Below are 288,358 nucleotides of genomic sequence, written 5' to 3'. Positions count from 1 at the left end.
TTGTAACAAGGTCGGTGATTTTTTGATTCAGAGTTTCAGCCAGTTCTGGATCCTTATCCATCCGTTTTTTCAGGCATTGCAGCCGCCGTAGAGCCATAGGATAGCTGTCTGGCAAACGAACGTTTTCATAGCGCCACAACAGGCCAGTTTCATAACGATCTCCTTTGAATACGGTACAAGTTTGAAGCAATGATCGTGCTCGCTCGTCTTCTGCAGAGAGAAGAATTCTTTTCGGCTGAGTAACACCAAGACCATCGATTGTGAAATATTCTTTCATCGCTTTGTGGAGGTCTTCATCCGTTGATGATTTACAAGAACACACGTGGAATACGGAATGTACGAGGCTTGAAACTTCGTCTGAATTGCCCCCTCCGCACACAGTCCACCCTAACCGGGTTTTAACGGCTACTGGCTGATGTGGAGCTCCTTCACGACTCTTTCGTACTAAACTCAAATGTTGATGCCTGATTCCAATCAAAATCCTTGGGCGAATGTCTCGGTACGAAGCAATTGGCAGGCCACTGAGATGTGGGTAGTTAGCTAGTTAGCTCTTCTATATTCATAGTTTGCGGGGGAAGAAGCAGTTCTTTAACTGTGCGTACACCGTGTAAACTATACCTCCTAAACGGCTCATGTTTGGAGGCTACTTCCAGTCGGACACTCCTTGAACGATCCTCACGGCGTGTAGCTCCTCCTGTCCAACGTAAACACAAGGGCTCTATATTTCCTTCAAGTTGTAAGTCATCTGCCAAATCGCTATCAAGTAGTGTAAGCTCCGATCCGTCATCAAGAAACGCAAATGTTTGAACTGAACGTTGCTTTCCATGAAGCACTACCGGTAAATAGCGAAATAAAGCGTTGTTAGATGAAACCTGATGAGTGTGACATCCATGTTCCGATGTAATAGAGTTTGATTTGGGAAGATCGTCACGCTTAGTTGGAGAAATTTGATCACAAGAATTCGAAGAGACTGCCTGAGGCGATGTCGTGTGTTTCAGATCATTGTGTAGCAGCTCGTGGTGTTTTAGTTCGCAACCGTTCTTGCCACACATCCTGGTCTGACAACCTCCTTTATGCTGACGTAGGCATCTACGGCAAAGCCCCAGGTCTCGAACGGTTGACCAACGGGAATCACGAGAGAATTCAAGAAATCGTCTGCATTTGGCGATCGACTTACAGTTTCCTTTGCATACCAGACAACAATTGGTCGGTGGTTTCGCGTTGGATAACACTGCTGGCTGATGATCTGGAGACAGCTGTTCAGAATGCGCATTGAGGTATGAGTTACTTTTTCTGATTGCTCGTGAGTCATTGCGAGTATTCTTGATTTCAGGAATGATACTTGAGAATGTGCTTGCTTCGGCAAGTGAGTACAACCAGTTACTGAAGGATGGGAGATTGATTATGGGAAGCGACCGTCTGTATTGGGCCCAGTTTAATTTTATTGACGCTGGCAGCTTGTTTACTAATTGATGAAGAAAGGTTACATTATAAAAATATTCTTCGAGTCCGCAAGCATCGACTGTAGCACAGAAGTTTTCAACGTTGACGGCGAAATCCACGAGAGTTTCGAGCTTGTCCTCCTTTAGAGCTGGCATAGAGTTGATCTTGGATATCATCGAATTCACAATTACCTCCGGTTGCCCAAAGAGCATCTTTAGCGTAGACATTACACCGTTTACATTGGAAGGATGCATCAATCTGCACCTTACCGCTTCATAAGCGCGGCCTTTGAGACAGCGTTGAAGCCGGACAATATTCTCCTCGTTCGTGAACCCGCACATTGCTGTCGTACTATTAAAGGTGGAAACGAACAATGGCCATTCTTCAGGATTTCCTGAGAACGTAGGCAAATCTTTAGCAATGGCTTGACGAGCGGCTAACTGTTTGCGAGAAATAGATAGAGATTCATCTTGCTCATAGCCATCGGAGTGACAGTTACGCATTGATGATGGATGGGGTACATTCCGTTGCCTGTCCGACGAATAATCCAATCCACCTCGGTACTCTCGATTTGAGATGCATCGTGAATCCTGACCATCTTGCGATAGTCGCGAGTTATTTGGATGAAATTCCCGTGGTGCTGAATTCATTATTAAAGGCGACGTTAAATTAGTTGGATTTGCTGGCGGATTATGTTTTTGCGCAATCGAAATCTTTCGAAGGTGGCATACACTCAGATTCAGTTGCCTACGGGTTGTGTCTCGTGGGTGGTTTTTGCTGGAAGTCACATTCAGCGTGATGTTGCGGTTCAGACACGACATTGAAGACGACGGTGCAGGAAATGGATCTGGGGGACCCGGTTCGTGTGATACAGAATAATTGCTAACATTATCTGGAGTTTCCTGTTGATATTCTTCCGGCAGCCAATTATCCTCCCCAGGTTCCGATGCTGCTTTGATTGAACTGCTTTCGCTCATAGCCTGCTCGAGTAATTGATACTTCCGTTCCAGAAAATCCTTCTCTCTTCTCGCTTCCTCTGCTGCGATCACCCGTTGGCGCTCAGCTTCACGTCGTTCCACTTCTCTCATGTCTTCTAATCTCTGTATTTGCAGTCTTGCAAGTGCTTGCGACGAACGGCTAGACGCGACAGATGGAGCTCCACTAACTATCGACTTTCGCAGTTCTGTCCACATCCGAACGGCGTCAACTGAAGTTAAATCGGCTTTCTGCTGTCCGGCTGTTTTGAATGAATGGCTTGGCAATGAAACATCTACTGGTTGATTTTTATCCGAACTATCCAGCTGATGCTTCTGCTTTGGCAATATTTTTGAAGATGGTTTTTGAGTGGTTCGCTCCCGTGCATTTTTATCACTGTGATGAGAAACGACCAATCAGCTTACTTTCTTCTATCAGTAAACTTTTTGAAAAAATTATCTTGTTGAGAATGATGTCTCATATAAATGAGAATTCAATTTTTCTACCAGAGCAGTTTGGATTTCGTCATGAACATTCAACTACTCATCAACTTGTCAGAGTTACGAACATGATAAAAGCAAATAAATCTTCTGGGTTATCCACTGGAGTTGCTCTTCTAGACGTAGAAAAAGCATTCGACAGTGTTTGGCACAAAGGTTTAATAGCAAAAATGTCTGATTTCCAGTTTCCTATTTATTTGATCAAAATGATTCAAAATTATTTAATTGATCGTACTCTTCAGGTTAGCTATCAGAATTGTAAATCTGAATTGCTACCCGTACGAGCAGGTGTTCCGCAGGGTTCGAGCGTAGCTCCAATCTTGTATAATATTTTCACTTCTGATCTTCCAAATCTACCCGTTGGTTGTCAGAAATCGCTATTCTGTGACGACACAAGTCTGTTAGCCACAGGTAGAAATCTAAGAGTGATCTGCAGTCGCCTACAAAGAAGTTTAAATATTTTCAGTGATTATCTGTCAAAATGGAAAATTAAACCAAATGCAGCGAAAACGCAATTAATTATCTTTCCTCATAAGCCAAGAGCTTCTTTTCTTAAACCAAACAATAATCACATTCTCAAATTGAATGGCTTGGAATTGACTTGGTCTGATCAAGCTAAATACTTAGGTTTAACGTATGACAAAAAACTCACTTTCAAGGATCACATTGAAGGAATCCAGGCAAAGTGTAATAAATATATTAAATGTTTATATCCTCTTATAAACAGAAATTCTAAGCTCTGTCTAAAAAACAAATTGCTAATTTATAAACAAATTTTCAGACCAGCCATGCTTTATGCAGTACCAATTTGGTCAAGTTGTTGTTCCACCAGGAAGAAAACGCTTCAAAGGATTCAGAATAAAATTCTGAAAATGATTTTGAAGCGTCCTCCCTGGTTTAGTACAAATGAGTTACACAGACTCACAAATATAGAACCATTAGATGTCACATAATATTATAAGCAAATTCCGACAAAAATCGATGCAATCTTCAATTGAATCGATTCGCTCTCTGTATTAGTTAGTAAGTTAGTATATAAGTTCCTTTTCCCCATTACACAATACAAGTAGGTTTAGAATTTTCCCTACACAAAAATCTCAGAATTGCGGAAGCAAATAATGTCCTCATGGTAATAACCAAATCATATATATAATAGGGCTGAAAAGTCACCACTTGTGGCTGAACACCCAATTTAAATCTTAATAATTTAATTTTAACTCATATTAAATCATTTAGCTATTAAAATCAAAACAAAATGTAAGATTTTAACAAACAAAAAAACTGTTTTAATCCATATAATAAATAGTTATTTAAAAAAAACTGTTCATTGAATAGAAATAGGAAAGTTTGTTCGGAATTATTCTAACAAAATCTACAAATCCTGTTTAACCTGTAGTTCTTGAACCGGAAATAGTATTCACAACAAATTTAGGAATTCCGTTTGAAGCTGTAAGACTTTTCCTTTGAACCTACAAGTTTGTGAAAATCGATTGTTTTTTGCCACTGAATCAGCAGCATAAAACATGTAGTATTATTATTATTATTGCTATAATTGACATCACTACACCACCGGCACGGTATTACTGCACTACCGGCTGTGAAAATTGTATTTACTTCACGAAGCTTGAGATTCCAATTTATGTTTAGTTTTTGGTTCTATAACATTTCCCCGAAAACAATTCTCCAGAACATAAAAAACCGAAGCTTTTTCCTCAGAAATTCATTGCCCAGAAAGTACTAATCTCCAGAAATACAAACTCTAGGAAGTAATAAAATCCAGACAAAAAATCCAAGAATGTACCAAAGTCCAGAAAACCATATACCCGAAGGCATTAGTCGCTAGAATATTGTTATTAGTATAATGCCATTTGGCATAATGGTTATTTGGCATACTGATCATATGGCATAACAGATCAATATGCTGCTTAATAGAATTTGTTCTGCAAATTCTAAATTGCGATTTTGAAAGGTCTAATGCGGCTACGCCTCATCGTTTTTAATGACCTGCTGTCCGACCTCGCTGCCGCTCGTTCGGACTTAACTGAGGGATAGTCCCAAGCTTTGGGTAATCTGGGCAAACGCCCGCCACTAGACAGAGGTGATTTCTGCGGGGGCGCTTCCGATCGCGGGCCGCCAGCGCACTGATAGTGTGCTATTTACTACCGTCTCGACCTGAATCATCTATGACGAACATAATGTTGTGTTAGCATTAAATAAGAAACTTATATAAGATGATAGTGTGCTATTTACTACTCTTTATGACTAGAAGATTCAAAGTAAGACGATAAGTAAATTAAACAAAGTATCCAAACAATCTATTGTTAGTACACGTACAATAGACCGAAGTACCAAAGGCATGGTGCAGTACTTCGGACAAGCAGGTAACAAAGTTTATGCGAAGGTCTACCAATGTAACTCAAAATGGAAATGGGCTCCTGGGGTTATCATTGAAGCTATCGGCGAAGTAAACTTTAACGTTCTTCTGAATGACTTGCATGGGAGAAGGAAACTTATCGGATCACATGCAAATCAAATTAAGCATCGCTATAGTGAGCAAGAAGACGAATCTCAAAAAAATTCTCCACTCATCATTTTCGTCGATGAGTTTGGATTGCAAGTTACCCCGATGCCAGTGCCTCAAGAACCTGAAGAAAATCCTGAATCCAAAGACGAACCAAATCCCGATGATTCAGTTCAGCCTGATTTACGAGCTTCTGGTTCCAATCTGAACGAAACGAAACAGCCGATTGTTCAGTCGAATACTAATCAGGAACCAAATACAAGCCGACCGAAACGTATGATCCAGATGCCATCAAGACATGAACCTTTTCTGGTAACCCAAAAAAACGAAGGAGGAATGTTGACCACTAACATATCAAGTGACGAAATTTGTTGTTTGTTGAGACAACCCTTGGACTTACCTTAGCTAATCCTAGCAACAAGGTAAAAATGTACACTAAGGTCATCTTTTATGCAACTTTTTTATGCGAATTTTCAGAGTTATGCGGTACGTAAACTCGCATAAAAAAAGACTTCAGTGTATAGAATTTTAACTTTGCACTTTGCATTGGATGAATATAGACCCATTATTTGGAATACGAAGATTGCTTCAATTATAATGAAGTACAACAACACTATAGATACCCAATTTAAAAAAGCTATGTTTGAGCTTGAACCCATAAACCGACCCCCCCCCCCCTTCCTTATGTATACGCGTCCGATTCTAGTAGATGCTTTTCTTATAAAATATCTGTTCCTATGTTGTTTTTGTATTATTTTCCATTTTGAGGAAACAGTTTCTAGATATTTGTTTCTTCTGGGAGATGACATTCTGTTGTATATCTTTCTACTAATTAGTACCTTCGTGAATATGGTTTTCTGGAGTACGGTACATTCTGGGGATAACGCTTCGTTGCTTTATTTTCTGGAAAATGGTGTTTTGGTCTGAATGATGAAAAAAAACATCATTTTTGCGAATTTTTTTCAGAACTATCGTTCAACAAAATAAATTCAAATATTTTGTATAATAAAAAATATCATTCGAACAACATTTTGTAATTTTTCCATGGAAAAATATTGAGAAATAAGTCGGTGAAGAGGCATTTTTGAGGACGCTTCTTAAAAATCATGATTTCCGGTGTCCACTGTATCTCAGCGCAGACTAACAACGAAAAGGAAAATGTTGGGGTCTGGTTTTTTATATGTAGGAAGTGTGTGCAAAATTTAAAAAAAAATGGTGCTGTAGTTTTTGAATGACGATGGACACGGACTTTCAAAACTTGCTTTCGTGAAAAACGCGTTTAAAACTTATTGTCTATAAAATCAAAGGAAACAATTTATTACTCAAGGGAGCACGTAGGCTCTAACATTCTCAAAGAGCCATATTTTTTCTTTTGTATTTTGTTATAATGAAACATTTCGGGAATGTTTTGTCAAGTTTTTATGTCAATCGAAGCAGAAGTTTTGGGCCTGTGTGCGCAGCTCTTCACCCATATTCTGTATTTCGATCGAATCGCATTTTGTCGAACGAATGTAAAAAATTGCATTCTGTGATTCGATCGAATGATGCTTTTGTATGGAAAACTCAAAGTCGATCGAGCTACAGAATGCAAAATTTCGTATTTGATCGAAACAATCCGACTCGAACGAAGTACATAATCGGGGTGCTTATTTCTTCGTAGAATGAGATCTGCAAAGATAAAGGTCCACAACTTTCTAAGTTTTGTTCCGATAGGGTTCAAAATTTCACAGAATATTCTTGAAATGTTTTACTATCAGAAAATAGAAAGAAAATAATAAATGATTTTTCAAAAGTGTTAGACCATACCCGCCTCTTAATCCGTTTCAGATAAAATTGAGTGCACATTTTTTCTCTAATTTCCACATATTACCATGTAACTCCGGAACCGGAAATCGGATGCAAATGAAATTCAATAGCAGGCTATGGAATCATAAGACCTTTCATTTGAATCTAAGTTTGTGGAAATCAGTTCAGCCATCTTTGAAAAAAGTGAGTGTATATTTTTTCAATTTTTTTTTGCATCTCCGGAAGTCGGATCGGGATAAAATCCAATAGCAAGCTAGGGGACCATAAGACCTTTCATTTGAATCTAAGTTTGTGAAAATTTGTTCAGCTATCTCCGTGAATCAGTCCTCGCAGGAGGGGAATGGAAGCTCCTCTCCCCCTAGAAAAAGGCTGACAACGAGATCCAATACAAAAAAAAATAAAAAACCGGCTCAATTGGTTCAGCCATCTCCGTGAAAAGTGAGTGCATATTTTTGTTACGTACATACACACGTACACACACACACACACACACACACACACACACACACACACAGATATTTGCTCAGTTCGTCGAGCTGAGTCAAATGGTATATGACATTTGGCTCTCCGCACCTTCGTTAAAAAGTCGGTTCTCACAGTGATTGCATTTCCTTTCTATATGGGAAATGCAAAAAGCTTGAGTTGGAATACTAGTCATTTTATATTAAAATCTTATCATTTATTTCAACTGCTATTCAAAGCACTATAAATATTACCTTTATCTAAAGTTAGTTCTTTTTTAACTTCAATTGCAAATTGAATTTACTATTAAATTGTTTGTCAAGAAATTGACAGGAACGCATAAGTAAAAAATTTGTTAGTTCCACCAAAATATTTATTGGTACCAACTAGTCCTCTGAAAAAAAAAACAAATATCTAATTTTGTTGTTTCAAGCAACAATATTTGCTAGGCTATATTAAACCAAATTTTCTTTTTTCACTATTTCAATCAAATAAATCGTTGCGTGAAACCCAAATTGATTTACATTTTTCTCTGCGTGTTAAAAACTGACCCATACCCGGTCACTTTCTGAGGCGGATAGAAAAAAGCGCGATTTGTCGGTTACGTCACTTATACGGTTATATCTTCGGAGATAATCGAGTGTGTTCGTTGTGAACTTTGAAAGCTTATCAAATAACTGTAGTAACATCAATTTTTACCTTTTTTATAAATATAAAAAATAGGTATAGAATTCGCTCAAACTTTAGAAATTTTTTCCGAGGCCCGGAGGGCCGAGTGTCATATATCAATCGATTCAGCTCGACGAACTGAGCAAATGTCCGTGTGTGTGTGTGTGTGTGTGTGTGTGTGTGTGTGTGTGTGTGTGTGTGTGTGTGTGTGTGTGTGTGTGTGTGTGTGTGTGTGTGTGTGTGTGTGTGTGTGTGTGTGTGTGTGTGTGTGTGTGTGTGTGTGTGTGCGTGTGCGTGTGTGTGTGTGTATGTGTGTTGTCAACTAAGAGGTCGAGATCTCAGAGATGGCTGGACCGATTTTGATCAAACTAGTCGCAAATGAACGAACCAAGTCCAAAAGTCGAAATGAGTGAACCAAGCGAACAAAAGCTACCGCCGGTACGAAAGAATACAATTATTGTTGACTTCAGGCAGTGCAAAATTCGACCTTCGATACGAGAACTTGAAGATTTGCTTAAAGAGCAAATGCATCTTGACATTAAACGTGTACATTTACTTCAATTCAATAAGACAAATAATGTTGTTTACATCCAGTTTTATAAAGAGTTGGATGCAATTCAAATCGCAAATGACAATAATAATGTGCATTATGTGGAGCACGAGAACATGAAGTACAACATTCCAGTATATATGGAAGATAGTGCTATAGAAGTGCGTGTGCATGATCTTTCCTCAAGCGTCATCGATCCTTATATTCGCAAAACTATATTCCAATACGGAGAGATTCTCTCTATAGAAAAAGAAAAGTGGAAGAACTTTTTCCCCGGTATCCTAAATGGTGTACGTTTGTTACGCATGCGCTTGACGAAGGCCTATAGCTTCTTATGTGACTTTCGGTCAGGATACAAGAATCCCGTACAAACCACTTGTTACCTATGACACTCAGATGGCCACATGTTAATATTGCCAAAAAGCTGTTCACTATGGTAAGTCATGTGATAAATTGGACAAGAAGACAACTACATTAAAGGACAACGGTGCTTCCTTCACATCAACTCCAAGCAACCCCAGTACACCTGTGACAGTCACCAACAACAGTGAAGTATCCCCTTCAACGAAACCATCCAACGTATCCCCTATAGAACAAAGTATACCAGCTGCAGTTAACAGCTTACCATCCAACCAACCAGCAACTGCGAACAATGTACAACAAGGCGCATCTACAGCAACTAACAACGAACTCAAGACGGAAATCAACAACAATACCACCGATGCGGCAATGGATGACGAGACGAGCCACGAACAAAGTGCCCCTCAATCCTCGCAGGAGAGAAATGAATGCTCCTCTGCCCCTAGAAAAAGGGTGATAACGAACTCCAATACAAAAAAAAATTTGAAAACCCGGCTCAATCGGCCACGCAAAGCTTGTAAGCATATAGCCCTGAATAACAATATTTTTTAAATAAAAAAAAATCATAACTGACGTCTATCAGAAATTTACTGTTTTTCAAAGAAGGGCGAATCTTACAAAAGTTAAAAAATAAGCTTTTCTTTCCTTTGAATAAATGTTTCACAAAAAAAATAATTTAGTAAAAAATTTCTATTCTGCAAAATCTCAAACTTAGCAAAACTAAAAACAACAAAGGGTAAAGCTATCAATCAATTAGTTTTCATAAGTTTCGCCCTTCATGTTCTTCACCAACAAAAAGGAGAATACTTTAATTGATATGAGAAAAAGGCGAAATTATTTTTTAAAATTTCGGACATTTCCCGGGAATTTCCCATAATTTTCATCACTAGAAGTATTAAAGGAGATGATATAATTGCAAGCAAAATTTTTCTCAACTACGACAGCCAGCCAATTTCACGAAAAATGCAAGAGGATGTTACTACATTATTCAGGTAAGGAGCATAGATGTAAACAAATCGAACATCCTTTTTCGATGAATGAAACTCATATTTCGATGACTCGAATTTTTTCGTGAAATATCATTTCTGCTACAAGTTTCGTCAGTTCATTTCCAGTACGTTTTTCCGTTGGGAACTGATAAAAATTAAACATAGTTCGAGGCGGCTAATATGTAAGTTTTCTAATTAAACATTTTCCTGGGTACGACATCGTGTTATGAATTACAGTGTCGTATTAGGATCTTGAACTTGAACGAGAGTTTTTCTGTGAACAACACGGTGATGGAAATAACCGAAAAAAATCTAGAGGCCACATCCGACCAATGGCCATCCAAGTGATGACGACGCTGAATATCTGCTCATCAGAGGACCCGGTGGGAATCGTTCTATATTTGTCTATATCTACTACTAAGTTATTTAGCAGCAAGAAGCAGACAACGACACACACACATCATGGTTATATGCTTGCCAGCAGGAATTGGTCAGATGATAGTAGCGCAGAAGACGCACACGGGCCAGTAATAGCTTCAATATACGAAAACAATTGGCCGAAGTGAACAAAAAAAAAGATTTATTCACAGGCAGTGAATGAATGTCGTGGGTCATCCCCCGAGAATGAAAGAATCAATCAACCGAAGAGGAAGTTGAATTGCGCGAGGAAATTGAAGATAAATTGTGTTGGCGGCGAGCGGGCAGAAGTAATTTTCAGCCGGGAAAGCGTTTGACGCAGCTATATTAACACTTTTGGGTGGACGTAAGCAATGGCATTTGTTTATTTTTTTTTATTTTCTGCTTCAACAGCGAACAGCAAGTTCAGCTGTGAGTGGGATTTTGTAACGAAATCGCGCAGTAGCGGACGATTGCACAATTTGAAAATGAAGCCGGTCATTGGATGTGCAACCGTTTGCGCTATCCATACGCACACGGGTGCTATTTCCAAGCGGAAATAGTAGCATAGATAGAATTCCAACTCAATTATTAGTTGATATGTTGCTTCTCTTGAAAGATAAAAATAAAGTAACTAAATCGTATCAATTTTTGTTATGTGTTTGTGTAAAATCACGTGTTTTATTACCACAGGTTGCTCCAGTTAGGCGAGTCCCTATTAAGCATAAGTAGCCATCGCGACAATCGTTTGTTATGTTACGTAGTATCAATCACTGAAGCCTCGCTTTTGTTTACTGACATTAGTATGGATAGAAATTTATTTATTAGCAGGTTGGAGAAAAGAAAGCAAGATCATTATTTCGTAAAGTGTCGATCAAACAATTTCGGATTTATGCTTGTTGTCAAGGTGACATTTTGAACTAAACAAGTTCTTTTGTTGTTTTCTGTTCGGAGGAGTTTTTAGTTATAGCATATACAAATAATAATACCCCTAGGTCCCATACAAACGGAACGTTAATATTTGGATCATAAAAAGAACAAGTTGGCCTTGCCCATCCTTCTATTTTATCTTTGCAGATTTTAAATGTTAAAAAGGCGGGTGGGTAATATCAGAGATATAATCGGATTGACGTGAATACGAATAAAAATGGCTCACTGAAACTCAAACTGTACCCTTATAAAGCACGATTTCAACAGGTCAAAGTGTTAGTATCCATCAGCACCTTATACATTAGCATTCGAAGAGGATAGTTTGCAATTTTCGTCTAATACGTCAGGGTGCAGTTATTGTGTTGCTTAAATGAAATTAAATTTCACTTCTTTATAGGACATAAGATTTCGTTAGTCTTCATTTTCAAAATATACAGATTTTTATTTTTAATACTTGGCATCCCTATTCCGGTTCATTATAAAGACAAGTTCAAAGATTTTATCGTTGATTTGAATCGACACCTATACTAGTGTAAAGATGTGTTCCACATCAATACTTTCATTTTCGTATTGCCTCAGAGCGTTGCCAGTCGTAATTGAATGTGTTAGTGACGGTGCAAACTGTTTTCAACTTCCATTTTGAAGAATCTTATGCTTTTGGTAAGAAATGGAGAAAATTCAAATAATTCTTTATGATGATCTGAAAATTTCCTTGAATTGCCATGACCGATGGGATTTGCATTTAAGCAGAACTGAGATGGCTCTTGGAGTGTACACTCGGTAAACTTGTCCGAAATTCGACTCGGAATTTATTGTGATTTCCAATTGGATTCCAATGTCAGTGGGTAATGTCAGAGACATAGCTGGAGGATATTGAACAGTTGAATGATTGTGTGAATTTTATAACTTTTACTGCTTCACTTCTAGAATTGTAAAGGTCTAAATTGAAGTATGATTGGAGCTAACTTCGAAACATGGTACTGGGTCCGAATTCAGTTGCAAAATGCAGATTCGGAATCCAGATCAAGAATTCAGTTTACTAATTTATGTCGTTTTCGTTTTTAAATTGCACTACACCGGTGTAGCGAAAGGTGCACTGAATCCGTTCGTTTTTACCAATTGCACTACACCAGTGCTACACTTTTTCTGCACCGATACCACTGGTGTAGCACTCATCAAACGTTTGGCGTAGCTCTGTGCAATGGAATCGTTTATGGTAGTCAATGGTTACTGTTTATGTTTTCGTCATTTTTGTTCGTTTATTCATGCCTCCGTGTAGCACTGCACCGGTGTAGTGCAAATTAAAAACGAAAACGCCATTAGTTTTAGAATTCTAAAAACTTGTTTTCAGAGTATTATTTTAGGGATTTTTATTTAGAGCTATCGTTCAAAAAAATAAATTCAAATGTTTTGCATAATACAAAGCATCATTCGAACAACATTTTGTAATTTTTTGGTTAAAAAGCATTGAGAAGTAAGCCGGTGATGGTGTATTTTTGACAACGCCTTTTAGAAATCATGATTTGCGGTGTCCACTGTATCTCAGCGCAGACTAATCAGAATTCAACAAAAACAGAAAAGTAAATGCTTTTCCAGACCCCAACTTCTTTGTTCGATTTTTCTTAATTTTTTTTAAATTGTTGGTTGTTGTTTAAAGTCAAAACTGCTTAACTTTGTAGCTGGTAAAACCTCCACAAAGTAACAAAAGAACGAATAGGAAAACGTATAGGTCTGGTATTTCACAAATAGAAAGTGTGTTCAAAATTTGAGAAAAATGGTGAATTAGTTTTCGAATGACGATGGCCACGAACTTTCAAAAACAGCTTTCGAGACAAACGCGTTCAAAGTTTATTGTCTATAAAATCGAAGGAAATTTTTCTAGGGAGCTGGTAGGGTCTAACACTTTCAAAAATTCATATTTTGTCGTGAATACGACTTACTTTACTATAAGGGGCCTTTTCAAAATTTACCCTCTGAGAGAGTGATAAGCTTTTGATCGTGAATATCTCTTGTTGTATCTAACGAATCAACATAATTCTTGCTACATGCCATCGGAAATATGATCACAATTTTATGATAAAATTTTCAGCTGTGTGAAATAATCTCAAATAATTCAAAATTAAACTTTTCTGAAATGTTTGGTATAAACGAGTATCAAAGAGAATAATTCATAAGGCGCGTTTGCCTTAGCTCAGTGATCTGTGAAGGGATTTTATAATCTAACCACCTATAGAATCGAAATTTTTCAACTTAAACGTGTGTAGCTACAGCATTGAAGTATTTCAATAGTAACACATGGATCAATAAGTCCCGAGATTAAAACAGAGATGGCGCTCGTAGTAAACCAGTAACCACGTCTTTCTAGAGTCCTAACCTTTGCTTGAAACGGGTCAAAATTTTAAGTCGATCCGACCAGAAACAGCTGAGTTATCGAGGTTGGAGTAAAGTCGTTTTGTAGTTTGTTTAAAAAATGGAAAAAACCGAGTTTCGTGTTTTGATAAAACATTGTTTTTTCTCACATAGAAAGGTTATGCAATCACTGTGAAAACCGACTTTTGAACCGAGACCCGGAGGGCCGAGTGTCATATACCATTCGACTCAGTTCGTCGAGTACGCAAAATGTCTGTGTGTATGTATGTGCGTATGTGTGTATGTAACGTTTTTTTGCACTAACTTTTCTCGGAGATGGCTGAACCGATTTTCACAAACTTAGATTCAAATGAAAGGTCTTGTGGTCCCATACGTAATTGATATGAGAAAGGCATCATTACACCACTAGGTGGATTAAAACAGGTTTTTAATGGGTAAAAACACCGTGCAAGCGAAACAATGGATTGAAAAATGTTATCCGGACTCTTGTCCATCAAAAGCAACGATTGTCGGTGGTTCGCCGAGTTTAAACGTGGTCGTACCGACACAAATGACACGGAACGCTCGGGTAGACCTGTGGAATCCGTTACACCGGAAAATGTGAGTGAAGAGACAAAAATTATAATGAAAGATCGTGAAGTGAAGCTCCGTGAGATTGCTGAGATGACACAGATATCATATGGAAGTGTATTTACTATCCTTCATGAAAAATTGAGCATGAAAAAGGTTTTTTCCAAGTGGGTGCCGCGATTGCTTTCGATGGAACAAAAACACCCTGCCACAAGTCGATGAAAACAATGGCGAAATTGAACGAATTGGGCTTTGATCTGCTTCCCCACCCCCCATACTCGCCAGATTTAGCCCCCAGTGACTACTGGCTCTTTGCTGATCTTAAAAAAATGCTCAAGGGAAAAAGATTTGGCTCAAATGAGGAGGTCATCGCTGAAACTGAAGCTTATTTTGAAGCGAAAGATAAATTTTTTTATAAACATGGTATTGAAAAATTGGAAAAACGTTGGAACCATTGTATCACCCTAAAAGGTGATTATGTTGATGAATAAAAAAAAATTTGCAAAAAAAATGTTGTTTCCATTGTTAGTCTCGGGACCATTGTCCATTCCATTGTTAGTCACGTAAAAAGAAACATCTTAACAAACTTATAACAGAATTAAATGGCAATATTTAAAAAAATTATCCTTGTAAAAAAATTATCCTTGTAATCTTAACAAAAATTGGATCAGTTTGGATTCTATCGCCGCTGCGAGCAGATGTATTGTGTATCGTTTGCAAAACTTGTTTCGCTTTCGACAAGAGCGGTTACGTCACAGCTGCTAGTTTTTTGCATTAGTGAAAAAACAACGAAAAGATGACAACGGTGGGGAGCATGACACAAAATCAGCCGTTCTAATGGCTCTAAAAGTTTTCTAAAGAAGTATTAGGATTTCTTCGTAAATCGAAGGTAAAAAACCTCAGTTTAGTGCAAATAAAGAACTGTGTGATTAGATTTGTGCATTTTTCGCTGTGTGAAATTCACAGTAATCGAGATTAAGTGAAGCCTTCTTTATTTTTGCGAAAAATGTGAAAAAGGGGAATGCTTGCATAATTCATACAATTGATCAACTAATTGATATTCGAAAGTGTTAAGGAACATGTCAGTTGTTTTCGTATTCACGACATCCAGTTATGTGTCTGACATTACCCGCCCGCCTTTTTTCTTTGTGCTTTGTTATAATAAAATATTTCAGGAAATGTTTTGTCAAATTTTCAAGTCAATCGAAGCAGAAATCTTGGGCCTCTTTGCAGTATAAATAAGAAAAGATAAAGGTCCATAAATTCCAGAGTTTTGTTTCGATCGGTTTTTAAATTTCACAGAATATTCTTGAAATGATTTGCTACAATAAAATTCAAAGAAAAAAAGGATTTTTCAAAAGTGTTAGACCCTACCCGCCTCTTAACTATAAGCTTAAATTACTTGTGAAATTGATTTTTTCCTTTTATTACTCTGTAATTCCAGAACCGGATGTAATATCAAGACAAAATTCAATAGCGTTCTATCCCAATGGGAAAGCGGTTAGATCCTGAGCGTTTGTTGAACATACTCGTTCAGTTTGTTGGAACCGTTTGTTGGTGTTTTCTTTTTTACAAAAATAGTGTGAAAATTTGGCGTTTTCTTCATATAAAATGAAAATGTGTTCTTACTCTATACGAATTAGAAGCATTCTACAGCTATGTAGTGTTTATTTAATATGAGAAGGCCGAAAAATAGGTGATTTGAACCATCCAAAATTCTCCAGTGAAACCAGTTCAACGGGGCTCCAACTCCTCATATTGAAAATGGCTCAACAATGGACCACTGTCTGCCGGGTTTGTTGAACGAAAAAAATGGTCGGTTTCAAAATCGACAAACGAAGGTCGCGAATCGACCTCCCGTGGGACGATATATTGCACACTTATAAAATTTCGCAGAATTCGGTAATTTTTTACCGAATTTTCAACAGCTGAACGTTCGGTAATTGAATTGAATACCGATCGTTCGGTTCTTGCTGAATTGTCAAACAACTACCGTAAACTGTAAACCAAATGGATCTCAAATTGAACTGCCGAGTTTAGCACTAAGCAGTTCAATTTGAACGGTTATGTGCCCTAGAACAAAATTTGGCTAACTCCTAAATGACCATACCTGCATCGGCCAGAAATAGTCGAAAACACGTTTTCGTTCGGCACGTCAGAAAAGACATTGCACTTCGTTGCAAAACAAAAAGTGTTCTGTAAGTAGCAGAAACTTTACGTCTGCTTAGCGGTCCAAATTGAGCTGCCGAGTTTAGCACTAAGCAGTACAATTTGAACTGCTCTGCACTGATGAGTCAAAGACGAAACGTAAAAATAATGAAATTTTTTGTGTTTGTTTTACTTTGGTTAAAATTCTGAATTTGAATAGATTTTCGGATTTCATAAAACGACATACATTTTGAAGCTTACGATAGGGTTTCGGATTTTGATATTTTCCTTAGAAACGGGTGAAGAAAATTCGAACCAGTCGTGACTATGGTGCACTATATATCCACGAAAAAATATCAAAAATATCTAGAAAAAAATTAACTTCATTTCCCATGTTCCGTAGAACAAGAACGCGGGGCGCGTGGGGATTCCAAAATGCTTTAGCAAATCAAACCACCGTTTTAGTGTAGTTCACTTTTAGCTTTAAGCTGTAATTTATTTTTAATTTAGATTAAGTTTTAGTAATAATTGTAATTTTACTCACACAAATCGGTATGCCTTTATAATTTTACGCAGTCTCCCGCACCTAGTGTAAACTCCTAGCTCTATGTAAGGAAAATGTAGGTTAGAATTGAATTTTTACATAAGTTTCAATTACTTACAATAATCTTTCTTCGTAGATTTAAGCTACCAATAAGTTTTAACTAGGTTCTAAGTTTGAAATAAATTTTAAAGATGGTAACTTAGGTTATTATAATTAGGTTTAAGTTTTAATTCTTCACAGAAATAGCTGTTAATACTCGTGTTCGGTTTTAGAATAAAACATTTCTGACAGTTCTTTTCGCTACACGCTTAATAATTTCCCGCCACTTGCTTCGTTAATTGTTTCATCGACAACAGTGCTGCCAGTTTCAACATCCTCCCCCCCGTAATACTGGCCACCTGGTTCAGTTTTACCATCCACCTCTAAGACAGCCAACCTTGAGACAGGTCTACGCATTACCCCCCTCGCAGTTTGAATAATTGCTTGACGAACCTTCCCGTCCGCTCCTTTGAGTACTGTCTGTACCCGACCGCGTTCCCATCCATTTCTTCTGTCTCCATCTACGATGTACACTAGGTCACCTTCGGCAACAGGTTTAACATCACCGAACCACTTCGTGCGCTTGGTGAGGGTCGGCAGATACTCACGAGTCCATCTTCTCCAAAATACGTCAAGTTGATACTGGATCTGACTCCACGAAGTTCGCAGAGCCGCTCCTGAATCCGTTGGCTTAACTGCTGACTGACGAACGCCACTGGAGTTTCCCAAAAGGAAGTGATTGGGTGTAATCGCTTCGCTCTCCTCTGAAGTCAATGGTAGATACGTCAAAGGACGAGTGTTGACTATCGCCTCTGCTTCGACAACCAATGTAAGTAATGCTACATCGTCAAGCTTACGACAGTTATCGTACGCTGTTTGCATCGCAGTTTTTATAGAACGAACCATTCTTTCCCACGACCCACCCATGTGTGGGCTCGCAGGTGGTATAAATAGCCATTTCGTGTTCGTGTTGGTAAACGTTGCTGCAAGTTCTCCTTGTATTTCTTGTATCTGTTCCCTCAACAGTCTATCAGCTCCTTGGAAGTTAGTTCCGTTGTCGAAATGTATCTCTACCGGAGAGCCACGTCGACAAACGAACCGCCTTATGCACTTGACGCACGAATCGGTACTGAGGTTATGAGCGACTTCAACGTGAACGGCTCTAACCGTCAGGCAAGTGAATACAGCGATCCAACGTTTTGCATTACTTCTTCCAATTTTAACGAGTAGCGGTCCGAAGAAATCAACACCCACATAGGTAAACGGTCGAGTGAAAGTAGCCAAGCGTGCCGCTGGTAATGGAGCCATCTGCGGTATCTGGGGCCTGACTTTGTTGATTTTGCACCACTGACAAGTTTTTGATAACTGTTTCACTGCTACTCTCAGTCTTGGCACGTAATACTTCTGGCGTATTTCGTTAGTTACGGTTTCGTGATTACCATGTCGAAACTTACGATGGTAATCGTCCAGCAGTAGAACGGTAAACTTATGATTCCGTGGGAGTATGACTGGAAACTTTGCTTTTAAGTTGATGTTAGGAGCCTTCCCGATTCGTCCGCCAACGCGAAGCAATCCATTATCGTCTAATAGGTGACAACTGGAAGATGACGCTGTCTACAACTGGAAGATGACGCTGTCTTCTCAGCCGAGTCTCGCTGGTTTTTCACGAATATCGCCATTTCATCGGGAAACGCCTGCCATTGCACCATTCGTATCAATGAATATTCTGCCGATTTTAGTTCCTCCGATGTTAAAATTCCACTCACTGCTTCTTCTCCAATCTGCTTCCGCTTCAAATTTGCCAGAAACCTTGCCACCTACGCGGCGGCTCTTACCACCCGAGAAAGCTTCGAAAACCGATCCAGATCGATCACAGGTTTCGGTAACACAACTTTACTGTGTGAGTAACAAGGACGCAACTCTTCTTCCGTGTCTACAGCAGAGTTCTTCTGTATAGGCCAACTTATTTCCGGTCCGCGCAGAAATTCTGGGCCTTTAAACCACATACTGTCTTGCGTCAGCTTTGGTCCTTGGCCCCACTTGGTTGCAGCATCGGCTGGATTAGATTTTGAGGGCACCCACCGCCATTCGCTAACATTCGTTGTCGTAAGCAACTCCCCGATACGACAGGCCACGAACTGCTTATATCTGCGATGATCTGCTCGAAGCCATGACAACACAGTAGCCGAGTCGCTCCACAAATACTTCTGCACTATGGCGAGACAGTGACCTTCTTCAACGAATTTCATCAATCGCGATCCCAACACCGCGGCTTGCAATTCCATTCTAGGCACCGAGAGAGGTTTTAACGGAGCCACTTTTGCTTTTGCGGAAACCAGGGTACACTCTCCTACTCCATCAGAATTTACTAAACGAAAATAAACAGCCGCGGAATAAGCTACTTCGCTAGCATCGACGAAAACATGCAGCTGTAATCCATCATAGCGTTTTACCGTCGCTTGGTGGAAATAACATCTTGGAATACGCACATCGCTTACTTCTTCGAAGAGTTTGGTCCATTTCTGCCAACGCTCAAAAATTCTATCGCTCACTAGTTCGTCCCATTCGATTCCCGATCGCCAGACATCTTGAAGAAGCATTTTCCCGTGGATATGGAATAGACTCAGAAGTCCTAGCGGATCAAAGAATCCCATCAGGCATTTCAGTATCTGTCGCTTTGTGGGTCGCTGATTGTCATCAACCAGGCTCTGGATCTCGGTCGACATCATCGTAGAAAAGTAGAGTTCATCGGTTTCAGTACTCCACAACAATCCTAGAACGCATTCGAATTCACCTCCTTGGACGACGGTGTTTGTTCCAGCTGAATTTGTTTCTTCTAACTCTTTCAATACTTCTCTACTATTCGAACGCCAGCTTCTTAGTAGAAATTCTCCTTCTTCGTGAATTATGCGCATCTCTCGACTGACACGCACAGCTTCTTCAGTGCTCTCAAAACTCTCCAAGCAGTCATCCACATAATGGTTCTCGACTATTCCTTTTACGGCGCGAGGATATCTTTCCCGAAACTCTTCGGCGTTTTTATTTTTTACAAACTGCGCTGACGCTGGCGAGCACGATGACTCAAATGTAGCCACATCCATTAGGAAGATTTCCGGAGTATGCGAGGGATCCGAACACCAGAGGAATCGCTGAGAGTGCCGGTCTTCTCTACGTATAGAGATTTGGTGGAACATCTCTTTGATGTCTGCAGAAATTCCAACTTTGAATTGGCGGAAACGTAACAGAACTGCTGGCAGCGAAGTCAGCTGATCGGGTCCTTTCAGAAGCATTGTGTTGAGTGATATTCCTTTAACCTTCGCCGCTGCATCCCAAATTAATCGCACTTTACCTGGTTTTCGAGGATTTTTGACTATCCCTAACGGCAGATACCAGACGCGTTTCAGGTCAGCGACAAGCAACTCATCTTTAGTTGCTAGATGAGCATAACCATTGTTTTGATAGGCAGATAACTGTTCCTGAACGATTTCCTTGAGCAAAGGTTCTCGGGCCAGCTTCTTCTCCAGGCATTCCAGACGTTTTAGGGCCATGTTGTAACTATCTGGGAGCTCAATATGGTCGAACCTCCATAACAATCCCGTCTCGAAGCGTTTGCCTATGCGAATTGTTGTTTTCTCGAGAATACACTGGGCCCGTTTTTCTTCTTCCGACATAAGCACAGGCACTTCTTTAGTCGCGACATCTTCCAGCGCGAAATAGTCCTTCACCGTGTTATGCAGCTCTTGAGCTACAGTACAGTCGCAGGAATGACAGTTTACTGTATGCGTTGTATCGTTTGTTGTCTTGCCACCGTAGACACATCAACCCAATCTGGTTTTGACAGCTACGGGTTCGTAACGTAATCCTTCCTTCGTTCGCAGTGGAACAATCAGATTCAAGTTATTTACTCCGATCAACAATCTAGGCGTTGCGTTTTCATAGCTTGCAACTGGAAGCCCTTGGAGATGACGATAACGGTTCATTAATCGTTCAAATGAAACAGTTTGTTTCGGGAGCGATAACTCTTTCACCGTGCGTGCGTCTTCAACCTTATACTTCGCATTCCCGTTCAACGCCGAGATAGTCAGAGTGACCTGCTTAGAAGTGGCTTCCATCCGCGTCACGTTTCCGGTCCACATCAAGCATAAAGGCTTTATGATTCCATCGGCGCCCAATTCGTTTGCTAATTTCTCTTCGATTAGCGTCAGCGACGATCCTTCGTCGAGAAAAGCGAACGTGTTAATGACACCATTACTGCCACGCAGCACTACAGGCACTATACGGAACAGGATGGCTTCTTCGAGTATCCTATGGGTGAAGTTCCCCGCCGAATGTTGACGACCGTTCAAGGATTGATTGTTTCGCGTCGAATGCAGCAGAGAATGATGCCGATACTGGCATCCCTGGATGCCACAAGATCCTTTGCTACGACAGCTACGATTACCGTGCGCGTTCAAGCAGTTTCTGCAAAGTCCATTACTATGCACACACCTCCAACGTTCTTCCAAAGGCAGCGATTTGAAGACTCCACAGTCCTGGATGCGATGACCCGGCTTCTTACACAAATAGCATAGCTTCTCCGACACAACGTTATTGACTGAGCCGGCAGCATGAGCGTTGATTGATCCTCGTGTTCTCTGGCTTGTTTTCTCCAACAGGGGCTTGTTCACTTTGGTTATCGTCACTTTACCCACTGATGTCATGACACTAGACATAAAACTCGCGAACGTTTTCAAATTGACTTCTCGACTGTTTTTCAAATGCGCACCCCATTCAAATTTAATGTGAGCTGGAAGTTTTCCGACAAGCTCGTTCAGCAGAGATGGATTCGACAAGTGTTCGCGTTGTCCGGCAGCTTCTAAGTGGTCGCAAAGAGTTCGAACTACAATACCAAAGTCAATTAGGGTTTCCAATTTTTCAGATTTCGGAGCAGCAACAGACCGAACGTTTTCAAGAAGCGCTTCGATTAAAAGTTCAGGCCTTCCGAAAAGAAAATGCAAATCCTCCAGCACATGAGGGACACATTCTGGTAAAATTAGACGACTTTGGACGGCTTGGTATGCGGCGCCTTTCAAACACCGCTGTAAACGTGTTAAATTTTCGGCACTTGAGTATCCACAAGCAAGCGTAGTTGTCATAAAACTGCTTATGAACACAGGCCAATCGATAGGATTCCCTGAGAAGGGAGGTAAGTCTTTCGTCATCACCTGCCGGGCTGCTAACTGCGAGGGGGTTGGAACAAATGTAGACATTTTCTGAAGCCCTACAGGAATCGGGACTGTTCCGAATGAAGGGTTCGGTTGTACATGCTCTTTACCCACATTCTTCGCCAGCTGCCCTTGAGATTGAGAAGCATAGCTGGTTCGTTGCATTTTTAATGCAGGTAGAATTTCAACGTTTCCAAATTGAGCAATCAATTCAGAAATATTATCATCATTATCATCAAATGAAGGTTGGACTGTCATATTTTTATTAACGAGTGGTGGCTTACCTGGGCCTACGGAGGGTAAAGGGTTACCTACAGGTTTGTGCATTCCTTTAGCTGGATCAAAGATGTTCGCCTTAGGAACCGCACCGGATTGGATACGCTTGTTATAAGCAGCTGGAGCGGAGCCACTTTGTTGGTAAACTGGATATGCTGTTGACATCGAAGTTCGCTGAAGTACGTTTTGCAACGACGGGTGTTTCAGTGGGCTCGAAATTTGCCTAGTCTGAAATATCACGTTCCTACCGGGATTGTTGTCTTCAGTGATCTGGTCGACATGGGATGTTGGCAGCGGCATTGACAGCGAGGCTGTTGGTAGATCGCCTTCTGCTGGATCAGCGCATTTTTCCATCCATTGACGAACCTGGTTCAAGCTTTGTCGCTTGCTAATCCGGCTGTGGTTCATACTTTCTTCCTCGCATTCCAACTGTGCCTTCCGTAGTTGAAATACTTCATCAAGATGACGTTTTTCCGCTTCCATTGATTGTTTTTCCAGTGCTCGTTTCGCTTCCAATTCTTCCAATTGTAGCGCTAAACGAGCGGCTCTAGTGGTAGAAGATACCGTACGGATGCTTGCATTATCCGGAGCACACTTCCGACACGACCATGGACGTCCTTCGATCGATTCCGATACTCCAGCACACGACATGTACCACCACGTGTCGCAGTTATCACACTGCACGAAATTATCAGCACTATCCGGACGTTCGCAATTCACGCAGCTCGATGTAATGTCTTCGGTTGGCATCTGTGGTGTATCACAGTTTCTACTCGTTGCCATATTACTGATTCGCCAATCGATTTGTCTTAAAGAAATGTTCCGTAGAACAAGAACGCGGGGCGCGTGGGGATTCCAAAATGCTTTAGCAAATCAAACCACCGTTTTAGTGTAGTTCAATTTTAGCTTTAAGCTGTAATTTATTTTTAATTTAGATTAAGTTTTAGTAATAATTGTAATTTTACTCACACAAATCGGTATGCCTTTATAATTTTACGCAGTCTCCCGCACCTAGTGTAAACTTCTAGCTCTATGTAAGGAAAATGTAGGTTAGAATTGAATTTTTACATAAGTTTCAATTACTTACAATAATCTTTCTTCGTAGATTTAAGCTACCAATAAGTTTTAACTAGGTTCTAAGTTTGAAATAAATTTTAAAGATTGTAACTTTTTATTATTATTATAATTAGGTTTAAGTTTTAATTCTTCACAGAAATAGCTGTTAATACTCGTGTTCGGTTTTAGAATAAACAATTTCTGACAGTTCTTTTCGCTACACGCTTAATAATTTCCCGCCACTTGCTTCGTTAATTGTTTCATCGACAACAGTGCTGCCAGTTTCAACATCCCGGTTGACCGTAATTATGAGCGCCTTTTGGGGCATTGCACAACCCGTCAAGTCCACTACAAATAACTCTCGAAAGAAATATATTGGCAGCAAGTGGACATAGTGATATGAAATTGTTTTCTGCCTGTAAGTAAACAAAAAGCTTTGAGTAGTTCTAATGTTTTGAAAACTAGTGCACTTGTACAGGCCTCATTCCATTCGACGAACCTTTCAAGAAATTTTTTTAATTGGTAAATTAAAAAAAAACACTTACTAAAATATTTAATAACTGTGTGACAGTTAGTTTTCACGACAATAAGTATTTACAGAAGTTCGGTTATTGGAAGATTATTTTACCATTCGGACGGTATGTTTTTTACCGTACTCGGCGACTATTCAAATTTACTGTATGAATTGCATATCTATTTACAGAATTATGTAATGAAAACTTGCGCAAAACTGATCGTCCGGTAAAAATTGGCATAATTGTTGTAAAATGAAGTTCATGTACCGAAATATCGGTATTTTCTATTGATTACCGAAAGTTTTTCGTCAAATAAATTACCGAACAACTGAATCGAATCTTAGTGTGTGGACATTCATCGGTTCAACGAATTGAACCAAAAGAGGACTTCCGTTGGACGTTTTTTAAAGGGATGGGACTGTATGGCCTTTCATTTGAATCTGAGTTTGTTAAAAATATAGTGAATGCATATTTTTGGCACCTATCACCCTGTAATTCTGGAATCGGAAGCCGAATCTAGATAAAATTCAATAGCATTCTTCGAAGTCTCTCATATGAATTAAAAATTATAAAAATCCGTTCAACCATCTCCGAGAAAATCAAATGCATATTTCTTGTACATACACACACAGACATTTTGCGTTCTTGACGAACTGATTCGATTGGCATATGACACTCGGCCCTCAGGGCCTCGTTTAAAAACTCGGCTTTCACAGTAATTACATATTCTTTTTATAAGAGAAAAACATTAAAAAAATTTAACAAAAAATTAGTTTTTTTAAATGTTTACGTTGTTTTATTGTGCAAACTTTATCACGTATACGGTAACCAGCCCTGAGAAAACAAAGTTAGTTACTTTTAGATCGCGTTGGCGGTACAATGCATAGAGCGCTGGTGTTACAAGTTAGTTGTAATTAGTTCGAGCCCGGAAAGATTCTTAATGTCAGTAGAATCGTGAAACCAGCCATGCAACGGTTCTGTACGCTATGAATCAACTGCGAAGTCTGTTGAAACATAAGGTCAAATTCCGCAAAAGGAATGTAATACCAAGATTTTGCTTTGAATATTCGTTTTGATCGCTTCCTGAACACTGGGAACTGGTATTGCCGAAGTGAGTCGATCCTTGATCTGGAAAAATTCTGGGAACGTAGAAACTTAGAAAAATTTACATGTTAATAGATGCACATAAAAGGTACGTTGCGATGCACTTACATTCACAATTCACAGCATGTAAAGATAAGTCATATCATTAACTTCACAGTTAATTTAGCTGAAGATTACATCGATACAGACGCAAACGTAAAATCTATCCATTATAGACACAAATATCAGTAGAATGAAGTGAAGTCCTTTTTGATGAAATTGAATAGATATCTCTTCACATGTTAGTTGGTTGAGATGAGATGTAGATCATTATTAGAAATTAGTATCACTATAGCTATTGAAAACGTTATCAGTTATCAATTTGGTATGATTGAAACCATCAAATTAAACGCGCACACAAAGTTGTTATCATCGCTTATCTCTTTCTCGCCTAATTCACGTCTACAAACGCCCGCTATTCTGTATCTCTATTTGGTAACAATCTGCTCCAACAAGTATTCAACTGACGGAGTCTTTCGTTGAATATATTTCGCATATTCTGCTTGATTATGTTCAATGGTGTTCGTGCGGCAATAATCTTGTTACTCTCCCGTTCACACCTCACTTGTTGTGAACATTTCGTAGGAGCAAGAAGCAGCTTTCTCTTTGATTGCTGCTATGCTCTCCGGGTGCCAGTAGAAATAGATGACGTCACAAAACTAAAGCAGTGTTTTTTGTTTGTGTTCCCTGATAGTTGTAATCATCAAAATACCCCGCATTATATAAACCCGACAAGATTGTGGTACACTCAAGCGTGACAACTGCGATAGATTTCCTGACACCGCTTCCCACCGTAATCGATAGCCGAAGTGGATAAAGGGACGTACAGGTGAGCAATACATTTCACTGCTTCTATATACTCTATGGTATCGTAACAGGTTGGCTGGAGGATGCTTTGTTCTTTTCTAGTTCATTATATTTTGTTCACATATAGCGGGTAAAAGATGGATTTTTATACCTACTGACTGTTGGATCACTGAAAGGTATTGAATGACTATTATGTAATTCTGATATATACGGGATTTTAAGCTGTCATTATTGTATTCCGGGTACACAGAAAATAAAAAGTACATGTTATTTGACTACGAATTAATTTTGAGTTATTTCAAATCGTTGCTGTCGAAACACAGAGTTCAGCAAGCTAAAATTAAGTGAACAATAACTTGAAAAATAATGTTACTTAACAGAAACAGAACAGGATGGGAAGTACTTAAAATTAGGCAGTTTGTTTGTTCCATGTAAACAAAATGTTCGAAACATCTTGTCAAAATGCAAACTATAATAACTGTTTTTTTTTATATTGCTGAAATTGTTCAATAGGCTTTAATTTAAATGGCATATTTCAAACATTACTACTTTGCAAAAGTACCTATTATTAGTATTTTGAGTTTAAGTTAAGAGTGATTATCCACATATTATAGAAACTTTCATTTTATGCTCACGTTAACAATATCCTTTGGTGGTCTGATGAGGTACACTACTCAAATATGCTTCACAAAGAACAGCATCGTACTTTGGCTTGTTGAATTTCCTTTCATGTTTGGTTTTCTCGGATGTGTTTGAATAGAAGGCTGAATCCTTTTTCTGCATGTTGCGCTTGTGGCATCTCAGACAGCGTGCAGTTTGTTGCCGCATGCCTGTCACTGGAAATCAAAGAAATATTGTTTTCTTAGATCTAATTTTAACTAGTACATAGCGAATGTAACGATGAGCTAATTTTAATCATATATTCTTCCTGTTTTTATTAGAGGATGGGATAGAAACGGATTCGTAGTATCAGTAGAATCGTAACACCAGCCATGCAATGGGTTCTGTACTCTCTGAATCGGCTGCGAAATCTGTTGAAACTAAAGGTCAAATTTCACTACAGGAATGTAATACCAAGGCGTATAGAAAAGGATTATTTGTGAGATATTTGCTAGAGATCCTGTTATACACCCCGATACTGAATTTCGTTAGAATCGGATTACTTCGTTTAATTAATACAGAATAGGGGTGATAATCAAAGACGCGCGGAGAGGGATACAAAAGGAAAGAAATGCACCGTCAAACGTTAAACCAAACGAGCAAAGTAAATAAGCATTGTATGTTGCTTAAAAATTCAAGAGGAGTATTGTTATGAAAGCTAAAAAAATTAGCCAGGGAATTGGATTATTGAAATTTCAGAGAGATGGTTTTTCAAATAAAGGTCAAATTCATTTGAAATTGTTGTTTTGATAATCAAGTAACATGGATCATGTTACATTAAATATTGAAACAAAATTTCTTTCTATACTTAGTGGTAAGCTTCAACTAGGATAAACACTTTATCCGAACGATAATACCGATTGGAACATTCCGCCATTTCTTCTGTGACAAACACACCTGCATTACAAGTGAACAAAAGGTCCTCATAAGTTCCTATCTCATGCCTCCCTGTGTGTTTATGATGACATTTGGTCAATAGAACGGCGTCGATTGGGTGCTATCGCCTTTTGCGTTAGTAGCAGAATGAGAGGGTGCGAAATGGCTCATAAGTTAAAGCTCGTCCTAAAGTGCAATATTTATCGTAGTATATTGCAACATATAATTTTGTTGTTTATTACATTATTCATATATATATATATATATATATATATATATATATATATATATATATATATATATATATATATATATATATATATATATATATATATATATATATATATATATATATATATATATATATATATATATATATATATATATATATATATATATATATATATATATATATTTAATTGAATTATATTACATTATATGGCATATAATAATAATTATTATTATTATTAATATCATAATTATTATTTTTTATTTTTAAAAGAGAAATATCATATTTCCTGCAGTACTGCGAGGATAGAAGAGTATAACTTACACTGCTGTATTACCTGTTATATATTGTATCATAGCATTTTATTTCATATATTATCGTCTGTTGTGTCCGATATAATTATTCGAGAAAAATCGCGCACCTTCACCCTTAACGGACTCTTCGGTAACAGGTAAGAAAGGATTTCAATAATTTAACAGCTTTTATTTTTCAGCGATGTGCTTTCTTCGACGGTCAAACTATAATAAGTTTACTCTATTAATTTTCTGCTTCACCCCAGCAGTAAATCACGGTAGTAGTAGTGCGCAACGAACGTGTGAGACGGAATGTCAATCATGTACGATCAAAAAATAAACTGGGGTTACAAGGTATACTCTACACTCTAATTTTCTTTAGCGGGTAATTCGGTGGGTAAGTATGGTAATTCTAAACATCGTCTTATATCATATTATGTTGTATTATATTATATTGTTAGCTATATTATTCCATATTTTGTTATATTATGTTTTATTGTACTATATTATTTTATATTGTATTATGCCTAATTATATCGACAACGGTGAAGGGCAGGGGGTGCATCAGGGTATCTTACAAGTGAATGACTGGACGATGGAGTGGATTGCCGACCTGAGTTATGTGGGGGAAGCATAGTGTTTCACCCTGAAGGTCTGAAATGAGTAAGACGCACCCTTCTAACAAATAAACCATCAGGCGGGTTTAAGCTGGTAAAGCAAAATTCTTTATTATATGGCTGGATGTTCTTGCTGGAAGGCGCCGGGTTCTCAAAACCCTTTTTAGCCTTCTTAACAGCAATTATATGAAAGCTATCTGATAATCAAATTCGGATCTACTGTAAGTCTACACGCATACTGATGCTGGTTTCACACATGCATACATACGTACATACAACAATCATTCAACGCAATCCTGTTGTGGTTACTGTATTCGAAATATAATAAATTTAAATTACTATGTATGGTGGACAGGGCTGAGAAAATCTCTAAAAATCATCGGTGATCCAAGATCTTTACTCATCTTAAGATCATTGATCTCGTGCATAAAAAAACACTACTGATTTTATCACAAGTGATCTTAGCCAAAGAACACATCATCGTTGCGAAATCACAACAATTTAATCTCTAAGTGATTTTGATTTTTGTATAATCATGTCAAGTCAATATTTAAATTCCAAAAAAAATCTCTACCGATTCGATCGGAAGTGATTGGAGTAGAAAATCATTTTTGATGGTGATCAGCCACAGCCACATAGGGGAGCGTAAATGAGCGAAATTTATAAATCTTGCATAATATGAGTATTGAAAGATGATGCATTCAGACTCTTGAACAAAGAGTCTGAATGTGATAATTTTGGTCTATTTATATGCATGAGGGTGTTCAGATAGATTGAAATTATTAATTTTGTATCTTCCGGAAATCTTATGATGGATGAGAAAAGGAATCAACAGAACATGTAAATCAATGATTTTCATTTTACACTACCAAAATTGATCATTTTAATCAATTTGAACATTCCAATGCACATAAGAAGTCAGTTTACATGCCACATTGACATACCATGATTAAATTCTCGAAACTAGCAAAAAGCCTAATTTTTTTTTGAAAAAATGAAGTTTACAAAATTTCATCCATTCATCTCTTAAGCTTGTATTTTAAGGAAATCTAAAAAACTAACTATCAAAAGAATTTTCGCAAAATTTAGCAACACACCTCATTTTATTTTTTTTATATATTAACTCATAGAAAATCAAACCGAATACTGACACGAACTCGTTTTTAAATTCGAAATTAAAATCTTTTGAAGTTCATCAAATTAACCTGGTTGCCAAACAAATAATAACCAGATCCTGCAGTGTCCGGGGCTCCAGATTGGCGGATTTTCTCTTCGCGTGACTCTGATTATAACGGGTTCTAATATTTTCGATTTCGGGAACATTGAAGTCAGCCAGAAGGCAGCGATACAATATGAACTTCAAACGGGCCGTCCAAAATATCATATACACGTGAGACGTGAGAAACTATCGTGGTATTACGAGGTTGTCTGCCGCCTCCAAGCTATTCGAAGTAGTTTTCATCTCTGTTGTTCTTTCTCGTACAATTAGTAAATATCAAAAGTTTGTCCAAAAAGTCTCTCAATTCTTGAGATTCAATGAGACTTTTTTATTAAATGACACAAACAAATTCCGGAACATAGCCGGCGACATAACCTGTTATGCCACTGACGAGACGTCACAAAAGTAATAGTAACTATTCTGAGCCCGATCCAGATGAATTTGTACGATTTTTGCATCATCACTTAGAATTTGGATCTCTCTTCACCTTATAACTCTAGAACCGGTAGTCTGATAGGCAATACAGGTTGTTCGATTTGAATCTAAAATTGTGAGAAACGGTCAATCCATATATTTGAAATCGAAGTCTGTTGCTTTTTGAAGTCCTTAGCCACCATTTCCGGCACTTCCAGAGGAAGAGTTTTAATAAATTTATACCGTCACTTGAAGCGGCGAAGCAAAATACGGGAAAAAAATCTAAACTAGGCTCGAAACTATTTCAATCGGTTGTCATTGTCAGCAGAAGGCCCAAATCGCGACTATGCTGATTCTCGGTTTCCGATTCCGGATGCACCGGAAATAGTAGTCATGTACTCAAAAATGGATCTCATTCACTTTTCTCGGAGATTGTAGATAGTCAAAGGTCTTATGGTTCCATACAAAACTTCTGATTTTTTTCCGAATACTAATTTCGGTTTCGAAATTGCACTATGATGAGATTGTAAAATGTCAAACCATCGTTCGAAGTACGATTCCAAAATCGTAGAAAATATTCAACATTTAACTACAAACTAATAGAGAATCGACTCCGATCATACCGGTTTTCCAGAGATTGCCTAACCGATCTGAGAACTGTTTCAATTTGTAGATTATATCTAGTTGATGCACAAATAAACTTTTTTGTGTTCTTTCAAGAATCCGAGAATATGAGTGATATTAGAAAGGTGTCGTTACACCACTAAGTGGTGGTTTTAGCTTTAAAACATGTAATACAAGGCTTTGCAAATACCGGATGAATGTACTTTTGAACAAAGACCCGTAGGACCGAGTATCATATACCATTCGAATCTGTTCGTCGAATTCACAAAATGTCTGTATTGGTATGCGACTCACTTTTCTCCAAGATGGTTGAATCGATTTCTATAAACTTTGCTTTGAATGAAAGGTATCATACAAAATGTTTAAGTTTCAACAATTGAGTTGGCAGTCGATAATTGATGCGTTTTGACCAAGTAAGCGTTACTCTATAATGGACTGTTAAATGTCGAGAAATAGATATCATAAATTCGTCTTGCTATACGACAAAACATATCTAAACGCTAGAAAGGAAAGTGCTAACGTTTCCATTTATAAATATGGACAAAAATTGTTGATTGTTCATGGGTTTACCTTAACCCGCACTGATGAAACTACCCATGCAGCACCAATCATAGTAACCCATAAGTTAGCAGACAAAATTCGACAGTTCTATCAGTCAAACTCTAACCGTGATGGCAAAAACAGCGAAGCAACTCTGTTCAGAAGTGTGCGCGTTCAAAGAACGGAACCCCGCCGTGTCGAAAACGGACATCGTGCAGTGCTTTGTGGACACCGGATTTGCCCGTTTCGACATCTACAACATCTTAGCACTATTGGATAACAATCAGAGCATGGAAAGAAAGCCCGGTTTCGGACGGCCGACGACCCTGAGTGACAAGAAGTTCTTAAAGAAGCTGTAGAGGAAGAACGAGGAAAAGGTGGCTTCATCGCTGGGTGTGCGTGGCGGGGAGGTCGGTGCTACCGGCAGTCAGGAAGCGGAAGTTGCGTTCAATGGTTTCGGAACTGCAGGCAATGACGCAGCAACAGCGGCTGAATAAGATGTTCAACCCGACTTTCCCGGCGAATCGCGTCGTGGCTGTTTTAATTTGAATGGGTTAACGCGAAGATTTAATTGAGGTATTACCAAGTCGATTTATTCCTGAACTACATAGATATTTTAGACTAACAGATTTATTCCATCAAGACTGGAAACACACTGCTAACTATTTAGACAATTTATTGCATTGTTAGTAAAACATGTGAAATATAAGTTAGATTTACAGCATTTGGCTTGAGAGATGTGTACTAAACAATTTCAAAATCCAATACGTTTTAGACAACTCAATATTTTCCCACACACTATATAGCTTTATGCTTTTACGTGATAGCGAAACTATTAGTCCATCACAATAATTGGTACTCGTTACCATATCCGAGTAAACAACCGTGAATTCTGCTGTTGGTCTATGCACAAGCCGACCAGATTGAGTCAAACAAAGTCACTGCGGCTTCGTTACGTAGAGTTTTCTCCTCTGATTAACGCTTCCCCAAGTGAGATTATTTTTAGAAGAAGGTGAATTTTGGCACATTTTTTCACGCCATTGGTTGAGACAAAACATTTGAAAGATTTCTCAAACATCTGCTCTTTTAATTCCTTCATCATTAGACGCGAAACCAAATTTAACGCTAGAAATATTTGATTAAAGAGCAGCATTCATTGGTAATCTCAAGAAAATGGGATTCATTTTTCTGCCAAAACAATCCAATGAGAATTATTCACTTTGTCTACGGACAAGGTCTTACTATGTGTTCTTGAACTTTGGCGACTTACTTGTGTACTGTTTTCAATGTACTATTGCCAAAGCACAGTGGTACAGAAGAGTGGTTAGGAAAACTTTAAAAATTTTCTTCAAACTTAGTTTTAAATTCATTTTTCAATAGAGTTCATACGGAATTGTTGGGAAAATTAACTTTTGATCAAACCTCCGGGAGACGCCTAAGATTGTAATTTTTTCAACTCAGCTTGACAGGATTGCCGAATGTCTATGTGTGCATGTATGTGTATGACATTTCACAAGAGACAACCATAAATAACCCAAAAATGAAGATTTCTCAAACATTTGGAAACAATGAGGGAAGCTCATCAAGCTTGCTAGGCTTTTTCACACTCAGGTGACAGTTTTGAGATAGTCAGGCATATATCTGTCCCGATGGTCAAGCGAATAAAAGGTCGATCGTTTCGTCTTATTCGTTAGACGGAACTAGACGACGTGGTGAGAATCTAATTAATGATATAATTCTTGTTCCGGGTCGGGTGTGACAAGTAAGTTTTTGAGATTTATTTGAAGGCTGGAAAATCATGTTATTTGTACTTAAATATAGATTCACCGAGATAATTCTTGAAGCGAAGAAGTTACAATATGAACACAATCATTCAACTAATACGATTATTGATTTTCGGAAGCGTGAAAGAAGCATGCCCTTTTTATTCGTATTCAGATTCTCCAGTTATGTCTCTGACATTACCCACCCGATTTTCAATGAGAATTCAGCCGTCTGTGCATTCTTATTTTTTTGTATTTAAAGTAGACGACATTTAAAGTTGACATCCTACAATCCTTTACCGCAGACATTGCAGATCTCTCTTGTCTGTGTATTAGTTTTGTTTCAAAACTATAAATATTGTGTTATTTGTAATTTTAAAATAAGATTTAATTATTATGTTTCATTCTTTTTCAAATATTTCTCCTAGTTTATGAGCTTGTTAGGTCAAGAGTTTATACCAAGTAACAAGTCCAAAAACAATGGCCAGTCGGATCGCGTCCCAAGACAAATATTTCACTCTAGAGTACGTTTGAACGAATAGAGTCATGAAAAAGAATTATATTTTAATAGTTTTCGAGCAGTTGTCAAATAACTAACGTTGAATTCAAAAACGATTCTTACCTTTTATTCAAAACACTGTTTCATTGCTAAACATAACTTTCTGTCATATTCTTAGTTTTCTATCCTGGTAAAAATTTTTCTAGTTGTCGATTGTGTAACAATGAAGGAGCTTGACAAACAGTTTATGGCACAATTTTACCCGCAGAGAAAACAATGTAGAAATAATTAAATTTGGATTTCGTGCAACGTTACATTACATTTACTCAAAGAGGAGGCCCTAGGGGCCCTGGCTCCTCCCGAAATCGGACACCTTTATAGATTGCTTTTTACATACTGTTTACTCGTTTATTGTTTATACATATTAAAAAATTTAAAAAAAAATGGCCTCGCTTGGAAGGCGGGTTATGAGTCTAGAGCTCTTTTAAATTGAACCGAGAAATTGTGGTTTCGAGAGTTTCATGGTGATCGAGCCCGCAGCGGTAGGGCTTTCGATGCGCTTACAAAGGATGGGGTCAAAATTACATGGAATAGTACATACTGGATGACTGGAAAGAAAAGGCGCGTAAGGATTAATACAGAACACACAAGGATTAGTACTGCCACTGAGCGCACTTACCATAGCTTAAGTAAGATTCTACAGATGAAAAATATTTTCGCTAGATGCCGCGGATGCATACTCAGGACTAAAAAGACGAACGCGAGCGCACTTCGGAAGAATGTTTGGCTATGCTGAGGCAGATTCGGTTTGACTTTTGTTGTCAGTTGGTAATTGTTGACGAACCCTAGATCCATTATTACACGCTACAGAGCAGAATGACTATCTGGCAATGTACTGAAGCTGGCACGAATGCTCCGAAGCGGCTTAGGGATGCTCAGTCAGACAGGTCGGACGTCAGTTTGAAAAATGAAAATTGAACCAGTTTGAAAAATGAAAATTGAACCATAATATTAGTGTGCATTATTGGAGCGATTGCATACCGAATCCAATTGCTTTTTCATCCACCCAATTTGGCATCCTCGAAGTTTCACGATCTCCTTGCACTAATTTGTTCCAAAATATTAAGATATATCGATGTGAGTTTCATTTGGAAGATTTCGATCGCTACTTCCGAAACCTGAAATTGGGAATCGCCGAACTATTGCCGTTTTTCATTGAAAAACACTGGTGGCGTGGATTGCTCTGGTTTTGCACTTTCGAGCAGAAATGGCAATTAAACACCGTCAGAATGTTGCATTTCTGCTCGAAAGTGCAAAACCAGAGCAATCCACGCCACCAGTGTTTTTCAATGAAAAACGGCATATGTTTGTATGACTATTAACTAATATGACTTAAAAATTGGTGTAAGGAAGAAGAAGAAGAGGTCTTTCTGTTCCTCACGAATTTCCTTCCTTGGACTACTCCTTTTCATGCTATTCATGAATGAATAAAAATATATCGCATCATCGCAAATCCTTGTGGTGGTCTTCAAATGGACACTGAGAGGGTTTTATATTGCACTAGTACGCAGTATTCTGGAATACTGAATTAAAATTTGGGCCTTGTATCATAGTTCACATCGATCGGATCGAAAAGGCACGAATGTCAAAAGTGTTTCGTCCTATTTGATCTTCGAAGACTACCTTGGCTGAATCGTCTTCAATTACTACGTTACGAGAATCGCTATGCGCTCATCAACCGACATACTCTGTAGAATAGATGAAAATTTCTTTAAAAAATACATCGATGTCGAATTTGTTTTCAGTTCATTAATTATTTTTGAATCGGTACTTCTAAGAAACCAGAGGTACTAAACCAAGAATTAAATACACGAAGAAGATGTTTTATGTTTGATCAAGGCCCCTCCCGTAACGAAATCCTTTGTACGGGATTGATGCAACGAATTTTATTTTTTTTAAATAGTGACAAAAGGAAGTCGGGTTTCATATAACAAATATTTCTGCTTGAAATTACAAAACAAGACAATGTATTTTTCAGTGGATGATTTTGTTTCAATGAATATTTTATTAACATTTACATTAAAAGAATGAAAAATTTACTTGTATGTTCCTGTTCCCGACAATTTCACAATGAATTCAATTTGAACAATTTGTTTTAAATGAACTAACTTTAGATCACGTTAATAATTGTAGTGCTCTAAATTTACAAACTGTTCAGTTGAAATAAATGAACTTAAAACAATTCGTTATTTCAACCAAAACTTATGCTTGTTAAAATAATAGATTTTTGTTTGTTTTCAAGAATAAAATGATTTCTTTCAAACTAATTCTCAAGGCAATTTTTGATGCTTATATTTATTCCGATTCATATTTCTAAGACATTCAGCCCTTTTGTCGTGAGATGATCAAATTATTCACATAGCACAATCAAGCTCTGGTACTGAACTTTAGTTGACATGTAATAAATAGTTAGTTTCTTTAGCTATGATTGTAAAATTAAATTAGTTTATAAAATTAACAGGAACAAATTTTTTTTTTGTTTAGCTGGACAAAAATTTTGATTAAAATCAAACAGAAATCATTGTTGATGTTGATTCAAAATAATCATATTCTAGCTATAAATTGCCATAAATCAAATTTAAAAAGCATGCTTGTTATGTTTTTGCAATGACTGAGCGGAAATATATATTGGAGAAGCCAAGTGAAAGAAAAACTAACAGCAAAGATGAATTTTTGGAAAAAGATACGCTCAGAGACAGGACTCGAACCTGCGTTCTTATGCATTCCGTGCATACGCGCTACCATTTCGCCACTCTGATCTTGCTTTAGCCACACTAAAACTCACAGACATAGTAGCAACGTACATCGAACATGGTCTACATCCTGGCCGTCATCCGACCGACACCTTATATCCAAACATCTTCTCTGTCCATCAGACACTAGTCCTCTCGCTTTATACCTATTTCTCCGATCAAGCATTGAGTAGGAGAGTGTATTTATAATCGCTTGTCACCTTCTTTAATGGTGCCAGTCGCTGGCTGGACATCGTCAGCGACAGACCCCTATGAAGGTTGTATTGATTGTCTGCCCTTTCCTACCAGAAGCAGATTGTTACGGAAAATCAAACCGCAATTGTTTTTAACGATTTATTAATTTTTAGTTTGACGTAAAGCCGCCATGACTAAGTTCAGTTTTTGCAATGACTGAGCGAAAATATCAACCATCGTTACAATGAACTTGTGAATCAATACATTGTCTTGGTGAAACATCGCGAATTTAGGTTGTTTTTCCTGGACTTTTTTTTTCATTCAAACGATCTAACAAAGCGTATTTGCTGTTAATTGTTTGTCTTTGCAGATTATACCATGTGCCTCCCAAAATACTGAAGCCGTAACCTTCTCAGCTGACTGTTGTGCCTTTGTACAATGACAAATTAACACATTTTGAAAATGACCAAAGTAACATCACTTAAATTACAGTCGTTTTCTTGACAAACACATCAATAAGTCCCGAGACTAAAGCAGAGATGGCGCTCGTAGTACACCAGTAACCACGTCTTTCTAGAGTACTAACCTTTGCTTGAAACGGGTCAAAATTTTGAGTCGATCCGTCCATAAACAGCTGAGTTATCGAGGTTGGAGTAAAGTCGTTTTGTAGTTTGTTTAAAAAATGGAAAAAAACGAGTTTCGTGTTTTGATAAAACATTGTTTTTTAATGGGTAAAAACACCGTGCAAGCGAAACAATGGATTAAAAAATGTTATCCGGACTCTTGTCCATCAAAAGCAACGATTTGTCGGTGGTTCGCCGACTTTAAACGTGGTACCGACACAAATGACGCGGAACGCTCGGGTAGACCTGTGGAAGCCGTTACACCGGAAAATGTGAGTGAAGTGACAAAAATTATAATGAAAGATCGTAAAGTGAAGCTCCGTGAGATTGCTGAGATGACACAGATATCATATGGAAGTGTATTTACTATCTATGAAAAATTGAGCATGAAAAAGGTTTTTTCCAAGTGGGTGCCGCGATTGCCATGACCATGGACGAAACATGGATACATCACTACACTCCAGAGTCGAAGCGGCAGTCATCTGAGTGGCGCACAGCTGGCGAAAGCCGTCCGAAGCGTCCGAAAACGCAGCAGTCAGCTGGCAAAGTCATGGCGTCAGTTTTTTGGGATACGCATGGCGTGATTTTCATTGACTACCTCGAAAAAGGTAAATCGATCAACAGTGATTATTATAACAGTTCGGCTGAAAAGTTCGTATCGTTTAATAGAAACACACATTTTTTTGCCAACATTCGTTTTTATTATTTAACATAATTGCCATCAGAGGCGATACAGCGATTATAGCGATCTTCCAACTTTTCGATACCATTTTTGTAGTACGATTTGTCCTTTACCTCAAAATAGGCCTCAGTTTCAGCGATTACCTCTTCATTGCTTCTAAATTTTTTACCAGCGAGCATTCTCTTGAGGTCTGAGAACAGGAAAAAGTCACTGGGGCCAAATCTGGAGAATACGGTGGATGAGGGAGCAATTCGAAGCCCAATTCGTTGAATTTCAGAATGGTTTTCATCGACTTGTGACACGGTGCATTGTCTTGATGAAACAAAACTTTTTTCTTCTTCAAATGAGGCCGTTTTTTTGAAATTTCGTCCTTCAAACGCTCTAATAACGCTATATAATAGTCACTGTTGATGGTTTTTCCCTTTTCAAGGTAGTCGATGAAAATTATACCATGCGAATCCCAAAATACAGACGCTATAACCTTACCGGCCGATTGTTGAGTCTTTCCACGCTTTGGGTTCGGTTCATCGCGTGCAGCCCACTCAGCTGACTGTCGATTGGACTCCGGAGTGAAGTGATGGAGCCATGTTTCGTCCATTGTTATATATCGACGAAAAAATCGGTTATATTTCGATATAACAGCTCCAAACACTGTTCAGAATCATCAATTCGTTGTTGTTTTTGATCGATTGTGAGCTCACGCGGCACCCATTTTGCACAAAGCTTTCTCATATCCAAATATTCGTGAATAATATGTCCAATACGTTTCTTTGATATCTTTAGGGTGTCAGCTATCTCGATCAACTTCACTTTACGGTCATTGAAAATCATTTTGTGGATTTTTTTCACGTTTTCATCGGTAACAGCCTCTTTTGGACGTCCACTGCGTTCATCGTCTTCGGTGCTCATATGACCAGTACGAAATTTTGCAAACCACTTACGAATTGTTGCTTCGCCCGGTGCAGAGTCTGGATAACACTCATCAAGCCATTTTTTGGTATCGGCGGCACTTTTTTTCATCAAAAAGTAGTGTTTCATCAACACACGAAATTCCTTTTTTTCCTTTTTTTCACAATAGCAAAAGTTGCTTCACTCAAAATGCAATATCTCACAAACTAATAATCAGACAACTGTCAAATTTATACACGTATCTTTTGAAGGTTGGTACTAACTGAAAATGGTATGGATTTAATTCTAGTGGCGCCCTCTCATAGAAACGATACGAACTTTTCAGCCGATCTGTTATTGACTTACTGGTGCGTTTGAAGGAGGAAATCGCAAAAAAACGACCGCACATGCAGAGAAAAAAATCCTTTTTCATCAAGACAATGCACCCTGCCACAAGTCGAAGAAAACAAGGGCGAAATTGAACGAATTGGGCTTTTATCTGCTTCCCCACACCCCATACTCGCCAGATTTAGCCCCCAATGACTACTGGCTCTTTGCTGATCTTAAAAAAATGCTCCAGGGAAAAAGATTTGGCTCAAATGATCCAATGAAATCATCGCTGAAACTGAAGCTTATTTTGAAGCGAAAGATAATTTTTTTTTATAAACATGGTATTGAAAAATTGGCAAAACGTTGGAACCATTGTATCACCCTAAAAGGTGATTATGTTGATGAATAAAAAAAATTTTGTAAAAAAAATGTTGTTTCCATTGTTAGTCTCGGGACTTATTGATCCATGTGTTACAGTCGAGGAATGTATTATTAACGAAACGGTTCGTATGGCTGCTAAAATGAGGCATTACTGTATTTGTTTTGTTTTTTCATCACTAGGTCAAACATACAACCTACTAATGGATCTATGCGTGATCGGAGCAGGAGTGGTCGGATTGACTACCGCCCTGGAATTGCAACGGGAATTTCGCAATGCAAACATTACCATAGTGGCGGATCGGTTCGAACAAGACACCTGCAGTGATGTGGCGGCTGGACTGTTCCGACCTGGGACTAGTTTCTGCGGACCGACGGAAGAAATTACTAGGTTAGTTTGATTTCTTTGTTTCTTATCATACCTACTCCATAGTGTTTGTTCCCATTCTGTTGGACATCTCACATAAAACACCAAAGTACTCTGAACCGAAATATGACATTGAAGAATATAGTTCTGAACTTTCAGTTAGTTCCGCTGTTTTACTGTTATATATTACAGTCGTTGCACATCAATCGATTACGGTTTCACATAATGTATCATTTCAGGCCACCTGTCTTATTCTATCGAATAAGCCGATGGTGAAATAGCTGCTCAATCCAAATCTATCGGATCGTTAGCCCTAGGAAGTCTATTTATTTATGTAAAATGTATTCACTATTTGGTGTAAACAGCTAGGGCATTCGTTGTACGGTGTGAGGAGAAATAGAATTTGAACAATATTCAATGAAAATCAGTCAAAATTTGTTCTCATACCTACTGCCTTTAGTGCTAACGGTACTAGAGAAAACAACATTTTAATTGTTTCTATAGGAAAAAAAACCGGACTAGGAGAATGCTGACTGTTTATATTTATGAATGTGCATACCAAAGTGAAGCATCGCTTATTCGCAACACATATTTTATTGGGTGTTTATAAACTGTAAATATAGGTACGGAAATATAAACAGCCCGCACTAAAAATAGACAAAACCACTAAGGAACGGTTGTACGTCCGAGTTAGACAAACCTGGCGGACAGATCGGCTCCGTCGTCAGGGCGAGGTGGTTCGTGTATTTCGCTCATGGGGATAGTTAGTAGATATAGGTTTGTAAATGTCATCGATAATTTACGTAGTTTTCGAGTCAATTTAGGCAATGAGCAACACTATACTCGCAGAAAAGTTGTATTTTGTTAATATTATCTGCACGATGTCTTTTCAAATATGTTGGCGTCAAGTGTATTAAAGGGTGTATTCGATAAAAATGGTTCACAAACCAAACTGAAGCATGTTCTTGAAATTTGCAGGGAATAAAATACTACTAATGATTTCTTTTGCAAAATTTGTTTGTTTGAAATTCTATTTCAAGTCTCCAATCCTGAATGTCTAAAGCAAAACAAGGTCATGACATTGAATGGCTAGTACAACGATCCTACTTACACTAATGTCGTTTTCGCTTGATCCACCCCAACTGCTGTCAAACCGTTTGTTTGAAGCTAGTTTCAAACCTAGTTTTAACGTTGTTGAACTGAAAATCGAGTCAGTTTCGAACCAGGTTTTTTTATCAGGCTTGCACAGTCTCGTTAAAACTGTTTGTTTGATGAAACTACCCTGGATCAGTTTCAGTTTTCTCAAGCGAAAACGACATAAGAATCCTTCCAGGTTGGGACTCGAACATACGACAACTGGCTTGTAAAATCAGCACCGTATGCATTGAAACGCCAATCCAGGCTGAATGCCTGCACCTTCCTTTTCATTCCTCAAATTTTGATGATTATTTTCGCCAGAGTTATCGTTATTTGTACCAAAATTTTCTTCAACTTGCGTGAATATGATGGGTTCGTATCTTTTGGCACAAAATTAACTCCATTTGCTCCGTTACCACTCCAACACGTTTCGAGCCAAATTGAACCTTTGTGCTTCCTAATGATTAGCAACAGATGCCTCTTAAGGCCATTTTCCGTGTATACTGATCCGTTGAATACTGCGGAAGTGTTGAACGGAGCGCTCACCATTTGACACGAATACGATTGACGCCAAACTGAATTGACTCAGCGTCATCCAGCTAATTGACGTCTGTCTGTCACATGCAAGTGCGTTCACAAAGTCAATCCATAATTGCTGGATTTATTTTAACCCTGTGTCCGGACTAGCCCCGGTCTTTGTAGATTTGACAGGGAAACAAACCCAAGAGGTGGACGGAAGTTCCCCTTGACGTACACTCTTACCCAAATTCAACTAAAGTGCATCTTCCAATTTTTAGGTAACGAGAGATGACCTTAAAATGTAGATAAATGCTTTACCGTTTTCGTTTATTGATCAGAGCAGCCCGAGAGTTGACCCAGAGTCGCCCAAAAAACTTTTGAGATGTTTGTTTTAGCAACCTGCGGTCGCTCTAAATCGGACTCCAATCGCGTAGTTTTGCTCTGAAAATTTTCTCGGGTCGCACCACAACACCCATGCGAGTTTGTTTATTATTTCTTTTTTCTATGAATTCTCGGAGTCAGAGTCTCCCGCGTGTAGGTTCAAAAACGAAAACGATATTAGTTTGTCCAAAGTGTTGTCATGGCAACTTTGGCAAAGCTCGTTACTCATTTTTTACGATCAAGTCTAAGTTTGAGTAGATAACGACCTAATTTTGGGTAGCTTATAGAAGAGCTCGACAATGAGTGATTTCTCCTCAAAAAGTTCTGAAACACTTAAAGAACCAGAGAACCAAAATTTTTGTGACGCTTGAGAACAATGGGAGCTTTTAAGGTGTTATTCGGATCATTTCCTTGCCTTAGGTCAGGACGAACTGCCGCGAGGTCCGGCAGCACACGGCCATTAGTCATTTGTTTTTACTTGCGAGTAGTTCACGGAAAAGTTTCGCAAAACAATTATTTAGAAGATCAGAACAATTTGGCTCAAATGGCACGTTCCCCTTGATATTTGGAGATTTGTGTCTATTATTTTTGACATGAACTCGACATATCTCGTTATTCAAAGTAGGATATATTCTAGGAGTACGATTTCTTATCAATAAAAAGTGCGTTTATTTGAAATCATTTTCAATACGATATAGGGACGAACCAGCCGCCGACTGAACGTCTCTATAATAAATAAAACTAAACTTCAATACGATATTAAGACAATTGTTGGTTTCGGTGAAATGGCTTTCGGCAAATTGACAAGTGGTTAAAGACCTATTCGCGAAACAAGTTTTCTTATAATTTATAGTTTCTTCAAAGCACGTTTAAGTATCAAATGTTTTTGTTATTTTTAATTTTTGCTAACTACAAATCCTCATTCCATTCTGACTCCGATTGTTGGTTCCATTTTTTACCCAATTATTCAGTATACTCCAAAGACCGAAACCATGAAATTCCGGAAAACATGAGATACGAACTGTACCTGCATGATAATAAATGTAGAGTTAGCACAAATGGAAATATCGTCTCTTTGTGGTATTATTATACAACATATGGATACTTTTCGGGCTATTACACTGGACATGTTTATTTATTTATCGTTACTCCCATCGAAGCCCGGATGACCTTCTCATTTTCAATAGCTACAATCCATACTGAAGACCCCCCAATGATAGGAAGGCGATAATGAAAATCGAAAATAAACCGATTAAAGACACAATCACGCCACTTCAATGTCTGTCGACCCGTCTTTTGTTACGTTGTTCGGTGACATGCAAACTGACTGGTACTAACCACACTGGAAAGTAGGACTGATGGAAAGGGGTAAATAGGCTTTGAATTTTCACTCCGGCTCATGACAGATTTCGGGTTTAGAACTAGATTAGAATACAACCATCGGCTGAACATATGCTGATGGAAACGAAAGTAGATGAAATGGAAAATAGCTTCTTTGCCGGTGAAAATCAATAATTCACTGGCAGTTGGTGTCGTCGGGAATAATAGAATAATATTGCAATGATAGAGGAAACCTAGTTTCTTTATCTTTACCATTTTCAAGGTTAACCTTTTGAAGAAGTGGCTGTTATACTGTATCGACCAAAAACTAGTTTTGAAAAAGATTTCTTCGTGGCGACGGCTGAAAAAAAGCCATTTGGCCGAAAGCCATTTCACCGAAAGAGTCATTTTACCGAATCCTGAAATAGTCTTAAAATCGTAATTGGAATTGATTCAAAAGAAAGACAAATGGAAGATGATAGCGTTAACGCCCGTTTTGTTGACCTACAATTGTACTTTTTGCATGAAAATTGAAAAACTTGTTGACTATTAGCTACTAAGTAACAAAGCAATTGCATAGATGTATCTACCAGGCAAATGTATGTGGTATTTTCCGTTTATTACGTGAAAATGAAAAAATATCTAATGCGGCTACGCCACATCGTTTTGGTTCATGTGCTGTCTGACCTCGCTACCGCTTGTTCGGACCTAACTGGAGCAAAGAAACCTAGCTTTGAGTAGACCGGGCAAACGAGGCGGTTACAGGTTTGTATGCAAGAGGCCGCCGCTTTTGACGGCGGGTCGGCGGCCGACTCAGCTGGCGTCGCATCGGCGGCTTTGTGCCGCCAAGCCATCTTGACTTCTATTATGTGGCTGCGCCACATTAGTTATACAGGAAACATAACATACAGGAGATATGACCCTTTCGGTGAAATGACCTTAAGCGAGCATCGTTATTATGGTTAAAATCACCTTGTTCACCTGATTTAGCTTCCTCGAACTATTATCTGTTCCCAAACCTCAAGTCATCTCTGAGAAATCGATGTGAGTTTCAATTTGGAATTTTAAACCGCTACTTCCGTTCTCCACGAATCGGAGTAAGGGAGCTACCTCGGATAACAATTCGAGTGAAAAAGCTTAAAATATCTGTTAAAAACGCCTGTAAAAGGCGCACGAAGGATTAATTGCACATAAACAATCTGCATTAATATTTTTTTATGAAGGCCTCTCCCGAAACAAACTCCTGGGCACGGATTTGGATTGACCCTGGTTAACTATCGACATCAACTGCAAAACCTAATCGCTTCGAAAAACAACGATGCAGTGAATTAGGTTGGATAATAAAGGTTTCTGGTAGTACGAGCTTCTCAAATCAGGGGAAACTATGAATAGTAATCGCTACCGATAGCAAATGATTAAATTGAATCAAGTAGAATAAGGGCTCATCTCATTTGTAAGGACGTTACCTTAAAAACCTGATTTAGCCACTAAAATCACTACAATTTTTTCATATTGCTGCTTAATTCGGTTTGCTTCACATTGGGAATTGATTCACATTCCTTGATTCCTAATTTCATCTCAAAGGATTTGTATTCATCCTATCGTTGGACCTTTATTCATCCCAAAAATTAGCAATGGCGACAGCAATCAAAACCAAAATATTGCACTATCACACTCTTAGGTTCAAAATTTCAGGATTTTTCTTAAAAAGGGCCTTATGCCAACCATGAGACAACACACGGTATTTTTAGACACAGCTTGGAATCATTTCGACGCTTAACATTTTTTGGATAGTTTTCGTTACCTTTTGTTTTAAATTGAAAATTTTACTGTGCAGTTAATTTGGAGAACTTAAAAAAAAGGAAAACATTTTTTTTGTAACATTATGAGAAAACTTGGCAGCTTTGCGAAACCAAATGAGATGAAAACAAAGCGCAATCAAGTCAACTTCAAAAATTACCCGGCAAGCAATAAAAGTCTTCAAGAATAAGAGATGTAACCACAGTCTGTGATGTAACTAAGTGAAAAACTTTTATTGCTTGTCGGGTAATTTTTGAAGTTTTTAATCGTTAATTAAACAACTGGCAAGTGAACATTACTAATTATGAAGTCATCCAGCATTCAATAGTAGTGTAATTGCGAGAAATAGTTATCATGTTTTGAGACGTTTCGATTAGTAGATATTCAGAAACATGACCAACTGTAAATCTTTAGACGAAAATGTGTCCTAAATTGAAAAGTGAGTTTGTTATAAATGAAAAAAAAAAACGATCACCGAATAATTTAAACCATTTCTTCCAATGAGAAAGTGTGACAATAGCTTGAATAATCATTTTAAAACATTCCACAGTTTGGTTCAGGTACGTTGTAAGATATTATTCATGTTCAAAGTAATGAAGTGAAAAGATGAGATTGAAATAGGAGCTCAGATGAAATAGAGAGCCGGTCCCCTATCGCTCGAAAAACTATCAGAATACTTCACAAAATGCGTCATTTTGCAGAACGACACTCTCCTGACTTGACCTCTTCCTACTGGCCCTTATTACCGGTATCACTACACGGTGAAAATCGAGTGAAGTGAATTTAGGTCCTCAGTACGGAAGTCGCTTCAAAGGCAAAAGTAATTATTTGGATGAACTTGATGTCATTATGAACATCACGCCACCAACATTTCGTTGAAAAAATGAGTTTTTTCCACTACAGTGATCACTTCACTATGCGTGCTACTGGTAATAGGGAAAATCATGTGAAGTGACATGTAAGTGAAGTGAATGTTCATTTGATTCAGCTCGATTTATTGGCGATCAAAATCTTATCATTCTCGAATAATTGGCAAAACAATTACCCTGGTTAGAAGCTAGCTACAGGTTCGAGTCCCGTCTCTGAGTCTTGATTTAAAAGTCCATGATCACATGAATTGCATAGAAACTAACGGCAACGGCTAAAATATGAACCGAGAATCATTAGATCACGAGCGTCCTTTTTGTGACTCAGCCACAGAAGTTTAATTGTTTTAATTGTTTAGTAGATAGCCTTGATGATGATTGTTAGAATGCCATAAACTCTAGAGAAAGTGAACCAATTTAAAAGGGACAATAATCAAATGAAAATCCTCTGTGTAAAAAGGACATCATCACAGCAGTAGATGAATTCGAAGCAAGATTTTTATGAACATGGTATGATTTCACACTCATGATTTATTCAAATTCGAGGTATTTTTTCTCGAAGGAATAGGAACAGGTCAAATACTAAAAGTGAAATGCATAATAGTGCAATCAAGAAGGAATTTTAGAATTTCATTCAAGAAATGATAAATCAACTCAAAATTGCCGGCAGTTTAGTTTTTTTTTCAACAATCAGCATATATGCAAGTCAACGTTCACGCAGAAATAGTGACACAAATAGTGTTCATGTGCGAAGGAGAACTACAAACTGCCGTCATACAGCAAGAAATCCATCTGCACTCTTAGGTTCAGCAAAGTGAAAAATGAATGTAATGGCGCCATTTGGCCGGAAACCACCAACATTATGACGCTAAACAAAGGAAAAAATGTGAATGGGAAAAGATCATTATCGACACGCAACCCGTGCCGGACTTTGTGCTTAAGTCTCTCAGAAGTTTTCCCTAATCTTTCAGGTGGTCAGACTGGCACTTTGAAAGGTTTGTGCAGCATGAAAAATTCGCTCTAGAATCTGCTTTCTCGTGGAGTTCGTTTGTGGAAAGCACAGAAAAACTGGGGCAACATGACCTACAGAAAGTCTTTCCTTCTTCGCCTCCATCGTGGAAAAATTGAGTTAGAGCTGATTAATTTGTGTTACATAATTGAATAGCTCACAAATCACGTGCTCAGATAATGAAGTGTAGAGACTGTCCTCGTGTTTGAAACATCTTTTCAACTACCGTCAAGAAAGCTTCAATAACCACTAATTTGATTTGTTTCTACTGAAAAAATTGTAGAACTTTGTCTTCCGTTTTGGTTTAGTTCGGTCTATAAGATTCAACATGGTTCAAAACTGGGGGACTTTTCCTAAATATCTAATACAACTACTAACGACCGAACATCATTAGTCATTCAACAATCGCCCATTTGTTGCTGCCTTTCTTTATTCATCCAATGACAAGCTTAATTTTGGTCCGTGCAGTGCAACCGTAGTAACGAAACTGACCCGCACAAAATTTCCATGAACCACTTTTTCCATTTTCATCGCCAGTTACTATAATTATGTTTTTCCATTGACTTTGGGCATTAATTAACTGTTTCTTTTGCTTTATCTTTTCATTGCATGCTATTTTAATTAAGAAAATGGATTTCTGATGCGTACCGCTACTGGGATGATATCCGCAAAACGGAGGATGCCATCGATGCAGGAGTGACACAACTTTCGGGTTATATTTTCTCCAGCATCGATCCGGCAATTGTACGGGTGAGTTCTATTTAAACATAAACAAGACACGATCCACCTTAGTGACATTAACAATATAGTGAATTATCAATTCATACATAAAACCCATTTGAGCCTATCTGTTCTGATTGCTGATGTTCTAAGGAAAACACAAACGCTGGTAATGTTTACATTGAAACGAAAAAATCATTTCGAATCGATTGGTAGGTAATCTACAGGAAATGACAAAATCAAGTTGCCAATGAAAAATGGTACCAAGAAAAGGAGGATTCTTTCAGAAATTTTCATATCGGCAGTAGTGATTTGCAGCATTTATTCAATAGTACAAATAGATATCAGCAATAAAAGTACACTCGGAGTAGAAGAAAATCGATTTCAAAGTGATAACTACTACTTTTTTTCAGTGTAATCTACGATTAAACATGGAAAATCTTCAGAAATGTGTGAAATTGGGTAAGGTTAGGTTTTTTCGGATCAACATTTTTTTTAAACAAAAACCAGGGTAATGTACTCAGGTACTAGAATGTATAGCGATCGAGTACTATTTATTTTGGATACTTTGTTTGTAATTTTCAGGCATTTGGAAAATGGTATCAAACCAAGTTTAATGCTCCATTCTGAATAAACGGTAGATTTCGCACAATGAATTAAGATCAACATTACCCCCTCAGAGTAAAAACATTTTCTTCAACTCCTACTATAATTTTTCAAATGAATTTGCCCGTTTTCATAAGAAATCGTTGAAAAGATGGAGTAATTAGAAATTTTCCTACCGATTTGACAGCTCTTGCTGAAAGTATCATCTCTAAACAAGCAGCGCCTCTACATTTCAGTTTTGCGACAATATGCCAATGGGGTAGCTGAATCGGTCAAAATTCTTCAAAGCAACGGTGTAAAATCACTCCCCTGCTATGGAAGCTGGTTCCTGAAACCGACGCATTTTGTTTTGGTGGCATTGTTGTGAACAATATGTTAAGCTACGTTCATACCATACAATCAAACCACCCTTGTGCCAAAAGTTGATTTCTTCAACCCCAATACAAATATAACTCTAGTCTAGTATTCTCTATAAAACAAGTAATTTGACCTCTTTTTGAATAAGAAAAAGAAATTGTGGTTTATTACAATTTGATTATATTCCATCGAAATCGTTTCCTTATGTTGGTGCAACTGCATGAAGAAAAATGGGAACACTGCTTAAACACAGCATTTGACAGCGAACTAGAACCAAAATTTTCGGCTTCAAGCCAATTGTATGCAGATGACAATCGTGCCACCGGGGTGTGTCAAACTCATGACATTAAAGTGGCAAATTGCACCCCCAAAAAGCGTTATCTTCGAAACTGAAACATATTAAGGAGCAAAACACTTAGCAAACGTATAAGTAATGCCAACAATGTGTGCATAAAAACGAATTCCTGTGCTTTTTTTTCCTTATTTAAATCTATAAATCTCCCATATGGTTGAAAAATTAATCAGTTCATACTGTTTAGAATTGAAATTCAAGAAAAGCGAAAATCTTAGTCTAAAACTCTTCGGTTTTTCTATAAACTGCCCGAGAAAAATTATTTCAGTTTCAGCTTACTTCCACTAACACATTTGATTAGCAACAAACACATTCCTATATGGGTTTTCTCTTGCAGAAATTATTGCGAAATAAAGATTTACATACATTCTACTAGTAATCCCGTAAAATAGGAACTTTCATTTTGACACGCGAAAGGCAATGTATATGGAAGGTTGTCGTAAAACTATTTATTTTTTCGGAAAACTGCTTTTTTAACAGAAAATATTTAGTTTTATTTATTTTGTGTAGCGCGATTTTATACAAATACATTGAAGCAGTGTAGCTAACTGTTTTATTGCGCTATAGTTGATTTTGGGTAGGTTTTGACCCAAAATTAGGTAGCGACAGGTAAGAGTTCAGATCTATGACATACGTACCAAATAAAATGTACGTAATACACAGATTACCAGCACAAGTGAACTTGGTTTACATATGATCCTTATGTCGTTTTCGCTGGATGCCAAACCTAACCCAGTTTCCACTCTAACTACTACCAAATCGTTTGTTTGAAGCCGGTTTCGAACCTAGTTTCAACGTTGTTGAACTGAAAATCGAGTCAATTTCGAACCTGGCTTTTATATCAGGTTTGCTCAAACCCTCATTGCTAAGTGCGAAATCAAAACAGTTTCGTGAAAAGTGTTTGTTTAATGAAACTACCCTGGGTCAGTTTCAGTTTTCTCAAGCGAAAACTACATTAAATCGAAGTGCTGTTTACATATGAATCGATCGTGCAAATTTCTATCAGTATAATGAGCACTTTAACATGAATAACAGGTGACCAAAAAACATCAACGTATGTCTGGTTCAGAAGAGTGTTCGACCATGTTTAAGCGCAATGAATTGGAATTTTGCATCGATACGTTACAGTGGATGAAACATGGTTTCATCATTATACGCCTGAGTCAAATCGACAGTCAGCCGAAGAATTTTATTGCTCTTCAGGGAGAATACACTGATGAATAAACTCGAAATATCAAAAAAAGATTATTTCATCAGAATTGAGAATTCCTGAGTATTACCGGTTCATTCACTGGGATACTTTTTGACGTTTTCATTACCGGGCTTGTAACAATTGTTCACTACTTAAACTGTATGAGTTATTTACACTAGCGTGTTTAGTGCTGGTAGAATTGAAGAAAACATTGTGAGTGAAATATAAAAATTTGTTTTATTTCGATTTGTTTGGTGTTAATTGGATTTAGATAAGTCGTGTGCGATCTGTTTGACTGCTATAACAATTGATCATTTGTAAGATGAGTCCAAAAGTTTTACCATTTGGCATGCATTTCAATGAATGTTTTGCTACTAAGTAGTATATTTACTTTACTAAGATTTCACTAACAGAAATCAAAATAAATAAATTTAAGTGAATTAATAATATTACAGGATCAAAAAAAAAAAGGAACTCCTTAGTGATTTTTAGGAGTTCCGTTTGAAATTATATCTTATATGCTAATAACACATTTATCGAAATTTGACGAAATTTCATTTCTTGATCTTCAGAATCCATTTAAATATATTCGAAAACAAACTTTTTAAAGCCGCCTATCAGAAATGATCTAGAAACTCTACGAACTTCGGTACATTGTAAACTTTGTTGTTTTATTGATTCTTATCAGTGCGACATAAATACACTATATTGTCGATTTTTGTACTGAATAACGAAATTTCACAAAGTTTCGGAAACTATATAGAAGATCAAATTGGTTGTATTGTTGTGAATAAAATGTTTAAATATTCGGTTGTCTGTTTTAGAATCATTACATTGAAAAAGTGGTCCCGTTGTACCGTTCCGCGACTGAATCGGAACTGAAGCTGTGCCCCGGTGAGTGGAAGTATGGATCATTCTTCACTACGATTCTGACTGAATGTAGGCTGTTTCAACCATGGGCTACAAAAAGGTAAGGATTTTTGCTCTCATTTACATTTACTATTTCACTAAACCCCCGGTTCTTCAATAGAATACTACGGAACGGAGGTCGAATTGTAACAGGGAAAATAGACAATTTTTCGAAGCTTAATGGAAAGTTCGACGTTGTCGTTAACTGCACCGGTATGGGAGCGAAACAATTGTGTGGAGATTACAAACTTGTACCTATACGAGGCCAAGTGATCAAAGTGAAGGCTTCCTGGGTGAAGACAGCTTTCTACGCGGACTACGATACCTATATCATTCCCGGTTTTCAGGGTGTCACGCTGGGAGGTTGTCGTAATTTTGATAGTTATAATTCGGAACTATGCAAACACGACTCAGCAGCAATCAGGGAGAGATGTGAAGCATTGTTGCCTAGTCTAAAGGGTGCGCCTGTTATCAGAGAAGCAGTGGGCTTGAGACCTCATCGAGACCCGGTGCGAGTGGACACTGAATTGGTCGAAACCGCCACGGGACGTTTGAAAGTGGTTCACAACTACGGACACGGTGGCTATGGGGTAACAACAGCCCCAGGAACGGCGATTTACGCTGCTCGATTGGTGTCTGATATGTTTAAGAGCAATAGCAAATTGTGAAAATTAAACTTTTTTTATATATAACAGATAAATGCATATGATTTCTCTTAAAATTGTGTATTATTATGTTTTGTATCAAATTACTGAATATCTGGTGTGGATTAAAATACATGAGCGGCTTATAACATAGTGGCCAACTGTCAAATCAAATGCCATCTTTCGTCGAGCTAAAACATCGAAAAAATAATCGTGTATCTTAGACAGCAACCTCGAGCATTTGTAGACTTTTGTTGTGTACAAAATAGCGAAATAATGTACCACAGGGGTGTCAAGATTATAACTCCAACCAGCAACATGGCGATGATAACGCAGTTAAGGTGCCTAGGGTAATTGTTCCCAAGATTGTCATATCATTACTCAAACTGTTCGCTTGCTGATTCCCACTCAGCAAGCGGGTATATTTTGTTGGTCGTTGAGCGTTTGTTGTTATTCACGCGAAGTATAAGTAGTACATCGAGCGTATAATTAAAGATTTTGATTCTCTTGTTCCACAACTGCGTCGTGAATGTTGCAAAATGAGTAAATGACGTATCTGCTTTGTGACATTCCGCTGCTTTGGTGTTTGTTTCATATTTAATTAATGAATAACATAACATTCGCAAGCATTTCTTGAAATAATACAAAATTGTTTTAGTGAGTTATACAGGTTTGTAAATTTTTCTAAGTAAGTCCTGTAGTTTTTCTATTTGCGTATTGGAAACCTAACGTAGAACTAAGTTTACTTTTCTTTACGTTTCGTCTTAGACTCGTCAGTGCAGAGCAGTTCAAATTGAACTGCTTAGTGCAAACTTGAACAGTTCAACTTTAACCGCTAAGCAGGCATAAAGTTAATGCTACTTGTGACACACTTATTCATTTGGTACCGAAGTAACACGTCTTTAATAACGTGCCGAACGAACGAAACGAAAAGTTTAATTATTTGATTTTTTAAAGTTTCATTATTTGAACCTTTCTTAGGATGAAGATTGAATTTTACACCGGCTTTTAACTTATATAATTTCAATTATTTTGTAAAATTCCATGATCTGTTACAAGAACTTTGAAAATGAATGAAAATTTATTTTCGTATGTTTCGTGTAATCATTTTGATTTTATAAGGTTTGAATGCTAGATGATTAAATCAAAGGTCTGTAAAAAGCTATTTTTCATCATAATATACGCGACGAATAAAATCATTTGAGAATAATCAACATAAAATTTTCTCACATGTTGTAATCGGAAATGAAAATTTTCATTGTTTAAACCAGAATTTTGGGCGCTGCAAAAATGACAGAGGTAGAAAATGATTTTCTCACACGAAAATCAACTTTTCGCATCAACAAATGTTGTTGTAAATAATTTATATTTTGACAGAGAAACTTCCAACATCTTTCTCACACGTACGCCTCTAGTTGTGAAACACAACGTTAGATTGCACATACATCAATACAATATCTGAAACATAATATCATTCATATATTGTGTTTTACGAATATGAATTGAATACTCGTGAATGTTTGTTTGTTAGACTCATCGTCAATATGTCTTTCAAAACTGAGGTAGAGTGCTTCGTTCTACCAAATCTTGATTTCGTACACTACCACTCTGTAAAGCAAGAGTAAATCAAACATATCGATAGTCCCCCGACAAAAGAGCCTATCTGCAAATCCTAGTTTCTCTTTATTTATTTTTTCTTTATTTAATATTTATTTAACGCTTTACTGTTGGAAAAACTTCGCTACTATATAGAAAACTCAAGAAATAATGGCTCCGTAATAATCAAAAGAGAGGCTCTCATTTGCGGTTAGGTTCTTTTATCGGTGGGTTCATCGATACACTATATTTCTACTCGAGTCAATATTTTCATCTTTTTCGGTAGTTCCTCTGCATCAATTGTATCACATCATGAAAATTACGCTTCTCTCAAGTATGTGACTAGATAGAGATCCTAAAAGACAGAAATGCTGGTTTCAAATACCATCTTTTGGCTTTGTTATTCATTAAACCCTTACCGTTGAGTTGAGTGGTACATAAATGAAATAGGTCATTTCTGTCGCAGAATCAAAATTTAACTTCAATTATTCAATTGTTTTCTTATAAAACTCTCATTTGAATTAAAGGAAACCTTGCTTGTATATGTTTTCTATGACTTAGGATTTGTAGTAATCTCATTTCTCGTGTTGGAATTGATTGAGTTCCAATCATACACCAAATCTAAAATTTCGCAATAATAAACCCATTTGTGTCTTGTACTTAATTATCCAGAACAATACGATACAGCTCTCACAGTAGAAACTTTTTTTCACAAAAAAATTAAGGATTGCCCAAGTAACCACGACGCATTATGACTTTATATTAATTCAACTTTAAAAATTTGAATAAATGCAGCGGAGTTACACATGTTTTTACAATGCTTTTATAAAGCTAAAAAGGGCGATTATTGGACTCTTATAGGATTATTATTCTTATAGTTATTATTAAAGTTTCGTTGCTCCAAAATATAGCATTGAATGTCGATATATAGCACGGCGGAAGGTTGTTGTAAAATAATGCTCAGTTACGTTTTGAATGCAAATTGAAATCACATTGCTTTAAAGTATGTAGGATTAGTGTAATTATACATTAAGAATGTAAAAATAAAGTTGTAAATGTGCAGTGATATAATGCATATGGTTACTTGGGTGGTAAACTTTAGTAGAAATGAACGAAATTTTTCGTATCTGAAATAATATTTGGAAATAGTAGATTTTTATTCTAAATGTTGGACAGTTTCTGTTGTAAACAAGAAAACTTTTTCATCGTTCCTAAACAAAATGGACCCCTTTTTACAATATTGAGAGTAACAGTAGTGTAGGTGTATGCAGGAAGCCCTTTATTCGAAACGTTTAAAGTATAAGTTTTTTAGGTTTTGGAGTAATTTTAATCCGGTATGGATATCTGTTTTATGATCAAAAATTTCTATTATTATGATCAAACAATTTCGTTATATAACAGTTTATATTGATTTGCAATGTCACTTTGACGTTCTACATACATCGCTTTTTGAGAAAAATGCTTTAAAAAAGTATGGAACCATGTGTCAATCACAGAATTATCATTTTATTAGCAAAATTCTAGTTGAAGTTACCACAGAGAACAGACATCCAAGTAAGGATTTCAATGTGTGTAAGAAATTTAACGCGAGGGGGATGACAGTAATTCATTTCACTGTTTCTAATGATAAATATGCTAGCGTTTTACTTAATTTGCTTAACTTGATTCTCATACGCGTCATTTTTTTCCAATATAATAAGAATATGAAAAGTAAGCCTCGCTTGTCAGATCTTTTTGGGTATATCATCAATTTATCTACACTTTTCATGAATATTCATGAATAGTTTTTAGCATGCTGCATATGTAGCATGGTTACTTCTATGACAACACGTATAATAATATTATTGACAGCAATCAGTGAGTTGATTTAATTTTCAATAGAAATCCTATAGCAGTTATGTTCGAATCTGTTAATTAAACACAAACGCTTCGTAAGGTTGAAAGATGGTAAGTCAACTTATTAGCCTAATTATTTCTAATTCAAACTATTATTCTAGGAGTAATAGCTTGTAACTCCATGTATTGAAAATGTGAACATTGAAACTATTCGTCAGGACGCAAGGAAGAAGTTTCAAAGCACGGAAGGAAGAAGTTTCAAAGCATTTTGCTCTCTAAAAAACTCTAATGTCTACAGATGTTGAATGTACTAGATGTAAAACACATTCCTAATAATTCTTCTGTTCCAGGAAAGTACATTGTGTCTGCAGGAGCTATTGATGTATTCAATAGACCAACACGGACATTCATTTTCCAATTTTAATACTATAGATAAAATGAGCTCAATAGCAAATTAATTACCCCATTCATGATTCCGTCTATTTCACTCGAACAATGCCTCCTCAAAATGTTGTAATATAATAAGAAAATATTGAAATTTAATAAGAATTTAAAAAAACTTTAACATGTATTTCGAAATATATATATATAAATTTGTAAACAATAGTGTGTCGTAATATTATATGAATAAAACCTATCACTTTTCAATGACAAAAGTTGATTATTGCCGCAAATTCACGATGTAAAAATTATGACCGCTTTTCCACAACTAGCAAGTAACTTTTTATCTTTCATTTGATTTCCTACCGAATGGAAAAAGAGTTCACGTTTTGAACCTTACTAGTAAGAACTTAAATAGCAAAATTAAAATTAAAGTAGAGAAAAGTCTAAGCAATAAAACATTCAGGTTGACGGAAAAAACTTTGTTACTAAGCTGTCAGTCGTTTCTCTCCATTGAGATTGTACGCTCGCAATAGCGTTGTCCGTGTTCCAATTAGGATCCCTAGCGGCTGGCCAACAGTGACAATCGATGACAATGGAAATCAGAAACGTAGCAATAATTTAGCCGAAAACAATCACCATCAAGCAAAGAGCAATCTAAAATCGATACAGGGTACTTTCTTCATAATGCGCGCTGAATGATAGAAAGACGTTCGCACTCTTTGAGCTGTGGTATACAATTAATTTATTGTCAGGAAAAAACCAGCTGAAGGCTAGTAAAAAAAAACCTGAATCTTTTCGATTATTGTTTGATTTGTTTTTTATGTATAAGAAGTGTACTGTCAGTTTGTATGTATAAGTGTGTTACTGAATTTCACACTGAACTTCATATTGGAGTGAATCTGACGAGTGTGCGGTGTGTCATGCTGTGAATAATATTACATATCATTTAACAATAATTTTTTATAATGAATGTTTTCGTAATTAAGTATTCTGTTGTCCGTTGATGCTGTTCTTGGCGGAGATCGTATGATGATTTGATGCGTTAGTGACGTCGTACACGGAACATGCCGCCCCCTTTGAAATGTGTATTTCAATTACTTCTGGAACACTGCCTGTTAGTATAGTCTTTCCCCATGACTACCACAAAAGGTCAGTCGGGTACTCGCCGCGCGTTCCCACCGTTGCGACTGCCGCCAGGGACCAGCCGTTCACTCAGAGCAGTTTGGCTCCTCATGAGTTCCAGGTTCAGTTATCGAAGAAACCGTAGTCGTTTGTTTAAAAACAGCTGGACCGGAATCACTGATATCGTGAATTGTAGCGGTAGTAAGGTGTTGAGTGCATTCGGGAGCGGAAGGCTTACACTCGACCTGTGTGTCTGTGGGGGAATGGGAATCAAATTGTGGAAGCGGACACATTTTTCGAATCGAGCGGCGGTAGATTCTATTATCCCCCATCAACACGTCTGCAACTCGCACACAATTATCATCACCAGTTATCGTTTTCACGACTCGAGCAATCGGCCATTTAGTAGGAGGTTGATTTTCTTCTTGTAGTAGAACCATATCACCGACGGAGAGATTCGTATGAGGTCCTGGCCATTTTTGGATTTTTTGAAGCACGGGAAGATATTCAAGGTACCAACGGGACCAGAAAGATTGTAGGATTCGTTGCATTAATTGCCAGCGGGACAAACGGTTCATAGGAAGTGTACAAAGGTCTGGTTCAGGTAATGCCTGGAGTGGTGCACCGATAAGGAAATGACCAGGAGTAAGAGCTTCAAGGTCAGAAGGATCGTTTGAAAGAGGAGTGAGCGGTCTTGAATTTAGACACGCTTCTATTTGTGCCACCGTTGTGGACATTTCTTCTTGCGTGAGGAGTACGTCGAGAGTTACACGGTTTAGAATGTGCTTCGTCGACTTCACGCAGGCTTCCCATAACCCTCCGAATGAGGGCGAGCGTGGAGGAATGAAATGAAATGTAATCCCCAATCGCGTTGACTCTCCTGCTACGGTAAGCTTGTGTTGTTGAGATTGGAACAACCGTTGAAGCTCTTGAAGTTCTCTGTTGGCACCGATGAAGTTGGTAGCGTTGTCACAATAGATGTTCAATGGATACCCTCTTCTGGCACAAAAGCGTCTAAGTGCTGCGATGAAGGCTTCAGTGGTAAGGTTTAGAACCAGTTCTAAATGAGCAGCTTTTGTAACCATACAGACGAAAACACTAATGTATGCCTTGATGGGGTTCTGTTTGCGAGGAGGCTTGATAAAAACTGGTCCCAAGAAATCTACGCCAACATTAATGAAAGGACGAGTCGGTGTAACGCGAACTGCAGGAAGATCAGCCATTGCTTGTTGTGCAAATGTAGGTTTATTTCGAAAGCATGTGATACATTTATGAACCACAATACGAGACTTGTTACGACCATCGATAGGCCAATAGCGACGATGAACTGCTGCTAGTAGATGAGAAGGCCCAGAATGGAGTGTTTGTTCGTGGACATCTTGAAACAAAAGTTCTGTGAATGGATGATTTTTCGGCAGTAAAATTGGATGTTTTCGCTCAAACGGAATAGGAGCATTCTTGAGTCGGCCACCAACCCTGATGAGCTGCTCAGTATCCATTAATATTGGCTTGAAATAACGAAGCGATGAATTCCTTTCAATTGCAGTTTTTGTTCGTAGTCTATCGAAGTCCTTTCGGAACTCTGCAAGTTGAATTTGCCGAATAATTTGTGTTTCTGTGGAGCGAACTTCTGATGGTGCAATGAAACCCACGATGCGTTCAGGTTTTTTCAATCGGCAGTTTATCATAAAACGCCGGCAAAGCGCGAGAATCCTGAGTGCATTATATAACGAATCGTGGCCTGCTAGATATTCACGAATCCATGCGTCACCAAGAGAGGTACACAAGGCTGATATTATTGGAATCTTCCGTCGTTCAAGCTCATGATCCGGAGGAAGTTTTGATTTCCATGAAAACACTGACTCTGGCCATTTTGCATGAGATTTCACCAACCATTCGGGACCGTTCCACCAAAGTGCATTCTCGATTATAGATGCAGGTGTGAGACCACGTGAAATGTAGTCAGCGGGGTTATCTGCGGTCGGAATATGAAGCCAAGTGGCAGATTCAGTTAATTGCTGGATCTCTGCAACACGATTAGCCACAAAACAAGTCCAAGATGACGGCTGACCAGAAATCCAATAAAGAGTGATCGTCGAATCAGACCATAGATAAATCGGACATTGGATTTGTACACAATCGACGATCCTTTTTTGTAAGTTTGCAAGTAGTAACGCAGCGCATAACTCCAGTCGAGCGAGCGTCGGTCGGCGTTTTTCCAAGGGTGAAACTCTAGATTTAGCAGCTATTAACCGTGAACTCACCGCACCAGAACTTGTTAGTGTCCGAAAGTAAACGCAAGCACCATAGGCTCTCTGTGAAGCGTCAGCAAAACCATGTAATTCCACAGATTCTACCTTGTCGGTTAGTATGAAACGAGGAATCGCGAGATGTTTGAGCATTGGCAGTTGTCGAGCTATCTCTTTCCATTTATCATCCAAATCATTCGGCACAGGGTCGTCCCAGGCAAAATTGCGCTCCCAGAGACTTTGTATAAGTATCTTAGCAAGCAGTATAACGGGACAAATCAAACCCAATGGATCAAATAGACTACAAACGTGTGATAATATATTTCGTTTAGTCGACGAAGACACTTCAGGCCATTCTGGAATTTTGAAAAGAAATTCATCGGACTCTGGTTTCCATAGCAATCCGAGTGCCTTAACTGTAGCTGTGCGATCCAACTCTAAGATAGCTGATTTTTCTATGTGTTCGTCGGGAAATTGTGCCAATACTTCTGGACAATTTGAAGACCATTTACGAAGTTCAAAACCTGCCGAAGCCAACATCTTTGACGTTTCGCTTGATGCAGCTGCTGCTTCCTCTGGAGTATCAAAACCGAACATTAGGTCATCTACGTAGAAACCCTTCTTCACGACGGGCACTGCTAACGGAAAGTTAGTTGCTTCATCATCTGCCAGTTGCTGGAGACAACGTGTTGCTAAATACGGAGCTGTCGTTGTACCGTACGTAACGGTAGTGAGTTCATATGTGCGAATAGGCTCTGATGGTGAAGTTCGCCATAAAATTCTTTGCAGTGGCCAATCTTCCTTTGTAATCCAGATCTGACGATACATCTTTGCTATATCAGCTGTAACAACAATTGCCTTTGCACGGAAACGGAGAATCGTATGAATCATATCGTCTTGTACAGTAGGACCCTTTAACAACAAGTCGTTGAGACCAAAACCAGAAGTAGTTTTGCAGGAACCGTCGAATACTACTCGCAGCTTCGTAGTTGTGCTATCCGGCTTGAAAACAGCATGATGTGGTAAATAGAAGTGTTGCCCTGGTAAATTGTCGATTGGATCGACCAGCTTCATGTGACCCAATTCCAAGTATTCGGTCATGAATTGCGAATATTGTGCGTGAAATTCCGGATTGCTATTCAAACGGCGCTCAAGACAGTAAAAGCGACGTGTGGCGATGGATAATGAGTGTCCCAGCTGACCAACTAGCTCGGTTTTCTTGGGTAATGATACAACATATCGTCCGTTATGATCTCTACGCGTTGAGGATACAAATTTTGCTTCGCACAACCTTTCCTCCATCGACCAAGAAGAATTAGATTGACACGCTTCGAGTTCCCAAAATCGACTAATGCGTTGCTCTAAGTCACGAAATGTGGACAAATGACTATGAACTTGAGGTTGTGCTCCAGTAATTCCATTCTGATGCAAACCAGATACAAGCCAACCAAAGACCGAATTTTGGAGCAACGGCTTATCATCACCGATCTTCATATGACCGTTTCGAATAAGTTCAAAAAACAACTGCGCTCCAATAACGATATCAATTGGACCCTTTGTAGCAAAAGAGGGATCTGCTAGACGAATATTGTCTGGAATGACCCAATCGCTCGAATCGACTGTCCATGATGGCAAATCATTGGTAACCTTCTCCATAACGATGAACTCCAGCGGAACACGAAAATTATTAAAGCGGGATGCCACGGTAGCCACGGTCGAACAGCTAGCCACAGCAGCAACATCACCACCAATTCCAGCTATCTCTGTGTTATTTGGTGTCTTACGCGTTTTCAAAAGTTGACGGAATCTTTCTGTCATAAGATTCGGTTGCGAAGCGCTATCTAGCAACACCCGAGCGAGAAACGAATTTCCCTTAGGATTAAACACTTTAACGACTGCAGTAGCAAGAAAAATTTGACTGCCGAAAGAATGGCCGAAACGAGACGTCGCCGAGTGTAATTTGTCGGCATCACACGTGAAGAACGAATGACTTCCAGACTTGGCCTGAACAACAACGTTTGAAATCGCAGGTCCAGTACCGGAAGAAGATGGAGAATCTGTGATCGGATTATGTAATAGCGTGTGATGTTTTGCCCCGCATTCTTTACACGTACCATACTTGCAATTGGCGAATGAATGCTTTCCAAAAAGACAATTGACGCAAAGCCCAGCCTTCGATACAATGGTTGATCGTTGGGCTAACGGTAAGTGCTTGAACTGTTCACAATAATATAGTCGGTGACCCTTTCCACAAAAGGCGCATACATCCTTGGGTTCAGAAGCGATTGCGGGTGTTGAATTTTGAATAAATGATCTTGAATCGTGCGTATTCCTATCTGCCTGTAGGCTTTCAAGTTCGATAACGTACTCCCGAAGAAAAGCAATTAGTTCATTATACGTCGGCATCCGTTTCTTCTCGGCAGCTCTCTGCCACTCACGAAATGTGGTCTGGTCCAGTCGCGACGAGACCATATAAACCAACAACGAACTCCATCCTGACACCTCTTCACCTAACTTCTCCAAAGTTCCCAAGTTATTTTCGAACTCACCTACCAGATAGCTCAATGCTCTAGGGCATTCCTTTTTTACCTTATCTACCTTGAACAGTGCTTCTATATGATTTCGTATTAGAATATTCGTGTTCTGGTATCTATCTGTAATGACTTTCAATGCAATCGAATAGTTGCCATCAGTAACTGATATCTTTTCCACTAACTTCAGCGCTTCACCCTTTAACGTTGACTTTAAATAGAAAAACTTCTGTACTTCCGAAAGATCGCAATTATTATGCACTAACGATACGAAACTGTCGTAGAATGAAAACCACTTTAGAATATCTCCGCTAAACTCCGGGAGCTTGATCTCTGGTAACTTGAACGAACGAATTGACTGCACTTGGGTCGGTTGTACATTTCCAGTTTCGCGTTTCGCGGAAACAGATGCTAGAAATGCCTTAAGCATAAAATAATCATTTTCGAAGGCGGCCAAGTCTTCTACAATGTTCAAACCTTCCATTGATTTTCCGTCAATGAGTACTTCTAAGATGCAGGAGCATTCACGAAAACGCTCATAAGTACTATCTAATGCCTCAATTCTAGCAAGCGCCTGCTCAACCTGTGTTTCAGGATCGAAAGATTGCTTGAAATCACGGAGCCTCGCGAGAAAATCACGAGATTGGCGATAAATCGCAAAATGCTTTTTAAACTCGCTTTCCTTTCCCATCGTCAACTGGAAACTGATTCAATATCGCGATTAACTTCTTCCGAAAATGTTCAAAATGGCGATGGTGTCCGAAAAGCCAATTCAGTTTGTGGTTTAAGGTTGTATAAACGGTAATAAATTGAAAAAGTTCACATCGGCATGCAAGGGTTAGTTAGCTGTTTATTTCTCATTGATTAGAAATGAAACGAAATGCGCTTACTCTTTGTTGCGAACGCTCACCCAGCTAACACTCGGGACGCTAAAGTTGTTCTCGTTGACCAAACCCGAAATCCCGCGATGGTCGAAACAGTGAATGCACGATGCTAAACTTGTTACCTTCTATCTCCAATGCCGTCAGATTAGAATTCGCTATAACGCTGAAAGATTGATACGAAGTTCTTTCCGCAATTATTGATTCGAATATCCGGTTCGAAGGACCATGTACGCTCGCAATAGCGTTGTCCGTGTTCCAATTAGGATCCCTAGCGGCTGGCCAACAGTGACAATCGATGACAATGGAAATCAGAAACGTAGCAATAATTTAGCCGAAAACAATCACCATCAAGCAAAGAGCAATCTAAAATCGATACAGGGTACTTTCTTCATAATGCGCGCTGAATGATAGAAAGACGTTCGCACTCTTTGAGCTGTGGTATACAATTAATTTATTGTCAGGAAAAAACCAGCTGAAGGCTAGTAAAAAAAAACCTGAATCTTTTCGATTATTGTTTGATTTGTTTTTTATGTATAAGAAGTGTACTGTCAGTTTGTATGTATAAGTGTGTTACTGAATTTCACACTGAACTTCATATTGGAGTGAATCTGACGAGTGTGCGGTGTGTCATGCTGTGAATAATATTACATATCATTTAACAATAATTTTTTATAATGAATGTTTTCGTAATTAAGTATTCTGTTGTCCGTTGATGCTGTTCTTGGCGGAGATCGTATGATGATTTGATGCGTTAGTGACGTCGTACACGGAACAGAGATATTTGCGTTAATATTTTGTAGAGATGCATGTGGATGTATCATGTCTTTTTTGCATTAATGTAGAATAATGTGCATTTCGAAAAGTTTTTAAGTTATCACAGTAGCAATATGAGTGAATTTTCATCACAAGACTGATTTCTCAACTGGAATCGGAATTAATTCAACACTGTCATCCCCCTTGATTTAACGGTTGTTTTAAAAAGCAATCACCAAGTAACAATTCTCCTGTAGAGGCGCTTCGAGCAGCTTAGTAATCCCATATGGGCTCTTGCGTTCGAGCTTTCATAAAATGGTAATTCATGCGTGCAAAGTCGTGCGCGACGGTGATTTTTAACAGATTTTTACTTGTATGCTTTACACAGTTTTTTTTTTGAAAAGTTTGTACTAACTTCGATGTCTGTTCTCTGTGATGTTACCGTACGACTCTTGGTTAAAATTCAAAACGAGTTCGGTAGTTGGTAGTAGTAGGCGGTAGAAAATTTCTGTAATATCCGTATAATATTCGATTGGTGTACGTGACCAAGTAGGCAGCGTGAAAATGGGTAGGTTTGCTCATTACGCAATATTAACTCTGCGTAAAATTTAATTATACCTAGATTTGAAGTAAAACAATTAATATAGAATAAAACAACTTTGCTGAAGCTCTCTGTGTTCCAATATTCAAATTCTGGTCTGTTTAGTTCAAATTTAGTTTGACTTTGCTCCGTGTTCTTGTACTTGCGCATCTTCATGTTTGTTTGAATCTACGATGCAAATCAATACCCATTCTCCTATTGCTAATGTGTAGTAAACAGATCTTTTACCAAATACAAAATAATTTGTATTTGCTTTTACTTCCAGAAACTGCAAACGTACGGTCAAACATACGCATGATATTGCGCATGGTCAGAACTGGCAACTCGGTATTCATTGTGTCAAACACATGCTGTCACTTTTGTTATCTTTTTATCCGTCTGTGTGCGGAGATGACACAAAATAAAATAAAAATTCTGTCGGGAATTCAATTCAATGCAAACAAAGACGAAAATTTAGTAATAGTTAGTGTATGAAATTCGGTATCATTCGTGTCGTGAGAGATTAGTGTTTTTGCGTACTTAGTACTTCCAAATACCCGCATAAACGGGAACATAGTTAAGAAAAGTGTTCTAGCGGCTGTCCGTGCAGCGAGTGGACGGAGGTTTACAAATAACTTGCGTGTGTACATTGTGTATGAGCAAGAGTGACAACTCCAGAAAAATGGCTATGAGTCCTTCGGAGGTAAGTGATTTCCTCTGGCTATTTTTGCTAATTCGATTAGATTGTCACGAGTTCGGATACCAGGGATTAACCTGACACCGAAGGTCGTTCCTGCCTGAATGGTCACCATTAACCAGCACACTGCCAAAGATCAACTAGAATAACAAGATTGACCTTTAAAATGGAACAGTAAATCAGAGAAATAAATTGTAACGTTGTAACATTGTATTATCGATTATCACTTCATAAGATTGGTGGCAGCTATCTTTACATTTACATAAACAAATCGACATATTTACATCAACAGCGGTTAAGGGAAGGCAAAATAAATACGAGTTGAATTATGCGGGTGGATCGAGCACAGATGATATACCGACTAATCATTAGGACTTATCGAAAGGACAGTGTCAAGTGTTAGCTGCACATGATGATTCACGAAAGTCCAAGAAACGTCTTAGTAACCAAAATCATCTTAACACCAATCAATGTATGATTTTAATTATTCTTCAGTCAGTACGTTGTTTAACAAGTTCTGGTGTGAATGATTTTATTAAGCCTTACGCTATTTTTTTTTTGAGAATTTTAAAATAATCGCATAAAGCTGACATTACGTTTGAAAATCCACCTTAAAGGATTTCGATTGTAGGATAAAATCGTTGGTTATGCAATTGAATTATTTGCTGAAAATTGGTTGCATAGTCTGCCTAGCCAGTAAATGAAGTAGTGTAAAAGTTTTATGTATATTTAGTATCTGAGTGTCGCGTTTGGAAAGATGGGTTGAGTTATTGAAAAGCAAAGGCTGAATTCAATTTTAAGATGCATGTGAACGTTTTTTTTTTGCATACGAGATATTTCATCAGAGAAAGACCAGCATGAAATGAATCAAGAAACAAGCTTTCAATAAAACATCTTAAATAGAATCTTTGATAGATTAGATTTGAAATCAAGAACCCCCCTGTGTGTCGAGTGCCATAGATCGTTCAATTGCAGTTGCTGCAATGTCGATGCATTATCGACAATGACAGCTGCGTATGAAGCTGATTGATAATAATGATGCCGATGACGATGATATTGAAATTGCTTACTTATAACAAGGTCAACACATGTATTCATGCTTCGTATATAAATCATATTACTTAACGAAAGTGATATCATTTTCGCATTGTATGAATGAATGAATTTAGGAGATTGTTTTATTTCATTTTTAGTTATTAGTTCATGATTCTCCAAGAACATTTTGAGTATTTACTCATCCATCGCTATTTTTTGATTTTCTTTTAGTTTTCCGTGATTTTCTGTAGAACCGATTTTCTGTGTTGCTTCATTGATTAGATACTGTGTGTGGTATTGATTAGATACTGTTTAATGGCTACTAGTGTTACATTCTAAGTTTTCTCATTAGAAGAATTAGTTGTTGAAATGAATAGCTTAAAAATATGTTGAGGAAATCACGATGGTCTTAGAAAAATTGAATATTGGGCAAGCTAAGTTCACGACAGCATCGCCTAACATTTCCTGCATTCATTACAGTAGGTCCTTTAACTAGGCACAATGAATTTGAGCAGTTGAAGATCCTTTTGCACACAGAATTCTTATCACAGTCAGTGCGGTAAAATTTCACTTTCAGTACGAGCTTCACCGCAGGCGGAAGCAATAATTATAGCAAACGCTAGTATATCTTTTTTGACGAAAAACAGTACATTCTGCGTTAAAATCAAAGAAATACAGTTCGTCGATTTTGAAAAAAAAACAGTACATTTTGCAGTACGCATTTTATCTGACAATAATTAATAAAAACAAAAAAAATTACTATCAGATAGCTAATTCTCATAATCTCAATAGTTTTTCTTATTTCCCTTTTTTAAGATATTTCTAATTTTAATATAAACTGAAAACAATGCACGAATTAATCATCGAACAATTTCTACTAAAAATACTGTTATTTTGAAAAGAAATGGATATATTTGACGATGATTTTGATTTAGTGTATTCTTTGTTTTTGGTGGAGACAATTTTGTTTTGTTTTCAATCAACAAAATTTAGCAAAATTGTTGCGACGCACTTTGAACAAAAATAAATAATGAAACAAAATCATGATAAAAAGAAGAAAATGTGACAAATCCATTTATTGTTTGCATGCAGGGAAGACCTGGGCGTAAATGGCCACAATTGGTTTTGCGCAGAAAATAATATTTTCACAGCTTTCAATGCAAACTTTGTAGCGCTGATTAACATATTGCGTAATTTGTCCTAGTAAACTTAGCATCTGTCCAAATTATTTGATGGTTCGGAAGCTTCGCTCATTTTTTGTGCTAGAATTTTCACACTAATCACCCTATAATTCCGGAACCGGAAGTCGGATTCAGAGAACTTCATAAGTTTGGTGAAGTATCAGAAGAACATTCATTTAAATCTAAATTTGTAAAAATCGGTCATGCCATCTCTGAGAAAAATTAGTACGCATATTTTCTTTTTTTTTGCAAATTTTACTCCATAGCTCCAGAGTAATCCACGTCATCAGTGTTTTTCAATGAAAAACGGCATTAGTTTGTGAAGATCGGTTGAGCCATCTAAGTTGACAAGCTATATTCTGCTGAATCTCAGAAAAAAATACCGAGATTTGCACAGCTGCTCGGTAATCGTCTCGGCAAAATGCATAATTACTGAGAATCTCGGCAATCCTAACATTATTAACTGTTAATTAGCGAGATTTTACTTTTTTTTGATTTTACGTTTCGTCTTAGACTCATCAGTGCGTAGCAGTTTATGTTGAACTGCTACCTCCGACTTGATGGTTCAACATAAACCGCTAGGCAGACGTAAAGTTAATGCTACTTGCAAAACACTTTTTTGATATTACAACTAAGTGTAATATCAAAACTGACGTCCCGAACGAAACCAGTTTCGGCTTGCTAGCCGTACAGATTGTGGTAAGTTTAAGAGGTAAAAGGTTTTCACCCCCTAATTTATGCTAGGTGCACATAACCAATTTCATTTGATTGAGATTTTACTGTTAGTTCGGCAAAAGCGATCAGGCATGATTCAATCATTTTACCCCATAGCATATTGCCGAGTCATCAGTAATCGAACGTGGAATGAATTTTTCTTTATTATTGAATGAAAAATAAGTCACAGGAGGAAAGGTAGGAGAAAGAGGGTGTTTTATTATGTTCATTTGAATCTACTAAGCAAAGAAAGAATTGAAACAATCTCGATGTGATTATCAATTGATGTGCAAAAACCTTCGATGTATTGTGATGTGATTTACTGAATAATCAGCAAAATGCCGATCTAATTCAGCATTTCAATATGCCGAGCTCGAGAATCGGTTTTAAGGTCTGAGGACAGAGGGTCGCGTATTGAGTTTTAAATCGACCACGTGGCTCGCTCAATTCCCTTTGCGCATCGTATTTCTCTTGTACTCTCTCGTATATGTGCAAACTGTACATAGATTCCAATGAACAATGAAAAAATATTGCGAAACAAAAAATGTGTTTATATACAATGAAACATCTGTGTGTTTGGCAGCCTTGTCGAGCCAATTTTCAGAATGCTATCAGGAAACCAAAGCGAAAAAAATGGCGGATGCATTGAAACTGACTTTGTTTCACAGAAAAATACAAGACTTTATTTTTATCGCGATAACATATATGTTTTTATGTACTAATCGCATCTAAACTAAATTATCTAGACTTTATCACGGTAGATTTATGATACAAGCCTTGAAAGCCGAGATATTTGATGAACAAGTAGAGGTATGTATTTCTGAGCGTTCCAATTTTCAGCAGTTCTTCAGTCAGAAAAAATACAACACGACCGCTAAACTCAATGAATCATTCTGAAAATTTCACAGAATATTCTTAACTAAAGTTCGAAGACATTGTCAGGTGGGTTTTTTTCTATATTCTGCACCGTTTCCAAGAAAATACTGATGAGTCAAAGACGAAACGTAAACATATCAAAATCGGTTATGTGCCCTAGCACAAAATTTGGCTAACCCCTGAATGAAGAAAATATAATTTGAAACAGGAAAATAGCGAAAAACCTACCACTTCACGGTACTGTCCTCAGCCCTTAAGTGTGTATATAAATCGATTTAGAATTTTTGGAGTTAATTTGTGCTGTGCTTCATCAGAACCACAATAGTTCAGTTGGCAGCACGATTTCCCCGGATTGGAAAACGTTGTATAAGCCAATCGAACCTAGTTCGGCAATATCGATTCTCGGTTTCTGATTCCGGAAGTACCGGAAATAGTGGTCAAAAACTCTGACAACGGAACTGATTTGACTCTTGTTTTTATCCAAAATTCAATGAAAAGTTGCTTGGAGAATCTTTTAGTAATATTTATGAGTATATGAGTAACAAGACAAAGGCATTATCACACCCCTAGGTGGATTGAGAATAGGTTTTCTTCAATGTTTTTAATTTTCCAAAAGTAGCGTCACCTGAATGCACAATAACTAGCACACTAATGAGCCGAATTCTTAAGAGTTTTGACAGTTATTTGAAGAATGTCTCTATTGAACGCTATGTTTTGCCTTTCTCTTTAGAAAGGTATTAGAATTGCTGGAAAACCCGACTTTTGAACGAAACCTCGGAGACCCATAGTGTTATATACCATTCGACTCAGTTCGACGAGATTGGAAAAAGTCTGTGTGTGTGGGTACTTTTCGAAGATATATAAGAGTTCGGCTGAAAAGTTCGTATCGTTTAATAGAAACACACATTTTTTTGCCAACATTCGTTTTTATTATTTAACATAATTGCCATCAGAGGCGATACAGCGATTATAGCGATCTTCCAACTTTTCGATACCATTTTTGTAGTACGATTTGTCCTTTGCCTCAAAGTAGGTCTCAGTTTCAGCGATTACCTCTTCATTGCTTCTAAATTTTTTACCAGCGAGAATTCTCTTGAGGTCTGAGAACAGGAAAAAGTCACTGGGGGCCAAATCTGGAGAATACGGTGGATGAGGGAGCAATTCGAAGCCCAATTCGTTGAATTTCAGAATGGTTTTCATCGACTTGTGACACGGTGCATTGTGCCGTTTTTTTGAAATTTCGTCCTTCAAACGCTCTAATAACGCTATATAATAGTCACTGTTGATGGGTTTTCCCTTTTCAAGGTAGTCGATGAAAATTATACCATGCGAATCCCAAAATACAGACGCCATAACCTTACCGGCCGATTGTTGAGTCTTTCCACGCTTTGGGTTCGGTTCATCGCGTGCAGCCCACTCAGCTGACTGTCGATTGGACTCCGGAGTGAAGTAATGGAGCCATGTTTCGTCCATTGTTATATATCGACGAAAAAATCGGTTATATTTCGATATAACAGCTCCAAACACTGCTCAGAATCATCAATTCGTTGTTGTTTTTGATCGATTGTGAGCTCACGCGGCACCCATTTTGCACAAAGCTTTCTCATATCCAAATATTCGTGAATAATATGTCCAACATGTTTCTTTGATATCTTTAGGGTGTCAGTTATCTCGATCAACTTCACTTTACGGTCATTGAAAATCATTTTGTGGATTTTTTTCACGTTTTCATCGGTAACAGCCTCTTTTGGACGTCCACTGCGTTCATCGTCTTCGGTGCTCATATGACCAGTACGAAATTTTGCAAACCACTTACAAATTGTTACTTCGCCCGGTGCAGAGTCTGGATAACACTCATCAAGCCATTTTTTGGTATTGGCGGCACTTTTTTTCATCAAAAAGTAGTGTTTCATCAACACACGAAATTCCTTTTTTTCCATTTTTTTCACAATAACAAAAGTAGCTTCACTAAAAATGCAATATCTCACAAACTAATAATCAGACAGCTGTCAAATTTATACACGTATCTTTTGAAGGTTGGTACTAACTGAAAATGGCATGGATTTAATTCTAGTGGCGCCCTCTCATAGAAACAATACGAACTTTTCAGCCGATCTGTTATACACGCTCAATTTTCTCAGAGATGGCTGAACCGATTTTAACAAACCTATGCTCGTTCGAAAGCTACTGTCGGGCCATTGATCAAGTTCAAATATCAAATGGCTGTGACTTTTGGTTCCGGAGATATAATGGTATAAGTGACGTAACCGACAAAACACGTTGTTTTTTACCGCTTTCGTGTATATAAGGTGCCAATATTTTGGGATCACTTCTAATTTCGTAAAGCGCTATTGTTCAAATATTTAAGCACCTTGAAAAAAGTCCTCATGAAAAATTCAGCTGAATCGGACATGGGTAAGGGGTGCTGCCCAGCGGTTAAAGTTTGAAAATTTTCGATCTTGAAAAAGCACCATAGGGGTGTACATGAAATTTCCGTCATCGAAAATTTTTATTGATGTCAAGAAATCTTAAAATTGCATGAAACGTCGAGATTTAGTGTTATCTCCCAATCCCAGAAAGTCGATTTAAAAAAAAAAACATCATGACGATGCGAGCTCTCACACATTAGCTCAAACCAGCACATTTTTGACCGGCCAAAACGTCGATTTGATTGGTCATCCACCGTACAGTCCTGTCTTGGCACCCAATGATTGCGTGGTCAACTATTTTCGACGACAGAAGATGCTGTTGAAGCATTAAAAAACCATGCTATTCTGATTGGTCCGAACGCATGCAAAAGTGTATCGATCATCATGGAGAGTACTTTGAAAAACAATAAAGCCATTTCCACTTAAAAATATTTGGTCTTGGTCTATTCCCGAAATATAAATAGTAATCGTAATCGTCACTTCACTTCGGTTCTTCCTCTGTCATTACCCACCCACTATTTATTTACTTCGAATGAAATCATGCGCTTGTGTTTTATTATGCATAGTTGTTTTCTCTCGAAGAATTCTGCTACGATTTCAAATTTAAGAAGCATCCAACAATGTGCCAATAAATAAATGAATTTAATGCTCTCATTTGTCAACTGGCGGCGTTATTTTACTGTTCACTTGGGTGGCTTTCTACAAGATAATCACACGGGGCCCTTCTGCCTGTCACTCTAAAAATAAACATCAGGAAGCTGTCATTCGGTATCATTTCTGCTAAATCTACGACCAACATATGGCAGCTAAGATGTAATGAGAAAAGCGACGTCTCAGTGGATAAGTAGTTGCTCGCCGAATTTGGTTTGTGTTGCTAAATTTAGCCAAGTTGACACGTTGTTGAATACTTTTACTACCCCCGTGTTGATATGACCTAAGCAACAGTTTTTTCCATCTGCCATGCTCTCGCCTCCGAGGTGGCGATAATTGTTACCATTCATAAGCAAATTACCAACTTGTTTAATAAATTACAGTTTTACTAGCAGTCTCTCACGAAACAACAATGGATTAATTGACTGCGTGTTCGTGTTGATTACTGGTGCACAGAAATCCCTCTAGGGCTTTTAAAACCTCGCCGCTAAACCATTTATTACTCTGCTTTAATCTGACGACAGTCTGCTGAGACTAATTTATGGATGCCAATTTTAACAGCTGCTCCCACCGGAGATGACAGGCGAAGAAAATGATTCACGTTTCTGCTGCATGCGGTATTGATGGGATTAATGATTAAGTCCAAACCATCAGAAACCGTTGCAATCTGTCAATTAATCGCTACATTGCTTTTCTCGTGCATGTCGGTCGGTTGCTGCATCAGGAAGACCTCATACACGGATCATACACGGTAAAGATGCGCGCAAAAAAAAATCCAACTCATAAGGAATGGAGAAAGGTTAATGGCTTTATTTATAACACCCACGGCCAAAGTTGCATTGGAAACAAAAAAAATGCTCTTAAAGCATGGAGAGTAGCGAATGTGACTCGGTCGCCTGCCGTCTTGGGCAAGAATATTAATAATGGACTGATGCAAATTTATCTGCGCGAGTTTCTTTATGCTTCGTTTGCCAGTTGTAGCATAGCGCGCAAGCAGTTAGTTAACTTTTTTTTTTTCATAGTATGTTCTAATATTAGGCGCTGAGTGAAGAAAGAACTCTAATGGGCATATTTGGCATTGCAAAGCTATGCGTCAACATCTGTCATTGACCCACGATGGTGGGGTTTTCATCCCATGATAAATGATCTTTTTCTGTAACTCGTTTGGGTCTTTAGCAAGAATGTTGATGTAATAATTTTATCTTAAGTTGTATTTCCAATATTTCAAGCATTCCAAAGCTCTTTGAAGCAACTACTAATGATAACCTGTTTAGTCAACTTAAAATTAAACTTACTCATATGCATTCCAGTAACACAAATTTACTTGTATTCGTTCATTATTCCCTATCTATCTGACTTCGAAAAAAAATTTGATCTGACTGAGCTAGGCTGAGCCGAAGTAGACCGCCCGTAGTTGCCCGTTTGCGATTGACCGAATGAGTGAAAATGCGCCATACACCAAAGGCTGTGCTACTGAAAAAGGAAAGAAATGTTGGTTCGACCCGTTGTTTCTAGAGACCGCGCGTATCGCCGGAGAGGAATTGTATTAGTGGCGATAAGAGAAGATCTGAATATGACAAAACGATCTCTGCAAAAAAGTGCGGTGTACGAAACGAGTGTTTTTCAAAATTCGTTAAACTCTAGACAGTCGACTGTCGAAAGAGTAGCCACATCACCTCATTTCCGCAAATTGAAACTTCTTCCGATGATTGATAAACCAACTAATTATTCTCTCACATGGTACAGCCATTTGATTGGAAATATTTCGATTTTCGATAGTTTCGATTTGAATGTATCAAGACACGTATGTTCAATTATGTACGATTTAAATTTTGATTAATAACTACCAGTGTCATATTTTGTCTGCTAAAAATCTCCGGCATACCGGATTTCCCTGCCATAGACGACGATTTTGAAGGAGTAAGCGATATACCAATGGGAAAGCATCGTTCTGATTGGTCAATCGATGCAAAAGCGAAGCTGTTGGAAGCACGCGAAGCTACAAATTAGAGATGGTCGGGTATAGAAATTCTTATACCCGAACCCAACCCGTACCCGAGTGATCCCCTAAAATTGATAGAGTATCGTCGGTTCGTTTACGTGAATTGACCGAACATCAAATAATTCACGTGTATTCCCGGTGTGAAAAATTCAATTTTGAAAATGGTGAACTGTGAGTCCTTCAAGTGTAAGTAGTTTGAACGTTTGTGAGAAATTTTTTTTGGTTACATTTTTTCTACTACAAAGCAAAATGAATTATGATTTTGATTTAAATTAATCTGTCAAATATGCCCGTTTTGTAAGCCTCACAAACCCACACCAACGATGTTAACGGGAGCTGGTAGTTTTTACAGCCATTGAACTTCTGTTCCACCTCCCTTGGAACTCTCAACGAGTGAACATGGTGAAAATTTGAGCATTTCGCGTGAAAAGATTTTCACCCGACTGTCACGCATCGAGATTTTCAGTGAAAAGAAACGTAAATTAACTCGACGTCAACATTTCAAAACGGCCTAAAAACAATTGACAGATTTTCTTTGTTTACTTTCTCTTTCGACTATATCTGCGTTATTATACAAACGTTCGTTACATATTTGGTAATGTTGGAAACATGGAGATATTATCTTTCATTCTACACGAATACTTTGTAGGTACACGTGAAAATTGAGGAGATATTCATAAAAGAGAAAGTAAACAAAGAGAAACTCTCATTGGTTTATGTACCCTTATGAAATGTTGACATCGAACTGGCAATATAGCTCAACTTGCTGTGCCATCAATCGGTGTCATTTCAAGTGAGGTGACACCACCCAGAAGTGAAGAATAAGAAGAATTTCTATGCAGATTTTCTGAAATAAATGTTCATGTTTTTATGGTTAGAATCCTAATGATTTATATATAAATTTTGAAAATCTCCATCCATATTTAAAATAACAATTTTCTGATATCTGAATGTGATATGAGTACTACACTACATTTTATATATTAATCAAATAATTTTTACTGGATTGTGCATTAAACAGCTTTAAAATGGCAGTCCATTAAAACCTACGTGGAAAGTAGGGTCTGACCGCAACATCTTAGAGCTAAGGCAGTGTGTCTTATTAAATATGTTATAAAAAAGTAGGGTGGAAAATATTCACATAACTTTTCACGTAACTATGATTGATCGTTTTTTTTAAATGAAGAAAATATGTTTTTTTCTGGAAAAAGATGCCAGTTTTCAGGTCTGGTTCTAGGCGCGAATGTCAAAACCCTTGAATCAAATTGTTTATTTTTCGGAACAACTGTTTTGCAATAAAAAATTCTCGTCAACGTGTAAACATATTTATGTGAAGTACAAATGGTCGGGTAATCGATCAGAAAAAAAATTTACCCGTACCCGACCCGTACCCGTGTGAGTAGTAAATTTTTTTACCCGACCCGACCCGTACTCGAGTAAGCAGTAAATTTTTTTACCCGTACCCGACCCGTATCTGATTGAAAATAAAAATTTTTACCCGTACCCGACCAAAAACCCGTCGGGTACGGGTACGGGTCGGGTTTCGGGCAAAATACCCGATACCCGATCTCTACTACAAATATAAGCAAAATTATAGCTAACGTTTCAGTCCTACGTGTAGCATGCTAGAGGTAGGTTGTTGCTAGACAGAAAGACAAAAAGTGCCATAAAACGATTTGAAGCTTCAATTGGTTTGCTTTGATCTTGTGTCATGCGACTTTGGATGAAATGATTTTTAATGTTGCTTTGCATGAATCTCAGGGTAAATTTTAAGTGCTTAAGATTAATTTCTAATTTAAATAAGATGAACTCGATTTATTATCGAAATCGCAGAATGGTAGTAATAGTAGAGAACTGAACACTATAAAATAACTGCATGCATGCAAAACTTGAATACAAGCTTGGCGAAAAGAAGCTTAAATATCGAAATCCGCTACGCTAGTATGCACGTAGTTATAATTGCATATATTTGGGCTATTATGTAATTTCAATAATTTCGTCGGATACAAAACAAACACAAATCAAGGCAAACAGAGTTCGGGTTCGCGTGTTCGATGTAGGTTCTTAATACACAGGTCTTTTGTTACGCGGGAGATACGCTCCGCGTAACTTCTGGAATCCGCATATAAAACAGCGTAGTTTCGAAAATCCTCGTAAAAAAGCCGCATAACAAACTTGTTCCTTGTAGTTTTATGTTAAGTTCAGATTTGCAATTCCGAAGCAGATCCAATATGACCTATTAATATTGGTTTCGATTACGTAGAAAACCAGTGATCCAAACACACATAATGAGAATGACAGTACTAGCCCGTTTAACCCTGTTTACCCCAATTCATTTTATAAGTTGTATCTCTGGGTGAACTTTCTTTCGCATTCCGATAGGAGGCTAATTAAAATCGGTTGATTAAAATCGATTGATATTACGAAGGAAGATCTAAAAATAGGATTACAAATAGAGTCAATGACCGCACGAATCTTGTTATATCGTTTTACCCCAATTCATTTCATAAGTTGCATTTTTGGTTCAAAACGAACCAAAGAAAGTTCACCCAGAGATACAAATAATAAAATAAATTGGGGTAAAAAGGGTTAAACGGGCTAGTACTGTTATTGTTATTATGTGTACCTCACTTTTCATTTGGATCCGACTTCCGGTTCCAGAATGAACCGAATGTCACTATGCTGATATCCAGCTTTAGGTTCCGGAAGTACCGGTAATAATATTTAAGTATGATAAAATGGAGCTCACTTCACTTTCTCACATATGATTGAATGGATTTTCATTAACTTAAATTCAAAGGTAGTGTATCAATGTAGTAGTATTATGAAACAGAAATCTTCAAAAGTATTTTCTTAACTTTTCAAATTGTAGTATTTCGGGGAATTTCTGCTGTAATATACAGGAAAATGTGAAAATGAGAAAGGCATCATTACACCACTAGCTGGATTAAAACAGTTTCGGACCACTGTGCACTTTTGGTTTAGTATTAAAACATAAAGCAGTCTTGAACTCAACTTCCTACACATCACTACTGAAAAGCAACAGACGGAGATAAAAGTTGACAAATGCATGAACTTTTTGCGAAAAAGTATCGCTCAGAGGAAGGACTCTTCTCCTTTCCGAAGAGACGCTCTACCAACTACGCTGCTCTAGAACATGTGTAGAATACGTCCCAGAACGCAGCAGACAGAATAGTGCGGAACTTGTGTGTGATACTGCACACAACCCAAGAGAGATTCAGATACTGCCCTAGCTTCTGGCTGAACTCTTTTCAAAAACTCTTATCCACTCTTAACCGTCCCCCGTTTATCCATAGCTCGCTAGTAGGGCGTTTTGGGATTTTTTATTTGTCTTGTGTCTTGCTGTTACACATCAATTTCATTCTATAGATGAAAAAGGCGGGTGGGTAATGTCAGAGACATAACTGGATGTCGTGAATACGAAAACAACTGACATGTTCCTTAACACTTCCGAATATCAATTAGTTGATCAATTGTATGAATTATGCAAGCATTCCCGATTGCACATTTTTCGCAAAAACAAAGAAGGCTTCACTTTTTGTTGAGAGGCTTGTTTCTACCTGATTTCGTTTGTAGCTTTTACACTAATAGGCGGTCCTAACGGCTATAAAAATAGCCGCATTCAGAATTTTAATGTTGATTATTTCATTTCAGATTTGCATAATTTATTGAAACAAACTATCAATATGCTGAAGGGACTCGTTTCTAGCATTCAGAAAGGTCAACATTTTTCGCGAAAAAAGGCTTCACTTGTTCTCGATTACTGTGAATTTCACACAGCGAAAAGTGCACAAATCTAAGCAAACTGTTCTTGATTTGCAGTAAACCGAGGATATTTCCCTACCATTTGCGAACAACAAATCCTAATAGTTCTTTAGAAAAATTTTAGAGCCATTAGAACGGCTGATATTGTGTAATGCTCTCCACCGTTGTTTTTTCCCAATGCTAATGACTGGCAGCTGTGACGTAATCGCTCTTGTCGAAAGCGAAACTAGTTGTGCAGACGACACAAAACACATCTGCTCGCAGTGGCGATACAATCCAAACTGATTCAAGTTTTGTTGAGAGGCTTGTTTCTATCTGATTTCGTTTGTAGCTTTTTCACTAATGGGCGGTCCTAACGGCTATAAAAATAGCCGCATACAGAATTTTAATGTCGATTATTTCATTTCGGATTTGCATAATTCATTGAAAGAAACTATCAATATGTTGTAGGGATTCGTTTCTAGCATTCACAAGGACCAAATTGAGGAACTCACTGCGATATTCACCACTTTTCGGAACATTTTTCCCGGACGATTTGTTGTACAGCAGCAGATATTTTGTTCTCTTCTTAGAACGCGTTCTGATTGGCTGGTGTTGACATGGATCCAATGAGACAGGTTTTTCAATAGTGTACTATTGAAATACTTCAATGCTTTTGCTATACACGTTTAAGTTGAAAAATTTCGATTCTATTGGTAGTTAGATTATATAAATCCTTTCACAGATCACTGAGCTATGAGCTTTAAAAATACGAGAAAGGCAAACGCGCCGTATGAATTATCCTCTTTGATACTCGTTTATACCATTCAGTAAAAAGCGTTCAAGCAGACAGGTTTTGTTACTGGCTTGTGAGTTAACGGCTATCACCGAGTCAAGGCAACTTTAGCTGCAGGTAAACAAAACTCGCCTGCTCCTATTGCAAACGCAGCAAAAGCTGGTGTACAGCCAATATTCGGGGCGTTCCCGACTTGGAAGCAATCGAAGAAGACCATCCCACTCATACGCACAGAGGTGAAGAGACACAGAGGTGCGAACGCATAGAAGTGCTCAGACACAGAGGTGCGGAGACGAAGGGGTGTAAAGGCACAGAGGTGCTAAGGCACAGAGGTGCTAAGGCACAGAGGTGCTAAGGCACAGAGGTGCTACGGCGCATCAGCGCAAAGCCACAAAGACAACCACCAGGTATCATTTCGTATGGTGTACAGTACCGGTTGCGGTGGACAAAACGAAGCATTATCGTGTGGTGCTACACAAGAAGCATCACAACTCATCGTCAACAAGAGCTACAACGCTGTATCTAAGGCCAGGTACAGACAGCGTACAGACCAAGCTCAGCGAAGACCACGACGGCAGAGCAACGGAGATAGAAGACAGCAAATTTAAAATAGTTGGAGCGAGCTTCATGCCGAGTACCTGTGGAAAGCAGAAAGCGACTATATAGCGAGATCTATAATTTTATTTTCTTTCACTTCAAAGAATATTCTCGTTTATATAATTCAGTTGAGAACAATTATTTAAACATATTTATGTAATGGATGAGAATCCAGGAGATCCATCTCTGCCACCAGGCGAAAATTTAACGGTTCCTAACTCGCAGAGAACGAAGTTTTACAATGAAACTTCTGCGGGCCCATGGATAGTCTATTTTCGGCGTAAAATGAAGGCATTAAATTTATTCAATATATCTAAAGAATTGACATCACGATTTCCCGCTACCAAAGAGATCGTAAGAGTCCATAAAGACAAGATCCGCGTTGTAGTCGATTCCTTGAAGCAGGCAAATGAGATTGTTGTTTGTGAATTATTTACCCGCGAATATCGCGTATATATTCCTTCGAAAGACGTTGAAATAGACGGTGTTATCACCGAAGCGGGTCTTTCGGTTAAAGAGTTGCTTGAGCATGGAGTTGGACGTTTTAAAAACTCTATGCTTGAGGGAGTAAGAATACTTGAGTGCAAGCAATTGTACTCAGCATCTTTCGAAGAAGGAAACAAAACTTATCGACCTTCAGATTCGTATCGAGTAACATTCGCTGGATCTGCCTTGCCTAGCCATGTCCACATCGATAGAGTTCGCCTTCCTGTTCGGCTTTTCATACCAAATGTTATGAATTGCACGAACTGCAAAAAATTTGGCCACACAGCTACTTACTGTAGTAATAAGTCGAAATGTACAAAATGTCAAGAGCCTCATAAGGATAATCTTTGCGATAAAGATATTGAAAAATGTGTTTATTGTGGAGAAAGTCCTCATGATGATCTTTCAGTATGCGCTGCATTTAAATTGCGTAAGGACAAAATGAAGCTTTCTTTAAAAGCACGGTCTAAGCGCACATATGCGGAAATGCTCAAAACTATTATTTATGTCCCACCTTTGGAATCCGAAAACGGTTTTTCAAATCTGGCGGAACTAAAGGAATCTGACTCTGACGGAAATAGTGAAGATACCTCGTTTGTCACTCCTCAAGGGTCTGTTAAGAGGAGATTAACAAACCACAAAATACCAAAAAAGACACCTAAAATTACACCTTCAAAAAAAGATCCCCGTGTTAAATCTAAAAAATCAAATTTAAAACCAAAAACTGTGCCTCCTGGTTTGTCAAATTCACAAACCAATCCAGGAACTAGCACAAGAAAAGACAATAATCCAGTGGGCTCCGTTTCACAGCCACCATCAGGATTACTGAAGTTTTCGGAAATTGTAGAATGGATTTTTGCAGCATTCAATATTTCTGAACCACTAAAGACCATCATAACGGCATTCCTTCCAATAGCTAGAACTTTTTTGAAACAGTTATCAGCTCAATGGCCAGTTCTTTCAGGTTTTGTATCATTTGATGGATAAATTATCATCCGCCGCAAATGATTCAATCACTGTCCTGCAGTGGAATTGTCGAAGCATCATGCCAAAACTTGATTCATTTAAAGTTTTGTTGCATAGTCAAAAATGTGATGTATTTGCTTTGTGCGAAACATGGCTTACATCAGACATAGCCTTAAATTTTAATGACTTTAACATTATACGTCTCGATAGAGACTCTCCGTATGGTGGAGTGCTTTTAGGAATTAAGAAATGTTATTCCTTTTATAGATTAAACATTCCTTCGACTTCTAGTATAGAAGTTGTTGCTTGTCAAATAAACATTAAAGGAAAGGACATTTGCATTGCTTCGGTATATATTCCTCCAAGAGCTCAAGTTGGACAACGACAGCTTAATGAAATGGTCGAAGCCCTTCCTGCTCCACGTTTGATTTTAGGAGATTTTAATTCGCACGGAATGATGTGGGGTTCCGTTTACAATGATAGCAGATCATCTTTAATATATAATATTTGCGACAATTTCAATATGACATTATTGAATATGGGTAGCATGACACGGATTCCAAGACCTCCTGCACGTCCAAGTGCATTAGATTTATCTCTTTGCTCGACTTCAATTCGACTAGATTGCACCTGGAAAGTATTTCCTGATTTACACGGTAGCGATCATTTACCAATCATCATCTCAATTAGCAGTAACAAATGTATTGCTAATTCAGTTAATATTCCATATGATTTGACAAAAAATATTGACTGGATTAAATTCCAAAGTAATATGTCAAGAATCTTAAATTCCATGGAAGAGCTCCCCCCACTTGAAGAATGACTTCCTCGTTTGTTCGATACTGGAGGCCGCTGAACAAGCACAAACCAAACGATTTCTTGGTCCATCGTCTAACAGAAGACCTCCAAATCCTTGGTGGGACAAAGAGTGCTCAGATGCTAAACACGCGAAACAAAATGCTTTAAAGACGTTTTTAAAACGAGGAGGAGGAACTCCTCAGAATTTTGAAAAATTCTTGGTTTTAGAAACCAAGTACAAGAACATACTTCGGGTCAAGAAATGCAGCTATTGGAGACATTTTGTGGAAGGTTTGTCAAGAGAAACCTCAATGAGCACTCTTTGGAATACGGCCAAACGAATGAGGAATCGTAACGTAGGAAATGAGAGTGAGGAGTACTCGAATCGATGGATATTTGATTTTGCGAGGAAAGTTTGTCCAGATTCTGTTCCTACGCATAGCATTATATTAGGGAGTCTTCTTCAAATGATGATTCCATTGATAGCCCCTTTTCAATGATGGAATTTTCCATAGCACTCATGTCTTGTAACAATAACGCTCCTGGGTTGGACAGAATTAAATTCAATTTGGTGAAGAATCTGCCCGACCTCGCAAAAAGACGTTTGTTGGAATTGTTCAACAAGTTTCTTGAGCAAAATATTGTTCCACCTGACTGGAGACAAGTGAAAGTTATCGCCATTCAAAAGCCGGGGAAACCAGCTTCCAATCACAACTCATATAGACCTATTGCAATGTTGTCCTGCATCAGAAAATTGTTCGAAAAAATTATTCTTCGACGTCTCGACACTTGGGTCGAGACGAAAGGTTTGTTATCAGATACTCAATTTGGCTTCCGAAGAAATAAAGGGACGAATGATTGCCTTGCATTGCTTTCGTCTGACATCCAAATTGCCTTTGCTCAAAAACAACAAATGGCCTCTGTATTTTTAGACATTAAAGGAGCATTTGATTCAGTTTCCATTAATGTTCTTTCAGACAAGCTCCACCAACATGGACTTCCAGCGGTTATAAATAATTATTTGCACAACCTTTTGTCAGAGAAACGCATGCAATTTTCACATGGCGATTTGGCAACATTCAGAATTAGCTACATGGGTCTCCCGCAAGGCTCATGCCTCAGTCCGCTCCTGTATAATTTCTATGTAAACGACATTGACAGCTGTCTCGTAACCCCATGTACACTAAGGCAATTGGCAGATGATGGCGTGGTTTCAGTTACTGGATCCAAAGCTATTGATCTACAAAAACCATTGCAAGATACCTTAGATAAATTGTCCGTTTGGGCTGTTCATCTGGGTATCGAATTCTCTGCGGAGAAAACAGAGTTAGTCGTCTTTTCAAGAAAGCATGATCCCGCGCAACTTCAGCTTCATATGATGGGAAGAATAATCCAACAGGTTTTGACTTTCAAATACCTCGGGGTGTGGTTTGATTCCAAATGCACGTGGGGAGGACACATAAGGTTTCTGATTACAAAATGCCAACAAAGAGTAAATTTTCTTCGAACAATAACAGGGTCTTGGTGGGGTGCTCATCCGCAAGATCTAATAAAATTGTATCAGACAACGATACTTTCAGTGATGGAATATGGATGCGTTTGCTTTCGTTCCGCTGCAAATTCTCATATTATCAAACTGGAGCGAATTCAGTATCGTTGTTTGCGAATTGCTTTAGGCTGCATGCATTCGACACATACAATGAGTCTTGAAGTTCTGGCGGGAGTTCTTCCATTGAAGGATCGTTTTTGGGAGCTTTCGTCGCGACTGCTAATAAGATGCGAGGTACTGAATCCCCTAATTATTAATAACTTCGAAAGGCTAGTTGAGCTTCAATCTCAAACAAGATTCATGACAGTATATTTTAACCATATGTCACAGGAAATCAACCCTTCAAGATATATTCCTATCCATGTCAGCCTCCTAAATGTCCCTGACTCAACTTTATTTTTCGACACATCCATGCAGCGTGAAGTGCGTGGAATCCCGGATCACCTACGCTCTATGGAAATCCCAAAAATATTTTCAAGTAAGTTCAGGCATATTGACTCTGAGAAAATGTTTTACACGGACGGATCGCGAATTGAAGAAGCGACAGGGTTTGGTATGTTCAACAGTAATGTTTCCGCCTCATTCAAGCTTCAAGAACCTGCATCTGTTTATATAGCAGAGTTAGCAGCAGTTCATTATAGCTTGAATGTAATCGTCACATTATCTCCAAACCATTATTTCCTCTTCACAGATAGTCTGAGTGCAATTGAAGCCATTCGCTCAAACGCTGCTGGCAAAAATGAACCGTTTTTCTTGGGCAAAATAAAACAGTGTCTGAACGACATATTGAATAATAATTACCAAATAACAATAGTTTGGGTCCCGGCTCATTGCTCCATTCCAGGCAATGAAAGAGCCGATAGTTTGGCCAAACGTGGTGCTATTGAAGGTGAAATTTATGAGCGACCGATTGCTTTCAACGAATTTTATAGCGCGACTCGCCAAAGAACACTTGCCAGCTGGCAAGCTTCTTGGGATAGAGATGATCTGGGACGGTGGATGCACTCAATTATTCCGAAAATATCGACAAAGGCATGGTTCAGGGGACTGGATGTGAGTAGGGATTTCATTCGTGTGATGTCCAGACTCATGTCCAATCACTACACGTTAGATGCACATCTCCTTCGAATTGGACTTTCCGAAACTAATCATTGTGCTTGTGGCAAAGGCTATCGCGATATTGATCATGTCGTTTGGACATGCGTGGAATATCGTGATGTCAGATCTCAACTAATAAATTCCTTGCGTACCCAAGGTAGACTATCCAATGTCCCAGTTCGAGACATTCTTGCTTGTCGTGACCTTTCTTACATGAAACTTCTTCATCATTTCATAAAGACTATTGAAGTTTCAATTTAATAATTTGATCTTTTGAGGGTTAGTTCTGACTCCTACAGCGTCCATTAGTTCATCCAATAGCAAAATTTTAATAAAAATGATGTGCTGATACAAACAAACTCAAAATAGGTTACGAAATCAACAACAAAATGTATAAAATTTAAACTTATCTTATAATTTATAGCAGTTAATCGCTTGGTTCAAATAATGTTCTTAAGTAGATTTAATAATAAATAACGAAATAGCTAATATGATATTTAAAAATTAAGAGGAATATGTTTTATTAAACTCAAATCGCTGTGACTATAGTAGTATTATATTAGGTTAAGAATTCTATGTAAAAGTGATGATACGGCGAAGAAAAACTTATGTAAATTGCCTTATGAAATAAACGTATTTATGAGAAAAAAAACTCGTTTATACCAAACATTTCAGAAAAAGTTTAATTTGGAATTATTTGAGACTATGTCACAAAATTGAAAATTTTATCATAAAATTGTGATCATATTTCCGATGGCATGTCGCAAGAATTATGTTGATTCATTAGATACAACAATAGATATTCACGACCAAAAACTTATCACTCTCTCAGAGGGTAAATTTTGAAAAGGCACCCCATAGTAAAGTAAGTCGTATTCACGACAAAAAAAACGAGTTTTCTCGGTATGTTGAGAAAACATGATTAGTGAACTCACACTATTATGATCACTATATAGAAATGTTAATGGCATTCCTTCCAATAGCTAGAACCTTTTTGAAGCAGTTATCAGCTCAATGGCCAATTGTCTCAGGTTTTGTATCTTTTGATGGATAATTTATCACCCGTCGCAAATGATACAATCACTGTCCTGCAGTGGAATTGTCGAAGCATCATGCCAAAACTTGATTCATTTAAAATATTATTGCATAGTCAAAAATGTGATGTATTTGCTTTATGCGAAACATGGCTTACTTCAAACATAGCTTTAAATTTTAATGATTTTAACATTATACGTCTCGATAGAGACTCTCCGTATGGTGGAGTGCTTTTGGGAATTAAGAAATGCTATTCCTTTTATAGATTAAACATCCCTTCAACTTCTAGTATAGAAGTTGTTGCTTGCCAAATAAACATTAAAGGCAAAGATATTTGCATAGCTTCGGTTTATATTCCTCCAAAAGCACAAGTTGGACAGCAACAGCTTAACGAAATGGTTGAAGCCCTTCCTGCACCACGATTGATTCTGGGGGATTTAAATTCGCACGGTATTATGTGGGGTTCCGTTTACAATGATAGCAGATCATCTTTAATACAAAACATTTGTGACAATTTTAGCATGACGGTATTAAATATGGGTAGCATGACACGGATCCCAAGACCTCCGGCACGCCCAAGTGCATTAGATCTATCTCTTTGCTCAACATCAATTCGACTAGATTGCACCTGGAAAATACTGCCTGATTTACACGGTAGCGATCATTTACCAATCATCATCTCAATTAGCAGTAGCAATTGCATTGCTACTTCCGCTAGTATTCCATATGATTTGACAAAAAATATCGACTGGATTAAATACCAAAGTAGTATCTCTAGTATTTTGAATTCAATGGAAGAGCTCCCTCCACTTGAAGAATATGACTTCCTCATTTGTTCGATTCTGGAGGCAGCAGAACAATCCCAAACTAAACGCTTTCCTGGGCCAACGACTAACAGAAGGCCTCCCAACCCCTGGTGGGACAAAGAGTGCTCAGAGGCTAAACTCGCAAAACAAAATGCTTGCAAGACGTTTCTAAAACGGGGAGGAGGAACTCCTCAGAATTTTGAAAAACTTATGGTTTTAGAAACCAAGTACAAGAGCATACTTCGAGCCAAAAAATGTAGCTATTGGAGACATTTTGTCGAAGGTTTGTCAAGAGATACCTCAATGAGCACTCTTTGGAACACGGCCAGACGAATGAGGAATCGTAACGTGGGCAATGAGAGTGATGAATACTCGAACCGATGGATATTTGACTTTGCTAGGAAAGTTTGCCCAGATTCTGTTCCTACGCAGAGCATTATACGGGAATCTCCTCCAAATAATGGTTTTATTAATAACCCATTTTCAATGATGGAATTTTCTATAGCACTCTTGTCTTGTAACAATAACGCTCCAGGGTTGGACAGAATTAAATTCAACTTGGTGAAGAATCTGCCCAACCTCGCAAAAAGACGTTTGTTGGAATTGTTCAACAAGTTTCTTGAGCAAAATATTGTTCCACCTGACTGGAGACAAGTGAAAGTTATCGCCATTCAAAAACCGGGGAAACCAGCTTCCAATCACAACTCATATAGACCCATTGCGATGTTGTCCTGCATCAGAAAATTGTTCGAAAAAATTATTCTACGACGTCTCGACACTTGGGTCGAGACGAACGGTTTGTTGTCAGATACTCAGTTTGGCTTCCGTAGAAATAAAGGGACGAATGATTGCCTTGCATTACTTTCGTCTGACATCCAAATTGCCTTCGCTCAAAAGCAACAAATGGCATCTGTATTTTTAGACATTAAAGGAGCATTTGATTCAGTTTCCATTGATGTTCTTTCAGACAAGCTTCACCAAAATGGACTCCCAGCGGTTATAAATAATTATTTGCACAACCTTTTGTCAGAGAAACACATGCATTTTTCACATGGCGATTTGGCAACACTCAGAAATAGTTACATGGGTCTCCCGCAAGGCTCATGCCTCAGTCCGCTCCTCTATAATTTTTACGTAAATGACATTGACAGCTGTCTAGTAACCCCATGTACACTAAGACAATTGGCAGATGATGGCGTGGTTTCAGTTACTGGACCCAAAGCTATTGATCTGCATAAACCATTGCAAGATACCTTAGATAACTTGTCCGATTGGGCTGTTCATCTTGGTATCGAATTCTCTGCGGAGAAAACAGAGTTAGTCGTCTTTTCAAGAAAGCATGATCCCGCGCAGCTTCAGCTCCATATGATGGGAAGAATGATCCAACAGGTTTTAACTTTTAAATACCTCGGGGTGTGGTTCGATTCCAAATGCACGTGGGGAGGACACATTAGGTTTCTGATAACAAAATGCCAACAAAGAGTAAATTTTCTTCGAACAATAACAGGATCTTGGTGGGGTGCTCATCCGGAAGATCTAATAAAATTGTATCAGACAACGATACTTTCAGTGATGGAATATGGATGCGTTTGCTTTCGTTCCGCTGCAAACTCTCATATTACCAAACTGGAGCGAATTCAGTATCGTTGTTTGCGAATTGCTTTAGGGTGCATGCATTCGACACATACAATGAGTCTTGAAGTTCTGGCGGGAGTTCTTCCATTAAAAGATCGATTTTGGGAGCTTTCATCACGCCTGCTAATAAGATGTGAGGTGCTGAATCCCATGGTAATTAATAATTTCGAACGACTAGTCGAGCTTCGATCTCAAACAAAATTCATGACAGTATATTTTAACCATATGTCACAGGAAATCAACCCTTCAAGATATATTCCTATCCGTGTCAGCCTCCTAAATGTCCCTGACTCAACTTTATTTTTCGATACATCCATGCAGCGCGAAGTGCGTGGAATCCCGGATCATCTACGTTCGACGGAAATCCCAAAAATATTTTCAAGTAAGTTCAGGCATATTGACTCTGAGAAAATGTTTTACACGGACGGATCGCGAATTGAAGAAGCGACAGGGTTTGGTATGTTCAACAATAATGTTTCGGCCTCATTTAGGCTTCAAGAACCTGCATCTGTTTATATAGCAGAGCTAGCAGCAGTTCATTATAGTTTGAGTGTAATCGTCACATTAATTCCAAACCATTATTTCCTCTTCACAGATAGTCTGAGTGCAATTGAAGCCATTCGCTCAAACATGACTGGCAAGACTGAACCGTTTTTCCTGGGCAAAATAAAACAGTGCCTGAACGACATATTGAACAATAATTATCTAATCACTATAGTCTGGGTCCCGGCTCATTGCTCCATTCCTGGCAATGAAAGAGCCGATATTTTAGCCAAACGTGGTGCTATTGAGGGTGAAATTTATGAGAGACCAATTGCTTTCAACGAATTCTATAGCTCGTCTCGCCAAAGAACACTTGCCAGCTGGCAAGCTTCTTGGGATAAAGATGATCTGGGTCGGTGGATGCACTCAATTATTCCGAAAATATCGACAAAGGCATGGTTCAGGGGACTGGATGTGAGTAGAGATTTCATTCGTGTGATGTCCAGACTCATGTCCAATCACTACACGTTAGATGCACATCTCCTTCGAATTGGGCTCTCCGAGACTAATCATTGTGCTTGTGGCGAAGGTTATCGAGATATTGATCATGTCGTTTGGACATGCGTGGAGTATCGTGATGTCAGATCTCAACTAATAAATTCTTTGCGTACCCAAGGTAGACTATCCAATATCCCAGTTCGAGACATTCTTGCTTGTCGTGACCTTTCATACATGAAACTTATTTATCATTTCATAAAGAAAACTGGAGTTTCAATTTAATAAAGGCCCCTTTCAAGACTTAGTTCTGATCCCAGCTGCGTCCATGAGTTCAACCAATAGCTAAATTAGAATAAAAATAATGTAATGATACAAACAAACTCGAAACAGTTTATGAAATTATTAACAAAATGTCTGAAAATAACAGCTTATTTTATAATTTATAGAAGTTAATCGTTTGGTTCAAATAATATGTCCGAGTAGATTTCATAATTAATGACGAGTTACCTAAGATGATATTTAAGTAATAAGAGAATTTTTTTTAATAAATGCAAAACGTTGTGACTATGTTAGAATTAAATTAGGATAAGAATATTATGTAAAAGTGATGCTACGGCGAAGAAAAACTTATGTAAACTGCCTTAAGAAATAAACGTATTTATGAAAAAAAAAAATATAGAAATGTTGATTTATATCACGAAGAAAAAAATTATCGTCTGTGAGATTTTAAAAACCATATATAAAATTTATTAGTTTTACGTTTCGTCTTTGACTCATCAGTGCAGAGCAGTTCAAATTGAACTGTGAGTGCTAAACTCGGCAGTTCAATTTGAACCGCTAAGCAGACGTAAAGTTTCTGATACTTACAGAACACTTTTTGTTTTGCAACGGAGTGCAATGTCTTTTCTGACGTGCCGAACGAAAACGTGTTTTCGACTATTTCTGGCCGATGCATGTATGGTCATTTAGGGGTTAGCCAAATTTTGTGCTAGGGCACATAACCGTTTTTATTAGTTTTACGTTTCGTCTTTGACTCATCAGTGCAGAGCAGTTCAAATTGAACTGCTTAGTGCTAAACTCAGCAGTTCAATTTGAACCGCTAAGCAGACGTAAAGTTTCTGCTACTTACAGAACACTTTTTGTTTTGCAACGGAGTGCAATGTCTTTTCTGACGTGCCGAACGAAAACGTGTTTTCGACTATTTCTGGCCGATGCAGGTATGGTCATTTAGGGGTTCGGTTCAAATTGAACTGCCGAGTTTAGCACTAAGCAGTTCAATTTGAACTGCTCTGCACTGATGAGTCAAAGACGAAACGTAAAACTAATAAAAACGGTTATGTGCCCTAGCACAAAATTTGGCTAACCCCTAAATGACATATATAAAACATAACCACACGAAAAAAATATTTCAACCTATTGTTCAAATCATGTCACGTTATCCTCTCAGAAATGACTGGTCTTGTGTTGACACAGTGAATCTATGCTGATTTTTCAAGACGTGAGTCTAAAAAAAATAATATGTTGAAAGTTACTTCCTTAATAATATGATAAGTCTGATTTGAAATATCCTATTGAAAGGATCCGGTTGCTGTTGAATGCCGAGTATGTTGCGAACAGATCTTACGCGAGACAGACTAATTCGAACTGGTGATGTTATCCCGGCAGTTGTTATTGTTGTTTTATGTTTTATTAATATGAGACATCGCTGCAAACAAAAACAATTATGACACACTTAACGCAGGCTAGACTGAATAGCGGTGGTGCAACAGCATCGGTGCAACAGTGTCCCAGACAGTTTATTATCCACTTTATTGTGTCGCCAATCTGCGTCAGTCAGTGTTTCGATAAAATGCGTGTGAGAGTCATCAGCATTGACGATTGTTGACATGTGAGTGACAGTAAGAACCTTATGAGCAGATCATTCTTAATCAAAAGAGTAAGGCCGATGAAAATATGGTCTAGTGGACATTGAAATGGTTATGGAGTATTAAATTATTTTAAAAGGATTTTGAATTACTTATTGTTTTTGAAAATAAATCATAGACAAAGACTTGTTTCATACTAATTAACTCTTTAATATCTGGATTCGACTTTCGGTGTGTTTATATGATGACATGAGCAAAAGATGAGTGAAATAAGCACTCAATTTTCTCAGACATGGTTGCACCGACTTTCATAAATTCCTGAATTTTTTTTTGAATCTGACTTCCGATTTCGGTGACGATTTGAACTGCTCTGCACTGATGAGTCAAAGACGAAGCGTAAAAATAATAGAAACGGCTATGTGCCCTAGCACAACATTTGGCTAGCCCCTAAATGACCAAACCTGCATCGGCCAGAAATAGTCGAAAACACGCTCAATTTTATATCATGCTCCTGTGGTTCCATACTGCAATTGAGCTGCAAAAAGTCAAACTCAACTAATTAAATTTACCTTCTATTCCTCGATGAAATTTAGATTTTATACTATATATTTTACTGGCTACTAACAGAACTTATTGGCCGGATTGTGGCATGTTTCGCCGTAGAGTTCTTAAAATTTAACAATTGCTCATCTATTATTCGATTATTGTGATACTTTGAGATGTCTGAAAATTCCCCGGTGAATGATCGCAACTAGGTTAAAACCGGGGCTAAATAAATGATATAATAACAGTATGTGAAATGTTTAATGTTTATGAACTCATTGCCAATTACGGTGATCAAGCTAATTGTTGATGCTCATTTTGAAATTCAACATGCCAGAAATAATTATATGTGCAATGGTCATTTTTCTACTACAGCCATTTGAAATAAAATTGGTAAAAAAAGTTGGGCTCTATTCGAAAGACAGTCTAGATCATTTTTGGAAAAACAAAGTATGGAAAGTGTTTTTTTGTGACAAAATCTTCATGTACACCATGTACAGTTAAATTAAAAACTGAAAGGGTGCTGCCAATATTTGTTCGAAGCAAAGCAAAGTCCTGAAATTACATTCCTTTTGTGGAATTCGGCCTTTCTGTTTCAACAGACTTCGCAGCCGATTCTTAGTGTACAGAATCATTGCATGGCTAGTACTACGGATCCTACTGACACTAAGAATCCTCCGAGGCCGGGGCTATTTGTTCGAGTTACCGCGAAATTCTAAATATGTACAGTATGAAAATAAAAGGCCATAGATGAGAGCCCTGTGTGGCCGGATGATGGATGCATTAATTGTTTCAGACAGTGTGTTTAGAAAGCAAATTATTTGTACAAGTTCCTCTAAGTATGATTCGATCCGATTTTCTGTAATAGTAATGGTATGTCAATACGATCGAACGCTTTACTAAAATTAATATAAGGAATTTCGACATGGTTGCCAGAGTTCACTACATTCAGACTTCAAGTTACAAATTTTAGAAGGTTTGTTGCGGTTAGCGGCCTTTGAAAAAGTCATTCTGTTTGTTTGTTATTATGTTGTTTTGGTTGTTGAAAGCGCTTTTTATTTACAATTTTGTCTAATAATTTAGTGCCTGATTTGAAAATTGGTACAGAAGAAGAAGATTGTTAAGTTTTGAGAAAAGTATATTTTTAGCGTTAAATTCAAATGTTCTTGTAGGGGTTGTGTAAGTTCTTCTGCAACTTTTTTTTAAGAATATAGGTGGTATTCCGTCAGGTCAAAATGTTTCAGAAATTGTGCTTGAAAATTCCGATAAGAATGAGAAGTATGCACGGTCAGTTTCTGAATACGAAATGTATACTTCGTGAATGAAATTTGCAAATTGATTCTAGGTTTCAATACTATTCTTTCCTACATGTCCGCCGAAATGCATTTGAGATGCGAAATTATTGCTTTTTGAATTAGTTTTTGTGTGGGTGTTTAAAGAAGTTCTTCAGACATGTTTTCATTTCGTTTTCAATGTTGCAGTTATGTTCTTCATATGCTGTTTTAATGAATATTTTAAGTTGGTTAAAGAAGTCTAGGTAATTTTGAAAGTTATCGTCGGTTTTTTCTTATTTGTAAATTTGGTGTGGTTTTTGATTTTTTTTTAGATATTTCAGTTGTGGATTAAACCATACATGTAATTTGTCATTATGATTTATTCTACTTCTGCAATTAGTGAATGTAAAATATGTATTTTGTCGATATTTAATAAGCTTACTTGTTGTAAGCCGAAATTTTACATTTTGTCAAAAAAAGTAATGCAATGTTTCGTATTCTCCTATTACAGAAATATTATACATATCGATGAGACTAGGATTGATAAAGTTTTTTTCTGTTTTTTTTTCAATTAATCAAGTTGCCTTCTGGAACATTTTCCCACTAGATCAGCTATTAGAGCATGTCCACGGCAAGGAGTAGAATGCGGGTTCTAGTCTTACCTCTGGCGAATCTGTTTCGCAAATTAGTTTATCTATCTAATTTGTCACTTAAGGCCATCGTCCAAGTACCATGCGCGCGGGTGGGTTTAGGAAATTTTCGATGAAAATTTTTGAAAAATTTGACAAAACCAAAAACATACAGACCTTTGAAATACTTTTATCTATCTACAGGGTGATAATGGCTGAAAAATTCGGAGGATTTTCCGAGTCTTATCAAAAATAGCACTGAAAAAATGAGCTTTTTTGTAATCTTTCACAATTATTTGAAAAAATAATTCGATGGAATGAAAATTTTTTTTTCAAAAAAACATTATGCTGGCAACAAGGATCACATTCGGACACATTTTTCATGGAAAATCAACGAATTTCATATAACCGGTTTCGTGGAAATTTTTGAAATACGTGGATTTATTTGAAAAAAAAAATATATCATCGCATTATTTTTCCAGATAAATGTGAAAGATCACAAAAACACTTCTTTTTCAGAGCTATTATTCATAAGACTCGGAAAATCCTCCGAATTTTTTGAGAACTTATATTAAACTTATTTTGTATCATTGATACAATAGAAGAATTCAGCGCTCTAAACATCGAGCGAATCTGTCAAAAAATTCCTAATTAAAACCGCTTCGACGTTTTTAATTGTATTTTAAATTCGATAAATATTTTAAATATGTATGTTGAACGAAGGGATGGTTTAGTAAAAAAATCGAAACATTGAGAAAATCTGGTAAATGAAATTAAGAAATTCAAGAATTGTGGTAGCATGCAGTATGCAACTGCATGAAATATTCTTACATATTTCTCTACATTTTCTACATACATTCCAACAATTTCGTTCAAGCGAAATCATGTTTTGATAATTGAAAATTAATGCGATTCAATTTAGTTTCATACTCGACACGTCAAAAAAACCCATAACCTGCTCAGGATAAAAATTTCTTCAAAGTCTCCAATATTAATCAAAAGCTTATGGTTTTGACTTGAAAATTATGCGTAGAGTTAGGCATCAAATTTAAAATCGATCCGGTAATTCGTAAAAGAGAAACGGTCATTTGCAGTAATTCCCTATGGTCATGGGACGATAGAATTTGTTTTTTCTTTGCACATTTGCAATCTATTGGAAAGATCCACAATTGGTCATATAAAATAAAATAAAAAGCATCTAAACAGCTTGCTTAGTAAGAAAATGTGTGGGCTCAATCGGTGTCACTCGGTGGATACATGTTTCCTTACAATACCATGCTTTGCACGTAGGGGAAAGTCTTATAAAGCGCCCCTGATAGCCAAAATGCCCCCTTTCCTTTCCTTAGCATTGAAGACTTTTCTGAACCAAAGTTCTATCACTAACACTATATTTTCGTAGGATCTTTCTGCTATGCAAGTTTGGTGGTTGTCGTTTGCAAGAAAGTATGAAAAAACAAAAAATTTCATTTGGCAGCTTTTCGATGTAAGGTTTTGCTTCGACTAAATAGATGTTTTATTCGCCATTTCTTTGACATACTGATTATCTAAAAAACAGTAACTTTATGGACATTTCAAGAAGCATAATGCATCATTGTTGTGGGATAAAATGTCTTTTGTTGTGTGTCATGCCACTGATTTGTTGTGAGACATATTTTACGGCTGCTGGGGCATTATGTCTGAGGCGAGCGAAAAAAACTAAGAATGTGGCCGTTTTGGAAAATGTGTTTATATCAATCAATTCTCATCTTTTCTATTGGAGTCATTGAAAATTATGTTCCTCATCCGTATTGCAATGAAATACTTACATTCTCGAGGAAAATATATCAATACACTTGGAAATATTTCAATGTTTTCTTAAGGGGGGCATATTATAACACTTTACCCTATATTCGACATAAAATATTCAGTTGAGTTTGTAATGAAATATGAACTGATGAAAAATAATAACATTGCTGACGAATTGCTATTTGAATAAATAAAAATGAAGACAAAGAGACGCGGACGAAGTATAATCTCTACCAATATAAATGAAATATTTCGGTTTAGATTAAAATCTTAAAAAAAGAGGTTTGAATTATTGAATTTGGGATAATATTCAACATAATTTCCTGGGGTTGAGATGCCGCTCTGAGAGAACTACCAAATTTTCGAGTTTTTAGTTATAGAAATGCTCTAGGGTGTGTTCCGTTGCAGCGACCGAAAAAATTATTCCGTGTCGGGTAAAAGGTGATATTTCATTCGAAATCTATCTCAAAATAATCACATAACCTATCTTCGTGACATATAGAATGATTTCATAGATATCACAGGCAAGGTTTTTTCTTTATCGTCTTTAGAAATTAAGCGGCGTTGACACCTACAAATCGATGTAGACGCCGTACAAAAACTATTGGACAGATTTCGCCTTTTCAATATGACACGCTTGACGTAAAATGAGTGTAATACTCAAAAAATGAATCGAAGAATCTTTTGTTTCTTATTCACAGCACGCACAATGCCTACCTAATACAAAGGAAAAGCTAGTGAAATGCGAAATCTATGGTCACCGGAAAATTTAGAAGCAGTAATGAAATGTGTCAAAAAAGGACAGTAGACATTTTAAATTTTTCTTTCTTCGATCCTACAATCTTTGAAAATGTTTAAAGAATAACAAAAATACATTCACAACTATTCTTTTTTGCCTTTCTCATATACCTTATGATCAAAAAAGAACCGGAATTTTCATTATAAAATTCCCGCGCTTGTCCATTCGGTAAACTTTTATTCTCTCAACGTTGGCAACACTTTTATACACATTCTGTCAAATTTTGACGCATATCGTACGATTAGTTTTTGTTTGGCGTCTATACAAATAAGTTGAAAAATTTTCGTGTGGCGATTTTTATAATGGATGAAAATTTCGAACAACGTGCGCGCATCAAATTTTGTGTTGCAAATGGATTTAAGTGTTCCGAAACGTTGAAAATGTTAGAAAAGGCCTTTGGTGAATCGAGTCTAGGAAAAACACAGGCATACGAGTGGTATAAACGCTTCAAAGGTGGTCGTACAAGCTTGGATCATGATGAGATCCCTGGCCGCCCAACAACATCTGTTACTGAAGAAAACATTGAATCGGCGAAGCAAATCGTGTTGCAAAATCGTTCTGTACCGATTAGAGAGATTGCTGTGTTGTTGGGCATCTCTTATGGATCAGCGGAACACATTTTAACTGATGTTTTGGGTTTGAAACGCGTCGCTTCTCGGCTTGTGCCAAAAAAGCTGAATTTCATTCAAAAACAGCGTCGTGTTGATGTGGCCAAAGAGATGATTTCCAACGCAGATAGTGACCCCACATTCATCGAATGCATCGTAACTGGTGATGAGGTGTGGATCTATGAATATGACGTCGTAACCGCATATCAATCGACCGAATGGCGCTTCGAAGGCTAGCCGTTGTTCTAAATTTTCATCCATTATAAAAATCGCCACACGAAAATGTTTCAACTTCTTTGTATAGACGCTAAACAAAAACTAATCGTACGATATGCGTCCAAATTTGACAGAATGTGTATAAAAGTGCTACCAACGTTGGGAGAATAAAAGTTTACCGATTGGATAAGCGCGGGAATTTTAAAATGAAAATTCCGGTTCTTTTTTGATCATAAGGTAGAAAGGTTATGCAATCACTGTGAAAACCGACTTTTGGACCGACGCCCGGAGGGCCGAATGTCATATACCATTCGACTCAGCTCGAGGAGCTGAACAAATGTCTGTATGTGTGTATGTGACAAATAATGTCACTCGATTTTCTCAGAGATGGCGTGACCGATTTTCACAAACTCATATTTAAATGAAAGGTCTTACGACCCCATAGATCGCTATTGAATTTTATCCCGATCCGACTTCCGGTTCCGGAATTACAGGGTGATATGAACCAAAAAAATTGAAAAAATTGACACTAACTTTTCTAAAAGGTGGCGCGACCGATTTTCACAAACTTATTCAAATGAAAGGTATCATGGTCCCATATATCGCTATTGAATTTTATCGTTATCCGACTTCTGATTCCGGAATTACAAGGCAATATGTGCAAATCTATGAAAAAATGCACACTCAATGTTTTGGGAAATTTCTCAACCGATTTTTACAAACGAAGATGCAAATAAACGGTCTTGAAATTCCTTAAAAAGTCCCAGAGACGTTGATCCAGATCCGACTTCCGGTTCCGGTATTACAGAGCGATTAGTGAAAATTTTCAATTTCAAGAGTATTTTTTCACAAGAGATTGCGAAACGAGGTGCACATTTTCAAAGAACTTACTACTCAATTTATCAAGTTAGCAGATTTGTTAGTTAGTGGATATATAAATCTACTTTGGGACTACTAGTCCTCGGTTTCCGCTTCCGGAAGTACCGATAATAGTGAAGAAAAGCTTCAAAACTGGAACTCACTTCGATTTCTCAGCAACGGTTAAACCGATTTTTACAAATCATGATTCAAATTAAAGCTCTTAGTTTCTTAAAAGTTACTGTGCAATTTCATCCAGATCCGACTTCCGGTTCCGAAATTATAGGGCAATGAGTATCAAAACTTTCAAGCTGTCATATAAAATGAGACAAAATCGGTACACATAGTACGTGCTGGTAAGGATGAAGAAAACGTCACCGCCTAGCACCCAGCTTGTTTAATTCAATTTTGTAAAACGTGCAGGGTTGCCATATTTAAATCTATATTAACTTGACATAACTGTTTTCAAATTGAAAAGGTGATGGTAGTTTATACCAGAGAAAGTTTTTGGTTGTATTCAAGTTTGAAAAAAAATCTTGACAGAATCTTCTAATGATGTTTCCGAAAATATTGGTAATATGAGAAAGGCATTATTACACCACTAGGTGGATTAAAAATTTTTTTTTTCTTGATTGAGAACGAGTGCTTTCTTCAGTTCTTCTGAATGCAATGCGGTATCTTACCCAAAAAAATATGTAGAACATATTTAGTTCATTTAGTCTTACTTTACCCTGCAATATTTTGTTAGAAAAAAGGGAGCTTCGGGTGATTGTAGCTCAATGCAATAATCAAAAACGCCATGCAATTTTGGAATAATCAAGTCACAACAATAAAACCGTACAACACCAGCTCCGTCTGTTCCATCTGGTCTAGAGTTCTTCTAGGCAGGATGAATTTCTGAGCACTGAGTGGTGCCGCACTTTCCTTCATATTGGCTATGTGCAGGTTCTCCCGCGCGCACAATTAAACAACGATAGACAGCTGAGATGCATGCGCGCACCATGAGAAAGTTGGCGCAAAGTTCGACCATTTGAGCAGAATGAATTGGTGGCGGTTTCGCTTACATACTTGGCAGCGATCAGGTCGCGTCGGCGGGAGGCGATAGCGAAGAGAACGCGCAACTGAGTACTTCGGACGAAGCGCCTGCCAGAGCCAGTCTGCAGTTTGTTTCCAAAGCAGCCGCGGTTCGGTTCGTTGCTCGCGTGCGCTCCTCAAAAGGATAGTTGATCCCGTTTTGTGGATTGTTGATCGGTATCGCTTATAGAAGAATAAATCTTAACCGTCCAAAGTCTTCGCCACTGTTGGGAATTTACCGTGAGCTGTGCAAAGGTCTTTGTTGTGTTTTCTAAGGCTGTGTGGTTCCATTGGTGCGGTTGATCCCACTTTGAAGTCGATACTTTTTATGCGCTCGTGGGTGGTAGTTAAGGCAGACCGTGAACCTGCCTTCAACGTGACTCAGAGGGAACATAAAGTATTCAGAAGACATCAGAAAGAAGAGAAAAAAACACCAACCGAAAAGAAAAATTATAGTAAATTTGTATAATTTTCGTTCTGTACATACGACTTGGGAGAGCTATCGCCACGTTTGGGTGAAATGTGTGATTCGGTTTGCTGTTTATAAATATTTTGAACGCCTTCCAATTCGTCTTCGGGTTGGCTATCCCAGCTGGATCGTCGATTTGTTTAAAAACGTTGCTGCCGACAAAAATTGCCCGAGAAGTAGTGTGAATGATTGTTTTTTTTCTTGGCCAGATCGAGAGGCGGTCACTTCATTGAAGTGCGTGTGAGCAGATAATGGAAGTAATTTATTAACGATTGATCCGAGTGTAGGAAATAAACTGAACCAGCTTCAAGTGTTCCGTAAGTGCCCTGGTCCCTTTTGGCGTTCGGTCTGGATTCTATCAGGAAGGCGTAGTTTTTCTAAAATAAACAAATTTTTGCAGGAAAATTACTTGAATGTGTGTCCTTTGTTCAGAGTTTTAGGTTTCGTGGAAACTGTAATGAAATATTAGGTGAAATTTGTATTGCAATTATTCTGCACATAAAACTTTTAAATAATTGTTCATCGATGGTATTTTTTAGTTTATATACTACAATTAGTTCGTTTCGATAAATCATCGGATACATACATTTTATAAAAAGAAATTAACCGTTGCACAGCGGTTCAAAATCACAGTTTCCCGCTCTTAATTAATAACACCAAAAAAATCGGGATTTTTGAGTTAAAGTACCATAAGCAAAGTTGTTCAGAATTCTGCAGATACGAATTATAAAATAAATGAATTGTTGTAATTAATGTAAGTGATTGATTACATAATTCGTATATGATGTATTATACGAGCTTAAGCTTGAACCCCCACCCCTGGTTGCTACTCCGTTACTGATCTAGATCAGCTGATATTGTACAGAGAAATTCTGGAAGATCAGACCTGGGAATGGCAGATCAACCTTCAATGTGCAACTTCTGGTAACCCCGAAGTTTATTGATCAGCACCGGCGCCGGCCAGGTCCGGTTGTAGGTCCGCTTAGGTATGTTAGTCCAACACTTGTTGTTACTAGAGGCCGTATATTCAGGGTGGCAAGTGACCGAGAAAATCGGGAAAACCGGGAAAAAGTTGGGAATTTGATTTCACCGGGAAAAACCGGAAAAAAGTCGGGAATTTTAGTGAAAAACGGGAAAAATATTACTAGCGCACCTATGAGTAACAGTTGTTAGGATAATGATTTTTTTCAACAATCGAAGAGTAAGAGACAATACCCAATTTCGCGTTTGAGCGAAATGTTCAGTACAAGTTTTGAAATAACTTGTCCATTGGAAATTGGGCCAACACCCCATGTCTCGTCCAACGATTTTTAGAGGCTTGCAGGTAGTTTTAAATCAAACTGGAAGCATCAGAGTTTGTTTAGTTGTTATCAATAACAGCATAATTAAAGCTCATTTTGAAAAATAAGGATAATTTGGATGCTTCTGTTGGATTTTTATCAAATTTTTAAATAAGTATTCAAAACACCTGAAAAAATTTATGGCAAAATCTCAAGGAAACATATGGAAAACTTTTAAGTTTGCTAATAATTGCCCTTGTTTCATCAAAATGTGTCTCAGTAATGTTATCTTGAGAAAATACTTGTGTTATACTTATATTTCTGTGAGATGTCAAAAGGACTCACAAAATTGGAAGAGTTGTCTACTTTGACCTTATTCACCTATTTAGGAAGTATTTGAGTTCCTTTTTTGAGTGTTGAAACTGGTTTCTGAGGACCAGTATAGAAGAATGATTAAGAAATGATTAAGAAAATGGATTTATTTGTTCAGTGAATCATGTTTAATTTTCTTTTAAAGGTCCTCAACTATTCCATAGTAGAATCACAAGTACGTTGATATTGATGTAGATGAAGGTGAATTGAATTTAGTTTGAGCTTTTGGAACTTTAATAAAGTAATGATTTAAATTATTTACGGCTATATCTATATATCCCAAAACATTTCGGGGTTTACATTCGATAGTATTCTAGTCGATTAGTTCTAAACTGGTAGAATATATAACTAATTGAATTAATCATTACTTAATTTGAAACCCTGAATGTTATTGATTGATCTGCTAGAATCAGATCAATTGTAGGATAAATCAGTTTAGCTATTGGAAATAAAACTGGTTTAAAACTAGCGGAGAGTTCATCATGAAGAATTCGTACTTTCTGATTACTCTACGAGCGTTTAGAATCCTATTAGGATTAGATCGATATATTGTGCATTTTAACAGTTATCATTTGATTCATTTGCCCATCAACGCATTGGAATCGTAAACATTGTTTATTGACTAACAGATATATTAGAAAAAAAATGATGTTTTAAAAGAGAAAGTCAACGGTTTTTCGAAATCTTAGAAATACATACATCTAATGATTTTAAATTCAATTCTATTAGATGAAAATTTAAAATTTTTGGTCTGACATGACTTTGTTAATAATTGGTTTTATGGTTTTCATCACAATCACAGCATGTTAATTCATCTGAGGGTATCGTTCTTGAACAGATGTGCTTGCAAGCGACATAATTTAAACAGTATATGTCCATATAACAATTTATTGTACCATGGCCGAAGCCCTGGCAATGACGATATTATGTTAGATTCGCTGTGCTAGCATCAGTGTTGGTGATTGCCGATAATTTGGCAGAAAGCGGCTCGATATTTTGCTACATTGTATATAAAATTTTCAATCTGGTAGAAGATGCTAGAAGAACTCGCTGTCTCTCGATGCATGAACCGTGAGTAAATTTTTCTACATTTCTTCGCTTCACTTCATACTCTGAGTATTTCACAGCCCTTAACAAAATATACACAGTCCGGCAACGATCGGCGCTGTGAGGAATTTACCAAGAGAGAATCGCAAGTTGATAATTATCGCAGATAATTCGACTTGATGATTCTCATCCTAGGTTACAATATACAATATTTCAAAACCCTGGTCTGGAGCATTCACAGCTATTTTCATAGAAACAACTTATACAAAGGTTATATGAACATAGATAGAATATGCGGCAATAGTAAAATGATTCTATCGCAATCATCCACTGTCCGTATAGAATCGGATCGCAAAACTAGAATAAGCGACCGTTTGTTGCTTCAGAGAGAATCCCCACAGCAGCGTGTTAACCCGTGATGCTCAGACAGGTCATCGAGAGAAATTCGCTCTCGCACTGGTGTCTATTCTATGTTATATGAACCATGATGGTGTTTTGTTGCTGAGATGATATCCGTCTCTCTTTGATGGCAATGATTGAATATTGTGAAGAGTTGGTAGAGAGCGTTCTTTGGTATGATAAAAGCAAGCCTTGGCCATTAGGCCGTTTATAATTTTCCCGCCGATCTGAGATTTCCACTTTTACTTCCGAAAGGAGCGAAGAAAGCTCTGTACAAAATGATTTGAAGTTGCAAGCATAGATTGTAATTGTTTTTCCCGAGTGGCAAGTGTCCGTTTTTGGGATTGTTGTTCCTTATTGATTTATTTTCAATCATATGTATACCAAAAAAATAATAAAAACAGTCATGTGCACTTGGAAGAAATCAATTACGTGTAACAAAAACCCCTGAATGACTTGGAAAAGGCTTTATGCTTTTCTTATACGCACATGTTATAATTAATATTTTTTTATTTATTCATCGAAATGCATGGAAAGTAATTGAATCCTCAATAAGCGGGCCTATTACAATGATCCTTTTTGGACATGGGATATCTTTTCAAAGTTTAAATTAAAATTAAAAAAAAAAAACTAAACAGGGGCGATTTAAGCCTATTTCAAAAACCGGGAATTTTTATTTAAAAAAAAAACGGAAAAACCGGGAAAAATCCGGGAAATTGAAATCGGCAATTCACTTGCCACCCTGTATATATGTACTACTGCACAATAGTGAACCATAGGGTAAAGTGTGTTTAATCATTTAGTGCGGCGATGCAAAATAAAGAAAAATTCTTATCAACTTGACATAACTGTTTAGAATTTGAAAAGGTTATGTTAGTTTATACCCAAAGAAAGTTTCTTATTTTATTCAAGATTGAAAAAAAAAATTTTTCACAAAATCTTCTGGTGATATTTCTAAAAATATTAGTAATATGAGAAAGGCATCATTACACCACTTGGTTGATTAAAACAGGTTTTTTGTAATTTGATCACGGTTTGAAAGCTCATTTAGAGTAGTTGTACATGTAATTGGTTCCATCTGCACCTTTTTGCAACTTTTGAAAATGTACAAGTCAGAAGACCCATTTCAGAAAATACCTTATATCATGAATTTTACTCGAGTTACGAGTATGCTGCCGTTCTACGCATAATTGTCCCGTATATATAGAAAATCCTATAGAATATGGGACAATTTTGCGTAGATCGGCAGTATGGTGCCCTTGTAAGTACTTTCTACATAATTTTGTTGAAGATACTTAGTTTGAGCCAAAATGATATTTATTCCTCGCTTTTAAGGGGATTATTTACATAATTCGCATCTTCAGAAGAGCAATTTTACGGAATGTATTTACCCCACAAATTACGCTTTTACGCTATTAAGAGTGTGAAATTGGACGTGATTTCATTTATTCAGAACACGTTCGTCTCGAATCGTGCCCGAAATGCTTACTAAAACTTCTGTAGTTTTATTTAGAAATAATCTTTTACATTTATTTGATTCATCATCCGCTACCGCTTTTCACATTCATAACTCAAGGATGGTTCAAATTTTTTTTTATTATATTTTCAATCCAATTTGATCCAATATCCGATTGGCAAATATTTTTCATGTCACATGGATTAATAATGCTGCATCAAAGTGTACACGAATTTTAATGACGCATATGAATTTGGCATTCAGTTCCGAACGGTTGCCACTGGACTATTCGGCTGGATTTTGTTCAAATTGGGTTGGATGCAAGGTTGGATGACTGTTTTTTCCATTCCGTTCCAACAAATGGGTGTAGCGAAAGCACGCTGAATTGAATTAGTTTGCATTTTCAATTGATAGGGCCCCCGCCGGGATAAGCTTAGTTGCTAGAGTATGAGTTGCTACCGGTTGAAAGCAAGTTGGATACATGCAACGGAACCAGTCGCGTTTGCAATTTAGCTGAAATATTAGTTTATTTCTCCTGAATTCGATTGGTTCGAATTTAGTACAACTTATCGATTGTCAATGTTTAAAGCTGTTATTTTTTTTTCAAAGTAACAAATCTGATGGTAAAAACAACTTACAATTATGTTCAATTTTTCTTGCTGTCAGTGACACACGTCTATCAAATCAGGAATCAGATGTGCTGAAACAATTAATTTAGATGTCAATTCTACAATTAGAATTGAATGTTCATGCGTTTTAGTTGCTTTAACCAATCACCAACGATTAAACTATAATCTAGCGTAGGATTCAATAAATTATTATTGATCGCGGGCTTGAATTTTGCTAGGTCAAGAAATTTGAAAACAATTTCAAAATATGTTGAAACGTGACGACCCAATTATTTCAGATTTTTTCAAAAATAAAGTTGCAGATGAGTCAACTGCTAGTGAGCGAATGCAAGATGAGGGGCAGAAAAGGTGGTTAAATCTGGATTGAGTTTCCTTAATCTGGATGAAACTTTGTACACGTCTTCTAAACGACAAATCATTATTTTACATCAAAATAATCGAATCACCGAATTTTCAAATTGCTAATTGACTTCTACACTGAGAAAAATCGATTTTAAAAATTTGAAGTCGATTTACAAATCGTATCGGTATCGGTCGGGTGACGGCCAGAATGTAGACCATGTTCGATGTACGTGCTACTGTGTCTGTCTGGCGTTTTAGAGTGACTAAAACAAGATTCAGAGTGGCGAAATGGTAGCGCGTATGCACGGAATGCATAAGAACGCAGGTTCGAGTCCTGTCTCTGAGCGTATCTTTTTCCAATAAATCATCTTTTCTTTTAGTTTTTCATTCCTTTGGCTTCTCCAATATATGCTTCCGCTCAGTCATTGCAAAACCGAAAAAATATGTTTTTGTTCCCTAACTACCGTCCTAGATTTAAATTGTGCACTTTTAAGGAAAAAACATATTCTTAATCCTCCTTGTGGTATGATAATGGCTTCCTCTTCCATCGATACAGACTCATTAAAATATGTTTAGCCTTTTTATTGAGACAATTTGGGCTCATTTTTGATTTAGATTATATGGATAGAAAAAAAGGATTCTTAGTGTCAGTAGGATCCATAGTACTAGCCATGCAATGATTCTGTACACTAAGAATCTGCTGCGAAGTCTGTTGAAACAGAAAGGCCAAATTCCACAAAAGGAATGTAATGCCAGGACTTTGCTTTGCTTTGGATAGAAAATAGTTTGGATAGTTTGTCGATTACGTCATTTGTACGATTTTATCTCCGAAACTTGACAAGTCCGACATATGATCCTGGAAATTAACCACAATCCAATTTTAGTTTCGAACGAGCCTAAAATTATTGATATTCGGTTAATCCGTATACCAGAATTAAATCCATATACAAATTGAGCGGTAATGAGTTTGGACGTTTACGTCACTTATGCCATTATATCACCGGAACCGCAAGTGACAACCAGTTTCCAAACGAGCCTAACTTCGTTAAAATCGGTTCAGACATCACGAGAAAATTGAGCAGAGAGATGAAGCGCGTTTAGTTGGTTACGTGGCTTATACCATTGTGTTTCTGGAACAAGAAATCAAAGCCATCTTCGAACATGATCGATAATACAATAGTCAGTGGCGTCTCGTGACAAAATTGACTAGTTGTGCACTGCTTATGTGGTATGATAGCAGATGTAACAGTCCGTTGTAAGTGAAAACTAAAGATTGAGGAATGGAGATTCGCTTGTGTTTTTCAATACAATGAGATAACGATATACTTTCGGATGGGATTTTCATTATGTTTGTGTTATGTGTGTAATCTCAGAGCTGAGTAATTCTTTCTCTTCTTGAATCTGTGCAGTAAATCATGTGCACGGAAGAGACACTAACACAGCGACAACAGATACTTGAAATTTTTTGTCTGATGTATATGAGATGCGTGTAAACACACGCAATTTCGATGCGATCCAACCTGCTTTCATCGAATAAATAAAGATTCCAAAAAAATAGTTAATTTTGGATGGGGTTGGGGTAATTCCTTGAATTCGACCGATTGTGCAGTGCACGAGGTGCACATGATGACGAGACGCCACTGCCAATAGTAGCTTTCAAATAGTTCTAAGTTTGTGAAAATCCGTGCAGCCAACTCCAAATTTTACTCTAAGCTGACAGGGTCTGCTTACGTGTCCGTTGCCTATTTCTTCGTGGCGGGTGAGGGTTATTTCGTTAGAGAACCGTTTCATAGATAGCTTTAGATAGATAACATCGATGGGCCATTTCGCTCAACCATACAATTGTCTTAAAATCATATTGAAACTATAGTTAAACTATAAATGCTAGTAATATTCAAACCAGATTTGTAGGTCCAGAATCGTACATATGAAATTTAGTTAAAATAACGGATAAAATCATTCTGAATGCAAAACTAACCGCATCACCTTTTTCTGTCATAATTTTAAATGCTTATAACTCAGTCTTTTGTTGGTGGATCGAGAAGTATGTTCAAAGATGGCAGAGATTGTGAAATGATTTTGAAAATGGCATTTTTTCTCTTTTGGTTGAGCTTCTCAAATTGATTTATGAGCCTTAGAATGAAACTTTCAGGAAAGTTAGTTGATTATATATTATATTCGCTTTGCTATATCAATCAAAAGAATTTTATCATACTTTTCCGTTAAATAAGTGCAAGCGAAAACATAGGCTAAAACGGCTTCAGCACAACGTTGTTTTTCACTGAAAACATTGATAAAGAACCACTAAGCGATGTATGTAACACATGGATCAATAAGTCCCGAGACTAACAATGGAAACAACATTTTTTTGAAAAAATTTTTTTATTCGTCAACATAATCACCTTTTAGGGTGATACAACGGTTCCAACGTTTTTCCAATTATCTTTCGCTTCAAAATAAGCTTCAGTTTCAGCGATGACCTCCTCATTTGAGCCAAATCTTTTTCCCTGGACCATTTTTTAAGATCAGCAAAGAGCCAGTAGTCACTGGGGGCTAAATCTGGCGAGTATGGGGGGTGGGGAAGCAGATCAAAGCCCAATTCGTTCAATTTCGCCATTGTTTTCATCGACTTGTGGTAGGCAGTTTTTGTTCCATCGAAAGCATTCGCGGCACCCACTTGGAAAAAACCTTTTTCATGCTCAATTTTTCATGAAGGATAGTAAATACACTTCCATTTGATATCTGTGTCATCTCAGCAATCTCACGGAGCTTCACTTTACGATCTTTCATTATAATTTTTGTCACTTCACTCACATTTTCCGGTGTAACGGCTTCCACAGGTCTACCCGAGCGTTCCGCGTCATTTGTGTCGGTACGACCACGTTTAAACTCGGCGAACCACCGACAAATCGTTGCTTTTGATGGACAAGAGTCCGGATAAAATTTTTCAATCCATTGTTTCGTTTGCACGGTGTTTTTACCCATTAAAAACAATGTTTTATCAAAACACGAAACTCGGTTTTTTCCATTTTTTAAACACTACACTTTTAAACTACAAAACGACTTTACTCCAACCTCGATAACTCAGCTGTTTCTGGTCGGATCGACTTAAAATTTTGACCCGTTTCAAGCAAAGGTTAGCACTCTAGAAAGACGTGGTTACTGGTTTACTACGAGCGCCATCTCTGCTTTAGTCTCGGGACTTATTGATCCATGTGTTAACAGTTAATAATGAATGAAATGACACTTTCGGCGAAGCAGTTTTCGTTGAAACACTGTTTAGTGGAATGGCTTTCGGTGAAATTGCTTTCGGAGAAATGTCTCCTTTGAAGACATGCCAGCGCCGGTGTTTCACACTGTAGCGTATAAAAACTCGATTTATGCTATAGTGCAAATTTATTTAATTTATTTATTCATTAGATTTACGAAATTCGAAACGAACATTTCAAATGGATTTAAAAGCTAATGACATATTCTCTTTGTTTTCTGCTTCTGTGAATAACTAATTATTTTCACGTCTAGCTAAATAACACATCACTCAATAAGTCGTGTGACCAGCTGAGAAAAACACATTTTTTGCCAAAAATCGATTCTATTCACCACTGTTATCTTTTTTTTAAGAGCAATAACATACAATCATTCCAACGCTTCTCTAAGTTCTCGATGCCACGCTTGTAGAAGGATTGGTCTTTTCTTAAAATAAACTTGACATCAAGAAGCAATTGTTCCGCATTTAAGTTGAATTTTTCACAGTCGAGTATTTGTCTTCGACATTTTTCTTTGATTTTTGTATTCAAACAATCCAAAACGCTATGTAGTATTTGCTATTGATTGTATTTCTTTTCTCAAGATAGTAAATGAAATACAAATATTGAAGCCATAACCTTCCCTGCAATCCACTCAGATGTCGATCGTTTTGATTCCTGAGTGAAGTGAAGCATCCATGTTTCGTCCATTGTCACATATCGACGCAAAAAATCTGATTTAGTACTTGTAAGCATGGTCAAACACTGGTCTGAATCATCAACACTTTGTTGTTTTTGATCGACAGCGAGTAAACGTGGAACTCAGAGCTTTTTCATGGTCACTCATCTCACGCAATTTAAGTTTATCAATAACAAGTTTCTGGACTTTTTTATATTTTCTGGAGTAACCACTTCAATTGGACGACCAGAACGTTCACCGTAATCGGTGTTGACCACGTTTAAATTCAGAAAGCCGAACGAAATGGTTCTTTTCAATTAAGCAGAATCTGGATAACACTTTTCAAGCCGTTACTGAGCCTGTGCAGTATTTTTTTCACCAAGAAGCCATGATACAAAGAAATCAATAAGAATGCGGGTGTACAAACTTGGCAAAACGACGAACTACAGAAGGAAACAAGATGAATGTATATGCACCTGTACGTGCACAGTGTACATTTACCGGCGATTTGATATGTCGGGTTGCTTCTGAGATGTGATTTTTTTCCATCCTTCCGGGTGGAGCGGCTCTCTCTTGATTGGAAAAGGTGTACAGGTTTGTTTTCTACCATAGAGGTAATGCAATTTTGTTCATTTCATTTCTGTTATTTTTTGTGTATTTTTCTATTGTAATCGTTTTCCTATTTTCATAAATTGTAACGATTTGTACAATTGTTCCATACGATTTTTTTTAGAAATATTGTATCAATTAAAAATTTAAAAGCTTTAGAATCAATAAAACCAATTCCAAACGATTTAAAGGTATAATTACTTTCAAGAAAAGAAATTGAAAATAGTAATGCTAAAATTCCGTTCGTTTGTGTTGTGCAGTATCAAAATTTTTGACAGTTTTATGTCCTAATAGTTTGGGTTTTGCATATATTGTCTAATCTAAGCACCCATCTGTAACTAACTTCAACCTTAGCAAAGTTCTAGTCACCTATTTCGAGATATTAAAATCGACCCTTTCTAGGGAGGAATAGCTCTAATTTATCGCAAAAATTGACAGATTTATTATTTGGGAGATGCTCACGGGTTTTCGTTCATTCAAGGTAAAAGAAGTTGCGGATGAACAATAACCGCGTCGAAAGTATGTCAGAACAATAAAATTCTGAATTGATGTTCTACATTTGTCATCTCCAAGACGAAACAAACTACATACTTATGTCAGTGGATATCTCATAATCGACAAAGAAGTGCCGAATGCGCTCGTAAAACCACCGAAATAAAACAGTAACAAAATCTGCTAATTTTTAATGTCACTTAAAGTTTTACGACCGGCGGAAATAGAGCAAACAAAGCGATCGAAGCGTTTAATGGTTTTCTAGATATGACTGATTTTTGTAATCACACTCAGCATTGTTGATTGGAAGTATATTAATAGTTCGGTATCGTTGTTTGCAGTATCGGCAAGTCACTCGCACGAGACTGATCAAGTCTTGAGCAGTTCGTTTCAATTAAAAGTGATACACTTGTTTGCAATGTAAATTAAATAATCGTCATCGTTGACACTGATGATGCACGAGCTGTGACCGACAGCAAGCAAGTGTGGGATGAACATGGTCTATCCAAGCTGAGAAAACATACGGCCTGGGTCAGTGACTCGTCCCTGTAGGTTGAATCTAAAATCGTTTGTTGGCATTACCCCTCTTCTTCTTCGTTCTGCCGTTACTAACTTCCATTAAGAGAGTAGGATCTAGTTAGACAAAGCTCAATTGAACTGAACCCTGCGTTGTGGCGATAGACTCGTTGAGTGCATTTTAATTTTACTACCGTAGCACAGTTTATTACCATCCCGTTTGGATGCAATTGGCAAAACCATTCTAACCCAATATCGATTGTACAATCTTTCCGTTTCGTACCAGCCACCACGCTACTTGCAATGCTAGCCAACGGTGGAAGGGGAAAAGGTGAGTATCGTGGTTTACCATCTCTCACTAATTTGTGGTGAAATACGCCTCCACGTCTGCCTGCCTTATGGTAAACACTATTTTAACGCCACCACTCATGCGAAATGTTGTTTGGATTTCCACGTATCGCGATTTTCCTCGTTGGTTTCACGTTTTGTTTTCCTGTAAACAGTTCGTCGATTTACATTTAGAAGTTGCCAATGAATCAGCTGGTTTGCTTGTGTTTGTAGGGAATTTGTGGTTGGCTGTTTCTGTATGTGGTTTTAAAATCTTTCACCAAATTTTACATTTATGCGCCTTGAAAGTTTTTATTAGAATAATTTATGATGTGCAAAATGTATAATTTACTAGTAAGGTGCAACTAATTTTATGGTTGTACAATAAACGTTCACCAATCGAGTAACTTTTTCAGTATAATTGAGTAGTTCGCAACTGTAAGTACTCATTATAAGGCTAATGATTATTTAATTTGTTTTACTGTGAACTTAGTTTTACTTTGTATTGCCTACGTCTTTTTCTGTCGTGAGAAATATTAGAAAATGCAATTTAATTAGGAATAGAACTCAATAAAGAACAGTCGCTCGCAGCGCGTTGTTTTCATTAATAAGAACTCGACCAGCAAAACTTTTAACGCGATTATCTCGAAACAAAGTTTTCTAAAAAAAGTACTGTTGCGGGAAACTCTAAACCTAATTATCACATTTATTTTAAATTGTTCGTATTGAAAAGCTCGTTTACCTAAACGATTACTGTCGTTTACAGATTTTTTAGAGATTTAAACTTTTCCAACATTGATTTTTTTTATCATCATACTTTGATATTGAAAAAAAAAGTTTATTTTTGGGAAACGTTCAAATACACTACAATCCAGTTTTCTTTGTTAATTTTTTATTGTTCTGATTTCACCACAAGCATAGGCAAAAAAGCGTGCTTCGGGGCCAAAACTGTCTTTTGCACAGTTTTAGCAACGGTTAAGCGGAAAAAGAGATTGAGAAGTTAAATGAAAACCCGAGAATTAGATTTAAAAAAAATGCACTCAGAAGCTGGACTCGTACTTGCGTTCTTATGCATTCCGTGCTTACGCGTTTATAATTTCCGCCGCCATGAGCTGTGGTAGACTCAATTCTACAAAAGCGCCGAGTGTGAACGGCGTACATCAAACATGTTCTAATGCTAGTCGCCTCACGACCGGAACCTCTTATCCAAGTATTTTCTCTGTTCATCACACACCTTAGTCTTTCCACTTAGAAAATAAACACTTGCTACTTGATTCATTTAACTTCTCAATCTATTTTTCCACTCAATCATTGCGAAAAACCGAACTTAGTAATGACCACTTAGGCAATAAAATTTTCCTAAAACCATTTGAAATCATCAAACTCAGTTCACCAACTTTATATATAACCTCTTAACAGCCAATAAATCCTTCTGGAATAGCTCAGATATCGCGTTAAATAAATCTTTTTCTTTAGATTCGATGAATGAATTTTTGGCCGTATCGTAGTTGTTGAAGTGCTACTCTGACAAGCTATGGATCGGTGCAAATGGTAAACAGATGGAGAAATTGCGAGTGAATATGGCGAGTGGAATAGAACTTCCCATTCCAGCGTTTTCAACTAAGTCAAATATCATATACTGATAAGATGCGCTATGTCAGTAGCTTCTAGGACAGGAAAATAGTTACTTATGTGTGTGCACCTTTGAATAGTTGGCTAACGCCATCTTTCGTAAAATGCAGCAAATTAATTGCAACACTTGGTATATGAACTAAAAAGAAGAACGACCAAGATCAAGAATAGGAATCAAGAAAAGAATCAGTAAATGCAGGTGTTTTTGATTTAGATTTGATCATTTGATGATTATTCTTGTCTATGAGCTATGAGTCTATGTAACTGTGAAGTAATGTATTGTCATGTAACCGCAATTCACTAGAAATATATTATCATAATGGTACGTGGATGGCTACAATAACACAACAGACTTCTAAAGACGTGTATAACTATGGGAAATGCTTTGAAGTTGTTTAGGGACTTCGATTTTACGCAGCCTACCAGTAATCGATTTCCAACCCCGCATATAGAGTTTTTCTGATTCGAAAGGCCTAATAACATAAAGTTGAAACCTCAATAATTGAGATGAAAAACTTTCTTTGTGATATTTGTATTATAAAGCTCTCAGAATACCTCCTTCTTTAAACCGTAAAGCTACATTAGTACTATTTTAGATTTTCATTCGTACTAATCTTAAATTTTAGCTAGAGCGCTTAGTAGAATTTATTCATAAGTACACTTTTTATTGTGAGTCAACGAATTCACAGAACTTTGATACACCGGTGATACTCTTACTGTCTCAGTCGTAGACCACGCTGTTCTCTGCTGTATACAGGAGGCGTCTCCATTCAACGCGGTTCATGGCTGTTCGCCGCCAGCCTCCGTAGCTGCGAAGGGTCCGTAGATCGCCCGACCTTGGCCGTTTGGACGAGGGTTGGTCCTCCCAGCAACTGGTGGAGTTCACGCAGAGTTAACTTCATACGAAGGCGAATTTTGCTCGATCGAAGCGTCCTGTGCAGTCCAAAGTAAGCACGATTTCCTGACAATATGCGTCTCTGAATTTCTCTGCTGGTGTCATTATAGGCAGTCACCAGTGAGCCCAAGTACACGAACTCGTCGACCATTTCGATTTCATCACCACCAATCAGAACTCGTAATGGGTGGCTGACGTTATCTTCTCTAGAGCCCCTGCCTTTCATGTACTTTGTCTTTGACACATTGATGTCTAGTCCGATCCGCTTGGCCGTATCTTCCATCTTCTCAAAGTTGCGTGCTATAATATCATTATCATCAGCGAAACCAAGTAGCTGGACGGACTTTCTGAAAATCGTGCCACTCGTGTCTATCCTTGCTCTTCTTTTCACACCCTCCAAAGCAATGTTGAATAGCAGACACGAAAGGCCATCACCTTGCCGTAGCCCTCCGCGAGTTTCGAAGGGACTCGAGTTTGTCCCCGATACTCGAACAACGCACATCACTCGATCCATCGTAGCCTTGACCAATCGTATCAGTTTGTCTGGGAATCCGTAGTCGTGCATGATTTTCCATAGCTGTTCTCGATCGATTGTGTCGTAGGCTGATTTGAAATCGATGAATAAAAGATGTGTGGGCACATTGTATTCGCGGCCCTTTTGCAACACCTGGCGGATGGCGAACACTTGGTCCGTGGTAACTTGTTCCCTCATAAATCCTGCCTGATATTGTCCCACGAATTCATTTGCAATCGGTGAAAGTCGACGGCATAAGATTTGGGAGAGTACCTTGTAGGCGGCGTTCAGCAGAGTTATCGCGCGGCAATTGCAGCAATCCAGCTTGTCGCCCTTTTTGTAGATGGGACATACGATTCCTTCCATCCATTCCTCTGGTAAAATCTCGTCCTCCCAGATCTTGATAACGACTAGTGCATTACCATCATGTTTTAGTAGCTCGCTTGGTAGTTGGCCAACGCCAGCGGCCTTATTATTTTTGAACCGGCTTATCTCCTCCTTGACTTCTTGGAGGTCTTGGGCCGGCAGTCTATCGTCCTTCGCATGCGTTCCCAAGTTCGTTATCGCGCCGCCACTTTCGTATTCCGCCACATCGCCATTTAGGTGCTCGTCGAAATACTGCCGCCACCTTTCGATCACCTCACAGTCGTTCGTGAGAAGATTCCCGTTGGTGTTCTTGCACATATCGGCCTGTGGTACATGGCCTCTGCGCGAACGGTTCACCTTCTCGTAGAACTTCCTTGTGGCATTAGCACGGAACAGCTGTTCCATCGCTTCGAGATCTCGGTCTTCTACGGGATACCTGTTGGTCAGGTGATCTCCAGATAGCTTTGTGGATATCCTGCGGGTAAAGAAGGTGCTTTTGACTACCATTCCTCGGGAGGTCGCAAAGGGTACACATCGTTGGCCGTTGTTATTCGATGCGGCATGCAGGCTGTTCGGCCCGACTTTCGGCCTATACATTGCCTCCCTTCCTACCTGGGCATTCATGTCACCGATGACAATTTTTACGTCTCTGCGTGGGCAGCCATCATAGGCTTGTTCCAGCTGCACGTAGAACGTTTCTTTCTCGTCATCGGGTCTCCCTTCGTGTGGGCAGCGCACGTTAATGATGCTGTATTTGAAAAAAAAAAACGGCCTTTAATTCTCAATTACACATCCTAGCGTTGATCGACTGCCACCCCATCACACGCTGACGCATCTTGCCCAGCACTATAAAGCCAGCTCTCAGCTCGTTCGTTGTGCCATAGCTTTGGTAGAAAGTGACCGCTCGATGTCCGCTTTTCCACACCTTCTGCCCCGTCTAACAAAGCTCCTGCAGCGCTACGACGTCGAAGTTGCGAGGATTTAGTTCGTCGTATATTATCCTGTCGCAGCCTGCGAAACCTAGCGACTTGCAGTTTCATGTTCCTTGTTCCATACACCGGTGATGGTGATTGTAGATAACGTGTCTGTATTGTAATACATTGTTTAATTTTTTTTATTTGGTAGATGATTTCGGGCATATGGCCGCCACGACTATTTTTCACAAAGGTCATTCTGGAGGTTCAATTTTCGACCACTTTTTTCAAGCATTGAGGGCGTATTTCAGCAATGACACGTTGAATAGAGCATCAATCGTTGCTGGTTTATCCACATCAACCAATGACTTCATTCCTCACAAAAGTAATTGAGTGGCGTCAAATCACACAAACGCGGAATCCTTTCCTAGAAATGTTGTCGTTGAAATGCTCTTTCAATAAGTCGATTGTTTCGGCCACAGTATGACAAGTGGCACCATCCTGTTGGAAACCACATTTCGTCCACATCCATATCTTGAAGATTTGGCAACAAAAATTCTCGTTGTAAATAGAAAAAATCATCGATTTCCATTCACGGTAAAGCGTTGTTTTTCATAATTTTTAAAGAAATAAGAAATAATAACATTCATTTTTAAAATAAATTTCCACGATTTGGAAGCGTTGTTCTGGAGTTAACCTATTCATAATGAAACATACAATACTCATACATATTCATGATGAAACATACAACACTGAGTAGAGACGTCACTTTACACTGCCAAAATAACTTGCAGACAATTGAGTAATTCCTATTGAAAAAACAAACCTAAAAACATCCGTTAAGGCCGCCGGAGTAAGAATTGTTAGAAGGTTTCTGGTAACATTTCAGTAAGTTTCATTCACACGACAAATTACGATCGAGTAAGCGTATCTATTTTTTCGAACTCAGTATTTACCATTAGGTGATCAGGTAAAGACATTTTGTTTGTAAGTAGATAAGTGGATGCCAAAGAACTTTTTTTTGATAGTATCAGACATTGATATAACCGCAAGGAACTTCATTTTAATTTTTAATTCTTTGGTCAAATACTACTATAATTCAACACCACCAAGCAATATTTCCATGCACGTTTTGAAACTAACTTAACACGTTTTACTCAATTTCGACACATTATCTGCAAGAATTCAAACTGTAATACTACCATCAATTTGTTTGGCACCATATCAATCAACGCAATGTTGGTAGCAAACGCTTGACTCGTGCAACGGCTCATATTGCACCAAGTACAAAATACACAGCCAATCGAAAACATAACACGCCTTGCTGTTTCTCTGGGTTTTCAACAAATCAAATCACACAATGTATCGTGCATTTCCAAATACAATCGACCACGTGCCTTCATCTTTCCAAATCACTTACACGAGCTCAGCGCACCTCTCCACCGACTGTGCCCAAAGTGTATCGTCTGAAAGTGAGGAAAATCTATCCGAGCTCATCAGATCGAGTCACGAAACGTGCTTCTTTTCCGCTTCGAAAATTTTAACAACATCCAAACACACTTCTTCCCGTCGGGCTCGGCCGGTTCACTTTCGTCAGTGCGATCTCCGAAAATTGTCCGAGATCTTAAAATGTAAGGAAAACCAATCTCGCATCGGAGGGGGGTTGGCCTGCCCAACATGTACTCGTCGCCTTTGCTCAGCGCCCCGTCGTTTGGCACCTATGGGTGCGTGTACGCTACACTACCTCCTGTGTATGAAACCACCACCCACGGCGCCTCACGATGGGTCGGGCATCCAACCAACCAACCAACTAACCTGCACGGGGGCCCATCATCGGAACGGAAAATAAGCATACTTTCTACATAGTGTTATACAAATATTCATTGGTAAATCGCGCCACGTTCATCCGATGCGAGTCTCTTCCAGTTACTGTCATTTTTCGCAGAACGAAGCAGCTGCGGCCTGTCAGTGTCACACGAGAATAGGATAATTTTGTGACTTGAATGATTTTATTTCGCATCGCGGTGGTGCTGCTCATTTTGCAAAAAATGGTGGTGCGCATGTTGCAAAAAAATTGAAAAATCCGCCAGGAGAAGGAAATTTACATAGTATTTTTTCATTTATTGAGAATGAAATTCATCCACCTCATATTCTGAAATAGCGTTCAGCTGTGTTACCTCAACAATTTCATTAATTATTTTCATAATCTAATATACCTTTAACTTTTAAGCAAGAGAAAAACCACATACAATTTGTTCTCCTACAAAGCAATTGCCTATAGGGCATGAATGAAGAATGTCTGATTTTGTCTGGTTGGAGTTGATTGCTAGGCGCTTTAATTTAGCATCATTCGAAATAAAATTAGTTGGAAGTTATTTTACAGGGTACAATCGAATCGATTGTACAGGGTGTGCCATTTGAAGTGGAAGCAACCCAATAACTTTTGACACACGGAAAGATCGAAATCAGCATTTTGGCGAAAAAATTAGTTGAATTTCTGATTGTAGTTAGTTATTTTTTGAGACAACTAAAAAAATCTTACTTTTGCTAATTTAGATTTTCTAATTCTAGTTCCCTTAATAATAATAAAATATTTGTTGAAATGGCTATTTTTTTAGTTGAATTCACCAATTAAACGTGCTGTCATTTCTTAGCTAAGGCACACTTCATATCCATTCAACTAATTTTTTAGTTGAATTAGAGAAATAAAACGTTGTTCTCAACCAACATAAATGGTTGAATTGGTTTCTGAAATTAGCAGCTATATGGCGCTCGTTAACACCGTAATGACTACTAGTCACTAGATGGCACACTACTACCGAAAAAAATTTCGCGGTTATCTTTTCTATATTGGCAGGTATAAATACGATGTTGTATTGGAGAAAAAGCAATAAGCGAAACATAAACTTCTTTTTGAAAATTTTTCCTCAAAATCGCTGTTTTCTTCATTCGACTTCGCGGAATCGACTCTCTCACTGAACACTTTGAGCACTCAGAAAACAAAAACCGAATACAAGTAGTACATCGGACGGCGTAGCCCGGAATAAGAAGATACAACAAACATCATTTGACGTGTACAATTAGAGTGCAACATTCGAAGCTCACTTCACTGTTCCGCGTAAAAACATTTTTACCCACAGTCGCTTCAACTGCGCACAAATTCTGAATAAATACACTTTCCACTAACAGTTTACGTCATTTTTACATATCGGTTTAGAAATTTATATATGGATATATCGTAACACATGCAAAAAACATCTAAACAATTTGCCAGCAGTTTCAACAAGACTGTCCCTGTTAACTTTTTAATGGATTGTTTTGCTTTGACACTTCTCATGAGTTTTTGGCTAATAAACTTGTTAATAAAACCAATTTCATTTTTGTTTTCTTTGTGCTGTTCTTCAGTAATGATGGTGATAGATAAATAGAAACAAATTTTCTGATTTTAATAACGAAATTAGTTGTCAATGAGAATTTCGTGTTGGATTGAAATATTGCTGGTTTGTGTCCAGAATATTCGCCAACTAAACACATTCTCTAAAAATAAGAGTTTTTGTCAGCAAAGTAAATTCTCAATTTTAACTAATTTTATAGTTATTTTGGAAATTTTGTTGTTAAAATCAACTAATTCAAAAACAGTAATATGAATTAGGCGCAGAGCTAATTTCGGTCGTTCCGTGCAGAATTGTCAGAACAACTAATGACATACCGCGTTGGAAGCGTCATTCCCAGACAATTTTACCATGGAACAGTACACACATAAAAAAACGCGCTGAAAGTGTTCAGCTTTACGCCGAGAACGAGGCAAAAAATCATTATGTCAGACGAGGTACATTTCACGTTGAATGGAGGCGTTGATACAGACTGAAAACCCTAAATTAATTGAGGAACAGCCTCTATATGACCGACACGAAGTTACAGTTTGGTGTGGTATTTGTGCGGATATGATGATTGGTTCCTGTTTTTTTTCCTAAGACGATGAAAGAGCAACGAAATGCTAATGGCGATCGTTTTTGAGCCATGATAAATGATTTTGTGATGCCCATTGTTCGTGAAAATGGTTTGAATGGCTACTGCTTTCAACAGGACAGTGCAACATGCCATACAGCTCGACTAACAATTGATTTGTTTCGACCATACGAGTCATATCGAAAAACGGTGATTTTGACTGGCCCCCCGAAATCACCCGATTTGACGCCACCAGACTTTTTTTTGTGAGGCTATTTGAAATCCAAGGCGTACGCTGATAAGCCAAGAACCATAGCTCAACTCAAAGACAACATACGACGTGAAATCGCCGCCATATCGACCGATACATTGGTCAAAACGAAGGAAAACACCGAGCAAAGGGAACGTGTTATACTCAAGGATGACCATTTCCGCAATATCTATTTCAAAATATAACTGTATCATATATCCTTGAACCAAAATAAATGATAATCGAAATGAAAATAGTAAAAAAATTCCATATATTTTGTTCAGAAACAAATACTTCCACTTTAAATGGAAATCCTAATGTGTATAAGAAAACTTTGATATCTAGGCATGATAGTGATTGTGGTTCAATGTGGCCGAAGGGTGAACTAATAATTATTGCGACAAGTAGTAGCACAGTATAGGTAGGATTTATTTCAGCTTACATAAGTCGGTTACATTTTAAGATGAGCTTGAGTAAATTTCTAAGCCTTTGCGATTGACGTTGGCCATAGTCGTTTTCGGTACGTTTTACTCATTGTTTCACATTCTCATTATTCTCTATTTGTTTTTTTTTTGCATCTCGTTTGGTATTTTAAAGCTCATGCCACAATTTGAGAGTGCGTGTTTGTTGAGTGTAACCCGTCTGCAAGGGGGTTACGGAAAAAATATGTTTCCATGTGTTCTGTTTAAGAATACAAATAATTTTAGTCCAGGACTCAGTGAGGTGTTAGTTCAATCGAATTTCGATGACCGATTTCGTATACAGATCAAATCGTGTTACACCGATCAGCCCCGCCTCAATGCAATGTTTGTATCAAATGGATTAATACATTACAGAAAGACTTTCAATCTTTTGTAAATGGCAATCAATCGATCTTACCAATATTCCAGTTTCCATCCAATGTCATATTTCTTACCAATCGTATCCACGCCTTCACTCCTCAGAATCACCCAATTATGTCATTTGACATAGTATGATATTACACAGATTTGAAATTTTTACTATATACTGACCTATATGAAACACTAATATGTAAAATAAAAAGATTGTTTATACCCAAACAGTTACTTCTAGTTAGAGAACGTATTTTGTTGTGTCATACGTCGAATTCTTCAAGGATGAGATGACAAATTCTAATTAATGAGTAACGCAAGATTCATTACAGATGGTTTTTTAACAAAACCACAAATTGACAAAAAGTCAGAATAAATAGAAGCAAATTTTAAACCACATTAAAGGGTTATTGTACACTATAACAATGGGATGTCAATCTGAAATTGTTGACCAGATTTTTAATAAATATCGTTTTTCAAAAGAGTTTATACTTACAAATGAGTTCACATTACGCACGCGGGTGGTATGAGATGGGAACTTGTGAGCACTGAGTTATCAATATTTGTATATGTATTTATGAAAACCCTTCTTAATCCACCTGGTGGTGTGATAATGTCTTTCTCTTTTCATTTAAATAGTCTCAATAGTGATAGTGATCAGCATTGTTAGTTTCCAAATAAGCCTAAATTTATCGAAATTCGTTGAGTCATCTTCGAGAAAATGTACGGTTAGTCGGTTACGTAGCTTTTACCAGTATATCTCCGGAACCAGAAGTGACACCCTTTTGACCTTCGAACTTGACCCAAAATTCAGTAGTAGCTTTCAAATGAGCCTATACACGTTAAAATCGGCTCAGCCATCTGAGAAAATTGAGTGATAAACAAACAACACATTTGTCCGTTACGTCACGTCATGAAAGTGACAGCCCTTTGAGCTTCGAAATTGATCAATGGTCTAATAAAAAACAATTACTTTGGTATTTGTCAATTGAAAGATGTAGTCGTGCAAAGTCGGTTTTTGAAGAACAATGCTTTAAATACTGTTTTTCGTTTATTGCTCCAGATATGCTTTCGTAATTTTTGCACACATATTTGAAAATCCACTGACGCGAAGTGCTTGAAGATCGTGTCATATAGCCGCACTTAGTTGGTTCACAATCTTTTATTATGCCAATTCTCTATCAGTCGGTGAACTAATAAATGCAATTTATTTGTAATTATTCAATTTATATCAGTATCAAGTAACAAATTTGTATTCCAATATCTGCGTTTTTGCATATCCATTAAACTATCACATCATCACTTGCTTCGGAAAGTTCAAAGTGATATTCTTGAAAAAAAAATTGGAATGACGAGTTTTACTCATACACCATCAGCTTCGTGTAGTTTGCGGGTGCGCATTTTGGCAACACTTTTCCAACGTTCGTACCGGTTTCGGAAATCATTCACCTGATTCGTTTTAAATCTTGTTCGTTTCTTGGTCCACTTGACGAAACTTTACGAAACACCACAGTTTTAGGTCGGAATGAGTTTTCTGCGCTGTTTTTTTTTTACGTTATTGCCGGTTTATTTCTCGACCGGGTTCCCCTTGGCTCTTCAACTTACAACAGAACGATTGTAAAGAATACACTGTAAAGACAAATTCGGTTAATTTGGATCATGTTAAATGATCGACTCACTCTTTAGCAGGATGACAAGTGAACGGGAAAACCGGAAAAAAGTCGAGAATTTGGTTTCACCGGGTAAAACCGGGAATTTTAGTGCTAAACTGGGAAAAATATTTTAAACCCAAATTCGAGTAACGATTTTCATCATAATTTGGCTGCTCCTACTGGATGTCTAAAAAAATCAGCAAAAGTATGCAAAATTGTTGGCAAAAGTAACATTGGGAAAATGTTTTAAAAAAATTCTTAGGAGCCTTCATGATTGCCCTAATTCCATCATCCAAATATCAAGGGGAACGTGCCATTTGAGCCAATTTGTTCTGATTCCTGTGTTGGAGTATTGGTATTGATTTCATTTGGACTAGCAAAATCGAAAAAGTTGTAGAATTTGACATTTATGGACCTGATAGATTCCTAACTTCAATCATGCTATGATTTATATGATCTATTGTGGTATCGATATCAGTAGAATTCCCAAAAAATCATGGCTTACGTTGCTTCCGATGTGAGATGTGTATGCAGTGTAGTTCTAAGGTGGTAGAACATAGAACTAATTCAGTCAATCCTTGTTTTATTTGAGTCTGAAAGAATAATCATATAATAGATATAATCGAAGTAAATACTAAGCTAAAATAGTCTCCTAGTTTGAATAAGTCTTAAGAAGGACTGATTTTCCAGATAATCTTATTATCAGGAATCAGAACAAATTGGCTCAAATGGCACGTTCCCCTTGATATTTGGAGATTTGTGCCTTGTAATTTCAGTGTAATCTTATTAAGACTGATTTAGTGTTAGTCTTGCAGAAGACTCAATAGTTCGGAAAATGATTATTTGGGTTAATAGTCTCTAACAAAGCAGCAGTTTTCAACAAACTACTATACTCTAGCCCAAGGTCGCGCTCCTAAATCAAACTGTATCATTCGAAGGTTCTGAAATCAACGAAAAACTTGGGAACATTGTCAAAATAGGCAGTTGTTCCAATTTCCATTGGATTTGGATTATGGATTTCCGAAAATAGTAAATTTATTTTTGGCAAAACATCCACCATCCCGTCTAGTATGGTCCATCTTTAGTTGATGAGTAATCGATCGAACGAAAGCCGTTCCAACAGAAATACTTTTTTTTGCGCTCGCCAGACTGCAGACATGCTCGCATCCTACAACACATGGCGGCAACGGTAGAGCTGGGTTAATGTGAATCTAAAATCCGGCCGACCACTTCTGATGGGGGCAGAATGACCGACTACACTCGACTCGACCTTGATGTAATAATTTATTTATTGCAAACAGCTGGACGCACACCGGAACGGGTGATACTTTTATGGCAATAAGTGCATATCACTTTCCAGAGTACACGGAGCGAATGGGATCTCCTGTGACGGTGGGGTGAGACCATATGCTTTCCGAACGACGATTAGTCTGAGATCTTCACTCTACGGTAAGCGCAAAACGAAGGTATAACGCAAGCATCTAGCGCTGGTTATACCTGATGGGGTGTCCTCCCACCAGACAGCAGAACAAGACTTTGATTGTTCAAATATTTGTGTTTCGCTGTACGAGGTACGAGTTGCGTGAGAATTTTTCCTTTATTTTTTTTGCTTGTGAATGATTTGAAGCTAACATGTGTTTGAAGTGACGCTAAATATGTGATGATTGATTGTGGTTTACATTTAACTTACTTTACCAGAGTGGAAAATCAAACACCCGAACACCCACTGGGAACTCTGTTGTTACTTAAGAACGTATGGTTTATGGAGTGTGAATGCAAGTAAAATACAAATATTTGAATAATTGATTCTGAACGAATATTGAACTCTCTAAAATAATTTCAGTAAAAGTGATTTTAGAAAAATCTCGACCTGGACGGATTCTTAGTATCAATAGTATCGTAGTACTAGCCATGCAATGATTCTGCACGCTATGAATCGGCTGTGAAGTCTGTTGAAACAGAAACATTGAATTCCACAAAATGAATGTAATGCCAGGACTTTGCTCGGCAGGCATAGGTACAAAGCAAAACGCAAATATCTATTCCGCACTAATAATGAAAAGAAATTAATTGGTAAAAGAAAATAATTGTAAATCTTGCTTGCAATATGAGCCTACACTCGGTTAAAGCATGTCTTTCATGTAGGATAAGATTTCATAAGGAATCATAATTATTTAATATACAAAAAACAAGTTCATTAAAATAAAATTATTATAAACTAAGCAACCTTCGTATATTGAGAAGAATCACAAGCGGATAGCTCAAGCTATCAAGAGGAATACAAACAGTTCTGTGAGAGATGCGGCGAAAAAAATTGTAATTGATTAAAACCTTCGTGCAAGATATAAAAAACTTGGTAAGAATGCCTCTAAAATGTCTACTTTCACTTCTAAGGTGCCATAACGGTACCACGTTTTTTGGCGGGATTTAGCCTGGTGCCATTACTCGAATGATGTTTTGGTGTGGTACAAGGCTAATGAGCTCAACTTCGTGCCGAAGGACTTAAATCCCCTGAACGCACCGGAGCTGCGGCCAATTTCGAAATACTACTCATAAGCAACTGTTGGTCCAAACATTGTACAAGATCTTATGAGCAGTGTTAAAAGGAAGGTTCGTACAATTGAATCTGGTACTGAAATTGAATAAAACGATCATGGAAAAAAATAAATATTATTTTTAGTTTGATTCCCTGAAACAATTCGATAGGGGAATGTGTTTGGTTGCCGGCACCCCACCGTAACTTTTGACACAGAGCAGATAGCGTCATTCCGACAAATGTCATGTGTGTGTAATAGCAGCACGTTCTTTTGATGTGGAACACATCTTTATTTTCTATACAGGGGTGCAAATCGGAAACTCAAGAAAAAATACACGTAGAAATGTGCTCAAGTTTCAAACACTTACAGCTCAGTCTATTTTGTATCAATTATTAATATGTTTTCATCATTTGATTGGAAATATTTCTAAGTTTCGATTTGAATGTGTTAAGCCACGTATTTTCAATTATATATTATTGAAATGTTGATTAATGTCCTATTTTGTTTGCTAACAATCTCCGGCATACCGGATTACCCTGCCATAAACGACGGTTTTGAAGGAGTAAGCGATATATCAAAGGGAAAGCATCGCTCTGATTGGACAATCGATGCAAAAGCGAAGCTGTTGGAAGCACGCAAATCTATAAATAGACGCGAAATTATAGCTAATGTTCAGTCCTATGCGTAGCATGCTAGAGGTAGGTTGTTGCTAGATAGGAAGACAACAAGTGCCATAAAACGATTTGAAGCTTTAATTGGTATGCTCTGATCTTGTGTCATGCAAGCTCGGATGAAATTCCATGTTATGTCGTTTCGCCTGAGAAATCGACAACTACCCCAAGGTAAATTTAGGGTGCTTAATTTAAATAAGATGAACTCGATTGATAATGAGAAAAAGTTGGTTGCTTCAACCAAAATCGCAGAATGGTAGAGAAACTTAACGCTATAAAAATAACTGCTTCCATACAAAACTTGAACCCAAGCTTGGCGAAGAGAAACCTAAATATCCAAATCTTTATCGCAAGCATGTACAAAGATATAATTGCATACATTTGGGATATTGGTGTAATTTCGTCGGCTTTAAAACAAATACAAATCGAGACAAACAATGTTCGGTGTTGGTTCCCAATCAAGATCTATCTAAGCAGACTCTCGTGCAATTGCGGAAAAAACTTTAATGCACTGATAAATGCCATTGAACGTTGCTTAGTGGATAAGAAGCCAATAAATTCGACTGCAGTAACGTATTCAATGCCGCGAAGCCGAAGGCCGACCAAATCAACACCTAAGGCATCACCATACAAATGATCGGCCAAGAGAGCCAAGGCGAAGTCACCATCAAGCAATGAAGACTTTTGCAAGAAACGCCTTCGAAAAGAATAAATTCCGTTTTTTCTTTGAATAATTGCAGTCCTTACTTATATTTTGTCTATTTTTAGCGAAATTTCTTGGGGTGCCGATAACCGAACACCTTTTTTGAAATGGCCAAAATTTATCACTTTGCTAAATTGATAATAAAGTTTTTCCAATCAAATAAATAAACTTAGTTGCTTAATCAGTAGTTAGCTAGGGACTTTAGCTTTCCATTGATGTAGGGTAAAGTGTTATAATATGCCCCCCTTAAGAAAACATTGAGATATTTCCAAGTGTATTGATATATTTTCCTCGAGAATGTAAGTATTCCATTGCAATACGGATAAGGAACATAATTTTCCATGTCTCCAATAGAAAAGAAGAGAATTGATTGATATAAACACATTTTCCAAAACGGCCACATTCTTAGTTTTTTTCGCTCGCCTCAGACATAATGCCCCAGCAGCCGTAAAATATGTTTCACAACAAATCAGTGGCATGACACACAACAAAAGACATTTTATCCCACAACAATGATGCATTATGCTTCTTGAAATGTCCAGAAAGTTACTGTTTTGAGATAATCAGTATGTCAAAGAAATGGCGGATAAAACATCTAAAAATGTCATATACCAATCAATTCAGCTCGACGAACTGAGCAAATGTCTGTGTGTGTGTATGTGTGTGTGTCTGTATGTGTGTTGTCAACTAAGAGGTCGAGATCTCAGAGATGGCTGGATCGATTTTGATCAAACTAGTCGCAAATGAAAGGTCTCCCCGTCACCCAGAACGCTATTGAATGGTTTTGAGATCGGATGTTTACTTTTTGAGTTATGCGAAGTTTTATGTCAAAATTTTCAGTTTTTTGACAGTATCTGTCACATTTGACCTTGAAAACAGAATATGTTTCCAGACTTAGATTTCGCTCGGTAATACCTATTATTCATGTACATGTAATAATTGTAGATATAGCAAGCAAATAAACAATTCATGGAAATTTAAAAAAATGGTTTATAATTAAATATCCAAGTATCTCAAGAACAGCTACTTTCAGAAGAAAGGATATCATGAACAAATTTTTTGCCTTTAACCTGTAGAATAATATTCTACTGTTTAAATGATTATCTTTCAATGAGAACTTGAAATTTCGAATATATCTGTAAATTGGTTTAGATGTAACTTCTTCATTTTTCAAAAGGCATGGATGGGATAGCCATCAATCTGTAGGTTTTAGTAAAAGCTTTAAAATAAAAATTATCAAAAACAATTAAATCATGCTTTTTTATTGAACTTTTTCGGATTATTTTGTAATTATTGAGAAAAAAATCAAAAACTTTTTTCAGTGTATATTTTTTCTAGTGTGCCCAATCGATTTCCTACAACTTCTTCCTTAACGCCATTTTTGTACAATTTAAGGTTTCCGATTTACAACGATTTGAAAAAGGCCATTTTGGTGAAATGCAAAAATACATACGCCCTTTTTAAAAATCAGTCGTGAGTCGGATTGACCTATCAATCGGTTCGAAACTTATGGTTTGCCATACTGGAGCCATGTACAATGTTTCAATCAAATCGGAGAAGGTCGATTCTGATTTTGTCACTTTTTCGTCTACTCATTCCTGGAATAGTTCATATGCAGAAGTAACAGAAACGCAGGTTCGCTTCGTTTGTTAGATTTCGTTTAATTGATTTAATCGAAATAGAGCATGAGATAGTTTAGAACTCTCAAAAACCTGGTTCTTCAAGGTCTTTCTTACCTTTACCGAGAAGGTTCTCATTTACAATGATGCTAGAAATATACTGTTTTTTCAAACATGTCTGCTGGTTTTACTTGAATATTAGCTGCAAAGAAAACCACCATCAATGAGAAAATAAATTGGAATGTATTGATTTTTACCTTTTTTTATATATATAAAAAATAGGTATAGAATTCGCTCAAAATTTCGAAAAGTTTTCCGAGGCCCGGAGGGCCGAATGTCATATACCAATCAATTCAGCTCGACGAACTGAGCAAATGTCTGTGTGTGTGTGTGTGTATGTGTGTGTGTCTGTATGTGTGTTGTCAACTAAGAGGTCGAGATCTCAGAGATGGCTGGATCGATTTTGATCAAACTAGTCGCAAATGAAAGGTCTCCCCGTCACCCAGAACGCTATTGAATGGTTTTGAGATCGGATGTTTACTTTTTGAGTTATGCGAAGTTTTATGTCAAAATTTTCAGTTTTTTGACAGTATCTGTCACATTTGACCTTGAAAACAGAATATGTTTCCAGACTTAGATTTCGCTCGGTAATACCTATCCAACAAGCCATAGATTGTTAAAATCCGTCCATTTTTAACGGAGATATCGATATTTTTGTGTAAGCCTTATTCCAGTAGAAGGAATTTTGAGAGCTGTATGAAAAAACAATGCTTGGGAGCAACATGAAACACGATTTTTTATACTGTTACATATAATTGTTTCTAAGTACCAAAAGACTGTGTACAGCATCCTTTTTTATGACAATTTGCCTCGGACCAATTTTAGCACGGTTCATTTTTGGCAACATAATCTTTCGAATATGGCATATGTAAACCAGATGATACCAGCATTATCGAGTTGGAAGTAATTCCATAATTATATTGATTTAAACTATTTACAGCACTAAATGCTGGAAGAACATGACTTCCATATACCATACGACTCAGTTCGTCGAGATCAGCAAATGCGTGTGTGACAAATAATTTTACTTTTTTACTTTTACCGTTTTCTACAAACTCAGATTCATATGAAAAGTCGTATACTCCCAAACAAGGTTCCTGAATTACGTTTGGATCCGACTTCTGATTGCGGAACCACAGGATGATATGGGAAACGAAATTAAAATAATGCAATTAATTTTTCTCGTAGATGGCTGAACCGATCTAAGATTCAAATGAAATCTAAGAATCATCTATGATTCAAATGAGAGGTCTTAAAATCCTATAAAACCCATTTCACATAAATTAATCAGGTTTATCGGGTTTGCAGATTTGGATAGTCGATTACCAAATAAATTTATTTCAGTTTGAGCGGTATTCGTTTTTGGATTCGGAATGTACCCCCAAATTTTAATTCGCACTACAATTTCTCAAAGATGTCTACACACTCCTCAGGTGAATTTAACTGATTTCGGCTACACCGATTTTAGAATTCCGGTTCCAGTATCGAATCGATTCTCAAAGCTCAATCATTTTCTCAAAAAAGACCAAATCGAACTTCAAAAACAAATATTACAGGACTTAAGGTCCCATACAAAATTGGTGAATTTTATCCGATTCTGGAATTACAGATGATGAGTTTATAAATTTCATGTAAATTGTTTGGCGTAATAATTTATGGCCATTCGAATTATTTTGGGCTATGCTAATTCCTGAATACCGGCTCTGGAAGTATCATAAATAATGACGAAAAACTCTAAAGTGGAACTTACTTCGACATCTCATGGAATGTTCAATAGATTGTCACACGCTAAGATTGAAATTCGATATGTTTTGCAGTTTCGGTATTACAGGGTAATGAGTGATTAAAATCTCAATTTGCCGTTTAAAACGACGATAATTGAAATAATGTCATGAGAACTAAAACACCTAAGAATATCCATGCAAAAACACATGCGTGTTGATAAAAAAAAGGTATCATCTCACTGCTAGGTGGATTAATCACGTTTTTTTTATTAATAAGACTATGTTTTTAAATATTTTCTAGTTTCTAGTTTTTCTTTGAAATCATATTAAAAAACGTGATTAACCCACCTAGCAGTGAGATGATACCTTTTTTATCAATCCGCATGTGTGTTTTGCATGGATATTCTTAGGTGTTTTAGTTCTCATGACATTATTTTAATTATCGTCCTTTTAAACGGCGAATTGAGATTTTAATCACTCATTACCCTGTAATGTCGAAGCTGCAAATCGTATCGAATTTCAATTTTAACGTGTGACAATCGATTGAACATTCCATAAGATGTCGAAGTAAGTTCCACTAGAATTTTTCGTCATTATTTATGGTACTTCCAGAGCCGGTATTCAGGAACTAGCATAACCCAAAATGATTCGTATGGCCATAACTTAATACGCCAAACAATTTACATCTTCTATATCGGTATGAATTTTAAAAACTCATCATCTGTAATTCCAGAATCGGATAAAATGCACCAATTTTGTATGGGACCTTAAGTCTTTTAATTTGAATTTTTGTTTTTGAAGTTCGATTTGGCCTTTATGAGAAAATGATTGAGCTTTGCGACACGATTCGATACTGGAACCGGAATTCTAAAATCGGCGTAGCCGAAATCAGTGAAATTCACCTGAGGAGTGTGTAGACATCTTTGAGAAATTGTAGTGCGAATTAAAATTTGGGGGTACATTCCGACTCCAAAAACGAATACCGCTTAAACTGAAATAAATTTATTTGGTAATCGACTATCCAAATCTGCAAACCCGATAAACCTGATAAATTTATGTGAAATTTACTAATATTAATTTTTATACTAATCACCCTGTATCTCCTAAACCAGAAGTCGGATCTGACTAAAAAGTAAGATGTTTTATAGGATTTTAAGACCTCTCATTTGAATCATAGATGATTCTTAGATTTCATTTGAATCTTAGATAGGTTCAGCCATCTACGAGAAAAATGAATTGCATTATTTTAATTTCGTTTCACATATCGTCCTGTGGTTCCGCAATCAATTGAATGAAATTATTTGTCACGCACGCGTTTGCTGATCTCGTCGAACTGAGTAGTATGTTCTGAGTTATGTTCTTCCAGCATTTATTGCTGTAAGTAGTTTAAATCAATATAATTATGGAATTACTTTCTACTCGAAAATGCTGATATCATCTGGTTTGCATATGCAATATTCGAACGATTATGTTGCCAAAAACGAACCGTGCTAAAATCGGTCCGAGGCAAATTGTCATGAAAAAGGATGCAGTCTTTATGGTACTTAGAAACAATTGTATGTAACAGTATCGTGTTTCACGTTGCTCCCAATCATTGCTTTGTCATACAGCGCTCAAAACTCTTACTGCTGGAATAGGGGGAAAAGTCGCTTATACAAAAATATCTCCATTAAAAATGGACGGATTTTAACAATCTATGGCTTGTTGGATAGCTATTACCGTGTGGAATCTAAGTATAGTAATATATTCTGTTTTCAAGGTCAATTGTGACAGATACTGTCAAAAAACTAAACAATGTGACATAAAACTTCGCATAACTCAAAACGTAAACATCCGATCTCAAAACCATTCAATAGCGTTCTGGGTGACGGGGAGACCTTTCATTTGCGACTAGTTTGATCAAAATCAGTCCAGCCATCTCTGAGATCTCGACCTCTTAGTTGACAACACACACACACGGACATTTGTTCAGTTCGTCGAGCTGAATCGATTAGTATATGACATTCGGCCCTCCGGGCCTCGGAAAATTTTTCTAAAGTTTGGTCGAATTCTATACCGATTTTTTTTATATATAAAAAAAGGTAAAAAAGAACTATAGAGTAACATTGAATTTAATTTCCTGCTCCAAAAATGTAAATTTATAAAATATCCATGTAAAAAATAAATATCGATTGGAACGCTTCCAAAAATTCTTTGTTCGATTCGTATTCAATTTACCATCGTACATCGATAGATGCAAACTATCAACATTCGAATGCTGTCGTACTTGTTGTTTATCTATGACATGCTATCGAATCATATTAACTGTTCTGATATCTTAGCCAGTATCAATGTATATGTTCCTGCTCGTGTTATAAGTAACCGTCCTTTTCTGATAATACCCATCAGTGCTCGTCTCATCAGTGCTTAAAGCAGTTCAATATGTACTTTCTGTATAAACCAAAAACCCCTAAATGTTCAAATTCTGCGGTGGCCAGTAGTCGTCACACATTTTCACCCGAGACGTCAAATAAGATATGGTACCTAGTGAAACATCCCTAAAGTGTCACATGAATTGTGCGAGCTTTGCGTCTACTTAACGGTTCAAATTGAACCATTAGGCGGATATGGTGGTTCAATTTCAACTGCTTTAAGCACTGATAAGCCGAAGGCGAAACACGACGAAATCGAAACGAAATATGTACTTTTTGTACAAACCAAAAACCCCTAAATGCTCGAGACTTTTCATCTTTTTGACTTTAACTTAATGAATAAGTTAGCCATAAGATACTTTTTATCAGTTTAGACAAACTTTTTACGTCACATTAAGCATATCTATACGGCACTTTCCGAAGATTAAACAAATAAATTAAATAAAAGTTAATAAATAATTAAAGTTTCTAAGCCGTTTCGATTCTCGTGGCAATTCATTCCGTATTCAGCGTAGCGGAGATTTTGTTTTGCATCGTACATTCAATGTCAATGACTGACCATAGAAATTCAAGCTGGGAATAGTTTCAATTGGGTACAAATCATTACAAGTATCACCAACTGTCCACACGTGCCCGCTTCGACAGTCTTCTTCGGTCCGAAGTCAAGTGACACCGCGATCAGTCATCTTGGAACGGACCAGGCAATTTCTGCAAAAAGTTTCATCAGAAATTTTTCCCATCCAGTTTGCTTGTTACCCATTTCAACGATTCTATCTTTTTCTGCCGTCGAGTCGTTGTGAATCTTAGAACAAACGCACGGCAATTCGCTGTCGTTTGCGATTGTTGTATCAAATTTTGCAATTGACCCGATGAAAACCTTCCAGTGGTATTGGACTGCCGATGTTTATGAGTAATAGAAATAAATATGACCAATTTATTGATTCGGCGGCAAACTATTCCTAATCAAAATGTTGACCCATTAGGAATTGATTTGTCTGGTATTTTTTTTTCATAATTTCATCCGGTTTCGGCTTACGATTGTGAAACAAGCTAAAAACTCTAGTGTAAAAATTGCTTTAAAAAAACTTGTAGTATCTTTACGATATTTACTCTTCGAATAGAAAACCTTTTTGCCTTTCTCTATAGAAAGGTATTAGAATTGCTGGAAAAACCGACTTTCGAACGGAGCCTCGGAGACCCATAGTGTTATATACCATTCGACTCAGTTCGTCGAGATCGGAAAATGTCTGTGTGTATGTGTGTGTGTGTGTATGTGTGTGTGTGTATGTGTGTGTGTGTATGTGTGTGCACTTTTCGAAGATATTTGAACGCGCTCAATTTTCTCAGAGATGGCTGAACCGATTTGAACAAACTTGGGCTCGTTTGAAAGCTACTGTCGGGCCATTGATCAAGTTCGAAGATCAAATGGCTGTGATTTTTGGTTCAGGAGATATGATTCTATAAGTGACGTAACCGACAAAAAGCGTTGTATTTGAACGCGCTCAATTTTCTCAGAGATGGCTGAACCGATTTGAACAAACTTGGGCTCGTTTGAAAGCTACTGTCGGGCCATTGATCAAGTTCGAAGATCAAATGGCTGTGATTGTTGGTTCCGGAGATATGATTCTATAAGTGACGTAACCGACAAAAAGCGTTGTATTTGAACGCGCTCAATTTTCTCAGAGATGGCTGATCCGATTTCAACAAACTTGGGCTCGTTTGAAAGCTACTGTCGTGCCATTGATCAAGTTCGAAGATCAAATGGTTGTGACTTTTGGTTCCAGAAATATGATTGTATAAGTGACGTAACCGACAAAACACGTTGATTTTTACCGCTCTTGTATATATAAGGGTGCCAAAATTTTGGGATCAACTCTATTTTCGTAAAGTTCTAGTGCTCAAAAGTTTAAGCACCTCGAAAAAAGCCTTCACGCTAAATTTGACCTAAATTGGACATGCTTAAGGGGTGCTGCCCGGTGGTAAAGGTTTGACAATTATCGATCTTGAAAAAGCACCATAGGGGGGAGTACATGAAATTTCCAAAATAAAAATTTTTTTTTGATGCCAAAACTCTTAAAACTGCATAAAACATCGAAATTTAGTGTTATCCCGAAAAAATTTTTTTTTGAAAAAATCAACTTTCTGGGACTTAGAAAAATTTTCATATTTTTTCTAAGTCCCAAAAAGTCGACTTTTTCAAAAAAAATTTTTTTCGAGATGACACTAAATCTCGACGTTTCATGCAATTCTAAGCCTTTTGGCATCAAAAATTTTTTTTCGATTTCGAAAATTTCATGTACTCCCCCCTATGGTGATTTTTCAAGATATATGAAAATTCCACTAAGTGGACTAAGAAGGGTTTTTGCCTTTCTCTATAGAAAGGTATTAGAATTGCTGGAAAAACCGACTTTCGAACGGAGCCTCGGAGACCCATAGTGTTATATACCATTCGACTCAGTTCGTCGAGATCGGAAAATGTCTGTGTGTGTGTGTGTGTATGTGTGTGTGTGTATGTGTGTGTGTGCACTTTTCGAAGATATTTGAACGCGCTCAATTTTCTCAGAGATGGCTGAACCGATTTGAACAAACTTGGGCTCGTTTGAAAGCTACTGTCGGGCCATTGATCAAGTTCGAAGATCAAATGGCTGTGATTTTTGGTTCCGGAGATATGATTGTATAAGTGACGTAACTGACAAAAAGCGTTGTATTTGAACGCGCTCAATTTTCTCAGAGATGGCTGAACCGATTTGAACAAACTTGGACTCGTTTGAAAGCTACTGGCGGGCCATTGATCAAGTTCGAAGATCAAATGGCTGTGACTTTTGGTTCCGGAGATATGATTGTATAAGTGACGTAACCGACAAAAAGCGTTGTATTTGAACGCGCTCAATTTTCTCAGAGATGGCTGATCCGATTTTAACAAACTTGGACTCGTTTGAAAGCTACTGGCGGGCCATTGATCAAGTTCAAAGATCAAATGGCTGTGACTTTTGGTTCCGGAGATATGATTGTATAAGTGACGTAACCGACAAAAATCGTGCTATTTGAACGCGCTCAATTTTCTCAGAGATGGCTGAACCGATTTTAACAAACTTGGGCTCGTTTGAAGGCTACTGTCGGACCATTGATCAAGTTCGAAGATCAAATGGCTGTGAGTTTTGGTTCCGGAGATATGATTGTATAAGTGACGTAACCGACAAAAAGCGTTGTATTTGAACGCGCTCAATTTTCTCAGAGATGGCTGATCCGATTTTAACAAACTTGGGCTCGTTTGAAAGCTACTGTCGGGCCGTTGATCAAGTTCGAAGATCAAATGGTTGTGACTTTTGGTTCCAGATATATGATGGTATAAGTGACGTAACCGACAAAACACGTTGATTTTTACCGCTCTTATATATATATAAGGGTGCCAAAATTTTGGGATCAACTCTATTTTCGTAAAGTTCTAGTGCTCAAAAGTGTAAGCACCTCGAAAAAAGCCTTCATGCAAAATTTGACCTAAATCGGACATGCTTAAGGGGTGCTGCCCGGTGGTAAAGGTTTGACAATTATCGATCTTGAAAAAGCACCATAGGGGGGAGTACATGAAATTTCCAAAATCGAAAATTTTTGTTGATGCCAAAACTCTTAAAACTGCATAAAACATCGAAATTTAGTGTCATCTCAAAAAAAAGTTTTTTTGAAAAAATCAACTTTCTGGGACTTAGAAAAATTTTTCATATTTTTTCTAAGTCCCAAAAAGTCGATTTTTTCAAAAAAAATTTTTTTCGAGATGACACTAAATCTCGACGTTTCATGCAATTCTAAGCCTTTTGGCATCAAAAATTTTTTTTCGATTTCGAAAATTTCATGTACTCCCCCCTATGGTGATTTTTCAAGATATATGAAAATTCCACTAAGTGGACTAAGAAGGGTTTTGCCTTTCTCTATAGAAAGGTATTAGAATTGCTGGAAAAACCGACTTTCGAACGGAGCCTCGGAGACCCATAGTGTTATATACCATTCGACTCAGCTCGACGAGATCGGAAAATGTCTGCGTGTGTGTGTGTATGTGTGTGTGTGTGTGTGTGTGTGTATGTGTGTGTGTGTGTATGTGTGTGTGTATGTGTGTGCACTTTTCGAAGATATTTGAACGCGCTCAATTTTCTCAGAGATGGCTCAACCGATTTTAACAAACTTGGGCTCGTTTGAAAGCTACTATCGGGGCATTGATCAAGTTCGAAGATAAAATGGCTGTGACTTTTGGTTCCGGAGATATGATTGTATAAGTGACGTAACCGACAAAAAGCGTTGTATTTGAACGCGCTCAATTTTCTCAGAGATGGCTGAACCGATTTGAACAAACTTGGACTCGTTTGAAAGCTACTATCGGGGCATTGATCAAGTTCGAAGATCAAATGGCTGTGACTTTTGGTTCCGGAGATATGATTGTATAAGTGACGTAACCGACAAAAAGCGTTGTATTTGAACGCGCTCAATTTTCTCAGAGATGGCTGATCCGATTTTAACAAACTTGGGCTCGTTTGAAAGCTACCGTCGGGCCGTTGATCAAGTTCGAAGATCAAATGGTTGTGACTTTTGGTTCCAGATATATGATGGTATAAGTGACGTAACCGACAAAACACGTTGATTTTTACCGCTCTTGTATATATAAGGGTGCCAAAATTTTGGGATCAACTCTATTTTCGCAAAGTTCTAGTGCTCAAAAGTTTAAGCACCTCGAAAAAAGCCTTCATGCAAAATTTGACCTAAATCGGACATGCTTAAGGGGTGCTGCCCGGTGGTAAAGGTTTGACAATTATCGATCTTGAAAAAGCACCATAGGGGGGAGTACATGAAATTTCCAAAATCGAAAATTTCATGTACTCCCCCCTGTGGTGAATTTATAAGATATATGAAAACATCACTAAGTGGACTAAGAAGACTTTTTTTATTTTAGATTAGCATCACTGTTCTCATACAAATATTTTAGATTAGCATCACTGTTCTCATACAAATAGGCAACGCAAATGTCAAGCACTAGTTTGGAAAAATGATGCTGACTGTGTGACATAAAAAGTGAAGCATGCTTTTGTGAACTACTCGAATCAATCTGAATCAATTGGTGTCATAATTAGTATCTGAAATTATTTAATAAAAGTATGAAATATATTTTCATGAGACTGTTATGAAAGAAGAGAAAGGCATTATCACACCACTAGGTGGATTAAGAAGGGTTTTTTCCAATTTCAAATTGAGGCTGATCATAAACAGAATTTAACGACGCTGTAAGGAAATCGTGATCTATTCCGCTATTCCAACGATTTTTTTTAATGATGCACTTGCACTAAATTTGAAGCAGCTGTTAACGTCGATCGATTTCGTTATTGAAGATGATGACGCACTGGTACTTAATTCGAGCGAGAGCTCACCCGTACTAAAGCACCGATCGCTTTAATTGAATCCAATGCGATGGCATCATCGCAATAGAGGGTGGTGTCACTCGGAAATGGCAACGATATGTGCAGTTTTATTTGCGATTTGTCAAGTTACAAAAACGTGCATGATTCCGTCAATGATATCCGCCGTTCTAGCTTCTAATGTCCACTACGGCAGAAGTATTTTCGGTCTTTGACTCGTGTCTTGTGAATCTTGTATTAATGCGACGCTCAGTCGCGTCAGTCCTATTTTAGGCGCATAAAGAAATCAATACACTGTGGGCTGTTGTCTCCATGACCTTACGTTCCGCTCGAAGAGAATTACACGAAGGAAGAGAAAGAAACAATTACCTGAGTAGCATTGTGTCATTGTGAATTATTGAGAAAAAGAAGGCGGTTTCCTTTATTGTCGTTTTATTCATGAATTTTCACAACACCGTCTCGTCTCGGAAATTGCTTTTTTTTGTCTATATTCCTAGAAAGCTTTCACACTGCGGGAGTTCCTACACTGATGAAAGCGATCTAATGATGTCTGACAATAATTGTTTTAAATCCATCCAAGTGCGATGATAATGAACCTCATCGATTCCTTGTGTGTGCCATCATGGTGCCGACTTCCGGATATTTATGTTCTTGCTGGTAGCATACCAATGATCGGTTGTAAAGAAATAATTTTTTTTCAATGAAAACATAAACAATTCGCTAGTCACATCATAGCAAATTTCCGTCATTTTCATGACATCACCGCGACCGGCCACACTTCATCTATCATAATAAACTATGCCCAAGCGTGAAAACGGGTACCCTTAAAAATTTCCGCTGAACTCTTTTGGCGGCCCAGTCAGACGAAGGAATAAAAATTTCTATACACGAAATTTGTTTGCCAAGCACATCTGTTGACCTCTTCCCAATTATTATTATTATTGAAACGAAATTTATGATACAACGATTACACATGTTCCGCCGATATGTGGCCGCGCCTGGTCGCTTGCTTCTTCATGCTTCACTTCAATTGTATGTAAATGTTCGATAGAGCTGCCTATTTCTTTCCTAGTCGATATCGAATGGCCCTGAATGAATGGTTTCTGGAGAATTCAACATCCCCATTTCTAATGCGGTAAATAATACAATTATTAATAGCTGGTGTTTGTTTACATGCTCTATGCAAAGGGCATTGAATCAAAAACAACAACATCTATTCCATCACCAATTTTGGTAGGTTAATAGTAGTGCGCAGTAGAAGCACAATCAGATAGACATCGAGTTTATACGTCAATAAATCAACTTACCAGTCTTGTGATCAGTGGACAACTTTGTTCTGATAGAAAGAATGGCTAAACTAATATATCTAGAAATGAGTTCAAGTCTGAGTCCATACCAGTCTTGCATGCAATGTTTGATTCTCGACCTGAATGAGTTGTTATTGTAACCAGAAGCGATGCACTAGCCAAAGTAATGCCCAATTATGTTTAGAATCGGATGAACAATCTGTCTAAACAGAAGATCCTGCGCAAGGAAGATGTACTGCGAGTGGTTGTTGCGATAAATGTGCCAGGCGATCTGTGGATGCGTCAAAATATAAAAACAAGAATGCCTCCAGAAGCACCTCTGTTTTGGCACGATCTGGCATCGTGCCATTATGCGAAACCGGTGATGGAGCGGTATGAAGCCAACGATGATTTTTGTTTTTGTGCCGAAGAAGGCAAGTCCCCCAAACTCATCAGAACAAAACTATTCGTCCAACAAACAAAATTCTGGACGATTACGAAGGGTTATCTCCGTCGAACAGGGAAGATCTTTAATAATAACAAGCATGTTCAGAAGCATCGGATGAAAGTGCATGAGAAAGATGACACAAGTTTTTCACTGGATTTAATCAGTAAGAGGCGTGTAGGGTTTTGAAAAATCGTTTAATATTTTCTTATAGTAAAACATTTCAAGAATGTTTTGTCAAATTTTCAAGCCTATCAGAACAAAACCTTGGAAGTTATGTGCCTTTATCTTTTCTAATCTCATACTGCGAAGAGGCAATAGCTCGGCGCACAGTCCCAAGAGTTCTGCTTCGAATGAATGAAAATTAGACCAAACGATTGATTTAATATTTTTTAATTGGTTTGACTTAAAGTCACCATAACTATGTTCAGTTTTCGCAATGACTGAGTGGGAACATATATTGCAGAAGCCAAATAAATGAAAAACTTACAGAAAAAAATATTTTTTGGAAAAAGATACGCTCAGAGATAGGACTCGAACTTGCGTTCTCATGCATTCCATGCATCTGCGCTATCATTTCGCCACCTTAAGCCTTGTGATAGACACAGCTCTACAACACGACTAGGGATGAAGCGTACATCGAACATGGTCTACATCCTAGCCGACTCACGACCGGTACCATACATCCAAACATCTTGTCTGTTCATCAAACACTAGTCTTCTGAGCAACGGTTGTCGAAGCAAGACATACGGGAGAGCAACATCGATGATCTCGAGATTTTGAAATGTAGCGAGCGCAGAACAGCAGAATTGTGCCGAAGAACAGTCGCAGCCGGACACACAGGAAAACCACACCAAAAGCCTGCTAGTGGAAGTCGTCAGTCGCCATGGGAGCGCTGCTCAGTTAAGTTGTCCGGAATTTGAGTCGGAATTCATTGCGAGCTCCAAACGCACCTGCTGATTCCTCCCGGAAAGGATTGTTTCATCTTCTTTGGAGTCCAATTAAAAATCACAATGAATTCCGAATCAGATTTCGGACGAGTTTACCGAGTGTACACGCCAAGAGCCTTCTCAGTTCTGTCTTACTGCAGATCCTGTTGGTCGTGACAATTCAAGGCACTTTTCAGTCCCACAGATCATCATTGAGAATGAATTGAATTTTTACCAAAAACATCAGATCTATCAAAATAAGAGTTGAAAAAAGTTTGCGCCGTCCCTAACACTTTCAATTGCGACTGGCAACGCTTTCACGCAATGTGAAAATGAAAGTATTGATGCAAAACTTTGTTTCTCCTGAAAAATACAGATTTGAATGTGTCAAAATTAGAGAATTTCTAAGCACCGCTAAAAACCCAAATTTGTTCAAAAAATGTTTTCCTAAATATGTTCCATGTTTCTATGCGGATTAAGACTATGTGCGCTCCATTTTTTATATTCTCGTAAAAATACGCCGATGATAGTTGTGAGGGATTTCATTATAGATTTAATTCTGTGTCAGAATGTTTGATGTAACTTATCCGTACTTTAGTGTAGGTGCATTGGTTGCACAAATCACACAATCGATCAACTAACTGATATTCAAAAGTGTGAAGGAATCGTGCCAGTTTTATTCGTATTTACGACATCCAGTTATGTCTCTGACATTACCCGCCCGCCTTTTTTAAAACAGTTCGAAGTGATTTGCGTACGAAAGCTTTGAACATTTCAAAGAAAGTATAACGTAATTGATGTAGATCAGGAACAGGAAAGGTCCGAGTTGATTACCTCGTGGCCCATCAGAAGTAATAGCGAACGATTTTAAAGAAATTTCACCATTTTTTGCCGACATTTCGCGACTACAGAGGTAGAACTTTATCCACTCGAGAAACCTACCACGCAAACCAGTACGGTTAAGTTTTACTACACATATGAAAAATAATCTGTAAATTTACATCTTTTTTCATGCACATACACATACTGTATAGGGCAATGTCGTGATTGATCTTTTTAAATTCTACTGACAAATGAGTAGCATCTGTTGGGTATCCCTTCTTCATTTCACAGATATATTTTTTGTTTCGATTAAAGAGGTTTTAACCTTAAGGTCATCCGCCTCTTCGGGCCAGAAAAACTTTCTGGCCCTATGTGCGGGGTTGAGAATCGAACCCAGGTGGGCTGCGTGAAAGGCATCGACTTACCCATCACGCTATACCCGTCCCCATTTCACAGATAATAAACGATGTATGTATAACATACGAGAATTGTGTTTGTGGAACGCTTGGGAAAGAATCCATGTTGTAAAGCCAAGACTACGCATTGTTTTGAATTGGAAATTTGCTGAAACATTAATTCAAACCTACTACCTAATGAGTTTTTTTAAGATTAAAAAAAGGCATACGATATGTCAAATTAAATTTTGTGTTGTTAGTATGCACATTTTCAGCATCGTACTTTACTGTCTGTTCACAAGCTTTTTATAATGATTGAATTACCAAATTAAAATGAAATGAAATTCTCTAGATGAGGTAATAATTATTTCTTTCTAAAAGTTTTCACTTCACTGAAAATTTATAGCACTTTAGTAGCGATTTATGCAAAGTTAAAAACAACAATAGCTCAACAACGTATCTATAACCAAACAATGAAATGTGCTCCATTTCACCGGTAGATGCACTTCTTTGACCGTGAACCACGCTGCATTATTTACATCATTCAGAGTTACAATCTCGAATCGTCTGTCGCGTATAACGAGCAAGTGAAACAAAAGATCGAAATCTTAGAAGCGATGACAGATCATCGCAATCGTGGCAATGTTGAGCAGTGGATAAAGGGGGTAATATGCACCCTATGCAGAATTTATGCCATATTTTTTCGTTAAGAACTTGATGATAGTCAAATTCAAAATCGCGAATTTCGAAGCAATCATATAAATATTTAAAAATATTTCAAAACTACTCGTTGAATTATAGACTGGATGATATGTATGAGTCTCAGTATAACGACACAACACTCAAGTATGGTACAAAGTGGACAACAACAACAATACAGAAGGCACAGTTATTCACGCTGAACTTTTGGTCTTTGTTAACAGGAGTCATTCGATGTTAAATTAAAATGATAACTTTCCCCTGTAACGTTTTTACTAAGCAAATGTTGAAGCGTTACAACCTGTAAACAAATTAGCAAGAGAAAAACAATTTTTTGTAGCTAATTATTTCCCATGTTTCGCTACTGAATAATAAACTTCGGTAAGCAGTAAACAAATTTACTAGTTAATTTCCAATAAATGCATAATTAAAACTGATATTGAACTGAGTAGCAATTTCCATGTTCGGTAATAATGTGTAGGATATTCATTTTAAATTTTTATTTATTTTTCAAGTTACATCCAGTAAAGACGTCGTTCACTAGATGATAATCTTCATCGGGATTGTTTCAGCAATGTTTCTAACAAAGTGAGAGATGCTCAAGCCCCTTTACTTCTGCTTGATAATTGCATCATACGATTTCTGACGTACTATTAGTGAAAATTTGGCTAGAGGCCATTATAATTTGCTATTGTAGTCGTCTTACTTTTACCGGTATTCGATAGGCACATTCGTGTATCTACAGGGAATTTGCACTTAGCCGTTATTTTATTACGAGTATACTAAATAATTTAAACGTTCTACGCAACTAAGCATGAGCTTTTTGACCAGTGCCACCCACCTGAAATGAATTAGGTCAATTCAGTATGCAGCCTGACGTAGCTCAATTTGTGGGTGCGTGTGTGTGTTTGTCATATTAAGTGACGTATTTTCAGTATTTATCATTATACTACGATTACTGATGATGTTGTTTGTACGGTGAATAAAGCAAAAGTGTGTCGTTAATGTACCGGTCGAGAAATATACTGCTACCGACAGTAAAAAAAAGTGATGGCACTGACATCGGGGGATATTCAGTGGATTTTCCGCAGTACATTTACGATTGAGTTGTGATTAATGGGTGCTTGTGGCAAATATTTCTGCGTATTTCCAACGGCAACGTGAGCTGTTGTGACAATTTTTGAACTTGTTTGTTTTGTATTAATCCGTGTGTGTAATACAATAAGTAATTATTTGTTTCAGGGTCTATCAATAAGTGACTCCTCGTTTGTAAAAACGTTAATTCTATTTTTGTCATGGCAACAATCGCAAATCATTGTGTCTAGCAAAATAACTCACTGTCTGCGAAGCTTAAATTTACTTAACTAAACATGCTTCGAAAGCAGGTGCTTGATCGTAATGAGATTTCCTACGCTTAAAGATAGATACAAAGCGAGAATATTTTATTTCCTGCTGGCAAAGTTGGAAATAACAGTCCATTTTGATCTTAAATTTTATAAGATATCAATAACATCCTCTTAGCAAAAACTTCAGTAAAATATTGATTATATTAAGAATAAATTTTCTATTATATGTTAGACTGCATGCATCTGTAAGTGAGTGTCCCCTTAACACAATCAGGTGATACTCGGAAGGGATGATGTCGGGAAAGTATGGTGGATTGTATAATACTTTTAAATTATTTTTTTATATTTCCTAAAAAATATGGTACCTCCCAAAAAAAGTTTAACGTTCCCTATATTTCATTCATACTTACAGACATGTCAATTTTCTGCGCTATACAACCATGTGTTGTGTTTTAGAAGCGGATTTTTGTTGACGTGTTTAACGTAACGTATTCAAACACAGTGTTCATACTCTCATGAAACAACAAATAAGAAATTGGATGAATTTTATGCGGTTATTGTTCCTTCAGATTACACCACTAAATATTGGTTTCAAAATCTTCGTGGTGACCGAAACTCCGCTAACCAAAGAAGTCCGCAGCGGTAGGTTAATGCTAAAAAGTCGGGTGGGTAATGTCAGAGTCATAACTGGACGACATAAATACGAACAAAACTGGCATGCTGCTTCCATACTTATCAATAACCGTTCGTATTAGTTGACTGATTGTGTGAATTTTGCAACTTTTATTGTGTCGCGTTCAGAATTGTAACGCTGCATCTATACTTGAATATGGCTACGAATTAAGGTTTGGAATCCAGATCAATAATTCAGTTCATGAATTCTGGAACTGAACTCATTTTTAGAATCCAGGCTCCGAATTTATTTCTCGAACTGAATAATGAACTTGAATTCCGAACGTTAATTAAGGTAATAAACTTAGTTCTAATATCTAGTCAAGAAATCAGTTCCAGTTCTTGAATAAGGAATCAGTTTTAATTTTTTAACCTGTATTCTCGGCCTAATATCTGTACCTAAATTCTGAAACTAAAATCTAAACCTAAAATTAAGTTCAAAATTCAGATGGACAAGAATCCAGGTTCTGAATTCAGTTTTAAAACTCAGTTTCAGAATTCAATCAAAATGAGGATTTACAAACGAATTTATACCACGCAGAAGGCCTTTTTTTATTACTGCTGGTTGAAGATTGCTCGGTTTGTCTGAGACTACCTCAAATCTGTCGTCCGAGTGCGAAAAAGACAAGCAAGCTTGATGAGTTTTCCTCATTGTTTCTAAAAGTTCAGAAAAACTATTTTTTTTATTATTTTTTTTTTATAAAAGATATTTTTATTCAGGCCTATTTGGGTACAAGCTTTACGTGGCTGATTGAGCAGAGTTTTTAGCTAATTTTTTTTGTATTGGATCTCGTTGTCACCCTTTTTCTAGGGGGAGAGGAGCTTCCATTTCCCTCCTGCGAGGCAGTTTGTTCGTGGTTCGTCTCGTCATCCATTGCCGTGGTATTGTTACTGATTTCGTTGCTAGTTGCTGTAGATGCGCCTTGTTGTACATTGTTTGCAGTTGCTGGTTGGTTGGATGGTAAGCTGTTAACTGCAGCTGGTATACTTTGTTCTATAGGGGTTACGTTGGATGGTTTCGTTGAAGGGGATACTTCATTGTTGTTGGTGACTGTCACAGGTGTACTGAGGTTGCTTGGGGTTGGTGTGAAGGAAGCACCGTTGTCCTTTGGTGTGGTTGTCTCCTTGTCCAGTTTATCACATGGCTTACCGTAGTGAACAGCTTTTTGGTAATATTGGCATGTGGCTATATGATTGTCATAGGTAACAAGTGATTTGCACGGGATTTTTGTATCCTGCCTGAAAGTTACATAAGAAGGTACAGGCCTCTTCAAGCGCATGCGTAACAAACGAACACCATTTAGAATACCGGGGAAAAAGTTCTTTCACTTTTCTTTTTCGATAGAGAGAATCTCTCTGGACATAGTTTTACGAATATAAGGATCGATGACGCTTAAGGGAAGATCATGCACACGCACTTCTATAGCACTACCTTCCATATATACTGGAATGTTGTACTTAATGTTTTCGTGCTCCACATAGTGCACATTATTATTGTCTTTTGCGGATTGAATTGCATCCAACTCTTTATAAAACTGGATGTAAACAACATTGTTTGTCTTATTGCATTGAAGTAAATGCACACGTTTAATTTCAAGATGCATTTGCTCCTTAAGCAAACCTTGAAGTTCTCGCATCGAAGGTCGAATTTTGCACCGCCTGAAGTCAACAACAATTGTATTTTTTCGTGTCGGCGGTAGCTTTTGTTCGTATGGTTCACTCATTTCGAGGTCGTTCTATTGTTCACTACACAATACTGTACTTGGATTCTTCCGTCCCGAACGTAAACGGTTTTGTTATATCGACTGACTTGGATGAGATGTGAAAGCGAACTGAATTTTTTAAATTTATTTATGGTTATCTCACACTGTTGAAATTTTGATCATAAATTGCTGATAATATTTCTGGTGGTATGGAGAAAGTATTATGTTGTTGCGTTTAGTACAACGAGAGATATTCACGGTTAAATTCTACCCATTCTTTCATAGGACGAATTTTGGAACAGGCGTCCCATAGTAAAGTAATACGTATTCATGGTAAAAAATCCACGAAATAGTCGTTTTTAAAAGAATATTACACTATATTAAAAATTGCAGGGTTGATACAAACGAGCACAATTACATTTAAAATGAATCATTTCAAAGGTTCCCACAATAAATACAAAAATTAAGATGATGATGGATGTACTAAACTAAAATTTTATTCAAGTTACCAATTAGAAACTTAATCTATTTTAAGCGCTTAGATTAAGTGCAAATGATGAAATTGACAATTGAATTTTTTGCAAATGATAAAATTGACAATTGAAATTCGTCTGCGATCGCACGTTCCGTGGTTTGAATTATAATAATAAAGAAATTGTAAGATGTATTTTCAAATTCGAGAAAGTGAGGTTTGGTGCTGTTTCCGAATCCGAAGTTTGAAATTAATTGATAAATTGTAATCGAAATTTACTTTATCAGTCTATATGCTAATGTTTCATCACCTAAATTAAATCTGTATGTGAACTGATAATTTCTGCCGAGTATTTAAATCATACGTTAGATGACAACACATGAATAATCATTTTTCATGCATACTAGTAAGAATTTACTACCTGAACTCGTTCAAACCTCAAGTGAATTGAGAAATATCGTCCGAAAATTTGCTCAATACATGGGATATGTTAAAAGAATCACCATCACACTATCTCGTGGTGACCACGCTGACTCAATTCTTCAATAGCTAATTGATACTTTATATAAATAGATTTTTAGATTCCTCTTTGTGCGAAAGTTCATACTATCTAGAACGATGCGGTGTTTTTTTTTAACAAAACCGTCTACCGTGCAAGAGAAATCGAGAGGATTACATCATTATTTTATGCTGTGATTGGTTCGTGAAAATATAGGTCGATTCTAACCAATTTTTCAATGGTATACTATTGAAATACCGAAACTTAAACATACATGTTTAAGTTAAATGTTCCCGAATCGATTGATTGTTAAATTATATAAATCCATCAATAAATGGCTGAGATATTATGGTTCAAAAGTACGACAGAAAAAGGTCACCCGACCCCGTATAGTAAAGAGTAAGGCATTTTAAATGCCAAAATGTTGGTGCCGGAGAGCTCGGATCGGTCGGATCAGCCTAATGCGGAGCATCCTTTAGGCTCCGAAAATGCGACGGAAGCGTGAATTGTACATCACTCGTTTGCCCAATTTAAAAGAAAAATGCCTTTGTTGTTTGTCTACCTCATCAGTTGACATGAAGTTTCAGAATCGAAGATGTACAACGCAATTCATCAGACTGGCACTACGTAATCTAGCGTAGTATGATCCTATTAATCTTCCACCATACAGTAGTTGCCGAAGACTGTTGATTATATATTGGAATGACGTCAGCATATTCATCAAGCTGACATTGTTGTAAAAATGTGGGATGGTGAAGTAGATAGCTTAAAACTGCGATTCATGTTGAACATTCGAGATCCTTTGGATGTTTCAACAAATTATTCAGTTATTTGGACTTATTATTAGATTATTATTAGACGCCTATTGCATTCCATATTTTTTACTGTTAGTCTATTGGGGGAACGAGTAAGCTAATCGTTCACATATAAAACAACGAAATGTTAGCTAAGAAGCTGCTCACAACTTTAACATTAAACTCATATATGATGTAGAAAAGCAGCAATAGATTATAATTTCCAAGATAGAATTACCCATATTTTCCTTGCTTCTTAACAATTCTAGAAGTTTTCAATGCTTCTTAACATTTCTGTAACCCTTCGACTGGGATGTAATCGACTCAAAATTGACACTATTTCTAATTCGTTTACCATTACCCCTGATGTGCCACAAGGTAGTCACCTTGGGCCTCTCCTGTTCCTGTTGTACTTCAACGACGTTAATCTCCCCCTGTTCGTGCTTGAAGCTCTCGTACGCAGACGACTTCAAACTGTTTTTAAAAATTGATAGCCAAAGTGATGCTAAATTTCTTCTACAACAATTTGATATTTTTAGAAATTGGTGTCAGGTCAACAGGGTGGTACTAAATGCTTCAAAGTGTTCTATAATAACGTTCAGTCGCAAAAGAAAACCAATAATTTTCAACTATTCGCTTCTTGGGACCGAGTTAAATAGAGTAAGCTCTAGGAGTCCTACTTGATAGCAAATAAACTTTTTGCGTACATATATCATATATATCGTTTCTAAAGCATGCAAACAGCTTGGATTAATTTTCCGAATGACGAAATCATTCAGTAACATACACCGCTTGATATTATATATTGCCCTGGTTTGAACTGTTCTGGACTTTTCTGCAGTTGTATGATCATCTTATTACCATAACGGGGTACAACGCATTGAAGCTGTGTAGCATAAATTCGTTGGTTTTGCCTTACGTCGATCGCCTCTTAACCTTTCCAGATACGAACTTAGATGTAATCTAATTGGACTTGAGTTGCTTAGTAATCGAGGCAATGTTTCGAAAGCAATGTTTGTTTCCGATTTAATTCTGGGAAACATCGACTGCTTCTCCTGTCTTCTCGAACAATTTGATATAAATATCAAACACAGAACTGTCCGGAATAACGGAATAACACAGAACTGTCCGGAATAAAATAATTCGTATGTTTGTATTTAAGTTTGTGAATGCTAACTATATTATGTTAGTTTGGAAGTGTACCTTGTATTTAATTATAATTAATTATTGTATCATTTTGATGTGATTATTTGTTGGTACAAAAGATGAGGGTGTTTTATGCCTACTGGAGAGAGCGACTTAATAAGTATCAACTCCAGTGGACTTTTCGCTGCTCCAAATAAATAAATAAATAAAAATTGGTTCCTTTAACCGCCGATTTTGTTCTAGAGAACAGAACAGGGTTATCGGGCGAATCAGGCGACTGTTGCAATAAAGCTTGCTTCAACTAGAATTGGAACAAAGACAATTGCCTGTATTTCATTTATTTATTATTGTATTGAAGAACCTTTTTTATGCAAATGTAGCGTTTTCTTCATACTTGTAAGAAAAAATACGGATAAAATTATTTTTAGAAGGAATTCTCGAATTTTTCCTGTATTAGGCTCATTAGGCGGCGTACACCTTCTTCGTCCATCGTTTTAGCTATCTTATTCCACCAGGTCGTCATCTGATTGCTGTCTTTGACAACCTTTCCCTTTGCCTTGAGTCTCCTCTTCATGATTGCCCAGTATTTCTCAATAGGGCGGAACTGGGGGCAGTTGGGTGGGTTATGGTTTTTCGGAACAAACTGGACCCCTTTCTCTGCATACCATTCTTGAACGACTTTGCTGTAATGACAGCTTGCCAAATCTGGCCAAATCATTACGGGATGGTCGTGGGATCGAATGAACGGCAAAATTCGTTTTTGGAGACACTCTTTTTGGTATAGTTCCGATGTCATTGTCTTATTTGTAAAGAAAACTTTCGTTTTTTTGCCACGGCTGCAAATGACCTGCCAAATCATACATTTTGTTGCAAATTAGTCGGTAAAAACATATTTAAATATGGCTGGAACATCCCCCCGAGCCGTTGCCAAGTAAAATTTTTGACCTGGGGTTTGCCCGAAGTCAGCCTTGACATAGGTTTCATCGTCCATCAGAAGACACTCGTCGAACTTGGTCAGCACCTGGTCATATGGTTTCCGAGCACGAATTTTGACCACACTATTCTGTTTTATAGTCCGATTAGGCTGTTTACTAGCTCGATACGACTTGATTCCTTTTCAGAGTCGAGTTCTCCTCACGGTACTATGGGCAGCACCGATTTTTCTGGTCAAATCACGGTCCGACAGATTAAGATTCCTCTTAATCGTCTTCCAAATCTTACCACGCAGTTTCCGGTCGACAATTCCACTCCGACGATTGGCTTGAGGCTTCCGAATCGTCGTCAATGTTTCCTTATATCGTTTGATAACGCGCCATACTGTATTTCTGGGTAATTTCAGCTGTTTAGCTATCCTAGATGCAGACCACAATGGATTTTCCAAATAACTGTGCACAATTTGTCCCTTCTTTCGGCTTCCATGTTGATTGTTTACAAAGTACAGTCGATTTGCGGAATGTCCAAAATCCACACTATGAGCAAAAGTTTGTTCCAATTCTAAATGGCGAGCAAGCTTTATGGCGATCCTTTTGAATACCAAATACTGGGATCTGCTGATGATGGTGTGGCACAGGATGTTGTCGTGATGAAAGATCCAGTTACACACGATGTTTGACCCCACCCTGTTGGCTCATTTCCGCAATCTTTCGAGCACTTGGAGATAGTAGACGTGATTTACGGTTACCCCAATGGAACTGCCGTCAGTCCGCATCTCGACTGGTCTTCTGTATCGCGCTTCGTCTTCTATGGTTTAACGTCCCTCCTTAAACTGTTTATGCCAACAAGACACCTTCGTACGATCAAGAGCCCTATCATCATGCACTTCTACAATTTTGGCGTACGTTTCCGAAACTATTCCCGAGTTGGCGGTTCAATGCATAGGACGCTGGTCTTACAAGCCAGTTGTCGTATGTTCGAGTCCCGACCTGAAAGGATTCTTAGCGTCAGTAGGATCCATACACGGAACGACCGAAATTAGCTCTGCGCCTGATGCGTATTACTGTTTTTGAATTAGTTGATTTTAACAACAAATTTCCAAAATAACTATTAAATTAGTTAAAATTGAGAATTTACTTTGCTGAAAAAACTCTTATTTTTAGAGAATGTGTTTAGTTGGTGAATATCCTGGACTCAAACCAGCAATATTTCAATCCAACACGAAATTCTCATTGACAACTAATTTTGTTATTAAAATCAGAAAATTTGTTTCTATTTATCTATCACCATCATTACTGAAGGACAGCACAAAAAAACCAAAACTGAAATGGGTATTATTAACAAGTTTATTAGCCAAAAACTCATGAGAAGTGTCAAAGCAAAACAATCCATTAAAAAGCTAAAAAGGACAGTCTTATTGAAACTGCTTGAACATTGTTTTGATGTTTTTCGCATGTGTTCGATATATCTTTATTTAAATTTCTAAACCGATATGTAAAAATGTCGTAAACTGTTAGTGGAAATCGTATTTATTCAGAATTTGTGCGCACTTGAAGCGATTGTGCGTAATAATGTTTTTACGCGGAACAGTGAAGTGAATTTCGAATGTTTCACTCTAATTGTGATGAAGTTTTTTTGTATCTTCAAACCTTCCGAGCTGCGCCGTCCGGTGTACTATTTGTATTCGGTTTTTATTTTCCGAGTGCTCAAAGTTTTCAGTGAGAATGAAGAAAACAGTGATTTAGAAGAAAAAAAAAAGGCGGGTGGGTAATGTCAGAGACATAACTGGATGTCGTGAATACGAAAACAAATGACATGTTCCTTAACACTTCCGAATATCAAATAGTTGATCAATTGTATGAATTATGCAAGCATTCCCCTTTTCCACATTTTTCGCAAAAACAAAGAAGGCTTCACTTGATCTCGATTACTGTGAATTTCACACAGCGAAAAGTGCAAGAATCTAACCAAACTGTTCTACATTTGCACTAAACTGAGGATATTTTCTTTCGATTTGCGAACAACACATCCTAATAGTTCTTCAGAAAACTTTTAGAGCCATTAGAACGGCTGATTTTTTATAATGCTTTCCAACGATGCTTATTCATCCATCGAAATGACTGGCAGCTGTGACGTAATCACTCTTATCGGAAGCGAAACTAGCTTTGCAAACGGCACAAAATACATCTGCTCGCATTGGCGATAGAATCCAAACTGATTAGATTTTTGTTAGGAGCTTTCTTTTACGTGATTTCGTTTGTAGCATTTTCACTAATGGGCGGTCCTAACGGCTATAAAAATAGTCGCATACAGAATATTAATGTCGATTATTTTATTTCGCATTTGCAAATTTATTGAAAAAAAACTATCAATATGCTGTAGCGATTCATTTCCAGCATTCAGAAGGGACAAATTGCGTAATTCTCTACGATATTAAACTCGGAACATTTTTCGCAAAAAAAAGCTTCACTTGATCTCGATTACTGTGAATTTCACACAGCGAAAAGTGCACAAATCTAACCAAATTGTTCTTGATTTGCACTAAACTGAGGATAATTACCTGCGGTTTGCGAAAAACAAATCCTAATAGTTCTTTAGAAAAATTTTAGAGCCATTAGAACGGCTGATTTTTTATAATGCTCTCCAACGTTGCTTTTTCATCCATCGAAATGACTGGCAGCTGTGACGTAATCGCTCTTGTCGAAAGCGAAACTAGCTGTGCAGACGACACAAAACACATCTGCTCGCAGTGGCGATAGAATCCAAACTGATTCAATTTTTGTTAAGAGTTTCCTTTATGTGATTTCGTTTGTAGCTTTTTCACTAATGGGCGGTCCTAACGGCTATAAAAATAGCCGCATACAGAATTTTTATGTCGATTATTTCATTTCGGATTTGCATAATTTATTGAAAAAAAACTATCAATATGCTGTAGGGATTCATTTCCAGCATTCAGAAGGGTCAAATTGCGTAATTCTCTACGATATTAAACTCGGAACATTTTTCGCAAAAAAAGGCTTCACTTGATCTCGATTACTGTGAATTTCACACAGCGAAAAGTGCACAAATCTAACCAAATTGTTCTTGATTTGCACTAAACTGAGGATAATTACCTGCGATTTGCGAAAAACAAATCCTAATAGTTCTTTAGAAAAATTTTAGAGCCATTAGAACGGCTGATTTTTTATAATGCTCTCCAACGTTGCTTTTTCATCCATCGAAATGACTGGCAGCTGTGACGTAATCGCTCTTGTCGAAAGCGAAACTAGCTGTGCAGACGACACAAAACACATCTGCTCGCAGTGGCGATAGAATCCAAACTGATTCAATTTTTGTTAAGAGATTTCCTTTTATTTGATTTCGTTTGTAGCTTTTCCACTAATGGGCGGTCCTAACGGCTATAAAAATAGCCGCATACAGAATTTTTATGTCGATTATTTCATTTCGGATTTGCAAAATTTTTTGAAAAAAACTATCAATATGCTGTAGGGATTAATTTCCAGCATTCAGAAGGGTCAAATTGCGGAATTCTCTACGATATTAAACTCGGAACATTTTTCTCAAAAAAAGGCTTCACTTGATCTCGATTACTGTGAATTTCACACAGCGAAAAGTGCACAAATCTAACCAAATTGTTCTTGATTTGCACTAAACTGAGGATAATTACCTGCGATTTGCGAAAAACAAATCCTAATAGTTCTTTAGAAAAATTTTAGAGCCATTAGAACGGCTGATTTTTTATAATGCTCTCCAACGTTGCTTTTTCATCCATCGAAATGACTGGCAGCTGTGACGTAATCGCTCTTGTCGAAAGCGAAACTAGCTGTGCAGACGACACAAAACACATCTGCTCGCAGTGGCGATAGAATCCAAACTGATTCAATTTTTGTTAAGAGATTTCCTTTTGTGTGATTTCGTTTGTAGCTTTTTCACTAATGGGCGGTCCTAACGGCTATAAAAATAGCCGCATATAGAATTTCAATGTCGATTATTTCATTTCGGATTTGCATAATTTATTGAAAAAAAACTATCAATATGCTGTAGGGATTCATTTCCAACATTCAGAAGGGTCAAATTGCGTAATTCTCTACGATATTAAACTCGGAACATTTTTCGCAAAAAAAGGCTTCACTTGATCTCGATTACTGTGAATTTCACACAGCGAAAAGTGCACAAATCTAACCAAATTGTTCTTGATTTGCACTAAACTGAGGATAATTACCTGCGATTTGCGAAAAACAAATCCTAATAGTTCTTTAGAAAAATTTTAGAGCCATTAGAACGGCTGATTTTTTATAATGCTCTCCAACGTTGCTTTTTCATCCATCGAAATGACTGGCAGCTGTGACGTAATCGCTCTTGTCGAAAGCGAAACTAGCTGTGCAGACGACACAAAACACATCTGCTCGCAGTGGCGATAGAATCCAAACTGATTCAATTTTTGTTAAGAGATTTCCTTTTATGTGATTTCGTTTGTAGCTTTTTCACTAATGGGCGGTCCTAACGGCTATAAAAATAGCCGCATATAGAATTTCAATGTCGATTATTTCATTTCGGATTTGCATAATTTATTGAAAGAGACTATCAATATGCTGTAGGGATTCGTTTCTAGCATTCAGAAGGACCAAATTGAGGAACTCACTACGATATTCACCACTTTTGGAAACATTTTTCTTGAACGATTTGTTGTACAGCAGCAGCTATTTTCTTCTCTTCCTCAGAACGCGTTCTGATTGGCTGGTGTTGACATGGGTCAAATGAGATAGGTTTTTCAATAGTGTACTATTGAAATACTTCAATGCTCTTGCTATACACGTTTAAGTTGAAAAATTTCGATTCTATTGGTAGTTAGATTATATAAATCCTTCCACAGATCACTGAGCTATGAGCTTTCAAAATACGAGAAAGGCAAACGCGCCATATGAATTATCCTCTTTGATACTCGTTTATACCAAACATTTCAGAAAAGTTTAATTTTGAACTATTTGAGATTATGTCACACAACTGAAAATTTTATCATAAAATTGTGATCATATTTCCGATGGCATGTAGCAAAAATTATGTTGATTCGTTAGATACAACAAGAGATATTCACGATCAAAAACTTATCACTCTCTCAGAGGGTAAATTTTGAAAAGGCACCCCATAGTAAAGTAAGTCGTATTCACGACAAAATTCAAAAAGATGTTTACGTTTCGTTTATGTCTTTTTCTCCAACACAACATCGTATTTATACCTGCCAATATAGAAAAGACAACCGCGTCTGAATTTTTTTCGGCAGTAGTGTGCCATCTAGTGGCTAGTAGTCATTAAGGTGTTACCGTTTCGGTGACAGGGCGCCATATAGCTGCAGATTGCAGAAGCCAATTCAATCATTCATATTGGTTGAAAACAATATTATATTTCTTTAATTCAACTAAAAAATTAGTTGGCTGGGTATGAAGTGTGCCTTAGCTAAGAAATGACAGTACGTTGAATTTGTGAATTCAACTAAAAAAAATAGTCATTTCAACAAATATTTTATTATTATTAAGGGAATGAGAATAAAAAATCTAAATCAGCAAAAGTAAGATTTTTTTAGTTGTCTCAAAAAATAACTAACTAAAATCAGCAAATCAACTAAATTTTTCGCGAAAATGCTGATTTCGGTCGTTCCGTGTAGTACTAGCCATGCAATGATTCTGTACACTAAGAATCGGCTGCGAAGTCTGTTGAAACAGAAAGGCCAAATTCCACAAAAGGAATGTAATGCCAAGACTTTGCTTCCGAAGCTATTTCGCCCAATCTGGCGCAAAATTTTTTCGCAATGCGTTGCTCTTGAGAAGCAGCGCTTAACTTTCGTGACGAGCAGCACCAACCCAGTAAATTCGAACATCGGACGCATCGTGCACGAAAGCTTTTGATTGCGTTTCGAGCTTACATAGTGTATCGGTAGAACAAAAGAGTGAAGATATACCAAAGCAGAGAGCGGATGTCTGATTACTCAGGTGATGAGATATATCGGGGTTGGATTTCCAACCTCGAACATAGGGTCAGAGTTTTTCTGGCCCTAAGAGGCGAATGACCTAAAGGTTAAAGCCTCTATGATCGATACAAATGTTTAACAATCTTTCTCACCCTATCGGGGAGACGTCGGCTCGAAAATGTCTTGTTTGATATTCCTTCGCTCTGTTTCTCTAGCGATACATAATGTAAACATAAAGCTTTTTTAGGTCAGCGCGGTTGATGCAAATGGTGCAGAATTGTCCGATGACGGGCCGATCGAAGCGCTACGATCGGCCCTATATCGTGCTCAATCGGTCCGATAATCGGACCGATGATCGGACTTATGCGGGTCTACAAATTTCACTGGGAACACACGTCAACTCAGCACGACACAGCAGGCGAACTAAACATGCTAGAGCGACGGTAAATATATCAATGGAAGAAGGATCCAGTTCAGGACTCGAACAACCTGTAAAACCAGCGCCGTATGCATTGAACGCAAACCCGGGCGATCAATCCCCGAAACACAAACAAAAATCGCGTGTTTTGATATGATTGGAACTTCTGTGCATTGAGAGGTTTTATTTTTTCATTGATTCAAGAATGCAACATTTTTTTATAATGTTCAGAACTGTTATACATTGTGAAATAAAACATGCTTCCTGCGAAAGTTGAAAGTGATCTAGAATGAAGCAATAAATGTCAGCTTCTCAAAGTGTAATGTTCAGTTACGGACTGATAGGCGTTACTAATTTCCTACAGCGCTTCTCTATCAATCAACTTTAAACCAATGAATCACGCACACTGCCCTTTTTAAAAACATCTAACCAAACAATGACAGACGTTCGATACTCACGTGCATGATCGTCACCTTTGACAAGGCCGGTAGTTGAAGCACTTGAACTTAGCCAACTAATTGGCTGGCTCTCTGGGGTGGGGGGACTAAACTGGTTGGTTCGTAGATCGATGCACTTTATTAGCCCCGTTGAATCGCCGATACGTCAGTGTGGCAACCGTCAGTCCGCTAGAGTCGATCGGAAAACTGGGCCACGTCCGTACTTGCCACCAACGCGTTTCGATATGTTTGATCGTGTTGTTATAGTTTTGTAACAACAACAAATCCACTTGAAAACGGACGACCGGCGCTGGTTGACCACGGATTGATCGTTGTTTGTAGTACCCATGTTTTTCTTTTTCGACACGCCATTCGGGAGCATCACGCTGTGGCCAAGTGCGAACAAATGAATGGGATTTCCTTCTAGTGGTTCGTGGTTTGGCCAGTAGAAAAATATCCCACTATTAGTTTTCGTAACCAGGCGGAAAGCGGAAACTTGTTTTCGTTTTCTGCTTCGAAATTAATCAATATAAGTATTACCATTGGCCTGTCTAGCACACACGGTTTGAAAGCAGTCTGAAAGCAACAACAATGAAAATATTTTGTTTGTTTTATTGATCGGTTACTTCAGCAGTTAAAATACTGTTCACCGGCTTAGGAGGCATTTCAACACTGCACTTATGTTAAATACGGTATTTTAAGAATTTTCAAACACAACGCACGTATTCGAATCTCATCAGCAGTGTTAAATTAGGAGTGCAAATGCGTTCGTTTTGGCGGTCGTTGTCTAACGTGACAGGGGAAGATGCGTCGTCGTTTTCTCGGCTAATTGGCATTGTCACTTGCATTTTCTAGTTCCATCCATCTGAAATGTCGTCAAGGTGTCAGCCTGAGTTGGAAAGTGGCAAAACAAAGCTATAGCACGTGCATTGCAAACGGGTGTTGGCCTTCAGAAAAGTTTTCTAATGAGAAATGAATTTTTAAACGAAAATACTTACTCTTAATTGAGGAGATTTTTTTTTGTGGAAGCAATGTGGTTATACGTTATACGATTATAACTGTGAGAGCTGTACAGCTACAAATGACAATATTGAAAAATCATAGCAATTGTTATAGAACATAAAACTAGGAAAAAATTGACTTATTGTGGTCTCGTCCAGTTTCGAAGAATGCTTCAGTATGATAAGTTTCGCAAAAAAATGTCCAATTACCGTAAAATTCATCTACAGATTTGACAAATTCAGTGAAGATGTCGAAAACCGAGGATCTACGAGGATTTTTGTAAATCTGGCAGTACTGAAATAAGGTACCATATGAATGGTAATGGTATGATACAATAAAATAAAAAAGGATATCACCATGCTAGAGCTGATAAGTAGTCATGCAAAAAAAAAACCTGTTTTCAGAAACCTAGTGGTGTGATGATACCTCTCTCATTACCATTTGAAGAAAAATTGATAACATTGGTGTTGTTGACAGTCTGTTTTCGGACCCGGAGCCAACCCACAAACTTGAGCTCACCACCACAAAGTTAAACTGTCATTTCTGAACCGGAAGTTAGAAACGGATAAAACTGAGAACATTTTCAAAGAACTCTCAAATTAAAGCTAAGCTTGTGAAAATCGGTTCAACCATCGCTGAGGAATTGAAGTAAATTTAATTTTGGGAGTTTTACTTCACTACTTTCTTTACGCCCGAAGTAAGTTTATATACACACAAACCAACAATATCTGCAAACTAGAAGAATTTACATTTCTTTTCTTACAATCACTCGAAAAAAAACCGTTATTAATTCACCTAGTAGTGTGATAATGCCTTTCTCCATTAGTATTATGAGTTTATCAAATAATCTTATAGTAGCTGTCAAACGAATCTAAGTCTTTCAAGTTTTCAAGTTTATTCGTTTATTTGTTTATTTGGAGCAGTGAAAAGCCCGTTGGAGTTAGTTTCTGTCAAACTTGCTCTCCAACAGGCATAAAACCTCCTCATCTTTTGCATCAACAGATTACAATCATCCAAATCTTTCGAAATCTATTCTTTCATCACTGAGACATTTTGTTTGGATTTGTCGGTTACGCCACAAATAACATTTGGGCTGAAAAGTCTCCGGCCTAACAAAGAGAACACGATTTTTTTTGGTTGAAATTAATTGTATTCATCAACGTAATCCCCATCAAGAGTAACGCAATCATTCCAGCGACGCTGTAACCAGTGGTGGGAAAATCATTATCAGAAAAAGCTCATTTCACTATCACTCCGGAAAAAATCAGTTCTAGAGATTTTCTAAAAAAACTCAATTATTGAAAAAATCATTTCCGATATTTTCATTCATGAAACAAGCATCTACAAAACTCCACAGTTCTCAAGTGATTTTTTGTGTCAGCGAAACTTGATGAACCGGTAGTCTGCGCTCCTGTTACTTCTGCGTACGTTATTCAAGCTGAATGGTATGACATGGCTAATATTGTTTAATCAGATGCATAACCTGCATTGTGATTGTTTTCATTATCATTACAACTATTATTAATCACAGCACCTGCTGCTTTTATTAATGATGTAGTGCCGAATAAATTTCAAATACATCAGTTTTTGTTAATCGACTAATTTATTCATCATGTATTCTGCGAAGGGTTGAGATACAACGGCTATGAAAACTCATTTCCCAAAAATCTTCTTTCGAGAATCATATCAGAATCATATCTTCTGTTTCAGAATCATATCAGAGAGATTCAATGTGCGAACTTTTTTTCGTAAATATCATCGAGCAGAATGTTCGCCAGTGAACTTTTCACAACTGATTTTTTTGCCATGCGAAATCAGATTCAGTGAGAATCGCGTGGTCAAAAAAGCAGTACTGAACTTTTCTGCAGTGAATTTTCTGATCGATGATTTTTTTGTCTAAAAATTACTCGTGAAAATTTTCAGTCGCGATTTTCGAAATTTTATTTTTTCCCAATACTGGCTCTAACATTTTACTACCACTTTTGTAGAACGATTTTGCTTTTGCCTCAAAATAGAGCTCAGTTTCAGCGATAACCTCTTCATACGTGTGAAATTTCTTACCGGCGAGCATTTATTTCAGGTTTGCGAACAGTCAGTAGTCGCTGCACGGAAAGACCGAAATTAGCATTTTGGCGAAAAAATTAGTTGATTTTCTGATTTTAGTTAGTTATTTTTTGAGACAACTAAAAAAATCTTACTTTTGCTAATTTAGATTTTTTAATTCTGATTCTCTTAATAATAATAAAATATTTGTTGAAATGGCTATTTTTTTTAGTTGAATTCACCAATTAAACGTGCTGTCATTTCTTAGCTAAGGCACGCTTCATATCCATTCAACTAATTTTCTAGTTGAATTAGAGAAATAAAACGTTGTTTTCAACCAACATAAAAAATTCAGTCGCGGTTATCTTTTCTATATTTGCAGGTATAAATACGATGTTGTATTGGAGAAAAAGACATAAGCGAAACATAAACTTCTTTTTGAAAAATTTTACTTCTAAATCGCTGTTTTCTTCATTCGACTTCGCGAAATCGACTCTCTCACTGAAAACTTTGAGCACTCGGAAAATAAAAACCGAATACAAGTAGTACATCGAACGGCGTGACCCGGAAGGTTGGACGATACAAAAAAAATCATTTGACATGTACAATTAGAGTACAACTATCGAAACTCAATTCACTGTTCCGCGTAAAAACATTATTATCCACAATCGCTTCAAATGCGCACAAATTCTGAGTAAATACACTTTCCACTAAGAGTTTACGTCATTTTTACATACCGGTTTAGAAATTTATATTTGGATATATCATAACACATGCGTAAAACATCTAAACAATTTGTAAGCAGTTTCAACAAAACTTTCCCTTTTAGCTTTTTAATGGATTGTTTTGCTTTGACACTACTGTCCTTCAGTAATGACGGTGATAGATAAATAGAATCAAAGTTTCTGATTTTAATAACGAAATTAGTTGTCAATGAGAATTTCGTGTTGGATCGAAATATTGCTGGTTTGTGTCCAGAATATTCGCCAACTAAACACATTCTCTAAAAATAAGAGTTTTTTTCAGCACAGTAAATTCTAAATTTTAACTAATTTTATAGTTATTTTGGAAATTTTGTTGTTAAAATCAACTAATTCAAAAACAGTAATACGAATTAGGCGCAGAGCTAATTTCGGTCGTTCCGTGTGGGAGCCAAATCTGGCGAATTCTGTAACTCTGTAACTGTAACTAATTGAAATAGAATAAATGAACAACATGAGCCTTTTCGGACAGTTTGTATGCGGTTCAACTAGTTCTCTCAACTATTCGATTTTAATGTGTCATCAACCGTGTTTCATAAACGTTTACTTGACAATTTCCACGTAGTGAATAGCGATAGTTAGGTTTAGTTTTTAAATTTCAATTGTTTGTTTGTATTCATTAAAACAACATATGTCAGATGAAATAATAAAAATATACAAATATACAAATATACAAATTGAGATAGGTCAACAAACTAATGCGTTTCTTATGTGAAAATGTCCAGGGAATTTAATGGAATGGTTTACAATGGCCGCACGAATCGCAATCCTGCTCGTTTTACCCCAAATGCACAGCAGTTTTAGGTTTCCTATAACATTCGCTCTGTAACTTGAAAAGAAGTCGAGTGCGGTATTCTGGAATAGCCTACTTTCATGTAAAAAGTTTGGAGAATCGATTGGAAGAACCCACACTGGCCGCACTAAACGTTTTGGTGATCAGTCGGTGTTGAACAGTCGTTCGCACCGCACGCGTATAGCTCTTGGCTCCTGGAATTTTTTTCTGGCTACCTAGAGTTTCATTGATTCAAGGCTTCAGTCTTTTTCAAGGCTACCTGAATCACTAACCAAGTGACTAAGTGATACAAAGAGTGATATTAGAGTGACTAAGTGATATTAGAGTGACTAAGAAATTAATCAGCCTTTTTTAAGGCTAGCTAGGAGTCTAATCGAAGACTAATTTAGCCTAGTTAATTTAATTTAAAATTTCATTAATTTAAAAAATGCCTGCGTCCAACCGGAAAGGCAACAAGCCTAAGGCTAAAAATAATTCAATACGGAATAAATCACAATCCGTTATTCAACATTTTTCTAATAACATTCACGATCTTATAGAATCTGAATGTAAAAATAAAAGACAACGGACGGATTTCCCTTCCATTGATCCTATGCCGTCTAACAATATTTACGAGATTCTTCCTGAATCCGATTGTAGCGACATAGAAGAAAATTCTTCAAAAATTCCCAAAATGGACGCTTGTCGTTCTGAGAAGAAACATCAATCTATGCCACCAGTGACGGTGATGATTTCCGACTTCAAAGCATTCCGTACTGAGCTTTCTACTTTTCTCCCGGAAGTAAAAGTCTCATTTCAAATCGGACGAAGAGGAGAATGTCGAGTCTTGGTGGATGGATTGGAAGATTACGAACGTCTTATTCGATATTTGTCCGAGAAACTTCATAAATTTTATTCATATGATATAAAATCAGACAGACCCTTCAAGGCTGTCTTGAAAGGATTATCAAATGATCAAAGTATTGATGAAATTAAAAATGAACTAAAAGAATTGCTTGGTTTTGCCCCTTCCCAAGTAATACTTATGAAAAAAAGAGCGAATGGTACTTCTAAACCACGCTCTGGAATTTCCCATGAACTTTACCTAATACACTTCAATCGAAGTGATGTAAACAATTTGAAAACTTTAGAAAAAGTACGTTTCATTTCCCACATTAAAATTCATTGGGAACATTATAAACGGCATAATCGTATTGCAAACTTAACGCAATGTCGTCGTTGCCAAGGCTTCGGTCATGGAACCAAAAATTGTCATATGGATATACGGTGTTTGAATTGTGGTAAATCGCATTGGAAAGACGTTTGTCCAATGAATGAAACCACTGATAAATTTTCATGTTCAAATTGCAATGGAAATCATAAATCCAATTATTTGAAATGTCCTGTCAGGGAAAAAATTTTAAACGCTCGTTCGCTTCGACAACAAGTCAAATCAACGACCTTAAATTTACAGAACATACCTGAAAATACAGGTACGCCTGCCAATTCATCTTCTAACGAAAACAATTTATTGACAGGTAGATCGACCTCGTCATCATCTTCTTCTAATGTCAGTTATGCTGGTATATTAGGTAGAAATCTATCACCTATTTCTTCTAATGTAAATAATCAAAACACAGGACCGCCTTGCAGTTCTTCTTCTAACGAAAACAATTTATTAATAGGTAGACCGGCCAAATCATCTTCTTCTAATGGCAGTCTACCTACAAATATTCCTTCAATGCCATTCGCTTCTTTAAATGAAGTCGATTTAGGCGATATAACTGAAAATAAAATGATCTACCTACAAGATCAACTTTTTCAAATGATCATCCAAATGAATTCGACTTCATCACTTTTTGAAGCATTTCAAATCGGATGGAAATTTGCAAATAATATTATAATGAATTTAAAATTTAACAGTGATGTTAAATAATTATTTGAATATTTTAAATTGGAATGCTCGATCTTTGAAATCGAGTGAAGATGAATTTTATAATTTTCTCAAAGTTCACAAAATCCATATTGCCATTGTGACAGAAACTTTTCTTAAACCAAATGTCAAATTGAAAAGTAATCCACATTATGTGGTTCATCGATTTGACAGGTTTACTGGAATTGGTGGTGGAGTTGCCATTTTTGTCCAACGGCAAATTAAACATCGAATTTTACCTTCTTTCAATACTAAAGTTATTGAAAGCTTGGGAATCGAAGTTGAAACCATTCATGGAATTTATTTCATCGCTGGAGCATATTTGCCATTCCAATGCACCGGCGAACAAATAAATTTCTTTAAAGGCGATTTGCAAAAACTTACAAGATATCGATCGAAATTTTTCGTAATAGGGGACTTAAATGCTAAGCATGTCCAGTGGAATTGTAGGCAAAATAACAGTAATGGTAAAATACTTCATAATCAACTCTCAGCTGGTTACTTCACAGTTCTTCATCCCAGTAATCCTACTTGTTTCTCTTCCGTGAAAAACCCGTCTACAATTGATCTGGTTCTAACAGATCAAAGTCACATTTGTAGTGAACCGATTACTCATGCTGATTTTGACTCAGATCATCTTCCTGTAACATTCAGACTTTCCAACGAAGCTATAATTAATCCAATTAGTTCTATTTTCAACTATCATAGAGCTAATTGGGTGGATTACAGATCTCACATTGAAAATCATGTGGATCATGAAACTATTTTAGAAAATTCTGCGGACATTGACACAGCAATTGATAATTTGAATCATTATATTATCGAAGCTAGAAATCTTTCAGTTCCCAAAGCTCAAACTAAATTAAATTCTCCTATCATCGATGACAATCTTCAACTGCTCATTCGGTTGAAGAATGTTCGTCGACGACAATATCAACGTTCTCGTGATCCTGCTATGAAAAACATAGTTAAGGATTTACAAAAAGAAATTAAACATAGATTTACTCTTTTGCGAAATGAAAATTTCGCTAAAGAAGTTGAACAAATTAAACCATATTCTAAACCTTTCTGGAAACTTTCTAAGGTTCTTAAGAAACCTCAAAAACCAATTCCTGCTCTCAAGGAAGGAAATCAAATACTTCTTACAAATGGTGAAAAAGCTCAAAAACTTGCTCAGCAGTTCGAGAGTGTCCACAATTTTAATTTAAACGTTGTGAGTCCTATTGAAAATGAAGTCTCACTGAAATATGATCATATTTCAACCCAAGTGTTATCACACGATGACATTATTGAGACGAATTTTGATGAAATTAAATCAATTATTAGGAAACTCAAAAACATGAAGGCTCCTGGTAATGATGGAATTTTTAATATTCTTATTAAAAATCTTCCCGATGTTGCCTTGAGACTCCTGGTTAAAATTTTCAACAAGTGTTTTTCATTAGCTTACTTCCCAAAAAGATGGAAAAACGCTAAAGTAATTCCTATCCTAAAACCTGATAAAAACCCAGCAGAAACATCAAGTTATCGCCCAATTAGCTTACTTTCTTCTATCAGTAAACTTTTTGAAAAAATTATCTTGTTGAGAATGATGACTCATATAAATGAGAATTCAATTTTTTTACCAGAGCAGTTTGGATTTCGTCATGAACATTCAACTACTCATCAACTTGTCAGAGTAACGAACATGATAAAATCAAATAAATCTTCTGGGTTATCCACTGGAGTTGCTCTTCTAGACATAGAAAAAGCATTCGACAGTGTTTGGCACAAAGGTTTAATAGCAAAAATGTCTAATTTCCAGTTTCCTATTTATTTGATCAAAATGATTCAAAATTATTTAACTGATCGTACTCTTCAGGTTAGCTATCAAAATTGTAAATCTGAATTGCTACCCGTACGAGCCGGTGTTCCGCAGGGTTCGAGTGTAGCTCCAATCTTGTATAATATTTTCACTTCTGATCTTCCAAATCTACCCGTTGGTTGTCAGAAATCGCTATTCTGTGACGACACAAGTCTGTTAGCCACAGGTAGAAATCTAAGAGTGATCTGCAGTCGCCTACAAAGAAGTTTAAATATTTTCAGTGATTATCTGTCAAAATGGAAAATTAAACCAAATGCAGCAAAAACGCAATTAATTATCTTTCCTCACAAGCCAAGAGCTTCTTTTCTCAAACCAAACAATAGTCACATTCTCAAATTGAATGGCTTGGAATTGACATGGTCTGATCAAGCTAAATACTTAGGTTTAACGTATGACAAAAATCTCACTTTCAAGGATCACATTGAAGGAATCCAGGCAAAGTGTAATAAATATATTAAATGTTTGTATTCTATTATAAACAGAAATTCTAAGCTCTGTCTAAAAAACAAATTGTTAATTTATAAACAAATTTTCAGACCAGCCATGCTTTATGCGGTACCAATTTGGTCAAGCTGTTGTTCCACCAGGAAGAAAACGCTTCAAAGGATTCAGAATAAAATTCTGAAAATGATTCTGAAGCGTCCTCCCTGGTTTAGTACAAATGAGTTACACAGACTCACAAATATAGAACCATTAGATGTAATGTCACATAATATTATAAGCAAATTCCGACAAAAATCGATGCAATCTTCAATTGAATCGATTCGATCTCTGTATTAGTTAGTAAGTTAGTATATAAGTTCCTTTTCCCCATTACACAATACAAGTAGGTTTAGAATTTTCCCTACACAAAAATCTCAGAATTGCGGAAGCAAATAATGTCCTCATGGTAATAACCAAATCATATATATAATAGGGCTGAAAAGTCACCACTTGTGGCTGAACACCCAATTTAAATCTTAATAATTTAATTTTAACTCATATTCCAATTAATAGTTATTTAAAAAAAAAAAAAAAAAACGTTTTGGTGACTATTTTACAACAATTCCTTTATTTCATGAGATCCTTACTATAAATCGTCCTTAAATATTGGTAAAACTTCTTGGAAGTTTGCTAAATCTAGCTTATCGTATGTAAAATAGTCTGTAGAATCGAATGGAAGAACCTACACTGGCCGCACGAAATGTTCTGATGACTATTTTACCCCATTTCCTCCATTGTATGGTATTTTATTGTAAATCGGTCTTAAACCATGATAAAACTTATTGGAAGTTTACTAAATCTAGCATATCTTATGTAAAAAAGTCTGTAGAATGAAATGCCAGAACTTATACTGGCCGCACGAGCTAGATTTAGTAAACTTTCAATAAGTTTTACCTACATTTAAGGACGATTTACAGTAGGATATCATGAAATGGAGGAAATAGGGTAAAATAGCCACCTAAACGTTTCGTGCGGCCAGTGTACACTCTTCCATTCGATTCTCCAGATATTTTTACATAAAATCAAGCTATTTCAGTAGACCGCACTCGATTTCTTTTCAAGTTACAGAACAAATACAACAGAAAACCTTAAAACTGCTGGGATTTTGGGGTAAAACGAGCAGGATGGCGATTCGCGCGGCCATTAAAAACCATTCCATTGAATTTCTTGGATTTTTTACATAATAAACACTCTTGCCTACAATTTTTCCATGGTTCCCGATTTCTTTGCGGGTTTCCTGGTTTTTTTCCCACTATGCATTGTTGTGCTTGAACGGTATTTTTTCCCATCAAGAAGCAGTGTGAAATTAAAATTATGAAACTTTCTTTGATCCGTTGTTCCGAAAAGAACAAAAGTAGCGTCACTCTTAGAACAATAACTAACAAAATAATGAATAGAATATCATGAAATTTTAACAGCTCAAATGTTAACTAGCGCCATCTATATGTTAGGCCCGGGACTTTTAAGCCCATGAGTTAACATTACATCTCTCGTACTGGAAATGTTCGCCATAACCCTTCCAAATTTAATTAACATTGTTAGTTTTCAAATAAGCCTAGGTTTACCGAAATTAGATGAGTCATTTTCGAGAAAGTTCAGTCGATGAAAAATGTCTGTCGGTTACGTCACTTACACTATTATATATTTTCAGAACTTGAAGTGACAGCCATTTGATCATCGAACTTGACCCACAATTCTACAGTAGCTCCATTCTACAATACAACTTAATAATTGCTTTCAAATGAGCGTAAGCTTGTGGAAATTGGTTCGGCCTTCTCCAAGAAAATCGAGCGGAATTTTTTTTTGAAAAGTGAACGCACATACACACACATAAACATTTTCCGATCTCGTCGAGTTGAGTCGAATGGTGTATAACACTATGGGTCTCTGAGACTTCGTTCGAAAGTCGGGTTTTCCAGCAATTATATTACCTTTCTATAGAGCAAAGCAAAAATACTCATGAAATTGAGAATTTTCTACTTACCGTGCTAGAATCTGGTATTGTTGAAAGTGTTTCAAATTCTAGGGGGTTGAAAAAACTTTGAAACCTTTAATCTGAATGACAGTTTATGAAGAACGGTTAAGCAATCTCCGAGAAAATTGAGTGCACATTTTTTCATCAATTTGCACATATTACACTGTAATTCCGGAACCGGAAGTTGGATCCAGATGAAATTCTATAGCAGGCTATAGAAATGTAATACCTTTCATTTGAATCTAAGTTTGTAAAAATCGATATAGTCAAAAAAAAAAGTGAAAAGTGAAGTCTGAGAAAAGTGAGCAATTATTTTTCATTTTCTACTTGCATATCACCCTGTATTGCTGGATTTACTTTATTCGCAACTCGTCGTTTTTATCATTGCTTCATCGTCACTGATGACAACAGTGTTGTTGCTAGTGGTTTTCGTGTTGTTTCCGTCTTTATTGTTGTTCACATTCTTGGGGCAGTTGAGAGTTATTGTGGACGCGCTCTACGTTGCTAGCAGTTGCTAATTGTTTTTTATTGTTGTTTTGACTATAGAAGTTTTAACCAAAAAATCATTCGCCTTTTCGGGCCAAACAATTCTGTCTGATTCTATGTGCGGGGTTTGTAACCGAACCCAAGTGGGTAGCGTGAAAAGCATCAACTTACTCACTCTATATCCGTCCCCGTTGCTAATTGTGTCGATGATGGACGCATTTTTGGATGAGAAGTACTGTGCCTACGTGTTGTTGGTGCTGAGGATTTTTTCTACACAGGCAAATGCTTTTGTTTCTCAGATTTTCTCATTGCGATAGCGTCCCTTTGTTCCCAAAAATTTTATTACATTTTGTAATAGAAGGCACCCTAAAATTCACAGTCAGATATGAGTGTCCTCAAAACCCATGTGAAACCATCTAGAACATCTAGAACATAATATTTTTATGCGAATAAAGTATGCAAAGCAAGTTTGTACTACTTTTAGAAAAAAAATTCAAAATTCGTTTCCATGCTACATAACTATATAAACGATAGGTACGCTCTTATAGTGTATTAGAAGAGGTTATTCCTTCATACGTTTATAGGCAAATTGAAAAAAAACCTCTTGAGTATTGATAAACAAAGCTTCCGAAGTTACAACATCCAGCAGTCAAACCGATAGGGCAAATAACAAAGAACAATTTCCTACAGCTGACCGGAAGACCGATTAGACATTGATATTAAGTTTTATTCGTCATTCTCCAATAAATATTTGAAATTAAGAAATATGATGATTGCGACCTTTCTTCTGCCTTTAATAAAAGAAAACTTTCAGAAGACACTTGCTTCTAATGATCACTCTATTGGGGAGTCATCGATCGTAAGAGAATACAGTGAAAAAATGGTAAAAATATCACATTAATTTCAATTATCTTTCGCAGTTCATTCGGATATGGATCTGCACTCGAGCATGGTGGCATCCGTCGAACCCTCGAGTGCACTTCGATGTTCCTGAATGATTCATCAGTCCGGCGGATCCATTGTCCATAAAAAAAACTGTATATGGTAGATAAGAAGGAATTTTTATCGCCTGGTTTCAGATCTGTTCGTTATTGTATTTACTTTAATGGTTAGTGGTGTAATAAAGACTTCATCAGGCTGCGTGCTGAGTTCTCATGCCAGGCTTGGTAAATGTTAATAAAATGAATTAAGCTTTGTTTGAACGGCCCATAAACCAACTATTAACATCCACTTTGAAGATGAACGCCAGACATACGACGACCGATTGAGAACTAATTTTAACTTCGAGTGAAGCAGAAACTTTTCTTGTTCGATTTTTTTTTCATGTGACTGATGTTTCGAACCCAATCCAGGTTATTTCATTCCGAGGCGAAACTTGAGCTTCTGTTTTAACAGACTTCCCAGCCGATTCACAAATGCACAGAACATAGATCCTGTAGAATCTAGAATGCAGACTAACTACATGGAATGGAAAGTCCGGGGCCTCTCACAGGAAAGAGGTATTTTCGAACTGTGTTGAAAACAAGCCTCTAGATGGCCAATACCAAATTTCATAACAGTCTAAAGACTGTCCCAGAAAGTATGGACGCAATTATTTGATTTCGCTGTAAATAATTCAAATTTTATTCGATATACTGATAATATTAGACTACAACAACAGAATATTATTCTCAACTTTTACTACTTAGCCATTGTAGACTAGCTGGCGCACCTTCTTGCGAACGTTCCTCATTAAATTCCGTACAGACTTCTTGGCGACAAGTTTTGACACTTTTTTTCAATCTTTTTCGAACTGTTGAACGGTTTCGGCTGCCGAGACATGTTTCCTAAGATGTGCCTTCGTTAATGCCCAAAATTCCTCAATTGGTAGAAGTTGTGGGTAATTTGGTGGATTCATGTCTTTTGGGACGAAAGTGACATTTTTGGTAGTATACCATTCTACCGTTGATTTCGAGTAGTGGCAAGAAGCAAGATCTGGCCAGAAGACAACAGGATCCTTGTGGCTTCGAATCATGGGTAGAAGTCGTTTTTGTAAACATTCCTTGATGTATATTTCGCTGTTCATTGAAGCAGTGGTGATGAAGGGCTTCGAAATCTTACCGCAGCTACAAATTGCTTGCCAGACCATAGCTTTCTTACCAAATTCTTCGACTTAAATCGATGTCTCGGACTGGTTTAACACTTACCCTTCTCGCACCGTATAATATTGTGGTCCCGGCAAGGATTTGTAATCGTATTGTACAGCTTTCGAACCTTCGGCCTGATCGATGCTTCTAGTTTCGGACTACGTTTTGGTTGTTTCTGCTTATAGGATTCAAACGTTCTTTAGCACGAAGAACATTTGACTTCGAAGTGCCCACTTTTTTTGGCCACATCCCGAACTGAAACCTCCTTCTTTTGACCGAACGCCTTCAGTATACGTTTATCCAACTGAGGGTTAGCAGGACCTTTTTTCGACCTGTTTTCGGTTTATCCTCACCGAACTTCCTGATTGCATTTCGCACGGCTTTTGCACCGACTCCTTCCATTTTTGCTATCTTTCTCAGTGACAGTACGCGTTATGTGCACCATTTGTACACAATTTTCCGACGTTGTTCTGCTGAAAGTCCACGCGTTTCGAAACAAACTAATGAAAACGAATAAACAACTGCACAAGTGGTTAGAGAAGAGTGTAAACAACTAGACGCAGCCATTACAATTGACAGATTCTGAACCATTGCGAAATGGCAGCGGTTTTTGATTGCGTCCATACTTTCTGGGACAGTCTTTATCCACTAGTGTTTGAATAACAGCTGATCGTGTCAGACGAGTTCTAGTTTTCATCAAGCTATGGAAAAGGACGCACCTCCGTATTCTCCAGACCTGGTCCCCAGCGACTATTATCTGTTTCAAACCCTGAAAAGGTTGCTCCAGAGAAAGAAATTTTCGTAGAATGCTGAGGCCCTTTCAGAAATGGAAGCCTATTTTGAATGCCATAACAAATCTTTTTTATTTCAAAGGTATACAAATTTTGGAGGTCGGGTCAAGTGTATCGCTTTAGACGGAGATTTTACGAAGAATAAAAACGGTTTCACGGTAAAAAATCGACTTTTTCTTTGGTAGGCCCGGGACATCTCATTCCATGTAGTATATATGAGGATCAACTGATTCATATACAACCGGTTACACCGAACTTCAACAATACATTCATTACGAACTAAACATTACGCTCACATTACTTCTCGGCCATCTGTTTGAGAAATCGTTGGAAGAATTTGGTACTGTTTCTCAATCAGGCACGCTTTACTCTGTTACACGTTTTTCAATATGGGTTGGGTTTAACAGAAGTTTCGTGCTTTAGAAAGGCCTGGCTGATGAATCAAAAGGTTTAAACCTACATATAAACAATATCAAATTAATAGAAATAAAAATAGAAGAGTATCGACAAACCGCAGCTTTGATCTTGAATATCGAAATGTAATAGTAACGATTTTTCAAAAGAATCGATAATTGAATAGTTGTGGATCGAAAGTTTCACGAACTTTCATCTCGTAAATACAATAAATATAAAAATGTTAAGAAAAGCGAGAAAATAATAGCAGAAACCGCTTTATGGTTTTGAGTTAAAAAAATATGTTTCTAAAATATTTTCGTATATCCTGGAAGTTTCTCTTGACATGTCGAATGTAATGCCTGTGGAGTAAGATGGTACATGGTGCAAAAATTTTTTCGGCGCCGTGTTCTGCGCACACAGGAAATTTTGATATTCGACACTGGGCAGTCACGTATCCAGAGGGGGGGGGGGGGGGGGCGAGGGGCCCGGGCTCCTCCCGAAATCAAAAACAGATATATAATTATTTAGAAGGCCTAAGACATGGTTTGCAGAAATAACAAGACAGTAAACGTAAAGAAATGTAATACAATAACAGGTCCAGTGGAAAAGTTTAAAGTGTCTGTTAAAAACACCCGTAAAAGGCACACCGAGAATCTTTGGGCCCCTCCCGAAACGAAATCCTGGGTACGGGCCTGACACTGGGCATGTCATTGTTTACCGAAGCGATTAGTATTGACTAGTTTCGCGGTAAACAGTATTCAGAGTTGGCAGCACACTTTCAGATTTTAATGAAACTTGCTGTACATGAAGACATTGTCACGAAAAACTACTTTGGTTTTTTGTTTTTCCAGACAGTCTTTTGAAAAGGGCCAAACTTTTTTTCATCATTTTTTTTCAAATGGCTGTTGTCGAAAAATGACAAATCCTACAAAAAAGTGTTGTATGAGTGGTTATTTGAAAAAAAAAAAACTTTTCTTTGACTTTGAACTGATTTTTCAGTGTAATATTATCGAAAACGAATGTCCCAATTACCTCAGATTTCAATGAAACTAATACCGATTTCGTTTATTGATCAGAGCAGCCCGAGAGCTGACCCAGAGTCGCCCAAACAACTTTTGAGATGATTATTTTAGACACCTGGGGTCGCTCTAGATCGGACTCCAATCGCGTAGTTTCGCTCTGAAAATTTTCTCGGGTCGCACCACGATATCCATGCGAGTTTGTTTATTTTTATCTTTTTTATGAGTTGTTGTTTAGGGCGCGTACGACGCATTCGTTTTACTCGGAGTCAGAGTCGCCCGCGTGTAGGTTCAAACACGAAAACGGTATAAGTTTGTGAGAAGATACTAAGTATATTTTTATTAATCAAGAATTCCATTGAAAAGAGTCTGGGTCAATAAACAAATATTGCGTTATTACTTCATTATTTTCTTGTTTTAGTTCTGAGGAAAGATCAGAGAACAAAATTACTACCACACTTTGCCACCAGGAATAAGCACAAAACTATGGAATGTCTGAGTGCCAGATATTGTTTTGACATTATTATACAGTTCTTCGGATATTTTGTTGTACTGTTCAGTGCATATGAAGCAGAAATTTAATTTCGTAATATTTTGATCAATTTGTTCAACGGCCCAGTTACATAATTCTAGGGGGGTTGTTGAGGTAATTCCGTAGTCGCGAGCAAGACTGGTTCTTTTTGTCATTCGTTTGAGAGTACCACCAATAGCATCACAGGGACCTTTTCCATGGGATGTTGCAAAAAAGGCATATTTCAGAAGTGTTATACCAAGTTATCATCTAGTAGCTTTGTTAGAAAAATTAAAAGATCGGTTGTACTTTGACTATATATTTTACGATTTATTGGTTTGATGTTATTTGTCATATGTATCAGAGGTGAAAATAAGCCCATTTTGCGCAGGAAAATGTGAATCAATATTTCCGATTGTAAATCAAAAAACCGAACACCGTGAATTAAAAACCTTGGTTAACAAAACACAGAGTAGCAGCAGACCTTATCCATACGCGCTCTTTTTATTGCGAGACAAATTTGTTCTCATTCTCAGAAGACAATCATGCGCAGGCGAAGAGCATTTGCCATTCTTTGGCGTACGGCACAATTGTTAATAATTAGGTTTTCGGAAGCGGGTAAAAATATCCGTAACTATTCAATCGTTCTAAAGTTTTTTTTAACTACTTCTTGAAAAGCCTGATGCGATCTCGCTCAACACCACCTTAAAATTTATTTAAAATTGTTTGCGTGGTACATAAAAATCATTCAAATATGATCTAGAATTAAATATAGTAATCACGTAAGTAATTTTAATTATATTAATCTACCTTTGAGCATTTTGGAAGAGAATCACATACGATCAAAATCAGACATGACTACCGATAGCTTTACATCTAAAATCGTTGATCCCAATGAGGGGCGTAAAAATGAGTGAAAACAGTAATCCTACAGTAATTTTTAACTAAGGACAACGCGTGTCAATCAGACTGGAAAATTGCAAATTTTGCATCTTTGGGAAGCTTAGTGATGGGTGATAAGGAATATTAAAGGAGTTTCTACATCAATAATTTTTGTCAATTAATATGCATGAGGGTGCTCAAATTGGAAAAAATTGTCAATTTGTAACTTTCAGGAATGCTCGTTTAACAGTCTTTATCACCAGAGTTGAAAAAAATGCCGGTTTCGTTACGGCACGGTTTACGAAGCTTCAACACATATTTTGGGGACGGGTATAGCGTGATGGGTTAGTCGATACTTATCCCGCAGCCCACCTGGGTTCGATCCCCAACCCCGCACATAGGGTCAGAAAGCTTTTCTGGCCCAAAAACGCGAATCACCTTGTGGTTAAAACCTCTTTTATTGAAACAAAAAAAAACACATGTTCTCCTTTGATACAAACCGCATTCTATTTCGCTACCTGTTGTTTAATTGCAATAAAGTGAATACTACACAGAAAGAAAAGATGAAACTTACACGACATGTAAACCAAACCAAACTAAATAGACATCAGTTGAAACGAAAATCTGATTTAAAACCATGATTGATGTAAAATTACATTGAAATTCATTTACTTTTTCATTGAACAAGGCTGTATATTTACTAATCGCTTAGTTTTGTGATGTAACTTTCCATTCAATTACCTGCTCCAAACATGTGCATGAAAATAAAAGGAAATTCACAAAATATTTTTATCTGTGTAGATGAAAGGAAATGAATGCTAGATGAAGGTTTTATGAAAATAATCAGATTGGATCGTAATCCAATTGATAATGTAAGTTTCACAGCTTTCGCTGCGCAATATCAACACGCAATGCAAAACTAGTAAAAAAAATTATCTCTTCAAATAGTGATTGTAGCGACAAAAGACTTTGTTTTATCTCCAGCTGGTTAATGGTGATGATGATGCTCATGCACTATCTAGATTAAACCCAATGAAACGCTATTTGACATGAATTTGATTTAAAGAGGTAACTGGAGCGCAGCGTTTCAACGGTGCGTTTGAATTGGCGTAGTCAAATCCTGCACTCCTGTTACTTCTGTGTCTGATATTCAAGCAAAGTAGGGTAATATTAATCAACTCCATAGCACACTTTGACATGTTTTTATTATAGTTATAATTATTATTCATCGCAGCATGTATGTTAATATTATTAGCTGTTTTTATTGATGGTATTACTCCACCACGACGGTATTGCCGAATAAATTTCAAGTACATCATGAAACATGTAATTTCGATGCAACCGACGAAATAAACTCACTTAACGAGCCTAAAATTATTGATATCGGATAATCCATATCCGAGAAAATTGAGCGGTAATCAGTTTTGACGTTAACGACACTTATACCACTACATCACAGGAACTGTAAGTGACAGCCATTTGAACTTCAAACCTGTTTAATGAGAGTAGCATCAAAACTAACCGAACTTTGTTGAAATGTTGATTCCGAATCAGACAGTAATACTGATAACGATGAAGACATTTATAAATTCTAAGTAAAATCAAAAATTATCTTATCAAAAATCATTCGTTGCAGAATTCATTATAATATCTCCAATAAATATGTGATATGAAATAATAATAATAATCCGATGGACATAACAATTATAATAAATAAAAAATAAATATATTCGTTACTGATACTTTTTGCATGTATCCGGTAGCTCGCAGTTAGGAAACCTGTGAAATCTACACATAAATTCAAATCTACTGAATTCTGAGATGATTATGACTTTCATTGGTTTAATTTTCGGTTAAGAGACAATGAAAAAAAAATCAGTTTGGACTAGGAAAAGTGTTTTTCAAAGTGCCCAACTTGAATTTTCGACAAACAAATTTCTACCAAATCAAAACTGCTTTTTCGCACATCGGTTTTAAATTTTTAAAATCGAATTTTTCACTGTAGAAGTCGATTAAGATTTTTTTGCCAAGTTTTTATTCAAAAACTTTACTAATTTTGTAAAAATCACATTTCACACTTTTCGTAGGATTCGACAGCCGACTACAGCCATTTGAAAAAAAATAATAAGAAAAGTTTGGCCCTTTCCGAAAGACAGTCTAGATCAGTTTTTTTGTGACAAAGTCTACATGTACAGCAAGTTCCATTATAATCCGAAAGAGTGCTGCCAACATTTGTTCGAGTTAGCGCGAAATTCGTCTATTACATTATTTCATGTTCTAGTTGGATAAACTGGTAGGTCTTCACGTTGAGATTTATTTAGTCAGATGTCTACTTCATTTGCTGTAGGTCTAATTATTAGGTTTTACAAGTAGACATCACAAATGATCAACATAAACTGTTTTATGTACTGACGAGTCGAAGACGAAACATAAAGTATAGAAATCGGTTATGTGCCCAATGCACAAAATAGGATAACCGCTAAATGATCACAAATGAATTCGTGAGAAAAAAAGTGTTTGGCAGCTAATAGGGGTTTGTTTATATTTCCATCAACATGTAAACAAAACACCGTCAGTTGTCCAACGATGTTCATCCAGCGAATTTTGTGAGGTCATGGGGTAATAGGGTAACGACCCCCTATTTCATCTGAGCTCCTATTTCCATCCCATCCCTTCATCTCATAACTTGTTGCTTGTCGTGGAACTTCTTTATCATTTCATGAAGATAATTGGAGTTTCAATTTAATAAAGGACCCTTTCAAGACTTAGTTCTGATTCCAGCTGCGACCATGAGGTCAACCAATAGCTAAATTAGAATAGAAATTATGCAATGATACAAACAAACTCGAAATACTTTATGAAATTATCAACAAAATGTCTGAAAATAACAGCTTATTCTATAATTTATAGAAGTTAATCGTTTGGTTCAAATAATATTTCCGAGTAGATTTCATAATTAATGGCGAATTACCTAAGATGATATTTAAGTAATAACAGAAATATGTTTTAATAAATTTAAATCGTTGTGACTATTTTAGAATTATATTAGGATAAGAATTTTATGTAAAAAAGATGCTACGGCGAAGAAAAACTTATGTAAACTGCCTTAAGAAATAAACGTATTTATGGAAAAAAAATCTCATAACTTTGAACATGAATCATATCTTTCAACGGGCCTGAACAAAACTGCGAAATATTTTAAAATATGTATTCAAGTTTTTGTCACTCTTTCCCATTAGAAAATGATTTTAAATTTTTCAGCGATCGTTTTGTTTTATTAAAAAATAAATTTACTTGCCAATTTACGAAAAAATTGTTGACACTTTTGAGAAGAATTCTTACATTTTGAATCTGATAGTGTAATAGTGTATATTTTGTTTTGATTACTATTGCAATCGCTAATTGAATAGATAGAATATAGGACCAACGAGAGGATGAATAAAAATCCATTAAGATGAAATTAGGAACAGAGTAGCAAACATGTCAGAAATGTTTTTAACTGAGATGAAAAAGGGAGTCATTACCCTACATCGCTTGAAATGAATACAGATTAAATCTAATTGGAAGACAAAGACTTTTGTTTATAGTAAAAAAGCTTTTGTTTATTAGTTTAGCTTATTTCGGTAGGATATCTTTGTTCAGGTAATTGTATTGTGCTTCAAATGCGACTTCCGATTGTGTCGGGTAAAATGCGAATGCAAAATGGACAGACAGTCAAACGTAAGTGCAGCTCGTGCGGTCATTAGAATGGACTCAAATAATTGCTTTCTTGTTCTTCGAAGCCAAGAGCATAGTTAAAACACAAAGCATTCCGTTGCCGTAGGAATGAAAGGGATTTTTTTTCTCCATAAATACGTTTATTTCATAGGCATAAGTTTTCCTTCACCGTAGCATCCACAATACATAGTACTTTAAACCTAATACATTTCGAACATCATATTAGTATATTGGTATTTATTAGTTAATCTAAACACTGTTTTTATCAAGCGAGTTGCTATTTTAGATTACATTAAATAAAATACATTTATTTTGTACATGATCTTATAACAATTTCAGGTTTGTTTGTATCAGTTCATCACTTTTATTCAATATCATATAGGGTAACGGCTCCCTATTTCATCTGAGCTCCTATTTCCATCTCATCCCTTCACCTCATTACTTTGAACATGTATAATATTTTACAACCTACCTGAACCAAACTGTGAAATGTTTTAAAATGATTATAAAAGCTGTTGTCACACTTTCCCATTGAAAGAAATGGTTTTAAATTCTTCGGTGATCGTTTTTTTCATTTAAAATAAACTCACTTAAGACACATTCTCGTCTCAAGATTTACAGTTCGTCATGTTTCTGATTATCTACTAATTGATTCGTCTCAAAACATGATCACTTTTTCGCACAATTACACTACCTTTGAATACTGGATGACTTCATAATTAGTAATGTTCACTTGCCACTTGTTTAATTAACGATTTAAAACTTCAAAAACTACCCGACAAACAATAAAAGTCTTTAAAAATATGAGATGAAAGTTTTTCACTTAGTTCACTTGATTGCGCTTTGTTTTCATCTCATTTGGTTTCGCAAAGTTGCCAAGTTTTCTCAAAATGTAACAAAAAATAAATTGATTTTCGTCTTCAAATTATTATCAAAAAGTATGTTTTTGGTATCCGTGACATTAGTTTAATTATATTATTGATATTAATACTTCAATGAAACTGTTTTTGCTTCGAATATTACCAGAAAGAGCGTGTTAAATACTAATGAAATAACCATTGTGGCAAATCTAGTAGCACTGGTTTCATTCCGCTATACTAGAGTGACTATAATCAGAGTGGCGACAGCTGTTCGTTTGGAATGACAGCTCCCAGTTCCAAACGAGCAAACGACCTGTCAATTCAATGTAAAGCCAATGGAATGTTTTGAATTGTTGCCAAAATTACGGATGAGATGTCGTCACTCTGGTTATAGGCACTCTACGCTATACGTCAACATAACGCTGTCAAGTGTGTGTGTTTCATCGGCTGTGCACAGAGATGCCAAATATTTTCATAGAAAATGTGTATTCCGTTGCATAGAAAGTCGATATCTGCTCTATCTGATTTCACTAATGAAATTATGTTAACAGATAGTTCTTTATATCTCCGTAAGTCATTGCCCCGCTCACGAGAATATTCAACGAGTTAATATATACAATAACAATAACTATATATATATATATATATATATATATATATATATATATATATATATATATATATATATATATATATATATATATATATATATATATATATATATATATATATATATATATATATATATATATCAGTTCAAATTGGTTCAAAATTTTAATATAAATGTTTGTCAGTGTTCATAATCAATTATCTACATAAAAGATTTCCACTTCAACATGTGATTTGTGAATCCCTGCAATCAAATACTAAAAGATACTCAGAGAGAAAAGTCTATTTTTTTACTTCTCACTTTCTATGAACCTGTACAAATCTGTATTAAGTTTAGGAAATCTGTATGAAATCTGCACTTTGATTTAAATCACTACACTTTGTTTTAAGAAGGGCTAATAAATAAATAGTAACAATTACATTTTGGTTTTTATTTAAAGTTCACCATTTATTTTAATTTTAAAGTAAAGTTTTAAATTTAAAGCGAAAGGTTACGGAAACGATTGAAAAATTTTTAGACGTTGAAATGATTTCAAACTGGTTCTAAAAATATTGTGTGTTGTCTCATAGTTTGCATTGGGCCGTTTTTAAGGAGAATTCTGACATTTTGAACCTGAGAGTGTAATAGTGGAATATTTTGTTTTGATTGCTGTCGCCATTGCTAATTTATAGGATGAATAAAGGATCAACGATAGGATGGGTAAAAATCCATTGAGATAGAATTAGGAGCAAAGTAGTGAACACATCATAAGTGTTTTTAGCTGTTTTATGAATATTAGTTAAATTTTCAAGAAATGTGATTCGATTCTCAACGTGGAGCAAGGCGAATGAAGAAGTAATACGAAATAGTTATAGTGATTTTAGTGGCTAAATCGGGGTTTGAAGGCGACGTCCTTACAAATGAGATGAAATAGGGAGCCCTTACCCTAGTTGGCTATTGGTTGAACTCATGGAAGAGAAAACAGTCTAACATAAAAGAAAAATTTAAATTAGAACTCCAATGGACTTATTGAAATAATAAAGAAGTTTCATGTAAGGAACGTCACGACAAGCAAGAATGTCGCGAACTGGGACTTTGGATAGTCTACCTTGGGTACGCAAGGAATTTATTAGTTGAGACCTGACATCACGATACTCCACGCATGTCCAAACGACATGATCAATATCGCGATAACCTTCGCCACAAGCACAATGATTAGTCTCGGAAAGTCCAATTCGAAGGAAATGTGCATCTAACGTGTAGTGATTGGATATTAGTCTGAACATCACACGAATGAAGTCCCTACTCACATCCATTCTCCTGGACCATGCCTTTGTCGATATTGCAGGAATAATTGAGTGCATCCACCGACCCAGATCATCTTTATCTCAAGAAGCTTGCCAGCTGGCAAGTGTTCTTTGACGAGACGCGCACGTTGAAAGCAATAGATCTCTCATAAATTTCTCCCTCAATAGCACCACGTTTGGCTAAAACATCGGCTCTTTTATTGCCTGGAATGGAGCAATGAGCCGGGACCCAAACTATTGTGATTTGATAATTATTATTCAATATGACGTTCAGGCACTGTTTTATTTTGTCCAAGAAAAACGGTTCATTTTTGCCAGCAGCGTTTGAACGAATGGCTTCAATTGCACTCAGATTATCTGGTGAAGAGAAAATAATGGCTCCTAAAAACGATCTTTCAATGGAAGAACTCCAGTCAGAACTTCAAGACTCATTGTATGTGTCGAGTGCATGCAGCCAAATAAAAGGGATGATCTAAGTTGAACAAACGAAATAAACTAGGAACAGTTTATATCATGGAATTTTTTTGTATTGGTGGTAAAATACCGCTTATAATATGAAGCATGTTGCTCGTTACATCATGAATATTAAGCATTATCTCATGAGAGATTGTGTTTTATGATTTCATGATTTTTTATTCGTGGTGCCGGTATTGAATTTTTATCCGGACACGCTTATGATGTTTTTAGAAAGCAAAGAACAGCAGTACTTTGAATTGAATTAGTTATACCGATTTTTTTTACCACAAAATCATGTACACCAGAGTATTCAAATCTGTTCGTCGAGATTGGTAATTGCTTTTGTTTAACCAACACTACACAAGGGATAGAAAGTTTATCGAAGGTTTTTCCACCGAAACACGAAACATCGTTTTTATACTAAACGCTTCCTTATGCACATTGTGTAAATAATTTGAGCAAATATTCATCGTCTTAAAAGATCGTCCGTTTGATGTAATTGGGTACAACATTTGCCACGAATTCTTGCACTTTCGTACCCGACTACTACTCGCGGTTGTGCGGTTTAGTGGTTTGGTTGCCTGCCAATCAGCCATGCTGCCAGCCGGCCGGCCGGTGTGTGTGTTATTTTGCACCTTTAAGGAAGCAGAAGAAAGGCCGCCGAGCAAGCCACAATGCAATAGCTTTTAAAACTCACGTGTCTTGCAGAAAATATGGCAAACCAAAGCGGAGAGGAAAATGTTTGTAAATACCGACTGTACGGTACATACGTACATACATAGGCTTAATGCTATTTCTACGGTTGCACTCCGTCAGTCTAGCGTTGCCAAGAACCGATCGGAGGTTGATGCACTTTGGTACGGCGTTGTTGCACATGCAACTGGGTTCTTTGTTTGCAAGAGTAACAAACAGACCATGACAAAAGATTTGCTAGAATAATCCGTTAGGCGTTATTGTGCGAGGTTCGCGCGTTAACTCGAAGATATACTTTTGTTTTGTGGCTGGTTATAGTAATAACTAATTAATGTTGCGTGATATAATTATTTCAAAATCGTTCTGCTTCAAACTGTGCTGCTTAAATATGAGGACGTAAACAACCGTAACAATCGGTTCGCCAATCGTTATTAATTCGCTATTCGATGAAGATCGAAATTTTGTCATGTTTTAAGCAACTTCCACACTAAAGGAAACCAGTTACTTACAATTTGTTATTTCGGTTGAAACCCTCAAGGATGTGACATCGCAAGAGTGAAACCATCCATGATAGAGATATATATTTATTTGACAGACATCAATAGCCGCAATCGTTCATTATCGAAGGGTTTATTTCATTTGAACTTGACAGAGTGTAGGTACATGCCGTTAATTCAATGTTGTATTTACAATCTGCATAGCGTCTGCTGAAATTCGAACTCATATGTAATAACTGAATAAAATAATTTAAAACCCTACAAAATCAATTCAATTAACCGAATCATCAACGGTTAGCAATCGCAGTGTCTTGGCTCACTCCAGCGGAACCGGAGATCATCAATTTGCAAATTAATTTTTCCCCATGAACTCAATTATCGATTATTATTTTACGAGCTGATAATTTATTACATTAAAACCAAACCATGCAGACTGCATTCAAAAAAATGGAAGCGCACCAGCAACGGCGGCGTTTAGCGCGTCAGTTAGCACACGCCTAACATACGTAGTTAGTAAAACTGTAGTAGAAAATTCACTCCCAACTCCGATTCTCCTCGGCCACCGTTTGTCACTGTCTGGACGGACGGCAATTGCAGTCGATTTCAGAGTGCAACCATGGCACGATGTGCCGCAATTGTTGATGTAACATTCTAATTGAAATGAAACACATTGTTTATAACCCGCCGAGAGTGAATGAAATTTTGTTCTGGTAACATTGTGCTTAAAAGCAGGAGAGACTTCACTCGGTTTATCCTAGCCCTTGTTTCGTTTCCCTCAATCAGTCACGATGTTCTTCACTTTGCCTAACCTGTGCTGAAAGCACTTTGCAAAGTGAGTGGAGGCAACAAGTATAATATGGGATTTCGTGGTTGGTTGGTTTGAGAAAATGACTGGAGCCCTGGAGGCATGAAATCTACAATTTGCACATAGATAGAGAATCAATGTTATGCTTTTGTTGTTGTTGTTGTTGTTATTGTTGCTGTTATACATAATAATTATAGACTAGACCGAAATGTTTATAGCGGTAAATGATAGATTATAAAAAGCCAGAGCATTCATTTTGATACAAGTACCGTAAATTTATTCTTCATGCAGAAATTATTCGGTTTCATCAGCTGAAATAGCATCGACGTCACTAAGAATCTTACCAATTCTTACCAATCGGCGAATCGGCATAGCAAATCATCTTGTGATATTCAGTCGTTCTATTTTCGCTTATACATTATATCTACCATGTATGAAGTGAGCGTTTGTTTTTGTTATTGGAAGCATTTATTTCATAATAAATTAAAATTAAATTATATATAAAGGGTGTAGCCGGTTTTTCATATAAAAACTGCCCCCAAATAGAACAAAAACTGATATACGCTGTTTGAAAGGGTTTATATTGGAGATGATTTTCCTAAAATTTTAACCCTTTAACTGCCATATTGGTGGATTTAGGGTGGTTCTTCTGATTTTTATTTTATTAATTTTTTTCAAAAAAACAATCTTTAGCAAAAAAATTGAAAAATATCAGGTACATTTTATGAATTATGAAGAACCTTTCTGATTTTTTTTTCAGAAATTTTCAAAATGTATTTCATGTGAAAAAAAAATGTTCAAAATTTTCGAATTTTTTTAATCGCACTTACAATTTTGGTACTACTCAAGATTTAAAATCAAAAATAAATCATTTATGAGTGTATTACGCTGTATTTTTTCAGATTTTTAAAAAATGTGGACGGGTATAATATCAGACTTTGAAAAAATAAATCATTCGGGAAGCCTGCGTCTCCATCAAATTGTCATCATCCGATGGAGACGCATGGTATTTAGTTCTAAAATCATGTATCACCTGCCCTTAGAACTAAATACCATGCGTTTTCATCTAAAACTTCAGTTCAAGGTTTGAGAAAGAATTGGTGAGAGAAACATGAATCAGAAATAATGAATTGACAAATATTTAGGTTTTAATCTACGGTTTAAAGTTTCTATTCATGAACTGATAAGTCATTTCACATTTATTTTACATTTATTGTATTCAAATCAAATAATAACTATATTTAGAAAAATTCTAAAGGACAATAAAATTTTAGTTCTTCTGCAAAAAAAAGTATTCCTAGCGCAAAATCAAGGAAAATTAGAAACCAAGCGAAATCTTAAAAACTATCAGTTTTAAAGTAAAATGTTTGCCGACGTTGCGTACCACATGGTATAAATAGCCAAGTTGCCTCAACAAGACAGCGGAAGTCTAACGGGTTAAGCTCATGAAGACGGATTAATCAAACTCAGATCGGACTGACAGTAAATCCGTCGAAACAAAATATATAAGAGGGAAAGGCTTTAAAATTCAACACCTTCCTACTCGAATAATAGTGCGTGGCGACGATATCGTGGTGGTTCATGAATTCGTGTATTCATTCATTCCTATCATACGTCCAGCTGAAATTGGACAGCTACGATCGGCAGGGCACGTCGTCAGGATAACAGACGCAAACATTTGAAAATAATTCTTGAATGTGATTCGGAAGGCTCGAGAAAAGAGAAGCATAGCGAGCAAGGTGGATCGATCAAATGGAGGCAAAGAGTGGTCGTAGTCTGAGCTGTATGGAGACGACTTCTAGGTACATAATGAACGGGCTTGAGCTAACACGTCAGATAAGTACTCCACGAAACACCAGAAAAAGACCACTAAGTGCAAGTAAATTCGATGAACTGCGAAAGCGTTTGAAATTCAATTTTTACACATAGCCTTCGGGAAATAGCAAAAAACTGAAAATATTAAGTTCAAAAGAACACTTTGTTTGTATAGAAAATCGACGATGCGAATTTATACGTTCTTCTTGGGTCTTCGGGACTTGCTGCAGGCGCTTCGGCTTGATTTCTATCTGGTATTTCTTAGGACTGCTAATAGCTAACCTTGAAACCTACAGACTATCCCGCAAGATGTTGAAGTTAGAAATGAATTACAACCGTCCACTGGCACACATGTTCACTAATGCATTCCCTACATCATTGCTTGGTAAATCGAGCCAGGCGTGCAGGCGTTAGAGATGGTCGGGTATAGAAATCCTTATACCCGAGCCCGACTCGTACCCGAGTGAACAGCAATAAAATTTACCCGTACCCGATAAAAAATAAAAAATTTTATCCGTACCCGACTAAAAATTACCTGTACCCGTACCCGACCCGAATGAGTAGTAAAAGTTTTACCAAAATTCAGGATGGAAAAAATAAAGTGTTTTAGATAGCGAGCCGTATCAGGCTCTAGTTGGTAATTAAGATACAATAAAATGCTTGTTTACATTTAAACATATAAATACACTCAGTTCGTACCGAACACTCGTGACGATCGGACGCGATACTTCGGCTCTTCCTTGTGAGTTATTTCTTCCAAGTGTTTTGGCCGTTTCTGGACAATCGCGACTTTAGTCAACAGATCACACCCTACCTACACCGTATCAGTGACATCCAGTGAATATTCCCAAAAAAGGGTTTTTGTTTTTTGCACTCTCGACAAGAAAGTGATAAACCACGTGGCGCCATTCATTTGGCCGCCGCTGTGGGTACCCGGCCCGGGCTCAGCCTCCCGGACCCATTGATCCATTGTGTAAATCCAATCGATAGTGACTCAACGAACCAGAAATTTGACAAACCACGTGCTTTTCGTTTATCAGACTCGTGCTCATCTACCCTAAAACAAGTCGGTAGCCATTTTGCCTACACCTTGATTGTGACAGTGTTAGTGTAGTGGCATCTTTCGGTAAACTCTGCGACAGTGTAACTCAGCAACGATATAGAGCATTAGCAGAGCGGATAGCTTGCTGTCCTCCTCCGCCCTGACGGGATCTACGAACAGACCATCTCGTCACAGCGGTGGGCGTAATTTTTCTTTATCTTCTTAACCATTATTTATTTATAACCTTTTTTACTTCAATTATATCACATAATTAATCCGACCACCAAAATTGCCGTCTTCTCTTATTTCCTTGAATAAGAATGCCGGGGCCTGACCCTCCGGGGGGAGGCTCGTCATCCCGCCCTAGTATGCCACCACTTTCTTCTCAAATATCTATACCTCTCCCTCTCTGCCAGTCGTTGCCAGAATTCATGAACTCTGGAGACGAAATCGATAAACAAACTTTGTTATTACGAGCGGTTGCCCGGGATGGTGTGGCGGAGCCTCGGCTACCCGCCAATCCATTTCTTATTATGAAGAGTGTGCAGAGCGTATTAGGCATTGATCCAGTTAAGGTGATCACGGCCTCAAAAGAGGCTCGTGGATCCCGGTACGTACTAAAAACGACTTCGAGAAAAGCCTACTGCGCTTTGCTCGGTCTGAAGCAATTGATTGATGGTCAAGCGGTGGAAGTCGTACCCCACCCCACCCTGAACGTGGTGCAAGGCGTTATTTATGACCGCGATACAATCGACACCGGAACAGATGTACTTTGTAACGAACTCAAAACGCAAAACGTTTGTGGAGTTCGGAGAATTACAAAGCGTAAAGATGGTGCTACAATCAATACCCCTCTTCTCGTTCTTTCCTTTTCTGGGTCCTTCTTACCAGAATTTATATATATCGGCCTTGTCAGGACGTCAGTGCGTCCATACTATCCATCTCCCATGCTCTGCTACCAGTGTGGTAGGTTCGGGCATGGTAGTAGATCCTGTCCCAACAAGCAGACATGCCTCTCCTGCGGTCTTGAGCACGAGATCACCGAGGATGGTTCATGCCCGAACCCCCCGAGGTGCTTGAACTGCAAAGGGGACCATTCTGCCCGCTTTAGGCGCTGCCCTAAGTATCTGGAAGAAGAGGCTCTTGTTAAGCTCAAGGTTGACCGTGGCATATCTTTTCCGGAAGCTAGGCAACTAATGCGATCCAGCCAGCCCAGTAGCTCATACGCTGACCAACTAAAAAACAGGCTATCTGGGAACAACGATGAAAAAGATCGCACCATTGCACTTCTTCGCGAAGAAATCGTACGTTTGCGTGCAGAAAAGCGGGAAAATTCCACCAACAGCAAGAATAATAAAGACCCAGAAATCCAGCTTCTGAAAGAAGCTTTGAGCGAAGCCACTAAGCAGATCCAGGCGATGCGAGAGCAAATACAAACTCTTTTGATGGAGAAATCCGTCCACCATGTAGAGGTACCCTTGTCAAGAAAAAGCAGCAGCGGTTCTCCTCCTCCAAAAGTGGCCAACCAAGGCAAAAAAGCCACTCTCCACAACACCAACACCTCAACCAGCCCTGGAGCGGCAGAACTCCCCCGCAAAGGAAGATCCGGTGAGAGAGCAACAAGCCCAACGCCTCCACATTCTGGTGGTAGTAGCAAAAAAAGCGAGAAAAGATCGAAAAACCCAAAAAACACCAGCACACGTCAAGAAACTGCACCTCCAGACCCGACCGATTTTGACTTACCATCTTCTGACTCCTTTCGATCCGACAGTCTATTTTCAAGCTCGAGCGAAGAATCAATGGTTATCGACTCAGCACTGGTCGACAGTGTCAACATCTCCTAAAGGGCCAAACATACTTCTCAGCAACATCTCTAAATCTAACAACAGCCCATGTAATGAAATGACCGAAGCGGAATCAACTCGAAGAACTCCCGACCAGGCTTCCGCGTCCATCACTCATCATTCTTTCTTTCAACGTTCACAGTCTAATATACTAACCCTTCCTTCCACTACCATACCCCTCTTTAGTAACCCCACATCCACTCAATATAACACCACCTCTCAACACCAAGACGACCCTGTGACTTCCCCAGCGCCCCTCGATGGTTGCGCCATGGAAGTGCAAGCGGGTCGCCCGCGGGTTACCTCTACCGTCCACTCTCAAGCTTGTCCAACAATCTTCACCAGTCAACCGCTCGATGTCCGCTGTCCTTCGTCTGCCCCCCCACCAGTTTCGGTGGGCCTCCGGGTCCAGGAAGGGGCAGCGGTCCCATCATTTTCAAATAAAACAAACACCTCCCACCCTGTCCGCTCGGATCCGTGCTCCAGCCCCATCCCCGGCTGTTCATGGCACCCCTCGAGATGCTGTTATAAGCACAATCCTCCACCATCTACAGCCAGCTTCCCACAGCCAAATGGACGGAAACTGGAATCCCCCCGCGACCCGTCCCCTAAGGAACCAGCAATCCCGTCTCCTCCTGTTCTCAATCCTTCCCTTACTGCCGACCCCCCTTCATACAACCCACAATCGGCAGAAGCATTTCCTCCCCCCTCTCCCATACAATCTTACGTCAGTAATTGTTCGTTCTCTTCTGACTCCGTCTTCCTGTCGAATAGGACTACGTTGGCCATCCAATGGAATGTCAACGGGCTCAGCCATTCCCTTGGTGACCTTCAATATCTTATAGCCCTTCACAATCCGGTGATAATAGCACTCCAGGAAACACACATACGCCAATCTACCAACCCATCTTCGTGGCTTAATCATCGCTACATCTGGAACGCCGCCACCGGAAACAATTTGTATCAAACGATCGGCCTGGCAGTTAGGGCGGACATCCCTTCGGATCCCTGCCCTATCAAAACTGAACTAATCGCTATAGCTAGGAAGATACAGATCCCGATCCCCTGCACCGTTGTGTCCGTTTACATCCCAAAAGAAGTTAGAAATGTGGGAAAGAAGTTGAAGGAACTTTTCCAGCAACTTCGACCCCCCTTCCTTGTTTTGGGTGACTTCAACGCTCACCACAGTGCATGGGGATCCAAGAAAAACAGCCACCGTGGAGGGGAAATCTTGCAAGCGATCGTAGAGTGTGAGGCAATAGTAATGAATGATGGCAGCCCCACCTTTTTCAGGGGGCGATACCAGTCGGCCATTGATCTGTCCGTGGTATCACGGGGTCTGGTTAGCTCGTGCAGCTGGTCCACGTGGACGGACACGGGAAGCAGCGACCATGTACCCATTCTCATTTCACTAGACGCGTGTCAACCCCTCACCACTCGACGTCGCAGATGGATCCTCCAACGAGCCGATTGGAAGGGCTATGAGTCCTCTATCGAGGACCGGATTTACCCAGATTCCGATCTCTCCCTAGAGGAGCTCGAAGAAATTATACTCGGCGCAGCAGAAGATAATATTCCTCGATCCAGTGGAAAACCGCCCAAACGAGCGATTCACTGGTGGTCCGCCGAAGTATCTACAGTGGTCAAAGCCCGCAGAAAAGCACTGCGGGTCTTACGGAAAACCTCCCTTGATCACCCCTCCAGAGATGCAAAGGCGCAAGAATTTCGTCGCCTAAGGAATCTCTCCAGAGAAACTATCACCAAAGCTAAAGTGGATAGCTGGAATAGATTTCTCGACGGCATCTCCGCGGACTCCTCCTCAGCAGAATTGTGGAGAAGGGTAAACGCACTTAGAGGAAAACGTAGGCAAAAGGGCTTCCCCCTTGAAATTAATGGCAGATTCACTTCCAATCCAGGAGATATCGCCGACCACCTCGGGCGTTATTTCGAATCCTTGTCGGCTGACACGGCGCTACCAGTGACATTCCAAATTTCACTTCGGAACGCCCAGCGCTCTCCTGTGTCAATCCCACCTGGATCAAACGAGGTTTGGAACAGACTTTTTTCTGCGGAGGAACTCAACTTCGCTTTAAGCTCCGCAAAAGGAAAATCGACCGGCCCGGACAACATTAACTATGATATGCTCCGACATCTTCCTCCTAAAGGTCGCATTGCCCTACTAAACCTATTCAACCAAGTCTGGTCTACTGGGACAATTCCAGCTAATTGGAAAACAGCCCATACTGTTCCTATTCCCAAAGGTTGCGCTGGCTCGTTCGTCGCCAACAACTTCCGTCCAATTAGCCTCCTCTCGTGTATGGGTAAAACACTCGAGAGGCTAGTAAACCGACGCCTCGTTTCATTTCTCGAAGAGCGCAGTTTACTAGACCACAGGCAATTCGGATTTCGCCAAGGTAAAGGAACCGGAGCCCACCTTGCTTCGCTGTGCGATACCATCCACAGAGGAATCAATGAAGGGCAACACGTTGACGCGCTATGTATAGACTTAGCAAAAGCCTATAACACAGTCAATCGGGAAGGGGTCCTTCGACAACTGGTTGACTGGGGCATCAACGGGCGAATGGGTGTCTTTTTGCAAGATTTTCTCAAGGAAAGGAACTTCAAAGTTTGCATAGGTGGATCCTTATCACAAACATTCGCTGAACAAAACGGGGTCCCTCAAGGTTCGGTGTTGTCCGTAACCTTATTCCTCGTGGGGATGAACTCCATATTCAGTTGTTTACCAAAAGGCATATTCATCTTCGTATATGCCGACGACATTGTGATCCTCGTCATTGGTAAATCCCGTAAAAGAATAAGAAGAAAAATCCAGCAGACGGCGAGAGCAATCCACCAATGGGCAGAGAGTGTCGGGTTCAATATCGCTCCTAACAAATGCTCCCTCTCGCACTTCTGTCGGGAATCTCACCGCAACACTAACTCTCCGGTCTCGATTGGAACGGTCATCGTACCGTTTGTGAAATGCCCTAGAATACTCGGCGTCGTTTTCGACCGAAACCTAGACTTCACAAACCACTTTGGCCAAGTAAAAAAAGACTGCCAATCTAGATTAAGACTAATCCAGACCATTAGTGCGGGGCACCCCCAGTGGAACCGCCATCAGGGGATAAACATAGCCAAGTCCCTAATTTGGAGTCGTATTTACTATGGGATAGAGGCGACGGCTGTAAGCATGGAAACCCTGCTCAGGGTTTTGGGCCCTACTTACAACAGAGCCGTCAGATACGCCTCAAACTTGCTCCCAAGTACCCCAGCAACAGCCGCCTGCGTAGAGTCGGGTTTGCTCCCATTCCGCTGGTTTTCGGCTTGGATCATCCTCCGCAGATCTCTGGGCTACCTAGAACGAACCACTGGAAAAAACTGTCTTCTATCGCAAATGGCTCAGTCGCTGTACAGGAGTTTCACCGGGAAAAACATCCCGAAACTGGCACGCCTATACCGAGTTTGGATGAGACCATGGTACCAACCAGACCTTCCCAAAATCGAAACTTCCCTGGCACAATCCCTAGGGGCCAGACCTCTCCCAGCAGCAGCGAAAAGCAGCTTTCTCCAGTTAACCTCCGACAGGTTTAGAGGCATTGCCTCTTTCTATACTGACGGATCGCGAACAAGCACTGGCACCGGGCTCGGTGTATGGGGACCCAACACCTCCATACACCGTAGTCTACCACCCTCTTGCTCGGTGTTCTCGGCGGAAGCCGCAGCCATACTTGAATGCCTTAAAGTCATCCCCCCGGGATCCGAGGCGGTGATCTTCTCCGATTCCTTAGCAGTAATCACTGCTCTGGAGACGGGAAGATCCAGACACCCATATGTCCAGGCCATCGAGGCAAACTGTGGCAGCAACGTCACAGTATGCTGGATTCCTGGACATAGCGGGATCCCGGGTAACGAAGAGGCAGACTTACTCGCGGCTATGGGCAGGAAAAGCCTTCGGATGAGATCCGCAGTGCCGTCAACCGACATTCTAACTGACTTTAGAATCAAGCTCACGGATAACTTCGTACGGCACTGGCGATCATCCGGGGGCCTCCTGCCCAAGATTAAGGGGGATCTGTCCAAATGGACGGATCGCACCGACCGCCGGGAACAACGAGTCCTCTCACGGCTACGCACGGGTCACACACGCCTCACCCATCAGCATTACATCTCGAGGCATCCACCACCTATGTGCTCCACTTGCAGCACACCGCTTACAGTGGAGCACATACTAGTCAACTGCCCGGAATTTCACAACCTCCGGGTACAGTATGACATCAAAAACTCTATAAGAAACATCTTATCGAATGACCCAGTAGCCGAAATTACCCTCATCAACTTCCTAAAAGACGCCAACCTCTTCCACACCCTATAAACCCTGCCCTGATCCTCTCCCTTCTATCAAACTACATGGTATACAGACTCACCTACAATCCCTAATAACCCTGAGACCCAAAAAAAAAACCAACAACACTTTGAATATCGCTTAGCTCGAACCAAAAAACATCAGCTCTCTTTTACACTAGAAACGCCATCCAATGCACCCGGTTTATCGTCTTGATCCAAGCACCTGCGCACTTGCACCACGTTCCGCTCGCCCGCCACTTCATCTCGGCAGTCGCTTAAACCAAACGAAAAAAAAAAACATATTGCTTTTGTCTCCAGATTCGGCTTTAACATCCGCTCGTCTCCCCACTCTTTATTGGTTCGCCACCTCAGCCGCAGAACTAATTCGATCTTTTCTAGGTCCGACGGTCATCTCTGCTAGTTTCCCCCTACCCTCGTCTGTCCATCATTTCGATCGGAAAAGTAACATAATCAGTCAAATTAACACTATATACCGCCATTAAAACAAAACATTTCTCTCACGCTCTTCTCCTTTAAATTTTTCTCAAATCTCACCATCGAACAAACCGAGGGGCCGATGACATTTGACCCAACGAAATCTAGGACACCATCGCCATCGGATCCGAATCTTCACCGCGGGCCATCCGCTGGGGTAGGTCCCCAGGGATGTTCTCCGCGGCCCAATATCAACTAGAAACACCATCGCTACGCTCAAACAATAACAACAGGAAGAACATCAAAACCAGGGGTCATCTACTGGACTATCCGGTCTAACACCTCACCAAAAACCAGGACCGAAAACACCGGCTGGTTGGACCCGCGAGGACGCTATCCGCGGCCCATACCGTTACTCTCTTCATCGAATTTTCGCTTCCTAGTTTAAACTGAAATAAAAAAAATACACTCAATTTTGTTTCAAAATGACATGTAATTACTATTCTCGTTTCCCCCCGGTGAACGACCAACAGGTTAAAGCCGGGGTAAAATAAATGATATTAATAATAATAATAATATAAATACACTGTGAAGCATGAATAGATTTCCAATGTCTTTGGTACTTTATACTCATTTACAAATATCAACAAAAGGGAGTAATATCTACTCAAATTTTTCTAGAAGCGTATTTACCCAAAATGTCGTAATACCCGGTCTTACGAAACAGTGGTTTTTACAGCCATTGAACTTCTGTGCCACCTCCGGTGGAACCCTCAACGAGTGAACATGGTGAAAATTTGAATATTTCGCGAGAAAAGATTTTCAGCCGTACTTTTGCGACTCCACGTTGTCGTGCATTGAGATTTTCACTTGTAGTTCAGTGAAAAGAAACAAAAATTAACTGGCAATATAGCCCAACTTACTGTGCCATCAATCGGTGTCATTTCAAGTGAGGTGACACCATCCAGAAGTGAAGAATAAGAAGAACTTCTATGCAGATTTTCTGAAATAAATGTTCATGTTTTTATGGTTAGAATCCTTATGATTTAGATGAAAATTTAGAAAATCTCCAACCAATATTTAAAATAACAGTTTTCTGGTATCTGAATGTGATATGAGTACTACACTACATTTTATATATGAATCAAATAATTTTTACTGGATTGTGCATTAAACAGCTTTAAAATGGCAGTCCATTAAAATCTACGTAAAAAGTAGGGTCTGACCGCAAAATCTGATGCCGGTACGCGTAGTTTCGCTCTGAAAATTTTCTCGGGTCGCATCACGTATCCATGCAAGTTTGTTTATTTTTTCTTTTTTTCATGAGTTGTTGTTAAGGGCGCGTACCTAAGGCAGTGTGTCTTATTAAATATGTTATAAAAAAGTAGTGTGAAAAATATTCACATAACTTTTCACGTAACTATGATTGATCGTTTTTTTTTAAATGAAGAAAAGAAATGTTTTTTCTGAAAAAATATGCCAGTTGTCAGGTCTGGTCCTAGGCGCGAATGTCAAAACCCCTTGTATCAAATTGTTTATTTTTCGGAAGAACTGTTTTGCAATAAAAAATTCTCGTCAACATGTTAACATATTTATGTGAAGTACAAATGGTCGGGTAATCGATCAGAAAAAAAAATTTGCCCGTACCCGACCCGTAACCGAGTGAGCAGTAATTTTTTTTACCCGTACCCGACCCGTACCCGATGGAAAATAAAAATTTTTACCCGTACCCGTCCAAAAACCCGACGGGTACGGGTACGGGTCGGGTTACGGGTAAAATACCCGAGACCCGACCATCTCTAGCGGGCGTGTGTGAATAACATAAGGAATGAAATTCTTTTGTCATTATTAATTACGTCAATACTCAAGCCCTGAGCTCAAGTTGTATATGGAAACGCATGGTATTTTGTTCTAAGGTGCAGGTGATATGATCTTAGAACTAAATACCATGCGTCTCCATCGAATGATGACAATTTGATGGCGACGCATGGCTTTCCAAATGATTTATTTTTTCAAAGTCTGATATTATACCCGTCCACATTTTTTAAAAATCTGAAAAAATACAGCGTAATGAACTCATAAATGATTTTTTTTATGTAAAATCTAGAGTTGTACCAAAATTGTAGGTGCGATTAAAAAAAATTCGAAAATTTTGAACATTTTTTTTCACATGAAATACATTTTGAAAAATTCTGAAAAAACTACAAGGATCAGCCCCATGTGGTTGTTCGAGCCATTGATGTGGAACAAGGCAATCAAAATTTTTAATGATCTACGATCAAACAGTTCAATCAATCGTCACAAATTTGAACCCGCAATTGCACGAGAGTCTGCTTAGATTTATCTTGATTAGTAACCAACACCGAACATCGTTTGTCTTGATTTGTATTTGTTTTATAGCCGACAAAATTACACCAACTGTATGCAATTATATCTTTGTACATACTTGCGATACGGGTTTGGATATTAAAGCTTCTCTTCGCCATGCTTGTTTGTATGCAAGCAGTTATTTTTATAGCGTTAAGTTTCTCTACCATTCTGCGATTTCGGTTGAAGCGATAAACTTTTCTCATTATCAATCGAGTTCATCTTATATAAGTTAGAAATTAATCGCACTCAAAATTTATCCTGGGGTAGTTGTCAATTTTTCAGGCGAAATGACATATCATGGAATTTCATTCGAGCTTGCATGACACAAGATCAGAGCATACCAATTAAAGCTTCAAATCGTTTTATAGCACTTTTTGTCTTGCTGTCTAGCAACAACCTACCTCTAGCATGCTACGCGTAGGACTAAAATGTTAGCTATAATTTTGCTTCTAGTTATAGATTCGCGTGCTTCCAACAGCTTCGCTCTATTGACCAATCAGAGCGATGCTTTCCCTTTGATATATCGCTTACTCCTTCAAAACCGTCATCCGATATGCCGGAGATTTTTAGCAGGCAAAATAGGACACTGTTCGCTACTAATCAAAATTTCAATCATTTATAATTGAAAATACATGGCTTGATACATTCATATCGAATCTTAGAAATATTTCCAATCAAATAATGAAATAATATTAATAATTGATACAAAATATACTGAGCTGTAAGTGTTTAAAACCTGACCACATTTCTACGTGTATTTTTCCTTGAGTTTCTGATTTGCACCCCTATATAGAAAATAAAGATGTGTTCCACATAAAAAAAATCAGAAAGGTTCCCCATAATTTCTAAAATATTCCTAAAGAGGGTTTCCAAAAATTAAATAAAATGAAAATCAGAAGAACCACCCTAACTCCACCAATATGGTAGTTAAAGGGTTAAAATCTAGGGAAAATCATCTCTAATATAAACCCTTTCAAACAGTTGTTCTTTTCGGGGGCAGTTTTTATATGGAAACCCGGCTACACCCTTTAAAGATTAATTAAAGTATCGTCCATCGCTAGTTATTACTCTTTCCCACCTCTCAGGCAATTTTCGAAATCCATCTCGATAAAAATGTCTCGTCATTTGCGGTGATCCAAGTTTGAAGCCAATTTTCGATTTCTAAAACCGAAAGAAGTAAACCGATGACCTACCGTCGGAACAAGCAGCAATCAGAAGAAGCAATGTCATTAGAATACGGCGGATGCTGTAAAACGCCCCACTTGAGTGTTTTCCAAGACTTTTGCAATGGGATGCCGAGCGTTGCCATGCAGGAGAATAACTTTATCATGTCTTTGCTTGTATTCCGGCCGTTCTTCTCGTAATGCACGTCTCAAATGCATCAGGTAGACAGGCACATATCAGTTCCGATTAGTATAGAAGGTAAACTTTGCTTGAAAATCGTTCCTTTCTTATATTGCTACAGATGGAACTGGATGTCGAGGTGAGATTCTTCCACCAACATCAGTAAGAACAAACGCTCAGGTTGTCCTCTCACTTGGACTTCGGTCGTCAGGAAGAGCAGTCGGCAATGAAAGCAGACCTTATGCGTGGTACAAAACCTCAAACGCACAGGTCGCAGAGCCAGTTTCCCTTCAAAGAAGATCGATTGCATCATCCTGCTGCTGGTCGTTTGCGTTGGAAGAAAATGCAACGAAAAATGGACAACAATGGGGGGGAACATTATGCAAAATCAGCCCTTCTAAAGGCTTCAAATTTTATCTAAAGAACTATAAATCTTCTTTGAAAATTGGTAATTAAAACCAGTGTTGGTGATTGCCGAAAATTTCACAGAAGCTGCTATATTGCTATCTATATTGTATACAACATTTTCAATCTGGTAGAAGATGCTACAAGAACTCGAGTCTCTCAATGCATGAACCGCGAGAGAATTTTTCTACATTCCTTCGCTCCACTTCATACTCTGAGTATTTCTCGGCCCTTAAAAAAAATTGCAGTCTGATAATGATCGCCGCTGTGTGGAATTTACCAAGAGAGAATCGCAAGTTGACAATTATCGCAGAAAATCGAATCGATGATTCGACTTGATGATTCTCATACTAGGTTGCAATATTTCAAAACCCTTGTGTGGAGTATTCACATACATTTTCATAGACACAACTTATACAAAGATTATATGCACATAGTTAGAATAAGCGGCAATAGTAAAATGATTCTATCGCAATTATCAACTGCCTGTATAGAATCGGATCGCAAAACGAGAATAAGCAACCGTTTGTTGCTTCAGAGAGGATCCCCACAGCAGCGTGCTAACCTTTGATTCTCAGAAATGTCATCGAGAGAAATTCGCTCTCGCACTGGTGTCGATTCTATGTTAAATGAGCCATGCCGGGTTTTTTTGTTGTTGCGATGATTTCCAACTCTCTTTGATGGCACTGATTCAATCGGAAGAGTTGCCAGCGAACGTTCTTTGATACGATAAAAGCCATCCTTGATTAAAACCATCAGTGTAGTAGAGTGTTTAATATCGTTTATATCGTTTGATATCGTAGAATTACACAATTTGGCCCTTATGAATGCCAGAAATTTATCCCGCACAGCATTTCGACAGTTTCTTTCACTGAAATATTTAAACTCAAAATGAAATAATCGGCATCAAAATTCTGTATGTTGCTATTTAAAACCATAATTGTATACTATTTTTACCTGGAGCTGTGTTTTGGAATGTGAACTTTTGGCGATTGCTATGGACTGTAAGCGCTAGCTATCAGGAGATGGAAAATGTTCGGTTATACGACAAGCAGTGTTGTTTCACAAAGTTGTATGAAGGTAGTTTCTGTCAATGCACACTCGTTGCGTCGCTTCCATCCCGCATCGACCGTGAATAGCAGTGTGGCTATTTGAGTAAGTTTAAAATGTTCTCTTTGTCCTTCTCATATCCAAAGCTGTAGCATTCAAACATTATAACATCAAATTGAGTTATCTACTTGATCGCATATAACTCGCACATGTAATCACTTTGAAATACGAATTTAGAGGCTCTGAAGACCGAACCTTTTACAGTGAAGTCTTTTATAACACAGGGAACGTGAATTAGGAATCCGGCAATAAGGTATCCCAGATCATTTGTTTTTTCGGCTAATTGGGACAATGAACGATTATTTCGTTTCTGACCACAGATAGAACCAGAATCTCTTCAGTTCTTGTGTAGACTTATAATTTACGATCATTTGATGTAGAATTAGTCCTGTGACTCAAAATTATGAAGATTTAGTTAGTCGGGTTCTTTAGAAAAGTGTATTAAAGTTTCAAGATCTATTAGATTATTGATAAAATACTTCTCATAGCATCTAGCGTTAGTGAGAATATGAAGTTCTAAGCATTTATAACTAGGAATGAGAATTGTTTTGAAGAGTGTCTTCGACACAGTTTGTGGACTACTTAGGAATATACAAATTAAACATATATTTTCTTGGTGGCTCCTCTAAGCCACTAAAGTATTATTGAGAATTAGCTCTAGGCTCTGAAATCTGAGACATTCAATGTTCGATGTTCGAACTTCGTAAACAATGAATTTTTCCATACTGCTGGATATAAAGTTATGGACATTTTCAGAACGGATTTGGCGAGTAGATTATTTTCGCCTTCACGGTCCCCGATTTCTTGATGCACTGAAAATAATGGTCTAAGAACTTTGGAATAAACTTCGCAACGTCGTATGATTACAAACATCGAAACATTTTTTTTTAAACTGAACGCAAAAATTGTTACAGGATCGGATACTTAACGTATCTAGAAGGAAATAGATGACGTCAAATATATTTCTCATAGCAAATTCAGAAATAAGCTACTTCTACGGCAGACGATCAGCGAGATGGGAATGCCAAAACCACTATTCAGATAGACCAGCTTCAGACAAACGTGGTACCGATGATCGCCAATTTATCTAATGCCTCACAGACGTGTGGTTTGACACCAATATTCTCGTGGTTAAAAAGAAAGAGCATTATTTGCGTAAAAGTTGAAAAAATGTTGAAAAATCGTTTCTTCGCGGTTATGGTTGCGGTCAACTGCAGGATCTCGGCAGGATGTCAAAGCATTTTTGTAAAAGGCAACAAAGAATTGAAGAAATAATTCTTCCATTGAAACACAACTTTGTATTTTTGTGTTGCCATTTGAAATTTGCTCAATTTCAATGGCTTCACTAAGTTGTTGATATTATTATTTTCATTTTTTGAGTTTCACAAAACTTTTGCCTTTAAACAGCAAAATGATAACACAATGTGATATTAATTGAAAATTTGATGAGTCGATATCATATTAGGATTTCAATCTGATGTTGCTATCATAATTAAATATCAACTTGTTATAATTTTGATGTTAGACTTTACTCGGGCCAACTGCCTTACTTTCGAATCATTCCTATGGATTTCGATCGTGCAGAAACTTCTTCACCAATGATTCTGCAAGCTCCGAGTAATGCCTCCAATTGTTTGTTCCCTTTTTTTCTTTGGTTGTCCCGAGCGAGGCCTGCCTTCAACGCTAAAATCTCCATTCTTGAAACGTCGAAACCATTTCCTAAAGACTGTCCCAGAAAGTATGGACGCACTTTGATTTCGCTGTAAATAATTCACAAGTATTAGATATTCAAATTTTATTCTATATACTGATAATATTAGACTACAACAACAGAATATTATTCTCAACATTTGCTACTTAGCCATTGTAGACTAGCTGGCGCACCTTCTTGCGAACGTTCCTCATTAAATTCCGTACAGACTTCTTGGCGACAAGTTTTTACACTTTTTTCCATTTTTTTCGAACTGTTGAATGGTTTCGGCTGCCGAGACATGTTTCCTAAGATGTGCCTTCATTAATGCCCAAAATTCCTCAATTGGTTGAAGTTGTGGGAAATTTAGTGGATTCTTTTGGGACGAAAGTCGGTCTTTTGGGACGAAAGTGACATTTTTGGTAGTGTACCATTCTACCGTTGATTTCGAGTAGTGGCAAGAAGCAAGATCTTGCCAGAAGACAACAGGATCCTGGTGGCTTCGAATCACGGGTAGATTTGTAAACATTCATTGATCTATATTTCGCTGTTCATTGAAGCAGTGTCGATGAAGGGTTTCGAAATCTTACCGCAGCTACAAATTGCTTGCCAGACCATAGATTTCTTACCGAACTCTTCGACTTCAATCGATGTCTCGGACTGGTTTAACACTTGCCCTTCTCGTACCGTATAATATTGTGGTCCCGGCAAGGATTTGCATTCGAGTTTCACGTAGGTTTCGTCGTCCATGATTATGTAGTTCAAATTTCCAGCAAGAATCGTATTGTACAACTTTCGAACCCTCGGCCTGATCGATGCTCCTTGTTTCGGAATACGTTTTGGTTGTTTCTGCTTCTAATGGGTTCGAAGATTCAAACGTTCTTTAGCACGAAGAACATTTGACTTCGAAGTGCCCACTTTTTTGGCCACATCCCGAACTGAAACCTCCTTCTTTTGCTCGAACGCCTTCAGTATACGTTTATCCAACTGAGAGTTAGCAGGACCTTTATTTCGACCCGTTCTCGGTTTATCCTCAAAGGTTCCGAAGTTCCTGATTGCATTTCGCACGGTTTTTTCACTTACTCCTTCCATTTTTGCTATCTTTCTCAGTGACAGTCCGCGTTCTGTGCACCATTTGTACACAATTTTTCGACGTTGTTCTGCTGAAAGTCCACGCATTTCGAAACAATCTAATGAAAACGAATAAACAACTGCACAAGTGGTTAGAGAAGAGTGTAAACAACAGGACGCAGCCATGAAAATTGACAGATTCTGAACCATTGTGAAATAGCAGCGGTTTTTGGTGGCGTCCATACTTTCTGGGACAGTCTTTACATGGTTGATCAGTTGAAGCATTTTCACCATAAACGTCCACAAGCATTTGATGCGTTTCAGCAACACTTTTCTTCCCATTAAAACAAAAAAACTAAAACTTCTCGCAAATACTGCTAAGTTAACACCACATTGCTCATAATTAATTAATACAGTGAAAAACAAAGGGCGTAGCCAGGTTTTCATATGAAAACTGCTCCCAAACAAAACAAAATACGCTATTTGAGTTTATATTGGAGATGATTTTCCCAAAATTTTAACCCTTTAACTGTCATATTGATGGAGTTAGGGTGGTTTTTCTGATTTTCATTTTATTTAAATTTATCGAAAACCTCTTTAGCAAAAAAATTTAAAAAAATCAGGAATATTTTAGGAATTAAGGGAAACCTTTCTGATTTTTTTCAAAATGTATTTAATGTGAAAAAAAAACGCCTTTAGTTTCGCATGAGATTAATGAAAGTCTATCTAGAAACTACTATTACCATTAGTAATAATATCCTAGTCAATGAGTAGTTTTCTCCTAGTTCAAATTAGATCTTTCTTGTTTAGAGATTCGTTCCCAGCACCAAAAATCATTTGTTTTAATAAAGAATAACCTACGAAAATGCGTAGTGGGTAACTTGCCAATCAGTCTATCTAATCGGATGCAAAGTCTTCCCAGTTTTGAAGCTATGACACATTAGCATTCTGGAAGACAACATTTGAATTCGCCTTAGCAATCTGAATTCTGCAGACATTGTAAAGGAGTTTTGTGTTATTGCATAAAATTTAATTTTGCAACGCAATGCCAACAATATATGCTATCCTCGTGAAACATTTAACAAGTCGGATGGAACACCCAACGTAGTGATATAAAATAATGAATTTTGAATTACCATCTCTGAGTTCAGATCGTTTTTGAATAATAATAACAATTCGATTTCACTGTCCAACAAAGAAGAAATATAAAACTCACCTCCTATCAACAAACTAGTACCGCGTTTTCGGCGCCACAATTTTATGCACAATACGTGACCCATTAGTACACAGATGTGATCGATGTGACATGACTACACAATCAAGCCTGCTCTATCGAAGCAATCGTGTTGTTGAAATGTCAAATTTTAAATGCAACACTACGCATGAAACGCCTTCCTGATTAGATACAAACAGATGCAAATAAAAACGTGCTAAATATTAAGCAAATTATGATTACAGAGTGATTCGCGCACATCGAAACTTATGATCTGGCTCGTACGGATTTGCTAAACCTCACATAAACTGCTACGAATCGTCAATTAGTTGCGACATTCATCTAGAACCGCTTTACCACCATGCTGAACCGGTTTTTAATGTGCAAAGAAAAGCCGTCCAAATCGGAGAGCATTTCTTCGACTACAAGTGCGGTGATACAGGATGCGGCTAAAGACAACCGGAAGTTGATTCTGGACAGCGGTCGGTGGGAGGCAAGTTAAATCGCTACTAGAGGCTGGGTGGGAAACTCGTGACAATCGCGGAATATTTAAAATACTCTTTTCCATTCGATTGATCTGTAATTATAACACCATTTTTTATATTTCACAGCGACGATTACAAAAAGAACTGATGTCCCTCATAAAAGAACCCCCGCCAGGAGTCACGGTAGACGAAGAAAGTGTTAGTCAAAATTTAACCCAGTAAGTAGGCTGAATCTACATTCCATTCTGACCTAATGCTACCTGATGCTGTTATTCAATTTTCCAGATGGATAATAAATATCGATGGCGTAGATGGCACACTGTACGAAGGAGAACATTTTAAACTATTATTTAAATTTAACAATAAGTATCCCTTTGATTCGCCAGAGGTAAAACACTCAGTCTGTTACTCAAAATAAGAACCTTTAAAAATTGATGATATCTACTCGTAAACAGGTGACGTTCATAGGTTCTAATATTCCAGTGCACCCGCACGTGTACTCGAACGGTCACATCTGCCTTTCAATCCTGACAGACGACTGGTTGGTGTTGTGACAACTCTTCCTAGGTAGATTTTTTAATCTTTATAATAATCGTTTTCGTTTTCCAATTCCCTAGGTCTCCCGCGTTATCAGTACAATCAGTGTGCCTGAGTATATCGTCGATGTTGAGCAGTTGTCGGGAAAAAAGACGTCCGCCGGACAACGGCATCTATGTTAAAACGTGCAATAAAAATCCGAAGAAAACCAAATGGTGGTACCACGGTAAGTAACGGTTTGTTGTTGTGGTTGTGTTTGTATTGCATACCCTCTGGGCGCATTGAGCAACCATCCACCAAGCGTTTCCATCGATGAAAGAATTCTGTTCTTCAACGTGTTTTATTTCGTTTTTTTTTCAGACGATTCTGTGTAGAGTGCAGCTACGAAGTAAATCTTATTTCGACTGGGACAAACTAGTCGTCCAGTAGTAACAGCACTAGCGAGCGTACAGCGAACATGTGCAAGCGGAGCTTCCAATCCGCGAACAGCAGCAGAAGCAGCAGCAAAAAAAAAACTATGCATAGATAAGTTAATCCTAGATTAATTCAATTCAAGTAGGTCTATGAAAATATAGCTATGGAAGCTTTCAACATCCAATACAGGCAAAACAATCGAAGTGTGAGCGAACCATGGCCACCCAGAATGGAAATGAAAGCAACACAATATATAAACTTTCGTCCCACAATGAATGCAAATTAACTAAGTCAAGTTAAAATTAGTATAGATAGATTGCTGAACATTTTCGCTCACTATTCATGCTTAAACTCAAATTAATGCATCACTTGTCTATCAATTCAGTGCTCCTGTTTGGCAAAAGAAAACAAAACTTTGGTGTAAAATAACTCCTATGGAAAGAAACGAATAATAGTCATCTTATTTTGTTTTTTTTTTTAAGTTTAGGTGTTTCCATGGACGAAACAAAAATTTATTTATTTTTTCCTAATATGAATTGAAATCGCGGAAATCATTATTTTGTTACCAAAACCCATTTTCTAAGTACCTCAAAAACTCAAATACACTGTTTCGAGCGGAAGAATAATAAGAGTAGGGATACTGGCAAAATAAACACATTCCTTTTAAAAAAATGATTACTTGCTGACAGGGTGAAAATTGTAAAAAGCTAATGTAAATTGTTGGGTTACGATAGACGGAGCGTGGTGGAAGACCGACAAAAAAATAAACAAAACAGTCCAAAATGTGTTCTTGGCCGAAGAATAGAGTAACAGAAGAAAAAAATTGTTGGGATAACTAGCTTACATTGTTGGTATATAGTCTCTAAACAGAAGTTAAACGTGTTTCATCTATGAACTCTGTATACATAAATATGTCGCAAAACAGAATTATCCTATTCTCAATCTCCTAATGTGAGCAGTTCGCTGAGTGAACTTTATATTGAGCGCGACAACTCCAAACAAAGAATTGTAACGATTAAAAAAAATGCAGCAGAGGAGATTGTTATATTACAAAAAGAAATTAACTGTGAGTAGTTATGCTGGAAAAAGAGATAAAAATATACTTTATAAGGAAACAGAAAACTTACGATGCAAATATTTAGCACTGTAGGTACGCAACAAAGTAGAACAATTCGAGCAAACATCTTTAATTATGTAATTAATTTTTATTAAGGAAAATCAGTAAAGAGAGTTTCGAATACAAAACGTTGGAAATTGACTTGTCTTTTTTTCCTAATATTCGATTTTTCCATTCAATTTATAGGCAACAGGGTGGAGTAAAATTTTATTCATGCGTCATTTGAATTCTATAGGGACAAATTTTGATCTCGATTAATGAAACTTTGTTTCCGTACCAGAGGTACGGAATTTAGTATGCGACAACTTACTTTGACAAAACTATAGAATCCAAGATTTAACAGTAACAAAATTTAACGTAACCGTACACTTTCCATGACCGTCAAATTCAAATAAATCACCAAAAGCTAACTGGAGCGATAATTTAAACTATGTATTTTTTTTTCCTTACAAACTTATTCCATCTTTCAATATGTCTAGAATTTCTTTCTGCGATTCATCGTCCTGATGCGGCCGCTAAATTAAAACTGCTACACATTTACTCAAATAGTCTTGGAATCAAAACTGTTTACTGGAGACGATATTATTCTACTTATTGGAGAACCCTTTAAAGAGCGGTGGTGGTGAGTTCGCTTCATATGCATCAATTATCGACATTTTGTAATAGGTACGTTAAAGCAGATCTCCGAAGTTATGAGAATTTCCAAGATCAAGCGGTTTTTTTATACGAAATTAATATATGTTTTTTTATTCGAAATTATGTACTATTTCTAGGCGGATCTTCGAAGCGTTGCGGTTTATTATGCGAATTTCCGAGAAATATTTAAGATTGTTTGTAAGTGAAAAATTCAACCGATGACTAACAAATTTGTATCGTCACGGAATAGAGAATTCTTACAACTAACGGGAAGATGTGGAAGTTCAAAGGTAAACGTATTGTACAAGATTGGATTATAGTTTTACGGATAGCGATTCAGATTTACAATTCTGATAGCAAGCCCGGAGAGTACGACCAGTTAAATAATTTTGATCAGATAAATAGGAAACCGCGCCCGGCAGCAATTTGATTTGTGGAAAAAGCCAATTTAGATAGAGTTATTCATTTTCAATTTAATTAAAGTATGCAATACTTGCGATGTAATTCCTGATACTGGAGACGTAACTGAGAGGAATGTACATAAATAGCTAAAGATGTAATTACTAGAAATTCAACAATGCGTGAGAGATGCACATTGTTTTATCTAAATGAACTGATCTGTTGATTAAAAACATTGACCGTTTACTTTAATCCAGAGTCGAAGAGAACAATTCGAAAACAATAAATCTTCATTTCAATTTGTCTTTTGAAATCAAAACGCCTTGATCAAAATTAAATTTCACTGACAATGTTCAGAATAAGTCTTGTTTTCTAGTCTTTCAGCATGAATCATCATAAAAAAAATCTTGCAAAATCACAGTAAATCATCGTTTTTTCGTAAAGAGAAGTGAAATGCAATTTTTTTATTAGGATATTCGCGAACTGTGTTCACCAATTATGGCTTTTTTCCACCAGATAAAATTTTAATAACTTTGGATGTCAAGTTTCTAAAACCATTGGGACTTCACAACAACAACAATAGATAATGGAGTTCATTTTATGCCACCCGGTGACGCCTTTATTTTCAGATTTTTCATTTGTCAAAAATATGAAAGCAAATATAAAAAAATAGAAACCATTCGGCAAGATCCTGGGCATAATTTATTACGGATTTATAACAGTGCAAAAAGAGCTCCGACGTAACAACACACAAATGACTTAAAACCACAACTAATTTACATCGTTTCTTCAGAGTAGAGCAAATAAGCATATTCAGGGTGGGCCATTTAAAGTGGAAGCATTTGTTTTTGAACAAAATATATGAAAAAACATTTTTAATATCATTTCGATAATAAATTATTTCAATTGAATATACCTATATTACAGCTATTTTTTGAAAATGATATCGCGTAAGTGGCCATCTTTGTCCTTGAGTACAAATTGTGCCCTTTTTCCCATGTTTTCCATCGTTTCGGCCAATGTATCGGTCGATATGGCGGCGATTTCACGTCGTATGTTGTCTTTGAGGTGAGCTATGATCAGTCACGTACCGAAATTAAAAACAGATATATAATTATTTAGAAGGTCTCAGACATGTGTTACAGAAGTAACAAGACAGTAAACGTAAGAAAATGTGATACAAAAACAGTTCCAGTGGAAAAGTTTAAAGTGTCTGTTAAAAATACCCGTAAAAGGCACAACAAGAATTAGGTACATAAGCAATCTTCAGTAACATTATTTTTTTGTCTTTGTGCATCTCCTGAAACGAAATCCTGGGTACGGACATGGCTATGATTCTTGGTTTATCAGCGTATCCCGATCAACAAGGGATAACAAAATTGTATCTGGGGTTGTTTCGTTTTTTCTATCTATATTAGTCATAATCTTGGCCTCGTTAATAGTTAAAATAACAAAAATTATAACTCAATTTAACCTAGCTGATAACAAAATTGTTACAAACCTTGATATGTAAATAATAAATCTAAATAATATATATGTAAATAATAAATCTAAATAATAAAATCTCGTTTGAAAGTCAGTGAAAAATCAGAAGTGTGTATAACATCGATTCGAATAGCAAGTTTTTATGATTGATGATCAACCAATTGCCAATTAGTCATTAGTTTGCGATATCCGCAGCCAGAAGCCCCGCGAGTATTGTTCAAAAACCATCAAAATTGAACTTTCATTCCGGTTTGATTGTTTGATATCTACCTAGATTGACTCACAGAAAAATCATTCAAATGAAAAGTCTCATAATGCGGTTTTTTTTTCTCTATTTTCAGTACATCCGGGGCCCGTTAAACTAAAGTCGCTATTTTCAATCTGCAACTAAAAGACCTATAAATCGATAAAGTATTGAGCTGAATTTAGATTTTGTTTTTGATTTAGATTTTGTTTTTCGTTTATTGCAGCGTCACTTTTGAAGACTTTTTGAAATTTTTAACACTTATCACTCTGCGTTTTCGGAAACAAAAATCGGCCACCGATAAAATTGAAGAATCTAAGCATTCATTTTACTCCAAGCTTGTGAAAATCATCTCTTAGGAAAACCCGGCGAACGACCAAAATTAGGTTAAAGCCGGGTATAAATAAATGATATAAAAAAAATCTCTTAGGAAACATTGTGGATTCAATGAACTGAGTCGAATGCTATATCACTATTTCCAATATTTATTGGTCGAGTTTTGAAGCTTTTACCTCACCTTTCTTTGTTCATAAGAGAAAAGTGCAAAATCATCTTGAAAAATATTTATTTTCAATTTAAAATTAATATTTGAATTAAAACTGTACACTATTTAAGTAGGAATTACTTAGGAACGTTCTCAAATTTAAAATATAGGCTGTCATTTTAAAATCAAATATCAAACTTTAGGTATGTGAAATTGGAAAAAAATGTTTGTTACTGCTTTCTATTGAAGCATAGCATTTTTCGGGTTGAAAGTCAAAAAAATCATCGACAAAAATGTTTGAATTTTTTTTTGCAATTCTCTAGTATACTTTTACCTGAAATTTAACGCCCATAATATAATATCTGGACTTGTTATAATCTTAATAAAATCTGAATGTTTGCTTCTGATTTGGAATCATATTTATAACATAATGAGATATAAATATTAAGATCACATATAATTTTGATAGAATCCTGTTATGCTCTGTTGATCGGGATACCTTGCATTCAAAATAGCCCCACAAAATAAAGTCTGGTGACGTCAAATTTGATGATCTCGGGGGTAAGTCAAAATAACCGTTTTTCGATATGACTCATCCGGGAAACAATGGTCGTAAAACAAATAGATTGTTAGTCTAGAGTTACATTTAAACGGGGAGTATAACGAAAACAGTCCTATTTTATAATTTGAAAATTTGTTTTCTCCTCTCGAATAAAAAAAAACTATGTATACAGCAACGATTCTTATTACTTATTTTAAAAACTAACTTTCTGTCAACAACAGGCTTACGAATTTCGATGAATTCGTGAAAATCAGTTGTTCCCAATTAATTGAGTATACAAAATGTTGAAGGCTATTCATCAAATTCATAACTCAAACTAGCATAGGGGAGACCGGTGCGAAAATGGCTAATTGCAGTATAACTTACAAAAAAGTCACGCATGTAACGCTTTGTAACGCCTATAACTTACATAAAAGTAACGCATGTAACGCTTCGTAACCCTATAACTTACAAAAAATAACGCTTCCTAACGCCTTTAATGTACAAAAAAGCAACGCATGTAAAGCTTCGTAACGCCTATGACTCAAAAAAAGTGAAACATGTAACGCTTTAACTTACAAAAAAGTAACGCTTGGTAACGCTCCGTAACGCCTATAACTTATATACTTTATGTTTCGTCTTCAACTCGTCAGCACATAACAGTTTATGTTGAACGGTTATGTAACCCAGCAGTTCAACATAAACCGCTAGGCAAACGTAACGTTTCTGCTACTTGCTGAACACTTTTTTTCGTTGCACCGTAGTGCAACATCTTTATAGTCGTGCCGAACGTAGACGAGTTTGACTGTGCTGTTAGAAGCCGTTTCATTACTCGATGTAAACAAGAACGGTACCGCAACCCTCGCACGCGCACTTCTAGATTTCGGATCCATGTGCAACTTCATTACAAAGAAACCTGCCAACGCTGTACCTCCGTCGTACCACAGTGGACATCGCAGTATTCGGAATCGGTGAGCTGAGCTGAACTGAGCTGAAGTAGATCGCCCGTAGTTGCACTTCGTGATTGACCGATGAGTGGAAATGTACAATGAACCAAGAAAAAGGAGCTTGGGAGAAGCAAATCATTTTCACTGTACATACTTACTAGGGTGGGACAAGGTTGTATAGGAAAAAGATGAAAAGATTTATTTTCTCGCTCTACCAAACTTTTCGTTTTCCTTTTGGGTCCCATAAGCACCATGCAAAATCTTAGCTCGATCGGAAAAACTATATTTTCACGCCCGAGGCCTAAAGTTTGTATGGGATTTAGTAACAAATAATAACACATGCACTGATTTTTAAAGTTCATAGGTTGATCTCCAGCCGTTTTTTTACCTTTTTTTATATATATAAAAAATAGGTATAGAATTCGTTCAAACTTTCGAAAAATTTTCCGAGGCCCGGAGGGCCGAATGACATATACCAATCGATTCAGCTCGACGAACTGAGCAAATGTCTGTGTGTGTGTGTATGTGTGTGTGTGTCTGTATGTGTGTTGTCAACTAAGAGGTCGAGATCTCAGAGATGGATGGACCGATTTTGATCAAACTAGTCGCAAATGAAAGGTCTACCCGTCACCCTGAACGCTATTGAATGGTTTTGAGATCGGATGTTGGTTTTGAGTTACACGAAGTTTTATGTCAAAATTTTCAGTTTTTTGACAGTATCTGTCACATTTGACCTTGAAAACAGAATATGTTTCCAGACTTAGATTTCGCTCGGTAATACCTATCCAACAAGCCATAGATTGTTAAAATCCGTCCATTTTTAACGGAGATATCGATATTTTTGTGTAAGCCTTATTCCAGTAGAAGGAATTTTGAGCGCTGTATGAAAAAGCAATGCTTGGGAGCAACATGAAACACGATTTTCATACTGTTACATATAATTGTTTCTAAGAACCAAAAAGACTGTGTACAGCATCCTTTTTTATGACAATTTGCCTCGGACCAATTTTAGCACGGTTCATTTTTGGCAACATAATCTTTCGAATATGGCATATGTAAACCGGATGATACCATATTATATTGATTTAAACTATTTACAGCAATGAATGCTGGAAGAACATGCCCAAGTAGCAAATGTAACTTATTGAAATTTCAAGAGGTTCTACAATTGTTTTAGAATTGTTTATTATGTTAGTTATGTTCGAAAAGATTTATAAATATATTAAAATCGGTTGTGCAACTTATTCCTGTTAAGTTTTACGATAATACCGAAAAAAATCACTATAGAACAACTTCAAGTATATTTAAAACAATTGTGCAGCAAATCACCAACTTACCCACGTTGCACTAGAAGTTATAGAAGCACTGCCAAAAATTTCACATCTTCATGTAAAAACGAAGTAACTAAAACAATTGTTCAACTTATCAAAAATTTGCCAAATGGCTGTCATAGTTGTATCCGACTCAATATATTCCGAAATGGCTTTTTATCTCTTGTGAAGAAAAAAATAGTGAAGTTATGCTCTCCGCAAGGCAAAAACTGATAAGCCGAATTGAAAACCTCGCAGTAAAAACTATTTTGCTGCTGAGTCCGCATTATCTGGACTACCTCATGAAATTTTAGGTCAGTGTGTGCAGTTTTCATCATTTTTAGGAATGAAAACAAAAATTAAATATGACAATTTGAATTAGGTTTTCATCTCGTGAAAAAATGAACAGACCTGACATCACTTTTCAAAGATGTTGAACGAAAAGTTAAGTTCATCATAGTTACTCTCATAGTTACATATTACCGCTTTAGCAACTTGTTTTTGCAACTCCAGCACATGGGCTTCCAAAATAATACATACAGTGCGTAACACAAAAGTCGAGCCCGCTAAGATGAATGACTATACTGAATTATTGTTTAATTCAACTAGAAGATTCAAACGGATAAAAAACAACGTCGAAATATTACCATGTTAATGTTTCCTGTTATTTAGAAAATATAAGTCGTTACGTTGCACAGTGGGGAAAAGACGATCAAAAACGCGACTTTGCTTAATAATTTCATAAAAACATAAGCAAATATTTTCAAAATGAGTATTTCTTATGCAAATTTTTCTGTAGAATCGATTTATGATAGTTAGAAGATCCGCAAAATTTACTATCATGCCCGTTTTGCTCCAATTCCTCTTTTTTCTGACTTTACTTTGAAAACTAACTGTGAAACTCAGGAAAAAATTCAATTCAACCAATCGGAAGGTATTCCTGACATGCTCATAAGTTAGATAAATGGATTGTTTTTAATAAGATTGACCGCAAACAACTGTATTCTGTTTTACCCCCAGTCATCCTTTTCCATGAATTTACAGAAAAAAATGTTTTACTGATCGGTGTTTGGACCAATTTTGGTTCAACAAGACAGTTCTATGTTTCGCATATAACCTCAAATAATAATTCACAGATGATGTTCATGATCGCATGCTACGTGCTACATCGTTTTACCCCAATTTTCCCACTAATATAATTTTATGTTGAATTCAGATTTAAAATCCCGAAGCAGATCCAATATGACCTACCAATATTGGTTCATATTACGTGCAAAACATCTGTTATCCAATTCAACACAAAGGAAAGACAGTACTAGCCTGTTTAACCCGTTTTACCCCAATGTATTTCATAAGTCGTATTTCTGGTTAAACTTACTTTCGCATACCGAAAGCAGGCTGATTGCGGTTGATGAAAATCGATTGATATTACGAAGAAAGACCTTTCGAAAGAAGCTTTCGGTATGCGAAAGAAAGTTTAACCAGAAATACGACTTATGAAATAAATTGGGGTAAAACGGTATAGCAAGATTCGTGCGGTCATTGAATTCATTTGTAATCCTATTTTCAGGTCTTTCTTCGTAATATCAATCGATTTTCATCAACCGCAATCAGCCTGCTTTCGGTATGCGAAAGAAAGTTTAACCAGAAATACGACTTATGAAATAAATTGGGGTAAAACGGGTTAAACGGACTAGTACTGTCATTCCCATTGAGTTTTATTGGATCACAGATGTTTTGCACGTATTATGAACCAATATTGATATATCGCATTGGATCTGCTTTTGGATTGTAGATCATAATTCAACTGAATATTATAACTAGAAAAGAAATGGGGTAAAACGGTGCAACGAGTTTTCTGCTGTCAATAAAACTATATGCAATCGATTTGTTAGACTTTTTTACATCGGAAACTCTCTATTCGCTCTTCTGCAAGTTCTTCGGTTTCATGTTATATAGTTAAGCTTGAATACAATGCAGTATCAAAAGGGAACTTGGGGTAAAATGAACATGATAGCGTTTCGTGCGGTCCTTCTAAATACATGGAATCGATTTTACTGACCATTTTACACCAAAAAAGTGCTTTGTGGTCAGCTGTATCATGCCTCCAAAAAATCGTCGCGTTTTTGGTCCATTTTTCCCCACTGTGCGTTGCGTGAACCATTTTCTATTCAACTCACTGTTACCATTGATGCCATATTGGAAAATATACAAGAAAAATTCATTTCGAAATTTTTCAGGTTCAATAAAACATTAGTGTTCTCAAAATCGTCTGAAAATTTTAAGAATGTTTGAATATACGTATTTTAAACACCCTTCCGATGATTTTTATTGAAATAATAGACTATTATTTTCACAGAAACTGGTGTACAATCATCAAAACACGTTAATTCAAAGGCGCTTGAAAATTTCGGGCGTACGAATACAGGTTTCATCGTAAAAATGCAGTTCGTTTTCGATTTTTCATTCACAAAAACACAAAAGATCAACTCTACAATATGCATTCAGTAAAAACCATTCAAGCGAAGAGGTTGTGTTTCGATTGTACTGGCTCGTGAGTTAACGGCTGCTACCGAGACAATTCTAAGCTTCAGGTAGTTAAACTGCCCATAGCAAACGCAATATTCGGGGCGTTTCCCGACTGGAAAGCTAGCAACGAAGGCCATCCCGTTCATACGCACAGAGGTGTAGAGACACAGAGGTGCGAGAGCATAGAAGTGACGAGTCACAGAGGTGCCATCGCATAAAGGTGCGAAGACGAAGGGGTGCAAAGGCACAGAGGTGCTAAAGCAACCCAGTGCTGATCTACCAGGTACCAGAATTTGTACGCTGCGTAGGATCAAAAGAGACGGCATATATCACGAGGTGCTACACTGCAAGCATCGCATTTGATCGCCACCAAGAGCAAAAGCACTGTACCTGGGGTCAGGTACAGCAAGTGCAGTGGTGTTCACAACGACGGCAGAGCAACTGAGATAGCAGTAAACGACAGAAGACTGCCAATTGGAAACAGCAAAAGACTGCCAATTGGAAATCGTTGGAAGAGCTTCACGTCGTTCTTCACGATAAAGGAACAGAGACATCAGCTACAAGGTAGATTTAATTTAATTTATTTTTTATTTCTTATATCTGAAATTTTACTAAACATAAGTTTTTATTTTGGTATTATTAATTTACAAAAAAAATTTAATGTAATGGATGATCTCATGGAAGATCATCCGAATACGATTCCGGATACTAGTAAAAGTTTAAATACTCCGAGGGCTAAACATTATCCACAGGGTACCACTGGGCCATGGATAGTCTATCTTCGAAAAAAAGAAAAGATTTTAAACTTGATGCAAATTACAAAGGATTTGACATCACATTTCTCTGAAGTTAAAGAAATCTGTAAGGTTAATAGAGATAAAATTCGAGTTGTAGTTAACGACTTGAAACAGGCAAACGATATTGTAACCTGTAAATTATTTGCTATTGAATATCGAGTTTACATTCCATCGAAGGAGGTAGAAATTGACGGTGTTGTGACTGAAGCAAGTCTGACAGCAGATGATTTACTTAAAAATGGAGTTGGCCGTTTTAAAAACTCCATGCTTGAGGGAGTTAAGATACTCGAGTGCAAACAATTGTACTCAGCATCTATTGTCGATGGAAAAAAGTCTTATCGTCCCTCAGATTCGTTTCGCGTAACATTTGCCGGATCTGCATTGCCTAGCCATGTCTATATCGATAAAATTCGTCTTCCTGTTCGGCTTTTCGTACCGCATGTTATGAATTGCACGAACTGTAAAAAATTCGGACATACAGCTACTTACTGTAGTAATAAGTCCAAATGTATCAAATGTCAAGGGCCTCATAAGGATAATCTTTGCGATAAAGATGTTGAAAAATGTGTTTATTGTGGGGAAAGCCCTCATGATGATCTTTCAGTGTGCGCTGCATTTAAGCTGCGTAAAGACAAAATGAAGCTTTCTTTAAAAGCACGGTCTAAGCGCACATATGCAGAAATGCTCAAAACGGTCATACATGTCTCCCCTTTGGAAACCGAAAACGGTTTTTCAAATCTTGCGGAGCCAGAGGAATCTGACTCTGACGGAAATAGTGAAGATACCTCGTTTGTCACTCCTCAAGGGTCTGTTAAGAGGAGATTAACAAACCACAAAATACCAAAAAAGACACCTAAAATTATACCTTCAAAAAAAGATCCCCGTGTTAAAGCTAAAAAGCCAAATTTAAAACCAAAAACTGTGCCTCCTGGTTTGTCAAATTCACAAACCAATCCAGGAACTAGCTCAAGAAAAGACAATAATCCAGTGGGCTCCATTTCACATTCACCAACAGGATTACTGAAATTTTCGGAAATTGTAGAATGGATTTTCGCTGCATTCAATATTTCTGAACCTCTAAAGACCATCATAACAGCATTCCTTCCAATAGCTAGAACTTTTTTGAAACAGTTATCAGCTCAATGGCCAGCTCTTACAGGTTTTGTATCATTTGATGGATAATTTATCATCCGCCGCAAATGATTCAATCACTGTCCTGCAGTGGAATTGTCGAAGCATCATGCCAAAACTTGATTCATTTAAAGTTTTGTTGCATAGTCAAAAATGTGATGTATTTGCTTTGTGCGAAACATGGCTTACATCAAACATAGCCTTAAATTTTAATGACTTTAACATTATACGTCTCGACAGAGACTCCCCGTATGGTGGAGTGCTTTTAGGAATTAAGAAATGTTATTCCTTTTATAGATTAAACATTCCTTCGACTTCTAGTATAGAAGTTGTTGCTTGTCAAATAAACATTAAAGGAAAGGACATTTGCATTGCTTCGGTATATATTCCTCCAAGAGCTCAAGTTGGACAACGACAGCTTAATGAAATTGTCGAAGCCCTTCCTGCTCCACGTTTGATTTTAGGAGATTTCAATTCGCACGGAATGATGTGGGGTTCCGTTTACAATGATAGCAGATCATCTCTAATATATAATATTTGCGACAATTTTAGCATGACGGTACTAAATATGGGTAGCATGACACGGATCCCAAGACCTCCTGCACGTCCAAGTGCATTAGATTTATCTCTTTGTTCGACTTCAATTCGACTAGATTGCACCTGGAAAGTATTTCCTGATTTACATGGTAGCGATCATTTACCAATCATCATCTCAATTAGCAGTAACAAAGGCATTGCTAATTCAGTTAATATTCCATATGATTTGACAAAAAATATTGACTGGATTAAATACCAAAGTAATATTTCAAGTGTCTTAACTTCAATGGAAGAGCTTCCCCCACTTGAAGAATATGACTTCCTCGTTTGTTCGATTCTGGAGGCCGCAGAACAAGCCCAAACCAAACGATTTCTTGGTCCATCGTCTAACAGAAGACCTCCAAATCCTTGGTGGGACAAAGAGTGCTCAGATGCTAAACACGCGAAACAAAATGCTTTCAAGACGTTTTTAAAACGAGGAGGAGGAACTCCTCAGAATTTTGAAAAATTCTTGGTTTTAGAAACCAAGTACAAGAACATACTTCGGGTTAAGAAATGCAGCTATTGGAGACATTTTGTGGAAGGTTTGTCAAGAGAAACCTCAATGAGCACTCTTTGGAATACGGCCAGACGAATGAGGAATCGTAACGTAGGAAATGAGAGTGAGGAGTACTCGAATCGATGGATATTTGATTTTGCGAGGAAAGTTTGTCCAGATTCCGTTCCTACGCATAGCATTGTTAGGGAGTCTTCTTCAAATGATGATTCCATTGATAGCCCCTTTTCAATGATGGAATTTTCCATAGCACTCATGTCTTGTAACAATAACGCTCCTGGATTGGACAGAATTAAATTCAACTTGGTGAAGAATCTGCCCGACCTCGCAAAAAGACGTTTGTTGGAATTGTTCAACAAGTTTCTTGAGCAAAATATTGTTCCACCTGACTGGAGACAAGTGAAAGTTATCGCCATTCAAAAGCCGGGGAAACCAGCTTCCAATCACAACTCATATAGACCCATTGCGATGTTGTCCTGCATCAGAAAATTGTTCGAAAAAATTATTCTACGACGTCTCGACACTTGGGTCGAGACGAACGGTTTGTTGTCAGATACTCAGTTTGGCTTCCGTAGAAATAAAGGGACGAATGATTGCCTTGCATTACTTTCGTCTGACATCCAAATTGCCTTCGCTCAAAAGCAACAAATGGCATCTGTATTTTTAGACATTAAAGGAGCATTTGATTCAGTTTCCATTGATGTTCTTTCAGACAAGCTCCACCAACATGGACTCCCAGCGGTTATAAATAATTATTTGCACAACCTTTTGTCAGAGAAACGCATGCATTTTTCACATGGCGATTTGGCAACAATCAGAATTAGCTACATGGGTCTCCCGCAAGGCTCATGCCTCAGTCCGCTCCTCTATAATTTTTACGTGAATGACATTGACAGCTGTCTAGTAACCCCATGTACACTAAGACAATTGGCAGATGATGGCGTGGTTTCAGTTACTGGATCCAAAGCTATTGATCTGCAAAAACCATTGCAAGATACCTTAGATAAATTGTCCGTTTGGGCTGTTCATCTTGGTATCGAATTCTCTGCGGAGAAAACAGAGCTGGTCGTCTTTTCAAAAAAGCATGATCCCGCGCAACTTCAGCTTCATATGATGGGAAGAATAATCGAACAGGTTTTGACTTTCAAATACCTCGGGGTGTGGTTTGATTCCAAATGCACGTGGGGAGGACACATTAGGTATCTGATAACGAAATGCCAACAAAGAGTAAATTTTCTTCGAACAATAACAGGGTCTTGGTGGGGTGCTCATCCGCAAGATCTAATAAAATTGTATCAGACAACGATACTTTCAGTGATGGAATATGGATGCGTTTGTTTTCGTTCCGCTGCAAATTCTCATATTATCAAACTTGAGCGAATTCAGTACCGTTGTTTGCGAATTGCTTTAGGCTGCATGCATTCGACACATACAATGAGTCTTGAAGTTCTGGCGGGAGTTCTTCCATTAAAAGATCGATTTTGGGAGCTTTCATCACGCCTGCTAATAAGATGTGATGTGCTGAATCCCATGGTAATTAATAATTTCGAACGACTAGTCGAGCTTCGATCTCAAACAAAATTCATGACAGTATATTTTAACCATATGTCACAGGAAATCAACCCTTCAAGATATATTCCTATCCGTGTCAGCCTCCTAAATGTACCTGACTCAACTTTATTTTTCGACACATCCATGCAGCGCGAAGTGCGTGGAATCCCGGACCACCTACGCTCTATGGAAATCCCAAAAATATTTTCAAGTAAGTTCAGGCATATTAACTCTGAGAAAATGTTTTACACGGACGGATCGCGAATGGAAGAAGCGACAGGGTTTGGTATGTTCAACAATAATGTTTCGGCCTCATTCAAGCTTCAAGAACCTGCATCTGTTTATATAGCAGAGTTAGCAGCAGTTCATTATAGCTTGAATGTAATCGTCACATTATCTCCAAACCATTATTTCCTCTTCACAGATAGTCTGAGTGCAATTGAAGCCATTCGCTCAAACGCTGCTGGCAAAAATGAACCGTTTTTCTTGGGTAAAATAAAACAGTGTCTGAACGACATATTGAATAATAATTATCTAATCACAATAGTTTGGGTTCCGGCTCATTGCTCCATTCCAGGCAATGAAAGAGCCGATATTTTAGCCAAACGTGGTGCTATTGAGGGTGAAATTTATGAGAGACCGATTGCTTTCAACGAATTCTATAGCGCGTCTCGCCAAAGAACACTTGCCAGCTGGCAAGCTTCTTGGGATAAAGATGATCTGGGTCGGTGGATGCACTCAATTATTCCTAAAATATCGACAAAGGCATGGTTCAGGGGACTGGATGTGAGTAGAGATTTCATTCGTGTGATGTCCAGACTCATGTCCAATCACTACACGTTAGATGCACATCTCCTTCGAATTGGACTTTCCGAGACTAATCATTGTGCTTGCGGCGAAGGTTACCGCGATATTGACCATGTTGTTTGGACATGCGTGGAGTTTCGTGATGTCAGATCTCAACTAATAAATTCCTTGCGTACCCAAGGTAGACTATCCAATGTCCCAGTTCGCGACATTCTTGCTTGTCGTGACCTTCCATACATGAAACTTCTTTATCATTTCATTAAATCCATTGGAGTTCCAATTTAAATTTTATTTTATGTTAAACTGTTTTCTCTTCCATGAGTTCAACCAATAGCCAACTATAGGATATTGAATATAAGTGGTGAACTGATACAAACAATCCTGAAATAGTTATAAGATCATGTACAAAATAAATGTATTTTATTTAATGTAATTTAAAATAGCAACTCGCTTGATAAAAACAGTGTTTAGATTAACTAATGAGTACCAACATACTAATATGATATTCGAAATGTATTAGGTTTAAACTACTATGTATTGTGGATGCCACGGCGAAGAAAAACTTATGTATATTGCCTATGAAATAAACGTATTTATGAAAAAAAAAAAAAAAACTCTACAATATGTAGCATTATCATTTTTCATGTGCAGGTTATTTTACAAGATCAATTTTTGTATTAAGAGCAGTTGTATTAAAATCCAAATGTGAAACTTATTCAGAAGAAATTAAGTTTGTTATGTTTTTGTAACGTCATACCATTTCTTGTTTACATTACGTAGTAGTTTTCACGAGTTTCATAATTGTTTTTCCCTGATTTTATTACTGCCTTAGTGATGGGATTGACGCATGAGTTTTTATATCAGTTGCACAATCGTTGTGAAAAAATATTCGTAATAATGGAAGAACTTGAAGATATGTTGCATAACACAGAAAAATTGCGCTATTTCCATAACACAACAGGTGATAAATTGCACAATCAGTAGAAAAATGCAGGACAGCAACTTAACATGCTACTTGGGTGACTTCCATATACCATACGACTCAGTTCGTCGAGATCAGCAAATGCGTGTGTGACAAATAATTCATATGAAAAGTCGTACACTCCCAAACAAGGTTCCTGAATTACGTTTGTATCCGACTTCTGATTGCGGAACCACAGGATGATATGTGAAACGAAATTAAAATAATGCAATTAATTTTTCTCGTAGATGGCTGAACCGATCTAAGATTCAAATGAAATCTAAGAATCATCTATGATTCAAATGAGAGGTCTTAAAATCCTATAAAACCTCTTACTTTTTAGTCAGATCCGACTTCTGGTTTAGAAAATGCAGGGTGATTAGTATAAAAATGTCCATTTCACATAAATTAATCAGGTTTATCGGGTTTGCAGATTTGGATAGTCGATTACCAAATAAATTTATTTCGGTTTGAGCGGTATTCGTTTTTGGATTCGGAATGTATCCCCAAATTTTAATTCGCACTACAATTTCTCAAAGATGTCTACACACTCCTCAGGTGAATTTAACTGATTTCGGCTACACCGATTTTAGAATTCCGGTTCCAGTATCGAATCGATTCTCAAAGCTCAATCATTTTCTCAAAAAAGACCAAATCGAACTTCAAAAACAAATATTACAGGACTTAAGGTCCCATACAAAATTGGTGAATTTTATCCGATTCTGGAGTTACAGATGATGAGTTTATAAATTTCATGTACATTGTTTGGCGTAATAATTTATGGCCATTCGAATCATTTTGGGCTATGCTAATTCCTGAATACCGGCTCTGGAAGTACCATAAATAATGACGAAAAACTCTAAAGTGGAACTTACTTCGACATCTCATGGAATGTTCAATCGATTGTCGCATGCTGAGATTGAAATTCGATATGTTTTGCAGTTTCGGCATTACAGGGTAATGAGTGATTAAAATCTCAATTTGCCGTTCAAAACGACGATAATTAAAATAATGTCATGATAACTAAAACACCTAAGAATATCCATGCAAAAACACATGCGTATTGATAAAAAAAGGTATCATCTCACTGCTAGGTGGATTAATCACGTTTTTTTTTGTTAAAAGTGAATTTTTCTTTTTTTTTCTTATAGTAAAACATTTGAAGAATTTTCTGTGAAATTTTCAAGCCCATTGGAACGAAACTCTGGAAGCTATGGACCTTTATCTATGGCTATCTCATTCTACGAAGAAGCAAAAGATCGGTGCACAGACCCAAGATTTCTACTTCGATTCACTTTAAAACTTGACAAAACATTCTTGAAATGTTTCGTTATGATAAATTATAAAAGAAAAAATATGATTTTTTGAAAATGTTAGACCCTACGGGCTCCCTGGAGTAATGAATTGTTTCCATTGATTTTATAGACAAAAACCTTTAAACGCGTTTTCCTCGAAAGCAGGTTTTGAAAGTCCGTGTCCATCGTCATTTAAAAACTACTGCACCTATTTTTTCAAATTTTGCGCACACTTTCTACATATAAAAAAACCAGACCCCAACGTTTTCCTTTTCGTTGTTTGTTACTTTGGGGAGGTGTAACAGCTGTAAAATGGCGGATTTTTTCGTGAAAATTCGTAGTTTTCACTTTGAACAACCACCAAAAATTAAAAAAAAAATCAAACAGAAACGTTGGGGTCTGGAAAAACTTCTACTTTAACTATGCTGCGATCGTTTGTTCACTTCTGATATTCTGCGCTGAGATACAGTGGACACCGCAAATCATGATTTTAACAAGCGTTCTCGAAAATACCTCTTCACCGACTTATTTCTCAATATTTTTCCACGAAAAAATTACAAAATATTGTTCGAATGATGCTTTTTATCATGCAAAACATTTGAATTTATTTTGTTGAACGATAATTCTGGAAAAAATTCGTAAAAATGATGACTTTTTTCATCGTTTAGACCCCCCCCCCACCCCTTAAATGAATAATAACGACGCTGGCTACGATCAAAGGCTGTGCTACTAAGGGAAAGGAAGAATGTTAGTCCGCTTGAGCATCTTTAGTTTCGCGGATCAATATTATCCAATAAATAGTCACTACTAAACACATACTTGTCACGCCTGCACTATCACTCAAAATAACTATTTCAACCAAATTTTTAACTATACTTTATCAAACAACACATTGAAATTATACTTTTTTGAGAGCGGCACCAGGACACTGCATCGCACTCCCAGTGATGCCAACTCTCCTCTCAACATCGCAGTAGTCGGAATCGGTGAATCCACAAAGTATACTAAATGTCGGATGGCTGCATGTATCAAATCGAGAGTGACTGTTCCAGTTGATGTATTTGTCTGGAAGATTCCAGAGTTACTCTTGGCAGACCCCAGATTCCAGATTCCGTTCGACATTGATTGGTTGTCGGCGATGAAGCTTACCACGAGCTGCCCCCAAGTAACGGGTGACAACTAAAATTTTGGAATTTCTTTCTCAAGCTGTCAAAAAAAGACAAACATATATAAAGAAGATCTGATTTATTGAAATTAATGATAGATTGTTCACTGTTGAAAAAAATTAGTGAACATTTCAAAACGGATCGTGATCGGATGTTCGGCGAAGCTTCCGTTTGATGTCGGAACAGGAGCGTTGTACGGCCTTCATGTCAACTTTGCGAATGCATCTCTTGATTCTACCAATCAACTGTTTGCAATTCGTGGCTCTCCAGTTATTTTTGTACACCAAGGAGCTCAAAATCCCGAAGAAATCTTCGATTGAACGACACTGAGGCTGATTTGTCGTGTTGTGGTTTTTGGGTACAAATGGGATCGAATGGGTATTCAGGAACGATTGTGTTTTTATGACGTAATGCGATGACGTTTTATCCGGATTGTCCATCAGCATGATGTTTTTGAAGAAACGGGATCAAAATTTTCTTCAAACATTCGTTCTGGTACACATCTTGATTGATTGCAAACCAGAGGGTTTGAACCATGGCTTAGAAATACCTTTCTTGGAAATGGCAATATACACCATCACTTTCTGTTCAAACTTCTATTTAAACTTATATTTCAAGTTCGGAGGTGCAATAGAACTATCCATTGAATAGTATCGATCGTTTCCGGGAATCTACGTCTTCGAAAGAGGGAAATAACTTTCGTCGTCCAACACAAAACCTTTTCCGGAATAATTTTTTATCAACCAGCGGCATTGGGACTTCAGCGTTGAAATCTGTGCGTTAGTATATTCCGGGGCTCGTGTCTTCTTTCGGCACTTTATTCCGACTCTTTCCAATGTTTTGCAGATGTACTGGTGAGAACAGTTGAACTTTCTTGAGGCATCCCGTTGCCTCAGTGAATCCTTGTTGTTGAAGACACGAGAAAGAGAACGAAGTCCTTTTGCGTCCATAATTTTAGCTGGTCTTCCACTACCTTGCTTGTGAGCAGTTGTTGGGGATCTTAGGATATGATAAAGAGTCGAAGCCGCAACATTTTCGCTTTTAAAATGTTGTACCGTATACTTTTTGCCGAGATTTCTGTGCAGTTCGTAGAACTGTACAACGCGCTCGCGAAATACTTCGTTTCGACGGCATTTTGAGCAAAACTGAGCAAGCATAAACAAAACAGAGCATACTAGCAGAAAGAGGGGAGAGAGAGAGAGAGAGAGAGAGAGAGAGAGAGAGAGAGAGCTAATACATACACACTCTTCTTTCTCTCTGAGCTCGTTTGTTGTTAAGCATACGGGCCTCGAAAAAATTCCAAAATTTTAGTTGCCACCCGTTAGTAAACTGAATCCCGTATAGTGCGCACATCCTTTGAGCAGTAATTATAAAATGCAGTAATCCAACCATATCAATAAACCGGAATTCGTCATCTTGGATTTCCAAAATACCTCAAACATCGTTTACCGAGTTCTACCCGCTTCAAAAATGTCCATATTGTAGTGGTTTCCATGGAATATCAATGAGCCGGAAATTCGCTTTCATTAGTTGTATTCACATATCATTTTTCCAATCAGTCCATCTTTGGTGTCTGACATGTCTTGTGGTATGTGATATTATCATTGAGAACAATAACCTAAATAGAATATTATTATGTATGGTTTTATTCGATCATATTAATTTATCTTCGCTTTAGCTACGCTACAGTTACGTTAAATAATGTATTATATATTCATTACAATCGTTATCTTCAATACCACAAAGCCCGGAAATGTGTATCAATCTGATGATGGGACCAAAAGAATGGTACACGTTTCGGATGCTTTGAGTTACATAAACAATGATCACCAAGCCAAGCTCAGCTGTATTATTTTTTTACATTCAATCACATACTTGTTCGCAAATTAGCATTTTATTCGCTCATAGCTCCAACAATCTCACCTCTACTCTATACATATCATAAATTGGTAAGCACTCGGACCAATAAGTATTCGATAATCTTGCACACTGTCGATTTGTGTTTTATTTCTTCCATGTCCATCGTAGCGAGGAAAATTTAGTATTTCCCTCAGCTGCTTCTCGTTGACGGAGCGCAATACCACCGAGTTGTGACAACACAGGACATGCGGGGTCTACTAACTATTTCGCATCAGTTCGATTATAGGCATGCGATTAACCAGGAATAGTGTTGTAACTTCTGAAGAGGGCTAAAAAAAGTGTTTTGCAACGACAACGAGTACGATGAAATTTAAATATGAATAATTTGTCACAGTCCAGGTCACAATATACTGATGAGTTCGAAGATTTTACGATGAAACCACTCGACGGGATTTTTGATTTTACTATTTTAACTACTGTTTCTGCTCTGTCAGCTATTAAAAAGAGTACATCTGTTCTGTTAAACTCGTGCCGCTTAGCATAAAATGTTTCTTTGTTTTTCGATTTTCTCAACCTTATGGAACAACATACACCCGAACGCAAATGGTAAAAACTCAATGCGTGTCAAAAATATCTGCTCGAGATATGTTGCTTTCTCACAATACACATTCGGAAACAATAGAAATATCTCATGGAGCAAGTAAATTCTGAATTTGATCATCAAACGAAACGGAAAGCTGAGAGTATCAAACTAGATATAGCTAACAAAACAATTGTTTTCTACAGTTTATAATCTATTATTTTGATCTCCATCAATTGAATAAATGACACTAAGTCCGAGGTGTATGTTTCCACTGATCTGAATTTGTATTCCAATTCATTTGTTATTTACTTTGTTGCACACGTGTTGATCTGTTGTTTCTCGCAACTACTCGTAATTCGAATCACTTGTTTTTTTTTTGTTTATTAAATATCACAATTCAGTTAACATTTATAACTTCCATTTTTTAGCGATCTTACTATTCTACTTGATTATTGAATCATCAAACTTCATAATTAAAATAGAGTTTGCTTCAAATTAAACGAAAAGATCTTGCATTGATTCGTACTTCAGAAGTCTATTAGTTAGGATATATTGAGAGACTACGATTACTTGTTTTTTGCTATACTAAATCTTACTGTAAGATTTTTGTAGTGATTTGCGTTGACTAAAGAAGGGTCATCCTGTCGAAATGGTAATAACAACTGCCGGTGCTAGCAATAAACGTACGCAATAATTCTGTCATATCACAATCCACCCACAAGTCATAGATTCCTAGAATTTAAATAGTGACTTAGGGTTTCGTCATAGGGGGCGTGGGGATCCGAAACTGATTCTATCTAGAATAGTTATTGATTTTGATATATTATTTGAACGCGACTCCGCGCCAAATCGCTAGATGCGCCGTAACTATGACGATATTTGTTATGGTGTAAATAACAAATCAGATTAGTACTAAACAATCTTGCAACATATCCAGTGAGTTTTTGAATTTTGAAAGTAAAATAAGGATCGAATGAAGTAGATGGTGACTTACGAAGTATTGGTATCTTGAGTGACTAGCGAAGAATAGCCATGATGATGATGATGGTCTTGCCTCATACCCCTATACAAAGGTGTGCGCTGAATGATTTATCTAGATGATAATAAATATTACATCACAAATTTTAACCAGTTAACTAAATATAAAACGATCTGGTTAATGCAGCAGGTATAGATTCTCCTTCTAAAGTACAACTGAGAACAAGAAAACATTAAAATATTTCCGGTTCCGGTATCCAGGGTTATTCAAAAAAATTTCCTACCCGGGAAGATCCTTTAACAAAGAATCGAACCCGATATCATTATCAGTATCAGACAGTCATTCACCAGGCCCTTCCCGCCGGACCAGTTTACCGCTATAAAAACATCAGCTACGATGGAGTAACGAGACTGCGGTTGAGCAGAGCCAAGCCCGATCCCGATTAGTTTCCGAAATACAATCAACAAATCATTAATAAAATCTAACAAAGTCAAGATTCGAACTTTCCACACAGAACATATCCAGTTCCAGTCATATTCAAATTCCAGATTGCCTCTACCTGCTTTGAGCGCGCAAGGCTCATACTTTTGTAGACAACTTATATTTTTTAACTCTGAAACAAACAATTCAAAATCCATCCTCATCATCATACAGAACATAACAACTTAATGCCGGCTGCTCGGCCATCCATGGAAGTTGACCATCAATGTCAACTTCCCTCTCTGAGCAGCCTAGATAGCCGTGTAGTGTCGGTTTCCCAACTGGCTAAGAATAACGCTACGGTCCACCTGTACCGGTGGTATAAGTCCACCAAACAGGTAAGCCGTGTGGCATCCGGCGGAATTATTTTTTTTACCAAGAATTGATCCACTGGTTTCCTGTTCCATGTCGTAAAAGGCCACAAAAATAGGAACTCCTAAGCCAAGGTGTATTTCCGTGCCGATGGCTGAATGGCTGCAGGAGGTTAAACAATGCAGTCGTGAACGGAATATCTTGGGATGTTCCCTTACTGTGTTAAGCGAAGCTCTGGCACAGTGGACGACTTCTTTCTTCGCAACTCGTGGGATTTAAATGATAATAACATTTAAAAAAATCCTTACATGGTTCGCTATAGGCGATTATAAGCCAATATATTTGGTTTCTTGTAGTTGTTGTACGGTTGGTGCTGGAGGTGGAATGTTCGTTACTCTAATTTATAATGGTTAGAGTGGCACAAATCAATCTTCAGCATAAACGTACAGCAACTATGAATCTATCCAGACTTCTTCAAGAAGGTAAAGCTTCTATAGCTTTGGTTCAAGAACCATATTTCCAAAAGGGAAACTTCTACGTTGGAAAATTGTTAAACCCAGTCTTTGTTGCCTTCAACAAGATCGGTATGACTAATCCACGTGAAATGCCTCGAGCATGCATACTTGCAAATAGTGCTCTCGATGTCTCTCTCATATCGGAGCTCACAACTCGGGATATTTGTGCTGTCACAGTTGGTATGACTATTGATGGCATAGACAGGAAATATGTCTATTGTTCGGCATATTTACCGCATAACCAACCTTCGCCAAGCGATGACTTCAAAAAGGTTGTATCATACTGCTGCAAGAGTGATTTACCGCTTGTAATCGGCAGTGACATAAATGCTCACCATATCGTTTGGGGCAGCACAGATATAAATTCGAGAGGCTCTGATATGATGGAATTCGTGAGCAGTACAAACCTGCACATAGTCAATGCAGGAAACCGCCCAACTTTTGCGAGATCTGGAAGAGAGGAGGTTTTGGACGTAACTCTCTGCTCTGATAGAATTGCGCATGAGTTGGTGAATTGGCTCGTCTCCGATGAGCTCGAACCTTCGTTGTCTGATCATAAGTACATATTCTTTGATCATTCAAACGTTAAATTTGATATTGTCACATATCGTAATCCCAAATCTACAAACTGGGACCTCTATGAAGAGGGCTTGGCGACTAGATTTTACGGGTACCAACCAACAATTGAAACCCCAATTGATTTGGAAAATGTTGTCGACGAGACAAATTCACTCATAGTTGCAGCATATGAAGAGGCTTGTCCACTTCGGATTGTGCGAGCTACTAGAGGAACTCCTTGGTGGAATGCTGAACTTGCTAGACTAAGGAAACTATGCAGAAGAGCTTGGAACCACCGACGCAGAGATGGGTCGGAGGCATTCGTGTTGGCTCGAAGGGCTTACAAAAATGCTCTTCGATCGTCTGAGCGAAGTGGTTGGAAAAGCCTCTGCACAAATGTCTCTAGTCTCAACGAGGCTAGCAGATTAAATAAGTTACTTTCGAAGTCTAAGGACTTTAATGTCAGTTTCTTAAGAACTTCAGATGGTGAACACTTGTCTGATGAAAGTGATGTACTTCACTGCCTTTTTAACACTCACTTTCCAGGATGTATGGATCCATCACCGACAGCTCTTCCCGAGACTTTTTCAGGTAGTTACGATTCTTGGGCCCTTGCTCGAAGCGTTGTGACGATTGAATCGGTCAAATGGGCAGTTGAGAGTTTTGCTCCGTACAAATCTCCTGGAAAGGATGGAGTTTTCCCAGTGTTACTGCAGAAAGGGTATGAACATTTCAAACATGTTTTGAAGAAAATACTTACTTTTAGTCTTGCGACTGGATATATTCCAAGAGTCTGGCAGGAAATAATTGTCAAATTTATTCCCAAAGGCGGTCGCGACACTTATGAGGAAGCGAAGAGTTTCAGGCCTATCAGTCTTAGCTCATTTCTTCTTAAAACAGTGGAACGCATAGTCGATCACTATATCAGGAATGTTAGTCTGGGCGTGCAACCGCTACATGGAATGCAACATGCTTACCAGCGTGGAAAGTCCACTACAACCCTGTTACATGATGTTGTGTACAGCATTGAAAAAGCTTTCTCACAAAAGCAATCTTGCTTGGGAGTTTTCCTAGATATTGAAGGTGCCTTTGATAACGTGTCTTTCAATTCAATTCTGGAAGCAGCCCGTGGTCATGGCATACCTTCAAGTATCACAAATTGGATACACGCAATGCTTAGCAATCGACTTCTTTGTTCATCGCTTCGGCAAGCAGAGATTAGAAAGCTGAGTGTCTGTGGGTGTCCTCAAGGTGGTGTACTATCCCCACTTTTATGGAACCTAGTCGCTGATGGTTTGTTAAGGAAACTTAATAACCTTGGATTTCCGACTTATGGTTTTGCCGACGATTATCATATATTGATGACCGGTATAAGCATTAACACTCTCTTTGATTTAATGCAGCAAGCCCTGCGATCTGTTGAACAATGGTGTTGTCAGGTTGGATTGTCTGTAAATCCGGGCAAACCATCAATGGTGCTTTTCACTCATCGTAGGATAATCACAGGAGCTCGTCCGTTACAGTTCTTCGGTTCAGGGGTCACTGTGGTCGATCAAGTTAAATACGTCGGGGTTATTCTTGACTCAAAACTGAATTGGTCTGCTCACATTGACTTCAGGATTAAGTAAGCTTGTATGGCTTTCGGCCAATGCAGACGAGCTTTTGGAAAATCATGGGGACTCAAACCCAGATATATTCATTGGATCTACACAACTATTGTTAGACCAATTTTAGCATATGGATGTCTTGTATGGTGGCAGAAAGGAGAAGTCGCAACAGTTCAGTCAAAGCTAAATCATCTCCAAAGGATGGTCCTAATGGCGATGACAGGAGCATTCACGACAACTCCTACTGCTGCTCTAGAGGCGCTACTGTGCATTAAACCACTACATGTGTTCCTAAAACAAGAAGCATTATCTTGTGCATACCGTCTTAAGGTTACAGGGCTTTGAAACAGTAACCCATTAGATTATGCTACCAGCCACACTCGCTTGTGGTCTCAAATGGTTCCGTGGGATGAGTATTTACTCGCTCCTAGTGACCTAACTCTCACATGCAGTTTTCCTTTCAAAACATTCCATGTGAGCTATCCTCTTCGTGAGGAATGGTTGTCTGGTTGTCTGGAACGACAACTTGATGAACACATAGTTTGTTATACGGACGGTTCTCTGTTGAATGGTCGTGCTGGTGCTGGTGTCTACTGTCGTGAAATGAGGCTGGAGCAGTCTCATTCACTCGGTAGATACTGTACTGTGTTCCAAGCAGAAATCTACGCGATTCTGTGTGGAGTACAATCGGCACTTCAGCAGAGGATCTGTGGTAAACGAATTTATTTTTGTTCCGACAGTCAGGCAGCCTTAAAAGCACTCAGTTCGAATGACTCACGGTCGAATCTAGTGATCGCATGTCGAACTCAAATTGAAGACCTCAGCATTTCAAATGCTGTTTACTTCTTATGGGTACCCGGCCATTCTGGTATTACTGGAAATGAATGGGCTGATGAGTTGGCTAGAGCTGGTGCAACGAATGATTTCGTTGGTCCTGAACCAGCTTTACCACTTTCAACTAGTTGGATAAAGCACAAGATTCGTTCTTGGGCTGCATCCAAACATGCCAGCTACTGGCGCAGCTTGCAAACTTGCGCTCAGACAAAAGCATTTCTACCAGATTTAAATCTGAAAATGTCAAAGTGTCTACTGCATTTCTCCAAGCAACATTGCAGTATTCTGGTCAGAGCTCTGACTGGACATTGCAAACTCAATTATCACATGGCTACTATTCAACGTGCTGAGTATTATTCGTGTGATTTGTGTGAATGCGATTATGGTACTTCATATCATCTGATATGTAACTGTTCCGCATTGACGCAGATACGTATCCGGGTTTTTGGTTCTCCATACATGGTTGAGTCTGTGTATGCGGAGCTAAAATTGAAGGATATTCTCTCGTTTCTCACCCAATGTGGTAAGGAGCTATAGTCAGAAGGGTTCATCGTTCTTCCTGGAGTGAATGTATTCACCTTAAATAGGGTTTAGCGGATTGTTTGGCATCCTTTAGGGGGTGCCGAATTTACTTCTGCTCGTACATACTGCGAATCGTTCTGCATTCTTCCGGGAGTTCAGAATGGTGTCGCTTTTGTAAGATCTCTAAATCCTCTCGGGGGTTGGAGGTTTTATTAACAGCAGACTGTTCGGGACCTCGTAGAGGTTCAGAATTTACTTCTGCTTCCACTAAATGTGATCCTCAGCAGATTGTTCGGCATCCCTTAGGGGTGCAGAATTTACTTCTGCTTTTATGTGTTTTTGTGTCGTCAATTTTTCCCATCCTCCTAGTCCAACCCTTACCATTTCCTTTCAATCCTTCCCTCTTATATATCGGGAAAATGATGCTAAAAACAAATTGATGGCAAGGCACAAATCTCCAAATATCAAGGGGAACGTGCCATTTGAGCCAATTTGTTCTGATTCCTGATTCCTGATAATGCGTCTTAATAGAATAATAAACAAAAATAAAATAAATACAATCTTCGTCATGCTACACAATTTTCGAAAAAATCAAATTGCACTGATTTCTTTAAGATCTAATTACAGAACAGATTTTACGTGTGAAATAAACAATTTTTTGAACTCCCTTAATGTTGCAGTTCGCGTGATTCGTTCTGGCATCGAATTGAAAAAAAAACTAATTCCTTTGTACAATAATGAGCCTTTTGCGATCTGACCGATAGAAAACCGTGGTGTTCTCGCATCAGACGCATTTCTAGTATTGTACCTATGCAAGTCACTTCCTCTTTCAATCCGATCACACAAATATCGAGGCAGCATTCCATTTAAGATTTTGAAAACTGTTAAATAATTCAGTTTTTGCAATGACTGAGCGGAAACATATATTGGAGAAGCCAAAGGAATGAAAAACTAAAAGAAAAGATGATTTATTGGAAAAAGATACGCTCAGAGACAGGACTCGAGCCTGCGTTCTTATGCATTCCGTGCATACGCGCTACCATTTCGCCACTCTGAATCTTGTTTTAGTCACTCTAAAACGCCAGTCAGACATAGTAGAACGTACATAGAACATGGTCTACATCCTGGCCGTCACCCGACCGATACCTTACGTCCAAACATCTTCTCTGTCCATCAAACACTAGTCTTCTCGCTTTATACCTATTTCTCCGATCAAGTATTGAGTAGGAAAGTGTATTTATAATCGCTTATCACCTACTTTAATAATAATTTAAATTAAAATAATTTACTCTCTGTTTCATACAATAGAATATTAGCAAGGAAAAGAATCGATGAGCAGAAGTTAATGTGAGGAGAGTTTATTGATTTATACAGGAGAATTTTACTACTGGTCGTTAAATCATTTTAGTACACCATACTTTTTGGCAACCTTCTTGATGACGTAGTTAACGCGCGATTTGAATGTTAGCTTTTCATCAATTATGACTCCAAGATACTTCAACTCTCTAACGCGATCAATAATCTCTCCATCAATTTCAACATATTGGCTTCATCTTCAGTGCTTAAGGAATCATATCATATATTATAATCATATATTTAGTTTTTGTGACCAGAGCTCCAAATTGTCAGTCATGTCATATGACCTTGACAGTTTGACTAAAATCATCGTCAACTGTAAACGGCTATCCGCATTAGGCCGATCCGACCGATCAGTGACAGGAGAAATGAAGATAATATCAATCGCAACGGCAATCAATGAGAGTCCTGGTGAGTGTAATATCAAGAGAATTTAATGGCGTTTTCGTTTTTAATTTGCACTACACCGGTGCAGTGCTACACTGAGGCATGAATAAACGAACAAAAATGACGAAAACATAAACAGTAACCATTGACTACAATAAACGATTTCATTGCACAGAGCTACACCAAACTTTTGATGAGTGCTACACCAGTGGTATCGGTGCAGAAAAAGTGTAGCACTGGTGTAGTGCAATTGGTAAAAACGAACGGATTCAGTGCACCTTTCGCTACACCGGTGTAGTGCAATTTAAAAACGAAAACGACATAAGTTATGGCAGATATATGGTAATTTGTAGAGCCTGGTTGGCAGCAGTCCAGTGACATAAGCTTTCCAATCTTCGTCGTGCAAAGTTGCTAGTTGATAGTGACATTTAGCAGCTCTGTTTGTGACATTCAGTTTTAATTGTTTGAATTTTAACCACTGAGCCAAAGAATCTAGGTCTTCGTTCAAATGTGCAACCGCTTCATCCAATCGCTTAGCTGTAATGAACAGAACAGTACCGTCAGCAAACAAATTTATTTCGCAAAACCGCAAAACTCGCTTCATGTCATTTATGTACATAATGAACGAAATCGGTCCTAAAATACTACCCTGTGGCACACCAAGTGAAATACCCTGGAAACTAGACACATCATCGTAGAAAACAATTCTCTGGGTTCTATCAAATAAATTGCTTTCAGACCACTTAGGGGAAGATGGGGTAAAACGTACCCCCGAGGCGTAATGCACTTTTTGCTTTTCTCAAAAGTTACCAATTTTATTCACTGACATTTTAATGATACTGAAAGTCCGCCATAACAACAGATTACTATAAAATTTTGGTAGCGATGGTTCAATAATATCTGAAAAAATTGGATACGAATTATGTATCTGTTATAAGTAATTTTTTATGTTCGTTCCTTAGTAATTTTCTAGGGTGAGGAAGACGATTTTAATTATGTAACCAGCGAACTTCTTTGCCAACCATTCGGATTTCTAAAATTAGTTCTAATATAGACGATGTATTTGCAATTTTATAGAAAAATCATCAAATATATCGTCTCATATTTTTGGGGACAAAACGACCCGAATTGTGTGAGGCAAAATGCTCAAGAATTCGCTCACAAAAATTATCCATAAGTTATCAATTTAATGAATAATGGTGAACAATCTTCCACCTGGCAAATATTTCGTCAACGAAAAGTCGAAAGCTTTCTTTAAATAAGTAGAAGAAGAAGCTTTATGATTGTGCATATTGCCCCGTGGTTGTCATGAGCTTTAATCCGTTGTTTTGATGGATATTTACCCGTTGTTTAAGATCATCCTGTCTCTATGTTCAGATAATCGTCACTTCGCGTAATTTAAAATGTATATATTTCATGTTTTCCACGATCGGGCGTCATGCTCCGCATATATTTCAATAGACAATTTTTAAGGGTTTTGTAAAATAAGATATTTAGTATTTTTCAATGCATTCAGCGAGTATTTGTACGTAATTTTGAGAAATAATGATTACGGAAGATAGTCATGCATGAAACTCTTCCGTGTTATTCTCTATAGTTAAGATATAGCTACATTTCGTTAGGGGGTATGTTTAACCCCATCTACCCCTATATGCTACTCCTCCGATACCAAACCGTTGTAGTGTTTGTAACAGTATAGGTCTAGAAATTGTTTCGAAAGCGCGTATGAGATTCAAGAACACTGCAAAAATAGTTTTGATTTTCTCCTACCATTTTGCTAAAACCAGGTTTAAAGCGGTTTCGCAAGAGTGACTTTTCCGATATCCCGATTGTTCCGGTATTAGCAAACTGTTCGAGTTCTAATAGTTAATCAGCTGATCTTCTTGACACAAGTCGAGATATAGCTTGCTTTGAATATTTTTTCCAGCATTTTATTTTCAGTGTTTTTCCCATCTTAGGGGTACTCGCTATGGAAATTGCAATTGTCTCATGATCTGAAATCTTGCAATCGGTCTCCACACACGAATGAACTCCGTCAAAATTGGAATATACGTGATCTATCAAAGTTCTGCTATGTCTCGAAATTCATTCAAAGTTTTTTTGAAACTGAAGAATTCTGTTAACTGTTTTAAGTGATTCGTACTCTGATCGCTGCACCAATCAACTTTGAAATCTCCCACAACAATATTAAGTTTACTCAAGTCTACAAAACTTTCTCACCAGTTTTCTAGAATTTCCAGAAACTGGCGATCGCTTTAACTAGGAGAATGATATACAACTGCATAACTTCCCATCGGCAAGCCTTTTTAAACTGATATAACCAGGTCCATCTATCTCCAACTGCTTTGTTTGACTGAATGCTGAATTTAATCGTTTCTCTGGCGTAAATGGCCAGTCCACCCGTGTGTCTGGAATGTGACAAGCAAAAAGCAACAGTGTAACTCGGAATACTGAACTGATCGAAGGCATTAGAATCAACTATATGTGTTTATGACAGCAAAGCTAACAAAAGGACACTTATTCTCCACAAGATGGCTTGTCGCATTGCGGATAAACCGTGGATAAACCGACAATATTTAAGTACAATGGAGACATTTTCTAGATACAGCGAAGAACACCACAGTACGAAGAGTTATTTACCTCGTTCAACGTTACATTAGAATATTTACAGGGAAAAAATATTCAGACCATTCTTTATTACAGTAAAAAAATGGAAACGGGTACGTTGCAGTAAAATATTGGTGTAAACATGCAAGATACGAAGTTGTTTTGCCGCGGCTTTGGAAAACTGAATGTTTTCGGGAACGGAAGAAAGCAGACCATAAACCAGAAAATAGAATGAAACCGAAACCAGGTTTCATGCGCAAAAATATGAGATTTTAAGCGGATTCAGGACAATGTTTATACGGAGTTTTGCATCGTCCATAGGGCCAAGAAACGAATCGCATTTAAAACCGAACAATGGACAGGACTTCCCGAATCGATACGAATGCCATCAAAACACCGGCCCTGTGTTAAAACGGACTTAATGCAGTTTCCGGATAAGAATAAATTTGCTATCGAAATGCGTTTCGAAATCTAAGCCGAAGCTCTATACACACTTAAAACCTAATTTTGATCTCGGCGAAAAAAGTTACCGAAAACGAACGCAGATTTGTGCCGTTGAAACAAGTCAAAAAAATAATTCTAAACATATGAAAACAGTTATTTTAAATAAAATGTACAATGTCACACTGTTAGTTATTAAAAAAAGGTTAGTGGTTGTAGTAGGATTGTACCACCTAGTCATGCAATGGTACTGTACGCTTAATTGGTTGCGAAGTGTTTTGAAACAGAAAGTCAATTAGTGCATCGGAAAGTACATGGAAAAGACAGCGATCGCAAAAAACTAAAATATTAGTTGTTTTTTCTGAATTTGATTGGTTAAAATTTGGTACAACTAATCGATTGTTGTTTTAACTGGACTGTCAATTTTGATTTATCGTGCTGACAGTTCAGCAATGACACCCAGCAAAGACACGCATCACAAACGAGAAATAAAACGTTACAGTTGAGCAATGACATACACCCTAAGGGGAAAATGACCCGCATACGCATGGCTGCCAGATGGCGGACTAAACGCTGCCAGCTGGAAGAATATGGCTGGCAGACTGCCTCACCGCTGCCAGATATACAACTCAAACGATACAACCGTATCCACCAGGATTTTTCCACATTGAAATCTTTGACATTTTCAGCGAAGGTGAGAAGATGAAAACGCTCGGGAAACTTAGATACAGGCGATTTTGTTTTGTCAAATTGGATTTGACAACCGTCACTGAATCAATTTTGGTAGCCGTCTGGTGGCCATGGCTGCTCAGGTAGTCAAAACGCAATGCGGGGAAACGTTTCAATGAACTGTCACTCGTGCAACTGAACAATGACACAATTCCAGCAAAGTTACTTGTATTTAGAGGCGTGCAAAACAGCTCATTTTGGTGAACAGCTCCGAACCGATCAGCTCACCAAAGTGAATCGATTCGATGTATCAGCTCATCAGCTCTTTTATTTTGAACTTAAGGTTCATTTTGTGCGCCGTTTTTATTATGCACCGATTTTTTTCAAATGCATGATCGAAATTGAATCATTGATTTGCAATGATGCAATGGATGCCATGCGAAATAATTTATCTTTAATTGATGTCGACTAAATTGAATCTCTTAAAGAGCCGAAGATCCGATCAGCTCGTAGCGTGTTCCCTTCGTCATAATGCAGTGAACTGGGTAGCAAAAGAGTGAGCTGGTGAGCTGCGGTTCTTTTGAAAAGAGCTGTGAGCTGTCAGCTCACTTCAATGATTCGATTCACTGGAACAGCTCAGGAGCGAATTGCCCATCTCTACTTGTATTCATGAATGCAAAAAATGTCTCACTGGTTTTAACCAATTATTCAGTTAATTGAAATAAAGACGCCTATTGCAATAAATATTGTTTACTACTGATCTTTTCGAGGGGCAGCTAATCGTTCACCGCTTGAACAACGAAATTTCACCAAAGTAGCGCTTATAGCTTTATCACTAAACTTACAGATGATATAGAAATGCAACAAAAGATTAAAATTTCCAAGAAGGAATTCACCAGCAAAATGTTCACAGGACTTTTAAATTTTTTTTCCTCCACTTGAAGAGTAGTTCTCTGTGAGAGCTTCTTTGATTCCGTTTTCAAGAAAGTTGAGCGTAGTTAATAACATTGACATGAATGTTGCAAACATTCTTCGTGGAACTGATTCATTCATCCATGTGAAGCGTGAAAATGACTAAGCAATGCTCGTTGAGAACCCGAATTTACAAATACATCGTGCATGTTCGTTTTATACATTCGTTTATTTTCTTCACTTCTCGAATTTGGTTCGAATATCGTTTTTACGTTGATCATTGGAATTTATTCTTTGCGAAGCATTCTTCATCTATTAAATTCATCAAACATCGGAAGCTAGCAGCAATGGGAGAGTGGTAGGGTAAGGTTTATCGCACACATAAAACGAAAACGTCTTAGTTTGCTTGCTTTCAAGACAGCGCGAATCGCGTTTTGACGATTATGACTGCATGAATATTTGATCCTTATTCACTTATAGACATTCGGGGGTTTGTTTTATGCGACTATCAACTGTAAAGAATAGGCCTTCATGCGAGCAGCGAAGCAGCGGTGAAGGAAAGCGAACGATGATCATTGACGTTCGTTGCATTTTTGATATTCACGTAACATTGCACATACATTTTGCAAACTCGACGAACAAAGTCGGGTTCCAATGTTCAAACATCTTTTGATACGAGAAAAGCAAAAAACATCGAACTTCATTATAGAAATGTTAACATCTCTATTTGGACATCTTGGTGAATGATTTTTGACATTTCAACTTACGTTGAATGCCATTTAGTGAACATTTTCGAATTAGTAACCTTTTTTGACTCGAGAGGACATTACTGTTTTCGAACTGTTTGGGATTCGTCAGAGTGATCCATATTGATATATAACATATTTGGTTTAATAGTTAGTTTTGAAAGTAATCTAAAGGTAAAATGATTAATGAGAGTATATTTAGTGATTGTTCTTACATTCAGCAATCAAATCTGATGTATGTTTGTGTTTGCATACAATTTTTGAGTGAACTTACGTTTTCTAAGCATTTTCGTCAGTTTTAGTGTATGATAGAATCAGTTGCGAACCCCGCATTTTAGTAAATATACGCATACTTCTTTTCACTAGATTGTTGTCTAAAGATGGCCTAACCAGGATATATAGTCATTGTTATATTTCAACGTTGAAAAATTACGATATACAAAAATAATATTATCAGAAAAAATTTCAAATATCTATATTTTAAGTTTTTGGATAAAGAATCTTATTCCATTCCCATGAACAGGGACCCCAGTTCAATCACAAATATATCTCTTTCTTCCTTAATTCCAAACCAAACAAAAATGCATCCTCACACATCGCCCTCCCATTCCCATTCGCATCCCGACTAAGTCCTGATTATCGATGACTCTGCAGTGCAACCGCCGCATCGTCGTAGTCTGCCTCAGCTTCCTCGAGCTTGGCAGCGCCACTACAAATTCTACACTTACAGCACACGATACAGGGAGCGGCCAGAAGTAGTAGCGGTGAAGCCACAAGCAACAATATGCCGAAACCGGCGAATATTCCGATGACCTGTGCTCGATGCCACACTACCGAGGCTCGCGAATGGCCCAACTTGTTCTTGCAGGGTCCCTTGTCGTAGTGGCGTAGCAAGAAGTCATCCTAAAATCGAAAAAGCTCCATGAATATTCGATTCTCAACGATAATACTAATTACTAGGACCGAAATACGCACATCTAAACTGGCCAAACAGTACCAGCAGAAGACGTGTTTGCAGCGTTTGCACATCATCTGCGCACAGCCTTCGTCCTTTTCGATCGGAACGGCGCACATCGGACAGCACTTGATGAGATCATTATCGAACGGAATTCCGAGAGCGTCACTCTGACCGTCGGCGGCCAATCGACGCGTGTTCTCTTCACAGGACATGGTCGGGTGCCACTGGTCGAAGAAAAAACGGGATTAAATATGACATGATACATTCGAACAGAACCACCATCACTTACCGCTTTTTTGCAGCCAGAACAGAAATCCTCCCGGCAGGTAGGACAATGCACGGCACAGGGCGAAGGAAGGTTCGATGAGGATGGCTGCAGTTGCACTATTCTATCGGAAGACGAGTTGCTGCTCGGCTGCGACTGGTTCTGGCCAACCAGGCAGATTGTTTCGCAACCGGCCCGCGGACACCAGGTTCGGAATTTGTCCAGTTCCACTTCTGTAATTAGCAAACAAAACAAAAAACAATTCAAATTAAATATGTTTTTTTTTTCGTAATTGAAAATAACAATTCTGTTGACTGTTTTGAACTATGAGTCAAAATCTGCAAGTGAAATCCACTTTGCACCGGAATTCAACCCGAATAAATTTTTCGCTGCAACAAAAAACCAGAACAGCAAAGTGAAAAAAAAATCCTCACCACCAAGAACCGGCCGCCATCGTCCAAACTTTCTCCTAATTGCATTAAATCTCGCTTGTTTCTCCACCAGACAACAACAACGCGCAAAGTAGGTAGGTAATTGAAAAGATACAGATTGCATCCGCGTTCGTTGCAGTCTTCACTGGGGCGCCGCTGCGGTTCGGCAGCACAAACCGGAACCGGTATGACCGCAAACACCGGCGACGGGGTTAGTGGATGGAAGGCGCAAGAAGCAAGCACTAGGCGAATGACTGTTTCGAACTTTTCCTTCTTCTCCCTACGATGGAGAGGTTGCATCTTTCTCCTGTTTGGAAAGTGCAAGCTGCATTAGCATACACACTCACTGCACCCAAAATGGGGGAACAATTTGCATTTGTGCTATTCGTTATTTTGGTGGCTGTTTGTGGCAATTGAAAATGTTACTACTACGTAAAACTTTCGAGAGTGGCTAAGTACTTCCGCCGAAATAATATATTGAGAGCCCCGAAAATGTGCACCGGCAGTCTATGGTTTTGTGAACTGAACGAACGTTGGAAAAAAAGGATTGAGATGCATGAAAAAGAAAACCAATTGAATTAAGTGAATGAACTGATACAGTGTAAGCATTATTTACGAGATATGCTGAATATAATGTTTATTCCACGTGGAGAACGAAAAGTGCAGTGCAAATTCACGGTACTTATTTTGAAAATATTTTACGAAAGGACGAGTAGAAAGACTGAATGGTAAATATAAATTCGGAATGAGAAATATCGTCATCCGGAATCAGAAAACAGTGGTTCAAGTGGTGCGTTATACCCAACTCCCTACCATGGAAGCTGGTTCCTGAAACTAACGCATTCTGCTGTGGTGGCGTTGTTGTCAACACTATGCTAAGCTACATGGCAAATCATTCTTCAATGTACATCTTCTGGTAATCCCAGAATTCATTGATCAATACCAGCGCAGGCCAAGCCTGAACGTAGATCGATTAAGGAATGGGAAGGAATGTTAGTCCAGCACTTGTTGTTGCTAGAGGCCGTATAAGGAGTGTATCGAAAAGTAGTTAGCAACATTGATTATTGAATAAAAAAGCGATAAAAAAAACATATTTTGACATCAGTTTTCCAGATATTATAGAAAAATTACATTTTTATGCATTTCACTGATTATATTGAAGAAAATCCTAGTTTCTGTGAAACGCTCGCACTTTGGACTTGACATTCTTCATTAAATCCTGCACAGTTACTTTTGTGACTTTCCTGGTGGCAGCTGTCCAGTTTTTTATTTTTTTGAACTCCTGCATGTTTTGGGACACTGACCTTCCTTCCGGAAGTGCCGCTTGACAATTGCTAAATACCTTTCGATTGGCCGAAGATCCGGGCAGTTCGGTGGGTTGATGTCCTTTTCCACGAATTGTACATTATTTTTTGACAACCACTGTAGAACGGAGTTGGCGTAGTGGGCTGAAGCCAAATCTTCTGACCGGAGGATGAGTCTTATGCTTTCTGTACAGTGGCAGCATTCTCTTCTTCAAACATTCTTCCTCGTACACCTTGGCGTTAATTGTGCCCTTCGTGAAGAAAATCGACGACCGCAAACCACAGGTACAAATTGCTTGCCAGACCAACACCTTCTGCCCAAAGTTTTCCATCGCCACCGTGGTGTCAGCGTCGTCCAAGTCCTGGTACACCGATTTCGTATAACATTGCGGTTCGGGCAGCGCTCGAGAGTTTCCTTGGCGTAGGATTCGTCGTCGATCAGGATGCACCCGTCTTTATTCTGTAGAATCCGGTTACTCAGTTTTCGCGCTCTTGTTTTGGTTTGAACTTGCTATACCAGGGACTTTTCCGGCACTTTCTGTTTCTTGTACGTTTTCAGGGAGTTCCGAACTTTGATCCGTTGAATCATCCCGATGCTCTTGAACTGTTGAACTGCTTGGCCAAATCCCGCGTCGACGCCGATGGGTTTTTCCTGATGTACTCAACCACTTTGAAGTCCCGACCGGGCTGGCTGGGACACGTTTTCCTACCGGATCGGGGCAAATCCTTCATGGAAAGGGTCTTACCGAACTTCTCGATAATATTTTTTTGACACTGGTATGGTGCACTTTCACCCGTTTTGCAATTTCGTTGTACGTGATACCACTTTCTGAGCACCAAGTGTGCAGAATTTTCTTTCGCGTTTCCGGATCAATTCGCCTCTTCTTCTTCTTCTTCTTCTTCTTTTCTGGTTGGCGTCACCTCACTTGAGATGACGCCGAATTGATGGCACGGCAACTAAGGCTAACACATGGATCAATAAGTCCCGAGACTAAAGCAGAGATGGCGCTCGTAGTAAACTAGTAACCACGTCTTTCTAAAGTACTAACCTTTGCTTGAAACGGGTCAAAATTTTAAGTCGATCCGACCAGGAACAGCTGAGTTACCGAGGTTGGAGTAAAGTCGTTTTGTAGTTTGTTTAAAAAATGGAAAAAACCGAGTTTCGTGTTTTGATAAAACATTGTTTTTTTAATGGGTAAAAAGACCGTGCAAGCGAAACAATGGATTGAAAAATGTTATCCGGACTCTTGTCCATCAAAAGCAACGATTTGTCGGTGGTTCGCCGAGTTTAAACGTGGTCGTACCGACACAAATGACGCGGAACGCTCGGGTAGACCTGTGGAAGCCGTTACACCGGTAAAAGTGAGTGAAGTGCCGAAAATTATAATGAAAGATCGTAAAGTGAAGCTCCGTGAGATTGCTGAGATGACACAGATATCATATGGAAGTGTATTTACTATCCTTCATGAAAAATTGAGCATGAAAAAGGTTTTTTCCAAGTGGGTGCCGCGATTGCTTTCGATGGAACAAAAACAGCAACGAGTCAATGATTCAGAAAGCAAAACAACAATGGCGAAATTGAACGAATTGGGCTTTGATCTGCTTCCCCACCCCCCATACTCGCCAGATTTAGCCCCCAGTGACTACTAACTTTTTACTGATCTTAAAAAAATGCTCCAGGGAAAAAGATTTGGCTCAAATGAGGAGGTCATCGCTGAAACTGAAGCTTATTTTGAAGCGAAAGATAATTTTTTTTATAAAAATGGTATTGAAAAATTGGAAAAACGTTGGAACCATTGTATCACCCTAAAAGGTGATTTTGTTGATGAATAAAAAAAAATTTGCAAAAAATGTTGTTTCCATTGTTAGTCTCGGGACTTATTGATCCATGTGTTATATTGCCAGTTAATTTTCGTTTATAGTCCAATAGACTTTCTTTTCACTTGACTACAAGCGAAAATCTCGCTGTGTGGCTGCGTCGAATCGTCAAAGTACGGCTGAAAATCCTTTCTTTTTTTGCGAAATATTCGACGATGCAACGTGCTCACCCGTTGAGAGTTTCACCGGAAGTCCAATTCGACTCATCATTGAAACGATAAACCGTACCGAAACCAATCGATTGCGCAGCTGTTATTGACATGTAAACAAACATGTCACCGCAAAACACGCTGCAAAAAATTAAGCCATTTCAGAGTAATAACTGTTTGAATGATGCTAACTACTTATCGATACACTTCTTATACTCCATAGGTGTCGCGGGAGAAGGATATTTGTTAGTATACATTTCAGTAATCGTAGTATTCACGTACAATTTAGTATGTTCCGGTTTCAAAATGCTCGGTAGCTCCACAAAACTCACGGACTTCTTGAATGAACGTTTCAACAATATCCGATACTGAAGTCCCAAACTTTCTCGATTCATAGTTCTTATTCGTGAAATCTGAAAGAAAATTTTTAATGCTATCGTGGAACGAATAATACCTTCCCTTATTTTTTCGTTAAATGACAATATAAACAATGTAAATAATATAAATGAGTGAATGGGATTTAGACGAAATAGTTGATCCATTGTTAGTGGTGCCATATTGAAATCACCAGAAAGTTCAATAATAAACAAACTAACGTTTTCCTACTACTTATATTGAGTATAAACAATTTCAGAAATGCTTAGCAGATCATCAGACTCGACCTTCTCCGATTTGGATGAAACTTTGCACATGGCTTCAGTATGGCAAACCATAAGTTTTGAACCGATGAAGAGGGTAATCCGACTCACGACTGATTTTTAGAAAGGGCCTATGTATTTTTGTATTTCAAAAAAATTTCCTTTTTCAAATCGTTGTAACTTGGAAACCGTTAATTGTACAAAAATGGCGTTCAGGAAGAAAGTTGTACGGAATCGATTGGGCACTCTAAAAAATTATACACTGAAAAAAATTTTTGATTTAATAAAATAAAAAAAAATCAGGGTTTTAAGTTTTTTTTTGATAATTTTTATTTTACAGCTGTTATTAAAACCTACTGATTGATGGCTATCCCATCCGTTCCTTTTGAAAAATTAAGAAGTTACATCTAAAACAGTGCATACAAATGATCAAGTTCTTCTCGTTGTAATTCGGAAACCGTTCATCGTACAAAATTGGCGTCCAGGAAGAAGTTGTAGGGAATCAAGAGGGACCTCTAAAAAATATACACTGAAAAAAGAATTGATTTTTCTTCTCAATAATTTCAAAATAAACCAAAAAATCAGGGTTTCGACATTTTTGTTGGCAATTTGTATTTTAAAGCTGTTATTAAAACCTAATGATTAATGGCTATCCCATCCGTGCCTTTTGAAAAATGAAGAAGTTACAGCTAAAACAATTTACAGCTATATTCGAAATTTCAAGTTCTCGTTAAAAGATAATCATTTAAACAGTAGAATTTTATTCTACAGGTTAAAAGCAATAAATTTGTTCATGATATCCTTTCTTCTAAAAGTAGCTGTTCTTGAGATACTTGGATATTTAATTATAACACCATTTTTGCCTTTCTCATATAGAAAGGTTATGCAATCACTGTGAAAACCGACTTTTGAACCGAGGCCCGGAGGGCCGAGAATCATATACCATTCGACTCAGTTCGTCGAGTACGCAAAATGTCTGTGTGTGTATGTGTGTGTGTGTATGTGTGTGTGTGTGTATGTGCGTATGTGTGTATGTAACGTTTTTTGGTCGTCAAATGGTGAGATAACTAAGTCCTCACAAGTCCCTATCTCATGCCTCCCCGAGCGTCTATGATGACATTTGGTCAATAGAACGGCGTCGACTGGGTGCTATCGCCTTCTGCGTTGCAGTAGCAGAATGAGAGGGTGCGAAATGGCTTGTAGGTTGAAGCCCATCCTAAAGTGCAATGTTTATCATAGTATATTACAACATATAATTCTGTTGTTTATTACATCATCTATTATTATTATTATTATTATTATTATTATTATTATTATTATTATTATTATTATTATTATTATTATTATTATTATTATTATTATTAGAAGAGCGTAGCTTACACTGCGACATTAACTGTTATATTGTATCGTAGCATATTATTTCATATATTATCGTCTTACACTATTTTATGTTATTATATACTATGTTGTATGGTATTATACTGCATTGCATTATATCACATTATATTGTATTATATTATAATATATTTTATTATATTATTTATATTATATTGTATTCTATTATATTATGTTATATTGTATTGCATTATGTTGTATTATATTATATTATATTATAGGGTTTATTATGAGTAGTACTACGTACCTCTGCGCAAAATATAAATTTGTTTTCCTTATAAGTTATCATTTTTAAGTAACTTTCAACTAAATATCAAGGTCGTCACAAGGTGAGCTTGGTTCTCACTGGTTCCTGTTTCATGCCTACACGTGTGTCTGTGGTGACAATTGGTCTATGGAATGCGTTGATGGCAGAATAAGAGGATGAGAAATGACATATAAATTCAAGTAATATAATATCATAGCATATCGCAACATATCATTTTATTTATTCTATTATTTATAATATAATTCATTGTACTATTTATGTAATATATGAAATAATATGCTATGTACTATATTATATTGTTTTTTATTGTTATTTTCATAATTCTATTTATTGTTATTATTATTAATTTGTCATCAATAATAATAACATATATTATTTTTATAGATGTTGATATTATTATTATTATTATTAGAAGAGAAATATTTTACTTCCTGCAGTATTGCGAAGATAGAAGAGCATAACTGACACTCTACATTAACTGTTATTTTATATCATGTTTCGTAATATATTATATTATATTATGTTATATTATATTATTTTGTAATCTATTATATCATTTTATGTTATATTAATTTCATTACACTATGTTTCATTGTATTTATCAATATAAAACATTTTGCACGGGAGCGTAAAGAGGAGGGAGCATCAGGGCATCGGGCGAATTGATGACTGGACGAGGGATTGTGGATAGCCAGCCCAAGTCACTTGAAGGAAACTTGTTTCCTTCTGAAGGTTTGACATGAGTCTGACGCGCCCTTCTCAAACAAACCATCAGGCGGGTTCAAGCATGTATAGCGATATGCTTCATCCATGCACTGGATATTATGGTTGGAAGAGCATCTTTTATTCCCGCGGAATACGAGTAAGTGACTCTACTTACGTATCCGCCCAACCCTTTTTGTTCGCTTTTTGGTAACAGCTATAGTAAGAAGGTGAATGGATGAGTCATATCGGGGCTACTGTAAGTCTACCCGCATCCACTGGCAAGTCCTTGAACTGATGGTGGCTTCACTTCACATCACATCACATGTGTGTATGTAACGTTTTTTTGCACTAACTTTTCTCGGAGATGGCTGAACCGATTTTCACAAACTTAAATTCAAATGAAAGGTCTTCAGGTCCCATACAAAATTCCTGAATATTATTTGGATCCGACTTCCGGTTCGAGAGTTATGGGGTAAAATGTGCAAAAAAACAGAAAATATGTGTTTTAACTTTTCTCATAGATGGCGCGACCGATTTTCACAAACTTAGGTTCAAATGAAAAGTCCTGTGGTCCGATGCGTTATTCCTGAATTTCATGCGGATCCGACTTCCGGATCCGAAAATATAAGGTAAAGTGTGTTAAAAATTGTACACCATCACTGAAAATGGGGAAAAACCTTAAAAAAATTTTCAAATCGACCTCAAATCTTTTCCAATTTGATGGTTTTTATCAGTAGACGGTCAAACAAACCGATTTCGGTTATTCTTTTAAGAATCGAAGAAAAATTTTTTTTTTCGCCTTTTTGCCTTTCTCATATAGAAAGGTTATGCAATCACTGTGAAAACCGACTTTCGAACCGAGGCCTGGAGGGCCGAGTTTCATATACCATTCGACTCAGTTCGTCGAGTACGCAAAATGTCTGTGAGTGTGTGTTTGTGTGTGTATGTGCGTATGTGTGTATGTAACGTTTTTTGCCCTAACTTTATGGGGTAAAATGTGCAAAAAAATGAAAATATGTGTTCTAACTTTTCTCATAGATGGCTTGACCGATTTTCACAAACTTAGGTTCAAATGAAAGGTTCTGTGGTCCCATACGTAATTCCTGAATTTCATCAGGATCCGACTTCCGGATCCGGAAATATAGGGTAAAGCGTGTTAAAAATTTTATACCATCACTAAAAAGAGCGAAAAACCGTAAAAAGTTTTCTAAATGGACCTCAAATCTTTTCCAATTGATATTTTTTATCAGTAGACGGTCAAACAAATCTGTTTCGATTATTCTTTAAGGAATCGAAGAAAAATAATTTTGAAGAATACCACAGTATTATATATGATATTTTGATTGATATGAGAAAGGCATCATTACACCACTAGGTGGATTAAAACAGGTTTTTATATTTCCATCAATTGTTTATTTGCTTGCTATATCTACAATTATTACATGTACATGAATAATTCTTAATTATATTTAAGGTTTAAAGCTTTTGAAAATTGTATGAGTACTACGTGCATCGTCATTCGAATACAGTCTTGTGACGATTGTGGTTTCTGAAATCGGAACGAAAGAATGGTATTTCTGTGTGTCTGGAATCATTTTGGTATCCTTATTAACACTACTCCACTCGGTCACACCTCGTTCATATTCTTCTTGTGACACGTAACAAAAAGACATGGTCGTGAATGCATCTCGACGTCTCTGCTCTGCCCATTCATATAATTGTTTTGCAATTGTGATTGGGCGTTCATGTAGCTTAGCCAAGCTTTCACGTCGTGCCATTCGCTTTAAATTACCCCCGAGTGCATCACATGGTCCTTTACCATGAGAAGTTGCAAAAAAATGCCACTCAGCATCAATGTTATACATTGATTTAAATTTACAGAGACTTGCAAATTTTTTTCTGCTTTTGTACTGCGAGGCAGCTCCGTCAGACATAAATAAAACCTTAAATATAATTAAGAATTATTCATGTACATGTAATAATTGTAGATATAGCAAGCAAATAAACAATTCATGGAAATATAAAAAAATGGTGTTATAAATTAATATCCAAGTATCTCAAGAACAGCTACTTTTAGAAGAAAGGACATCATGAACAAATTTATTGCCTTTAACCTGTAGAATAACATTCTACTGTTTAAATGATTATCTTTCAACGAGAACTTGAAATTTCGAATATATCTGTAAATTGTTTTAGCTGTAACTTCTTCATTTTTTAAAAGGCACGGATAGGATAGCCATTAATCATTAGGTTTTAATAACAGCTTTAAAATACAAATTATAAAAAAATTAAAACTATTTTTTTAATTAACTTTTTCAGATTATTTTGTAATTATTGAGAAAAAAATCAATATTTTTTTCAGTGTATATTTTTTTTAGAGTGCCCAATCGATGCCCTACAACTTCTTCCTGAACGCCAATTTTGTACGATTAACGGTTTCCGAGTTACAACGATAACTGAAGGAAAAACCTTTTTTAATCCACCTAGTGGTGTAATGATGCCTTTCTCATATTACTTATATTTCCATAAATATCACTAGAAGATTCTGGCAAGATTTTTTTTTTCTATTTTGAATAAAACAAAAAACTTTCTTTGGGTATGAACTAACATAACGGTTTCAAGTTGTAAACAGTTATGTCAACAAGTTAATAAATTCACACGGCATATAGGCTGTTCCTGTCCGTAGATGGCATGCTGTGATTGGCTCGTGAAAACATACGTCAATTCAAACCAATTTTTCAATAGTACGCTACTGAAATACTGAAACGACGTTGCCATTCATGCTTAAGTTAAATATTTCTGTATCGATTCGTTGGTAAATTATATCAATCTCGAAACAAATGATTGAGTTATTATCGTTCAAAACTATGACATGTACTACAAACTTTGGGTACATTCTGGAAGTTCAAGAGTTAATTAGTTCTGCTGAGTTCAACTTGCGCATGTTTTCAAATTATTTAACCCAGTGAAATTTGTCAGGCCGGAATCGGCCCGTTCTTTGTTTAATCGTCTAGTTTATTTGAAATAAAATATTATTTTAAAAATTACAAACATAATTACTTAGAGGATTTTGTTTATTAAAATTTATAAATACGAGTCACATATGTGATTGCATGCTAAATCTATTAACTTATTCATTTTTTTTATTAAGTTCCAACCGATTTAATTCGCTCCTCTATCATTATATTAAATATAAATAAATAAATAAATTTTGGAAAAACAGACTTCCTTAAAAATCTGTATGAAATCAGTATTTTTGGGGGGACGGGTACAGTGTGATGGGTAAGTCGATGCCTTTCACGCAGTCTGCCTGGGTTCGATTCCCAACCCCGCACATAGGGTCAGAAAAATTTTCTGGCCCGAAGAGGCGAATGACCTTAAGGTTAAAACCTCTATAATAGAAATAAAAAAAAAAAGTATTTTTGGCAAGATCCGTATAAAATTCAGTAAATTTTACCAATGTACGTTAAAATCCTGGAAGGATTCGTAGTGTCAGTAGGATCGTAGCACCAGCCATGCAATGGTTCTGTACACTCTGAATCGGCTGCGCAGTCTGTTGAAACAGAAGGTCAAATTCCACTACAGGAATGTAATACCAAGGCTTTGCTTTTAGTTACAATAAAAATATACTTGATCTTATACCCTAGGCTTTGGATACAGGGCGCGTACCCCCCTTTGGCGGATGGGGGTGGGAGTCAATTTATACTTCGTATTGACAAAGTCGGACCATACCGAGATCGATCAATCGTTCGCTTATAAAAGTAAAAAGATGAAAATTATTATGTTATCTGGATCGATCTCGGAGTGGACAGGATTAATACTGCTTAAAATTGACAATAGGTCATTAGGTGGTTTCGAGCATTCTTATGCCTGGAATTGGTCACCATTTTGAATTATCTTGATCTAGTTGGGATGAATAGTAATATATAATAGTCGTCCTGAACTGGTGAATTTAATTCAAAAAGGAGGACTATTGTTATCAGGAATAGGAGTAAATTGATATCTTATGAACCTTTTAGGAATTTTCGAACCTTTCCGATCCGGTTCGGTATCGGTACTAATATTTACAAGTTGCAATGACGGCGAAACTGTTTGATCAGGTGTAAATACACTCTCAAATCGGGAAAGGTTTGAATGTACTTAGATTTCTCCAACTTGGACACAGATGTCACCTTCTAACTAAGAGTGTGAGATGGGTTTTACCTTTTTTTATATATATAAAAAATAGGTATAGAATTCGCTCAAACTTTCGAAAATTTTTCCGAGGCCCGGAGGGCCGAATGACATTTACCAATCGATTCAGCTCGACGAACTGAGCAAATGTCTGTGTGTGTGTGTGTGTATGTGTGTGTGTCTGTATGTGTGTTGTCAACTAAGAGGTCGAGATCTCAGAGATGGCTGGGCCGATTTTGATCAAACTAGTCTCAAATGAAAGGTCTCCCCGTCACCCAAAACGCTATTGAATGGTTTTGAGATCGGATGTTTACTTTTTGAGTTATACGAAGTTTTATGTCAAAATTTTCAGTTTTTTGACAGTATCTGTCACAATTGACCTTGAAAACAGAATATGTTTTCAGATTTAGATTTCGCACGATAATACCTATCCAACAAGCCATAGATTGTTAAAATCCGTCCATTTTTAACGGAGATATCGAAATTTTTGTGTAAACGACTTTTCCCCCTATTCCAGCAGTAGGAGTTTTGAGCGCTGTATGACAAAGCAATGCTTGGGAGCAACGGAAAACACGATTTTTTATTCTGTTACATACCATTGTTTCTAAGTACCAAAAAGACTGTGTACAGCATCCTTTTCCATGATATTTAGCCTCGGACCGATTTTAGCACGGCTCGTTTTTGGCAACATAATCGTTCGAATATGACATATATAAACCAGATGATGGCAGATTTTTTTTTAATTATATTGTTTTAAACTACTTACAGCAATAAATGCTGGAAGAACATAACATCCATATACCATTCGAATCAGTTCGTCGAGATCAGCAAATGCGTGTGTGACCAATAATTTCACTCAATTTTCTCGGAAAATTTCTTTTCTACAAATTCAGATTCATACGAAAAGTCGTATGCTCCCAAACAAAGTTCCTGAATTATGTTTGGTTCCGACCTCTGGTTCCGGAACTACAGGATGATATATGAAACGAAATCAAAATTGTGTAACTCATTCTACTCGTAGATGGCTGAACCGATCTAAGATTCAAATGAATTCTAAGAATCATCTAAGATTCAAATGAAAAGTTTCAAGATTTTATAAAACATTTTGCTCTTCAGCCAGATCCAACATCCGGTTTCGGGGATACAAGGTGATTGGTATAAAAATGTCTATTCCACATAAATTAATCAGGTTTATCGGGTTAGCAGATTTGGATAGCCGATAAAAAAAATTAACTTTTTGTCGATTCAGAAGGCACCTAAACATTTAATTCGTGCTATGATTTCTCAAAGATGTCTTCACTGATTTTCAAATATTTTGAAACAAATGTAAACTATACAGCTATTCAGGTGAATTTATCTGACTTCGGCCATACCGATTTTAGAATTCCGGTTCCAGTATAAAATCGTTTCTCAAAGCTCAATCGTTTTCTCAAAAAAAAGCCTAATCAAATATCAGAAACAAAAATTAAAATTAAAATAAACTTATATACAAAATTAATGAATTTTATACACACATACAAAAATTAATTAATTTTATCCAATTATGACTTCCGGTTCTCGAATTACATGATGATGAATTTTTAAAATTCAAACCGATATAGAAGATGGGATTGAGCTTCAAAGTTGGACTCAAAACTGTTGTAATTTATTCGTCATATGGCCATACGAATCGGTTTGGGTTATGCTGGTTCCTGAATACCGGCTCTGTAAGTACCTTAAATTACCGTAAACTCTAAAGTGGAACTTACATATCATGGCATCTTTAATCGGTTATCACACTTCTAGATTTAAATTCGATCCGATTTGCAGTTTCGACATTAAAGAGTAATGAGTGATTAAAATCTCAAACTGTCGCTTAAAACGACGGTCATTAAAATAATGTCATGAAAACTTAAACACCGAAGAATATTCATGCAAAAAACACATGCAGATTGGTAAAAAAAGGTATCATCTCACTGCTAGGTGGATTAAATACGTTTTTCTGGAAGAGAACGGTTCACGTGGACCATTTCATCCAATCACACCTAGTATTTCTTCACGAAATACATGTAGTTCTTGTTTCCTGGATGCGTGCTCAACACTAGAAGGTCCAAAACTTAGTATAGACCTAAATTGATATCGTTGATCCTTTATTCATCCTATAAATAAGCAATGGCGACAGCAATCAAAACGAAATATTGCACTATTACACTCTCAGGTTCAAAATGTCAGAATTCTTCTTAAAAACGGCCTAATGCCAACTATGAGACAATATACGATATTTTTAGAACCAGTTTGAAATCATTTCAACGTTTAAAAATTTTTCAGTCGTTTCCGTTACCCCTCGCTTTAAATTTAAAATTTTACTGAAAAGTTAATTTGGTGAACTTTAAATAAAAACAAAACTGTGATTGTTACTATTTATTCATTAGCCCTTCTTAAAACAAAGTGTAGAGCCAGAGATGCCATTTATACAGATTTATATGTATTGTATTATTCATTTTTTTTATTCATTATGTATTGTATTGATTTTTGCGTTCGCATACTGGTTTAAATCAAAGTACCGATTTTGTAAAGATTTCCTAAATTCAATACAGATTTGTACAGGTTATGAAGAAAAAAATTAGACTTTATTTATTATTGGTTATTTCATTAGTATTTAACATGTTCTTCCTGGTAATATTCGAAGCCAAAACAGTTTTATTGAAATATAATTATCAATAATATAATTAAACTAATGTCACGGATACCAAAAAACATACTTTTTGATGAGATTTTGAAGAAGAAAAACAATTTTTGTTTTGTAACATTATGAGATAACTTGGCAACTTTGCGAAACCAAATGGGATGAAAACAAAGCGCAATCAAGTGAACTAAGTGAAAAACTTTCATCTCATATTTTTAAAGACTTTTATTGTTTGTCGGGTAGTTTTTGAAGTATTAAATCGTTAATTAAACAAGTAGCAAGAGAACATTACTAATTATGAAGTCATCCAGCATTCAATGGTAGTGTAATTGTGCGAAAAAGTGATCATGTTTTGAGACGAATCGATTAGTAGATAATCAGAAACATGACGAACTGTAAATCGTGAGACGAAAATGTGTCCTAAATTGAAAAATGAGTTTATTTGAAATAAAAAAAACGATAACCGAAGAACTTAAAACCATTTCTTTCAATAGGAAAGTGTGACAATAGCTTTTATAATCATTTTAAAACATTTCACAGTTTGGTTCAGGTAGGTTTTAAAATATTATTCATGTTCAAAGTAATGAGGTGAAGAGATGAGATGGAAATAGGAGCTCAGATGAAATAAGGAGCCGTTACCCTAGTTAAATAAAGAATTAAAAACGTTTACAGAATTTTAAGCAATCCTTCCACTGTTTACATATTGTGACTTTCCTGGGCAATCTAGTGCATTATATAATTTAACAAGCTTACTAACACCTGATTTTATCTTATTTTATTTTCTTGACAAAAATCGTGCCTGTTGAAATAAAGGATTATCAACGAAGATTTAAGAATGTTCTCAAGAAAATGAAGCAAAATAGGTATTTTATGTAATTACCTATCTTTTGGTAAGTAAAATGCACGATTTTTACTATCACTTTTATTATTATTATTATTATTATTATTGTAATTATTATTATTATTATTATTATTAATCTAATTATTATTCCTTTATTCTTGATAATCTATTAGCTTGTGATATTACCAGGTTTCTCCGGTATAGTAAAAAGCAATGCAACGGGGCAAAAGGAAACGTAACGTAGCATCGATTTAGGAACTTTAAAGTAATAATCGTAAGTACCGCTTCAGACATAAAAGACTATATAGGAAAGCAGGGCCAAGACCGAAGCGGATACAATGCGAAATTTTCCAAAGTCTCATCGACGAGGACATTTAAGACACAGAAGCAGTTGGAATGATGACAAAATACTAATACGATACAGACGCATGACTCAATGATTGACTGGTTACAGGGTGAAGCACACACTTCCTGCCCAAGTGACAAATTCTCTGGCGAACTTGCAATAGAAGATATTCGTATCTTTCGTTGCAAATTGATAGCCGTGAAGGAATCTGTCGCTTGGGTTACATGCTGGAGGATTTCCTCCTTCGTTACTAGTGTTCATTTGGGCACCATAGCCTAGTTCGTCCGGTATGGAAAGTGCGGATCGTTGTAACCACCCCCATCGGCCAGAGTAGCCTATAAAGGGAAAAAAATAAACAAATAAAAATATACTCGATCTTATAAATAATACAATCTGGCATCTAATGACTTTTATTTGTTCCCTTTCGTGAAGAGTTGCAATTCAATACTCCTGAAGAAGCTGTTAAAGCGTTCAAAAACCATGTTTTGGGGGTACCTCAAGAAGAGTGGAAAAAATGCTATGGAAATTGGTTCAAGCGTATGCAAAAGTGTATTTCCGATCAAATATAGTACTGTTTTCATTTTCAGGCTAAATACAGAAGTAACAACCGTCGTATTCCATAAAACAAAAAAATAAACATCGACGCAATCAAACAAAATCGGCGGCATGATTAAATTAAAGTTTACGATGCGTTGTCACCATTTATTCCGGGAGTGAATGTCGGACCAAAATTATTGGCAGCGGCTGCACTCTGAAAATTCCTGTCAATGCGTAATTTTCATGCAATTCTCAACAACGTACAACGTGCGAAAAAAAAAAAACAAACAATATCGACTAAAACGCACTTCACCTCTAGACATACATTAAGCCGATTGGAGGACATCAGTTAGCTTCATGGTAAAAAGCGATTGTTCGAGGATGAATTTTGTAAGCCTAAGAAAAATGGCCCATTAGTGTCAGTAAGCGAGAAGGCATCTAGAAGATATCGAATAAATCGTCTCCGTTTATCTGCGATCCATATATGAACTCCGCTGAACAATTGCATCCATTTACCGACTGGATGAGGTGCACGAGATCGAGAGGAGCAGTGGAACAAGAAAACAAAAATTCAATTACAACCATCCTCCGTTAAAAGATAGCTCGCAATTCAACCGGTCACCGTACAGCCGGCAATCCCGCCGACGCACGACACGGCGAAGATCGAAGACCTCCGATAAGGTAATCGTCGCGACCTGCAGTCAATGATGTCATGGAATGATGCAGTTACAGACTAGCGGGTGTGTGATCAAAACGGCGTGAAGCTATTTTCATTTAATTTCGTTCTGAAAATTTGGTCGAGTTTAGGGTTATTTGAAGCTGCAATTGCAATAAAAACTAGATAGAACCGGGCGAAATACCATTTCATATTTGAACAAGCGTAAAAGCGTTTTGAAAGAGCCGATATTTTAGCCAAACGTGGTGCTACTGAGAGTGAAATTTATGAGAAACCGATTGCTCTCAACGAATTCTATAGCGCATCTCGCCAAAGAACACTTGCCAGCTGGCAAGCTTCTTGGGAAAGAGATTATCTGTGTCGGTGGATGCACTCAATTATTCCTAAAATATCGACAAAGGCATGGTCCAGGGGACTGGATGTGAGTAGGGACTTCATTCGTGTGATGTCCAGACTCATGTTCAATCACTACACGTTAGATGCACATCTCCTTCGAATTGGACATTCGGAGACTAATCATTGTGCTTGTGGCGAAGGTTATCGGGATATTGATCATGTCGTTTGGACATGCGTGGAGTATCGTGATGTCAGATCTCAACTAATAAATTCCTTGCGTACTCAAGGTAGACTATCCAATGTCCCAGTTCACGACATTCTTGCTTGTCGTGACCTTCCTCACTTGAAACTTCTTTATCATTTCATTAAGTCCATTGGAGCTCCAATTTAAATTTTATTTTATGTTAGACCCCTTTCTCTTCCATGAGTTCAACCAATAGTCAACTATTTGATATTGAATAAAAGTGATGAACTGATACAAACAAAACTGAATTTGTTATAAGATCATGTACAAAATAAATGTATTTTTTTATGTAATTTATAATAGCAACTCGCTTGATAAAAACAGTGTTCAGATCAACTAATGAATACCAAAATATTAATATGATATTTGAAATGTATTAGGTTTAAAGTACTATGTATTGTGGATGCCACGGCGAAGAAAAACTTATGTATATTGCCTATGAAATAAACGTATTTATGAAAAAAGCGTATTAATTCGTATTGATAACTAAAATTAATCCATAGCGACCCGATCCATTTGACGATTTTATTTAAAGCGATTCTTTATTCTTTATATTATTTGGTTTATTAATACGTACAAAAAGTGTGCTGTGTTTCAGACCGTACCCAGAGCACATGTATGAAGCTCTATTTCATCCAGTTATTTCTCATATTTGGATTTTCCGCATTTAATTGGATAAACTAGAAAAAATCTTTATCATTGCGAGTGTTATCCACACGAATGATATTAATAAGGACAACGATATCTACAACAGACGATTTCAGACGAGTAAATCGACCACGTTTTGAAAGTGTTTTTGAAGTAGTCGTATATATTATTGGTTTTTCTGCTCATTTCGGCTACTTTTTAAAATAAGCTAGTCGGAATTACGTAAAAACCACTTGCAAAATTGAAGTAGTTCATTAAACTGAAATAATATAGGCATATTTTATTTAGATTGCAGTGGGCTGGACATGCAGCAATAATACCTGAAGATAGAATGACCTACGTGATGCTCAGCAGAGAACCTGGAAGAGGTTGTCAACTGCGGGGCAGACCTCGTACTCGCTGGATGTGTGCAATCGAGAAAGATACGCGTGCAGCTGGAATACAGAGCGACTGGAGAATGGCGGCTCAAGATCGAGTATCTTGGAAATCTACAACTCATTTGGTCAGGTTCCGGAGAAGGGATGTGCACCATTCAAGTAAGTAAAGCAAGTGTATTCAGCGAAGTTGTGCAGTTTCACACAAACTTTGTAGAACATGAAAAACTGAAGAAATTGTATAAAAATAGATTTTTTTTTTTCATAAAAGCTGGGTTTAGGAGACCTTTTTAAGAAAATATCATATATCATGAATTTTACTTGAGAAACAGGTGGCTATTTGAAATTACTTTATACGCCATTTTGTTAAAGATAATGACCCCGAGCAGAAATGATATTTGTATATCTCTTTTAGGGCGATCAATTACACAATTCGAGTCTTCAAAAGATGCCCATCATTCTAGAATATCACGCTTTTATGGTGTTACTGATTAAGAGCAGCGTGAAACTGTGCTTTTGAGGGTCGAACGTTCGACACTGACTACCAGACAGAGAATTCCAAACCGAATGCTCACCGTAGCATCTCATGAAAACCGAGAACGATATAAAGAGTTGAAAGCTGCTAAGAGAAAACTTGAAACCAGGAGGAAGGCTTGGAAAACAAGAAAATTATACATTGTTTGTTGTTAGTTGTAGTTTTGACCATCAATTATCTCAAACATAAAGTTTTATCTACTCAAGTCGATGCGTCAAATTATTTCCGAATAGTAAGTGTAATGATCTGTATAAAATTGATTGAGCTGTGGAAGTTCAAAACCTGATCACTGTTTGAACGGTTCAATTTTCCGTATTTTGATTTGGCACTTCTATATTAAAAACGTGCCTCATCCACCTAGCAGTGAGATGATACCTTTTTTTTATCAATCTGCATGTGTTTTTTGCATGAATATTCTTCGGTGTTTCAGTTCTCAAGACATTATTTTAATGACCGTCGATTTAAGCGGCAATTTGAGATTTTAATCACTCATTACTCTGTAATATCGAAACTGCAAATCGGATCGAATTTGAATCTAAAAGTGACAATAGATTGAACATTCCATGATATGTCGGAGTAAGTTCCACTTTAGAGTTTACGGTAATTTAAGGTTCTTCCAGAACCGGTATTCAGGAACCAGCATAATCCAAACCGATTTGTATGGCCATATGACGAATGAATTGCAATAGTTTTGAGCCCAACTTTTAAGCTTTTCGGGATTGTCAATTTCTATACCGATTCGAATTTTAAAAATTCATCATCCTACAATTCCAGAATCGGAAATCAGAATTTGGTAAAATTGGATTTATTTTAATTTGAACTTTTGTTTTTGAAATTCGATTTGGCTTTTTTGAGAAAACGATTGAGCTTTGAGAAACGATTCGATACTGGAACCGGAATTTGAAATTCGGTGTAGCCGAAGTCAGACAAATTCACCTGAGTAGCTGTATAGTTTACATTTGTTTCAAAATGTTTGAAAATCAATGTAGACATTTTTGAGGAATCGTGATGCTAGTTAAATTTTTGGGTACCTCTCGGATCGAAAACTGAATACCGCTAAAACTGAAATAAGTTTATTTGGTTATCGATTGTCCAAATCTGCTAACCCGATAAACCTGATTAAGTTATGTGAAATAGACATTTTTATACTAAAGGTTGCTTCAGATAGAATTGGAACAAAGACAATTGCCTGTATTTCAGTTATTTATTATTGAATTCAAGATCTTTTTTTATACAAATGTAGCGTTTTCTTCATACTTTTAAGAAAAAATACGGATAAAATTTTTCGTCACGGTTTCGAAGGAATTCTCAAATTTTTCCTGTAACACGTCTCATTAGACGATGTACACCTTCTTCGTCCATCGTTTTAGCTATCTTATTACACCAGGTCGTCATCTGAGTGATGTCTGTGACAACCTTTCCCTTTGCTTTGATTCTCCTCTTCATCATTTCCCAGTATTTCTCAATAGGGCGGAACTGGGGGCAGTTGGGTGGGTTAAGGTTTTTCGGAACAAACTGGACCCCTTTCTCTGCATACCATTCTTGAACGACTTTGCTGTAATGACAGCTTGTCAAATCTGGCCAAATCATTACGGGATGGTCGTGGGATCAAATGAACGGCAAAATTCGTTTTTGGAGACACTCTTTTTGGTATAGTTCCGATGTCATTGTCTTATTTGTAACGAAAACTTTCGTTTTTTGCCACAGCTGCAAATGCACTGCCAAATCAAAAATTTTCTTGCAAATTTTTCGACAAAAACACATTTAAATTTGGCTGAAACATCCCCCCGAGCAGTTGCCAAATAAAATTTTTGACCTGGGATTTGCCCGAAGTCAGCCTTGACATAGGTTTAGCTAGCCTAGATGCAAAAACAATGGATTTTCCAAATAACTGTGCACAATATTTTTCCCTTCTTTCGGCTTCCATGTTGATTGTTTACAAAGTACAGTCGATTTGCGGAATGTCAAAAATCATACGTGAAGCTGACAAAATTCCCGACACGTGGGCGCCAAGAACTTCTAAATCCGTCCACCAGGAGCGCCACAATATGAGCAAAAGTTTGTTCCAATTCTAAATTAAGCAAGCTTTAATCACCCTGTATCTCTGAAACCGGAAGTTGGATCTGACTGAAAAACAAGATGTTTTATAGAATCTTAAAACTTTTCATTTGAATCTTAGATGATTCTTAGATTTCTTTTGAATCTTAGATCGGTTCAGCCATCTACGAGAAAAATCTGTTACACAGTTTTAATTTCATTTCACATACCATCACGGTTGAGTCATCTCAAAAAAAAAATGAGTGAAATTATTTGTCACACACGCATTTGCTGATCTCGACGAACTGATCCGAATGTTCTTTTCAGCTGTTATGTTCTTCCAGCATTTATTGCTGTAAGTAGTTTAAATCAATATAATTATGGAATTGCTTTCAACTCGAAAATTCTGCCATCATCTGATTAACATATGTCATATTCGAACGATTATGTTGCCAAAAACGAACCGTGATAAAATCGATCCGAGGCAAAATATCATGCTGTACACAGTCTTTTGGGTACTTAGAAACAATTGTATGTGACAGTATAAAAAATCGTGTTTAATGTTGCTCCCAAGCATTTCTTTGCCAGACAGCGCTCAAAACTTCTACTGCTGGAATAGGGGAAAAAGTCGCATACACAAAAATTTCGATATCTCCGTTAAAAATGCACGGATTTTACCAATCTATGGCTTGTTGGATAGGTATTACCGTGCGGAATCTAAGTCTGAAAATATATTCTGGTTTCAATGTCAATTGTGACAGATACTGTCACATTTTTACGTAAAACTTCGTATAACTCAAAAAGTAAACATCCGATCTCAAAACCATTCAATAGCGTTCTGGGTGACGGGAAGACCTTTCATTTGCGACTAGTTTGATCAAAATCTGTTCAGCCATTTCTGAAATCTCGACATCTTAGTTGACAACACACATACACACACGGACATTTGCTCAGTTCGTCGAGCTGAATCGATTGGTATATGACATTAGGTTTGAGCGATGGACTGCAACTGGTGAGCCTCGTCCAAAGCGTCCGAAAGCACAACAATCGGCTGGAAAGGTTACGACCGCGGTATTTTGGGATGTCCGTGGTGTAATATTTATCGAATATCTTGAGAAAGGAAATACCATTAACAGTGAATATTGAATAGCGTTATTGGAATGTCTGCAGGCTGAAATTGCAACGAAACGCAGACGTGGAAAAATGCTCGCAGGAGAGAAATTTCGCACAAATGAATAGGTTGACGCTGAAACTGAGGCCTATTTTGTGGCAAAAGATAAATCATTCTACAAAAGTGGTATTGAAATGTTAGAACGGCGCTTGAATGATTGCGTTGCTTTTGATGTAGATTACGTTTATGAATGAAGTTAATTTTGAAAAAAAAATCGTTCTCTCTTTGTTATGTCCGGGATTTTTCTGTCCATGTGTTACACAATCCACATAATGAATCAACAAATTAGAACGATTATCAATATTCGAAAGTGTAATGAAATCGTGTCAGTTTGATTCGAACTCGAACTACCCGCTTTTTCAATAGAAGGCTTTTTGAGAATTGATAGAAAATGAGTTGATGACAAATTTTCGTCATTACAAAAATGTTTTTAGTTAGTTATGTTGATTAAGAAGTTTTTCTTCTCCATCAAAACTTCATCTTTCCGGAGATAAATGATGTAAATAGAAGATGCAAAGATATTATGATTAAAACATACACCAAACCGTTACGGAAAACATTTTGAAAATAAAACCATCTAACCATTTTTTCCAGTACTTACCTCTATTCAGTCGATACCGGTGGTGTTTCTCCACCAGCGATGGCGATGCCAGCGACGTAATTTCGCCTATGGTGATAATTCCCTGGGCGGGGCACATCGCATCCGGACAGGATACCTCGTACGCACCCTCGGAGATCTCGAACTCGATGTATGCCGTCATGCACTGAAAGAATGGAAGAGAAAAGAAGAAAAATGTTGAAATATAAATCGCTAGGCGATACAAAAAATAAAAAATAAACAGTTGTTGCCTGACTTGTCGTATGCAGCGTGGAATGCGATTCTGTTGACAGTGATTTCACACTTCGTTGTATGTAGGCATATAATAAGTTGTATTATTTGATAGACCATCACCGTCAGCCGTACTTGTGATGCATTGCCTTCTGATGTAAATTGAATTGTTTTGATCTTCAGTTGACGGCTTGAGTTGCACTGAGTTGCAATAGTCATAATCATCTTAATTAGCTTTTAAAATTAACGAAACTTTTCTGAAATGGCTTTTATATTGATTCAATGGATGCAGTAACTGAAAAGGAAAGTCTACGGAGCGAAGCTCCCGTTCGCAGAAGCGTTGTTTTCAAATTTTCTTCAATGATGGGAACCGCAATTCGGATCATTTCTATAATTCGAAGCATGATGTCAGCCTATGAATCAACGAAACTGACTCGACAGTTAAGAATTGTGAGTCGAAACGAGAGCTCCTAGGAAAGCGTTCCATTTCCGTCACAGGTGAATCAAGCTCGCGAAAAAGTATAACCAACAGATCGGATTAGGTTCCCACATCGTATCGCGGAGTGCACTTGCACTTGTCGTTTGCGAAAGTTCCCTGTACCATACGACGAGTGCCGCTGTTTACCATTGAGACTTATACATAACGGTTTTGTGTTGTTATTATTATTTTTTTTTTGCACCGTACTCTTGGTGAAAGACTGCAGTAAGTAGCACCGCCGGAAACCGGTTTTCCTCCGTCGCGGAACGCCACACGAACAACCACGAACTGCGGTGGTTCCAAGTCCAAGTCTACAGCCAGTTTTACCGGCAGGGCACGAACCGGACGAGTCAGTCAGCAAACCGTAAATACGCCGTGTCTTGTCTGCGCATTTCGAAGCAGCTTGCAGTGTCGATGGCACATTTAAGCAACCACAATATTTACTACTACAAACTATAGTACGCGCAGTTTCACCGGTGGGCGAGTGCAACTGCAGATATTAATTATTCTGTTCGTATGCGATTGTTGTAGAGAGATTCACCGGTTTCACCGGTGTGAGAAACTGAGCTAGAATCTGTGTAATAGGTCAAATGTTAGAGGAAGGTCAAATTAAAATTATGCACACACACATCTATTTCAACACTACTAGAAAGTGTTTGAAATGAAAATTAATACAGTGGGGTCTCGTTTCGACTGATTGTAGCTGATAATAAACGATTGTCTTACTCCTGTCAACAGATAGCACCATACAGTTTTCGGACAACTTGTATTACTTTTATTTGTTTTATTTTATTTTCTTTTGGGAGCAGGGAAAAGCCCGCTGGAGTTGAAATTTACCATCTCTCTCTCCAGCAGGCATAAAACCTCCTCATCTTTTTATATCAATAAGTTAAAATTATATTTTGGAAACACTCCATCAGATGGCATTGGTGTGTTTGCTCTGGTACTCATATTTCAATATCACAATTATGTTCTAGTTCAGTGGTTCCCAAATTGCTCACAACTTCGACCAATTGAGGAATTTTGGGCATTACCGAAGGCACATCTCAGGAAACATGTCTCGGCAGCCGAAACCATTCAACAGTTCGAAAAAGATTGGAAAAAAGTGTCAAAACTTGTCGCCAAGAAGTCTGTACGGAATTTTAATGAGGAACGTTCGCAAGAAGGTGCGCCAGCTAGTCTACAATGGCTAAGTAGCAAATGTTGAGAATAATATTCTGTTGTAGTCTAATATTATCAGTATATTGAATAAAATTTGAATATCTAACACTTGTGAATTATTTACAGCGAAATCAAAGTGCGTCCATACTTTCTGGGACAGTCTTTATTCAGATCCAGAAACCTTGTCGGATATCCAACTCCAGGGTCCTGGATCAGAATCCAGGTCCAGAGTCTAGGTTAAGGTCTCTGTCAGGAGTTCAGATTCACAATCTAACTCCAGGTCCATAAAATCCAGATCAATGTTCCGAATATAAGTACTGAATTCAGCTGCACGTTCAGAATTTATATTCGGATAAAGAATCTTTTTCCAGGTTCAGATTCAGTACTCTGATCGAGAAACCTTGTTCGACAGTTCAGTCATGCACATCTTTATTACAAAAACTTAATTTTTGTCGTAATTTACCCAAAACTTAATTTGAAAGTCGCAAATAAACTGTCTAATTTAAAATGTTTTCGTTTTTGGCTCTCACACAAGAATTCAAAACAGAACTAGAAATGACTCGAAAGGATACTTTTGAGTGAGCTTTCGAAAAAAATTATAGTGTTGTTCATATACTCCACAAGAAAACACGCTTAATACAGAACTTTTCTCCATTACTCAACGAAAAGACAGTCTGAAATTATGACTGATAAAATGAAATCCAAAAACTGGCGTCATACGCTTCCGTCCGCGACCTTCTCCAATCCGGGAAAACCGTTTTGCCAACTGAACTACTTTGGATGTGGATTATTAATTTTTGTCTAGTTGGTGGGCACTAGAACGAATAATATAATGACTGTCCCAGAAAGTATGGACGCACTTTGATTTCGCTGTAAATAATTCACAAGTTTTAGATATTCAAATTTTTTTCAATATACTGATAATAATGGACTACAACAACATTTGCTACTTAGCCATTGTAGACTGCTGGCGCACCTTCTTGCGAACGTTCCTCATTAAATTCCGTACAGACTTCTTGGCGACAAGTTTTGACACTTTTTTTCCAATCTTTTTCGAACTGTTGAATGGTTTCGGCTGCCGAGGCATTTTTTCTAAGATGTGCCTTCGTTAATGCCCAAAATTCCTCAATTGGTCGAAGTTGTGGGCAATTTGGTGGATTCATATCTTTTGGGAGTATACCATTCTACCGTTGATTTCGAGTAGTGGCAAGAAGCAAGATCTGGCCAGAAGACAACAGGATCCTTGTGGCTTCGAATCATGGATAGAAGTCGTTTTTGTGAACATTTCTTGATGTATATTTGGCTGTTCATTGAAGCAGTGGTGATGAAGGGTTTCGAAATCTTACCGCAGCTACAAATTGCTTGCCAGACCATAGCTTTCTTTGTCCATCGTTTCAGCTATCTTATTCCACTAGGTCGTCATCTGATTGATGTCTTTGACAACCTTTCCCATTGCCTTGAGTATCCTATTCATGATTGCGCAGTATTTCTCAATAGGGCGGAACTGGGGGCAGTTGGATGGGTTAAGGTTTTTCGGAACAAACTGGACCCCTTTCTCTGCATACCATTCTTGAACGACTTTGCTGTAATGACAGCTTGCCAAATCTGGCCAAAACATTACTGGATGGTCGTGGGATCGAATGAACGGCAAAATTCGTTTTTGGAGACACTCTTTTGTAACGAAAACTTTGTTTTTTTTTTGCCACAGCTGCAAATGCCCTGCCAAATCATAAATTTTCTTGCAAATTTGTCGGCAAAAACAAATTTAAATTTGGCTGGAACATCCCCTTGAGCCGTTGCCAAGTAAAATTTTTGACCTGCGATTTACCCGAAGTCAGCCTTGACATAGGTTTCATCGTCCATCAGAAGATACCCGTCGAACTTGGTCAGCACCTGGTCATATAGTTTCCGAGCACGAATTTTGACCACACTATTCTGTTTTATGGTCCGATTTGGCTGTTTACTAGCTCGATACGAATTGATTCCTCTTCGGAGTCGAGTTCTCCTCACGGCAGCACCGAATTTTCTGGCCAAATCACGGTCCGACAGATTAGGATTCCTCTTAATCGTTTTCAAAATCTCACCACGCCGTTTCCGGTCGAAAGTTCCACTCCGACGATTGGCTTGAGGCTTCCGAATCGTCGTCAATGTTTCCTTATACCGTTTGATAACGCGCCATATGATATTTCAGATGCAGACCACAATGGATTTTCTAAATAACTGTGCACAATTTTTTCCCTTCTTTCGGCTTCCATGTTGATTGTTGATTGGAATGTCAAAAATCATACGTGAAGTAAACAAAATTCTCGACACGTGGGCGCCAAGAACTTCCAAATCCGTCCACCAGGAGCGCCACAATATGAGCAAAAGTTTGTTCCAATTCTAAATGAAGCAAGCTTTATTGTAAACAAATGACTTTTATCATGCATTTTTCGAAGCGCCCCTGCAGGAGCAGTTCTCAACTGATTGTCTGCTAAATGACTCTAAATTGTGGATCTAAGTAACTACAATAAGTTTGCCGAAAACTGTATGGCTCCATCTGTCGACAGGAGCGAGATAACCGTTTACAGCCCCAATCAGTCCCCAGATCCTATATGCTCTGGGTTTAGTTCATCACGGGTTTCCGGCAATAATGAATCCGACAACAACGGCCACTGTATGTTGAAAATGTTTCCCAGAACGCTAGATTTTCGCTAGATTACTAATGTCGTTTTCGCTTGATACCAAACCTAAGCCCACCCTAACTGCTGTGAAACCGTTTGATTGACGCTAGTTTCGAACCTAGTTTTAACGTTGTTGAACTGAAAATCGAGTCAGTTTCGAACCTGATTTTTATATCAGGTTCGCTAAAACCCCCGTTGCTAAGTGAGAAATCAACAGAGTTTCGTCAGTCGGTGTTGAACAGTCGTTCGCACCGCACGCGTATAGCTCTTGGCTCCTGGAATTTTTTTTTCTGGCTACCTAGAGTTTCAGTTTCATTGATTCAAGGCTTCAGTCTTTTTCAAGGCTACCTGAATCACTAACTAAGTGACTAAGTGATACAAAGAGTGATATTAGAGTGACTAAGTGATACAAAGAGTGATATTAGAGTGACTAAGAAATTAATCAGCCTTTTTTAAGGCTAGCTAGGAGTCTAATCGAAGACTAATTTAGCCTAGTTAATTTAATTTAAAATTTCATTAATTTCAAAAATGCCTGCGTCCAACCGGAAAGGCAACAAGCCTAAGGCTAAAAATAATTCAATACGGAATAAATCACAATCCGTTATTCAACATTTTTCTAATAACATTCACGATCTTATAGAATCTGAATGTAAAAATAAAAGACAACGGACGGATTTCCCTACCGTTGATCCTATGCCGTCTAACAATATTTACGAGATTCTTCCTGAATCCGATTGTAGCGACATAGAAGAAAATTCTTCAAAAATTCCCAAAATGGACGCTTGTCGTTCTGGGAAGAAACATCAATCTATGCCACCAGTGACGGTGATGATTTCCGACTTCAAAGCATTCCGTACTGAGCTTTCTACTTTTCTCCCGGAAGTAAAAGTCTCATTTCAAATCGGACGAAGAGGAGAATGTCGAGTCTTGGTGGATGGATTGGAAGATTACGAACGTCTTATTCGATATTTGTCCGAAAAACTTCATAAATTTTATTCATATGATATAAAATCAGACAGACCCTTCAAGGCTGTCTTGAAAGGATTATCAAATGATCAAAGTATTGATGAAATTAAAAATGAACTAAAAGAATTGCTTGGTTTTGCCCCTTCCCAAGTAATACTTATGAAAAAAAGAGCGAATGGTACTTCTAAACCACGCTCTGGAATTTCCCATGAACTTTACCTAATACACTTCAATCGAAGTGATGTAAACAATTTGAAAACTTTAGAAAAAGTACGTTTCATTTCCCACATTAAAATTCATTGGGAACATTATAAACGGCATAATCGTATTGCAAACTTAACGCAATGTCGTCGTTGCCAAGGCTTCGGTCATGGAACCAAAAATTGTCATATGGATATACGGTGTTTGAATTGTGGTAAATCGCATTCGAAAGACGCTTGTCCAATGAATGAAACCACTGATAAATTTTCATGTTCAAATTGCAATGGAAATCATAAATCCAATTATTTGAAATGTCCTGTCAGGGAAAAAATTTTAAACGCTCGTTCGCTTAGACAACAAGTCAAATCAACGACCTTAAATTTACAGAACATACCTGAAAATTCTTCTAAGGCACCTGCCAATTCGTCTTCTAACGAAAACAATTTATTGACAGGTAGATCGACCTCGTCATCATCTTCTTCTAATTTCACTTATGCTGGTATATTAGGTAGAAATCTATCTCCTATTTCTTCTAATGTAAATAATCAAAACACAGGACCGCCTTGCAGTTCTTCTTCTAACGAAAACAATTTATTAATAGGTAGACCGGCCAAATCATCTTCTTCTAATGGCAGTCTACCTACAAATATTCCTTCAATGCCATTCGCTTCTTTAAATGAAGTCGATTTAGGCGATATAACTGAAAATAAAATGATCTACCTACAAGATCAACTTTTTCAAATGATCATCCAAATGAATTCGACTTCATCACTTTTTGAAGCATTTCAAATCGGATGGAAATTTGCAAATAATATTATAATGAATTTAAAATTTAACAGTGATGTTAAATAATTATTTGAATATTTTAAATTGGAATGCTCGATCTTTGAAATCGAGTGAAGATGAATTTTATAATTTTCTCAAAGTTCACAAAATTCATATTGCCATTGTGACAGAAACTTTTCTTAAACCAAATGTAAAATTGAAAAGTAATCCACATTATGTGGTTCATCGATTTGACAGGTTTACTGGAATTGGTGGTGGAGTTGCCATTTTTGTCCAACGGCAAATTAAACATCGAATTTTACCTTCTTTCAATACTAAAGTTATTGAAAGCTTGGGAATCGAAGTTGAAACCATTCATGGAATTTATTTCATCGCTGGAGCATATTTGCCATTCCAATGCACCGGCGAACAATTAAATTTCTTTAAAGGCGATTTGCAAAAACTTACAAGATATCGATCGAAATTTTTCGTAATAGGGGACTTAAATGCTAAGCATGTCCAGTGGAATTGTAGGCAAAATAACAGTAATGGTAAAATACTTCATAATCAACTCTCAGCTGGTTACTTTACAGTTCTTCATCCCAGTAATCCTACTTGTTTCTCTTCCGTGAAAAACCCGTCTACAATTGATCTGGTTCTAACAGATCAAAGTCACATTTGTAGTGAACCGATTACTCATGCTGATTTTGACTCAGATCATCTTCCTGTAACATTCAGACTTTCCAACGAAGCTATAATTAATCCAATTAGTTCTATTTTCAACTATCATAGAGCAAATTGGTTGGATTACAGATCTCACATTGAAAATCATGTGGATCATGAAACTATTTTAGAAAATTCTGCGGATATCGACACAGCAATTGATAATTTGAATCATTATATTATCGAAGCTAGAAATCTTTCAGTTCCCAAAGCTCAAACTAAATTAAATTCTCCTATCATCGATGACAATCTTCAACTGCTCATTCGGTTGAAGAATGTTCGTCGACGACAATATCAACGTTCTCGTGATCCTGCTATGAAAAACATAGTTAAGGATTTACAAAAAGAAATTAAACATAGATTTACTCTTTTGCGAAATGAAAATTTCGCTAAAGAAGTTGAACAAATTAAACCATATTCTAAACCTTTCTGGAAACTTTCTAAGGTTCTTAAGAAACCTCAGAAACCTATTCCTGCTCTCAAGGAAGGAAATCAAATACTTCTTACAAATGGCGAAAAAGCTCAAAAACTTGCTCAGCAGTTCGAGAGTGTCCACAATTTTAATTTGAACGTTGTGAGTCCTATTGAAAATGAAGTCTCACTGAAATATGATCATATTTCAACTCAAGTGTTATCACACGATGACATTATTGAGACGAATTTTGATGAAATTAAATCAATTATTAGAAAACTTAAAAACATGAAGGCTCCTGGTAATGATGGAATTTTTAATATTCTTATTAAAAATCTTCCCGATGTTGCCTTGAGACTCCTGGTTAAAATTTTCAACAAGTGTTTTTCATTAGCTTACTTCCCAAAAAGATGGAAAAACGCTAAAGTAATTCCTATCCTAAAACCTGATAAAAACCCAGCAGAAACATCAAGTTATCGCCCAATTAGCTTACTTTCTTCTATCAGTAAACTTTTTGAAAAAATTATCTTGTTAAGAATGATGACTCATATAAATGAGAATTCAATTTTTTTACCAGAGCAGTTTGGATTTCGTCATGAACATTCAACTACTCATCAACTTGTCAGAGTAACGAACATGATAAAAGCAAATAAATCTTCTGGGTTATCCACTGGAGTTGCTCTTCTAGACATAGAAAAAGCATTCGACAGTGTTTGGCACAAAGGTTTAATAGCAAAAATGTCTGATTTCCAGTTTCCTATTTATTTGATCAAAATGATTCAAAATTATTTAACTGATCGTACTCTTCAGGTTAGCTATCAGAATTGTAAATCTGAATTGCTACCCGTACGAGCCGGTGTTCCGCAGGGTTCGAGTGTAGCTCCAATCTTGTATAATATTTTCACTTCTGATCTTCCAAATCTACCCGTTGGTTGTCAGAAATCGCTATTCTGTGACGACACAAGTCTGTTAGCCACAGGTAGAAATCTAAGAGTGATCTGCAGTCGCCTACAAAGAAGTTTAAATATTTTCAGTGATTATCTGTCAAAATGGAAAATTAAACCAAATGCAGCAAAAACGCAATTAATTATCTTTCCTCACAAGCCAAGAGCTTCTTTTCTTAAACCAAACAATAATCACATTCTCAAATTGAATGGCTTGGAATTGACATGGTCTGATCAAGCTAAATACTTAGGTTTAACGTATGACAAAAAACTCACTTTCAAGGATCACATTGAAGGAATCCAGGCAAAGTGTAATAAATATATTAAATGTTTATATCCTCTTATAAACAGAAATTCTAAGCTCGGTCTAAAAAACAAATTGTTAATTTATAAACAAATTTTCAGACCAGCCATGCTTTATGCGGTACCAATTTGGTCAAGCTGTTGTTCCACCAGGAAGAAAACGCTTCAAAGGATTCAGAATAAAATTCTGAAAATGATTCTGAAGCGTCCTCCCTGGTTTAGTACAAATGAGTTACACAGACTCACAAATATAGAACCATTAGATGTAATGTCACATAATATTATAAGCAAATTCCGACAAAAATCGATGCAATCTTCAATTGAATCGATTCGCTCTCTGTATTAGTTAGTAAGTTAGTATATAAGTTCCTTTTCCCCATTACACAATACAAGTAGGTTTAGAATTTTCCCTACACAAAAATCTCAGAATTGCGGAAGCAAATGATGTCTTCATGGTAATAACCAAATCATATATATATATATATATAACAGGGCTGAAAAGTCACCACTTGTGGCTGAACACCCAATTTAAATCTTAATAATTTAATTTTAACTCATATTCCAATAAATAGTTATTTAAAAAAAAAAAAAAAAAAAAAAAAAAAAAAAAAAAAACAGAGTTTCGTGAAAAGTGTTTGTTTGATGAAACTACCCTTGGTCAGTTTCAGTTTTCTCAAGCGAAAACGACATAAGCATAAATGGCGAATTGTTGATAGTAATTAAACACTACTGTAGGATTCGATAATCAAAAGCATACTGGACTGTGAACAAAGTCTCAGTAAAAAAAACCTATTTTCTCTTCGATTCTTGAAAGTAACCAAAAACTTAAAATTTTTGAAACACTGTATTTTTTTGGTATTAAATAAATAATTTTTGATGGTGTGTTGTACCTTTTTATTTTTTAAAATATCACAATGTTTATTTTTTTCTAAAATATATAACAATCAACCATGCGTTTTCATTAAAGCTCTATTAGAAGGAAAAGCATGGTGCTTAGCTCTAGTAGCTATGTACCATGCGTTTCCTTTTAATAGAACTTTAATTGAAACGCATGGTTGATTGTTAAGGGGCGGGTAGGGTCTAAATCTTTTGAACAATTATTTATTATTTTCATTGTATTTTCTTATAGTAAAACATTTTCTGTTAAATTTTCAAACCTATCGGGCTCCATTCAGTATTAAATTGATTCCATTGATTGTATAGAAAAAACACTTGAAACGCGTTTTTCTCGAAAGCAGATTTTGAAAGACCGTGTCTATCGTCATTCAAAAACAACTGCACCATTTTTTTTCAAATTTGCACACACTTTCTATACGTAAAATACCAGCCCCCAACGTGTTCCTTTTCGTTGTTACGTTACTTTGAGAAGGTATTGCAGCTACAAAATGTCGGATTTTTTCATGGAAAATCGTAGTTTTCATTTTGAACAACCATAAAAAATTTAAAAAAAATCAAACAGAAACGTTGGGGTCTAGAAAAACTTTTACTCTAACTATGCTGCTTTGATTTGTTGACTTCTGATTAGTCTGCGCTCAGATACAGTGGACCCGGCAAATCATGATTTTTAAGAAGCGTCCTCAAAAATACTCCTTCACCGACTTATTTCTCAATACATTCCCACGAAAAAAATACAGAATGTTGTTCGAATGATGCTTTTTATCATGCAAAACATTTGAATTTATTTTGTTGAACGATAATTCTGCAAAAAAAAATAGCTAAAATAATGATTTTTTCTTCATTTAGATCCTATTTCCCCCTTAATGCATTTTTAGAAAAACTCAAATCTTGAGCTTTTTCACATTACAAAAACATATAAAGCCGAAGCAATTCCACGTGGTCGAAAATTATTCATTTATTATTAAAAAATTCTGAGTGACAACAAAATCGGACGTGTGCAAAAATATGTTTTATATTTTTAGAGTATTTTTTGATGCAAGGAAATTGTAATCTTTCCTGGCAATGCCTAAAACATCTCTGATTTTTTTGAATCTATAAATGGAGCGATTGCTTCAAAAAGCAAACAAAATGAAGAACAATCGAACCACCCTAGCTCCGTCAATATGGGAGTTAAGGTGAAATGTATCGGAATGCGCGCGTAGCATTTTTGATCAATTATTCAAAAACTAGGCCGATTTTCGAATACTAAAAACACTTAAGTTTTCGCAATTAAATTTATCACAACTAAGTATTCTTAGAATTTTGAAATTTTGCTTTGCCGAGTCGTAATTGGTTTTTGGAATGTATAAACGGTTACTGTTCCATTCAATGGAATGGGAATGGTTTCAGAACTGAAAGGTAGTGTTTGTAGCAGAATTTCACAAAGAATCTGAAAATGTAACTAGAAATTATAAAACTTTAGCCAAAACAACCGATATTTGAAAAAGTTCACATAAACTTTTTCGTATTTTTTATTGCCTGCGCGCTGCTGTTTCGTATTGAGATGGTGTAAGAGATGCACGATGGGCATGGTGGCATTGTATCGTGAGCAAAAATTACATATCAAATAATGGCACGAATTTATGCAGCATTGGATTTTGTGTTGAAATACAAACGAGTTGAATAAAATAAAATGGGTATTGTAAGAAATCGTTTATTTTCTAAATAACTGTCGTTTATAATGCTAGTGATGCCCGAATCTCTCGAATTCAATACATTGATGTTACTGAAGCAATAATGCATGACTGTATAATATCATATAATAGGTGTTATTTCAGATTGTACTGTCAAAGATACCGAAAATACTTGAATGTTTTCTTGTCTTCGATCGTTCTTTTGCAGGATAATCCATGCTTGCTACTAAACTCAGGCATATACATACATGGTAAGCAAGTTAGGCAATACAAACACATATAACCTCATGTTAGTCAATCATAATTACTCATGATTCATAGTTCTAGTGTAATAGTAATCACTAGCAATAAGGATTGAATAAGGATATATTCAAAGTGTGAAAGATTCAAAAATACATTACGAATCAATGAGTCTATTTACAAGCCAACAAAACGAGTGGCGAGCCCACTGCACTCAATCACTGAAAATATTCCTGGTTTCTATGTGTCGGTTTTTCTTGTTATGCTTTGTGCGCTGATTCGGTCAACTCAAGCGGTTACAAATTTTTGAGAGTACATTTCACCTTGAAAGTAGTTCGAAACTATTAGTTAGAGTGAGATCTGCTGTCTCTGCTCGATCCACTGACTCTAGGGGTAAAATTGTAATAGTTCCATTCGCTTCGAGTTTTCACAAATTTCAAACTATTGCCAGCGGTATTGGTTCATAGTTGAAAACTGAAATTATTGAAATACACTAAATATTCTATCGTTAGATGCATTTAATCATTTTAGGATAAACAATTGAAAGAAAGAGATCACGCATCTTTCGTGAAAGAATACGTATGATTTGATAAGCTAATTGTCCACTGCAAAATAAATATAATGAACATACAGAAGTCACAGGGTACAGCATCGTCTGACAGCTGCGTTTATTTCTTTTGCGTCGGAGTGCAAGCTCATTTGCATTTATAAATGACACCAGTTTTTCATGGCACCAGAAGTGCAGCCGTGCGTGACAACGTAAATTTCTTTCTTGAATGAGTCAATCCGTCGGTATCCGTAAATATGGGTGTAGAGTGCAGTATATTAGCAATTAAACATCACCTTCTCTGGAAATATAGGCAATGCATTCTGTGTGGAACATTTTTATTGATAAATGTTCCATTATAAACAGCTCTCTGTGGATTGCCGGCCCTTTTTTTTAATATCAACAATGAACATCATGTTCAAAATCTCGGTAGGACGGTAGAGTTTATTATTAAGATGTTTATACGAACTTTTTTCGCTTTTCTACCCCATACTTATAGTGTTGTAGGCCTTGGAAATAATAATCATATTTTTCACTATGATTGACCCGCTCCTAGCTATTGAGATCGTAAACGAGTTTTCACTTATCGGAGATGCGTTGGACCCGGTAATGATGCAGTTATGAAACACCAAAAACCCTTCTCATAAACCTACACTCCTTATTCTTTGTTTGTAGCATAGGAGAAGACGATTGTGACTAACGAGCACATTTACGATTCCTTTGGTGGCCCAAATGACCATGCAAATTTATGGGAAGCAATTAGTTTCTCCTTCAGTTCGACGAAGTGGCGACCCTTAAACAGGGCTAACGAAGTTGAACCGACGGGATATTAATGATTTCAAAGATCACTCCGAATTTTCATAATAAATCAAAGAAATAGTTGTTATTCTTACACAGTATTGAATCTAACATTTAACTCATCCTAGCGTATGATATATCATATGCAAAAATGTATTTTTTTCAAAACATGTTTACTGTGGAACTGCAACATCTAACAGCTTCACGATAAAAACAGAATAAAAACCATTCTTAATCCACCTAGTGGTGTGATAATGCCTTTCTCTTCTTTCATAACAGTCTCATGAAAATATATTTCATACTTTTATTATATAATTTCAGATACTAATTTTGACACCAATTGATTCAGATCGATTCAAGTAGTTCACAGAAGCATGCTTCAGTTTTTATGTCACACAGACAGCATCATTTTTCCAAACTAGTGCTTGACATTTGCGTTGCCTATATGTATGAGAACAGTGATGCTAATCTAAAAAAAGCCTTCTTAGTCCACTTAGTGAAATTTTCATATATCTTGAAAAATCACCATAGGGGGGAGTACATGAAATTTTCGAAATCGAAAAAAAAATTTTGATGCCAAAAGGCTTAGAATTGCATGAAACGTCGAGATTTAGTGTCATCTCGAAAAAAAAAATTTTGAAAAAATCGACTTTTTGGGACTTAGAAAAAATATGATAATTTTTCTAAGTCCCAAAAAGTTGATTTTTTCAAAAAAGTTTTATTTTGAGATGACACAAAATTTCGATGTTTCATGCAGTTTTAAGAGTTTCGGCATCAAAAAAAATTATCGATTTTGGAAATTTCATGTACTCCCTGGTGCTTCTTCAAGATCGAAAATTGTCAAATCTTTACCACCGGGCAGCACCCCTTACGCATGTCCGATTTAGCTCAAATTTTGCATGAAGGCTTTTTTCGAGGTGCTTAAACTTTTGAGCACTAGAGCTTAACGAAAATAAAGGTGATCCCAAAATTGTGGCACCCTTATATGTATAAGAGCGGTAAAAATCAACGTGTTTTGTTGGTTACGTCACTTATACAATCATATCTGCGGAACCAAAAGTCACAGCAATTTGATCTTCGAACTTGATCAATGGCCCGACAGTAGCTTTCAAACGAGCCCAAGTTTGTTAAAATCGGTTCAGCCATCTCTGAGAAAATTGAGCGCGTTCAAATACAACGCTTTTTGTCGGTTACGTCACTTATACAATCATATCTCCGGAACCAAAAGTCACAGCCATTTGATCTTCGAACTTGATCAATGGCCCGACAGTCGCTTTCAGACGAGCCCAAGTTTGTTGAAATCAGTTCAGCCATCTCTGAGAAAACTGAGCGCGTTCAAATACAACGCTTTTTGTCGGTTACGTCACTTATACAATCATATCTCCGGAACCAAAAGTCACAGCCATTTGATCTTCAAACTTGATCAATGTCCCGACAGTAGCTTTCAAACGAGCCCAAGTTAGTTAAAATCGGTTCAGCCATCTCTGAGAAAATTGAGCGCGTTCAAATATTTTCGAAAAGTGCACACACACACATACACACACACACACAGACATTTTCCGATCTCGTCGAACTGAGTCGAATGGTATATAACACTATGGGTCTCCGAGGCTCCGTTCGAAAGTCGTTTTTTCCAACAATTCTAATACCTTTCTATAGAGAAAGGCAAAAAGTGGCGTTTCACATAATCTTCAACAAATAATATGATGATATCAATTCATTCGATTAAAACTTTAAGAACCTCGGATAATAATTGGTTAATGAAAATGTTTCAATTTCATTGTGAATTATCGGATGAAAAAAAAACGCAAAAGTTTTCTTTTCTTCTCTATATATCACTTAATTTGGTAAGGACGTAATTTATCTCAGATCTACACACTTTTTGGAACATTTAGGGGTTTTTGGTTTGTACAAAAAAGCATTTATTTTATTTCAATTATATTCACTTTTCGTCTTCAGCTCATCATCAGGGCTTCAAGCAGTTCAAATTGAACTGACATCTTCGCTTAGCAGCTCAATTTAAACCGCTAAGCAGACGCAAAGTTTACACTATTTGTGTAACGACTTTTTGGCTAGTACTGGTGCAATACAATATTCTGATGACGATTCGAGTCACGATTGACGACTGATCGTCGCAGAATGTGAACATTTAGAGGTTTTTTGATTGTATAAAAAAACATATTACAACAGAACAATTCCATACCAAATCGAAGGTAGTTTTTTCTTGTATTTTTTTATTTGGCTCAATATGCATTCTTAATCATCAAAAGAAACAATTTGCATCAGAAGTTTATCATTTTTACTCTAGCCTTACTTTTGAGAAGGGATTGAGAAAAAATCCCTTGAAAATTTTCAATTATATATGTATCAGAAACGGTGGGTCCGATCGATTTGGTGTATGGTGGGCAAAGTTTTAGGTAATTATAAGGGCATATTCAGTAGTGTTCTAGTTCTAGATGCAGAATTTATGTCAGTTACAAAATTTAAATCTGATTTTTTATAACAAGAAAAACTGGCAGCCCCAACAGTGTTTTACTCGTGTTTCAAATATACAAAAAATAGAACGGCATCGTAGACCAGTTTTAAATTTGACAGAAGAACTGGTCGAATAAATAAAACTAGAACGGCTCGCTGGGGATACTTTTGTTTCAGTTTCTGCTCTATTATAGATCTTCCATATAGAACTTCTAGCTGATGAATTTGCTCTAAAGTCCATGAAAAAAAATTAGTACTGTTGAATTTTATTTTATTTTGAAAAGAACACTCAAAATTCAAATACCTCGAAAAAGCGATTTTTTTTATATATTGTAGCTGAAAAGTCTTCCAATTTTTCATGAAATCGAAAATAAAATTAATTTTTCAAAATTCTTAGTTATTTTACCATACGATTTTTTAAAATTTTATATCAGAAAAACACCAAGTTATAAAGAATTTAATAAATGTTTGAGAATGTTCGAGAGATGATAATTGAAAAAGTTTCCTGAGGAAATTTAGTTTTACAATTTTCGACCATTTTTTTGCTTTTATAGAAATAAATGCATCTGAGCAATTAAATATTATTCTCCAATAAAAAAGCTACTTCCTAAATGATACGAGATATATGAGGAACTAAATCGAGAAAATTCATATTTCATTAGAATACAACCTCTTTTTAAAATTAGTCTGGGTTGTCCATCGAGAAATTTATTATTTTTGTAGTACTCATGAAATTTTGAATAAATTATTCTTCGACATCGAGACGATGCGAAATTTTGAAAACAAAATCGAAGCAAAATCTCTGGTTTATAAAAATACACATTTTTTTTATGATTTAGGTGCGGTTTTCTATAAGCAATACCAAGACGGGCTGTATTCAAGTTGCAAAGTACAATATTGAAGATATAATTTGCGAAAAATAATAAAACAATTGTCGTTTCGCAAAGCAACTTTATTGTTTCCCATCGGCACCTCATTACAGGTACCAGAAAGTCGATTTAAAAAAAGTTGAGCAGAAAAATGACAAGTATGTCAGAGTGATATCGATGCGTTGCGAAGCGACTACTGATCGATCGCATCGTACTCACTCTGACATACATGTCATTTTTCTGCTGAACTTGAATAGACGGAGCTCTGTTGCGCGACTCCGTGCGATCTGTCAAGTTTCGCATCGCTTCGCTTCGCGTCGCGTGTCGCGCTCACACTGGCTTCACCCTAAGACTTTTGGCATCAAACAAATTTTTTCGAATTCGGAAATTTCATTTCCCTATGGTGATTTTTCAAGATCTATTAAAATTCCACTAGATGGAAATCAGTTTTGGACAAGTAAAAGTTTTTTACAAATAACTTATTTTTCTTTCCTTTTCTTTTTTCTTTTCGTTCGACGAGACATGCAGGGTGGCAAGTGAATTGACGCTTTCAATTTTCCAGTTTTCTCCGGTTTGCGAGATAAAAATTCCCGGTTTTTGGAAAAGGCTCGAATCGCCTCTGTTTAGTTTCAATTTAAATATTCATTCAATTCAAGCCTTAAACATATCTCATGCCCAAAAAATACTATTATAATAGACCCGCTAATTGAGGAATGAAGTACTTTTCGGATATCTCGATGTATAAATAGGAAATATTCATTAATACTAGTGCATATCAGGAAAGCATACAGTTTTTTACCTTTCTCATATAGAAAGGTTATGCAAACCGACTTTTCAACCGAGGCCCGGATGGCCGAATATCATACACCATTCGACTCAGCTCGACGAACTGAGCAAATGTCTGTGTGTGTGTATGTGTGTGTGTGTAATCAAAATATGCCCTTACTTTTCTCAGAGGTGCCTGAACAGACTTTCACGAACTACGATTCAAATGAAGGTCTCATGGTCCCATAGTCTGCTATTGAATTTCATCCCGATCACACTTCCGGTTCCGGAGATATAGGATGATATGTACCAAAAATGGAAAAAATATACACTCACTTTTTTCAAAGATGGCTTAACCGATTTTCACAAACTAAGATTCAAATAAAAGTTCTTATGGTTCCATAGCCTGCTATTGAATTTCATCTGGATCCAACTTACGGTTCCGGAGTTATATGGTAATATGTGAAATTTTAAGAAAAAGTTTGCACAAACTTAGATTTGAAACAACTCAACCGATTTTCGCAAACTAAGATTCAAATGGAAGGTCTTATAGTTTTCTTAATTTCTGTTCCATAATACTACTACATTGATACACAACATTTGAATTTAAGTTAGTGAAAATCTATTCAATCATATGTGAGAAAGTGAAGTGAGCTCCATTTTATCATATTTGATTATTATTGCCGGTACTTTCGGAACCGAAAGCTGGATATCGACGTAGTGACATTCGGTTCATTCAACCATACACTAATATGACCAACCAATTTATTTACAATTCTCTATGAAGATTTGAATTTTGGAGAAAAAAATGAATCGGTAGTCGGACTTGGATAAAATTTAGCAAATCATTTATTGGACTATCAATGGTTTATTTGGTTACAGAGTCTCATGGTCTGCCAACTAGAGAAAATCACTCGCCAATATAAAGAGGTAACTTATGAACAAAGTATTTCTGAAATTGAAATTTTCATACAGAGCACCCTATCTCCGGAACCAGGGGTTTGATCCGAATGAAAATTGGGATACTCTTGACATCTTAAGAACTTCCATCTTCGAGAAAAGTGAGTGACATTATTTTCACATTCGGAACCGGAAGTCGGATCCAAATGAAATTCCGGAACATTGTATGAGGCCAGAGGACCTTTTATATGAATCTAAGTTTGTGAAAATCGTCATCTCCGAGAAAAGTGAATGACATTATATTCACATTTTTAATGCACTATTTCCATATTTTTGGTGCACATCAGCCTATCAAGTTGGGTACATATGCAATTCCGGCACTTTGTTTGGATCCATGAGACCTTAAATTTGAGTCTTAGTTTGTGAAACTCACTTTTTTGGTGCATATCATCCTGTTATTCCGGAACCAGAATTCGGATCTAGATTATATTTGTCACACACACACACACATTTGCTCAGTTCGTCGAGCTGAGTCGAAATGTAAATGACATTCGGCCTTCCGGGCCTCGGTTCAAAAGTCGGGTTTTGCAGTGGTTGTATAGCCTTTCTATATGAGAAAGGCAAAACCGTTCCATAGAAACAATATATAGAGCAGAGAATCTAATGAGAATGAGCTAATTCTCCGTGCGAGTTTTGAGGAAATAGTCGTCTGTTTCCGTTGAAACTCCACACTGTAGAACGGATCTCATCTCATTGAAACCCACCACCGCACCATCGACAACGTGCATGCTGACAACGTTGCACAACCATAAACCTTACCAGTTCATGTTCATCGGATTCTCGTTTAGAGAGGCGCTAGAAACCGTTGGGAATCTGCCAGCGAAATGCGAAACTGACACGCTCGTAACTCGTCGAAATCCGGTTTCCGTCACGTCTGTGCGTGATGTTTAACTATTGTTTGGTTTTTACCTAAGGCTAGTTTGCTGTTTAATGTCCTACACAGTACGGATTCGGACGGCACTAGAAACAAAGTGTAGAGACGCATAAATGGTATTGCAGTGCACTTGCTCGAGTTTTGCCGAGTATAGCACAGCTGTTAATTAATAATACATAAACATATGCACAAACACAGTTGCTGTTTTTTCATCAACATTTCTAAAGTCTGTGTGTGTCTCTGCGAGATCGATGTTTTTGTTTACGCTAGGTAGTGGCTATGAGTAAGTTTTAGAACGGTTCCCCCCGCACCGTACCGAATGTGGAAAACAATCGATAGAATAAATCAGGTTGTTCCATTTGAACGGATACCGTCATGAAAACGCATGGTATTTGACTAGGGTGGGGGGGAGTACTTTGCTGGGTAAGCAATCCAATCGCCATTTGTATCAGTCACTTGAAGCGCCGACACGTGTTCCAAAATCTGTTGTTCGTAAAACGGCACGGCAGCCGGCTAAAGGCTACATCTCACCCCGTTATTGTATACTGTTCAAGGCCATGCGATCCCTCTCTCAGCGTGACCCGACGGAAGCCGTGACGGCCGAAGCCATACAACGATGATGTGTCTCTTCACAGGCAGAGGACAGAGGAGTATACCGAGTTTCGTGCGCCTGTCAGACCATTTTTTCGCTACATTTAATTTAATTTAAATCCTTTTCGCAAGCTCGAGGACAAGACTAATCTGACGAGCTTTCTTCAGTGCGATATCAAGCGGTATCGTGTACCATTCAGGATGGCTCATACGAGCAATCAGCAAGTTTTCCATTTGGAATGTTTTGCTATATTTAGCTGTGCCAGAATAGCACACACTTCCCAGAATTTAATAATACGGAAGTACGGAAGCTGCTGAATATTCAGATGGCACGGATCGTAACACTACCGGATGTCCTCTGCAGTTGACACGGAATGAGTTTCACTTCCATGCTAAGCAAACGCCACGTTGTCTGCTTATAGATATGTGTTTTCTTGAAATTATGTTTTCAGGCCACTTATTGTTGACTTTTCTGTTCAGGACAAGTATCGTTTGGCCAAGGAACGGCAACGGTATTGCTTCAGGAGAAACACTTTCCCGAAGCATACCTGTATTCAAATTCCAAGGAAATGTGTTTTATGGGTTCTGTTTTTTTTCTGTATAAAGAATATGAAATTGCTGGAAAACCCATTTTTTGATCGGAACTCCGGAGATCCCTAGTGTTATATGCCATTCGACTAAGCTCGACGAGACAAGAAAGAGTCTGTGTGTGAGAGAGTACAAGAGAAATACGATGCGCAAAGGGAATTTAGCGAGCCACGTGGTCGATTTAAAACTCAACACGTGGCCATCTGTCCTCAGACCTTAACAAAACTGGGAGATACTGACTTTTCAGAATCTCGAATTTCAATTGGTCCTGTCTAGATGGCGCATTCTGTACCTATTTATATCTATACAAAATATACTTTCGAGAATAATTTTTCAAGAACTTTGAATGCCCTGAAACTGACCGTTTAATTAGTTGGTGATAAGAGTAGCTGATCAAAATCATGCAGCACTTCTGAACAAGGTTGTTTAGCTGTTTCATCGAATGCAAGGAACCAGCAGAACTACGATGAAAATGATTGCTTCTCGTGCGAGGTGAACGGCGCAAAAAATCGATAGTCCCACGACAAAAGGGCCTAACTGCAACTGAAAGCCTCTCTTTGTTTACTTTCTCTTTTGATTATTACGGAGCCATTACTGCAATTTCCTGAAAGTGTCCAACATAAATCGAAAGCTTGTGGTTTTAACTTTTTGCAAAGAGTAAAACGTCGAATATAAAAACAATCTGGTAAATCGTGAAAGAAAAAGTGAACAAAGAGAAACTGTCATGTGCAGTTAGGCCCTTTTGTCGTGGGACTATCGAAATGATTGATAGTGTGTTAAACATTGGTCGAGTTATTGATAATCAAAACCTAACCACTATTTGTATGGTTTTACTTTCCGAATTCAGAATTTTCAAAGCAGTACGTTAAAACTGTTATAATGGAATCACCGGCGTGGCGTTTTAGAGGTTCTATTCAACTTATGGATTCTGCTAGCGCTAGCTTATCGGAATCAGAGGGATGTGGAGAACCCTTTAACATTGTTACGATCAATTACCTTAAACAAATCAATACTTGAATGTTAATTGAGGCTTCTTCTAATAATTTTATGTGCGCTGAATCGTGCTACAAACGAGAAGCTGTTGACGTGACCTGGAATCAGTTTATGAATAATTACTATTAGTATGTGTGATACGGTGATGTATGACACATGTCTCTCACTTTGTATCGCATGGATTCGTTCACCTTCTACGACAGAAATCTAATCAATATTTACAGAACGTTTCGATTATGTAATTTTATGTGCATAAATGCAAAAAAAATGCACATCTGAAAGTTGTTTCTTTTCTGTCGCACGCTAAAAAGCAGCGATGTGCAGAAACCAAGTTCCCTTATCAGGCTGAAACCGGCTTCATCATAGCATATCGGTGTCCATAACCAGTCTCGGAAGCCAAGTGGCACTTGAGATACACGGGTCAATTGCTGCTACTCACTCAACTGCTCTGATGCTTCCGCAGTGCTGCTGAAAAGATATGTTTTCACCCACGCTCGATGTCTTTTGTGAGACGCGGGGGAAATAAACTACGGAAAGAGCTCTGGACTCCGTTGATCAGCCCCAGTAGCGTCATATGTGTATAGACCCTGCGCGCGTTCCAATTTCCATGGCACATGACGTACTAGTCTGACGAAGCGGTGTTTGGCTTTTGCCTCCCTCTTCGTGCCGGATAAAATTTTCAAAGGAAATACTCGAATACATCATCAACATTTGGTAGCCATTCAAGTGCTCTGCAGTTCACTTAGATCTTGTTTTTGGCAGCTAATTCCAGTTTCCGAGATAAGCCACAGTCCCGTATTGCGGGTTGTTAAACGTGTTCCAATTTATTAAGTATAATTCTGTGCGTTTGCTAATAGATGCAGGCCAACATTCAATTTCAGTATCAATCACAGTTCAAAACTAATTGCACAAGTTTTAATTATTATTTTTATCTATCCTTCTTATCCTTTCTGCAAATCAAGCACATTCGAAATCATTTCCAGGTAACAAAAATTGTGTAAACTTTTTTTTTGTTTCGGGCATTTCAATTCTCATACTCAGAATCTTTGTCCAGTGCAAACCGATACCGTTGAATTTATCGAGCCAGTCCTGCTCACACTGCTTCCAAGCACACACTTGCTACGAACACAAACATCCGGAAACAATTCAGAAGCACTGGAGCAGGAAGCAGCCGCGTGGTCCAACACGAGTCCTGGCCGGTAACGGGATAGGGGTGGCTATCATTCGTAGCAAGTGAAATTAGTTTTCCCTACAGGTCGCATATTTTTTCCTGTTTCCATTTGCACTCTCAACAATGAAAGGGTCAAGAATTATTTGTGCTGGCCAGAAGCTCATTCCTTCATGAATGATTTATGCTCCATTCCTAGTTAGTTTACTCGGTGCAGCTTCGTAGTAGGAGAGCCTTTTTCTACTTTGAGAGGATGACTTTCACAAAGCTTTTTCCTTCCCATTCCTTGTGGAATGCATTGTATAATACAACAGTTTCACTATGAGATTGTACTGTAAGGCATGCTCTGTAATCGAGTAATATTTGCTGTAGTTGAAATGTTTTCGCTGTCAGTGTTTGTTTGAGTTATGTGAAATTAGTACAAACTGATACTCATGCGGCACCAAAACTCCTAAATAACTATTGGTGAATTTCGTGCTAACTCGAGCAAATGTTGGCAGCACCTTCTCAGATTTTAATGAAACTTGCTGTATATGAAGACTTTGACACAAAAAAAGCACTATGCATAGTTTGTTTTTCCAAAAATCAGTTAGGACAAAGGAAAGATTTTGTCAAATAACTTTTTTTCCTTTAAAGTGTCCAACTTGCAGGAAGGGAACATAATCACCTATCTTGTAAAAATTTTTTATTCAAATCATAAATGTTTTTGTTTGCAAATCGACTTTCAATTTTCAAAATCAATTTTTTCTGTGTAGAAGTCGATAAAGATTTTTCCAATTTGACTATTTTTTTTTAAATCACTCATACAACATTTTTGTAGGATTTGTCAGTGTTCGACTACAGCTATTTGAAAAAAATGGTAAACAAAGTTTAGCCTGTCATTCATAAACGCCACAGTTTTGTGCCTAATTCTGGTGGTAAAGTAGAGACGAACGGGTATGCTAATTCAGAAGATAGAACAAAAATATTTTTCTTGTATAGAAACAATCAAAAACATTATATATAAAAATAAATGAATATTTGTGTAAAAATCAATAAATAATGTGTGTGTGTATGTGTGTGTGTCTGTATGTGTGTTGCCAACTAAGAGGTCGAGATCTCAGAGATGGCTGGACCGATTTCGATCAAACTAGTCGCAAATGAAAGGTCTCCCCGTCACCCAGAACGCTTTTGAATGGTTTTGAGATCGGATGATTACTTTTTGAGTTATACGAAGTTTTATGTCAAAATTTTTAGTTTTTCGACAGTATCTGTCACACTTGAGCTTGAAAACAGAATATTTTTCTATACTTAGATTCTGCTCGGTAATAACTATCCAACAAGTCATAGATTGTTAAAATCCGTCCACTTTTAACGGAAATATCGATATTTTTGTGTAAGCGACTTTTCCCCCTATTCCATCAGTAGGAATTTTGAGCGCTGTATGACAAAGCAATGCTTGGGAGCAACGTGGAACACGATTTTTTATACTGTTACATACAATTGTTTCTAAGTACCAAAAAGACTGTGTAAGCATCCTTTTTCAAGACATTTTGCCTTGGACCGATTTTAGCACGGTTCGTTTTTGGTAACACAATCGTTCGAATATGACATATGTAAGCCAGATGATGGTAGCATTTTCGAGTTGAAGCAATTCCATAATTATATTGATTTAAACTACTTACATCAATAAATGTTGGAAGAACATAACACCCATATACCATTCGAATCAGTTCGTCGAGATCAGAAATTGCTTGTGTGACAAATAATTTCACTCAATTTTCTCGGAGATGACTCAACCGTTTTCTACAAACACAGATTCATATGAAATGTCGTATGCTTCCAAACAAGGTTCCTGAATTATATTTGGGTCCGACTTCTGGTTCCGGAACTACAGGATGATAAGCGAAACAGAATTGTAACTCATTGTTGGCTGAACCGACCTAAGATTTAAATGAAAGGTCTTAAAATCCTATAAAAAATCTTTCTTTTTAGTCAGACCCGACTTCCGGTTTAGGAGATACAGCGTGATTGGTATAAAAATGTCTATTTCACATAAAATAATCAGGTATTTCGGGTTTGTAGATTTGGATAGTCGATAACCAAATAAACTTATTTCAGTTTCAGTGATATTCAGTTTTCGATTCGGAAGGTATTAAAAAATTTAATTTGGGCTACGAATTCTCAAAGATGTTTAAACTGATCTTCAAACATATGGAATCAAATGTAAACTATACAGCTTCTCAGGTGAATTTAACTGACTTCGGCTACACTGATTTTCGAATCGTTTTCAAAGCTCAATCGTTTTCTCAAAAAAGCGCAAATCGAATTTCAAAAACAAAAATTCAAATTTTAGGATTTATGATTAATGAATTTTATCCAATTCTGGAATTACAGGGCAATGAGTTTTAAAAATTCCAACCAGTATAGAAGATTACCATCCCAAAAATGCTTCAAAGTTGGATTCAAAACTATTGCAAATCATTCGTCTTATTAGTTTATGGCTATACGAATCCTTTTAGGTTATGCTGGTTTCTGAATACTGCCTCTAGAAGTACCGTAGATAAACTCTAAAGTGGAACTTACTTCGACATCTCATGGAATGTTCAATCGATTGTAACACGTTTAAATTCGATCCGATATGCAGTTTCGACATGACACGGTAATGTCTGAATGACTGAAATCTCAAACTGGGTCTTAAAACGACGGTCATTAAGATAATGTCATGAGAACTAAAACACCGAAGAATATTCATGCAAAAAAACACATGCGGATTGATAAAAAAGGTATCATCTCACTGCTAGGTGGATTAAGCACGTTTTTTTCCTTTGAAGTGTCCAACTTGAATTTTTGACTATAGATAGGGAACACCTACCTCGTAACAAAATTTCATCCAAATCAAAAATGTATTTTTTTTGCAAATCGACTCTAAATTTCCAAAGTCGATTTTTTCAATGCAATGTATCGATTAGGTTTGTTTCAATATTTTTATTCAAAAACTTGACTAATTTTGTGAAAATCACTCATACAACACGTTATTGTAGGATTTGTCATTTTTCGACTACAGTCATTAGAAAAAATTGGTTCTAAATGATTGGCCCTACTCAAAATATAGTCTAGATCACTTTTGGGAAAACCAAGTATGCAAAGTGTTTTTTATAACAAAGTCTTCATGTACAGCAAGTTTTATTAAAATATGAGAGGGTGCAGTCAACTCTGAGTACGATTTAGCGCGAAATCTCTCTATTATTTGTTGACGGCCCAGGCCCGTCCCAAAGTTTCGTTTTTTAGACTTTTAAGTTTCGTTTTTTAGACTTTTAAGAACATAGACTGCTAATGCAATGATTAGTCGAAGATGAAACATAAAAATAAGGTTGCTAAATTCCTTTTCTATCTTGAATACATTTTTGTTTTCATTGCACCGAAACCTCTGTTCACGAACTAAACGGGGGCTCGCAAATCGAGCTAGTTCACAAAAAAAACTTTACGTTATTTGGGATTTGGTTCGTAAAAAAAGTTAACGTTATTTGTTTGTTTTGTGTTATGAATGTGGAAACACCCTATCATATGGCTATTTTCGGAACGGATTTGATGAATAGGTGCCGGAAAATAATGTTTAGGTCGTTTCAAAATCCAAAATGGCGACATCTGGTTTTTTGATATTCTCTGTGAACCACTGCAATTTGAGTATTTTAGGAACGGGTTCGATGAGTCGATGTCGGAAAAGATGTTTGAAATGGTTCTGAAATCCAAGATGGCGACTTTCGGTTTATTTATAATCCTTGAATGTCTTTCCAAAATGGATATTTTCGGAACGAGTTTGATGACTAGGTGCCGGAAAACAATGTTTGGTGTGGTTTCAAAATGCAAAACGGTAGTTTAATAATATTCTGTGAAAACCCTTACAATATAGGTATTTTCAAAACGGATGAGATGTGTAGGTCCCAAAAAAAACTATGTCTGAGATCGATCTAAAATCCAAGATGGCTAGGATTACCACCGGGGATGCATCATCGCCTGACAGTAATTTTGGAGAAAAAAGATCCTGCAGTTAAGGAGAGTTGCTTTATTCAACTATATTTGTTATGCCGCAAATATCATAAAATCATTGTGTTGTAATATTTGATGCCGAAGACGTACTTGAGTGTTCATTACGCCATCTTATTATCACTTTGTTGAGAGTGTATGTTTTCTACTAGGGAATCAAATTACCTGACGATCTACGATGCTACGGAGATGCGCATGATTTTGTCTGAGTGGGTTAATTATGGTTTCGACAATTTTTCATCCGATGGATAATCGGACAGTTAGTGGAGGCATTTGCAGTTATGAGTTCTGATTTCTCATCAGATCGGTAGTTTTATATCGAACATACGTAACATTCACCGAATGTCCATTCAATCCATTCGAAAAAAAGGAATAACCCAAAGAAAAATGTACTTAATGTTGTACTTAATTTCCATCAAATAACTGAAAACCAATCAGGCCTTGGAAAACCATAATGTTTTGATCAAAATTAAATACATACAAAGACATTTTAAGATGTTCTGCCTGCAACCTTTCTTGTACATGCAAAACTTTCTTGTATATGCACTGTAAATCAACGTCTCCATTTTAGAAGCGACTAGCTGTAGTAAACTATAAATTATTAAGTAACTTACTTACAAAATGCAGTCTTTATTTAATCACATTTTCCACTTTATGAAATTTCAATATTGGAATCCCAATGTGATTGTCATATTTGCCACCCGTAACTTATATACAAGAACAATGACAAATAAAATCAGTTTTTATGTTTTATCATATATCTTTATTGAGTGAACTACTGGAACGAAAATATATCAAATATTGCGTGTAGTTTGTGGATGCTTCCTTGTGATATAAAGATATACGGGTAAGATTAAAAATACAACTACCAGAAATATAAACAAAAAAGATGCCCTGCTTAGTTGGATTGTTTTCTGTTATGCAGACTTTTGAAAATCGAGTTTTTCGCAGATTTTCGGTCAAAATTTACAGATTTTTGAAATTGTCGCAACCTTCTTTTTTTGCGTTTAGCGTATCATACTTTATAGAGAAATTGCTGCCAGCAAGACATACGTGCTAACTGCATTTTTTTCGGATATACAGACTTTTGCAACCTTGCCTGAAGATATTTGAAATTTCTACCTGACATCTATGATTCTAGGATAGGATAGGATAATAGAACTATTCCAATGATTGGAGAATATTTTTGCATGCTTAGGTCCCGCGTCTGAAAAAAAATTTCCAATCCCATTTAATCATCTAGCGATTCCCAATCCATCTTTGGTTGGGTATTCATTATAAGTTAAGCTAAGTAATTATAGCTTTACGTTACAACGAATTAAATCAAATGAATCTTCAGGAGTCATCGTCTCGCATTGCGGCCCGGCAAATTTTTTCCCAAGACCGGCAGCCCAGCAGCATCTTCTAGGTCCGACACTGCCGGGCGAGGCTCTTTCAGGTGAAATCCCTAAAGATGACGACTTCCGGTTTATTGTTATTCCGTAACCGACAAACCGCACCCTTCTCAATTTTCTGAGATGGCTGAGGCGATCCAACCGAATTTTTAACTCAGTTGAAGTTTCTATCAGTTGAACAGTCGTTCGCACCGCACGCGAGTAGCTCTTGGCTCCTGGAAATTTTTTCTGGCTACCTAGAGTTTCATTGATTCAAGGCTTCAGTCTTTTTCAAGGCTACCTTAATCACTAACAATCTAACTAACAATTAGTCATCCTGAAGCCTGAAGACTTACAATAAGTCAGCCTTTCTCAAGGCTATACAAAGAGTGATATTCTTTTTCAAGACTAAGAAATTAATCAGCCTTTTTTAAGGCCTAATTACAAAGAATTATACTTCGAACTAATCAGTCTTTATTAAGACAACCACAAAATCAGTCTTTATCAAGACTCAACCAAAGTAAGAGTATATTCGAAGACTAATTTAGCCTAGTTCATTTAATTTCAAATTCCATTCATTTCAAAAATGCCTGCGTCCAACCGGAAAGGCAGCAAGTCTAGTTTTTCCAATAAAATTCACGATCTTCTAGAATCTGAATGTGAAAATAAAAGACAACGGACGGACTTCCCTTCCGTTGATTCTATGCCGTCAATATTTACGAGATTCTTCCTGAATCCGATTGTAGCGACATAGAAGAAAATTCTTCAAAAATTCCCAAAATGGACGCTTGTCGTTCTGGGAAGAAACAACAATCTATGCCACCAGTGACGGTGATGATTTCCGACTTCAAAGTATTCCGTACTGAGCTTTCTTCTTTTCTCCCGGAAGTAAAAGTCTCATTTCAAATCGGACGAAGAGGAGAATGTCGAGTCTTGGTTGATGGATCTTTAAAATGAATTTTATGATTTTCTCAACGTTCACAAAATTCATATTGCCATTGTAACAGAAACTTTTCTTGAACCAAATGTCAAATTGAAAAGCAATCCACATTATGTGGTTCATCGATTTGACAGGTTTACTGGAATGGGTGGTGGAGTTGCCATTTTTGTCCAACTGCAAATTAAACATCGAATTTTACTTTCTTTCAATACTAAAGTTATTGAAAGCTTGGGAATCGAAGTTGAAACTATTCATGGAATTTATTTCATCGCTGGAGCATATTTGCCATTCCAATGCACCGGCGAACAATTAAATTTCTTTAAAGGCGATTTGCAAAAACTCACAAGATATCGACCGAAATTTTTCGTAATAGGGGACTTAAATGCAAAGCATATCTAGTGGAATTGTAGCAAAATAACAGTAATGGAAAGATACTTCATAACCAACTCTCGGCTGTTTACTTCACAGTTCTTCATCCCTGTAATCCGACTTGTTTCTATTCCGTGAAAAACCCGTCTACAATTGATCTGGTTCTAACAGATCAAAGTCACATTTGTAGTGAACCGATTACACATGCTGCCTTTGACTCAGATCATCTTCCTGTAACATTCAGACTTTCCAACGAAGCAATAATTAATCCAATTAGTTCTATATTCAACTATCATAGAGCTAATTGGTTGGATTACAGATCTCACATTGAAAATCATGTGGATTATAATTATTTCAGATAATTCTGCGGACTTCGACACAGCAATAGATAATTTGAATCATTACATTATGGAAGCTAGAAATCTTTCAGTTCCTAAAGCTCAAATTAAATTAAATTCTCCTATCATCGATGACAATCTTTAACTGCTCATTCGGTTGAAGAATGTTCGTCGACGAGAATATCAACGCTCTCGTGATCCTGCTATGAAAAACATAGTTAAGGATTTACAAAAAGAAATTAAACATAGATTGTCCACAATTTAAATTTGAACGTTGTGAGTCCTATTGAAAATGAAGTCTCACTGAAATATGATCATATTTCAACCCAAGTGTTATCACAAGATGACATTATTGAGACGAATTTTGATGAAATTAAATCAATTATTAGGAAACTCAAAAACATGAAGGCTCCTGGTAATGATGGAATTTTTAATATTCTTATTAAAAATCTTCTCGATGTTGCCTTGAGACTCCTGGTTGAAATTTTCAACAAGTGTTTTTCATTAGCTTACTTCCCAAAAAGATGGAAAAACGCTAAAGTAATTCCTATCCTCAAACCTGATAAAAACCCAGCAGAAACATCAAGCTATCGACCAATTAGCTTACTTTCTTCTATCAGTAAACTTTTTGAAAAAATTATCTTGTTGAGAATGATGTCTCATATAAATGAGAATTCAATTTTTTTACCAGAGCAGTTTGGATTTCGTCATGAACATTCAACTACTCATCAACTTGTCAGAGTAACGAACATGATAAAATCAAATAAATCTTCTGGGTTATCCACTGGAGTTGCTCTTCTAGACATAGAAAAAAGCATTGGACAGTGTTTGGCACAAAGGTTTAATAGCAAAAATGTTTGATTTCCAGTTTCCTATTTATTTGATCAAAATGATTCAAAATTATTTAACTGATCGTACTCTTCAGGTTAGCTATCAGAATTGTAAATCTGAATTGCTACCCGTAAGAGCCGGTGTTCCGCAGGGTTCGAGCGTAGCTCCAATCTTGTATAATATTTTCACTTCTGATCTTCCAAATCTACCCGTTGGTTGTCAGAAATCGCTATTCTGTGACGACACAAGTCTGTTAGCCACAGGTAGGAATCTAAGAGTGATCTGCAGTCGCCTACAAAGTAGTTTAAATATTTTCAGTGATTATCTGTCAAAATGGAAAATTTAACCAAATGCTGCAAAAACG

At 37.3% G+C, this 288,358-nt stretch overlaps 4 protein-coding genes and 1 long non-coding RNA gene across 9 annotated transcripts in view; 2 read left to right on the top strand and 3 right to left on the bottom strand.

Moving 5' to 3' along the window:
* Positions 1-25,092: 25,092 nt before the first annotated feature.
* Positions 25,093-25,951, bottom strand: LOC131436714 (uncharacterized). Its single transcript, XR_009230661.1, has 2 exons — positions 25,536-25,951; positions 25,093-25,477 (listed from the first exon to the last, which is right to left on the bottom strand). It is a non-coding gene; the product is annotated as an uncharacterized LOC131436714 (long non-coding RNA).
* LOC131436713 (D-aspartate oxidase) lies at positions 25,375-52,151 on the top strand. Of its 2 annotated transcripts, XM_058605583.1 has the most exons (6): positions 25,375-25,515; positions 26,161-26,295; positions 40,079-40,286; positions 47,921-48,044; positions 51,346-51,491; positions 51,552-52,151. In XM_058605583.1, exons 3-6 carry the CDS (start codon positions 40,099-40,101, stop codon positions 52,096-52,098), a joined length of 1,005 nt encoding a protein of 334 aa, XP_058461566.1. In that variant the 5' UTR covers positions 25,375-25,515; positions 26,161-26,295; positions 40,079-40,098; the 3' UTR covers positions 52,099-52,151. The 2 variants fall into 2 exon arrangements, with proteins under 2 accessions (XP_058461566.1, XP_058461565.1); XM_058605582.1 differs by lacking the exon at positions 25,375-25,515 and having other exon boundaries at positions 26,038-26,295.
* A 6,788-nt stretch (positions 52,152-58,939) lies between these two features.
* Positions 58,940-62,483, bottom strand: LOC131434158 (uncharacterized). Its single transcript, XM_058600809.1, has 2 exons — positions 59,277-62,483; positions 58,940-58,987 (listed from the first exon to the last, which is right to left on the bottom strand). Exons 1-2 carry the CDS (start codon positions 62,481-62,483, stop codon positions 58,940-58,942), a joined length of 3,255 nt encoding a protein of 1,084 aa, XP_058456792.1.
* Positions 62,484-64,393: 1,910 nt separating this feature from the next.
* LOC131439297 (ubiquitin-conjugating enzyme E2 W) lies at positions 64,394-202,057 on the top strand. 2 transcript variants are annotated; one of them, XM_058610155.1, is made up of 7 exons: positions 97,810-98,543; positions 199,609-199,856; positions 199,975-200,066; positions 200,134-200,236; positions 200,304-200,389; positions 200,466-200,611; positions 200,746-202,057. In XM_058610155.1, exons 2-7 carry the CDS (start codon positions 199,725-199,727, stop codon positions 200,757-200,759), a joined length of 573 nt encoding a protein of 190 aa, XP_058466138.1. In that variant the 5' UTR covers positions 97,810-98,543; positions 199,609-199,724; the 3' UTR covers positions 200,760-202,057. The 2 variants fall into 2 exon arrangements, with proteins under 2 accessions (XP_058466139.1, XP_058466138.1); XM_058610156.1 differs by lacking the exons at positions 97,810-98,543; positions 199,609-199,856 and adding an exon at positions 64,394-64,712.
* An 18,863-nt stretch (positions 202,058-220,920) lies between these two features.
* The window catches only part of LOC131433908 (uncharacterized), a 289,089-nt gene continuing 221,651 nt past the window's right edge, over positions 220,921-288,358 (bottom strand). For all 3 annotated transcript variants that reach the window (XM_058600522.1, XM_058600521.1, XM_058600523.1), the window contains 4 exons: positions 257,836-257,998; positions 235,908-236,116; positions 235,636-235,842; positions 220,921-235,563 (listed from right to left, as the gene is read on the bottom strand). In XM_058600522.1, coding sequence (XP_058456505.1) covers positions 235,297-235,563; positions 235,636-235,842; positions 235,908-236,116; positions 257,836-257,998 — 846 coding nt within the window. In that variant the 3' untranslated portion in view covers positions 220,921-235,296. The remainder of the gene's footprint in view (positions 235,564-235,635; positions 235,843-235,907; positions 236,117-257,835; positions 257,999-288,358) is intronic.

Source organism: Malaya genurostris, chromosome 3 (assembly GCF_030247185.1).
Source record: "Malaya genurostris strain Urasoe2022 chromosome 3, Malgen_1.1, whole genome shotgun sequence".
Taxonomy (NCBI): Eukaryota; Metazoa; Arthropoda; class Insecta; order Diptera; family Culicidae; genus Malaya; species Malaya genurostris.
Note: the sequence above shows the minus strand (reverse complement) of the source record. Positions and strands in the feature narration are given on the sequence as shown.

Bases quoted from the DNA above. Each gene is read 5' to 3' on its own strand.
- LOC131436713 (XM_058605583.1), top strand. From the start codon at position 40,099: ATGGATCTATGCGTGATCGGAGCAGGAGTGGTCGGATTGACTACCGCC. The intron at 40,287-47,920 runs GTTAGTTTGATT...ATTTTAATTAAG, and splicing joins CCGACGGAAGAAATTACTAG to AAAATGGATTTCTGATGCGT. The intron at 51,492-51,551 runs GTAAGGATTTTT...GTTCTTCAATAG, and splicing joins CAACCATGGGCTACAAAAAG to AATACTACGGAACGGAGGTC.
- LOC131434158 (XM_058600809.1), bottom strand. From the start codon at position 62,483: ATGGGAAAGGAAAGCGAGTTTAAAAAGCATTTTGCGATTTATCGCCAA. The intron at 58,988-59,276 runs GTGAGTTCACGG...TTCCGACCGCAG, and splicing joins CACTAACAAGTTCTGGTGCG to ATAACCCCGCTGACTACATT.
- LOC131439297 (XM_058610155.1), top strand. From the start codon at position 199,725: ATGCTGAACCGGTTTTTAATGTGCAAAGAAAAGCCGTCCAAATCGGAG. The intron at 200,067-200,133 runs GTAAGTAGGCTG...TCAATTTTCCAG, and splicing joins GTTAGTCAAAATTTAACCCA to ATGGATAATAAATATCGATG. The intron at 200,390-200,465 runs GTTGGTGTTGTG...CCAATTCCCTAG, and splicing joins TCAATCCTGACAGACGACTG to GTCTCCCGCGTTATCAGTAC.